The 288,358-nt window shown below is 38.3% G+C and overlaps 1 protein-coding gene across 2 annotated transcripts; it reads left to right on the forward strand.

Moving 5' to 3' along the window:
* The first annotated feature begins 55,952 nt into the window (after nucleotides 1-55,952).
* Nucleotides 55,953-183,619, forward strand: LOC149183931 (mitochondrial inner membrane protease ATP23-like). Of its 2 annotated transcripts, XM_089417327.1 has the most exons (5): nucleotides 55,969-56,309; nucleotides 56,546-56,667; nucleotides 67,139-67,276; nucleotides 128,824-128,907; nucleotides 183,211-183,619. In XM_089417327.1, the coding sequence occupies exons 1-5, from the start codon at nucleotides 56,195-56,197 to the stop codon at nucleotides 183,343-183,345; spliced, it is 594 nt and encodes a 197-aa protein (XP_089273453.1). In that variant the 5' UTR covers nucleotides 55,969-56,194; the 3' UTR covers nucleotides 183,346-183,619. The 2 variants fall into 2 exon arrangements, with proteins under 2 accessions (XP_089273454.1, XP_089273453.1); XM_089417328.1 differs by lacking the exon at nucleotides 128,824-128,907 and having other exon boundaries at nucleotides 55,953-56,309.
* The last annotated feature ends 104,739 nt before the right edge of the window (nucleotides 183,620-288,358 follow it).

The following is a 288,358-nucleotide window of genomic DNA, read 5'->3' on the forward strand; positions in this document are numbered from 1 at the left end:
TTTCATAACATTTGGTATCAGAGCTTTGGATTCTAGGGTTTCGCTACTCCAAACAGGTCATTGTGGCATTTTCGCTATAACTTTTTTTCTGCGACATTTTAGAAGTTGCAAAAAAAACCTATTTGAGAACAAATCACCTGAACCTCGGGTCCGAATTTCAGAGCTTTTCGCGCTATATTGGCGGAGATATGATCTGAGGAAGTTGGTCTTTTTGCAGACTCCTAAATTACATTCCAAACAGGTGACCTGGGAAAAATCGTCATAACTTTCTCTCTGGGGATCGGATTGAAATTTCGTAAGAAGGTACATAAAGAGGAAGGAATGTAGTTTCTTTTATACATTTTTCAGATCCAAAGGTAAAAATAGTGACTCGTGGCACGTCGTACAAGTTCGCTCTACTGAACTAGTTTATAATCAAGTCACTGTGGGAGATTTTGCATAACTCTTCCTTAGAGAATCCAATTTGGGTCAGACTTGTGGCATTGGAAAGAGGACACAGAAGGCTACTGCAAGTCACAAATTCAAAACTAGATGACGGAAAGTACAGAGATACATCAGAGGCAATATCGAGCTCCTACAAAGTGAAAAAAGGTGTGTAGATTTTCTTAAATTTTTGCTTAAGCTTGGTTTGAAAATTTATTTTGAAGGAATTCAAAGGGCATAGTAGAGCATTATTATCGGTAACTGATGCCCCGATGAAAGAAAATGCAAACACCTAGTAAGGAACCTGAAAGCTCTAGCATGACTCATGAAGAAGAGGAAGAAATGCTACATGATATATCAAAATTACAAGAACAAGTGCAACAAATGTCACTGTCACAAAAGCTAACAGAAGCTAAGATGAATGGCATGGAAGCTAAGATGGACAACTTGAAGATAGATTTGAACACAAATTTGAAGACAGGCATGGCAGATTTGAAGAGAGATTTGACAAATTTTCTACAAGAAATACTTAGCAATGGTGAAAAGGTAGTAAAGGAAACTCATGATGCGAACAAAAAAAATGTTAATCATGATTTCTTAGACTCTAATGTGGGATCGAATACCCACCATATTCCAAAAATCGATATGAGGAAATTTGTTGGCAAGGATCCCGCAACATGGATATTACAAATGGAGCAATTTTTCGATCTCAATAATGTGCAAAACACACAAAAGGTACGTATTGCAACTTTATATTTGGAACCAAATCAGTTTGTATGGTATCAATGGCTTTGCTCTCGTAAACAATTTATCACTTGGGCAATTCTTACGGAAGAATTGATAGGCAATTGATAAGTCTCAAACAAAAGGGTTCAATAACGGAGCACATTGAGGAGTTCCAAAAATTGAACATAAGGGTAAAAGATATTCCAGAGGAGCATAGGATTGATGTGTTCATAGGGACTTTAAAGGATAATATCCGACATGATGTTCGCCTGTGGGAACCTAATTCATTAGAGAAGGCATTCAGGTTAGCAAGAAAAATGGAAAGCAAAATTGTGGCAGCCAGGAAGCATACCACTAACAACTATAAATATGGAAGTGTGGTTGCTCCTAGTATTCCACAACCTATAAGGTTGACACCACAACAATTGGAAGAAAAAAGAGCAAAAGGGCTTTGTTACAGTTGTGATAGCAAATACACTAAAGGTCATAACTGTGCTGAGAAGAAATTATTTTACATAGATTGTGAAGAGGAAGAAAAAAAGGAGCAAGAAAGGTCAAAAGAAGAGGATATACTCCAGGAACAAAGCCTATATAAAGAAGAAATGAATCCGACCATATCTTGTAATGCATTGGTGGGAATTACCACTCCTCAAACCATCAAGATAGAAGGACAAATCAAGAAGAAAAAGGTACTAGTGTTGATTGATTCAGGAAGTACCCACAATTTTATTCATTGTAAGGTAGCAAAAGAATTGAATTGCTTCTTATACCCAGCACCAGAGTGTCAAGTGATGGTTGCAAATGGAGGAACAATAAATTGCTCTGGAAAGTGCCATAATATCAAGCTATCGATGGGAGAATATGTATTGACTAGCCCAATGCTTTCCATTCCAATGGGAGGTGCTGATGTTGTACTAGGAGTACAATGGCTACAATCCTTGGGTACAATAGCTTTCAATTTTCAAGAACTTTTCATGAAATTTTCTGTGGAAGGAATGAAGTTGAATTAAGGGGTATTGCAAGGAAATCGGGAAAGATAATTAGCTCTAATGGTATGACAAAGCTTCTAAAAAAGGAACAAAGGGGTGTAATTGCACAATTATGTTTGCTAGATGTTTCCACATTGCAATCATCTATTTCTCCAGATCTCCAAAAAGTCTTGGACAATCATTCCAAGGTATTTGAGACTCCCAAAGGTCTCCCACCTATTCGTGATCATGATCATGCTATTCATTTGATTCCAGGAAGTGTTCCTCCAAACATCAGGCCGTACAGATATCCCTATGCCCAAAAGAGTGAAATTGAACGTATGGTTGCATAAATGCTAGAGGCTGGTATAATTCAACCGAGTCAAAGTTCTTTCCCTGCTCCAGTAGTATTAGTGCACAAGAAGGATGGATCATGGCGCATGTGTTCGGATTATAGGGAGCTCAACAAGCTCACTATTAAAGATAAGTTTCCCATTCCCGTCATTGATGAATTACTGGATGAATTGCATGGATCAATTTACTTCACCAAGTTGGATCTTCGTTCAGGATATCATCAAATCAGAATGAAGACTGAAGACATTCCGAAAACAACATTTAGAACTCATGAGAGTCATTATGAATTTTTGGTCATGCCTTTTGACCTTACCAATGCACCTTCAACATTTCAAGGTTTGATGAATTCCATTTTCAAACCATTCCTTAGAAAATTTGTGTTAGTATTTTTTGATGATATACTAATCTACAGCAAGTCTTAGAAGGATCATGTTGAACATGTTGACGGAGTGCTACAACTATTGGAGGAGAAACAATTATATGCAAAAAGATCCAAATGTTTCTTTGGAGTACAAGAGGTGGAATATCTGGGTCATATTGTATCTCATGAAGGAGTTAAGGTAGACCCTAGCAAAATTAAAGCCATTAAGGAATGGAAAATCCCCACATCCATAAAGCATCTGCGAGGATTTCTAGGGTTGACAGGGTATTATCGCAAGTTTGTTAAGAATTATGGGAGAATAGCAGCACCTCTAACAACATTATTGAAGAAAGATGCATTTTCATGGACTCTAGAAGCAACAAAAGCCTTCGAACATCTTAAAGAGGCAATGTGCCAAGCACCGGTCTTAGCTACACCGGAATTCACAAAAACCTTTATTGTGGAATGTGATGCTCCAGAAAATGGAATTGGTGTTGTTTTAATGCAAGATGAAAGACCCATTGCTTTTGAAAGTCGTCCAATCAAGGGAAAGTTTTTACACAAAGCTATTTATGAGAAGGAAATGTTGGCAATACTCCATGCACTTAAGAAATGGCGACCCTACATAATGGGAAGACACTTCAAGGTAAAAATGGATCATGATAGCCTTAAATACTTTTTAGAACAAAGATTATCCTCTGAAGAGCAACAAAAGTGGGTCACAAAGATGTTGGGTTATGACTTTGAAATCATCTACAAAAAAGGGAAGCAAAATGTGGTGGCAGATGCACTGTCAAGAAAGGATGAGGATGTGGAAGCATTGTTGTGCGCCATTTCTATTATCCAACCAGATTGGATAAACGAAGCAAGGGAGGAATGGAAGAATGACGAAGAAGTATGGGCACTTATTCAAAAGTTACAACAAGATTCCAGTACGTCTGATACATTTAGCTGGCAAAATGATTCTTTATGGTACAAAGATCGCTTATATCTCTGTAAGAATTCCCAACTAAAACAAAAGATTCTTATGGAATTGCACACTTCTCCCTTAGGAGGGCACTCAGGATTTTTAAAAACTTAGCACAGGGTTAAGAAGGAATTTTTTTGGGATGGCCTTAAATCGAATATTCAAAAATTTGTGGCGGAATGTTTGGTTTGCCAACAAAATAAAGTTGAAACAATTAAGACACCGGGTCTATTACAACCTTTATCCATTCCAAGCCAACGTTGGGAGGAGGTTTCAATGGATTTTATCATAGGTTTACCCAAGTCTGAGGGAAAGAGTGTCATCATGGTGGTAGTTGACAGACTTACCAAGTATGCACACTTTTGTGCATTATCACATCCATTTAAAGCCAGTACGGTTTCTACTGCATTTATGGAAACAATTCAAAAGCTACATGGAAACCCAAAGATTATTGTAAGTGACAGAGATCCCATTTTCACTGGAAATTTTTGGACAGAATTATTTTCTTGTCTTGGCACTCAGTTAGCTCATAGCTCATCTTATCATCCTCAATCTGATGGGCAAACTGAGGTAGTAAACAAATGTTTGAAGGATATCTTCGTTGCTTTGTATCTGATAAACAGACACAATGGGTCAAATGGTTGCCTCTGGCTGAATGGTGGTATAACATTTCCTTCCATACAACAACAAAAATGACCCCATTTATGGCACTTTATGGATATCAGCCACCATCCATCACATCATATTTAAGAGAAAATTCTAAGGTTCAAGCAATGGAACATCACATCGAACATCAACAACAAGTCCTCCAACTCTTAAAGGATAACCTCATGTTGGCACAGAATAGAATGAAACAACAGGCAGATCAACATCGCAGCGAAAGAAGTTTTGATGTAGGTGATTGGGTATTCCTAAGACTACACCCAAATAAGCAAATGTTCCTCAAGAAAGCTAAGAAGGATAATAAATTATCACCAAAGTATTATGGTTCGTACAAGGTGTTGCAAAAGATTGGTACTATGGCATACAAATTGGAGCTTCCTGCAGCTTCTCGATTGCACCCAGTTTTCCATGTTTCATGTTTAAAGAAGGTTATAGGCAAAAGCTGCCAGTTCAAACAATATTGCCAAAACTTGACGAGGAAGGAAAAATTATATTGGAACCGGAAGCAGTCACAGAAACAAGAACTCGACAGCTACGAAATCGATCAATTTCAGAGTATCTTATCAAGTGGAAGAACTTAGCTGCTGAAGATTCCACATGGGAGGATGAGAATTTTATACAGAAGCATCCAGAACTACTCAAGTGTTGAGGACAACACTTTTTTGAAGGAGAGGGGCATGTTGGGTCCCTATAATACTAGTAATTACCCCATTACTATTGTAGTTGCACCCCTTATTAATATTGTTGTGCCCTATTATCCCCATATTGTTATTACTGTGCCCCATAGAATCCCTCTATTGTTATTTTTGTGGCTTTATATTATTATTGTTAGGTCGACTAGGTTATATTGTGACTCCTTAGACTCCTATATATAGAAAGGAGGTTTTGTCATTTGAATCATCCAAGAATTGCTCATTTATGTAATGTAAAGGAGGTTGCCCCCTCGAAGAGGCTAAATTCTAAGGCGTTGATCTATCTTTTCTTGAGCTGGTTTCATAACACGGTGTTGCACAGGAGAATGCGTGTGGCGGGGGTGACATCCTTCATATTGATGCACATCACTCACGCAGTATTATTATGGGATTCGACAGAGGCACTAATAACTATGTTGAATTATTCGCAGCAAAATTGGTCATTCAATTTGGATTAGAGAAAAACTATAGAGATCTACAAATATTTGGGGATTCAAAAGTTGTTTGTGATTGGCTAAATAATTCTTCTAGATGCAATGCTTATACTTTGAGTTACATTTTGGACGAGGCATTGAGATTGATTACATCATTTGACTCTTTTACATGCCACCATATTTACAGTGAGCGGAACACAGCTGCTAACAGGCTATCCAAAGAGGCTGCGAACAGGGATCCGGACAACTGGTTGATCTGGGAACAGCGTGATGGTGCACATTACCAATTTTACGATCGACCATTTAGGATATCACTGTATAATTTTAATTTTTGCTAATCTCACAGGAAGAACAGACTTCATATATATGTCATCTGTAAATATTCATAGTTTCTTTTTTGACATTTTATCTACACTCACAAAATGCCAAATTAATATATAGAACTCCTATTCAGTATATTTACAGCCATTGATACCTCCCTGCGTGGACAAAAGGTATCAATGTTTTGATCACATATGTCCCTGAATATAATTTTGTTGAAGATAGGCAGTGCCTCTCTATTTGAATATGCTTAAATGCATTTACAAAATGTAAGTTCCTTTTAATAGAAATTACGATTTTTCCTATGGGAAAAAAAATGCTTATAATGGAGATCATTAGTATTACAATACATTGTAATAATAACAATCAATATTTTTTTATTGTTAAACTAATAATAATATATAAAGAAATAACTTCTAAAATAAACAATAGTATGTTAACTTTACAGTGTAGACAAACCAATTTCCTCTTATGAAATGAGTAGCTCTATGCCTTACATTTTATATTTTATATCTATATATTTTAAATTTTGAATATTAATTAAAACATATGAAGCCGACATTTATTTATTTATTATTATTTTTTCTATATATATTTTCCCCTACATTTAAAAAGGGTTGTCATACTTTGTTACATTATTTGATTGCTTGCACTCGATGCATTAATTTCAATGTAGATGTTGATTTCTAGTCATGTTTGATTGTTTGCACTAGATGCATTGATTTCAGTGTAGATGTTGATTTCTAATCCTAGTTGATTACTTGCACTAGATGCATTGATTTTAGTCTAGATGTTAATTTCTATTCCTATTTTATTGCTTGCAATAGATTCATTAATTTCAATGTAGACGTTGATTTCATGTTTGATTGTTTGCACTAGACGCATAGATTTTAGTATAGATATTGGTTTCTAATCCCAATTGATTAGTGGCACTAGATACATGTAACAGTCCAAAGTAAATATAAAGTTAATTGCCTAATTAATATCAGATTCAAACAAATGAGCTCTTACCTATATTACCTGTGATCGCCTGCGATCGATGTCTGCTAGATGACAAGGTTTTGAGGACAACACTCCATGTGTCTACGTGCAACTTTCTTTTGATTTTTAGATTTCTTGTTTTATTTCTTTACTTTTCTTTTGATTTTTAGCTTTCTTGTTTTATTTTCTTCTTTTTGATAGTTTTCTTGTTTAATTTCTATTTATTCTTATTTAGAGCTTTAGTATGGTTATTACTATTTTTATTTTTATTTATTTTCTTGTATATATTTTTAAGATAATTTATTATTTAACATTTATGATTTATTATTTATGATTATTTATTATTAAGTGATTTATTTATTATTTATATTATTAATTATAATTTTTGTATTATTCATTATTTTTGTATTATTCATTATTTTTATTATTTATTATTTATTATTTATTATTAAGGGGAGGGATATTACATACTCTTCCACTTTAAGGAACTTCGTCCCAAAGTTATGTTTTATTATTATTATTTTATTATTTATTTTTATTTACTTCATGTTGCCAACATCCTCTGCTGAACTAGTATAACCAGCAGGCATCGAAAGTCCCCAACACCCCGGGAAATCTCAAGGAATCTTTGTCCTTTTTCCCACTTTCGGCACCAGGCATAAGCCTGACCCGATCTGTATCCTAGTCCAAAGTTGGCCCCAAGGCTCGCGCCTAACTCAGACCTCATTTGCCCCAAGGCAGGCATCCGGTACAGTACTCAATGACTCCGGGCATCTCGCAAGGCTAGCCCACTCCCTCCACAACTATTAAGGTGCACAACCCCAGGCATCGAAGTCCTTTACATCCCTTCCAGACTTCGGCATCCCAATCCAATAACAGGCACCTAGCCTGGAACATTAGACACTTGGCCTCCTTAAGATGGTCCCATAGCCCTCCAAGAGTTATCCATCGAGAGCTATACACAAGACAAAGAAACCACTGGCATATGTAGTGTGTTTGAGTTTTGTCCCCAGCCCATATGGTGTTACTTATTCTCCCTCGTGCGTATGGGCTCACATGAGATCATCAAATAAACCGGCCCTCTCGGCCCATTTGTGGAGTCCTATGAATCATCACACCTCAACATGCAACCAATGCATTAACCATACCATCATAGTATCATAGAAAATAATCCACATGCCAAGTCCTGCATGTCATAATGAGAACATTCTTCAATGTTAATCGCAACATTATGAATATTAACGAACTGCATGTTCATGTATGTCATAAATTTGTATGTAACTATCGCATGCTTCACCTCATGAAATACCATCATAAGTTAGATCATCAATGTATTTGCATCAAAGACATATCATGACTTCACATAATAAGTGAACCACATGTGAATAAACCTCATATTATAGCATCATAATTCCTATTCCATGTTATGCATATCATATCCATCATGAGTATTGAACATTGAAACCTATCATCACGTAGTAAATGAATATGTCGATATGCCTTGACAGAATGTCATAATACATATTCATATCGCTATCATCATATGGATACATTATCACTATAAGAATCATAATATCATGAAACATCGTCAATATGGTTTCATCAAGTTGTCAATTACTTTTCAATAATTACTTCTTTCAACTAGGAAGTTGATCATTTACACCATCGTATAATTATCTAAGTATCTCGATAAATTTCACATGAGCCTCGTCATCTTGAGTCTTAATCTCTCGAGGAAATTCTGATGAAATTCATTGTTTAAGATATTACTAGTTATACCATCATTATCTCAAAATTAAAATCCCTTGGTTTTGCATCCATTTACCCTTTGGCTTACCGATTCCAATATCGCTATATGCAGACACTAGGTCATCATGATTTCATTGTTTTATCATGCTTAATTTACTAGTATGAGGGTTTGTTGATCCATGTTGACTTATACATATATCACTTAACAATTATCATTTTCATCCACCAAAAATATTTCTTATGTCGTCAAGTTCCTATCTCAATACCATTTGATTGCTTTATTGTAAATTCACCCTTCTTCAAGTTGGAAAAGAGATTCTTGTATCTTTAGATTTTGAAACAGTTGGAAACACTACTATCATCATTGTCCATGAAATTTTTTAATGAGAATAAAGCTTTTTCTTATTTTTTGAACTATGTAGATCATCACTATGACCACTACCAATCATGTTTCTTGGTCCATTCATCAATACCCTTAAAGAACTTTCTTCTTGATAGAACATCCCTTCATTTCCTCCTACGAGATATTCTTATATTTTTCTCCTAGTCTTAATTTCCCAATATTCCATTTCTAGTAGCTTGAAAATGGAATTTCTTTACTTCATTCTATTTTATTAAATTGACTTTAATTTCTCACCTCCAGTCATTGTGGTTTCTGTTCCTCCTCTTAAAACTTAGCACTGATATACTTTGGAAATGTTGTTACTCTTTCCAAACTTGGGTAATACCTGAAAAATAAATTCATTAAGATGGCCACCAAATGTAATCCGCTTATCATAAACATAATAAAATTGCCTGATCCTTTATCTTTTTATCCATAATTCATTCATATAGTTAGTCACTTATGGAAAACTTTACAGTGTGGCTCTCCCATTGTTATAAATGTTGTTATGCACACAACTTATCTTCTCCAATCATTCTATTTATCATACCTTCCAGATTCCTTAAAATGACCTTCATTATTACCATGATTTTTCAGCTTCATTAGTTGGTTGCCAATATTTTCTTCTTTATGTGCATCATCCTTAGATAGATCTTATAGTGATACCTTTAGAGTGTTAAGCTCTTCCATTATGTTCGAAAATAGGTTGTCTCTTCTTACTGATTTCTTACCCTTGTTGTGATACTTCTTCTCTACCACCTTAAGCATCTGATCCACTTTGGCCATAATCACATGAGCTATCATTAGTTATCATCCTTAAAAAATTGCAAGTTTCTCCTTAGACAACTTTTATCCACTATATGCAATTAACCTTGAATCACGAAACCTCATGTAACTTATACTCAACATCATACAGTTAATTAAACTAAACTGAAATCATAGGGTACGATTTAGATGTATCATAACGTTCAAACCATAAAACATGACTTAGTCTGTCTTAGCTAGTAAGCACTCCAGATGGGTTCACAACATCTTAATCGTCAAGATCATATTGAGAGAGTGGTGTTCTTGTAATAATAGACCAGAGAAATGCCAAGCCACTACTATTGCTAAAGGACAGTGAGAACAATAATCCAACCCAGATAATTAGTGAATAATATGATCAACATTCAAGGAATGTTAGATTAGATTGAACCATAAAATAATGAACAGATGCAAGTGAACAACGATCATCTAAAGGTAATAAGATATCAGAGTTTATCCATTGTGAATTGCAACAGATTTCACTAATTAAGAGCACTTTAATTGGTGACAAATTTCAACATAAATTATCCAAATACTTCAAGTGCTATGTAAACTGTGGCGTAAAATGAACCGGTGGTGAGTAGTTACACCAGCATTAAAGATTTGTTCCCTCACAAAAACATGCCAGTATACTGTCTCAATAGTGCAAACTTTCAGAGAATTATACATCGTCAATTATGGGTAGATTATCACCATCCAAGATTACAAGATTATATACTATTCCAATGAATCAATGAGTCATAACAAAACTATATACCTTTAATTATGTGACTCATTTAGAATTTCGATTTATTATATGGTTGTAATGGAGAGAGCTATGTCACACCTTTACCGTTGTTGATTATAGCACTTTTCATTTTATGAAATAGCATTTAGAAAATGGTAAGAGGATGCAAGCACAAACAACTCAAAAAAATTAGATTTCTATTAGTGGTTTTACCATGTAATGAGATTCTAATGAAAGCAGAGAACCACAGAGGAAAGCGCCGGTATCCAAACCAAAGAATCTGTTGTCTATATGGTGCATGAGAAAACCAATGAGGAACTAATGAGTGCACCAAACTTTAACTTATTCCACTCAAACACTTACAGTTGATTCCATAATTTAATATCAGACTTTGTAATGATTCTAAAGAAATAAGTTGGTTGTAGCTAGTTTAAAAGTATATCAGTCTACTAAAGCCATATCAGTTATCAAAATGTAATGAAAAGAAAGTTGATGAACTGTAAAAAGAAAAGAAGTTTGATATAGAGACCTTGTACGAGAAATAAAACACTATTGTAACTCAATATCAAGATTCATCACTTAAAGAAGCATAAAATAAGAACCAATATACTCAATAATAATTATTATCAGAGTCTAATAATAATAAGGTTAATAATTTATCCTCATTATCAGAGTTTATGAGTTTTAATAAGATATATTTTATCATAAATTATCAACAATCACAAATTTTGTAGTATAAAACCATTGAAAACATGAGTTAGAAGGTAACTCATGTTTTGAATACATTTTAGAATCAAACTTTTCCCGCATAAGACATAAAATTACCTGCATGTGAACAAAAACCCAACCCCCAATCAGCATTTCACATTATGCATCGTGCCACCTCGTGAAAGTTAATCGATCGGCTTCGTATTCGGCAGTGGAGGTCCCAAGGTTCATCAATGCTTTTTCTCATTCGTTTCGTTCCTCAATGTTAGCTCCTCCTTTCTATGAGATTGCCAGAAAAATCTTTTAAACAGCAAACAAGACTCACCAAATTTACTATATGCAAGATTGACCAGACACATATGCAAGATTATACGCGTAAAACAGTAGAAAATGGTAGAATCACTTGAATAAACAGAGTTAGTGCGATTGGCAGCCGTAAGTATTAAGGATAAAAGCACACATTAAATTTTATGTAGCTGGGTTGTTATTTCTCACATTGGGTGATTCTAAATGCATAAACGACATTATCTTTTATATAGAAATATTATGATAAGTACAAATTGATATTAATATCTTTCAAAAATATGGAAAATAAAAAATACCCATTAAACTATTGCTATCAGAATCGGAAAAAAAGAGTAGGATGTGGCAGCTTTAGCCATTTGTTGTCATCTATCTTTTGTATTGATGTATTTTAATCAAAATAATTTTATATAAATATTTTCAGTTCCGTAAATCATTCTACTTCTATTCTAAACCGAAAAGGAGCGTAAAATTAAATCCTTGGCGACAGGGTTCAATGTCCCCTCTGCAAGTGTTCAGATGAGTACTTCTTCCATTGGCAGGGTCAAGCCAGAAATTAAGGGGAGTGGTGTTCGACATGGATGGCATCCTGACCGTCCCAGTTATAGACTTTGCTCTCATGAAGCGCATGGTTCTGGGAAACGATCATGCCGACGTTAAGTCTAGAAATACTTCATGCATCGACATACTTCACCAGATTGAGCAATGGAGACCTGTGGTTTCTTTTGGCAAGACCCCAGAAAAAGAAAATGTATATATATGTATATATATATATATATATATATATATATATATATATATATATATATATATAACGCACAACGAGGAGAGGACACAAGCAAAAGCTAGACCCTAAGAAAATGCACAATCCAGATTCTGTGTCTTGGAACAAAATTCCAATACACAACAAAAATAAAGGTTTTTTTTGAAATTTCTTCAAAATTCAATTAATAAAAGAACAAGACACATTGTGAGGGAAGATTCCAGAGTTTGTGCCAACTTCCAGCACGTAAAACATGTATTTCCTTTAAAGACAACTTTGTATCTGAAAATCGTGAGTTGTGTATGCTCTGATTTTAGATTAGATTTTGAAATTTCGATCGAAGCCAATTTGATATGCCAGAGGCCGTGGAAGACGTCTGTGGGCTAGAGACAACTCAAATATTGATACCAAATTTAAATAAACAACAAATAAAAAAATTCCCGGACAAAATGATCGCAGAACCAAATTATCCTTCAGAACCACAATATATAAATTTATGATAAACGAGCTTTATCTGATGCCTATCATAATACACACCACTCAGTTTGTGGCAGGGCCTGCAAACAATTGTTAGAAATGGCTAATGAATTAATGAAAACAAATCAGAATTGCAGAAATCTAGAAACCCCGATTCCAAAGTTTAGTTGCCGTGGAAATTACTCGTAGGAAAGTAAGCATCCTGTAACTTTCAAAAACAAGTCAAGTTAAATATCCCGACAAAAAAAATAAAAAATAAATAAATTAGATGCCCATAGGCCCTAAGGGTTGAAACTTGCTCTGATACCATATGTAACAGTCCAAAGTAAATATAAAGTTAATTGCCTAATTAATATCAGATTCAAACAAATGAGCACTTACCTATATTACCTGTGATCGATGTCTGCCAGATGACAAGGTTTTGGGGACGACTCTCCACCCAACCATAGGCTCAATTGCGCAAGGATTTGCTAAAATTGGCCACCCCGAGCCCTCAATCAACGTACTACTGCCAGTGACTCCTATGTCTTAGAACACCATTATCCCAAGAGAATGATAGATAGAATCTCAGAAAGATGGAATGCATGAATGCCTCTCATCTTCCTCACCATCTATTAAATAGAAAACATTGGAAGGGGAACCACATGCACACACTCTATGTGTCTACATGCAACTTTCTTTTGATTTTTAACTTTCTTGTTTTATTTCTTTACTTTTCTTTTGATTTTTAGCTTTCTTGCTTTATTTCTTTACTTTTCTTTTGATTTTTAGCTTTCTTGTTTTATTTTCTTCTTTTTGATAGTTTTCTTGATTTGTTTCTATTTATTCTTATTTAGAGCTTTAGTATAGTTATTACCATTTTTATTTTTATTTATTTTCTTGTATATATTTTTAATATCATTTATTATTTAACATTTATGATTTATTATTTTTATTATTTATTATTAAATGATTTATTTATGATTTATTATTTATTATTAAGAGGAGGGATATTACAATAATTTGGTTTTAGTGTAGATGTTGATTTTCATTCCTATTTTATTGCTTGCACTAGATGCATTAATTTCACTATAGATATTGATTTTTGATTTGATGTAACTAGATGTATGATGTACACTAATTTCAAGTAATTAGATAAATAGTGTGCATTGATTTTAGTGTAACAACAAAAAATTATTGATCACGTGCATTGATCTATGTGTTACAATAATTCTACCATAAATAAAATACTTGAGTTTTAATCTTAAATAAAAAGTTCACTTACGTGAAATGTTTGCTTTTTAAAACGACAAACTATTTGTAATTGACTACATTCTTGTTATTCCCATTTTCCATCATTCAACATTGTTAGTCACTTTGCATTGAAAAGAGGTGATTGAAAACAACTATCATTGAAACTTACTTGGGATTTAACACTCTATAAGTCACAATGATTGACTTTGGAGAAAACTACTATTAATATTGGAGAGCAAGAGATACAAGGTGTGACGTTCACTACAATAGCTTGAGTTAAAGATTTGAATGGTTTAACATTTCAACCAACTTTTTCGTATGATCGATATGAAAATATGGAAAAACTAACAAGTGTGGCAATAAGAATAGTAGAAGAAAATAGTTTGGGATTGATCACAATGAAGAGTAATTGTAATTGACTACATTCTTATTATTCACATTTTCTATTATTTAACATTTTTACGTTGTCACTTTGCATTCAAATTTTTTATTTCATCATTATTCATCATTCAAGTTATTAACCTTCTCTATCATCTCAACAAACTAAGGTAATTGAGCAAATTTAAAATTAAAATGACTAGATTAATCATAGACACATTTAACATATTTAAAATAATCAGAATACTTAGATGTTCAACAAATTTTGTGTGATCATGCATGACTGATACTAGCCTAGATCCATCTCAACCTTAGATCTATCAAGCATCGAGAGGGATCAAATCTATCAAGGTGTAAACTTTTCTTCAAGTTTTGTACTAAAAAAAATGTTTTCACCTCGAGAGATTTGATCCCTCTCGACACTTGATAAATTTAAGATTAAGATGAATCTTACACTGATTTAATATTAAAAAAATTTAATAACAAATTTGTAAAAACAAACATAATGACAAATTTGTCAATAAATACTTCTCATGTTCAACTTTAAACTTTAAATTTGAAACCAATGAAAAATCTCCACATAACCATTTTAAAAAGAATTACACACCTTTGACAAGGTAACTAACGAGGTTTCCCATCTTAGACTCCTCCCTGAGGGTGAATACCCTACACCTCATATCCATGGTTGTAGAGGGTTTAAGTCCTAAAGGTTTGAATTCACATAGACGAAGGATGTGCCATTTAAATTAACATACATGAAGTACGTGACATGACAAATTGAGCTCTTTGAGAAGTAGCTAAAATATGAAGTTATCACTTTAAAGAAAGAGAAAACATAATTATCCCTTATCAAAATTTGCATACATATTAGTGAGTTATGATGAGAGTCTTAATATTAAGATAACAATTTTTCTTTTTCTTTTAAATTCAGTATGATGACGTTGACGTGAAACCTCGAGTTGGGTAAATGATTAGATGGTCCCAGATTTTAATGATTCTGACTCAATACTTGACCTTCAAGTTCAATACTTGACCTTCATGTTTAGTTACTCTAGGGTTAATTTATTTATTGGATAGAATAACCGTATATTTACTAACGGGGTGCTATTTCCATAATTATGTGAAGTTTGGTTGAGTTTGGATATTTTTTGGGATAGTTAAATTCTTTCAAAAACAGTTTTCATCTTTAATTTTTTCCGTGAGATTTAAACTTATGACTTGATGAGAACTAAACCCCAATCAAACTAACATATCTACATATCAAGGACTTTGTTTTTAAAATGTTTTTTTTTTCTAGGTTAAGACTAAACTAAGTACCCACAGGGAATTGAACCAGTGACCTATCGCAAGGAGTGCCTTAACAGCGCACCCATTCACCGTCAATCCAAAGCCCCGTGGGCACTTTGTTTTTAAAATGTTATTATCTAATATTTAGTTATATAATTCTAATGTTAGTGTTTTTATTTGAGAATTTATTATTTGATATGCACTTTGAGCACTACTCAATTTTGATAGTATCATGAAGTGATATATGCTTTTGATTATGACGGTTGTAGTTATGAAACACTTAAAAAAAATGTATAAGTATGTAAATATTGTTTTTAATAGAGTTTAAAGGAATCATGGTATGCAAAAATATTATAATTATTAGTATTGTAATTGATTTTTATATTCAATTGTATCCTTGTATTTGATTATGAATGAATTTTTTCTTAAATGATTATAAAGGATTTTTTTTTTAAGATTATATATTCAAATTTGAAGAAGGGTTAATAATTTCAATATCTAGGGATAATAAACATGAAGAAATTTTTTCAATATCTCTCTTATCTCTCTTTTCAATACATACATAAGGAATGGAATATTTAAGCGAACACCTTATCGAAAAGGACTTTTTCCATGGAAGAAGGATATATATTTTTTGAAAAATGGTTAGCTACTTCTTTGTTGAAAAGAGGAAGTCTTCCTCTTAACTCACGAATTTAGCTTGCCATTGACATGTCTAAGTATTCAACAATACCTTTCCTTATGAAACTTGCTTAAATAGTCTTTGTTTTTTTCCTTGGAAAATGATTTCTTTGTTTGTTGTGAGAAATCTGGAACATGATAGTTTCTTTTTGTTATTTTTGTCGAGATTGTAAGTGTAACTACTTAAACTTTCTCCATCATAATCCTTACTGATTTTATTTAAGTTTAATCAGTGATATACGACTGATTTAGAAATCTCTTTGTATTGGCACTAGTATTTTGTTTTTGATATTTGGATAGATTATTTGGTTTTTTGCCTGTGCAGACCACTATCGAAGCTCTGCTTCCCTTGTAAAGATGTTGCATGTAACCTTTACTTTGAATATTCAAATCTAGAGTGGAGTAGAGTATGCATAACTTTGTAAACTTTAACAATTACATCACCATTCCAAAGGGAGTCCCTTCTCTTACAAAGAGGGGTATTTCATACACCAATTGGGTGTCTAGCTTTGTGATATACCATGGTTAACATTTTCCCCTTTTGTAAATAATTGTAATTACTTTAAAATATCCAAGAAAGGGACAAAGATTCCATTTCTTAAGGTAAGAGGGTTGCTTGAGCAAATGGCTGTCTTTTAAATATTAGTCTTGGTTGGCTATAAGGGATTTAATGTGTTGATTGTGCATTGAATGTAATTGAAAGAGGAAGAACTAGTCCAAGTATCCTTCAACTCAAACAACAAATATAGAAAAGGACAAAAATTAAGAGCAACATGGGTTGCAATGTTAGGAGGTGTCTGTTGTGCAAATTATGGGAAGAACAAAGGCAATTAATCTGTTAGGTGATGGGAAGATACTTTCATTCAGAAATACATGCTCCCTCTTGCTCTCATGCACACGCAAGCTCGGAAGTATTGGCAACAAAATGCGACATTTAGAGCTACTGTGTGTTGAAGAACACAAAGTTGAAAGAGAGATTAAGTGGTCTCTGACATTCAATCGACTTGAGGAAAAGGAGCGCCAATTGAGGAACCATTTGAGTGAAGCTTGTTATGTGAATTGTTTAAGGAACATGGTTTTCCTATAAGGCTGAAGAACCCAATGGAAGTTGGTGGATTGATGAACTTGTTATATTTGCGAAGAATCACTTAGGTGTTGTGAGGGTTGAAGATCCATTAGGAGTTGCCTTGGGGTTGAAGCTCCGATGCTTGACTCACCTAGGAACCACCTAAAGATAGATTTCCTTACCCTTTAACAACTTAGCCACTAATGAACCTTCATGATAGTGGACTCTCTTCTCCTGAAAGTGAGCTGGAAGTTCTTTGTATTGTTAAATGTTGGCATAACTCTATGTATTCCTGAATTGTGTGAGTCATAATGAGCTAGTTGGTGGATGAAGGCAACAATGGCCTTGTGACATCCTGTCTCAATTGTGTTGGTTATATAAAAACACTCAGAAGCACCCCACCTCAAGCTTTGGATTTGGCTCGGGGGTGAGAATTGCAAGTAAGGTTTGGCTGCAACTATTTATGGTTGGGTGGAAAGTAGTTGTCCCAATCTCAGTTGCCAACTCTAGTATTAATTCCATATAAGTGTTTGTGACTGCTTCTTCTTGTTATTGAGCTCATGTTAAGTTGTAAATCATTGTTGTATATATTGTATGAATGGCTCATGGTTCATTAAGATTGGAATAGTGAGAATTTGATGCATGTGTGCATTGTTATTGTGATATTGTATCGTTGTTCTTTATGCATGAAACACTTATATATATTGGGGTGTAATACAAATTGGTTAATGTTGTTGTGTGTGGTGATGTAACATGCATTTTTGTTGCTTGTAGTATTCATTTATCATTCAAGAACTTGAAAATATTTCAAAAAATAGATAAAAGCAAGAGGAAGAAGTGATCATGGTATATTGTAAATTGCTAAAGGAACAAGTAAGAACATATATATATATATATATATATATATATGTTAGCGATGTGATTAAATCGCAATCACAAATCACAGTGGGCAGTTATAACATAGCACCTCAGCTTTGGCCGATTGCGATTCGCGGTAGTCGGACCCGAAACACATATATATTATGTTTTAAAACCCCAGAACCACAAAATACTGAAGGAATGGCGCAAAGTCAAAGTGAGTGGATAGATGAAAAATGAACGCACAGGAACCATTGGAACTTGGAGATCAACGAATAAGGTCGAAGGAAATGAACGATCAGAAGAAAACGATGTTCACAACTCCCTGGGGAACCTTTATGTATGCTAGAATGCCTTTCGGATTGATGAACGCAGGTGCTACATTTCAAAGGGCTATGGACATTGCTTTTGTTGGAGATAAGTTTGTAGTAATATATTTGGATGATATTATTGTTTTCTCAAAGTCTGATGAAGAACATTTGGACCATTTGGAAAATACTTTTGATAAATGTAGAAGATTTGGACTTTCCTTAAATCCCAAGAAATCCATTTTTGCTCTGGAAGAAGGAAAACTATTGGGGCACGTTGTTTCCAGAGATGGAGGGAAGATAGATTCGGCTAGAGTACAAGCTGTGCAACAAATACCATTGCCTAGGAGTAAAAAGGATATTCAAAAGTTTATGGGAAAGATAAACTTCCTGAGAAGATTTGTATCCAACCATGCAGAAATTGTAGAAGAAATTACTAATATGCTAAAGAAGGAGAATGAAGTGAGTTTGACCAAAGAAGCTAGAGAATCATTTTCCAGGATTAAAGAGGCATTACAGGTAGCTCCAGTCTTAATCATCCCTGATTACCAAAAGCCTTTCCAAGTTTTTTCATTCACATCATCAAGTTCAATAACTGTTGTCTTGCCGCAGAAGAATGATGAAGAGAAAGAGTAGCCAATTGCATGCTTCAGTAAGATTCTTAGGGATTATAAGCTGAAATATAGTATTCTTGAGAAACAAGTGTATGCTTTGGTAAAAGCCCTGAAAGCTTTTAGAACTTGTGTGCTGCAATCACAAATCATTGCTTATGTGCCAAATGTTGCAATGAAAGATGTATTACCGCAAGGAGATGTAGAAGGCAAAAGAGGAAAATGGATAGCCAAGATCCAAGAATATGATTTGGACATAAAACCCACAAAGTTGGTGAAAGGAAAAGGATTGGCAAAAATGTTGACAGAATCAAACTTTCAGGCATTGGGAATCAACTTGCTAGCACATGTGGATGAAAAAGTAGCTGAAGAAAGTGAAGGAGATCAATATCCAGGAATGAAGATCAGGTATAAATTTTTGCGTTCAGAGTGGTATAAGCATATAATTCATTCCACAATCCTTGAGGGCGCATCTATCCTTGAGGTATGGACGAACTGGTGCACCTCTGCCTCCCCAACCAGGCTACATAATATCCCTCTTATGTCTGTTGGGCCCTTTGGATCACCCGGAATAGTCTCACCTTCCGAAATGACTCCCCTCACTGGCCCTCCATTGTTGCTCGCGTGCTGGTTGATTCTTCCTCATCCCCGAATATGCACCACCCCCTCGATCGCGCAACATTATACTTGAGACGATTGATTATCAGAGGCCGTGGGCTTACTTTGACGGTGTTGCACAAGAGAATGGGTGTGGTGGGGGCGACATCCTTCATATTAATGCACATCACTCACACAGTATTATTATGGGATTCGGCAGAGGCACTAATAACTATGCCGAATTATTCGCAACAAAATTCCTCATTCAATTGGATTGGAGAAAAACTATAGAGATCTACAAATATTTGGGGATTCAAAAGTTGTTTGTGATTGGCTAAATAAATCTTCTAGATGCAATGTTTATACCTTGAGTTACATTTTGGACGAGGCATTGAGATTGATTACGTCATTTGACTCTTTTACATGCCATCATATTTACAGGGAGCGGAACACAGCTGCTGACAGGCTATCCAAAGAGGCTGCGAACAGGGATCCGGACAACTGGTTGATCCGGGAACAGCGTGATGGTGCACATTACCAATTTTACGATCGACCATTTATGGATATCACTATATAATTTTAATTTCTGCTAATCTCACAGGAAGAACAAACTTCATATATATGTCATCTATAAATATTCATAGTTGCTTTTTTGACATTTTATCTACACTCACAAAATGCCAAATTAATATATAGAACTCCTATTCAGTATATTTACAGCCATTGATACCTCCCTGCGTGGACACAAGGTATCAATGTTTTGATCACATGTGTCCCTGAATATAATTTTGTTGAAGATAGGCAGTGCCTCTCTATTTGAATATGCTTAAATGCATTTACAAAATGTAATTTCCTTTTAATAGAAATTACGATTTTTCCTATGGGAAAAAAATACTTATAATGGAGATCATTAGTATTACAATACATTGGAATAATAACAATTAATATTTTTTTATTGTTAAACTGATAATAATATATAAAGAAATAACTTCTAAAATAAACAATAGTATGTTAACCTTACAGTGTAGACAAACCAATTTCTTCTTATGAAATGAGTAGGCTCTATGCCTTACATTTTATATTTTATATCTATATATGTTTAATTTTGAATATTAATTAAAGCATATGAAGCCGACATTTATTTATTTATTATTATTTTTTCTATATATATTTTCCCCTACATTTAAAAAGTGTTGTCATACTTTGTTACATTATTTGATTGCATGCACTAAATGCATTAATTTCAATGTAGATGTTGATTCCTAGTCATGTTTGATTGTTTGCACTAGATGCATTGATTTCGGTGTAGATGTTGATTCCTAATCCTAATTGATTACTTGCACTAGATGCATTGATTTTAGTCTAGATGTTAATTTCTATTCCTATTTTATTGCTTGCAATAGATGCATTAATTTCAATGTAGACGTTGATTCCATGTTTGATTGTTTGCACTAGACGCATTATTAGATTTCGGTATAGATGTTGGTTTCTAATGCCAATTGATTACTTGCACTAGATGCATGTAACAGTCCAAAGTAAATATAAAGTTAATTGCCTAATTAATATCAGATTCAAACAAATGAGCACTTACCTATATTACCTGTGATCGATGTCTGCCAAATGACAAGGTTTTGAGGACGACTCTCCACCCAACCGCAGGCTCAATGGCACAAGGATTTGCTACAACTGGCCACCCCGAGCCCTCAATCAACGTACCACTGCCAATGACTCCTATGTCTTAGAACACCATTCTCCCAAGAGAATGAAAGATAGAATCTCAGAAAGATGGAATGCAGGAATGCTTTTCATCTTCCTCACCATCTATTAAATAGAAAACATTGGAAGGGGAACCACATGCACACACTCCATGTGTCTACGTGCAACTTTCTTTTGATTTTTAGATTTTTTGTTTTATTTCTTTACTTTTCTTTTGATTTTTAGCTTTCTTGTTTTATTTCTATTTATTCTTATTTAGAGCTTTAGTATGGTTATTACTATTTTATTTTTATTATCTTTATTTATTTTCCTGTATATATTTTTAATATAATTTATTATTTAACATTTAACATTTATGATTTATTATTTATTATTATTTATATTATTAATTAGTATTTTTGTATTATTTATTATTTTTATTATTTATTATTTATTATTAAGGGGAGGGATATTACATACTCTTCCACTTTAAGGAACTTCGTCTCGAAGTTATGTTTTTATTATTTATTTTTATTTACTTCATGTTGCCAACATCCTCTGCTGAACTAGTATAACCAGAACGCATCGAAAGTCCCCAACACCCTGGGGAATCTCAAGGAATCTTTGTCCTTTTTCCCACTTTCGGCACCAGGCATAAGCCTGACCCAGTCTGTATCCTAGTCCAAAGCTGTCCCCAAGGCTCGCGCCTGACTTAGACCTCATTTGCCCCAAGGCAGGCATCCGGTACAATACTCAATGATTCCGGGCATCTCGCAAGGCTGGCCCACTCCCTCCAGAACTACTAAGGCGCACAGCCCCAGGCATCGAAGTCCTTTACATCCCTTCCAGACTTCGGCATCCCAATCCAATAACAGGCACCTAGCTTGGAACATCAAGCACCTGGCCTCCTTAAGATGGTCCCATAGCCCTTCAAGACTTATCCATTGAGAGCTATACACAAGACAAAGAAACCACTGGCATATGTAGTGTTGATTGAGTTTTGTCCCCAGCCCATATGGTGTTACTTATTCTCCCTCGTGCGTATGGGCTCACACGAGATCATCAAATAAACTGACCCTCTCAACCCATGTGTGGAGTCCTATGAATCATCACACCTCAACATGCAACCAATGCATTAACCATACCATCATAGTGTCATAGAAAATAATCCACATGACAAGTCTTGCATGTCATAATGAGAACATTCATCAATGTTAATCGCAACATTATGAATATTAACGAACTGCATGTTCATGTATGTCATAAATTTGTATGTAACTATTGCATGCTTCACCTCATGAAATACCATCATAAGTTAGATCATCAATGTATTTGCATCAAAGACATATCATGACTTCACATAATAAGTGAACCACATGTGAATAAACCTCATATTATAGCGTCATAATTCCTATGCCATGTTATGCATATCATATCCATCATGAGTATTGAACATTGAAACCTATCATCGCGTAGTAAATGAATATGTCAATATACCTTGACAGAATGTAATAATACATATTCATATCGCTATCATCATATGGATACATTATCACTATAAGAATCATAATATCATGAAACATCATCAATATGGTTTCATCAAGTTGTCAATTACTTTTCAATAATTACTTCTTTCAACTAGGAAGTTGATCATTTACACCATCATATAATTATCTAGGTACCTCGTTAAATTTCACATGAGCCTCATCATCTTGAGTCATAATCTCTCGAGGAAATTCCGGTGAAATTCATTGTTTAAGATATTACTAGTTTTTTTTTTTAACAAGATCGGTTGCTATGTATTAATTCTGAAAAAAGAGAAGGGCATATTGCCGTACATGAGGTGCTTCTTGAGCTTTACAAGACCAAGGAGATACAAAATAGTCCCCTTCCTTGATCCTGATCCTATTGCTTCTAGCTATCAAACATCTATTGCTACTATAAATTCGCACAAACTGGAGACACCAAAACTTACACTTGCAGCCCATAGCTAATCAATTTCGATATGGCTAATCTTTCTTGCTGTAGAGTCCTCCGGTTTTTTATCAGCATCGATTGGTTTTGCACTGGAGGAGGATGAAACATCCTTGTGTTTTTTCTCCATAATATCCCTTAAAATTGAAAGTGATTCCTCTGCATGAGCGCAGCGATTACTGAGACCACTAAACTGCTCGTGAAGAGAATGAACTCGATGAAGAAACAAGTTCATCTCTGCCCGGTATTTGTTGTGGAGGATTCTGCATTGCTCATCAAATTTTGCCTCCAGGTTCCGGATTTGTTCAGCGTGCCTGGCCTCCATGCTATGGACTTGGTCTTCCAGAATCCTTTGTTGCTCACGAACCTCTTCAAACTCTTCCTGCAGGTCGCGGCAATGGAAACATTGCTCAGGGCGCTCCATGAATTTCACTTTTCGAATGTAAATTCTCTGATGGGCTAACTCTCTGTTCCTTGCTGTTGACGCCTCTCTGTTACAGAAACTTTGGAGCTTGTCTCTAATGGTGCCCTCTGAGACCCCTGGAGGGAGAATGTCGACACCGATTGCAGAAAGGGGAACTAATCGAAGAGGAGAGACGCTGAGGGGAAGAGCGATGGCACAAAGAGCTGCGCTAGAATGTTGAAGACTGTGTCTCGGGCCAGGTATTAATAGCTCTTCAGCGCAGATAAGGCGGGAATCATCCTGAGCGTTTCCATGGTTGATCCACTCAACCCAATGCGTATCTGCAATGGTACATTTATTCTGTCTGGCAGGAAGATTATATCTTGCAACTCGACGGGTTCCCATGCTTTGAATGGATTTCACAATCCAATTTCTGAGTAGATTGCCATTGTCGATGCCTGCTCTGCTCTGTGCGAGTTGACTGTTTTCGTGTGAGATATGAGATCCGTTGAAAAAGGTGGGTTGAACTGATTGTCTTAGCTGTCTTCTGACGCAGATCCTGGCTTCCATACCCAAGATATCTTCTGCTCTGCTGATATTCCTGCAAATGTTGATTCTGTTGATTAGAGTGCCCCGTGCTTGAACTGAGTGCGTGGTCATGGTAATAAGTGGGTTGAAACAATGTCGTTGCAGCTGAGTTGGCCTTTGGGTCGATCGCATGCCTTGTTGGCATGACTGTCAGCCATTTTGTTAAGGCCACGCAGAATATGATAGTAACATGCCTCCTCCATCAAGTCATGAAGTATATGGTTTCTATTGTTAATTTGCTGTAATAAGGTGTTAGGCGAGGTCTGCCTGAGCACCATGAACCGGATTATGATTGCAGAATCGCCGAAGATGGTTGCCTTTGTGATTCCTAGCCTGATCAGTTGCGTGAGTCCTTGAAACAGGGCCAGACCTTCAGCCCTGTTGTTTGATAATTCACCCAGCCCCCATTCAAAATGGAGAATCAACTCACCATTGCCGTTACATATAAGTCCTCCTGCCCCTGCTTTACCAGGGTTAGACTTTGAGGCACCATCAAAAAACATATGAAACCTGTTGCAATTGCTCAGCCATTGAGCAAATTCTTCCTCTTTAAGTCTCAGTTTCCAGCTATTTCTTTTTTCATTCTGCTGTAAATTCTCTTTTCTTGTTGCCTGGCCACTGATAATGTTGTCATGCCCATAGCTAAGCAAATTTCTTTCTTCTATGCTGAGATAGTGAGCCTCAATCTTGCCCTGTGTGCGGGTGATGATTGTTTCCACTGCTAAGCTCTTAGCTTTGTGGCAGATTACCCTTAAATTTTGGTCTTTGTCTTGAAAAACTTTTTTATTTCTGGCCAGCCATATGCTCCAAACCAATGTTAAAGGAATTGTGTTCCATATCCTCTGAGTTAGATTGCTCTTCTTACCTTTCCAAGGGCAATTTTTCTTCCAACTAATAGCTGTTTCAGCTATAGTTACCTTTGGTTCCCATGCAACCTCCCCTATTAAGGCCATGTTTTCCCAGCACTTTTTAGCTATTTGACAGTCAAGGAACAAATGTTGCATTGTTTCTTCAGCTTGACAACAGATTGGACACCAGGAGGGTCCCAATATACCCCTCTTTTTTAAGTTCTCTGCGGTTAGGATCTTACCTTTCAGAAGGAGCCAGAAGAAGAATTTTACTTTGGGAGGGGCTTCCGCTTTCCAAGCCAGTTTCCAATTAGCCCAAGTGGCCTGTGGAGAAGCGCTTTCACATAGTCGTTGATACCCTGCTTTGACTGTATAGAGAGTTCCTGTAGGATCCCAGCGATAACCATCTTTAATTCCTCTTTTGACCGGAGCTTTGTTGTGCAATAAATTCTTCAGGGCTAGAAAGCTTGTTTCGAGTTCCCTTTGGTATTCCGGAAAGGACCAGCCTGTCCAAGCTTGAGTTAGATTTCCCCACTGCGTTATTTGAGCTAGATTCCATATTCCTCTGTTATTGAGCCAACTGATAGCTGGGATTGCCTCAATATTGGATCCTATAGAACTCTGTCCTAATATTCTGTCAGTAGAGATGCTGATGCTGCTGCCTTCCCCGGGGATTTTTGAGATATGTTGAGCCATGATGGGGATGATTTTCTTGCACAATTTCCAAATGTTAGTGCTGTCCCTGTTGGGAACATTAGTGTCTAACAATTGTTGCCTAGTACTATTTAGATATTTAGCTTCAAGGACTGTTTTCCACCAGGCTGAGTCCCCTGTAATTAACCTCCAAACCATTTTTGCCCCAAGGGCTAAGTTTAGCAGATGAGGGGATCTTATTCCAAGTCCACCTTTCTCAAGGGGCTGGATGACATTCTTCCAATTGACTAAGTTGAACTTCTTTTTCTCCGTCTTTCCTCCTTGCCAAAGGAAGTGTCTGAGAGCCTTTTCCATTTTGTGATGTAAAGCCATTGGAGCTTGAATCAGAGAGAAGCGGTAGATGGGCAGAGAAATCAGACCTGATTTTAGAAGAACTAAGCGGCCTGCTGGATTCAGCCACATGGATCCCCATTGTTGAATTTTCCTTTTAATTTTGTCAAGAATTCCACTCCAAATGTCGATCTTCAAAGGTCCAATACCGACTGGCATCCCAAGATAAGTGAAATGACTCCATTCCAGCTTGTGTGAGACTCCAAGAATGTTTGCAATGTTGTGTATGGTATGATGCGTTGCATTCCAACCATAGACACAGCTTTTAACTTGATTAACCTTTCCTCCCGAATATTCCATAAATTGGTCGAGAATCTTTTTGAATCGCCTTGCAATGGTGATTGATGCTCCACCCATCAAGAGGGTGTCATCTGCAAATTGTGAATGGTTGATATTTTTTGTACCCTGCTCAAATTGGATGCCCGTGATGAGACCAACTCTTCGGTTGTAATCCAAGGCTTTGCTAAAGGATTCAGCCATAAGAATAAATAAATACGGGGACAGAGGGCAGCCTTGTCTAAGGCCTCGGGAAGATTGAAAGGCATCACAAGGTCTCCCGTTGATCAAGGGGGAAATCCAAGGTTTAGAGATACATGCTTTAATCATGTTTATAAAAGAGGCGTTGAATCCCATTTTGTGTAAGACTGCAAAAAGAAAGGAATGTCTGACCCTATCAAATGCATTGGCAAGGTCAAGTTTTAGTACAAAGCCTTTTTCCCCTCGACTTTTGCTAGAGTGAATAGCTTCTTGTACAAGAAGAATGGAGTCTGATATTTGTCGATTGGGCAGAAATCCGCCTTGGTTTTCTGAGATTAATGTGGATAGATGCGGCTTGAGTCTAGTAGATAGGATTTTAGTAATAATTTTGTATGCAGAATTGCATAGAGATATGGGCCGAAATCTAGAGAAAGTGGAAGGCCTGTTTTCTTTTGGGATAAGAGCAAGGTAGGTTGAGTTGGTGAAGCCCCCCAATTTGCCTTTTCGGAGGGACCAGCGAATCATCTTTAGAAGGTCTTTTTTAATCAGATGCCAATATTCTCTATAAAAGCTTATTGGAAACCCATCGGGACCTGGAGCTTTGTCCGGATGGAGGCTCCAGATTGCAGTTTGTACCTCATCTTCTTCTATTTCTTGCGTGAGCTTACTATTCATATCTTGTGTAACATCGCTCGTCATGTGCTGGAGTAGGCTTGAATAGTCCTCCTCGGTCTTGTCCTCAGATAATAAATTTTTAAAATGGGTGGTTGCAGCTGCTTTTTATTACTAGTTATACCATCATTATTTCAAAATTAAAATCCCTTGGTTTTGCATCCATTTACCCTTTGGCTTACCGATTCCAATATCGTTATACGCAGACACTAGGTCATCATGATTTCATTGTTTTATCATGCTTAATTTACTAGTATGATGGTTTGTTGATCCATGTTGACTTATACATATATCACTTAACAATTATCATTTTCATCCACTAAAAATATTTCTTATGTCGTCAAGTTCCTATCTCAATACCATTTGATTGCTTTATTGTAAATTCACCCTTCTTCAAGTTGGACAAGAGATTCTTGTATCTTTAGATTTTGAAACAGTTGGAAACACTACTATCATCATTGTCCATGAAAAATTTTAATGGGAATAAAGCTTTTTCTTATTTTTTGAACTATGTAGATCATCACTATGACCACTACCAATCATGTTTCTCGGTCCATTCATCAATACCCTTAAAGAACTTTCTTCTTGATAGAACATCCCTTCATTTCCTCCTACGAGATATTCTTATATTTTTCTCCTAGTCTTAATTTCCCAATATTCCATTTCTAGTAGCTTAAAAATGGAACTTCTTTACTTCATTCTATTTTATTAAATTGACTTTAAATTCTCACCTCCAATCATTGTGGTTTTTGTTCCTCCTCTTAAGACTTAGTACTGATATACTTTGGAAATGTTGTTACTCTTTCCCAACTTGGGTAATACCTGAAAAATAAATTCATTAAGATGGCCACCAAATGTAATCCGCTTATCATCAACATAATAAAATTGCCTGATCCTTTATCTTTTTATCCATAATTCATTCATATAGTTAGTCACCTATGGAAAACTTTACAGTGTGGCTCTCCCATTGTTATAGATGTTGTTATGCACACAACTTATCTTCTCCAATCATTCTATTTATCATACCTTCCAGGTTCCTTAAAATGACCTTCATTATTACCATGATTTTTCAACTTCATTAGTTGGTTGCCAATATTTTCTTCTTTATGTGCATCATCCTTAGATAGATCTTATAGTGATACCTTTAGAGTATCAAGCTCTTCCATTATGTTCCAAAATAGGTTGTCTCTTCTTACTGATTTCTTACCCTTGTTGTAATGCTTCTTCTCTACCACCTTAAGCATCTGATCCACTTTGGCCATAATCACATGAGCTATCATTAGTTATCATCCTTAAAAAATTGCAAGTTTCTCCTTTCCATTTCTCCTTAGACAACATTTATCCACTATATGCAATGAACCTTGAATCATGAAACCTCATGTAACTTATACTCAACATCATACAGTTAATTAAACTAAACTAAAATCATAGGGTACGATTTAGATGTATCATAACGTTCAAACCATAAAACATGACTTAGTCTGTCTTAGCTAAGTAAGCACTCCATATGGGTTCACAACATCTTAATCGTCAAGATCATATTGAGAGAGTGGTGTTCTTGTAATAATAGGCCAGAGAAATGCCAAGCCACTGCTATTGCTAAAGGACAATGATAACAATAATCCAACCCAGATAATTAGTGAATAATATGATCAACATTCAAGGAATGTTAGATCAGATTGAACCATAAAATAATGAACAGATGCAAGTGAACAACGATCATCTAAAGGTAATAAGATATTAGAGTTTATCCATTGTGAATTGGAACAGATTTCACTAATTAAGAGCACTTTAATTGGTGACAAATTTCAACATAAATTATCCAAATACTTCAAGTGCTATGTAAACTGTGGCGTAAAAATGAACCGGTGGTGACTAGTAACACCAGCATTAAAGATTTGTTCCCTCACAAAAACATGCCAGTATATTGTCTCAATAGTGCAATCTTTCAGAGAATTATACATCATCAATTATGGGTAGATTATCACCATCCAAGATTACAAGATTATATACTTTTCCAATGAATCAATGAGTCATAACAAAACTATATACCTTTAATTATGTGACTCATTTAGAATTTCGCTTTGTTATATGGTTGTAATGGAGAGAGGTTTGTCACACCTTTACCGTTGTTGATTATAGCACTTTTCATTTTATGAAATAGCGTTTAGAAAATGGTAAGAGGATGCAAGCACAAACAACTCAAAAAAAATTAGATTTCTATTAGTGGTTTTACCATGTAATGAGATTCTAATGAGAGCAGAGAACCATAGAGGAAAGGGCCGATATCCAAACCAAAGAATCTGTTGTATATATGGTGCATGAGAAAACCAATGAGGAACTAATGAGTGCACCAAACTTTAACTTATACCAGCCAAACACTTACAATTGATTCCATAATTTAATATCAGACTTTGTAATGATTATAAAGAAATAAGTTGGCTATAGCTAGTTTAAAAGTATATCAGTCTACCAAAGCCAAATCAGTTATCAAAATATAATGAAAAGAAAGTTGATGAACTGTGAAAAGAAAAGAAGTTTGATATAGAGACCTTGTACGAGAAATAAAACACTATTGTGACTCAATATCAAGATTCATCACTTAAAGAAGCATAAAATAAGAACCAATACACTCAATAATAATTATTATCAGAGTCTAATAATATGGTTAATAATTTATCCTTATTATTAGAGTTTATGACTTTTAATAAGATATATTTTGTCATAAATTATCAACAATCACAAATTTTGCAGTTTAAAACCATTGAAAACATGAGTTAGAAGGTAATAATGATGTCAGAATAAAACTTAGAGAATTGTCTCAATGTAAAATCCAAATTCGAATGACTAAAGATTAAGAATTTTTGTGGCATTATTGTGTTAAAAAGGTATTTGAATTTTGAAAGAAAATTTATTGATCATTATATGTCACAACAATATTAATTCTACATATTCATGATTTTTAAGGATAAAGATAAATTGAAAATTTGTGGTGTAGGGTGAAATACTTAAGTGTCTGTTTAAGCAATCATAACTTATGTTAGAAGAATTAAGTGGACAACTTTTAACAAAATAAATAGTTTAATCAAATTTATTTAATTTATCTTGAGATTCTTATGGCTATTAAATGATTACTTTAAGGGAATTTAAGAAATCAAACCACCAAAGAAATATTCCACACCATAAACAAGAAGAGACATCGCCACCCGACCTAGAACTGGATCGGATGACTGGGAAGGTTATCCCTCCCCAAAACACAAAATAAAATCCTTTTATTAATAAGATGGCCCGCCTGCAAGCGCACCCGCGAAGGCAACACCATATCAAATCCCTTAAATTGCAATACATTTTAGAATCAAACTTTTCCCACATAAGACATAAAATTGCCTGCATGTGAACAAAAACCCAACCCGCAATCAACATTTCACATTATGCATCGTGCCGCCTCATGAAAGTTAATCGATCGGCTTCGTATTCGGCAGCGGAGGTCCCAAGGTTCATCAGTGCTTTTTCTCATTCGTTTCGTTCCGCAATGTTAGCTCCTCCTTTGTATGAGATTGCCAGAAAACTCTTTTAAACAACAAACAAGACTGACCAAATTTACTATATGTAAGATTGACCAGACACATGCAAGATTATACGCGTAAAACAGTAGAAAATGGTAGAATCACTTGAATAAACAGAGTTAGTGCGATTGGCAGCCATAAGTATTAAGGATAAAAGCACACATTAAATTTGATGTAGCACTCACTTTGGGTGATTCTAAATGCATAAACGAGATTATCTTTTATATAGAAATATTATGATAAGTACAAATTGATATTAATATCTTTCAAAAATATTGAAAATAAAAATTACCCATTAAACTATTGCTATTAGAATTGGAAAAAAAGAGTAGGACGTGGCAGCTTTAGCCATTTGTTGTCATCTATCTTCTGTATTGATGTATTTTAATCAAAATAATTTTATATAAATATTTTCAGTTCCGTAAAGCATTCTACTTCTATTCTGAACCGAAAAGGAGCGTAAAATTAGATCCTTGGCGACAGGATTCAATGTCCCCTCTGCAAGTGTTCGGATGAGTACTTCTTCCATTGGCAGGGTCAAGCCAGAAATTAAGGGGAGTGGTGTTCGACATGGATGGCGTCCTGACCGTCCCAGTTATAGATTTTGCTCTCATGAAGTGCATGGTTCTGGGAAATGATCATGCCGACGTTAATTCTGGAAATACTTCATGCATTGACATACTTCACCAGATTGAGCAATGGAGACCTATGGTTTCTTTTGGCAAGACCCCAGAAAAAGAAAATAATAACGCACAACGAGGAGAGGACACAAGCAGAAGCTAGACCCTAAGCAAATGCACAACCAAGATTCTGTGTCTCGGAACGAAAATTCCAATACACAACAAAAATAAAGGTTATTTTTTTAAATTTCTTTAAAATTCAATTAATAAAAGAATAAGACACATTGTGAGGGAAGATTCCAAAGTTTGTGCCAACTTCCAGCACGTAAAACATGTATTTCCTTTAAAGACAACTTTGTATCTGAAAATCGTGAGTTGTGTATGCTCTGATTTTAGATTAGATTTTGAAATTTCGATTGAAGCCAATTTGATTTTCCAGAGGGCGTGGAAGATGTCTGTGGGCTAGAGACAACTCAAATATTGATACTAAATTTAAATAAATAACAAATAAAAAAAAATCTCGGACAAAATGATTGCAGAACCAAATTATCCTTCAGAACCACAATATATAAATTTATGATAAATGAGCTTTATCTGATGCCTATCATAATACACACCACTCAGTTTGTGGCAGGGCCTACAAACAATTGTTAGAAATGGCTAATGAATTAATGAAAACAAATAAGAATTCTAGAATTCTAGAAACCCCGATTCCAAAGTTCAGTTGCCGTGGAAATTACTCGTAGGGAAGTAAGCATCCTGTAACTTTCCAAAACAAGTCAAGTTAAATATCCCAACAAAGAAAAAATAAAATTAGATGCCCTTAGACCTAAGGGTTGAAACTTGCTCTGATACCATATGTAACAGTCCAAAGTAAATATAAAGTTAATTGCCTAATTAATATCAGATTCAAACAAATGAGCATTTACCTATATTACCTATGATCGTCTGTGATCGATGTCTGCCAGATGACAAGGTTTTGGGGACGACTCTCCACTCAATTGTAGGCTCAATACAACTGGCCACCCCGATCCCTCAATCAACGTACTACTACCAGTGACTCCTATGTCTTAGAACACCATTCTCCCAAGAGAATGAAAGATAGAATCTCGAAAAGATGGAATGCAGGAATGCCTCTCATCTTCCTCACCATCTATTAAATAGAAAACATTGGAAGGGGAACCACATGCACACACTCCATGTGTCTACATGCAACTTTCTTTTGATTTTTACCTTTCTTGTTTTATTTCTATTTATTCTTATTTAGAGCTTTAGTATGGTTCTTACCATTTTTATTTTTATTTATTTTCTTGTATATATTTTTACTATCATTTATTATTTAACATTTATGATTTATTATTTTTATTATTTATTATTTATATTATTCATTATTATTTTTGTATTATTCATTATTTTTATTATTTATTATTTATTATTAAGGGGAGGGATATTACAATTATTTGATTTTAGTGTAGATGTTGATTTTTATTCCTATTTTATTGCTTGTACTAGATGCATTAATTTCACTGTAGATATTGATTTTTGATTTGATGTAACTAGATGTATGATGTACACTAATTTCAAAGTAATTAGATAAATAGTGTGCATTGATTTTAGTGTAATAACAAAAAAATTATTGATGATGTGCATTGATCTATGTGTTACAATAATTAAACCATAAATAAAATACTTGAGTTTTAATCTTAAATAAAAAGTTCACTTACGTGAAATGTTTACTTCTTAAAACGACAAACTATTTGTAATTGACTACATTCTTATTATTCCCATTTTCCATCATTCAACATTGTTAGTCACTCTGCATTGAAAAGAGGTGATAGAAAACAACTATCATTGAAACTTACTTGGGGTTTAACACTCTATAAGTCACAATGATTGACTTTGGAGAAAACTACTATTAATATTGGAGAGCAAGAGATACAAGGTGTGACGTTCACTACAATAGCTTGAGTTAAAGATTTGAATGGTCTAACATTTCAACCAACCTTTTTGTACAATCGATATGAAAATATGGAAAAACTAACAAGTGTGGCAATAAGAATAGTAGAAGAAAATAGTTTGGGATTGATCACAATGAAGAGTTATTATAATTGACTACATTCTTGTTATTCACATTTTCTATTAGTCAACATTTTTATGTTGTCACTTTGCATTCAAATTTTTTATTTCATCATTGTTCATCATTCAAGTTATTAAGAGTCTCTATCATCTCAACAAACCAAGGTAATTGAGCAAATTTAAAATTAAAATGACTAGATTAATCATAGACACATTTAACATGTTTAAAATAATCAAAATACTTAGATGTTCAACAAATTTTGTATGATCATGCATGACTGAAACTAGCCTGGATCCATCTTAACCCTAGATCTATCAAACATCGAGAGTGATCAAATCTATCAAGGTGCAAACTTTTCTTCAAGTTTTGCACTAAAAAAAAATGTTTTCACCTCAAGAGATTTGATCCCTCTCGACACTTGATAAATTTAAGATTAAGATGAATCTTACACTAGTTTAATATTAAAAAAATTTAATAACACATTTGTAAAAACAAACATAACGACAATTTTGTCAATAAATACTACTCATGTTCAACTTTAAACTTTAAACCAATGAAAAATCTCCACATAACCATTTTAAACTAACGAGGTTTCCCATTTTAGACTCCTCCATGAGGGTGAATACCCTTCGCCTCATATCCATGGTTGTAGTGGGTTTAAGTCCTAAAGGTTTGAATTCACATAGACGAAGGATGTGCCATTTAAATTAACATACATGAAGTACGTGACATGAATAGCTAAAATATGAAGTTATCACTTTAAAGAATGAGAAAACATAATTATCCCTTATCAAAATTTGCACACATATTAGTGAGTTATGATGAGAGCCTTAATATTAAGATAGCAATTTTTCTTTTTCTTTTAAATTCAGTATGATCACGTTGACGGGAAACCTCGTGTTGGGTAAATGATTGGATGGTCCCAAATTTTAATGATTCTGACTCATCACTTGACCTTCATGTTTAGTTAGTATAGGGTTAATTTATTTATTGGATAGAATATGTCTAGGGTTAATTTATTTATTGGATAGAATAATCGTGTATTTACTAACAGGATGTTATTTTTATAATCATGTGAAGTTTGGTTGAGCTTGGATATCTTTTGGGATAGTTAAATTCTTTCAAAAATAGTTTCTATTTTTAATTTTTCCCGTGAAATTTAAACTTATGACTTGATGAGAACTAAACCCCAATCAAACTAACATATCTACATATCAAGGACTTTGTTTTTAAAATGTTATTATTTAATATTTAGTTACATATCAAGGACTTTGTTTTTAAAGTGTTATTCTTTACTATTTAGTTATATAATTCTAATGTTAGTATTTTTATTTGAGAATTTATTATTTGATATGCACTTTGAGCACTACTCAATTTTGATAGTATCATGAAGTGATATATGCTTTTGATTATGATGGTTGTAGTTATGAAACACTTAAAAATATTATATATGTATGTAAATATTGTTTTTAATAGAGTTCAAAGGAATCATGGTATGCAAAAATATTATAATTATTAGTATTGTAATTGATTTTTATATTCAATTGTATTCTTGTATTTGATTATGAACAATTTTTTTCTTAAATGATTATAAAGGATTTTTTTTAAAGATTATATATTCAAAGTTGAAGAAGGGTTAATAATTTCAATATCTAGGGATAATAAACATGAAGAAAAATTTTCAATATCTCTCTTATCTCTCTTTTCAATACATACATAAGGAATGGAATATTTAAGCGAACACCTTATCGAAAATGACTTTTTCCATGGAAGAAGGATATATATTTTTTGAAAAATGGTTGGCTACTTCTTTGTTGAAAAGAGGAAGTCTTCCTCTTAACTCACGAATTTAGCTTGCCATTGACATGTCTAAGTATTCAACAATACCTTTCCTTATGAAACTTGCTTAAATAGTCTCTGTTTTTTTTCCTTGGAAAATGATTTCTTTGTTTGTTGTGACAAATCTGGAACATGATAGTTTCTTTTTGTTATTTTTATCGGGATTATAAGTGTACCTACTTAAACTTTCTTCATCATAATCCTTACTGATTTTATTTAAGTTTACTCAGTGATATACACCTGATTTAGAAATCTCTTTGTATAGGCATTAGTATTTTGTTTTTGATAGTTGGATAGATTATTTGGTTTTTTGCCTGTGCAGACCACTATCGAAGCTCTCCTTCCCTTGTAAAGATGTTGCATGTAACCTTTACTTTGAATATTCAAATCTAGAGTGGAGTAGAGTATGCATAACTTTGTAAACTTTAACAATTACATCACCATTCCAAAGGGAGTCCCTTCTCTTACAAAGAGGGGTATTTCATACACCAATTGGGTGTCTAGCTTTGTGATATACCATGGTTAACATTTTCCCCTTTTGTAAATAATTGTAATTACTTCAAAATATCCAAGAAATTGACAAAGATTCCATTGCTTAAGGTAGGAGGGTTGCTTGAGCAAATGGCTGTCTTTTAAATATTAGTCTCGGTTGGCTATAAGGGATTTAATGTGTTGATTGTGCATTGAATGTAATTGAAAGAGGAATGACTAGTCCAAGTATCCCTCAACTCAAACAACAAGTATATAAAAGGACAAAAATTAAGAGCAACATGGGTTGCAATGTCAGGAGGTGTCTGTTGTGCAAATTATGGGAAGAACAAAGGCAATTAATCTGTTAGGTGATGGGAAGATACTTTCATTCAGAAATACATGCTCCCTCTTGCTCTCATGCGCACAAAAGTTGGGAAGTATTGGCAACAAAACATGACATTTAGAGCTATTGTGTGTTGAAGAACACAAAGTTTGAAGAGAGATTAAGTGGTCTCTGACATTGAATCGACTTGAGGAAACGGAGCGCCAATTGAGGAACCATTTGAGTGAAGCTTGTTATGTGAATTGTTTAAGGAACATGGTTTTCCTATAAGGCTGAAGAACCCAATGGAAGTTGGTGGATTGATGAACTTGTTATATTTGGGAAGAATCACTTAGGTGTTGTGAGGGTTGAAGATCCATTAGGAGTTGCCTTGGGGTTGAAGCTTCGATGCTTGACTCACCTAGGAACCACCTAAAGATAGATTTCCTTACCCTTTAACAACTTAGCCATTAATGAACCTTCATGATAGTGGACTCTCTTCTCCTGAATGTGAACTGGAAATTCTTTGTATTGTTAAATGTTGGCATAACTCTATGTATTCCTGAATTGTGTGAGTCATAATGAGCTAGTTGGTAGATGAAGGCAACAATGGCCTTGTGACATCCTGTCTCAATTGTGTTGGTTAGATAAAAACACTCAGAAGCACCCCACCTCAAGCTTTGGATTTGGCTCGGGGGTGAGAATTGCAAGTAAGGTTTGGCTGCAACTGTTTATGGTTGGGTGGAAAGTAGTTGTCCCAATCTTAGTTGCCAACTCTAGTATTAATTCCATATAAGTGTTTGTAACTGCTTCTTCTTGTTATTGAGCTCATGTTAAGTTGTAAATCATTGTTGTATTTATTGTATGAATGGCTCATGGTTCACTAAGATTGGAATGGTGAAATTTTGATGCATGTGTGCATTGTTATTGTGATATTGTATCATTGTTCTTTATGCATGAAACACTTATATATATTGGGGTGTAATACAAACTGGTTAATTTTGTTGTGTGTGGTGTTGTAACATGCATTTTTGTTGCTTGTAGTATTCATTTTTCATTCAAGAACTTGAAAATATTTCAAAAAATAGATAAAAGCAAGAGGAAGAAGTGATAATGGTATATTGTAAATGCTAAAGGAACAAGTAAGAATATATATATATATATATGTGTGTGTGTGTGTGTGTGTTAGCGATGCGATTAAATCGCAATCACAAATCACAGTGGGCAGTTATAACATAGCACCTCAGCTTTGGCCGATTGCGATTCGCGATAGTCGGACCTGAAACACATATATATTATGTTTTAAAACCCCGGAACCACAAAATACTGAAGGAATGGTGCAAAGTCAAAGTGAGTGGATAAATGAAGAATGAACGCACAGGAACCATTGGATCTTGGAGATCAACGGATAAGGTTGAAGGGAATGAACAATCTAGATTAAATCATGTAGATTGGAATCAAGGAATGAACGACAGAGATTAACCAAAAGCGCTGGTGGAAGAGAAATCCGAAGGTGCATTGCCACCATCGATGGTAAAAAATCTACGGTTGTCGGGCGCAAACAAGTCTGGGCATTAGCCAAGACGAAGGGTGGATTTAAAGCTATAAGCGGGATTTCGGGCAAATGCAAAGTGGTAAACGGTATTTAGAGGAAAGCGCCTGATTCCATTCAATGGTTGACACGTAGCACTAGAGGAGAGAGAAAAACCGCTCATTTTAGGCGGGTAACTCTCGTGCAAGTAGCCCACCTGCAATTGATATCAGCTGTCGAATCCTGGGGTTGAAGTCTACAGTGGAGAATGGCTGGACCTGAAAATATATGCATTATGTTTTAAATTCTCGGCGCGTCCGTTATATCACATATCGTTAAGTTTTGTATTGATATAACATTTGAAAGGGCCGATTGCAATTTGCGATGCGAAGTCAATGGAGCGTTGAACGGGCGGATCTGACGGATTTATGAAGCAAGATTAATTCTTTTTGAGTTCCGTATTAATCAAAGGTTCGCGTTGATTTCGCTGTGTAAAGAGGAAAATCAGTGCTAGAGCCGAATCTAAAGAGGAAGGCAATTAGGTATGTTTTCTTTGTATTTTGGCCAATCAAAACGCTCGATACATATGTAAGCCTAGGTTTACACAAGTCAAACACATTTCATTACGGTTAAAATGAATTAAACATCATTAAGGCATATACAGAGGAACTCGGCAACAGATTAACAGAGCAAGCCAACAATTATCATCCTCTTCTAAATTTAGTTATTTTCCTGTTATTTCATGTTCTTTGAGGTGTCTTTTACCCTCTGTAAAATTCTGTAATAGTTTTTAATTCAAATAGTTAGGGAAACAGTTTCAGAGATCAACAACTATTTCACAAATGTATAAAAGGAGGAAGATTTACAGAGAATGGGTTCGAATTTGGAGAACCTGGAGACTAGGCCACTGTATTCCTGATATAACTGTTGATTAATGAAAGAATAAGAAGTTTCCATAAATTGTTGGGTATAATTTTGTAACTTCTCTGTCATGTGTCATCTTATGTTTTCTTCTTTCAAGTACAGTAATGAAGTTGCAGGTCTTTATTTGCTTATGTAGATAAAGTTAAAATTCCTTGAAAGAGCACTCCTATACTTGAAGTTTTTCACCTTCCTTTCTAAGTTATAGATAATAGTTTGTGTAAGGCAGCATATTATCTTTAACTTCTCAAAGGGTCGCAGATAGTAGTTTTTGTGTTAAGCAACATATTGTCTATGATTCAGTTCTCATTTTCATAATTCTTCTAAGTGACGGATAATAGTTTTTGTGTTAAGTAGCATATTATCTTTAACTTCTCCTTCAAACTTTCTTCATTCATCATTTATATCTAGCAACAAATGGCATTTTGAGATTTTCCGGTCACATATGTATTAAGGGTTAAAGACCAAGTTTTCTAGGTCCTTCATTTGAGAATATAACAAACAATAAAGTGACAAATAAGTGACAACAAAAAATAATTATTAATGTCTTAAGCACAATTTCTCCACAACCAGGAAATTGGTTTCTTAAGGTACAACATTAATTGGTGCCGCTGCGAGGGAGAGAAGACAAGAACACTTTTCCCTAGGTTTTTAATATTTTCCTCTGGTTGTTCAGTGAGGAGGAAATATTTGGCTATTTTGAATCAAAGCAATAACTCTGGCTTCAAGAAGACCCCATATAAGATCAGACACTTCACAACAGAAGGTTCAAGCTTTTTCAGATCCTGAAAGGCTAGTTTCTAGGAGGGTTGGAAAGTCAAAGATCTCAATTACACCAATTCCTTCATTGTCTGCATCAAGCAGCAACTTATCCGAACATTCATCTGATAAAGAGTCATCCTTTTAATCCTCTTCATTTCAAGAACCTAACTGTCAAGAGCAATCTTTAGAGTCCGTTACTTTTCATTTACCTACTATAATTATTCAACCTGAACCAATAACCACATTACCACCTTTGCACATTCCATTTACCTCTCAGTCAGGTTCCACATCTGTTGGTAATCAAAGTTCAATAAACATGGCAACACCTGCATTCTTGATGAATAGGTATGCACCTCTTCAACTACCACAACCGTTCAATCAAATGCCACAGGATTACCTCAAAACTCTTCCTCGTTTTCCAGGGGAAGATGAACAAACAACAGAGAATCATGTAGTAGTATTTTGTAATTTTGCAGAAAGCCTAAATGTTGAACATTTAGATGTTGTTCTAAGACATTTTGTTTAGTCCTTGGATGGAGAAGCAAGGAAATGGTTCAAAGGACTCCCCAATAATATTATTCCTTCTTGGGAAGAGATGGAACGTTTATTTATTCATAAATGGGGAGAAAAAAGAGACCATGGGTATTTATTAACAGAGTTTAATGGCATAAAGAAGAAGTCTGATGAAACTGTGGTCAAATTTGTCAGAAGGTTTAACAAATTGTACAATAGTCTTCTAGTGGAGATCAAGCCTCCTCCTGCTGGTGCAAAAATAACTTTTGTAGGGGCTTTTGAATCAAATTTTGGATTCACATTAAGGGAAAGAAGATCTCCAACCCTTGATCAAATCCAAACAGATGCATTAGAGATAGAAGCAACTTTGGTGGCTGCAGGACAAGCACCAGAGACACAGCCTATCCAAGACAAGGGAAAGGCAAAGATGGAATCCTCTCGAAGTCAAGCATTGGACGATATGTGTAATGTAATTAAAACTTTGTCAGATAAGTTAAATAAATTAGAGTTAGAAAAATAAGAATTCTCAGAGACAAACACAATATAATAAGAACTTTAATCCCCGATACAGAAGACAACCTTTGTAAATCTTGCAAAAGGAAAGAAAATTTCAAAATCAGATTCAAGCACCCTTATATAGAAGCAGATCCTGGTGAAGAACAACCTGAAGATTAAATTTCCACGTTATATACAGTAGATGAAGATGAACTTGGTATCGAAGGAGAAGAGTATGTATATGATGAAACAGATGCCATTCATGATGAAAATGAAATTGATGAATATTGGAAACAATTTTCTGATTTTATGCAGGCTGAACTACATAAGAAGTATGACTTGAGATCGAGGAAAAGATCAAGAAGTCAAGAAAATGAAAGTGAGCAGCAAGTTTCAACTTCCTCACCAAAGGTAACTCCACAAGAATCTTAGCCTGCAAAACAATTAAATAAAGGAAAGCAGCAACAGAATGCAAATGGAAATACACAAATACTTCAAGGTGAGTCTTCTCAAGATCAAACTAAAAAAAATCATTTGGAGAAACTTGTTTCAATTCCTCAAGTAATTCCAGTCATGAATAAAGGTGAAGATGAGAACGAAAGGACTGCTAAACAGGGTCACTTGTTTAGTCTTACTAAGGAGTTGGAAAAGGTAAGAATACAAGTTCCCCTTATAGAATTGGAAAAAATACCTATTTATCAAAAGGAGATTGTTGAGTTTGTAAATTTCAAAGAAAATGAGATTATAAATGACACTGTAAATCTGCAGGAAGACAAACGAGTAGTGGTTTTTGGTCCACATGTAGAGGAAGTAGACCCTTCAATACCTCCTTTTTATATTTCCTGATTGGTCCATGACTTCCTCTTAAGTAATTGTATGTTTGATTTGGGAGCTTCACACAATCTTATGCCTTTGTCAGTAATGAAGCAACTAAATATACAAGTTACTAAGCCCTATAGGGACTTGTATTCTTTTTATTCGAACAAAGTCAAGTGTCTGGGGGTTATTAAGGATCTGGCAGTATCACTAGCCCAAATTCCAGCTAGAAGCTTGGCCATGGATGTAGTAGTAGCAAATATTCCTGCTAGATTTGGAATGCTTCTATCTAGATCCTCGGGGGCTAAATTAGGTGTTGTTTTGAAGTTAGACTTTATATATGCCGTTATACCAACTTTTGGTGAGGAAGAAAGGATATTGTACAGAGAAATTAGATTTGTAAAAACAATTACAAAAAATGGAGCATGTAATTCACCTGTATATAGCCAAGAGAAGGATGAATTTGCTTGTTTCATGCTGCATGATAATGCAGAGCTAGCTGAAGATAATCAGAAGCAGCTTGCTTCAGCTAATGTAATTACAAAGCTACAAACTGAAGAAGTGTGGAAATGTTTCTTTGATGGAGCTTATTTCAAGGAAGGAACAGGTGTTGGTTTTCTTCTCATTGCACCTGGAGGTAATATGTTCTCTTTTTCCTTTAAATTAGAGTTCAAGGTAACAAACAATGTGGCAAAATATGAGTCCTTGATTATTGCTTTACAAACAGCTAAACAGATGGGAGTTAAGTCAATTTCTGCTTTTGGAGATTCGGAGTTGATTATTAAGCAAATAAAAGATCACTGCCAAACAAAGCACCCTAGGCTTAGGGCATACAAAAATGAGGTATGGGATTTGATTGAGAACTTTTTTGAAGCTTTTAACATTCAATTCATTCCAAGAGATGAGAATAGATTAGCAGATTCATTGGTTGTGGCTGCTAGTACTTTTAAGCCTCCTATTAATCCAAGACTAAGATACGAGATAGAGATGAGACACAGACCCTCTGTTCCTGATAATGTTAAGAATTGGCAAGTTTTTGAGGATGATCAACAGATTAAGGAGTTTTTGACTATGGTTGAAGAGTTTCAGGGCACAGAAATTGATCAGGATGAAGAAGAAACAACAGAAGTTGCAGAAGTCAGTGGTTTAAAAGATTCAATAGCTAATCAGAAAATCTTTCAATTGAAAGATAATATTATGCCAAAGGGACTTGTTCCCCTTGAAATACTTTTTAATCCCAATGATGTGGTTGTTGACTCAAGGAAAATTTCACAGGAGGAACACATTCAGGATCACAACCTTGGAACTTAGGAGAATCCTAGGTTAGTGAAATTATTCAGTGGAGTTCCACCTAATTTTCAAGAAAGATATATTAAACTTTTTAAGAATTATGTTGATGTCTTTGCATGGTCTTATGAAGATCTCAAAACCTATGATGTAAATATTATTCAGCACAAGATTCCCTTGAAGGAGGGAATTAAACCCTACAAACAGAAGCTTAGACAGATAAATCCTCTGCTTCTACCATCAATTGAAAAGGAGGTCAAGAAGTTGCTTGATGCCAAAATAATAGTTCCACTTAGGTATTCTGATTGGGTGGCTAATTTAGTGCCTGTGAGAAAGAAAAATGGAGAAATAAGGTTATGTGTGGACTTCAGAAATCTCAACAGGGCTTCTTTGAAAGATAACTATCCATTGCCTAAAATGGATCATGTGTTGCAAAAGGTAACGAGATCTTTTAGAATGTCAATGCTAGATGGATTTTCTGGTTATAACCAGGTGGCTATGGATAAGGAGGATCAGAAGAAAACGATGTTCACAACTCCCTGGGGAACCTTTATGTATGCTAGAATGCCTTTCGGATTGATGAACGCAAGTGCTACATTTCAAAGGGCTATGGACATTGCTTTTGTTGGAGATAAGTTTGTAGTAATATATTTGGATGATATTATTGTTTTCTCAAAGTCTGATGAAGAACATTTGGACCATTTGGAAAACAATTTTGATAAATGTAGAAGATTTGGACTTTCCTTAAATCCCAAGAAATCCATTTTTGCTCTGGAAGAAGGAAAACTATTGGGGCACATTGTTTCGAGAGATGGAGTGAAGATAAATTCGGCTAGAGTACAAGCTGTGCAACAAATACCTTTGCCTAGGAGTAAAAAGGATATTCAAAAGTTTATGGGAAAGATAAACTTCCTGAGAAGATTTGTATCCAACTATGCAGAAATTGTAGAAGAAATTACTAATATGCTAAAGAAGGAGAACGAAGTGAGTTGGACCAAAGAAGCTAGAGAATCATTTTCCAGGATTAAAGAGGCATTACAGGTAGCTCCAGTCTTAATCATCCCTGATTACCAAAAGCCTTTCCAAGTTTTTTCATTCAGATCATCAAGTTCAATAGCTGTTGTCTTACTGCAGAAGAATGATGAAGAGAAAGAGTAGCCAGTTGCATTCTTCAGTAAGATTCTTAGGGATTATAAGCTGAAATATAATATTCTTGAGAAACAAGTGTATGCTTTGGTAAAAGCCCTGAAAGCTTTTAGAACTTATGTGCTGCAATCACAAATCATTGCTTATGTGCCAAATTCTGCAGTGAAAGATGTATTACCGCAAGGAGATGTAGAAGGCAAAAGAGGAAAATGGATAGCCAAGATCCAAGAATATGATTCGGACATAAAACCCACAAAGTTGGTGAAAGGACAAGGATTGGCAAAAATGTTGACAGAATCAAACTTTCAGGCATTGGGAATCAACTTGCTAGCACATGTGGATGAAAAAGTAGCTGAAGAAAGTGAAGGAGAGCAATATCCAGGAATGATGATCAGGTATAAATTTTCATGTTCAGAATGGTATAAGCATATAATTCATTATTTGTGCTTTCTTTCCTGTCCCCGATCCTTAGATAGAACAACGTATAAGGCACTAAAGATCAAAGCACAACCATATGTGATTGTGGAAGGCAGATTGTACTGGAAGGATCCTGCTGGAATTTTATTGCCATGTTTAACAGAGGATAAATTTACAGAAACAATCAAAAATTATCATGAAGGGTTATGTGGAGGACATTACAGTTGGAAAGTAACTGCACATAAGATCCTTTAGGCAGGATTTTATTGGCCTAATTTATTTGGTGATACATATAAGTTTGTTAGAAGTTGTCAGAAGTGTCAGCTTTTTACCGAGAAAAAGAGATTAGCCCCTTTACCTTTGATTCCAATTTTCATAGAGGAGCCATTTAGACAATGGGGATTGGACTTTGTTGAAGAAATCAATCCACCTTCAAGTAGACAACACAAGTGGGTTCTCGCAGCAACTGATTACTTCACCAAATGGGTAGAGGTAATCCCTACTAAGAGAGAAAATGATCAGATAGTAATGAAGTTCCTAGAGGAAAATGTTTTCAGCAGATTTGGATGCCCCATTAAATCTATAACAGACAATGCTTAAGTCTTCAATTCAAGTAAGTTCATTGCTTTTTGTCACAAGTGTAATGTTATTTTGTCCCATTCAACTGCTTACCATCCACAAGGAAATGGATTAGCTAAATCTACTAACAAAACTTTGATGAAGATCCTTAAGTTAAAGTTTGCTCTATGGGCTGCTAGAGTAACTACAAGAAGATCTACAGGGAAATCACCTTTTGAAATAGTAAATGGAACTTAGGCTCTGTTTCCAAGTCAACTTGTGAAGCTGGTGATTGCAATGATTCAGGAGGTGAAAGAAGAACCAAATGCTTTGATAAGAAGAATGAATAAAGTGATGGAGCTAAGTGAGAACAGGGACAAGGTAAGAGACAACTTGATTATGTATCAATCCAAGATGAAAAATATTTTTGACAAAAAAGCCAAGGAAATTGATTTTAAAGTTGCAGATTTAGTATTGAGATGGGATACCAGAAGAGAAGATAAGGGTAAACATGGGAAGTTTGATCCTCTCTGGTATGGCCCTTTTAGAATTGCTGAAGTAAGATCCAATAATACCTTCATTCTTGAGAATCTTGATGGTGAAACTCTACAGCTGCCTGTCAATGGGCAATACTTAAAGCATTACTTCCAGTTCTGAAGAATAAGCATCATTTCATTGTAAATACCGGAGTGAAATCAGTGTACAAATGCCATAGAATTTAAATTTATGCGAAGCAATATATGACTCCATGCCCGAAGTGAAGGCACTAATCTGTGGTTCTTAGTGCTTCTGTGGCAAAAGCACTATCCCCAAGTGGAGCCAAATGTTGTAACATGCATTTTTGTTACTTGTGGTATTCATTTTTCATTCAAGAACTTGAAAATATTTCAAAAAATAGATAAAAGCAAGAGGAAGAAGTGATAATGGTATATCGAAAATCGCTAAAGGAACAAGTAAGAATGAAAGAATCAGCCTCGGTATAGCCAAGGATCAAACCAAATCTCTCTCTCTCTCTCTCTCTATATATATGTTAGCGATGCGATTAAATCGTAATCGCAAATCATAGTGGGCAGTTATAACATAGCACCTCAGCTTTGGCTGATTGCGATTCGTGATAGTCGGACCCGAAACTCATATATATTATGTTTTAAAACCCCAGAACCACAAAATGCTGAAGGAATGGCGCAAAGTCAAAGTGAGTGGACAGATGAAGAATGAATGCACAGGAACCGTTGGATCTTGGAGATCAACGAATAAGGTCGAAGGAAATGAACGATCCATATTAAATCATGTAGATTGGAATCAAGGAATTAACGATGGAGATTAACCAGAAGCGCTGGTGGAAGAGAAATCCGAAGGTGCATCGCCGCCGTCGATGGTCGAAGATTTGCGGTCATCGGGCGCGAACAAGTCCGGGCATTAACCAAGACAAAGGGCGGATTTAAAGCTATAAGAGGGATTTCGAGGGGATGCAAAGTGGTAAACGGTATTTAGAGGAAAGTGACCAATTCCATTCAATGGTTGACACGTAGCACTATAGGAGAGAGAAAAACCGCTCATTTCGAGTGGGTAACTCTCGTGCAAGTAACCCACCTGAAATTGATATCAGCCATCAGATCCTGGGGTTGAAATCTATAGTGGAGAATGGCCGGACCCGAAATATATGCATTGTGTTTTAAATTCTCCGTGTGTTCGTTATATTGCATATTGTGAAGTTTTGTATTGATATAACATTTGAAAGGGCCAATTGCGATTTACGATGCGAAGTCAATGGAGTGCTGAATGGGCAGATCTGACGGATTTATGAAGCAAGATTAATTCTTTTTGAGTTTCATATTAATCAAAGGTTCGTGTTGATTTCGTTGTGTAAAGAGGAAAATCAATGTTAGAGCCGAATTTGAAGAGGAAGGCAATTAGGTATGTTTTCTTTGTATTTTGGCCAATCAAAATGCCCAATACATATGTAAGCCCAAGTTTACACAAGTCAAACACATTTTATTACGGATAAAACGAATTAAACATCATTAAGGCATACACAGAGGAACTCGGCAACGGATTAACAGAGCAAGCCAACAGTTGTTGTCCTCTTCTAAATTTAGTTATTTTCCTGTTATTTCATGTTCTTTGAGGTGTCTTTTACCCTCTGTAAAATTCTGTAATAGTTTTTAATTCAGATAGTTAGGGAAACATTTTAGTAGTTTGACAGTTTAAGAGATCAGCAACTGTTTCACAAATGTATAAAAGGAGGAAGATTTACAGAGAAGGGGTTCGAATTTTGGAGAGCCCGAAGACTATACCACTGTATTCTTGATATAACTATTGATTAATGAAAGAATCAGAAGTTTCCATAAATTGTTGGATATAATTTTGTAACTTCTCTGTCATGTGTCATCTTATGTTTTCTTCTTTCAAGTATAGTAATGAAGCTGCAGGTCTTTATTTGCTTATGTAGATAAAGTTAAAATTCCTTAAAAGAGCGCTCCTATACTTGAAGTTTTTCACCTTCCTTTCTAAGTTATAGATAATAGTTTCTGTGTAAGGCAACATGTTATCTTTAACTTCTCCAAGGGTAGCAGATAGTAGTTTCTGTGTTAAGCAGCATATTGTTTATGATTCAGTTCTCATTTTCATAATTCTTCTAAGTGACGGATAATAGTTTCTGTGTTAAGTAGCATATTATCTTTAACTTCTCCTTCAAGCATTCTTCATTCATCATTTATATCTAGCAACAAATGGCATTTTGAGATTTTCCGGTCACATATGTATTAAGGGTTAAAGACCAAGTTTTCCAGGTCCTTCATTTGGGAATACAACAAACAATAAAGTGACAAATAAGTGACAACAAACAATAATTATTAATGTCTTAAGCACAATTTCTCCACAACCAAGAAATTGGTTTCTTAAGGTACAACTTATGGTATGAAAATTGGAGGCTTGATAGGTGGATTCAAGTATGTAGTATTGAATATTGGATGACCAACCGTGTGGTCCATGCTTGGAATTCCTACCCTTAAGAATGAAATGCTTGTAGGTTTATATTATCTTTTTTCCCGTGGAAAAAAGCGTAATTTTATTAATGAAAACAAAATTACATGTTGCATTGGCTAAGAGACAACATCATCTAGTCAAGACCGATGATAATCAGAAACAAGCAGAAAATACAATATAATATACATGGTGGGAAAAAGCTAAGCTTTTATCCCCTTCTTTTTTTCAACCCTTCGCCATTCCCCTTTAGCATTGTCCTTATATGAATATGAATTATCGGATGATTGAATATGCTTATTCCCACTGATGTCCCCATCATCAAGAATCAAGTCTGCGTGCACCTGGTGATTTCAAGTTTCGGTTGGGTCTTGTGGGGTTCCCGCCTGTGATTCAGGTTCCATTGAAGTTTGGTTATTCCCCTTTGGTTATGGTTCATCCTCAGCTTTGTCCTCCTCCTCTTCGGGTTCCAGGAGGGGGATATTTCCATCCTTTGGGTTATTTCCCAAGACTCTTCTTTCTTCGATTGTATTTTTTAGCTTCTGGACATGAATTGTGTAGGTGCCCTATTTGCCTACAATTCCTACACCTGAAAGTTGTGTTCTCATAATCTAAAATCTGTGTCCAAATCCACTTGTTGTGTATTAGTCAAATGTTGTCCGGTAGGCCTTTGTTGAGGTCTACTTCTACACATATACGTGCATAAGCGTAGACTATTTCCTCTGTTCGTTGGGAATCAATCTTGATGAATTGCCCAAAATTGTTGCCAATGCCAGCTAGGACCCTGTCATCCCAGAAATGTAGGGGAAGATTGTGCATCTGAACCCAAACCAACATTCTAGAGACTACCATGGCATTTGCATGAAAGTCAGGAAACCAGGGAGTAGTGAAAAGGCTAGTCGAACCCTAGAACCATGGTCCTTCCTGAAGGATTGTGTCTGTAGCTTTAGGTGTTGGGAACTTTACAATAAAGAATCCTTTTGAGCAGAGATGTATATTGCATTCTAATGACCAGTTAGTTAAAATCTAGTGGAAAAGTTCAACCAGTTCTGGCTAGAAGCAGTTAAAACAACAAATAATTGCATGGGATTTGAAAGAGGTGTAGTGCTCGTCTGTTTATGTCATGTCTATGTTTAGTTTTGGGGTGTAGTTTAGTCGCTCCACTATGTATGGGCTTGGAGTGTTTCCTGCCTGTTTGGTTGGTTCAGAGGTTGTCTTTTTTCCCTAAAGAATGTTATTGAAAGATAGTTCCCCATTTGTGTGCTTCTGTTTTGTTCCCGAGCCTATTATTGTACTGCCTCCCAAGCCTGATTTGCAGTTTGTTGCAGCCCCACCACGTAATCTCAGGTTGAGCGTAATGGTGGAAGCAACAAGGATATGATACTCCTTCAAGGATCGGTGGTCTTGTAATGCTTTGCCTTTGAAGATCAAATTTTGTGATTGGGTAGGGTATCTAATTTTTTTCAAGATGTTTTGCTTCAATTCTATCACTTTGTCTGTGTATTTTACGTAGATTAAAACTGAAGACCCCACGGGGATTTAAATTTTTTTTTTTGAAAACAAGGTGAACTTACCAGGTTCCAAGAGTCCAACACTCCAATGTGGTCGAACGACTGCTCGAGAGCAGATAGTTCAAAAGGTGCAAAGCGTTGAGGGAGGCGCATGCAGGTGGGGAACAGATGTCGGGCCACCACCTTTAGGCCCTGAACCAAACCCAGAACCGGCCAAAGCACGGGAGGGCTGATGTTCGAGCATTCCCGCAGGGATGGAGGCCATTCCAAGGAGTCAACAGTGGCTGAAGGATGTAAAGCCTGCCCTCTGGATGAGGTATTCCAAGCTCCCCACGTAGTCATAAAGCCTCGAAGTGGCAAAGGACTCGTTTCCACCACAGTGCCAAAATCCTTGTGACCCATCCACTTGAACTCACCGGCAATAAAGCCGCTCCCCAAAGCCAAACCATCTGCAAGAAGCAGGCCGCCATAAGAGATCGCGGCTCCTATCCTGCGGAAAACACATCCAAAGTTCGTTGTGGAAAGGGCAGTCCTCTCAAGCCGTTGAAGCTGCCAGCACAACCGTGACAAGCATATCATTCTGAGAGAGCCAACCTCTATGGAACCAAAAGGATAAGGAGAAAGAAAGTAGCATAGCAACGAAGGTCTAGTTTCCCGGCTACCATATACCTCCTTTGGACATTTAGCTCATGTTCCGTTAAGTTCCAGGTCGCCCGCAAACCAATATCTTATTTGTTCCCTCTGAACTGATCCATCTGGTGAAACCCATTCGAGAGAATGGAGCCTCCCTCGACCTGGTGCATCAGATTCCTTGTTGCCCAGTAAGACGACTAAGGGAAGGAGCATGGCAGCTGCTCTGAAACCCCCATTTTTGCTCAAATAAACCCTAGTTCTATTTTGTTCCATTTTTTTGGTTTCGTAGATTTATATTATTGTCTCTTACGTACATGTAGTTATGGTTTAGGCCTGTAATTGAATCATAAAGGAAGATTTCTTGTTTGATTGTAGAATGTTGATATCCTTGTTGCCTTCTTAGTACCACATGCTTTCTGGTTGCTTTTATAAGCTTGTTCTGCTTATTTATTCCTTAAAGGGGTTTGTAGATCTTGAAGCCGAGATTGATCCAATCCCTGTATGAAATTAAAGACCCAAGGGACCACAAAACTCTAAGAAGCTAAATTGGTAAGTCCATGGCCTGAATGGACAAGTCCTTAGCCTCAATGGATAAGTCCTTGAATTGTGCCTTGTATTTTTGTCACCGAGAACCCTGAGATAGTATTATGGTGGTAAGCTCAAGAGGGATAGCACCAAAGTCTTCTTCACAAATCCTTAATGGTTATGGTTGGACTTTGACGCAAGTCCAAACATTTGTAGAACCATCGTGGCCAAGCCATGGACGAATCCTTCACAAATGGTGCAAAGTGCAGAGCAGGAAAGAGACCTTAGCTCATATTCTTAACCTTATCCATGAGCTTGGATGGGTTTATCGGCCTATGCGGCGGTCGGTGGGAAAGCCAGGTTGTTAACCATACGATCACAATGCATAACCAAGCACGAGGCTAGCATTATGAAGGGCCAATATTTAGTGTGAGAGGTCAATGACTGAGAAGAAACTTGAGATGACACAAGGCCAAAGGTTACATCTCAGAAGCCCATAAGAAGTCGTGCAAAGGAAAGGTTGGGTTGACAAGGACTGGGCTAGCATGGCAGTGTCGAGAAAATGGAGTAGGCCAGGATGAATTGGAGGTCATGCACTGGCTGGTGAGAGAACTAACTCCCATGTAAAAATGGCTTGTCACACTGCAAGTAGTGGCAAGAGGGACCCACATAGATGGGAATTCAAGCAATAACCAACAAGAACTTTCATGTCCTAGAGTCTATCTCTAGGGAAGTACCCTCGCACCACTCTTAAGGAATACCCTAGATGACTCAATGTTGGGACACCGTGGCGTGAGAAGTGGCAGTCATGGACTAATTAGGGTTACTTGCAGTACAAAGGACTGGACCCACCAGGTCAGATGAGGCTAGATGTTGGTCCCCGGGAGTTCAAAGGTGAGGCGTAAGTTGAATGGAGTGGGGTGACATAACGCGGGGACACAATGGAGTACACGTAATCCCGGCTATCCATTCATTAGAGTGGTGCAACCCCATTATACACGTTAACCATAAAGGCCGACCGAGAGCAAATGTAATGTGCGCAAGTGAGGAAGGGCTAGGGTAATGGGAATGTCTTCATCAATAGACAACCCGTCAGCTAACACATGAATATAAATATATGTGTATTTGTGCGTGCGCACATGTTTTAGTGTTTGTGGTCAATGTAAAAGGCTTGGGGGATTACACACACATATAAATATAGACCGAAGTGAGACCAAAACCATGAATGGGTCGGTAGCTGATATACCATTTCCAGGTGGCACAGACAGGCTGGCTAGGATATCCACGTGGTCAATTTGATGATGTGGCATATTTTGATTCATGAGAAGTTTAATTAATCATATCTCTTAATTTAGAGGATGGATAAAAGTAAATTTTTATATCACCGGAATCTTCTTGACGAGATAGACATAACAATGATGTCTAATTGAGGTTTTAAGCTAGCTAAAAAGATCAACATTTTTAGACCCCATTTCCATAACCTTGGATCTCGGGTCAACATAGTAACCACCTCCTTTTAACTGGTTTTTTAGTGGGGATTCAAAGGGGGGAGGTGTGTTACAAGCTTGGCTATAACCTTAAAATTAGATTTTTAGAGGTCAAGAAAATCATCAAGAAACCTAACTTGGATGAATGGACAAAGACGTGTCTAACCCCCAATTGTGAAATTACACCAAAAAATTATGGTCTTAATAAAATCCATAAGAATGGGGTTCCCTTGAGACCTATTGTCAACACTATTAACTCCCCCACTTATGAAATTGCAAAATATGTCTCTAAAATCCTTAAGCCTCTTGTTGGTAATTCTGATTCATTCATCAAAGATTCTAGTGACTTTGTAAAAATGATTGCAAAAGAGAAGGTTGAAAATGAATATCCACTTATCAGCTTTGATGTAGTATCCCTCTACACCATGATTCCCCTTGATGAAGCCATTGAGGTTATCAAAGAAGTAACTGATCCCCAAACTGCTAAACTAGCTGAAGTTTTCCTTTTCTCCACCTTTTTTAGCTTCTAGGGTAAGTATTATGAACAAATCTATTATGATGGGATCCCCCCCCTCTCCCATTGTGGCTAACCTCTTCATGGAGAAATTTTAGAAACAAGCCCTAGAATCTTATCCATTAAAACCCGATTGGTGGAAAAGATTCATCAATGACACTAATGTAAAGTGGTCTCATGGTAATACTGAACTTGAAATATTTTTCAACCACCTTAACTCCAGATCGAAGGACATCAAATTTACCATGGAGATTGAAGAAAACAACAACATACCTTTCCTTGATGTGTTGGTCACCAAAAAAGATGATGGTACCTTAGGGCACCGGTTTTACAAAAAGAAGACTCACACCGATAGTTACCTTCACAAAAATTGCCACCATCACCCCTCTCAGATAATTGGTGTCCTTAACACCTTAACTATAACAGCCCTTAGAATATAAGATGAAGAGCACATTGACCAAGAGAAAAACCATCTATTCAAAGCTTTCAAGAAGATTGGTTGTTGCGAAGGTAAATCCCCTCTACGGACAGAGGGGATCCCTCTAGCCCAATGAATAGGTATAGAAACAAACTAAACAAACTAACATACACTTTCCTAGCTTATGTTTAACAAATGCAAAGAGAAGAAACAACTTACCTTGCTCTGATGCTAATCGCTCAGTCCTTTTGAAGATGACTTTGATTCTTTCGCTCCAGGCCTCGCTCCTTACTTGTTCTTCACATTCAAGTACCTACAAGGAAGATCAAAGAGCTATGCAAGATACAAGAGCATATATGGCATACATCAAACATAAACTACTTAATAGATCAAGGAGTATTAAGCTAAAAGCATAAACATTTACACAATTATGGAAAGTGAACATTAGATGTATATATTAATAAGCTAAAAAGGGAAGCATACAACCTATGCCTTGATGTTGGAGACCTCCTTTTGGTGGATGTCCAAGTCTAAGCAAAGACTCTTCAAGCACTCCTTCTCCAAGCTAGAATGGGTAGCATGTAAGCATAATCTCAGCATAGGGATGCAACAATCAATGACCAACCATTTGGGGATGGAAGGGAGTGAATTTATAGGAAGGGAGAGGGAGTTAAGGATCCACAAAAGAGGGAGGAAGGTCCACATATCAAGGGGAAAGTCCATGATGATAAGATCAAGAGGTCCAAATGGAAGAGCTCGACCATATCAACAATAACCAATATCCAACTCGTTGTTCTCGAAGGTTTTAGTGCACAAATCTTCTCTTCCAGTTTGGGAAAACCTGCGAGAATAGGTTCAACTCTAGGGTAAAGAAGAGCAACCTGCCATCAACACGGGCAGGCAGTGTAGCAAAACACGCTGACCCTAAAATTTAGTTTTTAGTTAACCTTCTTTAGAATTGATTTAGGGTAGTTTTCCTTTGATTCTTCAGGGAGGTTTTGGTATGTATATCATGATGGATATGCAACTGCACAATTGTCAATGTTTTGGCGCTTCGGCATATGGAACAAGAACTGAACAGGAGGTATGACAAAATACTGTGTAACATTGGCTACAAAGAAGAAGAGAACATAAATGCCTTTAAAAAGGCTGAGTAAAGAAGGCTCCATCCTCGTGAACCTAGACCACCTTGCAAAATGATTTATCTTCCATACATGAAAGGTGTAACTGATAAATTAACCAAGGTTCTAAGAAAGAATAATTTCTCCACCACTTTCAATCTCATGAGAACTATCAATTAGGAGATGAGGTCCATCAAAGATAACATTGACCCACATCAACACCAAGGTATCTATAAAATTACCTGCTCATGTGGTAAATGCTACATTGGGGAAATTGGAAGATCCTTTAAAACAAGAATGAAAGAACATGTTGCTGATATTAAACATGAGCATGTTCACTCTTCTACCCTTGCCGAACACTCCTTCAAAACCAAGTACCATATAAACCTTGAGAACTCTGAAATCATTGCTAGGGAAAACCATTATTTGAGAAGACGCTTCAGGGAGGCCTTGGAGATTATCAAAAACTAACAATTTAAATAGAGATAATGGCCTAGAACTCAACAATAGTTGGATTCCCATCATTAACCAATTTAAGAATTCTTAAATTATGCTTCTTCCCGCTCTCCTTCTCCTAAATATCCTTCCATCTCCCCTCTCTATTCCACTTTCCCTCCTTTTTACTACTACTACTACTATAATATTTGTTTACTACTACTACAACATTTGTTTTCTAAATAACATTTTCATTATATAATATAATAATTATATTGCAAAAAAAATTAGAGAATAAAAGACAATGAATTAATATAATAACAATAACATGATATTGATAATATTATTATTAAATATTATAACAATAAATATTATTATAATAATATTATTACATCAATAACAATTTAATAATATATCCTAAAACGCCATGGACGGAAAGGATCTGCCATATATGTGAGAATAGGAACATCGAGGATGAAAACCACTTCCTCTTAGAGTGCCCCGCGTATAACCACATTAGATCTCAGTTTCACAATCTTTGCTACAATACTGACCTTCCTAGCTTTTTACAATGTCAAAATTATAGTGAGCTCGGGAGGCTTCTCTCCAAGCTTTTTGAGCATAGGAATAAAATCTTAAATCAAAATAGATAATTTGTTTCTTTAGGTCCGATAGACCATTATTTGGTCTCAGTGGACGTTAACCATCATCATCATCATCATCATCATAATAGATATAATAATAATTTAAATAATAGATTACTTCAGTAATTCAATGTAATAAAATATTACATTAATAATTTAATAGATTACAATGATAATTAAAAAAAAAAAATTAATTTTTAAATTTTTTTATGGGCTGTATTTTTTATTAGAAATTAATCTTTAAAAATATCACAGTTGACATTCTTTTATCCCTTTTCCTTTTGTTTCTCATAGTTATTTTTTTTCTAGATATTATTTTCCTTAAGCTTTTATGTTCTGCTTATGGATCTATTTATGGCCCCAAAAGTAGACACTCTATTTGGTTAATCCAAACTTTCAAACAAATAAATTATTATTATTAATATATCAATGTCTGAAATGTATCAGTTCACTTTGATTCCAACTATATATTTTCACTTTATATAAATATAAATTATTAATATATCTAACTTAACAAGAGGTAAATATACTATAGCTATTATAATTACAACAAAAATATTTAATTTTAAATTTTATCTAAATTAATATAATATAACATATTACAAATGGGATTACAAATGGATGATTACTTTTAAAATCGATAATTCACTTTTCAATCGAGATAAAGACTCAATGCATCAACCAAATGAAAAAGCAATCTGTAACATAAACTCTTTAACTTAGTAAACATTATATTTCTTTCTGCACCCTTGCAATACTCGAATTGAATATTTCTCTCCCCGTTCACAAATTCTCAAATTGAATATTTCTCTCCCCGTTCACAAATTCTCAAATTGAATATTTCTCTCCCCGTTCACAAATGAAAGTCAGTTACGACCACAAATACTAACCGGACGATGCAAAACATTTGCAATCTTTGATTCGGCTCTCAGCCTTCAAATTTCTCCTAGACAAAGTGCTCCGCGGGTTTAGGGTTTAAGATCTCAGATGGGTATATGGGTTTAACTCTGATCTGCCAATTTCCTCAAGAAGCTTTGCGAGCATCGCACTCACAACAATGGAGGACTCTGCTGAGAAGAAATCCTCTTCCTCCTCTGCTGCATCATCGCTCTACAGCTCCACTGGCACCACTAAGGAGGAGTGCGAAAGGATGATTCAGAAGAGCCTCAGAAGTAAGGTTTCTTCCACATTATGCACACATTTTGGTTAAATGTTCGACCCAGAGCTTCAAACCTTCAATTTTTGTGTGTGTTCGGACGACGTGTTTTTCCAATTGGAAGCTTCAAAGTAGAAGCAAACCTGCAATTTTTACAAAACTAAACTGTGTCCATGAGTATAATTTGTATACATATTTGTATATATATATATGAAGAATGAATAATTAGGGTTTATTGGTAACATTCGACAGGTCCCACTGTAAAATTCCTTCGGGAGCATCTCGAAAAGGCAGGGTGTTCGGTGAATCGGAACTTCTTCAAGGCCATTGAATGTGAGAAACAGATCAGTGGTGGATACTTGAGAGAAGAAGGGGTCTGTGGTTACTAAGCTTGTGTATTTGCTGGTGTGATTGTTTCTTCCGATTACTTTTTCATCAAATAAAAAATGAAGTACATTTAATTATTGTCTTCAACATCAAAAGGTCTTGCACTGAACCACCATGCCCGAGAGTTAAGTCTGGTTTGTGATAAATTTCGTATGTTATGCTTGCAAATATCGAACAACTGCATTGTTCATAACAACTGCCAAAGGTTGTTTAACATGTCAAACAATGAAAAAACTGAGGAGCTTTTAAACAGTGTCTATTATAACAGATAGAGGGGGTGAAGCTTTTATTCGTAATAATTCATTCTGCAGAATCTAACTGGAGTTTTCCAATTCAATATGTGAAACTTACGAATGAATGCCAATTTTGTTATATCAGTTACTACATCAGTTGTGCTACATTGTAATTGCCATGTCAACTTTGGCAGATCAACTTCTAAAACGAATCTTTGTTGAAGATATATCTTAGAAACTCAGTTGAGTAGATCTAGTGCATGTGATCTTGATGAAATATGACATGCAAACAACCTGTAAGTACTATAATTAATTAAGATAAGGTTTTATACATGTAAACTAGTGAAAAACCCGTGCAATTATTGGTCAAGATTACATATGATTAGACTATAAAGTTGTGTGTCCAGGTTGCCAGAAATGGGACATTTAGCTATTTCTCCTGGGTGAAACCTGTCAGAAACCAGAAGGGAATTAGAAATGTTGTTTTTGGAGCACATTACTTATTTATGGATGGGTGACACGTTGCTGGAGAAACCTAGACAATTCTGGAAGAAATGGTATACAGGTTAGAAAAACGGTTGGCTGTAAGTCAGCAGATGAAAACGGCTTTGATCAAGACCCTAACACTAAAGCTCCATTCTTTTATATACTCTCTAACCTGTCATTTGTTATCATACAGTTTTTCTGAAGCAAAGTCTGCCAATGAAGTTTAACAGTGACAAAGTCTGTAGCTTCTGATCACTTGTCCTGACTTGAGTCAGGGGAACCTAGAGGTGCAGTAGATGATGGATTACTGGTTACTATATGTTCAAGATTGAGACCACACCCCTTGCAGGGATAACCTTATTTTTGTTAACAGTAGTTGTGTCTCAGTCTTCAGGAGTACACTGCAGCACAAAAAAGTCACCTAGTTCCCAGAACTGCTAACAATCAGCGTATCGTGTGGCAACCCTATATGTTGGGGAGTGACGAAGTACTCTGATGTTTTGTCTTGGAGAATGACAGACATGATATTTTGCAGGAATGCCACAATTGAGCTGCTTGGGGACATTATTGTGGAAATGCCATTGTAGGAAAGTGTTACAGGCAGGACTATGGTGGCCCACAATATTCAAACATGCTTATGCATTATGTTAAAGCTTGTGATGTTTGTTCCCAGCGGGATGAGTTACCTTTGCATTGATTGGCCCACAATGTTCAAAGATGCTAAGCAATATGCTGCAGCTTTCGATGTCTGTTAGAGGATTGGGAGGCCTTCCAGGAGGGATGAGTTACCTTTGCATCTAGTAATAGTAATCTACCTTTCAAGGAATGAGAAGTAGATTTAATTGGCCCAATTAATCCTCATTCTTGACATTTAGGTCAAAGGTACATCATTACTGCTACCATTATTTTTCCAGGTATGCAGAGGCGACACGCTTAGGACTACTCTGTTAAGGTTGCATCTAGTTTCATCTTTGAGATCATTATTAGTCAAAATTTGGTTACCCAAGGAGTTGAGTGATCAAGGTAAGTATTTTATGAATGTAATAATTGCAATGTTGACTCGAGAGTGTTTATAAATCAACGCCATAGGATTAATGCTTATCGTCCACAGCCAACTCAGAAGATAAAGGTTGCTGTTGTTGTGTTTTATCATAAACTCTCAAGTTAGGCTTGTAATCATTGTGTTCAGAAAATGCTTACCTTGATCACTTCTTAAAATCCTTGTGTAGTGAAAGTAGGTAATGATCTCCAAGATGAACCTCATTACAATCTCAAGAGAGTAATATTGGATAGGTGCTGTTGGTGCCTGTCTGGTCAAACTGTTGGTAGTAGTAATGATGTACCTTGTGCTTGAATGTCGAGTAGGGGGATTAATTGACCCAATAAAATCTACTGCCCATTTCTCAAAAGGATGGATTGTTACCACTGTATGCAAAGGTAACTAATTACTCCCAGAATACCTTCTAATTCTTTGACAAACATCACAAGCTATAACATAATCCTTAGTATTTCTGAATATTGTGGGCCACCAGTCATTGTTGTAACACAGCCTTGCAGTGACTTTGGCCTGTAATGACCCCCAACAATTCTATTTTGGCATTTCCACATAATTTCGTGTTTCTCATGGTCTAGAACCCAACAATTGAGTATTTAAGTCACCTGATATGATGACACAGGACACAGAAATACGAGTATTTGACATGTGACAAGGTGACCCCTGGAACAGGACATGGAGGACATAATATATATATATCATATAAATGTTTTAGTTTCTAAATTGAATCTTTGCCTCTATTTCATTTTCTGTGTTTAATTCACTAATTCACTAAAACAATTTTGATTCAATCAATTGTTAAAAATGTTAAAAATATAACAAATTAGTGAATTAAACAAAGAAAATGAAATAGAGACAAGGATTCAATTTAGAAACTAAATCATTTACATGATGATGATACAAATTCAATCATACATACAACTAGTACTACAAACAAACAAGAAATTGACAGCAAAAGAATGTTTTTTTCAATGTTTGAAGTTGCTGTTGTAGCCCCCACTTCCAACAAATGGAACAGTTGCAGATCCTGTCAAATTGAAGTAAGAAGGGCATTATCAATGGGGGCATTCTTCCCTTTCCTTTGCCTTTTCCCAGCTGCACTTGATTGAGCCATGATTGCTGTGATATGAAGAAAAACAAAATACTGTAAAAAACAATTTGCTGTAGCAAAATAAAAAAAAATATGGATGTCAAATCCACTTACCAACACTTCGAATCTCCTCTAAAACTGGTTATGCTCCCTTGCTCTCACTCCAAATCCTGCCACAACTCTAAAAATTCGACTGAATGGGTGAAAAATAAGGGCGAGGGTGAAAACAAGTAGACATGTGTTCAAAAATCATGGCACAAACCTGGCACGAGTCAAGCTTGTGTTTGACACGTGGCAGGCTTGTGTTGTGTTCGACATGAAGGATACGAGACACGGGGGTGGTGTGTTTGACACGTGTCAGGTTTATGTTGTGTTCGACACAAAGGATATGAGACAGGGGGGTAGGGGGACTCATGTTTGACACATGTTAGGTTCGTTTGTGTCCGACATGAAGAATATGAGACATGGGCGGGAGGGGGGCAGGGATGTGTCAGGTAACTTAGTTGAGTACTCCATCGTTCAACATATAAAGTTGCCAAATAATTGAGTACTCCATCACTTAGCATATAAAGTTTCCTTGCAATCAACTGAGGGCCAGTAGCTTTGGCAATTGGGAGTCTTTTTTGTACTACAATGTTCTCTTTAGGCACATTGCTTATTGTCCAAAATAGAGTCACCTTTGTGAGAAAATTTGGTATAGCCTCAACCTTGTACATACTACAAATATCCATTTTCGGTGATTGATCATCTAGATTCTATTGCACCTCCAAACTTCATTGATTCAATTCATGACAAGTGGCTGGGGCCTATGTTATGCTTCCTAGGATTACTGACGTGTTTAAGATCGAACTCCTAAAATAAGAGTATCCATCTCCAAATCCTACCTTTTGACGTCAATATGTTGTCTAGATACCTTGAAGTAGAATGGTGAAAAGTAACCACTTGGTAAATATTCTTGAAACTTTTAAAGTGCATAAACCATTGCTAGATTCTCGTGTTTGATATTTGTTTAGTGCATTCAGCTCTAGACATTTGCTAACAAGGTATACAAGATGGTCAAGGTTCCCTTCAGTTGGTTGCATTGATATTACATCCAGAGATATAGCTAAAGCATTTACAAGGACACAAAATTCAATTGACTAGTTTTGGAATGTTAGGATTGGTGCACTAACCAACTTCTATATCAAAATACAAAAATAAGCTTCACCTTTAGTTGCCTAATGGAAAATGTTAGACTTTTTTAGTGTCCTCTCTATAAACTTGGTAATAGCAACATAATTTTCTATAAATCTCTATAATATCTAGCATGACTCAATGACAAGGGCAATGTGTGAACATTAGATGGTGCAAGTAAGTTAATAATAACAACAATCTTTGCTAGGTCTCCTAAGATACCATTTTCTGAGCATCTAGTTTGACAATATTAAGCCATGACATTTGCTCCTTCCACTCTGCCTGATTGTCTGCTCCCTCTGAACTGGAAGCTCTTCCAATCATCTGGCATGGTCCTGGACATCCTAACAATATGTACAACCAGTCACTCATCCCGAGTCTATGCTCGAGCCCTTAGTTCATACAAGAACTTGACCATCTGGTGGTTGGAGCAAAAGTCTCCTCGTAGTCCACTCCCTCTTTCTGGGAGAACCCTCTTGCCACAAACCTTGCTTGGTACTTCTTGATGCTGCCATCTGCTGCATAAATCATCACCTTGGCAGCCTCCGCAATAGAACAATTCTTCCTTTTCGCAAACCCCATTTAGGAGGTCATGGAAAAAAGGGAAAAATTATAACCAAGCAATTATTTTCTGATATCCAAAGCATACAAAATAAAAGGACAAGAGGCTGACCAAAAAAATATCATTGGAAGTACTTATCTCTTGATTCAAGAATTTTTTAGTTTTGTGTAGCCCTCCGAGTTTCAAGGTTTTTGCATAAAATTTAATGCCCACAGCCCCCACAAGTTAGCTGATACATAAACTGTTTTTTTTTTTTAACCACATGGTGAATTGGTAAGCACCAGTCCTAATCTATGGGAGACCCAGGATCAATCCTCGTAGCTGCCACTATAACACCAAGAGTACATCCAACTACCTGCAAGTCGATATATTAAGATCCTATGATTTTAGCAAAGCGAGACTCTCGTGTCGCCAAGGCGGGGGTGAGGAATCTGCTCTTGAGCCACCACCACAGCAGGTCATGTACTCAATGAGATTTGAACCGCGGTCTCTTGAGCTTTGCCCAAGTGGACTTATCGTCAAACCACACATCACTGTACAGCTGATATGTAAACTGTTAATACAAATTATTTTGAAACATTCAGGATCAGTGTTGCAGGAAATGCCCCCCCCCCGGATCAAAAGCCCGATCCGTGGGTGATCCGCCCTCCGAAACGCGGATCGGGCTGAAAAATACGGTTCCTGCCATTTTGGAACCTTACGGCCCGATTTGCGTTTCGGTTTTTTCTGATCCGTGTTTCGGTTTTTCGGATCCGTGTATTGCGCAACTATATGCTTAGCACTGGTCCATTTGGGAGCATGAATGCAATTAGCGATTCCAGGATGATGATGATCGAGTTGAGATGCCACCCCCATCTGGTCTCTTGGTTCCTAGGTTCCATGGTTCGACGCCAACAACAAGGGGTTCGTCTTCATCAGTTTCAGTGCCACAACTTCCACAGGCACCATCTTCTTCATTGCTACCACATGGAGGCCCGCCACCACGTTCTCTCGTGGTGGAAGGAGGAGATATTAGTAGATATATTCACAATTTACTACTTTTGTCATAGATTAATCGTTAGACTTGTAGGCTTGTGAATTTGAACCTTTTTGTCTTGGCGGTGACCAAGTGACCTATTTTGTAAACATTATTATTTGAATTTTGGACATGACAAATGTTGACAGTTGCTCACTTGCTAGATAAATCATAATATGCTCTATGTTTTATGTTTTATAATATGCTTAAATGTTTTATGTTTTATAATATGCTTAAAAATTTGATGTATGTTTGTAATTGCTAGAATATAGATGGTTGATGCTAGAATAATTAATCATTGATGTACATACTAGTAACTATAATTGAATCATGGATGCCATGTCTATCTTGATTTATGCAAAAATATGCATGTTTTCATGTCTTCTTCAACTAATTTGGTATTTGGGATGTCAGTTTTGAATATAAATGCAAAATATATATATATATATAGCAGATGCTTCTGCAGACGCTTCGCTTCCTAGATTTTTGGAAAATGACGCTTCTGCGTCCCTGCTTCCAAAAAACGTCCCTGTTTCGTCCCCGCTTCGTGCAACATTGTTCAGGATTAGTCTACTTCATTTGATTTTCTCTCTGATAAGAAAATAATAACACAAGCATACTCAGATTTTTTCACAGTGATTTTTGGTCTAGACTCTAACTTGACCCTGGAAAACCCCACAATGGGGAAAACCAGTACTAAGGAGAATTTATTATTTGATTTCTGAGGAAAATAATTACAGCTTACAAACACACTTTGGGTACTTATCTCTTTCCTTGTGCTTGCTTTAGAACTTCTGGAAATGTGCCTCAAACTTCGAGCTGCCTGACAAACTTGAACTAGTGTGTCACAGGTAGCTTTATTCCAGCCTTGGAATTACACTTTCATACTGACATTTATCCTTCAGTTTCGACCTGAATATCCTGCTCAAAACTCGTGCTGGAATGTCTGAAAATTGAGGGCTGTACTCCAGAACTCTGACATGAGATTTGCAATGTCTGAGACCTTAAAACTTGGGCCAACAGACAGTGTATTTGGCAGAGGAAATGAGCTAGAAACAACTCTGAAATACTCCAGGAATTTCGCTGAGAATCCCTCTCAGCTCTCCATAAATAACCCACGCAGAACCAGCCTGGAATCTCGGCCTGCCACACTGCTCGATTCCTAGATCTGAGTGCCTGGAACTCAGCTGAAAACTCGGATTTATGGAGACCGTGCCTGGTGCCTCTGCTGTACGTTCTACTTGCTCAGCCTTGCTATCACAGCATACTGTTCAGCCTTGCTATCACAGCGTACTTCTCTTCCTTTGCTCTTCTTTTCACTTCTACAAATGCACAAGAATAATAATAGAGCTTCTCACCTTTGTCTCCCTCTAGCTCTCATTAGATAGGAAACCCTAACCCTTTTTGATTAAGGGTTGGGATTAGATCTCAGCCCTCTAGATCAATGGTGGAGATCATTCCCTCACTTGACCCCCCTCATAAATGACTCCTAGTCACTTTATCACTTCATATTTTGTACCATGTACTTTTTTTCTCCACATAAAGTCAACTTTAAAACATAAAGTAACTTTAATATTAAAGGTACATAGTACCTAAAGTACTTTATAAAGTGACATTATCATGACTTTAATATAACTCATAAAATCACATGCTAAAAAGGTGTATTAAAGTGTTTTCCTAGGCAAAAGGTAAATGCACTAGTAAACACCTCCTTGGTACCTTTTTCTTCAACAATGATCAAGGAGGAAATTGCTGAGGGTTGTAGGGAACTGTGAACTCCCTCTTGGTCCTTCCCTCCATGGCAGAAAATCATTGAAGTCTTTGGAAGTATACTCTCCTCCATTATCTGACCTCAAAACCTTGTTCTTTTTCCCTGTCAAGTTTCTACTTGAGCCTTGAACTCATCCTGCTGAAGACCTCATCCTTGGTCTTCATAAAAAAGAGATGTCGTCAAATTCGTTAGCAGCCTTAGCATTCAATATACAATCTTCAAAACCATCATTTCTGGCCTGGGCATCAATTCAAGTTTGATGTCATTTTGATGAGGCTGTACATCTGTTTTGTGGGCTGGAATTGGCACATTTGGTTTCTAATGTTGTCTCTCCAACAGGCTACTTATCTGCCTGCTCAACTGGGTCTATTCCTCTGAGAACACTCAGATCATGACAAAGATCATCATCAAACTGATCAATTTCCTGTAACTTTCCATCATTAGTGAGGGTTTCATCCCAATGACCAAGCACAAATCTTTCTCTGGTCAACACTGAATACTGGTATCGTAGGCTGACTTCAATGGATGTTCTTTCAACAATGCTCTGATTCCATGTTGAAATTCTACAAGATGTGCAGTAGATTTCGTGATCTGATATTGCTGTCTAATGAATTCCAAACAATTTTCTTATGCCATTGATATCATTGAGCAATTACACAAAATCTCAACAGTAAATGCGGTGGGAACAGTAAAAATCATAGAAGGAGAGTCTTGCACAATAGAGAATATTTTTACCCTGGAAATGCAAACTTGAGAAAACCCAGCAATATTTTTTAGGAGAAATTGTTCTTCGGCAAGGTTTACAAATCAACAATTTGTCTAGAAATGTGTGCCAAGATTCCAAGTCAAATACAAATCAAATCTAGTCAAAACATCTGCTGGTCAATGCTGGTCAAACTAGCTGAAAAATCAGAAATTCAATGCTGGTCAACTCAGCCTGGTCAAACAGGAATGTGGTCAAACTTAGGCCATGCGGTCAACCCTGCAGTCTGCGGTCAACAGTCCGCACGTTCGGCCCTCCTGTGGTCAGCCTGCGGTCAGATTTGGTCAATGCCCTATGGTAAAAATCCAGTCAAACTTCTGTGGTCAAGTTCGGTTGTCTTCTCACACGTTCGGCCAGGAGACAGAGATAAAAGAAAGAAAGGATGATCTCCAAAATAGATTTGTTCTTGCTCAGACTTCCTCTTCATTGGTGGTCAAATGAGGCATCACAATGTCTTATTTATACATGTTGAATGGGCTGTGACAACCCAAGGGACTGGCTGGCCAATTTGACTTTCCTGGGCCGACTTGATTTAATAAAAGATAAATTTTACATATTTTATCCAGGTCGACTTGAAGGCCTCTTAGCCATGTGGAAATACCTCCCGATGCTACACAAAAATCAACACATCCTGCATACAGGATAATATGGATTGCAAATAGAAAACTACTTCCAACCAGCTTTTCTGTTTTCTTAGAACTTATTTTATAACACAATAGAAAATTAAGATGTACTGGAATTTCCATGATCAAAGCTCATCTGGAGACTGGTGACCTATTGGGGATGTGCTGGTTTGAAGTCTGAAGTCCCTCTGCATGCTGACACCTGCTGGTCAGGTCTAGAGTTATTCACCCTTGGTTATAGCAGATTTAATATTGTATACAACTCCCTTTATCTGTCTAATATAGCTTCTTTTCAGGCCTTGGTCTGTTTTGAATCTTTGATCCTTTGGAGGCAGTTGGTGAGAAGCAGCGATTCATCTTTCACCCTTTAGAAGTTCTATGGCAGATGATTTCCCATACTCCTCGACAATGCTGCCCAAGTCTCCATTTAAGATCTACATTTTTTAGAGCCACCATAACCTGATGCAACCTATCTGTCATGGCATCCCAGTCCATCTTCTATGGCATCTTTGTTTTTGTTTACTAAACTCTGTTACACTCCACAAACTACAATCTTGGCCCTATGTCTCCATAGATTATCCAAATTCTTCCCTCAGCTTGTCAAACATGATGGATGTGAGGGACTGCCTTCTGTCATGCCTTCTCCATGCTTTTTATCTGCATGCTCTGAGATATTTAGCTGTTGACTGAGGAATAAACCTGGAGAATGAACCCACCTGCTGATATTCTCTCGCTCACTTGCCGGTCAACTGGGATTATTAAGTTTGCATGTTGATGGGATCTTGGGAAGTACATTATTCTCTACTTCGAGGAGCCACTCAAGATTGCTGACAATTGAGAGATAAGTGCATAATAAATATGATATGGACAAAGGTAATAAGGATGAGGGAGATAAGTGACGTGGTTAGGATGTCACCTGGGGATGTAACTTAGGATTTAGAACAGGGCCTTCAAAGCTTCCTCGCAACTCTTTTCCCTTTGAAATCCTTAATGACAATGGATATCTTAACCCTGCTCTGTTTATAACTTTATCCCTCACCACATTGGCTAACCGTTACATTGTTCCATTCCTTTTTTGTCTGTATTTAATTGTATAAATTAAATGGTCCTCCTGCTACTGCTTGTTTAAGACATTCAATTTTATTTTGTAAATATTATGAGTCCTTACCTTGTTGTAGATCAATGATAATTTTGGAATCCCTTCAACCTCTATATTCCTGAAGCCCAAATTAAGACTTAATTTTATTCCTTCCACTATGGCATCCACTTCTGCTCTATTGTTTGTAGATCTCCCTAGGAATTTGAAATACAATACCTTAACATTACTATGTCCTCCAGATTACTTCTCCAGCAGACCCCAAGTTTCCTCTAGTTGCCCTGTCAAGGTTAAGTTTTGCCCAGTTTTCTTGAGGGGGTTTCCATATGCAAGGGGGAAATATACACTCATGTTCCTTTATTTTTTGTTCAATGGAAATATACATCTTATGATTATGTAGTGCTCTTTGAGTATGTTTTGTAGGGATGTATATTAAACAAGATATATGAAATGCAAGCTAGTATAAATGTTAAAGGCATAGATATTTGTATACTTTTAATTTGAATTAAGGATTTGGTATGAGGTTATTGACTACATGTCGGCTAGAAAGATAACCTTTGATGCACTTATTTGTGTTTCCTTCTTGTGGCAGATTTTGGTGTGCAGTAACCATATGACTTTTCAAGATGAAGTAGATCAAGTTATAATTCATGAGCTGATTCATGCATATGATGATTGCCGAGCAGCAAACCTGGATTGGACAAATTGTGCACATCATGCTTGCAGTGAGGTTAGTATATCAAATTGATAAGCAATTGTGCATATTTATTTAACTTGCCTGTATTATTTCTGCATTCTTCTGCCAACAAGATTAAAAAAGGTATCAGTAATACACATTAGCTGGGAAGGGGTTGACATGCATTTTAGGCACTTGATAAAGAATTAACAAGAAAATCTTGAATCTTGGCTACACAAGGGCCTTGTTTGTGGTCATGAGTCATTTGATTAAAGTTTGTTTAATCACCAAACAAACTCCTTATAACTAGAGGTCTCGATGGGAATACTTTGGATAGAAACACTCACCAAAAATAAAGAACTTGTTGTTAGAAGTCTAAAGCGAAGAAAAACATAGGGGTGAGTGGGGAGTGTTAATTCCTTTCAACTACATAAAATGATTTGAAATGCGTGGTTTCTACAGGTGCATATGTTGATTGAGGTTGACATTTGGCTTGGCTCTTTGTCTTTCTTGTCTCCATGCATTGATATTAATTCAATGGTTGGATATGAACAACTGTAGCGATTTAATAAGGGCTTTCTAAGATGGGAGGCTTTGAGTTATTCACTCGATATTGAGATATAACCCTTTGTCTTTAAAGAAGATTGTTTCTGAGCCATTGCCAGTTAACATGTTGTTTCAGGATAGTAATGTTTTAGACCTGTCACTACAAACATAAAACTGGGGCTTGGTTTTCTATGGGCTGGAGATGCTGAGAAATATAATATGATTGGCACTATATAAATGAAAGCAATAAGATTGATTGCCATCCTTTACAAATTTATAATTGTTAGGCTAAGCATATTGGATTAACTTGTGTATTGTTAAATTTAGTTGACAATGGTATGTTCTATACTTAGCACAATTACTTCAATGTTCCTTTAGCTTCCCAATTTCCAATTTCCAATAGCAATCACATTAACCATTAATCACATTGACAGTAAAAGTAGTTAGAACATGAAACAATATGCAGAAGACAAGCCAAGACAAGAGGACACCTGATTTGGTGGATGCCAGGGAAAAACCCCAATGTGGGGAAAACCCTTCGATCAATTCTTCTTATTATTATATCAAAATGTTCAACATAGAGAGAGTACAAAAGTCAAACTGACTTGCCAAATTCAAAGTCAAAACAGCCCTGTCAAAATCTGCAGTCAACTGCAGTCAAATCAGCCCTAACCAGAAAGTCAAAGATGGTCAAAGCAGCTGTCAAACTTGCCTCCTTGAGCTTGGTCAACCACAGTCAAACTCGGCCTTCCTTGTCAGTCAAAATCAGCCCAAAACAGTCCAGTCAAATTCGGTCAAAGGAGAGAGAAAAGCTGCTGTAATTTCTGCGGTCAAAATTGCAGTCAACCCTGATGTCAGCACTGGTAAAACTGCCTAGATTCCCTTGATTTCTGTGTCCAGAAATGCGGCCTAAAATGATAGAAATAATCCTCCAAAACTTGTAGTCAAAGCTGGTCAAAGAACCCCTGGTCAACGCTAGTCAAACTTGGTCTGCTTCCAGAAATTTTTGGCCTTGCAACTCAGCCCAGAAATTTGTCTTTCTTGTGCCACACATGTGAGAGAGAGAATGCCCAATGTTGTACGAACCAATGAGAGAAGGAGAAAGAATATGTGAGTGATGATGATGCCAAATGAGGTGAAAGGTCACTTGTATTTGTACAAGTCATTGATGGTGAAGAGTCATGTCCATTGGACTTCATGAGCCTACATGATGATGTGGCCGATGTGAACAATTTGCACATGAGTGGGCATAAATTCAAAATCACAATTCTACTTGTCCAAATGAGATGATATTTATATCAATTTTGGTCCTCTCGAAAAGAGGAATTTAATGCAATCATCATCTCCATCAAATGATCTGTCCCAAGATGGAATTTGGCCCTAGTTGCCAATTTTAACACTCCCTCTCAACTAGGGAGAATTCTACCTGCCAATCATTGATCATCATGCCATCGTGTCATCATGTACCATCTCTGCTCTGCCGAACACTGATATGAATAGTGAAGAAGAATCGATTGAGACTATGTCACAATACCTTGCCACTCTCCACTGACAAAAGTCAGCCTTGATCCCAGATCAAGTTGTTGAACACCATTCATCCTAGACATAGGGAGTACAACAGTACACGATGTGTCCATCGGTAGTGCTATGGTCCCTATCCACGTTTCCCAACTCATTGGCTAGATGAGAGGTACTTCCCATGAGTCCTAGACTACATGGGTAGGATGTATGCTAGGGCATCAACATGAGAAGGTGAACCACTCATTCTGCTCATATGCCATAGGAAAAGGTGAACCACTCATCCTATGCATATGTCAATCGTAGGGGAAGGTGAACCACTCACCCTACACACAGTCAACCATCACGGGGTATCACAGGTGAAGGTGAACCACTCACCCTGTACACAACGCGCCAATAGGGAAAGGTGAACCACTCACCTTGTACACAATGCACCAATAGGGAAAGGTGAACCACTCACCCTATGGTCGCTCATAGCTCCAAGAAGTACCCCAAGCCCCCAGGAGCTCCCAGAGCTCAATGTCCAACTCAAGTGGGACCCTCATAAGAGGGTCTTTCCATGACTCAAGTCTTTCTCTAAAGACTAAGAATTTGACCTTGCCCAAGGGCTTCGTGAGGATGTCTGCGACCTCCTCATTAGTCCTGATGTGTTGGAGCCTTATTGCTCTCCACTGTACCATATCTCGGATAAAGTGGTACTTGATATCAATGTGCTTGCAGTGGTCATGGAACATAGGATTCATGTTTGCGACCTCCTCATTAGTCCTGATGTGTTAGAGCCTTATTGCTCTCCACTGTACCATATCTCGGATAAAGTGGTACCTGATATCAATGTGCTTGGAGCAGTCGTGGAACATAGGATTCTCTAAAAGGCGAATCCCACTTTGGTTGTCGCAGAAGATCATAGTAGTATCCAACATGTGCTCAAATAGCTCACTAAAGAGATTCCTCAACCAAATAGCCTCACAACAAGCCATACTAGCTGCAATGTATTCGGCCTCGGCAGTGCTTAGAGCAACCGATTTCTGCTTCCTACTCATCCAAGAAATTGAAGCAGACCCCAATGAGAAGCAACATCCAGATGTGCTCTTACGATCCACCACACTGCCAACCCAGTCAGCATCAATATATCCATGTAGCCTCAAATTCCCAGCAGTGTATCTCAGTCCATAGTTGATTGTGCCATGGAGATATCTCAAGAGATTCTTAGCAACAATCCAATGTATGTGATGAAACTCGACCATAAATTGACTCCACATATTCATAGCGAAGCATATGTTAGGACGAGAGTTTACCAAGAACCTAAGTCACCTGACACGGGGATTCGGGACACGTAGGATTCGAGATTCGTGGTGTCGGATTCGGACACGGTGACCCCCCAGAACAGGACACGTTATATATTATTTTATTAAAAATATATATATATATATTTTAAAAATATACATATATATTAAAAATATACATATATATTAAAAATTAGATATTATCATATTTCTTACAAAATTTTTAATTAATGATACAAATTTATTGATTTCAAACATAGATCTTCATCTATAGCTATTAGCATGCATAGTACATACAAAATTCAAATAAATGTCAATGGTACTGGTCACATAAATGATAAATCTATTAAAAATTTAAATCATGATTCATAATTCATAACTGAAAGACAACTTACAACTACAAAATAGTAAGATAAACACACTGACAACTGTAGTTTTCTCATTAAGTGATCAAATCAAAATGTGTTACATAGGTAGTGTTGGTGCAATGCCAATGGCAAAAAGGAATAGAAAATATAAAACAACTACAGGTATACAAGCCTCAAGACATCAATCAGCGTCAGAATCAGCATCATTGTCCCCATCATCATGGTCCCCACTGCTCTCCTCTACATCCTCCTACTTCGCTGTATTCATAGTCGCCTCTGCATCTGCTGGTATGGAGGTTGACCCCTCTAAGTCATCAAATCTAACAGGCTCTAGCACTGGATCATTGAGATCCATGTTGGCCAATGCCAACTCAATAGTGGTGTCCAGACCCATATCATCAGGAACAGTGTTACTTGGGAGCGGGAGCGAAAGTGGGAGCGGGAACAAAAACGGGAGCGAGAGCGACATATTTAGAAGCTCTTGGTTTGGTGCTCTTGATTAAATACGAGTTCCATACCCTAATACATGACAAAATTCAATGGAAACATTGCAATTCCCTAATCCTAAAATCCTGAAAAACTGATAAGTCTGTTGGATTTTGAATGAAATCTAAAATTCTACTTTCTCCATATGAAATCCAATGAGGCCGGAACCATTCTCAAACATCCTGAGTCATTTCATGGTAATGTTAAAAATTTAAGTAAAAGGATGAAAATGAAGATTAAGGAGAATGTCACTTTTACTTTAAGAATTTAACATTACCATGAATAGCATATCAATACTAGGGCCTAGACTTGATCATGAAGCTGCCAAAATGCTTTACTCCTTGCTCCAACAGCACAAATCACTTGCCAAATGACAATTTTAATGAGCAAACACGCCCTTTTCATTCCCGCGCTGAGCTTAGCGAGTCTTGGAAACCGGACACGTGTCCTAAAATCGCGACACGCTTTTGAAAATCGCGACACGCCCTCGGACACGACGTGTCCTGTGATTTGGACACGAATCCGGACCGAATCGTGTCGGATTCGCCGGATTCGGGATTCGCAGGGGGTTTAGGACGAATCCGGTGACTTAGCCAAGAACATTAGGCCCCCCACAAGTTGTTTATATTCGGAAGGGTTTGCCAATTCGGGCCCAACAACACTTCCATATAGCTTCTTGAAGTTGAGTTCCATCAGAGTAGACACAGACTTGCAATCCACCATCCCACATCTCTTGAGCAACTTCACAATGTATTTTCCTTGGGAAAGTAAAATCTCACCTGGCTTTTGCCAGACTTCCAAACCTAGGAAGTAGTGCATCATACTTAGGCCCTTCATCTCGAACTCGGAAGCCAACTCCCTCTTGCATTGATAAATGAGATGGTCTGCACCTGTCAGAAAGAGATCATCCACATAAAGGACCAAAATGAGAGGCATGTCCTTTTCAACCTTGAAGTATAGGTTAGGATCCGCTTCGCTCCTTGTAAATCTCAGCTTCATAAGATAGCTATCAATCCTCTCATACCAAGCCCTAGGGGCTTGCTTCAACCCATAAAGGGCTTTCTTCAACCTGCACACGTGTGTCCTTCGATCTTGCACTTTGAACCCCTTAGGTTGTTCTACGTAGACTTTGTCCTTAAGCGAGCCATGTAAGAAAGCAACCTTAACGTCCATTTGGTGTAGGCTCCATCCTTGAGAGGCAACGAGAGCAATAATAGATCAGATAGTGGTATATCGGGCAACCGGTGCAAATATCTCGTCATAGTCCACTCCTTCCTTATGAGAGAAGCCTCAAGCGACAAACTTGGCCTTATATTTTTCAACACTCCCATCAACTCCATGTTTAATTTTGTATAGCCCTTTTGAGGTGACTATGGACTTGTCCTTTGGTCTAGGTACCACATTCTAGACATCATTTTTCATGATGGATTCATATTCCTCATTCATTGCCCCCTTCCAGACTTTGTGTTTTACAGCTTCTTTGAACGTACACGGCTCAGATTGAACAATAGTACTCATAACAACTAAGTACCCTTGATATGGCTCTCTTGCACTAGGAAATAGGAGGCCTAGTGCACAAGGAAATAGGGCTAGGATTTGCGCAAGGAAGTAGGAGCAGGGATCAAGGGTTTGCAGGGTGAGTCCAACCTAGTTCAACAAGAGAACATGTAGGTTCTCAGTGAGACAAATTACCTTGTAAGAGATTCAATTGCTTAAGCTCAATCAATAAAATACTACATCAAAGGAATCAGGTTTTCCCATTTGGGTTTCCCTGGTAAACAATTGTGTCAATTTGTGTGATGTGTTTTTATCTCTGGTGTTTTATTACGTTGCTTATAAGCTGTTAAGAAACATTGTATTTTGGTGAAAGTAAACTAGTTTCAGTTTTTAGTTACTCATCTAAGTAGTTGCAGAGTTTCATGGAAATTTAATAGTGATAAGGTTTTGTTTCGATATGTATTGGTTCCTTTTTCCACACTTTGGGTTTTTATAGCTGACGACTTCTCTATTTCTGTAGGATTAGTCATTGTGTCTCTATCCATAAGTTATTCCTTGATGATAAGTTGCATTAGTCTTTCTTGTTGCAACTTCCCTTCATCCTGTAACTTCTTAGTATGTGCGATCAAGTTTTGACAATGATTCTTAAGGAACAACATTTCTTCATCTTTATTTGTGATAATTTTGTCATATTCTTTTTGCTTCTATTGTATTGTCTTCCTGGTATCCTAAAGGATCATCTTTGAAATATCTTTAAGGTTTTTTGATGTTATTGAATCTCTCTCCAATTTAACGTGTTGTAATGTTATCCTCTTCTTTTATGAGAATGTCAAAACTTCCTTTTCGTGTTAAAGATGAAAGTTCCCAATGTTTCCATTGAGGGTGAACCCAAAATTATGTCATCGTCATTGTTCCATAAGGGACTGGCTATAAATTTGCAATACAATGATATAATCTCTAATGTTTAGTTGTAAATTGCTTATGTCATATGGTGTCTTGTCCCAAAAATCTAGCCTTTTGATTATATTTGACAAAGGAATCATTAATTGGTTAGCGAATTTGACATTAGCATAATTATTACATTTAGCGGGAGCAATAGAAATAGTGATATCCTTCCTTGCAAGTGCCCCTTTCATTTGAAGTAGAACCTAAACATAAATTTTTGATGTTTTAGGAAATCTTCCCTTCTCATTACTGGTGGAAAAGCGGGAGGCTTTACTATTAGATTAGATTTTCTTTCTTTGATAACTGATTGTGAAATTTGTTGGCTTCTTATTTATTTAATTATGTTCTTCTTCATCAAACAATTATCAAAATGTATACATGAAGATCACAAGAAAACATAGAACACAAGATATAGGCTCCAAGCCAGGGCAAAACCCCTCCAAGGGGAAAACCTAGAAAATTCTCTTCTTATAAAATTAGATCAACGTGAGATATCCAAGACCTCATGACCACATAAAACTTCACCCTCTAGATGCCAAGTCAGACCCTTTTTTAGGATAGCAAATCCATCATTAAGAGGTCGGTAACAAGAGATGTATCAAGGTAGAACTTTCACAGAATTTAAGCTCAAGAAGAAACTCCTCCTCTCATACTTTGACCCTCCTCTTCATCTATGTCTTATCTGTGATATTCCAGACCAAAAACATCCAAGTGTGTATGTCCAAATGAGCTCCATCTTCCCTCTCTTTATACTGTCCAAAAGGGTGTGAATAAACAAGTCCATTGGGGCAGGGCAGACTTGACAGGTAGGCCGACTTGGCACCTAGAGGGGTTTTTGACCCAAAATAAAATAATAATTTCTTGAGCATGAAACCCATGCTAGAAAAATAATATTTCTTTTTCTTCTTTTGCATTTTACATAAAATATATAATGACATAAATACAATGACAATTATGAAGACCGAACCTAGTTACATTTTCCAACACTCCCTCTTAACTAGGGAGGTATTCATAATTCCATAACCAGTACAAGGATACTTCTCAAATTGAGATCATAAGAAGAGCCGAATCAACATCATAACTAGCATATACTATTCCAAGGATCTAGATACCATCTAGGCTACTGCCAAGGTATCAAACCAAGATCTTATAGGGATTTAGGTACCATCTAGGCTACTGCCAAGTTACCAACCCAACCTCTCATAGGGATCTAGGTACCATCTAGGTTACTGCCAAGGTACCAACCCTATGTACCATCATACAGACTACCTAGTCTAAGGTGCAACAACTAGTCACCATGATCTAGTTGACGCCTCAACCTCATGGTATACAGACTAGTACAGGTTTTCCATCACCAAGGTCAAACCTCTAGGAACATCAGTGTTCCAACTATGCATGGTTGGCCAAAACCTAGAGGACATTCAACCCCTCACACCACAAGGTCAAAACCCTAAAGGATCCTTACATTAAAGGGTTGCCATTATCTTGGTCAAACTCTAACATCATAGGCCTCATTCTAGGCTGAAAAGCTCGCTCAACGAGTAATCGAGCCTGGCAAAGGCACCCACTCTATCATAGAAAGGCATCTACTCTACTGCGTAACTGGCCGTTAAGGACCATTTTTCCTAAACTAGGAGAATGTCTACCCTCAACAATAGTCTGGACTCTGGGCCATTCTTCTTAAATCTGAAGAATGTTTGTCCCTATTGTTATCCTATTAATGCTCCCTCTTATTAAGATAATTTATCTTAACAAGTCCAATCTTGCCACTGAAGTATTTGTACTTCATCCAGGACAAAGGCTTTTCAAAAGCCTATCATAGCTTTAGCCTTTAAATATAATTTAAAGATAATACTCAAAGACTTGCCTTAAAACTTGGGAGTTGAAATGCTCCCTCTGAATCGAAACTTCCTTTTAAAATCATACTTTAACTCTTTCTGGATAAAAATCTTACTCTGAATCCACAACCCCTTCAAGGTTCAAAGCTCCCTTTGAACCTCCCTCTATATCCAGGATTTGTCACAAACTTTGTTTTGATATTGAAAACTTTTTCTAGCCCAAATAGTTTTCAGCATGTACCTGCAATCCTATTTGGGGAGATCGCAAAGGAATAGTTACAATCAAGTAATGAAAATAAAGCAAGGGACTAGATTTACTAAAGAAATCAATAACAGTACAAGAAGAGAGATAGAGCACTTATCTTTTATGAACAACAACACTTCCCTCTTTCCATTATGCTCGCCATTATCAAGAAGTCATCATCAAGCATGAATCTTACATTCCTTTATGCTGCCATCCTTCTCATCTTGCTTCCATCATTTTGATAGCCTTCATTATGTATTTGCAATTCTCACCAACAAGTACAACAAAGCAAAATTTGCAAGTACAGGAGGATGATGCCAATCCTGTCAATCAAGGGTTTCTATGATTATTCAAAAGCGTAGTTCTAGGGTTCTAGCTATAAACCCTACAAATTTCATGACCAAATCTTTATTAGGGTTTTACTTTCGGCGGACACAGTAGGTCCTGGGGTTTTGACTTGAAGCGCTAAGTTTGTCTTAATCCAACTTTTGCTAGGGTTTAATGTATACCCTAGAGGCCATTTCCCAAAAACTAGGGATTCCTTTAGAGGTAACAAATAGTTAGGGTTAGGGTTTTCTCTCCTAGGGTTAATTCAATGTAGGTATAGAAACTCTAAGGTTCTAAATCCTAGCAATTATGCCACAAATGAAATAGAAAAACCCTACAAACGTATTGCAAAACCCTAACAATTTTAATGACGATGCATCGATACCAATTGTTGGAAATAATACTGAGAGGGGGGGTGAATCAGTATTAGCAAGTCAATAATATTTCATTTCCATATTTTGATTCATATATGCTACTTCAGTGAATGAAACTTGCGTGTATACGCAACTGTATATAAGGAACGCTGTAAACTTATAATTTAGTTAATTTTTCATATGTTGATCTTTACTTTGTGCATCAGAACCTTTTAAACAGTAACCAGGAGTAGTAAAAACAAAACAGACAATCACACACGTGAACACAAGATATAAGGTGGAAACCCAATGTGGGTGAAAACCACCTGCTGCAATTGTCTGTATCTTTCTTTTAATAAGAAACTTCTTTTTACAATATTTTGTACGGGTGCAGTCTTATACCAGTGCGCAGGCTTCTACCTGCAGAAGGTTACAACCTTCTCTTGTTCTCTAGCTTCTCCTGGAAGGGAGCTACAACCCCTAGCTCTTGTACTAGCTGATATACTAGTACATAGGTGCTAACCTACAAAAGGCTACAACCTTTTCTTTTCTTCCAGGGACCACGTTTCATAATTTTTCAAACTAGATCCATCAATAACATCAATCAAACGTCAAATATATCTGCATCAACCAATCTCCTTTGCACCAACCAAAACTGAATCAAACAATCACTTCTCTGAATGCTATAACCAGAACACAGTAATAGTAACCAGAACCCAAGCTAGAACCTAGAACACTGTAACAGCAATTAGAAGTAGCTAAAGCATATTTTTATGAGGTGTACGCTACTTCAATGTGACGAACCTGCGTGCATATGCACTTGTATCAAGGAAAACTTGCGTATACGCACTTTTGAAATGCCAAACCAGCGTGTATACACGCCTTTGCTATAATGAACCTGCGTACAGATCTGTAAATGATGATTTTAACCTTTACAATTATTCAGACATCAGTTATACCCAGATCATCATATTTACAGATTACGACATGCGCCAATTATTCAGATAAAAGATCAAAACCACACAAAGATACTTCTCTTCAAGCCTTAAGATCTTGACCCATCAATAGAACTTATCCTTCATCACGCGCTCAGGTTCATCCTTGATTCAGATCCAGTTGTGCACCATAACCCAATCACCTGTATTCTAGATCTTGCTCTTCATTAGATATTCAATTCATGAGTGCCTTTGCCTAATGATCTTCTCCTCCTTTTATAGTCTTAGGCCTTACTCAATACCATGGTCCAAAACCACTTAGAATCAATACCTTGGACCAAATACCTGGGGTCAACACATCGGACAAGATACCTTGGACCAATACCATGGATCACAATACCATGGACCAAATACCACGGACCAAAACCAAGTTTTCCAACATGTACGCGCCTTTCCTTTCGTGAAAGTGCATGTGTATGCCATACGCGCCTTTTGGTCTGCGAACCTGCGTGTACACACAGCTTGGTCAATGGGAACCTGCGTATACCTCTCTTTCTTCATTTTGTGAGCCTGAACTGTGATCTGTCATCTGTGAGAGTTGCCATCAAGGACAACATGTGTGTCATAATGCCAACAATATCGTCGCTGCTTATCATAGTTTGTAAAGTATACATCATTGTTTTACAACCCGGCCGAGTCAACTCCGAAACAGCCGTTTCGAACCGAGCCATTACCAAAATCTTTGACCCGGCCAGCAACCCGGCTCGGTTGACCGAGTCAACTATGACTCGGCCGAGTCATCCAATGACTCGGCCGAGTCATAGTTGACTCGGTCAACCCGGCCGGATCATGTATTGACTCGGCCGAGTCAATGAAACTACAGCTGGGCAGCGTAAAACATGAAATTTATTCATTTTTTTGTGATTTTTGGTAAAGTTAAAGAACTACAAGTTCTTTTTGAGACAATATTTCAGGATTATGAGAGTTGAGACATAAGATCTTGATAAATTACACCTCAGATTTGAAAGAAGCTTAAAGTCTGTACATAAAATGTTTGTATTACCACCAATATTATATTGAGGGCAATAAGAACCACTACAATTACATATTGAAATTCAGATCCTCATTATTCCTTAAGGTGATTTGATTACTCGTTTTCTAATTGCCTCCCTTTAAGAAATGAGTGGATACTATCAATGCCTATGACTCTGTTCACTGCTTGGCTCAGCATGATGACAGTGAAGTGTATTTCTTGCCTATTTGACTCATATTTCAATAGTGAGCACTAGGAAAAGTCTGTTTGAAACTTTTATCTATATGTCACCTCAAGAGATTGGAATTCTTTTATCGTTCAATAAATTTTGGTAAATATCGAAGGAACCATTTCAATTACATGCTGCACTCAAATACTGCCTTGATGCATCTTTCCATGCACTCTGCAACAAATGATATTGATGCAATTTGGATTAGAATTCCAAGGTTCAGGGAGACACTGATAAAGAACTGAAGTTTATCTTTATAGTTCACACCCATTTATTGGAGACCAAGGCCTGATTACACTATCAAGATATTAATGAAGACTAAAAGTATCAGTCCTCTTCCTCTTAACTTCATCGACAATTCATATATACAATTATATTAATTTCCTAATGACTCATCCCCTTCCTGCTTGCTGCTTGCCCAGCACCAGAATAATTGTCCATCCCCATCAATATTTAAAATTATGTTTTTTTATAAAAAAAATAAATATTTAATGTATTTTTTACAACGACCGAGTCATTGAAATCGAGCCGGCCGAGTCATTACCGAGTCGGAGTCGGAGTCGGAGTCGATCCTCGGCCGAGTCCGAGTCCGAGTCCGAGTTGTAAAACATTGGTATACATACCTCTTACAAATTTTCCTGTCCAATTTACAAAGATCTGGACCTAAACAATATCTTTTAAAAGAGACATCATCATTTCTTTCAAACTCAAAGTCGGCTTCGTTCATAAAGTAAGTCGAAACGCAACCATATACATCTTCTACTATTGACCAATCCTATATGTGAGTTTGGGCCGCTATATACAAACAGAACTACAAGCAATGAGATAATGTTACATGTCACACAATCCTGAGCCATTGTGGGAGATCGAGCCACTGAGCAATTTGGCAACGATGAGTTGTTTGTCTACAAACCACTGCCCAATGGATATTTGCTATAGAGTATAGCGAGACCATTAGAGACGCAAATCAGAGCTACTGTAAGAATGGGTCACGTGCATTTTGAGTTTGAACTGCGAGCATCTAATATTCAATGATCCACAAAAATTTGATACAAGTCTCCATAAGAAAATAAACGAGCTTTTCAAAGAAACCCGATGTTGTTTCTTCTACGTCGACATCATAAATCCATTGTCATGAAGGCATTACTAGTCACTACTTCATTTGCAAGTCACAAATGCGAGTCAACATAGAGATGTGCAGTGACATTATTTTTAATTGAATGTGAGAACGAGTTGTTCAATCATTGGACCAAATCGAACCAACAAGAGAGTGTGATGCCATGCGATGTCATTGTAAATTTTGTGCGAGTCATAAAATATGCGAACTACTGTATGTTGAAACACTACATGTTCATGACGATGACACTATAGTAGAAACATGATACCATGGAAATATAGTGAGATTTTACCATAGTGCGAGGTCAATAAGTGAGTCAACCTTCGAGTCATATTAATTGTTGTAAAATGCGGACCTTCAATTGTGTAAGAGATACAAGCCACGGTGTGATTGTTACGATCATGAGTACGAGCTCAGAAATTGTAAACAAACCATTGATGCCACAAAACATATACATTGAATCTCTACGAGACACTGTTGATTAATGTGTGCCATAGGAAACATACACAAGCCTCTCTCAATTAATACGAGCTACAAGATAGTCATAGCGAGTTGTTTGTCCTTATACGAGCCATATGGTTATACAACAGGTGTGATCCTTCATACATGTGATGTTATTTCAAAATTTATGTATATAGCATGCTTTAGTAGTCATTGAAAACATCGAGCAAGTTTAAACACAAAGATTATTTGTATGTCCAAAATCTTGTCCAATTACAACAATTTGTCAACTTTATTAAACCACAGAGAGAGATTCAAAGACCTTCCAGGATGCAACAAAATTCAAACCTTTGAGCCAACAAAATGTGATCTTAAGGCCTCCTTATTCAACCTTAGCTCTGATTCCATGTTGGAAAATTAGGAGGCTTTACGATTAGATTAGATTTTCCTTTCTTTGATAATTACTTGTGAATTTGTTGGCTTTTCATTTATTTAATTATGTTTTTCTTCATTAAGCAATTATGAAAACGTATACATGAAGATCACAAGAAAACAAAGAACACGAGATATAGGTTCCAAGCCAGGGCAAAACACCTCCAAGGGGAAAACTCATAAAATTCACTTCTTATATAATTAGATCAAAGTGAGATATCCAAGACCTCACGACTACAAAAACTTCACCCTCTAGATGCTAAGTCAGACTGTTAAATTTAGGTATGTTCTATGCTTAGAGCAATTTACTTCAATTTTTCATATTAGCCCAATGTCAATATTCAGATTAGCAATCACATCAACATGATAATAAAGTGTAGATAGAACATATACATAAACAGTAGAAGACAAGCCAAGACAAGAGGTGGGACCACCAGGGACAAACCCCAATGTGGGGAAACCCTTGATCAATTCTTCTTACATTCTTTAATAGTTTAGCAGAGAGAGAGAGATAGAGTACAATGATTTGAAGTCATTACTTGACTTGCCAAATAGGACATCAAAGATCTTCTCCGTAACGATGACACAATGAGGTTGCAGATCTGATAACAAGGACTGAAGATATATGCAACAGATGATAGGCCTAGGACAACTCAACCAATTACCCAAAATACTGAGGCTTTCCTTCAATAAGATTCTCCTTCCTTCGCTGCTTCACTGATCATGACAAGGCTGCTGATCTGGCACCTTTCATATGCAGCAAGGACTGAAGCATATCTTGGCAAACCTGATCACTGGTTAGGGCACAAACTCAGAGTGCTACAACACCCTAAACACACCCCTCAGTCCACCTAATTACTGTAGATAGCCTTCATACAGTCCTCCAATGATACGCTGCCTTATAGGGCTGCCAACCTTCTGAACACAACACTTAAAGAGGCCTCCAACTGCTGGCTATGGCTTGCAGCCTAGCCCAGCAGTGGACTGTAGTTAAGGTCCCTTCAAACAGTGATCCAATCAGCCCTTACACAACAGCCCCTAGCTCCTCCTTTGTGCGGATTCTCCTGCCCAACATACCGAGTTCAAGAACAGCTTGATCATGCCCAAAATAGTCCACGCTGTCACCTACAACAATGTGACTTTAACGCTGATGAGATACTTCCTTTTGCTATGGCTAGGTCCACTCTTCTAGTTGCATCTAAAGGTCCCTTTCATGCTGTGATAAGGGCTCCTTTAACTGCGGCTTTAGGCCTTCATTTGCTGCTGATTAGGGCCTCTCCAACTGCGGCTAAGATCACCTCCTTTAGGACTGCGACTAGGGCAACATTAGTCATTTCTTGACAACGGTTTAGGGCACAACTGAACAACAACTTGAACTCCTTGTTTGGACTACGGCTAGGGCATCTTATTATAACGGTTAGACTTCCTCCTTGGGCTGAGAATATAACTCCCTCTTGACAGCGTATAGATCTCCTCTTACCTGCAAACGTCTCTTCTCATAAGATTGCGGCTAGGGCTCTTTAGTTCTACGTCCAGGGCTCTCTTAGAAGACCCTTTCTTCGTTGTGTCTAGGGCTTCTCCCTCTTGATCTCTTTAGCCACCAAACCCAAATGAGTGGAGAGAGATCTTAGGAGAAGTGTGTGTCAAAACGACTTGAAGACCTTTTCTATTTATAATAAAACGTTGAGGATAAGTTGGGGTAATTTGGTTGCTGGCCGACCTTGACAAATTGTCAAATAACATAAATAAATTCATATCTCCATGAATACATGTTGGAATCGGATGATCTTTAGATCAATCCTACACCTCTTGACGAGAGGAATCCAAGAAAAATATCAGTTGCCATAAATAAGAAGACCCACATGGAGTTTGGCCCTAGTTGCCAATTTTAACATAGACCCTCCTTTAGGACAGCGAATCCATCATTAAGAGATCAATAACAAGAGATGTATCAAGGCAAAACTTTCACAAACTTTAAGCTCAAGAAGAAATTCCTTCTCTCATATTTCAACCCTCCTCTTCATCTTTGTCCTATCTGCGATATTTCAGACCAAAAACATCGAGCGAGTTAAGACACAAAGATTATTTGTGTGTCCAGAATCTTGTCCAATTACAACAATTTGTCAACTTTATTAAACCACAAAGAGAGATTCGAAGACCTTCCAGGATGCAACAGACTTCAAACCTTTGAGCCAACAAACTGTGATCTTAAGTCCTCCTTATTCAGCCTTAGTTTTGATTTCATGTTGGAAAATCTGGAGGCTTTACGATTAGATTAGATTTTCCTTTCTTCGATAATTACTTGTGAAATTTGTTGGCTTTTTATTTATTTAATCTTTTGCTTCTTCATTAAGCAATTATCAAAACGTATACATGAAGATCACAAGAAAACAAAGAACACAAGATATAGGCTCCAAGCCAGGGCAAAACAACTCCAAAGGGAAAACCCAAAAAATTCACTTCTTATAGAATTAGATCAAAGTGAGATATCGAAGACCTCATGACTACAAAAAACTTCCTTTAGGGCAGCGAATCCATCATTAAGAGACCAATAACAAGAGATGTATCAAGGCAAAACTTTCACAAACTTTAAGCTCAAGAAGAAATTTCTTCTCTCATATTTCGACCCTCCTCTTCATCTCTGTCCTATCTTCGATATTTTAGACCAAAAACATAGAGCGAGTTTAGACACAGAGATTATTTGTATGTCCAGAATCTTGTCCAATTACAACAATTTGTCAACTTTATTAAACCACAAAGAGAGATTCGAAGACCTTCCTGGATGCAACAAACTTCAAACCTTTGAATCAACAAAATGTGATCTTAAGGCCTCCTTATTCAACCTTAGCTCTAGTTCCATGTTGGAAAATTGGGAGACTTTACGATTAGATTATATTTTCCTTTCTTTGATAATTACTTGTGAAATTTGTTGGTTTTTTATTTATTTGAATTTGTTCTTCTCATTAAGCAATTATGAAAATGTAGACATGAAGATCACAAGAAAACAAAGAACACAAGATATAGGCTCTAAGTCAGGTAAAACACCTCCAAGTGGAAAACCCAGAAAATTAATTTCTTATAGAATTAGATCAAAGTGAGATATCCAAGACCTCATGACTAAAAAAAAATTTGCCCTCTAGATGTTGATTCAGACCCTCATTTAGGACATCGAATCCATCATTAAGAGACCAATAACAAGAGATGTATCAAGGCATAACTTTCACAAACTTTAAGCTCAAGAAGAAATTCCTTCTCTCATATTTCGATCCTCCTCTTCATCTCTGTCCGATCTGTGATATTTCAGACAAAAAACATCCAAGTGTATATGTCCAAATGAGCTCCATCTTCCCTCTATTTACACTGTCTAGACGAGTGCGAATAAACATGTCCATTGGGGCAGGGCCTACTTGACAGGTAGGTCGACTTGGCACCTATAGGGCGATTTGAGTCAAAATTACATATTTAGAAATTCTTTTTCCTTTTTCTTTACAATAGGTCCAAATAGGACTTTGACTCTTTGACTCAAGAAAACCTTGAAGCATGAAGAACATGCTTAACTAATAAAATAATAATTTCTTGAGCATGAAACCATGCTAGAAAAATAATATTTCTTTTTCTTCTTTTGCATTTTACATAAAATATATAATGACATAAGTACAATGACAATTATGAAGACCAAACCTAGTTACATTTTCCAACAATTACTAGACTCCATTTTGCTTGCAATTTTTTTCTCTAATTTTTTGTTTTAAATTAATTTTTGTGCAATAATTATTATTTTTATTATTTTAAGTATATTCTTGACAATCTCTTATTTGATATATCTAAACACTTAAGACTCTACACTGAATTGAAGTGTACCTCATTTCCCATTTTATTGGCTTGAATTTATCTTATTCGATTAACCCTCTATAATCTTTCAATGGAACAAGGGGTTACTTTTATAATTCTTTTTTTCAAACCCTATTATATATTTTCAATTCCACTAATTATGATAGTGTTTCAATACTACATTTTAGTTAATTCCTTAATGTGCTAATTCAACTAATGGAACGATTTCAATATCTCCAACAAAGTCTTCTATAATACTTCCAACTATCACAACTCACATGGCTATTACATTCTGCACGATGCTTATAATGGTTAGTGATAAGATTTTCCTTTCACTGTAATGTTCTCGAGAAATTAATGGCCCAAGAGATGAAGTAGCCTATCGATCCCTGTAGGCTATAGTCCTTGATAAATGAGAAAACCCTAAAATACCCAATGTTTGGGTAGCAGAGGGCAAGTTTTGGGGCAACTGGGCAAAGAAACCCAAAGTTGGGGTTTGGTGTGACTTTTACTCAATTAATTAAGGAGATAATTCCCTCAGAGAAATCTATAAATACAATAGGGTTGAATTCATTTGGATCATCATTGGATTTGATCAACTGTCTGTATTTTTCTTGAGCCTGAGGCTATGGGGGTTTTAAGACCCCTTTTCTCCCTACTAATTTCAATGTTGAAGGTATCTCTTTTTTTAATCTATCCTTCTTTTTTTTCGGCAAATAGGCGATCATCTAACTTAAGGAGGAACAAGGTCAATTCTATTTGAAGTAGGTTAAAATCTCTTGAAACACCTACGAACCTATTCTGTATTTTCTTTCTACTTGTTCTGTCAAACAAGGAGGTATTTTACTAAAGCTGAGCAAGATTTTTGTAAAGATATGAGGAAATACGTGGCCAACTTAATAACATAGACCAAGGGGACTCTAAATGAAAAGCATTGAAATTATCCAAGGTAATGCGCATTGGTCCTGAAGCGAATCTCCTAGAATAAGCCGAGATCTCCTGAGACAAGACAACCGAACAACATTTTGAAGTGTTAAGAGAGTTTGAAGCATATAATATGGTTTGCTAAGAGAGGTCGAAACTTTTCTGAGAAGGGCATTGGGTAATTCCGGCGGTTGCGTTCCTGGTCGATTATTCTCTAGCCACGTGGACAATTTTCGAGCAGTTCGTAGAAATCTTGGAGCCACACTAACTAATCCTCAAGGCTATCCAACAACCTCGTGTAATCTTTCTGGACCAATTAAATTGCAGATTGACTATTCTCCTTAGTCACAATCCAAAATAACTCTGGAATCACGCTGGCTAATCATTGAAGTAGTCCGAATCATGGGTAGATTAACTGCGGACAGAGTGCAATTAGAATCACTTCGTGAGATCACAGATCAAAGGTCTAGCTCTTGCGAAATCATCTTGTAACAGGAAAAGACATCTACAATAGGTTGAAGTATGTTGGGTTTGACGTCACCTTCTTAAGAAATTGTGGTGGAAAACTATCTTGTCCCATCCAATTCTGTCCAAAGTAGCCTGTAGATTATATTAGAATGAGTTGGGTTTGGTCTTGGAATTATTCATCCATTGAATACAAAATTCATCTGAACTGTCGGAATTAAGTTATGGAACTACCCTGAATTGATTTGTTGGGTTTGCCAGATGAATTGTGACACTATACTGTGTAAGTTATTATTGAGGACACATTGTTTACTGAAGTTTAATTATTACATTAAACTATTGCACTGTCTATTAGAAGTTAAATTATGGTTTATTGGAGTGTTGTTGAAAGCCCTAGTTCCTAAGAAACTCGAAGGCCAGAAAATTGCCCTAGAACACTACCGTGGTATTAGAGCGGAAATCCTGACAGCCTGGATGGTGTTTGAAGATGGAGCAGCTGCACAAAATTTTTGGCTAGGAATTTGCAGAGTCTTGGAGAAAGTTAGAAGAGCAGCAAACAAAAACTATTAAAAGAATGCAAGAAGGGAACAAAGTTTCCCTTACAAAATTAGAAGAATTTAACAAAAAGGCTGCAACATTTAAGGAGAATGAACGGGATCCATTCTTTGACTTTGATGATAAGAACACAAAATAGAAAACATTTACATGGAAATGGGACGATCTTTGGGTTAACTGTAAGAAAAACAAATCAAGCGACACTGATGATAAACTCAGGCCCGCAAAACAAAGTACAAGAGAAACTAAGATAGTGGCAAAAACATGGACGTGGCTGTATCCCCCTAAAAGGAAGGAAAGGAATGAAGATAATGGTCGTGATGGATTGTCCAACCATCAACTGGAAGATGGAATGCCAACCTTAGTTGCCACAACTATTGCACCCCATGAATGTGAAAATGAGATAGTTTTGGGGAAACATCTTGATTTTGAACGTGGTATAATAGGCAATGATTCTTCTGTAGGATCAGAGGATGAGCCATTGAATGGAGGAAAACCTCGAGTTGAATTGCAACTTGAACCTCAAGGAAATCTGGATGTTGAGTTTTTAAAATTCTGGTCTATTGGAGGGGAAAAAAGGAATGGAAGGCCTCTCTAATGACGTGGGTGGTATTCGTGAGACATAGGATATAACACCAAATGTTTTTTGACAACCTTGTTTTCCAGTAGGTGAAATTAACAGAGGCGATGCATGAAATGAAAGGAACTTAAGCAAGGGATTTTTTGTTGGATTTGCAGGATGAGTTAGTGAATAGAAAACAAGCTCTTCTTCCATTGCAGAATGAGGCTGGAAGAAATCTAGATGTTGAATTTTTGAATTCAAATTCAATTGTTGAAGGAAGAAAAGGATTGGAAGTCCTTTCTAATGATGTGGGTGGTAACCATGAGATAGATGATATAATGCCTAATATATTTTCGCAAACTTGTTTTCCAATTGGTGAAAATAGCATAGAAGATGCTTTTACACAAGGTGGTGCAGGAAATGGAAACGAAGTAGGCAGTGGATTGTTTATTTGACCACATGATGAGTTATTCAATGCAGGTGTTGAGACGGTGGACATGAAAGTCAATGACGGATTACAAAATGAGCCAAATGAGATTCACAATGATTCTGGATTGCTGAATGGCATGAATAAAATTAGAAGACAAGAAGGATCTAAAAATATTTCATGGCAATCACTTGAAGAATCTGTGTAACATGTTTTAGGGAACAATAAGGGAGAGAAAATTGTGTTTGTTCAAGAACATAGGGAGAGTGTTCTAGTCTCCCAGGAGGAGACGAGTATAAGTGGAAAGCAATAAGAATTAGATGCAGTGGACTTTGCAGAGAATGAACACCTTGTATAGCAAGATGGTGCTTTAAGAGAGTTGGTAGTTGAACTTGTCGAGCCTAAGGAGCCAAATCAGGATGGAGACTTTAGGGCCACTATTATTGACCAAGGATGTTGTTAGAACAATTGTGGGACTATTGTGGAACAACATTAGGAGAACAATACTTGTGTGATTGAAGTTCGTCCAGCAGCAGGCCACGTTGTTGAATCCCACCTCTTCTTGCCTTTGGTTGATGAAGTGTTGGAAGGAGAACTTAGAGACCAACCTTCTAATGTGCAACATGACCCTATGGTGGGAAACTTAAATCCATGTGTAGAACTAGAGGTCAAATCATGCCTTGATGCATTTGTTTCGTCAGAGGATATGGAACTAAACAAATAACTTCAAGGTGAAACACAAGTCGGTAACACTGAAAAACCCTTTGTAGAAAAAGTTTCTATAAATGTTGGTTCTGCAGCAGTACATTCAAGAAATGTTGATGAGAAAGGCACCTCCAAGGTGTTGGAAAATCAGAAAGGCAGAAATATTTTCTTATCTTGATAGTTACTTGTGATTTCTTTGAATTCTTATTATTTTCTTTTATATCTTCTTTTGTCTTCTTATTATCAAGCAACTACCAAAAACATAAGTACATGAAGATCAACATCAGCTAAGGAAAAACCCCTCTTATAGGGGAAAACCCAAAATTCTCTTTCTTCCTTCAGAACCAAATCAAATGAGACAACCAAGCCCTGACCTTTTGATCATGACAAAGACCTCCTATAATCCACCAAGTCAGCCTCCAAGATAAGTCCTTTCAATCAACTTCTTCAATACTGCATCAACTTCAGATTTCGACCCTACTGCATCAAGAATTTCGGCCTTACTGCAGACCTGCAACTTCGGCCCTCCTGCAATTCTAGAAATTTGTACGTGTGACAAAAAAGGAGAGAATTTTGGCTTCCTTTTGCTAGATAAGTCTCTCCTTCTTCGCTATAATTATCCTTCTTCTAGGTACTTTGGACTTCTTTTCTACCTTTTGCAACTGCAGATCGAACTTGATGAATGATTGAGCAAATGAGGTCGAGTTCCTTCTTATATATAGTGTTTGGATCATCCCTTTTTAGGCCGACTTGACCGCACTTGAGGCTGACTTAGTGGAGGATTGTTTACATGACCAGTTACATAAAGATAATAATTCTTTCTTAACATAAGAAGCCCAAGAAGGGTCTATTACATGATGACTTCGACAATGACACATGACACAAACCCTATACGCACTCAATTGGTGCTTTGACCTAGAAACAAAATAAATAGAGCATGAAGCCATGCTCATAAATAATTTTTCTTTTACAATAAAATTTCTTTTCTTTTTCTTTTGACGAATACATTACATCATGACTCAAATACAATTATGAAGACCAATACTAGTTACATTTATCAACACTCCCTCTTAACTAGGGTGGTTTCATAATTGTTCAACTGGTGTAATGTTGACCTCAATTTGAAATGTTCCAAGAAGAGTACAACAAGGTTAGGGATACCCTAACTGCTAAGATATCCTCTCAACAGGGACTAAGGTGTCATCAAGGCAACATGCGACTATTGGTATCATTAGGACACAACCCTGGTATCAATATAGATACCATCAAGGCCTCCATGCATTGAAACCAACCCTCACAGGGATCCAAGTATCAACACTAAACTGGAGCTCCGTAAGACCGATATACTGTTGAAGAAAGTGTAACTAGGTTCGGTCTTCATAATGACACATTCCAATGTAAATGATGTAAATTGTATCTAGCAAAATATTTTATGAATTTGAGTTCTTGGGTTTCATGCTCAAAAATGTATTTGTTTTAGTAGCTCTCATTATGAGTTCTAGGCTAGGTGATAGGTTTGTGTCATTGATGTAAATGGTTACACTTGAAGATGTACAATGTATGACTCCAAGATCAAGGGCAGAATCATGGTGCAAGACTCCTTCAAGGTCAAGAACAAAAGGCTAGTAATTGACCCCTCCAAATGAATATATAAGAAGCAATGTATTTTCAGCATAAATATATATTTATATTTGAGTGTTCATGTCGGCTTCATATTATATTCAAGTCGGCTTAGAGGCATGTTATTTCGGCCTAATGGACAACCCTCAAACACTATAAATAAAGGCCTCTCCTCATCTATTCGGAAATACAATCACAAGATCTATTCAGTCTCCAATCAATGCGAAGAAGACTCTCTTTGAGTGCGAGGAGAAGGAGGAGATCAAGGAGCTGCAGAAGTCTGTTTTGTCATCCATAACAACAATAAGTTCTGCCACACTTGCGAGGTTAGGGCATCATTCCATATGCCATCATTGTCAAGGAAAATGCTCGGCCTTGTGTCCATTTGAAAGGCAGATCCATGCGAAGAAGGGTGACTATTGAAGCAAGGGTTTAGGAGGGCTAGAAGAGCCCTAAACCCCTCACACGTGCGAAGGAGCAGATCTGTATTAGGGCTGCTTTACAGTCCTAGAGTATCTTGATGATAAGGGCTAGTTCTAGGCCTAAAGAGCTCGGTCATTGGGCTAGAAGAAAGCTCCAAGCATAGCGAGGAAGAAGAAGACCTTAAAGAGCAAAAAGCTCATTCACACGTGGGAAGGAAAGTGTCATCTTTAGGTCTGCAACTAGGGTTTTTGAGCAGTCCATTCAAGGAAGCAGATCACATTGTCTCAAGGCAAGTGTTGAGGAGATCCACTAGGCTAGTGGACCATCTTGAGCAATGGAAGATTGGAGGAAGAAGAGGAAGGAAGGAGGAAGCCAGTTCATCCATTGATGGTAGTAGATCTGGTCCATGGTACAGTAGGTTAAAGAATTGCAGCAGTAGAATGATCTAGCCTTGATCTTGGAGTCACATTGGTTAGAAGGGTCTTATATTGGTCTTGGAAATTTTATCAAGTGAAGATACTATAAGAAGAATTACCGTGGGTTTTTCCTCTCAGGTTTGGAGAGGTTTTTTCCCTGGATGTTGCCTATATCTTGTGTTATTCTTCTTTTGTTTATCATGCATGGTAGCTGGTTGATGAAGTTAATAATCACTAACATATAAAATATATTGTTTGAATAAATCTAAAGGATAAATTTACTTCACAGGCAGTTATCAAGATAGAGAAATCATTAACTTCTCAAGCCGTAAGATTTCTCAACATGGTATTAGCGGTTGGTAGCACATCAGGGAAGGGATGATAAAGAACATTAAGGAAGAGGCAAGGCAGTTGAAGTTGAAGGCAAAGCAAGATTCAAAATTCAGATCCACATTTTGAAACTCCAAGATCTATCAAAGTGAAGGATCTATGAGAGGAAGTTATCAAGAATCCTCTTACTTCAGTTGAAAAGCAGATCCTCAAGGATAAGGCAAGCAGATCTCAGGTTCCCTAGCATTCAAGGGTAGTCAAGCTTCCTCAAGCTCCTTCAAGGCAACCATCTAAAGTCAAGCTTCAAGGATCATTACATCAAGTAAGTATCTTATTGATTTGAGCAAACCTAATCTTGAAAAGGATGTCTTCTTGCAAGGAAAGCAATAAGTTAGTTGGAGTTGCCAACTTCCTTGCTTGGAAGAAGAGGACTGACCTCACTTTGAAAGAACAAGAAGTTATTGATTATGTACAAAAGAAAATTGCTGCTCCTTCTGATAGTCAAGAACTAGCTAAGCATAACAAGAACGAAGTGAGAGCTCAAAAGATTCTCATAGAATCTATCAAGGACTCTCTGATTCCTTATGTAGCCAAGCTTGAAATAGCCAAAGAGATCTATGACAAACTGATAGATTTATTCTCTATCAGCACCGCAGGAGAAGGGATCTCTCTGAGGAATGAGTTATACAAAATGAAGATCAACAAAGAAGAAGGTATAGCTTCATATTTCATGAGGGTCTCTGAAATAAGAGATCAGTTGCAGGAACGAGGAGAAATCATGTCTGATCAAGAGATGACTACGATAGTGCTGAATGCACTACCTGAGGAGTGGGGAAACTTTACAGCAAGCATATGGGCTAAGAAGGAGGCATCCTCACTCAATGATCTATGGGCAATATGCAAAGTGGAAGAAGCCCGATTAAAGGCCAAGGAAGATATTGCAGTTGGATCAAAGGAGCAAGCATTTGCTGATAGGTTCAAAAGAAAAGGGAAGTTTGGAAAGTTTGAGAGATCTGGTCACACGCAACATCCCAAGAAAGACATGTCAAAGACTCAATGCTTTGAATGTCACAAATATGGACACTATCGAAGAGATTGTCCCAAGCGAAAGAAGAATGGCAAGAGGAAACATGAAGCAACTCATGTTGCTCAGGAAACTAAAGACAATGAAAAGAAGCCGAAGAAGGAGGAGCCTGAGGATCTTTACTATGATTAAAAGATCACCTTCTGTTTTCTTTTATAGGTCTTAGGTAGCATAGCATTTAGTGACATGTTGTGGTTCATGAACATTCGTATGTTTTGTCAAAAATAATTCTTTTGAAGAATGAAGTGACTATGTATTCCATGCCAACAATTGATGAACTATTGATGAATGAGGATGTTTTGAATCCTATGGAAATACTGTTAATGGTTATGATTAATGTATATTGTATTTATTTATGTAAGGATTCTAGGAAGAAATGGAATTGCTATGTGTAGGAAATTCTAAGATGAGAACACTTTGGTTCTTCGAATCTTTGAAGAATGTTCACAAGCAAATATCCTCTGTAAAGAATCTAGGTCAATGGTACTTATCAACTACATTGCAGGTCAAAGATCCCTAAAGAAGTCCGCTGCAAGAATCATGGTATGATTCAAGACTAATGAGGTATATATATTTTTGTTTAATATTATAATATCACGTCACATGGTTGCAGGGAACATGGGTCAAGCATGATCAAGAGAAAAAGGATCTCCTCCTCTGAAAGGTTTAAAGATGAAATCAACATAATATGTCCTCATATGGAGTATGAGGTAGTTGACTACAATTAAGGAACTCTGATTGGAATTTCCTGGAAATAAAAGGTGTAAGGATGATAGAGATTGTGAGATATGCAACCATGATGGAAGCAATCAACATCCAAAGAAGATTTGACGAGGGAATCTCCCAGAAAGATATGGAGACTTGGATAGAAGTCTGAAAAGTTCAAGACCCTTGACTACAGATATCTACGGAGATGTGTCAACATGTATGCATGGTGTTGATTCCTACAAGAAGATGTCACTAGAAAAGGCCATCACCAAAAAGGTAATATGTGATTTGTTTTTGGTTTCTAACTTTTTGGATAAATCTGGGTATGTGTGCAGGGCCATGGTAAGAAGAGTTGTGCCACAACTATGTACCTCGAGCAATCACTGCTGAAAGAAAGGTGGAGCTAGTTGGCCCTATGAAGAAAGCCCTAGATGTAGATCCAAGGAGGATACTTTCCGGGAAATGACATGATGAAGGAAAGTGATGGATGGCTGAACCCTACATATGAAGAAATTGATGACATCAAGGTGTTGAATCATCAGTCAACTAGAAGACCCTATAAAGTACTGATGATAGGGTTCCTATTTAAGAGGGAGCTCTGGAAGGTTCCTATGAGTAAAGGAACATGAGTAAGTTTCTGAGTAAAGAGAAACTTGGAACTCATCCTTGGTTAAGAGGGAAAGTTAGGCACGACATCCTTGTCTTCAGTTTGGAAGAAAGAATGGAGGATTGTGTAATCATCTGGCATCCGACACTCTTCGAGGATGTGGTAGGGCATCCAAGATAAGAGCGGGGAAGAGGACGATATTCTTGAGGGCTGGGAACCCAAGCTTAGAATAGTCCTAGTAGGGCATATTTGGAGAGCACCCAGGTGGGTATGGCCCTAAGAGAGACAATGATGATGTGTGTCTATTAGTCATTGGTCTCGCCAACATTGTACTTTGATCTAATTGACAGATAGAGCTATTAGTCAAGGCCTTGCTATATGGAAACAATGTTGGTTGGAATGATGCTATAACAGATGGATTGCAAATCCGATCTTCTTATGAGAATTCCTTTGTGAACTTGAATACTTGATGGACCATGTATGTATGAATACCTCCCTAGTTAAGAGGGAGTGTTGAAGGTTCGGTCTTCATAATGACACATTCCAATGTAAATGATATAAATTGTAGCTAGCAAAGTATTTTGTGAATTTGAGTCATGGGTTTCATGCTTAAAAATGTATTTGTTTTAGTAGCTCTCATTATGAGCTCTAGGCTAGGTGATAGTTTTGTGTCATTGATATAAATGGTTACACTTGAAGATGTACAATGTATGACTCCAAGATCAAGGGCAGAATCATGGTGTAAGACTCCTTCAAGGTCAAGAACAAAAAGCTAGTAATTGACCCCTCCAAATAAATATAGAAGAAGCAATGTATTTTCGGCATAAATATATATTTATATTTGAGTGTTAATGTCGGCTTAGAGGCATGTTATGCCGGCCTAATGGACAATCGTCAAACACCATAAATAAAGGCCTCTCCTCATCTATTTAGACATATAATCACAAGATCTATTCAGTCTCCAATGAATGCGAAGAAGATTGTCTTTGAGTGCGAGGAGGAGGAGGAGATCAAGGAGCCGCAGAAGTCTGTTCTGTCATCCATAACAACAGTAAGTTTTGCCACACGTGCGAGGTTAGGGCATCATTTCATATGCCATCATTGTCAAGGAAAATGCTCGGTCTTGTGTCCATTTGAAAGGCAGATCCATGCGAAGAAGGGTGACTATTGAAGCAAGGGTTTAGGAGGGCTAGAAGAGCCCTAAACCCCTCACGCATGCGAAGGAGAAAATCTGTATTAGGGCTACTTTACAGTCCTAGAGTATCTTGATGATAAGGGCTGGTTCTAGGCCTAAAGAGCTCGGTCATTGGGCTAGAAGAAAGCTCCAAGCATAGTGAGGAAGAAGAAGACCTTAAAGAGCAAAAAGCTCATTCACACGTGGGAAGGAAAGTGTCATCTTTAGGTCTGCAATTAGGGTTTCTGAGCAGTCCATTTAAGGAAGTAGATCACATTGTCTCAAGGCAAGCGTTGAGGAGATCCACTAGGCTAGTGGACCATCTTGAGCAAGGCAAGCTTGGAGGAAGAAGAGGAAGGAAGGAGGAAGCCAATTCATCCGTTCATGGTAGCATATTTGATCCATGGTACAACAGGTTAAAGAATTCGCAGGGTGACTATTGAAGCAAGGGTTTAGGAGGGCTAGAAGAGCCCTAAATCCCTCACACATGCGAAGGAGAAAATCTGTATTAGGGCCGCTTTACAGTCCTAGAGTATCTTGATGATAAGGGCTGGTTCTAGGCCTAAAGAGCTCGGTCATTGGGCTAGAAGAAAGCTCCAAGCATAGCGAGGAAGAAGAAGACCTTAAAGAGCAAAAAGCTCATTCACACGTGGGGAGGAAAGTGTCATCTTTAGGTCTGCAACTAGGGTTTCTGAGCAGTCCATTCAAGGAAGCATATCACATTGTCTCAAGGCAAGCGTTGAGGAGATCCACTAGGCTAGTGTACCATCTTGAGCAAGGCAAGCTTGGAGGCAGAAGAGGAAGGAAGGAGGAAGCGAGTTCATCCGTTCATGGTAGTAGATCTGATCCATGGTACAACAGGTTAAAGAATTGCAGTAGCATAATGATCTAGCTAGCCTTGATCTTGGAGTCACATTGGTCAGAAGGGTCTTATATTGGTCTTGGAAATTTTATCAAGTGAAGATACTATAAGAAGAATTACCATGGGTTTATCCTCTCAGGTTTGGAGAGGTTTTTGCCTTGGTTGCTGCCTATATCTTGTGTTATTGTTCTTTTGTTTATCATTCATGGTAGCTGGTTGATGAAGTTAATAATCACTAACATATAAAATATATTGTTTGAATAAATCTAAAGGATAAATTTACTTCACAAGCAGTTATCAAGATAGAGAAATCATTAACTTCTCAAGCCCTAAGATTTCTCAACAGATACCCTCCCACATTGGGATTCAGGCATCACAACATGAGATCTCAATCTAACAAGGCCAAGATGTCCTTCCGCGTACCATCATTCGCGCAGTTTTATGGTACTCATTTCTCCCTTTCAACCAAAATAGAGATATCCATCAATCCAAGTATGCTATTTAATTATTCAAAATTTCTCAGGGAGAGATCCACACATCAACTACTTCATCATACTGTAGCCACGCAACCCTAATCACTTCCAATATACTGATTCTTATTATTGATATGCTAGCACAATTTCTAGGGTCCTCAATCATTCTGATGCTGCCTATGTCATCATAGTTTTCAAACAAATATCGACGGAAGCTTGCTTCTCCAACTTCTTTAGCAACACCTAACTCTACTTCAACACTTCTCAAAACAACCAAGTCTCGACTTCATTAAACAAGGGTAACCATCAACAATGCTTCAATTATTCTCTGATCTCAATCATACTTATGGCCTTCACATCATGTTATCAACTATGGAGAAGATTCACTTTCCTTTATCCAAGCTTCTTCTCAACTAGGGGACAAGTCCATCAACAAATTTATTCTTTCAGCCATACAAGCTCTTTCTTTCGCATCATCATATCATCAGAGAACTTCGACCTTCTAAAACTTCATCATCATTCTTTATCTTCATATAGTAACAAGGTCATCTTATTAATCATTAATGTAAACTTCAATGTCTTTGGGGTTCTTACAACTCCCTCTTTTCATCATGCTCATCATCATCATCAAGTACTACAAGTACAACCAAGCAGAAATATACAAGAGCATGAAGTTAACTTTATCAATATAGGGTTAGCATGTCATCACAATGGGAGCATCTAGGGTTATCAAAGCTTTGAATACGAAGTCAAACTTTTAGATATCCAAAACCTAAACCTAGTTAGGTTTACAATCAACAAGGGTTACACTTTTTATGCCCTAGAATTTCACAACAAACTTTTGCTAGGGGTTTGTCACAAATTCTAGATTCCATTATCAAAACCAAACTTTAGATATCAACAAGTTAACAACATATTTCGATCATAGCGAAAGCATTTTGCATCTAGGGTTTTTAGAATCTTTTATCAATTTTTACTAGGGTTTTTGTCGTAAACCCTTGATATAATCATCAAAACTTTAATATTAGATATAAAGCTAGACCAGGTTAGGGTTTTAGCCATATGGAACACCTAGGGTTTCATTCCTAGGATCTTACATTAACTACTATAAGATCCTAGTCATAAACCCTAATTCATCAAACCCTAAAAAGCTAGGGTTTCATCATATGTTCTAGATACCATCAACAAACCCTAAACATCATAAGGCTAGGGTTTTTATAGTGAACCCTAAAGGTTAGGATTTTACCAAATTGAACAAAAGGTGGAGAGTACGACAAAGGATGATTTAATCTAAAGATCAATCACCCTAAGAATCTTCATGATTCTATAACAAAATCTTAGACATATAAAGCAAACTTTAAAGACAAAATGATCGTACCTTCTTATATAAAGAAGACTTGCTACAAATCTTGTAGACTTAAACATACCTTGAGTTGCTTCTTTCACAAACCTTGTAGGGCTTCTGCACAACAAAGTTTCTCAAGTCTTCCTTTTGGAGGTTCCCTCTCTAACCACACTCCTTTCTTCTTTAGAGTATACTTGCAATCTTACTTCCAAAGAAAACACAAGGAAAGGATTATAATCAAGCATTAAAAAATAAAGTTAAATATGTATAGAGGGAATCAACAAAATAATGAAAGAAATAAGGAATACTTATCTTTTTGTGAAAAGGTGGAAGCTCCCTCTTGATCTTGCATCAATCTAGCTTTGTGAGGGATTTCTTCAACTTATCAAAACAATTCAAGAACTTTTTAACAAAGCATATTAGATCTATAAACCCTAGAAATAAAAAGAAAGATTGATCCTTGAGTCAAACATAAAAAAATTTTACAATACCTAAATACAATAACCTATACCATAAGCAAGGTATATACAAGGGATAATATTTAGAGTCCTCAGTTTTGGTCTTCTTTGGTGGAGCTTCATCAACTATAGATTGGTCTTTTTCTCTCTTCTTGCTTTTCAGATTTTCAAGACATTCGTTCTTATCCTGTCCCATCTTGTGACAATGATAACATCTTCATGATCCATTTCCATATGAGTCCAAGGATCTAACTTGATTACCAGGTCTTTATTCATCATATTCTTCATAAGATCGTCATATCTTTCTTATTAAGTACCTGCAACATTTATAGACGAGTACACCAAGTGAAATATACAAGTACGAAGGCATGAAGACAATTTCATTAATCTATGGAATCTTGTAGAGAGGGAAAATTCCAAGGGTTTCTAGATCCAAACCCTAAGTATCATGATGTTACCTTTCAAAACATCATCTCTAGGGTTTGAATTTCAAATCCAATTCTACCAAAGGCTAGGGTTTTTATGAGGGAACAAAATAGAATAGGGTTCAGGTTTTTGAATATGGATCTCTAATTTAATATTCATCTAGGGTTTATAATCCTAGATATTAAAAAATCTTCAAATATAAGACTACAAACCCTAGACTTAAAAACATGTAGTAAAACCCTAATGCATATTTATATATAGACCTTTAAACAAAAACTTCACAAATGAACATGTTATGTTATACGTACCTTGTAGTAGCCTTACTTACCCTTTCTTGAAAGTGATTGCTTCCCAAGTTATACTTCCTTCAGTGTTGCCTTCAAGATATTCTTCACAGGATCTTTGATTTTATCTTTGCTATTTGGATTCCTTGAAATGATGACAAATGATGCTTAAAGAGTGCTTCTTGGCACGTACTTTTTCTTCGTTTTTCTAGCCCAGGTTTGTGGTCTTTCAAGACTTCATTCCTTTCACATTTCAAGAGTCCAAAACTTCTTCTTCTTTCTCCTTAAATCCTTTCTTGAACCCTTACTAAGTGATCTTTAAGCTGCCTTTTTCTTCTTCTATTTCATCTTAGCTCTGATACCATGTTGAAAAATCAGAAAGGCAGAAATGTTTTTTTATGTTGATAATTACTTGTGATTTCTTTGAATTCTTATTATTTTCTTTTATATCTACTTTTATTTTCTTATCATCAAGCAACTACCAAAAACATAAGTAAATGAAGATCAACACAACAAAGACATAGGATATAGGGTCTCAGCCAAGGCAAAATCCCTCTTCTAGGGGAAAACCCAAAATTCTCTTCTCTTCCTATAGAACCAAATCAAATGAGACAACCAAGACATTTTGACCAAGACAAAGACCTCTTCCAATCCACCAAGTTAGCCTCCAAGATAGTCCTTTCATTTAGCTTCTTCAATACTGCATGAACTTCAGATTTTGACCCTATTGCATCAAGAATTTCAGCCTTACTGCAGACCTGCAACTTTGGCTCTCCTGATAATTTTGGCTTCCTTTAGCTAGATAAGTGTGTCCTTCTTTGCTATAATTATCCTTCTTCTTCTAGGTACTTCACACGTATTTTCTTCCTTTTGCAACTACAGATCAAACTTGATGAATGAGTGAGCAAATGAGGTCGAGATCCTTCTTATATATAGTGGTTGGATCATCTCGTTTTAGGCCAACTTGACTGCACTTGAGGCCGACTTGGTGGAGGATTGTTTACATGACCAATTACATAAAAATAATAATTCCTTCTTAACATAAGAAGCCTAAGAAGGGTCTATTACGTGATGACTTGGACAATGACACATGGCACAAACCCTAGAAGCACTTAGTGGGTGCTTTGACCTAGAAACAAAATAAATAGAGTATGAAACCCATGCTTATAAATATTTTTTCTTTCTTTTTCTTTTGAAAAATGCATTACACCATGACTCAAATACAATTATGAAGACCAGTACTAGTTACATTTCTCAACACAAGGGAGTATCTTTTAATCAGGAAAAATAAGTTTCTTTTGTGAGGGATGTTGTTGCCCGGATTGTATAGGCACTGCGACAAAGCTCAGGACGGGGGTTGTCACTCTGATCCTCTCCCACTCCGTTCTAGCTATCTCCCAACAACAGGCTATGGGGCTAGTCCCTATGTTTTCAGAATTGATAAGTTTATGGCAACCTAAGTCACCTGACACGGGGATTCAGGATTCGTAGGATTCGGGATTCGTGGTGTCGGATTCGGACACGTTGACCCCCCAGAACAGGACACGTAGGATTCGTTATATATTATTTTATTAAAATATATATATATATATATATATTAAAAATTAGATATTTCTTACACATTTTAATTAATGATACAAATTTATTGATTTCATATATAGATCTTCATCTATAGCTATTAGCATGCATAGTACATACAAAATTCAAATACATGTCAATCTATTATCTATTTCTTATGCTTGGCCCTCTTGCCACCACGAGAAATGGCTAATTTTTTAGTCTTATTGGAAAATCAGGATCTTTGTCATTAATATCACCCTCTAAGCATTAATATCCAGAGGTATCTTTGTCATTACCTTTGTATCTGTATAGGGATCTTTGTCATTAATATCACCCTTTAAGCATTAACATAAGATAGAACAAGCATAACATGTCAAGTCAAGATTTTGTTTGAGTGATGCGTACATTTTTAGGAGGGTCATGATATAGGAGTTCGACAACCAATGTCACTAACATCAAGGTACATAGAGGGATTGGTGTTCTTGATTAAATACGAGTTCCATACCCTAATACATGACAAAATTCAATGGAAACATTGCAATCCCCCAATCCTAAAATCCTGAAAAACTGATAAGTCTGCTGGATTTTGAATGAAATCTAAAATTCTACTTTCTCCATATGAAATCCAATGAGGTCGGAACCACTCTCAAACATCCTGAGTCATTTCATGGTAATGTTAAAAATTAAAGTAAAATAACATTACCATGAATAGCATATCAATACTAGGGCCTAGACTTGATCATTAAGCTGCCAAAACGCTTGCCAAATGAAAATATGCGTGGCTGTAATGACCAAATGCGACCTTCTCATACCCGCGCAATTCACTTTTGCCGCCTAACAAGTCCTGGAAAATAGGACACGCTGCCAAAATCTTGACACGCAATCGGATTCGACGTGTCAAAATAGGACACGATGTGTCATGGTTTTTGGACATGAAGCTCGAGAGAATCGTGTCGGACACGATGGATTCGAGATTCGTGGGGCCTATAGGACGAATCCGGTTATCTAGATGGCAACGGTATATTAATGACAGATCAACAAATTGAAAATACTATAGATAATCCCCATAATGTCTAAAAATAGTAAGTTCGCCAAAAAAATTGAAAATTTAGATTTTTTTAGACTTTAATTAGGATGTGTGTGATTCAGAAATGTTCATACTTGATTTTTACAGTTATGCAAAAATTTCCAGCAAGCTAAAATGTCAGATCTAGGTCAAATTAGAAATGCCCAAGTGTCAAAAAATTGTGAAAACGAAGATTTTGCAATTTTAAACATTTTTTACCATATAGAATTTTGATTTTAGGGCCTAATTATTTGTGTTTTGATTGTTGTAATAAAATTGCAAAAGAATAAGGGTTTAGAGATCAAACCCTAGGCCCAAGGCCTTGAAGATCCCACCGTTGAAAATCGTTGAAACTTTGGGATAATGTTGCTGCTTGACAATAATGAATTTTGAGACCTTAATCCTGCAAGATCGCCAAGTTTTTAGCCTTCAAAGTCCAGATTAGGGTTTTAGGCCAATTTTGGGGGAAAAGAGGCCAAGAAATGGAGATCAAGGTCATGGGAGCAGAATTTGCGGGGATAAAAGGGTCAAGATGATAGATCGAGGGTCATTAAGGCTGGAAAAGGCCACATAGAGGCAACGCTTTGCCCAAAGAGGCTAACGTTTGTGAAAAGGAGGTTTAGGGGCCAAACCCCAAGCCCTAAGGCCTAGGGCCTAAAGGCTCCACAAGGGAGCTGCAAGCCCTTAGAGGGCTATGACCAAGGAAGAGGGAGAGAGAGGGCCAAGAGAGGAGGGCTGAATGGAAGAGGGGAGGTTGAAAAGGCTAGGAGAGGCCTGTACAGGCTTAGGAACGCCGAAAAGATTACGCAGAGGGAAAGGAGGGCTGATGCAGGCCAAGAGAGAGAGACGTTGGGCTTGGAGGAGGTAGATTTGCCACGGGAAAGCCAAAAACTGAAAATCATTGCTTTGAATTTTTTATGCTTCAACTCCTTGATTTTTTGAAAATTTTGCTGTGGGAAACTGCAAAAAATTTCAAGAGACTAGATCTTACCCTCAGGGTATATATCTAGCTCTTCTTCCACTTAACTCTTTGATCTAACCTGCAAAAATGAAAATAGAAACACCCAAACCCCAAATATATACAAAATAGATCTAAAACCCCAACCCAAGTTAGAAAAATAAATTACAATTACAATTACAATTTACAATTTAATTTACAAAATATACATGGGTTTTTAAATGGATTTTGAGAATATATATATATATATATATATATATATATATTTCTTTTTTTTACTTGAAAGAATGACTAAAATGCTTCAGAAAAATTAATGATTCATTATAGCCCAAGCGAAGATTAAATCCGCCATATAAAAACTAGAGATCCAAGCAACAGTAATTCATGCCCAAGTTTGTGAACTTGGAGGCCAAAGACTGAAGTACCTGCAAACACTATGTATTTATCTCAAAAAATAATTTGTTAGATCACATGGGGAATCAAACCACCTAAGATTAACCCAAAACTATCAATAGCATGATTTTATCTCCATCTAATGAAAAAAAGATCTTACCAATATTCAACACAACATAGAGATGTCTGTGGTCAACACATACCTCAAATCAATAAGCAAAAACACCTTGAATTGCACCCCAAAGTCTTTTATTATGATAGAACAAATAGTTCCTAGTGGGATGATAGTTTACACAATGCTTCCACAACAATTCTAGCCAGAGATGAAGATGACTAGAGACTTAATGACTCTAATTTATAGATAAATCCTCTAAATGGAAAAATAACCGCTGGTCTCTTTGATCTTCAAAATAATCTTGGCCGTTGATAAATTCTTCAAGATTTGTTAATTTTGGCCCTTGATTTCTTATTTTTGAGGAATTTTCGAATTAATCATTTAATTTCCTTTTAATTAGCTAAAAATTAATTATTTAGAGCTAATTTCCTAAAAAATGTGACTTTGACTTAACCACCAAGGTCCAAGGGTCCAAGTTTTCTTGAAAAAGAAAATATTCCCTTGGTGGAGGACTGTTAAAAATGGATTCTTTCAAGACCCACGAATTTTTCCATTTGGAAAATTTATTTTCCTAGACAATTTAATTTTCACTCTAATTAATTAATTTTCTGGCTTAGGATTTTAATTTTATTTTGCTAGAAAAATTAATTAATTTACACATGAGGGGATCAATTATTTTTTCCAACCCTCTAATACATATGATTTTTTTTTTTTACAAGACTCAAAGAGGAAATACACATTTGTCTTAGACCCTCAAGACACATAACCCATCTGCGATTCAATATGATCTAGCAAATCAAGTGATTTGTAATAAAATAATTTATTCAATTAGCTTAAATTATTCCCAAACCACTTTTACATCAGACTCGACTAAAACACTGGGACTCACCTAATAATTTGACAATAAATTTCACTCTAGCTTTGGGGGTTTAAGCTGGAGCAAAAAAACTCTTCTAATTAGTTGTGTCGAAAAACACAGGTAATCAGTGAGGTTAAAAAACCTCCTAGGATGGAATTCGTCATCAAATTATAGGCTTACCTAGGTTTTTTTCCTCGAGGAAAAATCGTAACTTTTCATTAATTTGAAAAATTACATGTAGTAGATGCCTGTGGCATATGCAGTCTGCTGGCCGTAGCCTTCAAGTAGAAATCAAAAAACATATGACCGAAGCCATTGCAAAATGTATAGTTCTATACATATATTACCACACAGGGTATACTGATAAGTCTAAAAACATGAGTATAAATATATACATAACATTGGCAAGTAGCTGTAATAAACACTACAATAATAAACAAAATAACTTAGGGCTTGGTAGCCCTTGGATATGCCCTATCAATGTAGGGCCGGTGATAGTACTGATATTGTTCCTCTCCAATCTGTTCCTATATCAACCACAGGCCTCTGGGATGTGTCATAGCCTCCTTGGATAATTCGTCAGCAGCCGAGTTACGCTCCTTGTAAATATGTTGACATGTAACAGAATTAAATTGTGCTTTTAAAATCATAATTTCATCCAACATGTTCCTGAGTGAATGCACATGGCATGCATTAATGCTATTGAACCAATTGATAATGATTTTAGAGTCACCAAATATCTGTAAATGATTGCATGAATGAGCCAGTGCAAAATGTAAGAAATGTCTGAGGGAAACCAGTTCTGCAAAGTTATTAGTTTCCACTCCTAACCCCATTTGTATTTTGAAATGGTGGTGTTCAGATAGATGAAATAAAATTCCCCCACCACATCCCTGTGCTTGAGCTGCGCCATCGAAATAAGCCCATGGAATAGAAAGATCAATAGTTTCTGGAGTAACTACTCGGTTTGTAGGAGTGTGATCCACATCTAGTAATTCATGATATGCAACAATGATCTTAGCAGTGATGAATGGCCATCTAGCCAATTTTCCCCTGAAAATAATCCCATTCCTTGTCAGCCAAATGGACCAGCAAACAAGGAGAGGTAGGCAGTGAATTTTTGTATCGCAACTTGCAGCACACCAGAGGTCCCAAGCTTTAGTTACAGATTGGCCATGCCATCTGATAGATAGAGAAAGCGCATCTAGGACTTGATTCCAAAGTTGAACAACCATCGGGCAAGATAGGAAAAGATGTTCATTGGTTTCTTCTGCTTGTTGACAGAGCACACACCAGGACGGGCCGTAGAAAGATCGATGCATTAGGTTGTTATCAGTTGGAGTCTTGTTGCAAATGACATTCCACATGAAGAGCCTCATTCTCAGCGGCGCTTTGAGCTTCCAAAGCTTTCCCCACCAGTCAAAGAGGACAAGTGGTCTGTGCGCGGAGTGGATGATGGGATATACGACCTTCGGGGAGTATATTCCATGTTCAACAAGGGTCCAGATGAGCTCATCAACTCTCTCTTTTATACGAACATGGGATTCAGTCAGAGCAGCGACATATCCTTCCCAGTCTTGCTGCCATTCATCGGGGATACCTAATTGCACTACTGATTACCAAGCTTGTTCAAATATGGTACTATTCTCCAGATCAACCACCTGTGCAATCACATTGATATTCCTATGATTGAGAAAATGAATAAGGTCAGGAGGTAACCAAAACATATTCCCACCTCTTGACCAGGGATCCAAGCCTATGCGCATAGATGTACCATCATTGATTTGCCATGCTAGTCCATTTCTGATAGTAGGAAAAGTGTGTAATATTGCTCGCCAGACCATGGATATCCCAGTTCGCTGCCAAGAGGGCAAACAAATCCAATCCATAAGTTGATGGGGCCAGATATATTTATGATAAGTAACTTTAGTCCAGAGACTTTTTGAAGTGAGTATGATCCAACCCATCTTGGCAGCAAGCGCATGTGTGAAAGTAGATAAGTCCTTCAGGCCCCATCCACCCCATTTCTTAGGTAGAGCAATATGATTCCAACCCACCCAGGCAAATGGCTTGCCCTCCTTATAACCATTCCAAAGGAATCTGCAACATATCTTTTGTATTCGGGATAAGATTCCTTTAGGAATCCAAGCCAGAGACATCCAGTAAACAGGTGTAGCCTCTAAGACTGATTTAATGAGGACTAACCGGCCAACTCTGGAGAGGAATCTGTGGTTCCAATTGAGTAATCATTTCTCGATCTTGACCACAAGCCAAATCCAGTCAACAATCTTGTAGCAATGAGGTTTGATCCAAAACCCCAGATATTTGAGTCCATCCTCCAGGTGATGGCTTTGAAAAGGAAATTTTTGTTGTGCAACCCTTGCTTCATGAGGAGAACAATCAGAGAGAGTAATAGTAGATTTTAAGTGGTTTGCTTCCATACCTGTGGCCTTGGCGAAGAGTGTGAGAATATCAAAGAAAATAGAGGTGTCCCTTATACTTCCGTTAAGGAAAATGAGCACATCATCTACGAAGAGCAGGTGAGTAAGGAAGCACTGATCAAATATTTTGAGTCCTTGAAGTCGCCCATCCTGCTTGGCATATGCAATGAGTCTGTTGAGGTCTTCCATAACAATCAGAAAGAGGAGAGGTGAGAGCGGGCAGCCTTGTCGAAGACCACGTTCAACATGAAAGAAATGTGATGCTGAGCCATTAATAAGGACACTGAAGGAGGCTGAGGTGATGCAACACATTATCCAATCGATGAAGGGAAGGGGAAAGCCCAGGTGGGTTAGAATCATTTTAATATAGAGCCAACTGACCCGGTCGAAAGCTTTAGCAAGGTCAATTTTGAGGATGGCCCCTTTGAGCTTTTTAGTTTTCATGGAATGAAGGGCTTCCTGCGCAGAGCCAATAGCCTCATGGATTTGTTTGTTATGGAGGAAAGCAAATTGTTCAGGGGATATGTGACAGGATAGAATGGGCTTGAGGCGATTGGCTATGATCTTGGTGATAATCTTGTAGAGGCAGTTACAGAGTGAAATGGGTCGGAAATCGTTGAACGAAGAGGGGGAGTCAGATTTGGGGATAAGGGCAATGAAAGTGGAATTGATGGCCTCATACATACGCCCATATGTCCTGCATTCCTCCACCATTTTGAGAAGGTCTTGTCCAATGCCATTGAAAGGCGAGGTAGAACTCAATAGTCCATCCATCAGGCCCTGGACTCTTATCTTTTTTAAACCATTTTAATGTGCTTTCCAATTCCCCCATAGAGACAGGGGAGATGAGTTCCTCAGCCTCATCCAGGTCGACAAACCTGGGGAAGTGTCCTGCAATCCGGACAATTTCAGCAAGAGTGGCACTAGGGGGAGCCTTGAATAGTTTCGAAAGTGAGAGTTACCTAGGTGAGTCAGCTGATTAAAAGAGGTTGCCAATCTCCCATCCTCCATGGGCATGTTCCAAATAGTGTTGCTGACTTTCCTTCCCTTTGCAAAGTTGTGGAAAAACTTTGTATTCTCATCCCCTTCTTGTAACCAAACAACCTGACTCTGGAGGCGCCAGGTTTCTTCCCTCTCTTTTAAAATCTTGGATCATTGTTCTTCCAACACAATGAGATGGGACTTAGTCTCCACAGATGTGAAACCCTGTCCTTGATCGTCCAAAAGATTGGCCAGACATTGTTCGATAGAGCTGAGGGTTTGATCATCTCGGTCTCTTTTTTCCTTGGCCCATATAATGGATAATCGCTTAATCTCAAGGAGGTTGGCTCAAAAGCCTCTCGCCATGGATCTCCCCAAGGATGGTGGGTGAGAACTCCAGTATTTGTTAACCAATTGAATATATGAGGGGTTCGATAGCCAAGAAGAGTTGAATTTGTAGGGTGCCCTTGGCTTTTGAAAAGGGCTAGAGATCTCCAAGAAGATGGGGGAGTGGTTCGATATACATTCAAAACCGACCCATTGTCGGTAAAGTGATAATCTGCTCAACAGGGTATCCTTAATGAGGAAGCGATCTAGGTGCCTGGCCAGGGCAACCTCCCCAATTTTGTGATTGCGCCAAGTGGGCTGGGGTTTTACCATCGGAATATCCATCAAGTGATGTTGTTCAAGGAGCTGCTCCATAATATCTGATAAAGGATCCACCTAAGCATTGCTTCCCCAAAGCCAATGGAGAAGTTTAGATCACCTCCCAGAATGATATTATCAGAGTTGATAATGGAGAGATTTAGAAGATGGTTCCAAAAAGCCTCTCTGTTGTGACAAGGGCCATAAATATTGACAATCTTGAGATCCATGCCCAAGTCGAGGAAAAAATATCCATGCCGATAAATCCGGCGCCACCCCAGGAGGCCTTGAGATGTATAGTGTGGGGATTAAAACCCAGGGCCAACCCACCCAATCGCCCCATGACATCAAGGGACTGGAAAGTCCATCCTGGTTTCAGTGATTGAAGCATAGGAGTAATATGATCAGCCAACCCTAGGGTTTCTTGCAAAAAGATAATGTCAAGAGGCTCAGATTCAAATAATCGTCTGAGGGCTAGTTTTTTGGGAGAGCTAGCCAGACCCCGACAGTTAAAAGAAAGCCACTTCATGGGGGAGACAAGAGGGTGGGTAGTCTGTGCTCTAAGTACCCGATCAAGAGATGATTGTTTGCAGGATGCCACTTCGACCCCAGCTAGTAGGATGGCCTTCGACAAATGTGATTTACGCCCTCTGGTGGATTTGGGGGTGCAGAAGGGGGAAATCAAGCCCAACCCGAAGTTTACAGAGTTCTCTGGAGGGTGCGGGGAATGGGGACGGAGGTTGTAGGGGTGCAGGAGTCCAAAGATGGTCGAAGAATCAGCAAGAGTGGCATGATCCGAGAAGGGGAAGGAGGGAGGAGTAGTAGAGTTAACCGGAAGGTGGGAGACAAGGGGGCAAGGAATCAAATCCAGAAAAGATGCAGATGGAGAATGCAAATGCAGTGCAGACCATGAAATAGTAGATGCAAAAACAGAGCATGGGAGAGGAGGAGTACCTGAGGATCGAGCAGCCTCAGTAGTAGCCCTTGATCTTGTCATTGGCGGGGAGGGAGGGCGGGGAGTGCTCGAGGATGGCATTTGAGTCGATACTCCTTTCTTTGGCAGAGGTGCATTAGCTAGAGGAGTCTGCCCAGGAACGGTTGCTGATGCCCTAGCTGCAACGTTCTCTGCTTCTTTTGATGGGGCCGAATCAAAATAGATTCCTTGTAGAGGTGCCCAACCTTGTGGCACCTATGACATCTGAATGGTACTCCTTCGTAGTCCAAGATTTGTATCCTGGTGAAAATTTTCCACTGCAATGTGATTTTTTCCTCCAACCCTTCTCTGGTATCCAAATAGACCAGTATGTGAGCTAGAGACCGGTTTCTAGATTTGATGTATGACTTGTCGTAGTCCAGGTAGGTGCTGAGTGCATTGCCAATACGAATGAAAATGTCTTTGGACCAATAATGCAGGGGAAGACCAGGAAGCCTAACCCATAATGGTCCGGCACCAATTTGTTCCCTCTCTGGATCAAAGAGTGGGCTCCAATGCTTTAGCATGACCGACGCCATCTCGATGTGCCAATATCTAGTAAGAGCCTAGTTGGTGTATTCCTCCTGTTGAAAATGGAGCGCAAACCACCCTCGAGCTAATGTTTGCACTTTTGGGAGGTCCTTGAATATATTTCCCCAAATCTCCTTGACCCAGAGTCTGAGCCTCTCGGCAGAATAGGCACGACCCTGAACCCTACCAACAAGTACCTTACCAGTCGTGTCTACAACTTCCCCCATGTTAATCCCTTCCCCAAATTTGAGGGTCAGGTCCTTACTTGTGGCCTTCACACACTTGATTTTCCGCTTTCCAGAACGAGGCGTAGTCGGATGATCCTGCAAGAGGTCCGAAGAGCCTAGGTGCTCCTATTGTGATTGCTGAGCTGAGTGTCGGGCCTTAATGACTAGGGTTTCGAAACAGTTGGAGGGGATGGAAGAGGGGTTTGGTGTCGCATCAAGGGTGGAAGGAGTGGAGGACGCGGGCGGGTTGAGTCCGGGTGCTGATTCGAAGCCTGTCGAGGAGGGAAGCACGAAGGGAGTCGATTGAGACAAATTCCTGTTGAAATTTGGTACCGGAGGACAGGTGGTTCCTTAAGGCTTTGATCTTTGGCCTAGGGAAAAGTGTCCAAAAGAATTTAATTTTTCTCCTAAAGTAACTTTATAATTTTTATAAAGTTAAATCTAATTTAAAAGTGACTTTAAGTGATAAAGTTATTAAGTCTAATTTTAAAGTGACTTTTATAAAGTCAATGAAAAATTAGAAAGGAAAAGTGACTTTGGAAATAAATGACTAAGTGGGTCTTTATTAAAGTGGGGTGAATTAAAAAATAAAAAGTGAAATTTAAATGAACATTTAATCTCAGCCTTAGATCTCAATCTATTTCAGCCATTGGATTTAGGGATCACCCAAAAGTCACTTGGATCACCCAAAAGTCACTTGGGGTTAGATTAAAGGAGGAAAAGGAGGAAAAGGTCATTCATTCTTTCATGAGCAGATTGGGAGAAGGAGAGCAAGAGAGCAAGAGAGATATCTGAGCAGGGAGGTGAAGGAGACAGCAGCTTGGCACACATTTCAAGGCAGCAGTTGAGCAGATTTGTACAGCTGGTTCAGCACACAGTGAAAGGCAGATTTTGGCACGATTTTTGAGGAGTGGTTTGTACAAAAATCGAGGAGCAGTTTGCTGATTTTTCAGCACGCAAAACGAGGGCCATACAACGCATTTATTGCAGTCCGTATAGCGCATTTAATGCTGGCCGTACAACAGCATTTAATGCTGAAAGTGGGCATGAAAATCGAGGAGGCCGTACAACATTTATTGCTGTCCTGTTTGCTGTAATTTCTAGTTTGCTGTGAGGCATGGGAAAAGAGATAAGTTGTAAATTTGCTTGCTGATTTTTTGCTGAATATTTCTCACTGTAAAAAGACAATTTTCAGAAATAAAGCAGAGCTCTCAAACTGGTTTTCCCCAAGAGTTGTAGGGAGTTTTTCCAGGGTCACATTGACAAAAAATCTCAGTGTTTAAATGTGTTTTAATGGCTGTTTATTACCGCTGATTTTTATTTCTGCAATTTCCAGCATTCTGTAAAATTTCCAGAATTTGTGTTTTCAGCAAATTTATTTTTTCCAGCTTGTTAAATGTATGGTTATGGGAAAGGGCATTTAACTATATGGGAGAAATAAGGAGACTCTGAAAACCGGGGTGGGAAAACAGGAATTTCTACATGGTATCAGAGTTTGAGTGCTGAAGGGCAGTTTGGGACAGCAAAAGGAAAAATTACAGCAGCTGATTTTTCACTCAGAAAATTCCAACAAGCTGATTTTTTCATAAACAACAGTTTTATCTTTACTACAGCAGTGCTATTTTTCAGTTTTAGGACAACAGGATGTCATTGGGATTGAGGGTGGAGGATAGGCTGGATGGGCATACAAATTACAACGTTTGGAAGGAGAGAATGCAGAGTATCTTTGAGGAGGCAGAAGTCTGGGATATCATGGTGCATACCACACAGAACCCTGTTGTTGTGCCTACTGATGCTACTTAGTTGGCTGAGTATAATAAGAAGAACAATAAGGGTAAGAGGCTGATTCTAGACGGAATCAAAGACCATTGCATTCCTCATGTGAGAGGAAAGAGCAATGTCCATGAGTACCAATGAGAACCGGAAGATGGTCCTGAAGGAGAAGCTGAAGAACATTAAGATGGGTAGTGATAGTGCAGCTGGATATCTCACAAAGATTACTAATGTGAGAGATGAGTTGGCAGTGATTGGAGAGGCCATTCCACCCTCTGAGTTGGTGCGGATTGCAGTGAATGGCCTCCCCCGTTCATGGTTGAACTTTGCTGATGGGGTTTGTGCACGTGAGACCCTTCCCACATGGGAGAGGTTTTGGGATGATTGCATTCAGACAGAGATTAGGAAAGGTCAGCTTGGGGCAGCCAAGCCAGTTGAGTAGGATGAGGATGTAGCACTGGTGGTAGGAGGCAAGAAAGGCAAAGGGAAGAAGCAGGCTTCCACAAGCAGTGGTGGGGGCAAAGGCAAAGGTAAAGGTAAACAGGGGAACACACAGAAGGACTATTCCAAGGTGAAGTGTTGGAATTGTCAAAAGATGGGACACTATGCAGTTGTGTATCCGGAGAAGAAGAAGAAGAAGGGGGAGAACCAGGACGTGACAGTTTCAGCAGAGATTGAGGACTTTGCAGGTCGTTTTGACCGGGATTTTGCGTTCACTACGTGTGAGTCCTCTAGTGCAGGATCACCTGCCACACAGGTTCAGAGGGAGCATGCTTTTCCCTCGATTAGCGGAGCATCTTCAGGTATCTGGTATGTGGACAGTGGGGCTTCACGTCATATGACAGGAGTCCGTGAGTACTTCTCAGAGCTTTCAGAGAGTGGCACTGATATTGAGGTAGTACTCGGTGATGACAGAGTTGTTAGAGCAGTCGGGGTGGGGACACTGACATTTCAGAGGGAGCCCAAACCTCCCTTGAAAGTGTCAGAGGTTCTTTATGTGCCAGGGATGAGGAAGAACCTCATATCCGTCTCAGCTTTGGAGGACAGAGGATATGAGATACTGTTCAGGGGAGGACAGGTGTTGATGTATCCCAGGGGCACTCCAGCTGATTCAACTAGAGTGATAGGTGTACGCCATGAAAAGGTGTACAAGTTTGCATTCTAGCCCCTTTTGGCATTGAGCAGTAGTACCGACAGTAGAGCTAGCAGTTCTGAGCTGTGTGAGATTTGGTACCGCAGGATGGGACATATGTATCATGGAGCCTTGAGGACATTGCGGGAGATCACTACACGTGTGCCAGATTTCAGTACTGATCACTTTGATACTTGCAGAGGTTGTGCGATGGGCAAGTTTGCCAAATCCCCTTTCCCAGCGGTGACAGCAGAGCGACTGGGATACTTGATTTGATTCATTCTGATGTGAGCGGTCGGATGTCTCGTGTTTCCTTGAGTGGATATGAGTACTATGTTTTATTCATTGATGATCACTCCAGGAGGACCTGGATTTATTTCTTGAAGACCAAGAGTGAGGTCTTTAAGCGGTTTCAGGAGTTCAGAACTCTTGTGGAGACACAGACAGGTCGGAAGATCAAGTCCCTGAGGCCGGACAATGGAGGAGAGTACACCCTTGGAGAGTTTGTTGATTATTGTGCGGAGGCAGGCATTAGGAGGGAGTTCACTGTTCCTTACAACCCCCAGCAGAACAGGGTTGCGGAGAGAAAGAACAGATCCATCATAGGGGCTGCCAAAGCCATGTTACATGATCAGGGGTTGCCATTGTTCTTGTGGGCAGAAGCCTGCAACACAACTGTTTACTTGCAGAACAGAAGTCCGCATCGTGCCTTGGGGCACATGACTCCGGAGGAGGCTTTCTCTGGGAAGAAGCCTGATATTGGTCATCTTCATATCTTTGGATGCATTACATACTCCTATATACCCAAGGAGAAGAGGACCAAACTAGAGCCCACCGCAGAGAAGGGTATCTTTGTGGGCTACAGTGAGACCTCAAAGGCCTTTCGGATTTACATTCCTGCACAGAGGAGAGTTGTTGTAAGACGGGATGTGAAGTTCGAGGAGGACAGGGCCTTCAAGAGATCACGGGAGTTAGAGTATCTGGATCAGCGAGACCCTCAGCAGCAGTTGAGTCAGTCGCAGGGATCCAGTGGGCAGGGATCAGGAGGATCAGGAGGTACATCTATGAGGATGTCAGGTCCGTCAGTGAGCAGTGGCTCATCGAGCCAAAGGGGTGGTGCTCCGGGCAACATGCAGAGCAGTTCACTAGGGAGTCCACTGATGGACAGTTCACACGGTACCTCAGCTTCTACAGGTTCAGGTGCAGGCAGGAGGACAGCAGACAGACAGTCAGGAGTTCAGGCTCCTGATGATGATGATGAGGAGTTTCATTCTCCAGTGGGAGAAGTGTGCTTAGGGAAGAGGAAGCCCAAGTGGCTTCAGGACACCTTGAGAGATGCCTCATCTGTTGCTGAGCCGAAGAGGCCGGTCAGAGAGAGTAGACCACTTGAGAGGTTTTGTAGCTATATGGTGATGGTTACCAACGTCCTTGACTCTGAGCCTTCTAGCTATGAGGAGGCAGCTAGCCAGCAGGTTTGGAGAGAGGCCATGCAGGAGGAGTATTCTTCTATCATTAAGAATGATGTTTGGGAGGTGGTGCCGAGGCCTGAAGGCAAATCCGTGGTTACTTCCAGATGGCTTTACAAGGTAAAGCATGCTGCAGATGGCAGCATTGAGAAATTCAAAGCAAGGTTTGTGGCTAGAGGGTTCTCCTAGGTAGAGGGAGTTGATTATGAGGAGACTTTCGCTCCCGTGGCTCGATATACTTCGATCCGCTCCATTATATCGATAGCAGCAGAGATGGGTTGGAAGATCCACCAGATGGATGTGAAGACCGCATTTCTCAATGGCTTCATACAGGAGGAGGTGTACATTGAGCAGCCACAGGGCTTTGAGGTGCATGGGAAGGAGTCCCATGTGTGTAGACTGAAGAAGGCCCTTTATGGCTTGAAGCAAGCTCCCAGAGCTTGGTACTCCAGGATAGATACATATTTTCAGGGGATGGGTTTCACAAAGAGTGAGGTAGATCCGAACCTTTACATTATTGTGATTGGTGAGGAGCCTCTCATTCTGGTGTTGTATGTGGATGACTTGGTCATTACAGGTGCAGAGAGACTCATAGAGCACTGCAAGAGAGATCTTGCGACGGAGTTTGAGATGAAGGGCATCGGCTTGATGCATTACTTTTTGGGCTTGGAGGTGTGGCAGGAGGAGGGGCATTTCTTCCTGGGGCAGGGGAAGTATATTGTGGACATCCTTAGCACATTCCACATGGAGGATTGTAGACCCATGTCGACACCGATGATCACCAACTGGAAGAAGCTTCATGCTTCGGATTCCGAGTTGGTGGATCCCACATTGTACAGGCAGCTGATTGGTTCCTTGATGTATTTGGTCAACACTAGACCAGATATCTGTTTTGCAGTCAACACGATGAGTCAGTTTATGTGTGAGCCTAGGAAGGTTCACTGGGTGGCTGCAAAACACATTTTGCGATACTTGCAGGGGACAATGGATTATGGTCTGGACTACAGGCAGGGAGATGGAGTGAGATTGGCAGGATACACTGATTCTGATTGGGCAGGTTGTGCTTCTGATAGGAAGAGCACTTCAGGGTGTTGTTTTGGGTTGGGTTCAGCAGTGGTGTCATGGTTCAGCCGGAAGCAGCGGTCAGTAGCACTGAGTTCAGCGGAAGCAGAGTATATGGCAGCCAGTCTAGCTAGTTGTGAGGCTATCTGGCTTCGCAAGATGTTGTTTGGCTTATTTGGTCAACCGTTGAGACCTTCAGTGATTTACTGTGATAACCAGAGTTGCATTAAACTCACGGAGAATCCAGTTTTTCATGAAAAGTCAAAGCATATCGGGATCAGATATCATTTCATCAGAGACTATGTTCAGAAGGGAGCTGTGAAGCTTGAGTATATTTCCACTGATGAGCAGGTTGCAGATCTTCTTACCAAAGCCTTACCACGAGGCAAGCATGTCTACTTCAGAGACAAGATGGGTGTGGTGAGGAACACCTTCCTCGGTAAGAGGGAGTGTTGAAATTTGGTACCGGAGGACAGGTGGTTCCTTAAGGGTTTGATCTTTGGCCTAGAGAAAAGTGTCCAAAAGAATTTAATTTTTCTCCTAAAGTAACTTTATAATTTTTATAAAGTTAAATCTAATTTAAAAGTGACTTTAAGTGATAAAGTTATTAAGTCTAATTTTAAAGTGACTTTTATAAAGTCAATGAAAAATTAAAAAGGAAAAGTGACTTTGGAAATAAATGACTCAGTGGGTCTTTATTAAAGTGGGGTGAATTAAAAAATAAAAAGTGAGATTTAAATGAGCATTTAATCTCAGCCTTAGATTTCAATCTATTTCAGCCATTGGATTTAGGGATCACCCAAAAGTCACTTGGATCACCCAAAAGTCACTTGGGGTTAGATTAAAGGAGGAAAAGGAGGAAAATGTCATTCATTCTTTCATGAGCAGATTGGTAGAAGGAGAGCAAGAGAGCAAGAGAGATTTCTGAGCAGGGAGGAGAAGGAGACAGCAGCTTGGCACACATTCCAAGGCAGCAGTTGAGCAGATTTGTACAGCTGGTTCAACACACAGTGAAAGGAAGATTTTGGCACGATTTTCGAGGAGTGGTTTGCACAAAAATTGAGGAGTAGTTTGCTGATTTTTCTGCACGCAAAATGAGGGCCGTACAATGCATTTATTGCAGTCCCTACAACGCATTTAATGCTGGCCATACAACAACATTTAATGCTGAAAGTGGGCACGAAAATCGAGGAGGCCGTACAACATTTATTGCTGTCCTGTTTGCTGTGAGGCATGGGAAAAGAGATAAGTTGTAAATTTGCTTGCTGATTTTTTGCTGAATATTTCTCACTGTAAAAAGGCAATTTTCAGAAATAAAGAAGAGCTCTCAAACTGGTTTTCCCCAAGAGTTGTAGAGGGTTTTTCCAGGGTCACATTGACCAAAAATCTCAGTGTTTAAATGTGTTTTAATGACTGTTTATTACTGCTGATTTTTATTTCTGCAATTTCCAGCATTCTGTAAAATTTCCAGAATTTGTGTTTTCAGCAAATTTATTTTTTCCAGCGTGTTAAATGTATGGTTATGGGAAAGGGCATTTAACTATATGGGAGAAATAAGGAGAAACTGAAAACCGGGGTGGGAAAACAGAAATTTCTACAATTCCTTGATGGCGATGGCTCAAATGGAGGGGAAGATGATGAGCAGGCAGTTAGTAGATGGAGAGTTGCTGGCGAGAGTGGAGGACAGTCGAGTTCCGGGGAGTCTATGGAAAGGGCGGCAAAGGGGAGACCAGAAGTAGATGGATCGGGGAGTGTAACGACGGGGGGCGAAACGGAGATGAGCGGAATAGACGGTTCCTAATAACCGACAAGTGAGGAAACTGACCTAGGGTTAGGGCTTCGCTAGATAGAAACATAGGGGTTAGGGTTGGCGGAGTAGTCCACATCCTCTAGCTCCATGTCCGACATTCTGCGACAGCCCTAGCGGTAGTGAAAGGCAACAGGAGACAACGGTGACCACGAAAGTCATCCAGCCATTGACGGAGTATGACAGCACAAGACAACAGGTCTCATGTGGTTTACTGCATATGATGAAACCCTAGCTGTATTCCTTGTTTGGAGAGGCCGCAGGTGTTAGGGTATCCATTAGTCCTCTTACCTAGGTTGTTACATAGGCTCATGGTTTTACTAAGATCATTTACAATATATAACTTGCAGAATGGGATGACTATGACACACAGATTGCTGATAAGTGATCCGATCCTTGTTGAAAAAATTGGTACCTCCGCTTCCCTGGAACTTTGACAGTTTGAGTGCAACAAGGGACATATTGCAACCAGAAGGACACGTGGAAGCATCTGATATGTAGGAAGGAAATGATAAAAATATCCAGGATTGCTCATGAACATCACCTTTACCACAAACTGCAAATAAACACCATCATATAAGGTCCTTTAATAGAGGTTCTACGTTTGAAAAATTGACTCTTGTTAATTATGTATCAGAGCGTCAATTTTTTGTTGGGGACTTGGTATGGGGTAAAGTGAGGAGCCATCCCAGGTGGCCTAGACAGATTTTCGATCCCACAGATGCTTCAAAAATTGCAAATAAATACTTTTGAAATGATAGTTTGTTAGTGGCATTTTTTGGTGATGCCACCTTTGGTTGGTGTGAGGAATCTCAATTGGTACCTTTTCAATCTCATTTCTCACAGAATGCAAAGTAGACTAGTGCAAGGGCTTTTCGCAATGCATTGATGCATGCATTGGATGAATTGGCCAAACGAGTGGAGTTAGGATTATATTGTTCTTGTCAGTTTGAAGAAGTACGACATATACTTGAAAATAAAGCTATCGCTAATAGTGGAATACACGAGGGTGCAATTGTGAATAATCCTACAGACATTTCCCATGCCATTTATTCATTTGATCCCTCAAAGTTCCTTTCAACTATCTAGAGTTTTGTTGAATCTCCCCATATGGAATGCAACCTTGAAATTATCGTAGCTTGTGCCCAAGCATCTACTATCCTTGCTTATAAGGGACTTGTATATTCTGGTAAGATTTTCGTGGAGGCTTTAGGCATTCAAACTGCATCTTTAGGTAAGCAGGGCTTCCCAAAGTCTGTATCCACATTAGAAGGTACACTAGAGGGCCATATTCGTCAAGTGAGTAATTCAGGTGCCAAGAGAGTGCGTTATAGCAACAACTTTTATGCAAATCGTAAATGTTACTCAGAGGGAAATCAACCAAGAAGGATGAAGACGAGGAGCATAGGTGACCTGATTGCAGGAAGTGAATCTGCAAGAGAGGACATGGATGGCGATGAAACACTATTTGAGCTTGTGGGTTCCAAGGCCAAGCTTTTGAGGAGACTGCTTGAAATCTCGTAGAAATGTCTAAAGTTGGACTCTTGCTCAACTAGTTCAAGTTTGGAAGACATGAATGTAGGCGATTGGATGGTCGAAAAGATAAAATGTTACCTAGCCAAGTCACAACAAGGAGAAGAAGAAGAATCTTTGCCCAGAAGAACAAGTCCATTGAAGGAAGCCACAATGAACTTGTCATTGCTTGAGGACAAGCAATGTTGGGAAGGGGGGATTGTAATGTTCTTGAGAAATTAATTGTCTAAGAGATGAAGTAGCCTATCAATCCCCGTAGGATATAGTCCTTGATAAAGGGGAAAACCCCAAAATACCCAATGTTTGGGCAGCAAAGGGCAAGTTTTGGGGAAACTGGGCAAAGAAACCCAAAGTTGGGGTTTGGTGTGAATTTTACTCAATTAATTAAGAAGAGAATCCCCTCAAGGAAATCTATAAATACAAGAGGGTTGAATTCATTTGGATCATCATTGGATTGGATCATTTGTCTTTGTTTTTTTGGTGCCTGAGGCTCTGAAGGCTTTAAGACCCGTTTTCTCAGTTGCAGTGGTGAAAGATTCCACCCTAGTTAGTAACTCTTTTTTTTTTTATCTTTCCTTCTTTGTTCTGTTAAACAAGGGATCATCTAATTGAAGGATAAACAAGGTCAGTTGTATTTAAGCAGGTTAAAATCTCATAAAACACCTAGGAACTTGTTTTGTGTTTTCTTTCTACTTGTTATAGCAAACATGGAGGTATCTGTCTGAAGTTGCGTGGGATTTTGGTAAAGAATTGAGAAAATATTTGGCCAACTTCATAACGCAGACTAAGGGGACTCTAAACGAAGATCACTGAAATTTTCCTAGTTAATGCGCATTTGTCCTAAAGCGAATCTCTTGGAATAAGTCAAAATCTCCTGAGACAAGACAACCGTTCAACATTCTGAGGCATACAATACGGTTCGCTAAGACAAGTCGAAACCTTTATGAGACGGGGGTTGGGTAATTCTACCCCAATGTTTCTAGTCAATTATTCTTTGTGGCTGCGTGAACTGTAAGGTCCAATTTTTCCTAATATAAATCTATCTTAACAATTATATCAACATCCTTGATTTGGCTTGAGCTTATCATGAAGCAGACATGGAATTTGAAAATTGAGTATAGAGGAGGCTCCCGCTCTCATTCCGATACCAAAATACCGAAACCACTCAGCCAAACTGGGTACAACCTAGGTACTCAGTGCCCGAGTGTGGCTCAATTGACGCAATCTGGTCCCCTGTGCCGAAAAACTTAAGAACAATTGAAACTCTTCCTCTCAGTAAGTAAGACTCAGAAATTTCCTCTTCTTAGCCTCCTTTTCCTTCCTCAAGATTTTCTTCCTCCTTTTATTTCTCTACCCACTGCCTTCCTCCCATCTCTGTGTCATTGTTTTTGTTATGTGTAACTTTTATAAAATCAAATCTCATTTGATTTTATGGATTTTATTTGAATAAGTAGGATTTGATTTAATTAAAATTTATATTATTTTAATAAATTAATTTAGTTTATAATTTTAGTTAATTTATATTATTATTTTATTAATTTTAATTTTAAATATAATTTGTAAATTAAAATTAACATTTTCTTTAAGGGTTTATCATACATATATATATAAGGTGGTACACGTATTACCAACCTAATTTGATATGCCGTAGTCTAACAAGCCGGAGGAATTGCCCAGAAAGTTATGGAAATTCGGGCAAGGATTTTTGTAAATCCAAGTTATAGTTGTTAAACTTCAAAATTTTAGGTGTCCTAGACGTTTTTGATGGTGTTGAATCCATTTCCACCATCAAAAACACAATTCAAACACTGTGTCTACAAGATTTTTTGGAATTTTTTTGCCCGGATTCCAACCACTTTTGGCAGTCTGGGCAATACCTCCGCCTCGGTAGACGACTCCATTTGATATATTCATGATATTCTGGTGAGGTAGGTATTCATTTCGATAATTAATTCATTACCTTAATTTATACCTTTCCATGTAGTAACCATCATATATATATTGCAATACATGTGGGTCCATGCATACGTAGCAATTGTATGGAGGTCTCGTATGTATGCTAATATTCGTATTTTATTTATAGTTGTAGGTGGGTCATTACATGAACAATTTAAGAAGTAGTTCACAAAAATCTTGGAGCCACACTAACTAATCCTTGATGGAGTCCGACAACCCCATGTAATCTTTCTGGACCGATTAAATTGTAGATTGACTATTCTGCTTAGCCACAATCCAAAATAACTCTGGAGTTGTGCTGCCTAATCATTGAATCAATGTGAATCCTGGGTAGATTAATTGCGATAGAGCACACGTTAGAGTCACGTCTTGAGATCACGGATCAAAGGTCCAACTCTTGTGAAGTCATCTTGTAACAGGAAAATACATCTACAATAGGTTGAAGTATGTTGGGTTTGATGTCACCTTCTTAAGAAATTGTGGTGGAAAGCTATCCTGTGCCATTCGATTCCATCTTAAGTACCTTGTAGATTATATTAGTACACTTCGGGTTTGGCCTTGGAATTATTCATCTGTTGAATACGAAATTTATCTCAATTGTTGGAATTAAATTATGGAACTAGCCTAAATTGATTTGTTGGGTTTGCTGGATAAATTGTGACACTGTACTGTATAATTTATTATTGAGGACACACTATGTTGAAGGAAATGTAACTAGGTTCGGTCTTCATAAATTTACTTTTGATATTTGTATTTATCCAAGAAAAGAAATATATTTTTTTATAATATATGTCAATGAGTTTCTTGCTCATTGAAGTAGGTCTAGCACATGTTAAAGTGCTATAGGTAAGTCAAAAGGTCAAAAGAATTATGTTAAAGACCTTAAGGGTATGTTACATTATGTATAAGAGTCAAAGAAGTCACCTCCAAGCAAAGTCAAGTCTCCTCCTAGCAAAGACACCATCAAAAGAAGCAATGGCACCATTAAAAGCACCCATCGAAGCAAAGGAAGTCAAGTCGGCCTCAAGGCAGCAAGTCGGCCTAAAGGAGGGACAATCCTCTATATATAGAGGTTGTCCACTCCTCCAAAGACAACGCCAATCATCTCTGAAATCAGTGAGCAAGTGAAGTCAAAGAAAAGGTTGAAAAGTCAAGTTTAAAGGAGCCTTTAGTGCAACGAAGAAGGAGGAGGTATAATCGAAGTCTAAAGGACTGTTTTAGGGTTAATTGCAGTGACACGTGGGAGGAAAAGGAGGGCTGTCTGCGGTCACTACATTAACACCATCAAATTTTTCTCATCTCTCATCGTTTGGGCTACAAACTAGGCCTCCTAGGCCTCCTATCCAAGAGAAGAAGGAAGGACCTCAAGCGAAGGAAAAAGGAGCCATATAACATCAACAAGACCTCTCACACGTGCGAGAATTAGGGCTGCAGTGCTATCACACAGTCTACAAATATACATCAAAGAAGAAACTCTGTTGGTCAAGACAAGGAAAAAGTATCCTTAGGTGAAGGATCTCACTAAGTACGAAAGATAAGTGTCTCTTCCAGAAGGACGACTAACAGTGGAAGGAAGAACGAAGTGCAGGAGGAAAAAATGCCGGAAGAAAGTGGACAAAGTGTCGGGAAGACATAGTGTAGAGAAAAGGAAGGTCTTGACTTGTGTTTGGAGGATCTTCTATTCAAGGGTCTAGGGTTTGGCATTGATCAAGAAAGAGGCTTCAATAAGAGAAAACTAACCGAAGGGTTTTCCTCTCAAGAGAAAAGAGGTTTTGGCCCTGGCAGAGAGCCAATATTTTGTGTTCTTGTTTTGTGATTTTGATAGCAGTTTGATGAAGTACACACACATGCATTAATAAGAGAAAAAGAAGATTAAGCTAACAAAGTCAAATTGGAAAAGACTTCACAAATTGTTATCTAGTCCCGAAGAATCACTCTACATCTCATTGCCCTAGATTCTTCAACACTGTTTATTGAAGTTTAATTACTGCATTTAGCTATTGCACTGTCTATTAGAATTTAAATTATGATTTATTGGAGTGCTGTTGAAAGCCCTAGTTTTTAAGAAACTAAGGCCAGAAAATTGCCCTCAAATACTACATTCACCCATCGTAGTGTTAATGAGATGCCTCCTTTGATTTATGTGTGTTGACTCTCTATGAAAATTCTAACCAACTCTTCGGCAACCCCAATGGAACCTTTCCATGGCAACTATGCCATGGTATATACATGAGGTAATGATGCAACTTCCGTAAGTGGCCCAAAATTTAATTTAATTAACTCATAATTTCTAGCCTTGGCGACTAACACAATAGCAACAAAATTTACTACCGAGGATTGCTAGATGTGTTTGTTGATGATGTTTTGGGATATAAGATAAGATAAGATAATTATATTAATGTCCGATGAATGGCCACAAGTAGGCCAATGGGATTGAAGAGTACAACCAGAATGAATGCAAGGTGGGGAGTGCAAGTGCAACTCCCAGAAAATGCCGAAAATAATAAAAGAAAGAAACTTACATAAGCATAACAACAGAACATATGTATAAAACCATGAAAAAGGTACAGTGATACAAACCACTAACTGAGTTTGTCCATGACTAGAAAGAAGAACAAGTAAAGAACTTGTCAAGAGATAGAGATTGGACCATGAGGTCGTTGATGTCAAGGTCTCCTAAGTCTTTTCAAATGAACTTGGCGTTTATGATGGTTTCACAATGTTACAGTCATTACATTTTCTTATTGTTCTATCTAATTTTGTTTATTTATTTGCAACAATTTTATGATGGGTTGCTTACACCATATGGTCTAACCTTGTCTGTTCTTTAAATTGCGGCAAACTATTTTTTTTTTTGTAAGCTTGGCAGGACTACATCTTCATCATGTCCAATATATCACCCCAATCGGGGCAGGGAATTGAATTGGTGACTTCACATCAAGGAGTGCCTTAACAGAACACCAGATCACCATCTATCCAAGCCCCTGTGGACACATCAAACTATTTTTGAAAAATTGAAGTTATGTTTAGTTTTTTTAAGCAATTTTATGTTTTTCTTTTTCAATAGAGTTTAATTTAAAGCGGCCAAATGGCCAAAGGCTGTGGGCGATTTCTGCATGCCTAGACACTTTGGCCTGTGCAAAAGTACTTTCCTGAGCTACAAGAATCAACACTCCCTCTTAGCAGGTACTTCTACCCCCTCTAGAATTGGCTTCATTTCTGGAATTGCATCCTTTGCCATGGTTGCACCCTTTGATTTGGAAGCCTTCCTTGCCACCTAGTTTGGACGTATCCTTGAATACCTACTCCCCTTGCACTTGTTCTTAGAAGCCTCCTGTTCCTTAACATCCCTTTTCACCATGGATTTTCTCCAAACCCTTTGGTCTGCTACAATAACCCTTGAGCTAAGTCAATCTAGCATTGCTGTTGGGTTATAGATCTGCTAGGATCTCCCTTGTGGATCTATCTTGATCCTTTGTAACACCCTCGAAATTTGCTGCCAAATCCCTTAACTGGTATGGTCCCCCCCCTTTCCCTTCAAGTGTTGACTTGCCCTCCTGGTTGTTACCAGCTCTGTTGGCCACTAGCAACTCGTGCATGTCATGGTAGATCCCCTATCTAGTGACTTTTCATCCTTATGCAATTGTTGTCTTCTATAACACTAACCTATGCCCCCTCCATGTCCCGACCACACATTACTCTAATGTACCTATCACTGGTTGCTCAAAATCCTTTCTCATCGACTTTATGCATGGCCACATCGCTCCTTGTGCATTTCCCTCATGTGGTGTTTGTTGCACTGCTTACATTGCCAACCGTAGTGCCTATGCATCGTGTTCTGCTAGCTACATTGCTAACCATACTGCTTATGCATCGCGTTCTGCTAGCCCTCTTGATGGTGTCAGCAGTTACTTATGTTGAATCTCGATCACCTCTAACGGTTCTTGCACTTTGGCAGCGATAGGAATCTCCTTTGTGGCGCCTAATGGCCCTGTTTGATTGGCGTGTCGGCCATACTGTGGCACAACTTTCTTGCGTTGCCTTTGTTCTCTCCAGTTGCCAGTTATCCTCCTCCTTTTAACGAATCCACTCGTGGATTTCCCTTTCTTCTTTGTTGAGTCCAACAGATTTACGAAAAACCTTTGTTGTCGGCTCACCATAATTTCGAAGAGTTCACGGACAATGTCCAAGTCTATCTCCGTGAGGCCTTTGGCCACGCTAACTGGTCCACCCTCATTGTCGTTTCCCTACTGCGATCTCAATGGTGGTTGTGGCCTGGCTGGCACTACGTATTGGAAACAATGATTGACTTCATCGTAGTCTGCTGCATTTGGTTCATTACGCATGTGTCCTTGCTATGTGACCACCCCTGAGCCGCCTCTATCTCGACACTTTCTTTCATTGTTGGTTGCGGCTGGTGGGCTTCCTTCACTACCCCTATCTCCTTGTCCCGTCACCCTTGCGTTTGATTGTTGGCTCTTAATCACCAATGTTAGCCAGGCAGGTTTGAAAACCCCCTGATTGTCAGCCAAACTGGTTGGCAGTCGACTCAGTCATCAACCTCCCCTTTTTAATTGTTTTTTTATCCTTTTACCTTCACAGACTACCTGGATTTGGGGCCCTGTATGAATGGATTTGGTCTTCAACTGCTCCTACGCCGTATCGTTTTATAACTTGCTTTCTCAACCTGCATACAGTCGACTTGAGACCTTGTAAAGGTAAATCTATGCCTCGTATGCTTGTACGAACCTAGCACCGTGATTCGGAGATCAATTTTTAGAGTTTTTGCTCTGATACCATGTTAAATCTTTGTTGAACCTAGCACTTGGTAATTTATTAACCTAGCAGATTGTAGATCTATTAAATAAATGCATGACTAAGTTCTGAACACAATTAACGAAAGCAAAATTATCTTAACACAATTAACGAAAGAAAAATTACACCAATCCCAATCACAAGTGACACAAATAGATTTTGCCCAATCTACAATTCTTCTTTGAAAACTCAGAATCTACTTGGGATTCCTTCCTGGGATAATGGCCCAACTGAAGAAAATTATAGATACAGCATTCTCTGGGTTTGATCTGTTATATTAGGCCTTAGATCTGTCTTCGATGTCCTTGGCTGATATGGATATCCAATGCTGCACTTCTGCAGCTCCTTAGACCTGACAAACTAGATTATCACACTCCTCACTTGAAAAAATCCCTCTCTCAAAATGCTTGCGTTGCTGGATGGTGTCTCTTTCTTCTTTTCTTAGCCTTGCTTTTATAACTTTACATTGAGCTAAACATCTAACCCTAATCTTCAAAGTGATTGATGGTTGAGATTAGATCTTGCCTCATCACAATTAGCCAACAAAATTTATTATGTTCTTTCCATAAGTTAGATTTGGGCTAAGATACAATAGCAACTTTCTCACACTTGATAAAGTGTCATAAGAAGACTGTGGGTGACTTCTGCATGCCTATACACTTAGGCCTGTGCAGAAGTACCTGCCCGAGCTACAAACATCAATATTCTAGAGACAAGAAATGTGCCAACCGGACCTTGCTGGATGCCTTTTAAGTTTTAATTGATAGTCATACACAAATAAATACTATTTGTTAAATTTTGGTTGAACTTATGTTGTTGACATTGTAGCTCTACATTTGCAAATAAGAAGATTTCTTTGCAGCTTGTGGTACTGGTATCTGTAGTAGCAGTCTTGGCATCCTCTCAAATTAGATGTTAATGTGCCTTTTTTATTCTCTTAATCTACACTTGTTGTACTGTATTCCTAATGTTATAGTCCCATTCACAACTTCTTGTTCATCAATTGGCATTATATTGTCTTCTGACTTCGCTAGAGTATAGCAATTTGCATGCTCACTCTTCCTATTCCTGGCAACTATATCCACTTTCCACCTTTGCAGAAACATTGCTTAGAAACTGTCATTAGTCATGCCGTCATTTGCTTTTCCCATCAGATTTTGTTCACATGCAACATCTGTTATAGTATACACCATGTGCTTATAGTTACAAGGGACCAGTAATATTCTTTCTTGTGTTTGTATTTCACACAGAAATATGAGTTTCTCTTGGAAATAAGCATTGAGTTCTTCCTTTCCCTTTGAGCAAGCTGCTTGGTCTCTTTCCACTTTTTAAGATTTACATTTTTGCTTTTATCTATAAGTTGCTTCCCATCTTTTAGGCTCTTGTTTTTCAATGGTTTCTTTATGGGCAAATCCATATATTATCTGACTTGATATATGGGCTGCTACCTTTAGATGTAAAACCCACCACTGGAACAAGACTGTAAAAACCTGAAGGCTTTGGTTGACCATCATATTAAACAAGACTCTTATGTCATCTGTCATTTTCTCCTTGCTCCACCTTAGAAATTCCTGCAGTCCATTCACGTCTTCACTCATATTTTATGATACCTTTATTCCATCTTTAATTTATTTATAATAAAGGAAAGTTCTTCCACTTTGATTTTTAGTGCCTTTGTTCTCTCTTGCAGGATATAATTGTCCTGCAGAATTTAATCAATATCTATGGAGATTAGATCATCCATACTTTTTTGGATGCTATGATTCTTCCAAAATTGTTTTTCTAGGTGTGGTGATTCTGTATAGTATGTTCAGTTTGCTGCCTTCTCCGTGATCAATCCATCTCCTAGCTTCTTTTTCCTCTTTTTACAAAAATGTTAGCAGGAACAGATCTTGCTCTTTCTTGCATGAGTTCCTTTTGCACATTTACACACGATGCTATTACATGTTACGTTTGATATTTATTATCAGGACTTGTTGGGTATGATTCAGACTCATGAGTCGTACCTAGATCAGTGCCAAAACTGGGCCGAGTGGACCTGGTCCAGAAAAATCTTGCTGTCTGTGAATCAGATATGGGCTGGCAAGTTGTTCAGACTGGAGAGATTGTCTGGGAAAAAGCTCAGAAATTGTTTGGTGAAATTTTGCTCTATGTTTTCAATTTTTTTTGTTTTCCAAGGTATACTCTTGCTCTCCAGCTCAGGGTTGCAGGGGAGCGTCCCCCTCCCCACGAACCTGCTCCCAATTCGCGCTCCACTCGGGAGCTAGTCGGGAGCGCGCTCCCTTTAAAAAAAAGCTCCCTGGTTTTTAGGGAGCGATTATGGGAGTTCCCTAGTCTTTTTTTCAATTTTTTTTTTTGCAGTAATATTTCAAATGCATTTTTTTTTCAAATAAACAAATAATTTTTTAGTGGGGCAGCCTAATGATCAAGCCTGTGGCCCTAGTATTGATATGTGGTAATGTTAAATTCTTAAAGTAAAAAGATGACTTTTTACTTAAATTTTTAACATTACCATGAAATGACTCAGGATGTTTGAGAGTGGTTCCAACCTTACTGGATTTCATATGGAGAAAGTAGAATTTTAGATCTCATTCAAAATCCAGCAGACTTATCAGTTTTTCAGGATTTCAGGATTGGGGGAATTGCAATGTTTCCACTGGATTTTGTCATGTCTTAGGGTATGGAACTTGTATTTAATCAAGAACACTAATCCCTCTATGTACCTTGATGTGAGTGACATTGGTTGTCAAACTCCTCTATCATGCCCCTACTAAAAATGTACCTATCACTCAAACAAAATCTTGACTTGACATGCTATGTTTTTTCTATCTTATGTTAATGCTTAGAGGGTGATATTAATGACAAAGATCCTTATATAGATCCAGAGGTAATAACAAAGATACCTCTCTAGATATTAATGCTTAGAGAGTGATATTAATGACAAAGATCCTGATTTTCCAACAAGAATAAAAAATTCAACATTTCTCGTGGCGGCAAGAGGCCCAAGCATTAGCAATAGATAATAGATAATAGATTTACTTTTCTTTTTTAGTTTCTAGTAGTTTTTATAACTGTCGACTCTTTCATATTATTATGATATTTTTTGTAAACAATATATAACAATTTAAGTTTGAAGTTTGAAGTTGGCAAGTATAACTCATTGGTAATGAATTATGAATATGATGCTACGTGAAAGTTGAAAGTTGTTTCATTTCATGTTAGATATTATTTGTTGTAATGGTTACACTTAGCTTACAAGTACAACTTTGGTGATCAATGATGATAAATGTTATATATTGAATTTTGAAAGCTTGAAACTTTAAGATTGATGAATCATGAGACTCAATATGTTATGTTGCTATGTTACTAACTTGTGGATGTGGTTGATGAAGATTATAACTTCTACATGATTGTTGTTATATGGTTCAATCTATGTTTTTTATGCTTTTTATATCTAATTCATCATTCTACATGCTTTTGTTGACATATATGCATCAAAATATAAAAAATATATATTATATAAAAAATCGCTCCCCAACCGGGAGCTTCTGAAAGTGTCGCTCCCACTCCCAAGTAACCTTGCTCCAGCCTTGCTGAGCCTAGTTTGGCTTCTTTGGTTTGATGTCGTTGCTCTTCCCAAATCCTGTTTTAATACACCTAGCGTTCAGTTCATTCTTGAAATTCTCTGTGCTGTTGTCTTCCATACTGATGGAACTTGGTCCCTTGTATGTCTCTTAGAATTCTCCGGTTCCCCATTAGACACACATTCTAAACTATTCAATACTATTTTTTGGCAAACAGTTGAAGGGCATTCTTATCATTCTTTTGTTTGACTTAGATTGAGATGTCTATATATCTTGTTTGATAAACGTTTCCATTTCTTGGGTCATTTGATGTCATTGAATTTGTAATGGTCTGAATATTTTATCAATTAGACATACAGCTGGACTGAATACAATCTTCAGGTTATTTTTCATATGATTTGGAGTTTTCAGCTCACACTTGAGGTGTACTGATTTTGTTTATTGATGGGTTAGATTCGTGCAGGTCATCTAAGTGGTGATTGCCATTACAAACGTGAGTTGTTGCGAGGATTTGTTTCTCTTCGTGGACATGAGCAAGTAAGTTTTGTTAAAATTCCATGCACCCCAGGTCTGGTCTAGGTTTTAGCTAGAAAACACAACACACTAAAATGCCTAACCTTCTAAATCTTTGGCACAGCAGAAATCATATAAGCAATTAGATCAAGCACAATATTTAATTTGCCAAGCTCATTTTCTTTTAAGTCCAATAATAAGAAAATCCACAGGGCTCTTGTACAAGGGATATTGACTCTTTTACAATCCTTTGTAGAGACCAACATATAATACAATACTTACAGCAGTGTTCCACGGGGATGAGTTGCCCAGGGTGAGGTGCATGCACCCCATGCACCTGGGATGGGGGGAAATTTTGGGAAACGTTTATCCACGTCCCCCTTTTGGGGAGATGCGGGGAGATAGAAGGGGGGACATTTCCCCAGTGTGGGGGACACGACTCCTCAAAAAGGGTGCTTCTGGGTGTCCACCCTTAGAAAGGGCTGGGCGTGCCCCCTTAATTTTTCTTCAAAACAATAATTTATGAGTTGGAAAACCTAAAGTGACATTTTCCTTTATCTTCCATTTTCATCCTTTTACTTAATTTTTTAACATTACCATGAAATGACTCAAGATGTTTGAGAGTGGTTCCAACATCATCAGACTTCATATGGAGAAAATATAATTTCATATCCCATTCAAAACTCAGCAGAGTTAACAGTGTTCAGGAATTAAGGATTGGGGGGATTGCAATGTTTCCATTGGATTCTATCAAGTATGAGGGTCTGGAACTAGCATTTAATCAAGAGCACCAAGCCCAGAATTACCCCTTTTGAGGGAGGACACGTTCCCCTCAATTTTGTCTATTAACCCTTGAAATTTAAAATAAATAAATAATAAAAATAAAAAATAAAAAATAAAAATACATAACAAATATTAAAACCTAAACTAATTTGCAATCCCTAACTCACTCATTTGACTTACCAAGATTACCTCTACTTGGTTTACCATGCAATGCTATCTAACTTACCGGTTAGCTTTTGCCTCTCCTCCATGCAACGCTCCTTCAATGCTCATTGTCCATTTTTAATTTTCAGTTTTAACTTTCAAGTCTTGACTCTAGATATCGATGACCTTAGACTGATTCTTTGACTCATCACTCTTTACTATTTTTGAGTTTGAGTTATATCAATTTACTATTCTAGTCTTCAGACTTCAGTGTTTGCTATAGTCTATTTTGCTTCGTACTAATTAGATTCTAGAATGATGAATTTAAATTTTAAATTAATTTAGAATGATGAATGATGAATTTAATTTTTAAATAAATGTAGATTCTAGAGTGATGAATATGGATCAATGTATTTCATTATTGCCCCCCCTAAATTTCCCTGCCATTTGAGGGTAGTCCCACACGTTCCCCTTGTGCATCTCCCTGCACTGGTGCCCTCCCATCTCAGAGTCTTGGTGGAACATTGACTTACAACTGTTTAGCTCTGTATAAACTGATGTTCCTTTAGCAGCTCCAACAAACAATCTCTTGGAAATCTTGGACTGCTCCTAGTCACTTTGCAGCCCTCCTGGAATGCCCCTTGTACATTCAACAGTCCAGCTGTAGCCTTTTCTCCACCTTGCCAGCCCTAAATAGGCTGCGGCCTGCTGCTGTACCCTACAGCAACCCCAAACAAGACTGCATCACTGCGGCCTCCTTGCCGAACGCTCCCAGAAACCTCAAACAGGCTGGGGCCTCCTTTTCTCACCTTCAGCCAGCCTCTCCTAGCTGCGGCCAGCCTGGACAGGCCTGCAGCCTTCTCCTTAGACTGCAGCTCTCACTCGACTGCCCATATTTTTCCTTATGGCCTGCTCCTTAGGCCTCAGCTTGCACTACGCTGCTCTTATTCACCCTCGGCCTGCTTGCTGAGACAGCGACTTGATCAACCAACCCTTAAACTAGGGTAGGCCTCCTCTTTTAGCCTGCCGGTCCTTCGTTAGGGCACAACCTTCTCCCTTTTGGCCAGTGGCTAGGTTTCTTCTAGCTTTTCCTTTGCCCTCTCACCCACAAGCAGCAAAACCAAAGCCTTTATACACCATAGAAAAGATGCCCCAAAACACCCTGCTGCCTAGCTGCAGGTCTGCAGTTTCCTAATAAATTTCAGAGCTCAATTCAGAAGAATCCATAACTTCTTGTCCACGTGAGTTGTTCCTCAAGCCTCTACATTGGACTCGAATATATACTAGACCAAAGACCCCTTTGGAATGTCTCTTGTCCTTCAGGAAACCTCCAACGTCAAGCTCAACAATAAACTAGAATATTAAAAATTTAAATGTTTTCCTTGGGCACAAAACCCCATCACTTTGGGTACAAGGCCCATAACTTGGGTGCAAAGGCCACACACTCATAAAATCACACTTTATGAGTGTTCCTCTCTCACAAGCCTAGCATCAGTGGCGCGTGAGAATACCTCCCAATGCTACCCAATTTAAACAAGTTTGTTTCTTAAGCTCAAATTGTATTCTTGAATGACTATGTTCTTTCTATGTGCAAATGTTTATAAGATTGCTCTAAACTGTTGTCATGGGTTTCTCGAGATATTCATGCAGAAGCAACTCCTTTTGAAAAATTGTTCAGGTACACATTTTGGGTTTAGGGAAAATAAGAATAACTAGATTTTGCTGAAGAGTGGAAAATATAGGTGATTATATTGTATTGAAAATGTTGAAACATGGTTGGTCTATCCAACAGTGTGCACAATGTGTTGTAGATAGTAAAATAGGGATCAACTTATGTTGAAGATATCATGGATCCTTCCAGACCATCGTATGTATATGTATATCATTTCCTTGGGATCAGCATTCTGAAATCTTGGAAACGTGTTGATGCTTCAGCATGGTAATTTGGCCTTCTGCACTGGGAGTTCATGCTCTGAATCCGAGAAGTAAAAGGTTGCTTATTTTAGAGTCACAGCTTGTAAAATAAGTCAGACATTTTAAGATTTGATTTTTGTTAGTTTCAATTGCTTCAGCAACGTGGAGCATTATTTGGGAAGATGGATGCTTTTTTCTGCTGTACTTTATATATTTCAATGGTAAGGACAAGGGAAATGAGATCATAACAATGGAATCTTAAACTGCCTGATTGGTGGTTTCAGATTGCTTCATTCAGAAGTTGAATAGGAATAAAGTGACAGATTGAGGTAAAAATCCTTTTGACTTTTAGGAATTGTGCCAGCTATTTTCTTAATGATATGGAGCTGAGAATTCTTGAATGCTTTTCTGTTGCCGTAATCCAACTCCATCTCTCTCAAAAAAATAAAACTGCACACCAGAATCGCCATGGTGGTGTAAATTGGCTAATTCATCAAGCCAACCAAGTGAAGTGGTAAATATGAGGGAAAAATAGTTTTTTGGGTAATGGAAGCACTTTGACTCTAGCTTTGCAATTTATTCAATTGTCAGCTCATCATGTTCTAGATTTGCCCAAAGCTTTTTTCTTTCATTGCTTTATTAGGAAATTAAGTCCTGCAAATGCGTTATGGAGGAACATTGTGGATTTTACAATGTTAGCCCCAAGTGTCACTTAAATGCATTTTGTCACAAGTCTACTTTATTGTTTAGTGACTTGATAAAATGGGAATCTGAAAACATTGGATTCCCATGGCATTCAATGTGAGTTTAGATTCTTATATAATTATTTTCCAAAGGATAATTATGCACCCCCTACTATCCACATGTCGGTGTGACTTTTACAATATTAGTGTTAGCCCCAGATGTGTCACTTAAATGAACTTTGTCACGATGTCTACTTTGTCTTTTAGTGACTTGATAAAACGGGAAACTTGACAACAATGAATTCTCATGGCATTCAACATGAGTCTAGTTGGTTATATAATTATTTTCGGAAGGAAAGTTTTGCACCCCTTACTATCCATAATGTAGGTGTGGCTTTTACAATTTTAGTGTTAACCCTAGATATGTCACTGAAATGAACTTTGTCACGAAGTCTACTTTGTCTTTTAGTGACTTGATAAAACACGAATCATGGCATTCAACATTAATTTAGTTACTTATATAATTATTTTCCAAAGAAAATTTCTCCACCCCTATAATCCCACATGTAGTTATTTTGATGAGCTTATCTATAAAAATATGTAGACACATTGTAACATGAAATTGTCTGGCATGAGAGAGAGTATATAGCATAAGCGTTGGGCATAAAGGAAGAGATAATTTTGCAGAATAAGGATAAAATATTAAAAATATTATTACATCAAAATTTAAGGAAAAAATGTGGTGTGATAAAATGTTAGAGGGAAAAGGAAAATTAAGATATTGCAAGGAGGTGATGGACCCTAATCGTGAAGGTTGAAAACATCTCTGTATTGACAATTGAAAAGGAAATAAACACTGCTAAAATAAGAACTAATTATCATGAGCTCCATAGCAAAACTAAGCGTTGATCAAGTCCAAAAACGCCTTGGGAAGTTGGGATGAAAGCATCTGTCACCTTTGTGACACTAAGTGGGTTGAAGATGAAAAACATTTTATCTTAGAATGCCCTACATATACTGAGATTAGATCTCAATTTCAAAAGATTTGTGACATAACCAACCTTACTAACCTTTTAACTCAACAAAACTATGGTAATCTTGGAATGCTTTTCCTAATGCTTTTAAAGCATATAAAATAAAAATTTAAAGAATTTCAAGTAATCCTTTACCTTTTTAAGGTCCAGTAGACCAATTTGGTCACAGTGGATGTTAATCATTATCATCATCATCATTATTCAATATGAAAGTAGGATACAAAACTAATTTCTTATTATAGAGACAAACCATGACAACAACCAACATTATGCAATGAAATAACCCATGTGACATAACTCAAAAGTCACCATATTTGCTACTAATTCGAAAGTATCATGCCATATACATTAAAGTACATTGGATAGAATAAATATATTACTTACATAGGCATTAGTGTCAGAGAACGAAGTGAATGACATACACAACATTAAGTCATAAATTTAATTAGGCATGCTATATTTCAACTTAATAATAAGTGATTGTCTACATTTTCATTCTCACGTTGAGTATTTTTATTTCTCTCCTTCCGTCCTTGTGAGTATTTTACATATATGTCATGTATAATTTTAATATGGTGTCATCTCTCTCCTCCCCTCTTTGTAAGTATTCTAGATATATGTTGTGTATAACTATAATTTAATATGATATTAGAACCAACGGTTGCATATGAGAGAATTGAGTCAACATCCTCATGCCAAAGGTTGTTGGCAACTGGATAGTCAAAATTTAGTTATTAGCATAGGGTATTTGAGGAAGCATGGTGAAGAAGATGATATTTTTAGGATATAATGTTAAATTTTGCAGGTAAAATCTTGTGGGGAGCTTTTGGGCCTTTCCTGTATTTCAAAGATAGTATTTAGTGTATCTTGTCATAATTAATTATGGCACTTGACTCGATAGGGACATCGAGTAAGTCATGCATTAGATGTAGCCAACTAGGAGGATCAACCATGATGTTATAAACCAAACTACACAAATAGTATAAGAATAGCAAGAATAAGATATTGCACACCTTGAGAATGATAAAAAGTCAATGAATAACAATCCACTTTAAGGGGGAAACCTCCTTTTATGGTGAATCCAATGCACAGGACAAGATTCTTATACAAATGAATCTCGTTTAGTAAAATGTTAGTGTCTGTAGCTCAAACAAGTATTTCCATGAGGGTGTCTACTTATGGAAATATTCATTAAAAGTATCCAATGCTTTTTCAGAAGTTCACTTTATTTATTAATTAATTAATAAATAAAGTGTATTTCTAACACACTCACAGATGCCACGGGCCTGCATATGACAATGCTTTACAGTAGCTATCGTCTGATTTTGCTAGTCCGAGATGAAAGCTGATACAATTCACACCTTCAATACAACCTTCTCACTTATCAATACATTGGATGTCATTAATGATAATTTGAAGCTTCACTGATTTGTACATTGGTATTTGACATTTGCTAACAAACTTGCACCATGTAGGGAGACGAATTTATAAGTGTGCGAGATTAGTGCCTGAGAGCATTGCTATTACAAGATCAAAGCCCATGCCATTATATGCGAGAGTTTTGTAGCCATTATCATCAAGAACGATTTCACAAAGCTGCTATTGGAGAGATGCCAAAGAACAATTATTAGAGATGCCCTGTATAGATATCATGAGACCAACAATTGCGAGAGTCCTGAAGCTGATGTTAGAAAGACAATACAACAACGAAACCTTATGTCATAGGCCAATCTGAAGAGTGAGATTAAAACATTCAGCTATAGATGCTTCATTCTTGAACTGGCACAGGTCGGCTTAATTTTCTTTGACAGATATATATGAATACTTAATGGATCATGGCAAAGGAGAGAGCTGCAATCGTAATTTGACTACTGCAATTAGACTCGGAATCATCGCTGCAATTAGGCTTTAGGAACTGTATTTGGCTCATTAAAATTCATGGATAGAATGGCAATAGCAATCATTCATTGTCATTGTCAAAGCTTCTAAAGAAACCCAAGGTTGAGAATAGGTCTTAAAATTATGATGTGCAATACTTACTAACTCTTCCGCAGGGATAAGACAACTCTTAGTCTTTTATAAGAGAGGATCCAATATCAGGTACCAACATAAGTATTTTCTTCCTCCGCAAGTCTTCAAAACATAGAGATGAGGATGTATTATGGTGCCCTAATGAGGGCCGAGACTGATTTTCTTTTAAACAAGAACAAAGCCAACCTTTCTCACTGTCGCACATTTGATATTCAACGAGTCCTTAGTGCTGAAGAGATACCTTATCAACCTTCTTCATATGCTGTTGATCAGGACTATGATTTCTCAATGAATAGGCCCATACAATGGCAAAGGAGGAACCACAGAGATCATGGAGACTTGTCGACAGACTGCTCTTGGTGATTGCTTCTCTTTGACTCCTACTTGGGCTTGTCCTTACCTAGCTCTGATACCATGTTAATTTTGAAACATGTTCTTTGCTTAGGTAAATTACTTCAATAATTCATAAGTGCCCAAGATTAATTCCATTTCACATAAACTATTATCTCAGTAATTGAAGAAAGAACATAAATAACATATGCAAAAGACAAGCCAAGACAAGAGAACACTGAGATTGGCTCAAGCCAGGGAAAAACCCCAAGATGGGGAAACCCTTGATCAAATCTTCTTATTATTATCTTCAAATGTTCAGCAGAGAAAGAGAGGGAGAAAATACAATTTATGACAAGGAGGCAGCCCAGGCAAGTCTTCCATTCAGCCTTCAAACAATAGCAACCAGATTCTGCCCTAACCAGAGATCAATAGAAGACAGAGCAACTACAAGGAAGACTCCAAATAGAGTTCGGTCCTAGTTCAATTTGAGCGGCCTTCATAACTGATTATGATAAACAGTGATGATGTAACAGCGGAAGATCTCGAACCTGGTTAGCCCATTCTTATTCTGTCAACAAAGTTTCCAATCACTGCGGCTGGCATACTTCTACATCATGGTTGCCTGTAACTTGACTTGCTGAGGGAGTAAGGCCTAACGACTCCTCCAACTAGCCCAGAATAGACCTGCGGACCTCCTGTAATTACTACAAGACTTGCGGCCTTACAAACCCTCCTTCGATATGCCTTGGTTTACCTCAGCTGCATTTCAGACCCATCAAAAACCCACAATGAGATCTCCAAACCACCCATAGCAACCTCGGCCCTGTCCTCCTTGTGCTGCGGCTTCCACAGAAGATGAAACCTTTTAATTTATGCCCAAACGATGTTTGTCCGATGAGAATGGGGGACACCTATATATATAACAATTTGTCCTTATGGAGGTGAAGCTGACCTTGACATTTGGAGGTAAATTTTAATTTCAAATTTTCAAATTTCCCACCTTAATAAAGTCATGACTTGTAGAATTTCTTTTAAATAAATAAATTTTTCCCCTTATCCAAATTTGGTGGTCTTTAGGTCGATTTTGGTCCTCTCGAAAAGAGGAATTCAATGCCACAATTGTCTTTCTCAAAGGAGCTGTCTAAAGTGGTATTTGGCCCTAGTTGCCAATTTTAACAATTACTCTTGGGAAAAATCCTTAAACCCTCTTATTTCCTCCTTATGACTACCTCTTGCATACACGAGAGCAAGAAAAAGAAAGAAGTTAAACAATGAAACATTAAAATAATGACGTGTTTTCCATTATAACCAAAATGTCACATTGTTGTCCCATATAAATCAAATAATTACTAAAACTTAACTCCATTCAACACCCACAAACGATATCTGCCAAAACTCATTTATGCATAAATAAATATCCTAAATTCTAATATAAACATACAAATGTGTTCCACATGCCAACAAAGAATTGAGTCAACTTCTATCATCCAAAAATAGAAAACAATCCTCCAGATACAAAGTAATATGCCTCATAATGTACAAAAGGTAGTGATATTGTAGTGCAAACTGAAAAAAATATATAAATAATATAAATATAATGTAAAAGATAATAATCATAAATAATAGTTAATTAAGCTAGTAATTAGGTTGAAGAGGCATGTCTAATAGGACATGACTCTTCATGAAGAGACACTTGCTTGGTATGCTTGGTATATAAGCAAGCCTCTTGTTCTCATTTGTAAATCATCATCATTCTTATTCTTATTCACATATTTAATATAATATTTATATCCTTAATGGATAATTTGATATTCCAAGTCTTTTGGAGTAATTAATCTTAAGAAGGAACTTTGTTCTATCAACCTATCATCAACTTCGTTGCTGTCATAATTGAAGTGTTTCACTACATATTGGGAGATTCTCCATTTTTTAGGTCTTTGGCCATTATTTAAAAAAAAATTAATAAAAAATAAAGAAGAAGGGTATATAAAAAAATAGAGGAAAGGAAATAATATATTCCGAAGAAAAAAAGAAGTGAAAATATATATATATATATATAAAAGGGTTTTACATTATTGATAAAAGTGCATAATAAAGATAAGCGGAAATCTTTTCAAGTATATTTAAAACTTTTTACGTTCAGAAGCCTGCTTTAAAAACAACCCATGGTATTTTAGAAAGTTAAAAGAAAAAGAAAGAAAAACAAAAAACAAAAGGAATACGTTTTACTTTTTACTTTTTACGTGGAGAACATTTTAACGGAGGTTTTACTTTTTATGTGGAGAACATTTTAACGGAGGTTTTAAAAACAACCCACGGTAATAGCCCATGGTATTTTAAAAGTTAAAGAAAAAACAAGGATACAAAAGCTTTTACGTGAAGGTAAATATTTTTATAGGAGGTTTTAAAAACAACCCATGGTAATAGACCATGGTATTTTAAAAGTAAAAGATATTTTGATAACATTGGAGAAAAAAGGTGTGATCTAAATAAGCCCATGGTATTTTAAAAGTTAAAGAAAAAACAAGGATACAAAAGCTTTTACGTGAACGTAAATATTACTACTTTTTACAGGAGGTTTTAAAAACAACCCATGGTAATAGCCCATGGTATTTTAAAAGTAAAAGATATTTTGATAACATTGGAGAAAAAAGGTGTGATCTAAATAATTTTAATCGTTCAAATCTAAAGATTGTGACGGTACCAAGAGTCACGTCTCATCCAAATTGTCTCATCCAAATTAGTCACGACTCATCCAAATTCTAAAAAAAAATATTATTTTAATTATAAAAAAAGGATACTATTCAAGCCTTATATAGTTACATATAAAAAGAAAAGTGGGTCTCAAAAAAGTATATATAAATTTTATATAATTATAATTTTATAATATATATAAATTAAAATTATATAATATATATAATTTATAATTATATATAAAAAAATTATTATTATATAAGAATTTTATTAAAAGAGTGAACAAAAGAAGAAGCAAAAGAAGAAGAGAATATTTGAAATATATATATATATATATATTAGATTTTTATAAGAGAGAAGTGGAAATATATTTTATAGATTAAAATAAAAAGAGAGTTAAAAAAAATATTATATATAAAAGAAAAAAAAAAAATCCCAAGTTCATCTTAACAAAGTAAAAATGGAGTCAACCGATAAAGAAATTGAGTGTAGTCCAAAAATGAGAGATGAAAGGTTTCCTGAAACCTTTGGTAAATATGTTGATACATTATTTCAAATCAACGGATCGCTCGCAGGAAGGGACATCATAATCTCTATCTGTCCTGCTGAAAGAAGTAATTATGTTAGTCCTAAATGTGCTAACCAATTGGTGATTCCTGAATCAAATATAGTTGAAACAAATATTTTTGGCAAACAATACAATATAAGCAATTTACACCTAAATATTGGAGATTATACTTTTACCTCAAAATTCACCGTGAAAACCTTACGTTTTGACGATATTGACATTGATAGTGACATTGTTTTGGGGTTACCTTGGATGGAAACTCTAGGTTCCTTTATTCTAAATACAAAGAAGAAGTTTTTAACATTTTCTTACAAGAAGAAGAAAATAACGCTCCAAGATTTTACACTAAAACCAAATTCAGTAACACCAGAAGATATCTCAGATATTTCAAAGGTAATGTCTCAAGAAGGTAAAAAGGTATTACAAAATATGCAAAAAGAAATTGACAAAATCAATGTTGACAAAAATGAAGAAGTTTCTCGATTTAAAAACCATAGCGAAAAATTGCTGACACAAATTAAGAAACTTAAGAAGGATAAGAAGTCATTAGAAAGCCAGGTCCAACAACTTATCAAGAAGGAAGCATCAAATGTAGGAATTCAAGTTGATGACAAAACAACAAATATCGATTCAAGGAATGTCACAACTCAGGAAGAAGACAAGCAAGTTGAAGAAAACACGCGCTTGGATGTTGCAGTTCAAACAATGAACATCCCCAGTGAATGTTTCATAACCAACTCAACAACATCTTCGCCAGAAGAAAATATAAAAATTGGCACATGCCCAGTAAGGAAAAATCAAACAAAAAAAGTTCCATATCGGCATCCAAATCATGAGAACAGACGAATCAACCATGCTACATATTTGAACCAGTCGGAACCGAAACAACAAACTAATGTTCCAAAAAAGAGTAATGTAACCTCAACCCAGTGCTACGAGGACAAGTCGTTACAAAATTTTAGTGATCAGAATGCTATACAGAAGATTAATCTAGAATGGTCTGTGTTGTCGCGCAGATTGACACGACAACGCTCAGACCGGGGGCTGTCACTCTGATCCCCGATCCCTCCGTTTAACCCTGTCTCCCGCGGCTAAGGGGGGTAGACCCTGCGAGATAATGAAGACCAACTGTCGACCAGTTGGTTGGGAGACACGAGACACGATATGATAAGCACTAGATGGATTTGATTAATTTAGCAGACCAGTGCCTTAAGAGATTGTGGTTAAAACGATTACTTGTTAAATGATATAAAAATATGGACCATGAACAACAATCATCTATCATCAGCTAAATCACAATGCTCTTAGAATGACCAAAACGATATCCAGCAATTGAGAAATTTCAAAAATGAATGCTTTAAACCACCACGAATCATAAACCATTAACCAGATATCAGTTTCGCATCTCGACTTGAAAATTTAGATCTCAGCATGAAAGATATGACAATTCCCGAAAATAACTGGATCTGTCATAAGAGAGAATTTTCCAAAAATTTTTATGCTTTTTTCAAATATATATTTTTTTTTTTGGACCCCAAAAAGAAAAATTTTATACTAAAACAAAATTTAAAATCTAAAATTATTTTATTTTATATTTTATATTTTTATATTTTATATTTTTTATGATTTTAAAATAAAACTAAATTAAAATCTACATAAAATAAATCCTAGACTAAACCCAAAAAAAAATAAATAAAACCTAAGTCTAAAACATAAATAACTAAATAAAATCTTTTTATTTTTATTATTTTTTAATTTTCATATGATAAAAAAAAAAAAAGGAAAACAATTTACTACAAAAATTAAAATCTACAAATTAAAATTTAACAAAAGTTGAATCTAAACGCTAATAAAAAAAACTATACAAATTTTTTAATTTAAAGCTAACTAAACTACGCTAACCTATGCTATCTACGCTAACCTACGCTATGCATCCAATAATCCAAAACGTTGACATATAACCTGATAAAACCTACGAATTTGGAATACAACCTGGCAATACCTTTGATGCGTGATGGAATATACGGGTAGACTTACCTGAAACATAAAATTTTTTTACCTGCTACCGCCCGAGGATTGGAGCATGACCTGCGACGGAGTCAATGGACTGAGGCAGCGGTGTGCATATGGTCGATTGTCTGCGTTTTATGTTTGCAGGTGCCGTATGGAAACAAAAAACCTCGTATACCTTCGTGACTTACTGTTTTTTCTTACCCGTACGCTCAGATTTCTTGATTTTTTTTCTTGTCTTTTGCTGACAGGCCAGCGCTGGAGACAATCGACGCAGTGATCTGAGAAAAACTCGAATCGATCTTACCTGAGCTCACGCCAGAACTCGTGAATGTAGCCAAAAAAAATCTTACAGCGATCCCGTACATATCCAGGACCACAAGATTGACGCAAATCGATCTATTACTCCCACGCAAAATGCCCGCATATGCTTTACTGAAGACTCCTTCACGCTGGACGCAAAAGAAAACTCGTTTTCCTTGCTCACGAATGCACTTCGACGGACAGGCATACAGGCTTGATTTATAGCTTCCAAAAATGCTCAGTACAACACACAAAATGTCTGCTAGCGTTTGCTGAATAAATGAACTGATTCACGTGAAACTTTGCTTGCTATCGTTTTGCATGGAGGAGTGCTATGATCCGGGCAAGTCTGATCTCTTTCTGAAAATCCTAAAAAAAATTTACTCCTGATGAAAAACAAACCTGTACAAGAAAAAACAGAACCCTAATGAGAACTGTGTAAAGCAAAATATGAAACCCTAGATCAGCTAATTTAATGTACAGATTTGGCCCCTTAACAGCCAGATTCAGCAGTAGGCACAGAAATATTTTAAAGAAATAAATTTTTTTTAGATTTTCACTGTGAAGAACTTCAGAAAATCTCTCATGCAACTTAGAAAAATAAACAGAATGATGGACCCAGGATCAAATCCAACTGGGCTCAACAAAAAATGCTTGCGGGAGTTGGCTGGTTCAGCCGAGAACTTCCCCTAACGCCCACAATATTCCTTCAGAGAAATGGTTTTCTGTACATCTCAAAACAACCATCAGTAAAGAGGGCAAAAATGCTGCTAGATCTCAGGAAGTAATGGAAATACCTGCCATTACTCCAGAAACCCTAACAACACCCAAACCCTAGCAAGTGAACAAGATACCTGTGCTCACAATACTCTACAAAAAAGCTATTATTAACGGCTGAAAATAACATATGCAGAAAATTAAACAATCTCACAGCATATCAAGAGAGTAACACCAGCAAGATATGGACCCCAAAGTCTTCTTTTATTAACCAGAAATAGATTTACAAGAGAGCTTCTTCAGTATCAGACTCACAGATCCAATTCATCTGAAATGACCCCCTAAGACCCTATATAAAGGAAATGACTCCAACGGCTAGTTCGATTGATCCATGTAGAAATGATCTCGACCGTTGATGAGGATCAAGACATCTCTTGATCTCATCTGTCGATTTATTCACTTAAAATATTATTATTTTATTAGTTAGGGTTTTTGCTTTATTTTTTAATTTTTTTTTATTATTTTTTTATTATTTATTTTATTATTTTTATTCGTTTTTTTTATTTTTTAATTCATTTTAAAATGGATCATCGAACTAAGCCTTCGGAAACATCACCTAGGACCTAGGACTTGGGACTTATGAGGGGATTTAAAACATTTTTCGACCCTCAGGACACATTACATCATGACTTTTACAAATTACATCTTAAGGGGACAAACCCACTTTAACATAGACCCTCATAAACCACCCAGCTCTGCGACACAACGATAATCTAGCAGATCAACACACTAGGATTCTCCTAAAGTTCTAATGACAAAATCCATCCCGGCTTTGGGGTCAGGTTTGAAGGAAAACTCTGCTGATCCATGGATCGGTGAGACGAAAAACCTTCCGGGACGTAGATTACCACTAGAAAGTTAGGTCCACCTAGGCAATTTTACATACATGACTCATATCTGCTAAGATTATTTACAATTTATACATGCAGACTGGGTTTACAATCAAAATGATTAAGCTGCTGATGACTGCAGGATGGCACGGACACGCTGATCAGGTGCTGCCCCTTTTTGCAAAGAAAAGGGGGGGGGGTACATGCATGGGTAGTTGACCAGTAGAGGTCAACATCTGGCTCTATTTGGGGACACGTTGCTGCTTGCAGGAATGTGAGAATCCAGAATCTGCAACCATACAACACAAAACTAAGTAGCGTCCATCCAAAAATCAGCATATACATTAAGCACAGGAAAGAAAAAAAAGCTCTTCATTTATTAACTATCTAAAGCATAAATGAAAATGCGGAAAAACAAGGAGTAGGGTTAGAAATACGATACAAAAGATGCCCCACGGCATCACATGTGTTCAATAAAGTGCATACTGAGCATTTGCCTGCTTTCAGGCAAATCTGTCGGCTGCTTGTCGGATGTGCCATGTCCAATTCTGCATATGGTAGGACTCTTTCCTATCCGAAAATCAAGCTGCTCACGGCCGTCTGATGCATGAAATCTTCTTCTCATTCTCTTTCTCTTGCGCTTTTTCTTTGTGGCAGGCTGTATCACTGATGACATGGAGCTTTCTGTTTCAAAGCTATCAGATGAAGTATGTAAGATATGCGTGCTATGTCTTTCTTCATCTTGCAGCTGATCTTTATCATTCTTAAGTCTGTCCGGATCACCTTCAATTAACCATCTTTCAATCGAATCAATAACCTTCTCATAATAAGACGGAGCTTGTTGCAGCACATGAGAAGGCTCCTGATCTACTGATGTCACCTGGTTTCTTTCATCTTCCAATTGCTGAAACCTTTGAACCTGTATTTTAATGGCATCCATCTGACTAGAGTGTTCAACCTTTATAGCGCTGATTTGTCTGGCATGATGTTCTTCCATGTCTTCTATTACTTTATCATTCTTTTCCTTTATGTCCTTTAAGCAATGCTGTATGAAATTTATTTCTTCTTTATGATTCGCTTGCATGTCAGCCAACTGATTATTATGATTGAACGTCATGATAGTCATTTCCTCATCCATAGTTAGTAACTTGTTTTGCATAGAGTCAATTTCCCTATCATGATCAGCTTTCATGGTCACCATATTTTCCTCTAAGACTGACATCTTGCTATGCATGTTTCCAATTTCTGTTTCATATTTAGTTTTCATGGCCTCAATTTCTTTAGCATGCTGATTTTGCGTGACCTCAATCTCCCTATTACGTTTTTCCAGGTGGGTGCATAAAGTTTTCACATCATTGACATAATTAGTTTGATTGATTTCCATATTTCTTACCAGCATCATTAGATCTCGTAAAATTTGTTTTTGCTCTTCCCTTTCATTGTCATTTGTCCCTGATTTTTCACTATCATGAACTTGATCTGCAATATTTCCGGTGGATGACACATTCTGACATGATGAATCGTCTTGGGATCTTTCAGCGGGACCTCTTATCAAATTACTTTCATTCTGTTGCACAATTTTAGAGGCAGAAGGCAAGCTGTTTGGATAACCATATCTATTTTTAAAAGCATCGAGAATGTCTTGTAAAGAAGTGAAAAAATCATGAGGAAAATTATTAAACCAATTCAAGGCATCACCCTCTAAAGAATGGACAAATAGACGCATCTTGAAATCTTCATGATTATATTGAGGAAATCTACAATATAAGGTCATTACACAAGTAAACATGTTTAAATGCTGTCTAACAGTGACCGAATCATCACCCGAGAACTTAAATAATTTACCAACGGCCTCTTTCGGAAGATCATGAAGATTATCAGTAAAATGACATGGTTTAAATGAATAATCCATGATGAACAATGAGGGATCAAATGGATGATAGAAAGAGATTTCTGCTCAAGAAAATTAAGAGATGAGAGAAGTGGAGTCGTCACTTGAACAATGAATCTGATTCTAGGATCCAAAAAGTAACCACAAGCAGATATGAGGAAGGCTTCTTGTCTGGGAAAAATGAGAAAATGGAGTCGCCACCCAAACAAGAAACAAACTCAAGAGATGCTGCTGATATGGGATGAAAAGATGCCAAAAATATTGAATCTGCCAGCTCAACTGAGAGATGAGAGATGAGAAGATGAATGTCGATGAAACTCCAGGAACAGAAAAACTCTTTCCCCGGAAACGGGGCCAAAAAATGTTGGCGTTGCCGGGCCAGATGAAGAGATAAGAAATGAGAAAAATGATTTGTCGTTTGAAACACCGAGAAAAAGTATCCCCGGCAACGGCGCCAAAAAATGTTGTCGTGAAGATTGACACGACAACGCTCAGACCGGGGGCTGTCACTCTGATCCCCGATCCCTCCGTTTAAGCCTGTCTCCCGCGGCTAAGGGGGGTAGACCCTGCGAGATAATGAAGACCAACTGTCGACCAGTTGGTTGGGAGACACGAGACACGATATGATAAGCACTAGATGGATTTGATTAATTTAGCAGACCAGTGCCTTAAGAGATTGTGGTTAAAACGATTACTTGTTAAATGATATAAAAATATGGACCATGAACAGCAATCATCTATCATCAGCTAAATCACAATGCTCTTAGAATGACCAAAACGATATCCAGCAATTGAGAATTTTCAAAAATGAATGCTTTAAACCACCACGAATCATAAACCATTAACCAGATATCAATTTCGCATCTCGACTTGAAAATTTAGATCTCAGCATGAAAGATATGACAATTCCCGAAAATAACTGGATCTGTCATAAGAGAGAATTTTCCAAAAATTTTTATGACTTTTTCAAATTATTATTATTATTATTATTATTATTTATTTATTTATTTTTTTTCTGGACCCCAAAAAGAAAAATTTTATACTAAAACAAAATTTAAAATCTAAAATTATTTTATTTTATATATTTTTATTTTTTATTTTTTATGATTTTAAAATAAAACTAAATTAAAATCTACATAAAATAAATCCTAGACTAAACCCAAAAAAAAATAAATAAAACCTAAGTCTAAAACATAAATAACTAAATAAAATCTTTTTATTTTTATTATTTTTTAATTTTCATATGATAAAAATAAAAAAAAAAAGGAAAACGATTTATTACAAAAATTAAAATCTACAAATTAAAATTTAACAAAAATTGAATCTAAACGCTAATAAAAAAAACTATAATTTTTTTTTATTTAAAGCTAACTAAACTACGTTAACCTATGTTATCTACGCTAACCTACGCTATGCATCCAATAATCCAAAACGTTGACATATAACCTGATAAAACCTACGAATTTGGAATACAACCTGGCAATACGTTTGATGCGTGATGGAATATACGGGTAAACTTACCTGAAACATAAAAAAATTTTACCTGCTACCGCCCGAGGATTGGAGCATGACCTGCGACGGAGTCAATGGACTGAGGCAGCGGTGTGCCTATGGTCGATTGTCTGCGTTTTATGTTTGCAGGTGCCGTATGGAAACAAAAAACCTCGTATACCTTCGTGACTTACTGTTTTTTCTTACCCGTACGCTCAGATTTCTTGATTTTTTTTCTTGTCTTTTGCTGACAGGCCAGCGCTGGAGACAATCGACGCAGTGATCTGAGAAAAACTCGAATCGATCTTACCTGAGCTCACGCCAGAACTCGTGAATGCAGCCAAAAAAAATCTTACAGCGATCCCGTACATATCCAGGACCACAAGACTGACGCAAATCGATCTATTACTCCCACGCAAAATGCCCGCATATGCTTTACTGAAGACTCCTTCACGCTGGACGCAAAAGAAAACTCGTTTTCCTTGCTCACGAATGCACTTCGACGGACAGGCATACAGGCTTGATTTATAGCTTCCAAAAATGCTCAGTACAGCACACAAAATGTCTGCTAGCGTTTGCTGAATAAATGAACTGATTCACGTGAAACTTTGCTTGCTATCGTTTTGCATGGAGGAGTGCTATGATCCGGGCAAGTCTGATCTCTTTCTGAAAATCCTAAAAAAAATTTATTCCTGATAAAAAAAAAACCTGTACAAGAAAAAACAGAACCCTAATGAGAACTGTGTAAAGCAAAATATGAAACCCTAGATCAGCTAATTTAATGTACAGATTTGGCCCCTTAACAGCCAGATTCAGCAGTAGGCACAGAAATATTTTAAAGAAATAAAGATTTTCAGATTTTCACTGTGAAGAACTTCAGAAAATCTCTCATGCAACTTAGAAAAATAAACCGAATGATGGACCCAGGATCAAATCCAACTGGGCTCAACAAAAAATGCTTGCGGGAGTTGGCTGGTTCAGCCGAGAACTTCCCCTAACGCCCACAATATTCCTTCAGAGAAATGGTTTTCTGCACATCTCAAAACAACCATCAGTAAAGAGGGCAAAAATGCTGCTAGATCTCAGAAAGTAATGGAGATACCTGCCATTACTCCAGAAACCCTAACAGCACCCAAACCCTAGCAAGTGAACAAGATACCTGTGCTCACAATACTCTACAAAAAAGCTATTATTAACGGCTGAAAATAACATATGCAGAAAAGTAAACAATCTCACAGCATTTCAAGAGAGTAACACCAGCAAGATATGGACCCCAAAGTCTTCTTTTATTAACCAGAAATAGATTTACAAGAGAGCTTCTTCAGTATCAGACTCACAGATCCAATTCATCTGAAATGACCCCTAGCACCCTATTTAAAGGAAATGATCCCAACGGCTAGTTCGAGTGATCCATGTAGAAATGATCTCGGCCGTTGATGAGGATCAAGACATCTCTTGATCTCATCCGTCGATTTATTCACTTAAAATATTATTATTTTATTAGTTAGGGTTTTTGCTTTATTTTTTAATTTATTATTATTATTATTTTTTATTTATTTTATTATTTTTATTCGTTTTTTTTATTTTTTAATTCATTTTAAAATGGATCATCGAACTAAGCCTTCGGAAACATCACCTAGGACCTAGGACTTAGGACTTATGAGGGGATTTAAAACATTTTTCGACCCTCAGGACACATTACATCATGACTTTTACAAATTACATCTTAAGGGGACAAACCCACTTTAACATAGACCCTCATAAACCACCCAGCTCTGCGACACAACGATAATCTAGCATATCAACACACTAGGATTCTCCTAAAGTTCTAATGACAAAATCCATCCCGGCTTTGGGGTCAGGTTTGAAGGAAAACTCTGCCGATCCATGGATCGGTGAGACGAAAAACCTTCCGGGACGTAGATTACCACTAGAAAGTTAGGTCCACCTAGGCAATTTTACATACATGACTCATATCTGCTAAGATTATTTACAATTTATACATGCAGACTGGGTTTACAATCAAAATGATTAAGCTGCTGATGACTGCAGGATGGCACGGACACGCTGATCAGGTGCTGCCCCTTTTTGCAAAGAAAAGGGGGGGGGTACATGCATGGGTAGTTGACCAGTAGAGGTCAACAGTCTGATCCCTTCTCAATGCGACAATTTTGTTTGTCACTAAGAAGATCATATTAGCTTGTATCGACGAAGATCACTGTTCCAAGAGAGAAAGACTTTCAAAGCTGAAAAAGAGATCAAGCTTTTTTTCATCGACAAGCTTTGAGGACAAAGCTTTTTGAGGAAGAAGGCAATGTAACGAATAAAAATATAAAAATATAAATATAATGTAAAAGATAATAATCATAAATAATAGTTAATTAAGCTAGTAATTAGGTTGAAGAGGCATGTCTAATAGGACATGACTCTTCATGAAGAGACACTTGCTTGGTATATAAGCAAGCCTCTTGTTCTCATTTGTAAATCATCATCATTCTTATTCTTATTCACATATTTAATATAATATTTATATCCTTAATGGATAATTTGATATTCCAAGTCTTTTGGAGTAATTGATCTTAAGAAGGAACTTTGGTCGCTTCACAAACCAATTCAACAACAAAAATCCAAGCAAAGCAAATATAGGACCTTGGTGATGTAGGTCCTAGGTAAGATTAGGAGGAAGGTTGATGTTGAACTTTAAACACCATATCTGATTTATTTTTCTCACAATTATTTATACCCTGAAAATATTTTTTACCAAAATTGAAATTTGAAATTATGAAAATAAATACGCCGCTGTTCTCAACTTTTAACAGTAAATTTGCAGCGGAAAAATAAATAGGAAATCAACAGAAGACAACTGAAATTCAGCCCAATAAATCTCCCTTCACTTTATATTGAAAAACGGAAAATTTAGTGCCAAGAACCACAAAGAAATTACACAGAAAATACAATATTAGAACTTGAAATAGGATGTAAGATTTTTGGTTGAATATAGAAATTACACAGAAAATATAACAATACTAGAACTTGGAATAGGCCCTAGGATTTTCAGCCCAAGGAAGATCTTGTCCTCCATCCTCTTAAGAATGGTTGCTCTGGAAGATCATTCAACCTTGGAAATTTCTCGTCCTGCACCTGCGAAAATTCGCCCTCCACTTGTACAGCGGCGCTCTAGGAAAATCTCAGCTCCCTTCCTCACACGACATTAGCTAGAGATCTCGGCCTCTCCTCGCGGTCTCGACCTACTCCAAAAACTTAGCCTCTCTTCACAATCTAGACCTGTTAGAAATACACACACGTAGGTTTAATCTATGCCTTAGCTAGGAAACATAAACACACCAGCAGTGCCTAACTTTAAACAATTTTGCACAACGAAAATTACACCAGCAATCAGATCAATGTATAGTACATAGTATATATGCCCAAAACTTATTTCTTACAATTCCATTAATAAGAAAACTCATAGGGCTCCTTTGCCAGGGATAATGGCCCTTTATATACCAGTACAATGCCAAATACAATTTGTCCTTTGACTAAATACCTACGGTTGAGGCCAATTCCCTTTGGTCCCTTTCTGCACAAAATACAACACCTACAACCTAAATAACTTGCTGTAACAACCTAGGGCATTACCAGCCCACTTCAGATTACTCAAACACAAATGAACTTATCGGAAAATCAAGGCATTTGTAGATTTTCCTTACTTGATAATTACTTGTGATATTTGTTGGCATTTTATTATTATGTTTCATTTCTTCATCAAGCAATTATCAAAACATGAAGATCACAAAACATAAAGAACACAAGATATAGGCTCCACGCCAGGGAAAAACCCCACAACTGGGGAAAACCCGAACAATCCTCTTCTTATAGAATCAGATCAAGATGAGACCTCCAAGACCCAAAGACCAAGTCAACTTCCTCAATAAGATCCCTAAGTCAGGCTCCCTCCCAAGTCATAGTAAAAAACAAGCTTCTTCAAACTTCAATCAAACTACAAAATCAGATCACTGTCCTATTACCAACTTCAAAGAAATTTCGGCCTTGCTACAAATTGCAAACTTCTTCAAATTTTCGGCCCTGTCACAAAGTTGCAGACTGCTTCAGATTTTCGGCCATGTCATCAAAACTTTAGAGAACTTGTTTATCTTTCCACAGAGACTCACATATCCTTTCCACTGTAACTCACATGTCATTACAGAACTTGAAGGATCTACCACTGTTTTGGAGGAGGATTCACGCCTATAAATAGTTGTTCTCACATACGAACAGACATGTCCCTTTGAGTGAGCCGACTTGACCATCTGGAGGGCCGACTTGGTCTTATGGAGGTCAATTTGACTCTTTTTGACTAAACAAAAATTCTTTTCCCTTTTTCTTACAAAGAGTCCAAATGGACTTTGACTCAAATTTAATTCTTTGACTTAATCAAAACCTAGAAGCATGAAGAACATGCTTGACCTAGACTTGAGCATGAAACCCATGCTTGAACAAATAAAATTCTTTTTCTTCTTTTACATAAAAATACAAATTGATACAAGAATGAAGACCAAACCTAGTTACTTTTCCAACACGCATGATCCTTTAGCCCATGGTCCTCTTACTGTAGCGTTATTGGGCGCTGTTACTTGCTAAGTTGTACTTAGCAAAATAAGGAGTCCAATGCCCAATGAACAAGGCACCTATCAAATTTTTTAAAGACCAGAAGTCCAACATGGCAATTTTGCCCCTTCTCTCTTTATTCTTCTATCTTCTCTCTCTTTTTTTTCATGCAAATTTCGTACCCCCATGGGGGAGTTGTATAAAATGTTGCTAGCATGATGAACTTATGTAAAGCTTAGACACTTGGGACTTGGTTACTAAGGAAGTTGCTTCAGCGTATTTTTTTCACTTAATTAATTATTTATGCTTTTTTAGCTGTAAATAACTAATTGGGGTTTTTCACTCATACCCTCCAAACCTGGAGTGTGTCTTAATAACTGGGCCTTTTTGTGTTTTCTAAGTCTAGGGTCACTGTATATTACCGTGCTAGGCATTATCTTGAGTCTCACGAAATTGCATTAGGTTCTAGTAGGATTTTTTAATCTTTAAATATTTTAGCAAAACGCGAATAATTGATTAATTTTTATGTAACAAATAAAGAAGTGGCACTAGGAAGATTTGTTTGGCATGTGAGTACTCGTATTTCATCCTTAGAGTATCAACATTATCTTAGTACCCACTTTGGGGTGGAAATTATTAATTTTTCCTCATGAAAAATCACTTACTCATAAAAGTGAGAAAAAGACGTGAAAAATCAGAAATTAAATAATTAGGAACATATTAAAAAACATGTTTCCAATGAACTGAGTCTCTCAAGCAGTGAATTGGGGTGACTAAACATAGGAGAAAGTTAAGCTCAAGATAAGAGGCTAAGTAAGGCCCATGAATTGAGGAATCAAGTGGCTATCATAAAGTACGAATTTTCTGCCACCTAGAAGGGCTGAGTTTACTCTTGTTAAAGAGCATGAGTGGTAGGTCAAATTAGCACTTGTAGTGTGGCCGTTTGAGTGGGAGACAATATGAGTGAAGTGGGGAGTTAACTCCCCCTTTCACTCCCTCTCATCCATACATGTTACACACTTGGAGCCTACGTGCTCCTTTCCTATGCTACACAACCCTCTTTAGCAGCTACGCATTGTACACTTGTGAACTCGTGCTCCCACTCTTGAACTTGTGTGGCTGCCTTGGTGTTGTGGGGAAAAGTATCCGACTCGGAATGACCCTATCCCGACTCTAAGGGTGACAGTTCCTTAGCAACAACTGAAAGTAAAGCTTTGATATTTTCCTTTATGAAAGTACAGAGAAGGAAGAAAAGATTAACCAACCGGTGTCTTTCGCTTTTGTCGATCCTGTCCTCTCTCTTTGTCTCTTGTTCCCAGCTCCTTGCTCTCTTTGCCGGCCCAGCTACACACAGATCCTGCACAAACAAGAGAGGGAAACTACAAGAAACATGTACTCATAACTGATGCATGGATTAGAGTGAATCAGATATACAAGTAAATACAATACATCAATGCAATACAAGTATATAGGAGAACATTCAAAGCTTTATTGATAGAAGTAAAAGGGTTCTGAGAAGGTTACAACCATCAATGGCTCCAATCCAGCAGCACCTCCCCAGCAGCAAGAAATCTCCTCTTCACCTCTATAAAAGCAATCGCCCAATAGCTCTAACTGTAAACCAACAGCACTTCCTTGCTTTGCACAAAATTCCAGCCTCCTTAGACCTCATAGAAGAGCTCTATATATAGGAGATTTGGAGAAAGGATGAGTCAGCTTGAGGCTGGCATAAAGCTGACTAGTGTCCTCTCCCACTTTAGTTAAACTTCAGTTCTTGAGTCCACTTGGAGATCCTTGCTTACACATGGAGATCAAGTACCTCTTACTCATCACAGGGCGAATTCCTTGAACCAAGTGTCAGTTTGGAAGCTTCCTGGGCAGTTGACACCTTGCAGAATGACTGTGCCACTTGGCCAATCTCGCCCAGCGCAGGTAGCCTTCATTGGTTTTGACTTTCAGCGCAGGTACAAGGAGGAGCAGTTGACATTCAGCGCAGTTGCTCAGTGGAGCAGCTGACATGATCCAAAAATAGCCTGTTTTGAGTGTTTTTCAGGTGGAGAACTGATGGGAAGTGCTGTGGTTTGCTGACCTTGTTCTTCTAGGGGTAAGAACAACATGTTTAGGGACTGAGGATCCCTGTAATTATTGACATTTCATGCTCCATGCTGCGAGGCACAAAAATGTCTATAACAGTTGCCCCCTAAAGTATGAGGCCGTTTATCGGGTGAAATGCTTTATCTAGAGGGTCCGAAGTTCATTCCAGTGCTGAGGAGGCGCCCTGTAATACAATACAATACAATACATTTATCTTTCATTCTGTTTTCATGATCTAGCTGAGGCGGGCATTCCCATGCTCAGCTTTATAAATACATTTTGGTACATAGAACAGACGATCGTCTGATGGTAGACTGATAATTTTCTGCTGAAATTATCATCCTTTGAGTAGGATGATCATCTGCTGCAATGATGTACATGACAAATGCTTTTATATTTCCTGAATATGTATCGCAGCCCGGATGGATGAAACTAGATCCGGGGTCTTCAAACTCGTTCGATCTTCACTCTAAGTACAAGTCGATCCATGTGAGAATTTCGCTGAAGTCGAACATGGAAAGACATCGCTTGATTACCGGTCAATGATGAAAACCGTTAACAAGCGCGAGAGGAATCACCGATAATGATAATGACCCTCAAGGTACTGCAGTACAATTCACGTGGCGTGAATAAAGGACTTGGCGTCGAACGCCACGCAAAATCTTCTGGTCGAAGGTCATTGATGTATACCTGTCGCCGGAAGTGAGAAACTTGCCATTGAGGCATGCAAGCTTCAAAGTACTGATGGGGTTGTTCCTAGATCAACTTCTTGGATAATGAGCTGAAGTCGACAAGAAGCGATCCGTCAAAGGAGGGCCTTAATGAATCCCACATCAATGACACGGAACGGAGCTAATGATTTTAGTGGAGGTGAAAACAAACTGTGACATATGATTCAGGGTGGCGATCATGAATGGATGAAGGATAATGTATGGCAGTGGATGGGACACGGTTGACACTTTCAGAATGACCTCTCTTGAACATATAACGACACTGATGCGATGGATCGGTAGCATTACCCCAAAATGTGGATGGTTTGGCGAAGACCATGGTGATGAGACCGGTGAATGAAACAACCCAACCCGATGTGGTACGGAAGAAAAGTGTCATGTTCAAGAGCGACTTGCTACCATTAAGCTTTGATGTTCTCCCAATTTTTCCCCAGTCATTTCTGACCAGTACCTCTTTATTTTTGTCAAGCTTGAGGAGGATAACATATGCTTGTTCTATAACCTGCCCTTCGGGCAAGCCCATCGCTATGATTTAACGAGCTTAGCGATAGGGAAACTCGTTCTCGTCTAAAGACAAGTTTGTCGCTATTTAACGAATTTAACGAGTCTAACGACAAGGATAACTCGGTCCTTTTCATTTTTAGAGAGTCTGAAAAGGTACATAAAGTTAACTCCAAAATTCCTTTTTCGTCATCTAATCCCTTAAGTCCGAAAAAGTATAAAACAATACAGAAGGGATGAATTTTCGATTGCTTTAACGAGCCGAACAAAACAAGCGCTCGATCTTTTTGTGCAATAATCCCTCAGGTCCAAAAAGATTAAAATCTAGAGGAGGGATAGCTCTTCCGGTCGCTTTAACGAGCTGGAAGGCCAAAACTCGGCAAACTTTTCATATTTTACGAGTCAGTGAAAAGAGCTCAAAGAAGACTCGTCTTTTGAGGAACGAGTGATAAACAGGGATAGCAACTGATTCCAGGTACAAGTTGGAATATTCCAATCACGGCAGTGTCACAAGGATGGCTAAGTGAAATCACTCTTCGCAGATGTTCCTCAAAAAGGGTAAACACACAAATGGAAGTGAATGATCGGCCAAATGACGGTGGAGGTGACGGTGCACAAACACGACCAAGGCTTTTATGGCTGATGAATTTACGGTCTCAGAAGGGTATTTACCGGTTCATTTTTTCTGAATGAGCTTGAACTCTAAAGGAAAGCCTGCTCATAAACTTATGTTTATTTTTTAACGAGCATGAACTATGCGCTAAAACTGCTCGGATCTTGCGTTTATTTTTTAACGAGCATGAACTATGTGCTAAAACTGCTCGATATACCAGTCATAGAATAAGAACGCCTCCTGTGAGATAGCTATTTTTTAAGGAGCTTTATCTCACGAAGCTATGCTCCAATTTGGCAAGTTTTACCTTTGCCCCACAGACTTTCTTCATGCAAGGTTGGAAACGGCTAATCCTACGAGTTTAAAGGGTTAGACCTACAGGTTTAAAGGGAGGACCTAAAAATTTAAAAAAATAAATAGTCGTCCCTCGCTCACATTCCAAAAGTTTGCATGCCCCCAGGTATAGGATAGAATTTCGAGGCTGCCCCTCCTCTCCCCTACCTCTGCTTTTCTTTGGGTGTTCACAGCTACCTGTCATCTTGCCAATCTAATGTTAACGATACTAGTCTTCTCGTTATTTTAAGGGGTCTTACGCGGTACTCAGGCTTCCCGTCGGCCCAACTTTTAACGAACAGCTATTTGTGACAAGAGAAGAACACTACTCAAAGACAAAACAATGGTATTATTGAGGGAGGCTTGCCTCTTTCTTATTATCCGAAGAGGGTTCTATTTGCTGCCGCAAATCAATCTCTTTCTTCGGCGATGTCTATCATCAGGTTACTAAAGATGGCGACCACCTGTTGCAGCAATAGAATCTCTTTCTTTGGAGGCTGCCCCTACTTATCCTTCAAAACATATGTTTTAATGGGTGAGGCTTGTCTTCAAAGATGGTTACTACTTGCTACCGCAAATGGTCCCCTTCCTTGGTATCCCGATTATCTAGACAAGGGGAGCGAGAAGCTGATTATCTCACTCGCATAACTTTGACAAAAGAATATTATTCTAGAACAACCCCTCTTCCACCGCCGGACGGGGTACGGACTAGTCCATTCTTCTGCGGAAATTCTACCTTATACCCAGGGTTTCTTCTGCCCGAAGCAGACCAGGGTGCATGCCCCCTGGGTTCCAGTCTTTCTTTCCGAATCACTCGCACTCATCGGGAAGGAGGACTGGGGGTGGAGGCGAATCTTGAGTGAACAGACCATTTAGGATTGGTATTTGACTATTTGCGATGCGAGATCCCGGAAATGAAAGTTGGTCTACGAGCTTGACCATCCTTCCTTCATGTGGAAAACACATTACTCTAAAGAGTGAGGAGACTATCGCTCCCATGCAATAAATATAGTCACGTCCAAGGAGTAGGTTATAATCCAAGGGTCCCTGGACGACCATCACGTTTAAATTGACGGTCTTCCCTTTCAATGTAACAGGTACATTGGGGAGGATTCCTAATGGTCGACTGGTTCCTTTATCAAAACCTGAGAGATTTCTTTACTCAGGTAAAAGCGCTGGGGAACCCAGTGCTTTCCAAGCAATAGAGGAAAGGATACTCACAGACGCCCCTTCATCAATGATAGTACTAGCCATAATCATTCTATAGATCTGGACAATGATTCTGAATGGTATACTGGCTGGTAACCGGGGTCTGCCTAGTTGATTCCAATCAAAGGATACAACCAGGTTGCTTGGTGGTGGGACCGAATATACGGCCGGGTATGACCCTGATGATGTTCCTTCCTGCGATAAAGGAATGGGCGCATTGCCCTGACGCTCATCAGAGTCGGTGCTGATGAAAAGAACCTGGATGGTGTCATCCTTATTCTCTTCAGTGAGGGTGTCGCATGAAGCTGACTCTTCGGCGACGGTGTCATTTGAAGACGGGTCTTCAATGACGGAGTCATTGGATGATGAAACCTCTGAAGGAAGAACCGGGTCAACTGCCGTTTCGACCTTTAGACTTTCGTCTGGTCTGGATTCAGTAGGTTCATTCTCAATGACCGACACTTCAGCTGACCACTTGAGCGGGTCAACTGGATTTTCAACTATCGAGGGATTAGGCGCGAGTTTTTGGTATCCAGGAGGAAGTCGCAACGGTGAAACCGGGCGATCTTCCAAAACTCTCTTTACCTCATCTAAGAATGGACATTTGTGGATGGCATGATTGCCTTCACACAATAGACAGGGTGATCTTGGTCCCCTTCTTCGTCCTTCACTCTCGTTAGTTGACGGACTGCAATCAACATGACAACCAGAGGTTGATGCTACCGGATTGTGCAACCTTGGGGACCAGTCCCTTAGTATCCGGGGAATACAAGGACAATCACGATGGAAGTGGATCCCTTTGCAAATGACACATGGCGATTTAGGCCCGGTCGGTGCAGTGTGTGGGTTTTTGCCAGCTTTCTTCTGCTTGCCCCCAGTCGCCTTCGCCAGAGGCTCCTTCTGCTTCTTTTCTCTCTTCTTCTTTTCCTTCTTCTCCTTGGGAGGCTGACTCTTGCCAGCTCTACCTTGCGAAGATGAAGGATCAGAGGAAGTATCGTAAGAAGTGGAAGGCTGGTGGGTAGTTCTAGATTGTTCTGACTGTTGATTCGACTGCTCAGGATTAGTGGCGATCTGGACTACATTAGTTGAAAAGAGCCATACAGGTAGGCCGATTGTCAATCCTGGAAGTGACAATGTTGCCATATGAGGCGCACCAACATCTCCCCAAGAGGAGAAGGGATTTGGACTTCCGCCAAGGTTACTTCCTTGGTTGGTGGGCTCCATACTTTTCAACTGAAAGATCAACGTGGGAATAACAGGTGATTATGTTCCGCTTAAAATAAATTTTATTAACGACGCTTTTAGACACAAACTTGCTTTTTCATGTTTTAAGAGTCAAGAAAAAGCTAAAGATGACTCTAGTCGACTTCGATGTATTAACGAGCCCGAAGTGACAAATGCTCGGTTGGACTTTTTCAGTTATAGAGTTTGAAAAAGGCCAAAAGAAACTGCTCTGGAGATCTAGGCAGAGGGTGTGCCAAACCTTTCGCGAAACCACAGAATACATTTTACGGTACGGGTGGTCGATCTTCGTGAATGCTGTGTTCACTGCATCGCAATCAGTAGGGCGGTCGACACGGCTTCCTAAGGATAAAGGATAAATGCCTATAGGGGTCTCCCAATATACGCGACGGTACGCGGGAGCACAAGTCCGTATTAGTGCCACCGACTCTCAGGAGGAATCACCCACCTTCGTAGAGATCGACAGTCACTACGTTTAACGACGCCGGAACACGTCTCTACCTAGACCTCTAGATGTTTGCGTTATGTTACAAAGCGTTGTTATGTAAATTGGATTTATTTTAATGTTGATCTTGCTTAGCAGTTTGCCTTTAAGGATCACCACAAGATGTATATATACAACTTCCTAAATGCAATCTAAGATGAGAAGCAAAACTTTTCAATCTTTCAACTTTGAAAACCTTAATCTACTGAGGGAAAAGAAAGACACAACTTTTCGCACAGATCATAGAACACACACTAAAATGCAAATTTTCCTAAATCGTCAAGCACACAGTCAAATGCAAATATGCACAATGCATGTATTTCTTTTCGTTATCCTTAATGTTGATGTAAGACAGAAAGGAAAACTGTTGTATGACTTTTGAATCTAATTTCAAGCGAAAAATAAACAAGCTTGTCCAAAATCAAAAGACACCTTAAGATCGACTTGTTTAGACACTGGAAATGTATAGATTCAAACCATAAAATGAAAAACAAACAAACTCAAACAGCCATGAACAGTAATAAAACTAGCTCTTAAGATCACAAAGACACTTTTACAGTTCAGGATCTAAGAGGTCACAGCTATACTGGTTCGCTTTTCACAATGGGAAACTGTAACTGAAGCAAGAAATACTGAAAGAACACTCACAGTTTCATCACACAACTGAGGCAGAATAATGTCAAGGAAAGTTGGTTTACAGCAAGTACAATGACCAGCAATCAGCAGCAAAAATTAGTGAAAACAGAGCTAAGACACAGTGGGAAACCTCAGGAAGACATAGCCTAACTGGGTCAGCGCAGGCTCTGGTCTGTCAAATTGACTCTCAGCGCAGTTCCCGAAGGGAGTACCTGCGCTGAAATGCAGACTGCCTGTGGACAGCCTGCACTGAGACACGAGAGTTGCGTTTACAAGGATTTCCGGGTCATAAAAAGCTCAAAAATGCACTGTTTTTGCTGAAATAAAAAGCTATAGGTCAAGTACAGGCTAAGGGATGATCAAGAGGATGAAAAGCTATCACAAAGAGTACAAGAGTCTTTTGTAGATCAGCTCTTCAAATCATGAATCTGCTCAGAAAATGAGCAAGAGTAGCAGCCCCTCTACTTCGCTTTTGATATAGTCAAAAGCTTTTCGATTTGGTACTCTTTTCTTCAGGAAATGAATAGCAAAGATACTACAAACACCAACAAGATACTAGGTTCCCCAGTGGAGTCGCCAGTTTGTTGTGGGGAAAAGTATCCGACTCGGAATGACCCTATCCCGACTCTAAGGGTGACAGTTCCTTAGCAACAACTGAAAGTAAAGCTTTGATATTTTCCTTTATGAAAGTACAGAGAAGGAAGAAAAGATTAACCAACCGGTGTCTTTCGCTTTTGTCGATCCTGTCCTCTCTCTTTGTCTCTTGTTCCCAGCTCCTTGCTCTCTTTGCCGGCCCAGCTACACACAGATCCTGCACAAACAAGAGAGGGAAACTACAAGAAACATGTACTCATAACTGATGCATGGATTAGAGTGAATCAGATATACAAGTAAATACAATACATCAATGCAATACAAGTATATAGGAGAACATTCAAAGCTTTATTGATAGAAGTAAAAGGGTTCTGAGAAGGTTACAACCATCAATGGCTCCAATCCAGCAGCACCTCCCCAGCAGCAAGAAATCTCCTCTTCACCTCTATAAAAGCAATCGCCCAATAGCTCTAACTGTAAACCAACAGCACTTCCTTGCTTTGCACAAAATTCCAGCCTCCTTAGACCTCATAGAAGAGCTCTATATATAGGAGATTTGGAGAAAGGATGAGTTAGCTTGAGGCTGGCATAAAGCTGACTAGTGTCCTCTCCCACTTTAGTTAAACTTCAGTTCTTGAGTCCACTTGGAGATCCTTGCTTACACATGGAGATCAAGTACCTCTTACTCATCACAGGGCGAATTCCTTGAACCAAGTGTCAGTTTGGAAGCTTCCTGGGCAGTTGACACCTTGCAGAATGACTGTGCCACTTGGCCAATCTCGCCCAGCGCAGGTAGCCTTCATTGGTTTTGACTTTCAGCGCAGGTACAAGGAGGAGCAGTTGACATTCAGCGCAGTTGCTCAGTGGAGCAGCTGACATGATCCAAAAATAGCCTGTTTTGAGTGTTTTTCAGGTGGAGAACTGATGGGAAGTGCTGTGGTTTGCTGACCTTGTTCTCCTAGGGGTAAGAACAACATGTTTAGGGACTGAGGATCCCTGTAATTATTGACATTTCATGCTCCATGCTGCGAGGCACAAAAATGTCTATAACACTTGGGATGCTCCTTTTGCCACTTGGGGGATTTGTACCTCTCTAGGGATCATCAATTTCTTGAGATCTGCACCCCTTTCTCTTCTATAAATTGGAGTTTCTCCTCCATTGTAAGTTAGTATGGAAGATTGAGAGCTTCGGGAAGTGTTGCTATTTTGTAATTGCTCCATCATTGATTAATAAAAGAAGGCTTTAGAGGCTTATGGTGTTGTGACTTGTGTGGTTTGCTTGGAGCTTTTCTTGAGGTAACCTTGTATTATTGTAATTTCATTGCTTTGAGTTTGTATCCTAGGCTTTAAAAGGGACATAATTGTCCAAAGGAGAAGACAAACAATTGTTTGTTTGTCTTCTTGGTAGTTTGTATTATTGAATTGAATATTGCATGTGTTTCTCGGTTGAATAATGTTGAAATTATGATGTTCTATGTTATAACAAGTACTTATTCCAAAAACTTCTTTCTACAACAATATTAGTTAATTAATTGTATATAGAACATAAAACAAATGCACAATTGAAGACAACCAAGAACAAAATGGGTTAGAGAATTTAGGTCCAATGACCAAGGCAAAACCCACAAGGGGAAAACCCAACCAGATTCTTCTTCTATTAGATATTAATTGTTCAACAAAGATACATAGTACAATGAGAGATCAAGAGAATGAGTAAGTTCACCCAAATCTGAACAAGCTATAGCATGAAGATCACTGATAGCAGTAGCAGATGCAAACAATGAATCAACCTTCCCTTCAATTGAATCAACACTGAAACACTGAATCAACCTTGGCTCACCAAGTTCTGCTCTTACTCTCTAAGTCTCCCTCTCTCACAATTTTCTTCAAGTCTTTCCAACTCTCTCTCTCTCTCTCTCTCTCTCTCAAGGTCGAATTCTTCTTTCACAATGCACAAGTATTAGTCATTAGGTGAGAAGACATGAGACACATATATATGAGGAGCAACAAATTCTTGTCATAAAGGAGGGGCAATACACATGCCTTGAGGAAGAGTAACATATGCCATTTAGGGAGTGTAACTCATGCCATTAAGCAGAGAAACACATGCTTTAGTACATATGTCATTAAGGAGAGGAACACATGCCTTAGTAACTTATGCCATTAAGAGAGGAACGCATGCCTTAGTAATTTGTCATTAAGAGAGAAACACATGCCTTAGTAACTTATGCCATTAAGAGAGGCATGCATGCTTTAGTTAAGGAGATTGTAACATATGCATTAAAGAGAGCTTAAGAGGAATCTTTTATGACATGCCTTAAATGAGTGTAAGAGTAATATGCCATGTCTTTAATGAGTGCGTAAGAGAGAGTTGCGAAGTGCCATGTGAGTCATCAAGGAGAGGTGTGAAGTGATTGAGGCAATGAAGGTTAGGTGACTTGTAATTCCTTCTAATAATAATATCCTAATATCACAAAGGATAATAATAATAATATTAATAATATTGATGATTAAGTCGAGATTGAAATATTGGGATTGGTTAATGATAAGTTAAGTGATTTTCCTTCAACTATACTTGATTACCAATTGATGCAAGGTGATTTACTATTTTTGGAAAGTCATACTTGAGATGCTAGACATGACTCTCTATTTTTAGAAAGTCACTCCAAAATTGTCAAAAATGAGATTTTGGTTAAGGAAATTCATCCCTGCGCTGCAAATTTTCAACACTCACTCTCAGCTAGGGAGAGATTTCTTTCTGCAACATAGATGTATGCTTTCTCTATTCATATCTACTTTGGAACAATGATATCTCAATCTAATGAAGAAGAATTGTCATAGGGGAGATTCATCTATCACCCTATATCCACTGATCTTCCCACCTTGACACAGACTTGGGGGGATTACCACTTGTCAACACATGACAAGGATCATGCACAACCAAGCTTTACCATAAGAGTCAAGTGGTAGAACACCTGCATCCACAGACTTTGGGGGATTACCACTTGTCAACACATGACAAGGATCGTGCACAACCAAGTCTCATCTCTGCTTGGGGGGGTTACCACTTGTCAACACTTGACAAAGATCGTGCACAACCAAGCTTTACCACACCCATTGGCTAGATGGGTGGCAATCCCAACAAGACTAACTTCTAGGTAGGATGCATACTGGGGTATACTCTTGGCAATTCCCAGACATGATGGTAGTGGGGATTACGTCTTGTCAACACATGACAAGGATCGCGTACAACCTACAGTCAAGAGTTCCCTTAACCCCAAGAGCTCTCTTGGCTCCATTCCCAACTTGTGAGCTCAAACAATAAGGAAGAACATAGCTCAATGTTCTCAATCATCCATGACCGCACCCCACCAGGAAGGGTCACATTCATCAGTCCAAGCTGCTCTCTAAATACCAAGAACTTCCCTTCCAGCAAAGGCTTGGTAAGTATGTCATGTCATCTATCTGATCATCAATTGCAAGTATGTCAGCTATCTGATCATCAATTGCAATATGATGGAGCCTCGTTGCTCCTCTCTGCACCATATCCTGGATATAGTGATATTTAATCTCAATGTGCTTGGACTTGTCATGGAATAGGGCATTTTCTGCAAGTCGAATCCCACTTTTATTATCATAGTATATTACTGTCGTATCTAGTACATGCTCAAACAGGTCTCCAAAGAGCTTCCTCAACCATATTGTCTCACAACTAGCAACAATGTACTCGGCTTCAATCGTGCTAAGGTCTACATACTTTTGTTTTCTGCTCATCCAAGACATCATGGCAAATCCCAAACTAAAGCAACATCCATATGTGCTCTTTCTGTTAGCAAAGTTACCAGCCCAATCAACATCAGAGTACCCATGTAGTCTCACATCTCTATATCTCAATCCAAGATTGATGGTCCCATGCAAGTATCTCAACACATGCTTTGTAGCAATCCAATGTATGTGTGATGGCTTAATCATATATTGGCTTAGATTATTGACCGCAAAAGACATGTTCGGTGTAGTGTTCACTAAGAACATCAGTGCCCCAATAAGTTGTCGATACTCAGAAGGATTTGTCAAATCAAGACCTACAACTTCACCACATAACTTCTTGAAATTCATTTCCATTGGTGTATTCATGGACTTACATTCTGTCATATCAAATCTTTCCAGTAACTTGGCAACATATTTTCTTTGAGAAAGGAAAATCTCACAAGTCTTTGCCATACCTTTAGGTCCAGAAAGTAGTCCATCAAATGAAGATCTTTCATTTCAAATTCAGAAGCTAACTCCATCTTACACTGTAGGATAAGAGGTTCTCCCCCTGTCAAGAATAAGTCATCAACATATATTACCAAAATCAAAGGCATACCTTGGACCGTTTTGAAGTAGAGATTTGGATTAGCATCGCTTTTGGTAAAACCAAGCTTGATCAAGAAGCTATCAATGAGGGCATACCAAGCTCTTGGGGCTTGCTTCAATCCATAGAGAGATTTCTTTAGTCTACACACGAGTTTTCCAGTCATGTAATTCAAAGCCTTGTGGTTTCTTCACAAATACTTATTCCTTGAGGAAGCCACGCAGAAAAGCAATTTTCACATCCATTTATTGAAGAGTCCATCCCTGGCTAGTAGCTAGAGCCATAATAGATCGAATGGTAGTATATCGGGCAACATGTGCAAAAATATCATCATAGTTTATTCCCTCTTTTTGAGAGAAACCTCTAGCCACAAATCTAGCTTTATATTTTTCAACACTGCCATCCACACCATGATTAATTTATACAACCATTTAGAAGTCACAACAAACTTACCTTTGGGTCCATCTTCAATCACAAACAAAACATTATTTCCACTTAGCATCGAGTGCCTTTGAAGGTCCCAAAACTTCTAGCCCCAAATAGTAGTGCATCAACCGAAGATCCTTCAAATCGAATTAAGAGGCCAACTCCCTCTTACACTGAACAATGAGATGCTCTACACTTGTCAAAAATAAGTCATCGACATACAATAATAAGATCACAGGTTTATTCCTCTCAACCTTGATATACAGGTTTGGATCAATATCACTTTTGGAGAAACCAAGTCTTGTCCAGTAACCATCAATTCGAGAATACTAGTCTCTAGGTGCTTGCTTAAGTCCATACAAGGCTCTCTTCAGTCTGCATACGTGAAACTCTTTCCCGTGAACCTCAAAACCTTGAGGTTATTCTATGTACACTTCTTCCTCAATCACACCATTGAGGAAAGTAGTCTTTACATGCATCTGACTTAAATTCCAACCCATAAAGAAGCAATAGAAATAATAGATCTAATAGTAGTGTACCCGACAACTAGAGCAAAGGTCTCATCGTAATCCTCTCCCTCTTTCTGGGAGAATCCTTTAGCCACGAATATTGCCTTGTATTTGTCAATACTGCCATCCACTGCATGCTTAATTTTGTATATCCATTTGGAGGTCACCACTGAATTCCCTTCAGGTCTAGGCACAATTTCCCATACATCATTCTTCATAATAGATTGGTATTCTTCCATCATCGCATCCTTCCAAACTTGTTGGCTAGTTGCCTCTTCATAGGTGGAAGGTTCAGAATCAATGAGATTAGTCATCAATGTTGCATATCCAGAATACCTCTTCAGTCTCTTGCTTTCCCTGAAGGTGCCACATGGTGCTACATGTCCTTCTGCTTCCTACAAGGTAGATCTAAGCCAAGTTGGCCTCTTCCTAATTTCAAGAACAACAATTGGATCCATTGGTTCACTAGGCCCTTCTAGCTCTTCCTAATGATCTATGAGATGTTCTTAAGGATTGGATGGACCTAAACCCTCTTCGTTGGGGGCCTCATGTTCTTCATCATCATCAAAGTCCATGGGAACTTCTTTATACTTCCAATAGGCAACATTCTCATCAAAGGTAATGTATCTACTAGCTTCAAATTGTTGTTGTCTTGGAACATAGATTCTATATGCCTTCGATGACTCGCTGCATCCAACTAATATTCCTTTCTTTTTTGAAGGCTTTAGTTTCTTCCTCTTATCTTTGGGTACATGAATATAAACTGGACAATCAAAGATTCTTAGATGGCCAGCCTCTGGTTTCTATCCCGTGAATGCTTTCGGAGTCTTATCTTCCAAGATTCGATGAGAACTTCTATTTTGAATATAGATCGCTATCATGGATGCTTCACTCTATAAGAACATGGACAAGTCGTGATCATGCATCATTGTGTTTAACAAATTCTTCAATGGACCTATTCTTTCTTTCAACAACTCCATTTTGTTGTGGATTGTAAGGACTATCAACTCCCTCTTAATCCCAGCTTCCTTACAAAAGGCAATGAGTTCCTTAAAAGTGTATTCTCCTCCATTATCTGATCTCATAATCTTGATATTCTTTCCTATCAAATTCTCTACTTCAGCCTTGAACTCTTGAAATTTGTTGAAGGCCTCATCCTTGGTCTTCATGAGGTAAATCCACGTCTTGCGAGAGAAGTCATCGATAAAGGTTACATAATACAGAGAGCCTCCAAGAGATTTCACTAGCATTGGACCGCATACATCAGAATGAACTAGATCCAAGATTTCCTTGGACCTACTTTCACTGCATGGAAAAGGATTTTTGACATTCTTTCTAAACGCACAACCTTTAATACTCCTTCATGCCCCATCCACAATTCTGGAACACCTAAAACCATTTGGTTTAAAGCTGGCAAAGTTCTATAGTGAAGGTGAGCATATCTTCTATGCCATAGTTCACATGGATTGATATCATTATGCACTAATGCTTGAGTTGGTTGTTTCAAGAGTCTATACAACCTTCCTTCACAAACCCCAATTACTCTAACATAGTCTATACTTGAGCCCTTGGGCCATAGAAGGAATTTACCATCAACAAATGCTACTCTATCTCCTTTATCTTCCACACATAAAATATAAACCAAATTCTTTTTCAAACCTGGTAGATATAGTATGTTGCTAAGATGAAAGTTTTTTCCTGATTCCAGCGCAATGGATGTTTTCCCAATGCCTTTGACTGCATAACTATTGTTATCTCCAAGCTTTACCTTTTGAGATAGTCTCTTTTCCATTAGACTTGTGAGGTTGGCACGATCTCCAGTCATGTGTCTTGAGACATCGCTATCTACTAGCCATAAATCATCGCTATCTGCAACGAAACCGGTAAGAGCAGAAAAATAGAATCTTTGTCACCTAAGCCTTCAATTTTGGGTTTCTTTGGATGTTCATCAATGTTTGTTGTTGTAGCACGATGCTTTCTCTTTCTCTTCCTATCATTTGATCCTTCTAGACAATAACTTTTGAAATGACCATATTTGTGACAACAATAACATTGAATCTTTGACATATGTTTCTTTCCCTCAGAAGTAGGTCTTCTTCCTTCAGTTCTTCTACCTTCATTTCTTCTTTGGAAGCCAAATTTATTTCTTCCTCCACGCTTCTTGGAACGTGCTGCAAATGCTTGAGAGTCACCTTCTTCAGATCTACGAATCCTTCTGTTTGATATAAGTCTAGATTCCTCTTGAGTACATGAGATCCTTAGCTCTTCAAAACTTGGAATCTCCTTCTTACCAAAAATACTACATGCAAACAAATCCCATGAGTTAGGCAAACCATTAATTGTTGTAGTCACAATTCTTTTATCATAAATGATTTCATCAGTTGCTTGAAGTTGATCTCTTAGTTGAGAGATCCTCATGAAATATGAAGTGATAGTATCCTTTCTTGACATTTTTTTGAAAATTTCCTTAAATTGCAACAACTGGAATTTATTCTTCTAATTGCTTAGCAGTTTATTTGTTGTACGACAAATAACTAATAAATGACACTGTAATTCTTCACAATAAAAATACACTACAGAAGTAAAATCAGGCACTAAGAAATAGATGCACACACATAAAAATAGACACCAATATTTTGGACTAGGAGTCCCCGGAAAAACCCGAAAGGGAAAATCGGTGCAACAAATGAGGATTTATTTTATTATTGTGTAGCAAATTTGAAAGTACAACAATTTGGACGCTTAACTGGCAATCCTCCGACAAATACACTGGCCAAAATGATTTGGAGATCATGGATCTCCTCTGCTAAACAACTTGGCCTCCTCTGGCTTGCTTGAACTTTACACTGACTACTCGCACTATAGCTTGGAATTTGCATTGCTGGCCCTGGGTACCTCACACTCCTGGAAATTGGCTCCAAGTGAGCCGCCTTGCCTTCCTCCGTCACTGGAAACCATTGCACCTCCTCCGACAACTCGCACTAGGGTTTTTGGCTGCACTGGATTTTGCGGCCCTCTCTGCAGATAATTCGGTCTCTCGTCTCTTGTCAATCTAGCACTGGAGAAACACTGGAAAACTGCTCGAAATCTCTAATTTTCTGCTGCTCCATCTTTTCGTTGCTCTCCCTTTGGCTCGAATTATGCCCTCACTGAAGCTGTGAACTGGGTAGCTCAATTTGCCAAAATAACTGATGCTGGATGTGTCCTCTCTCCATCCCTTTGAGCTTCTCTTATAATCTCTCGTTGAGACTTCAATGACTAGGATTAAATCTCCATCAACAACTGAGATCAATTAGAATTCATCAATGGAAGTCTCTAGAGAAATCTCAAATATCTTTAATTACTTAACTTTAATCAACCAACTTTCCTAAGTTAAAATTAAGAAACAATTTAATTATTGGCTAATTAATTTAATTAAGGTGTTTTAGAGCCATATATCACGAAACCATTTTTGGGTATTGGAGATCCTATGTTCCTTAGCCTTTTAGCACCATCTGTGACTAGAACACCTGTTCGATGCTACCACCATAACCAAAAACTAACACTCCCTCTTAGCGAGGAAAGTGTTCTCTCCCCGTCATCTCTCATCTACATCCTGTAGTCGAACTGATTCATGTTGCTAATGTCTGACAACTTTTTCACCTCCTTTCGTCACATCTCATACTGATATGACTCCCTGTCACTGGAAATCACTATGAAGGCTGGCAAATGCTGTCCATTAGCTAATGCGCATGCTCTGATCTACCTCACATTGCTGCTGCTAATACTACACTGTTGTTGCAATTATTGTAATAGTGAGTCTGATCTCAGTTGATCTCCCTCTGAAACAAGATTGGGAAATCTCTCTTGGATGAAATGTTATCAGAACCGAATTGGTGATCGAACTGAAAAACCTTGTGGACCAGGAACCGGTGGGAACCTGACCAGAATCGGTAAAAAACAGGAAAAAAACCGGTTTACCAAAAGCACATAAAATATTCATATTTTAAAGAAAAACATATATATTCACGTGCATCCATATGAATCCAAACCATTTATACACAAATATGCAAAAGTTCTCATTTACATAGCATGTGAGGGTGCACATAACCAAAATAGCATCGAGTGCAATCCATCTTTGAACAAAAAGACATCAACAAATAGGCTCTAGATGGCCTCTAGCATCCAAAAAAAATCATGCTACAACAAACGCCTACATATCATCAAAATCATTGCCTATATTGGGGTCTTTGTCATAAATATAACCATTTAGGCATTAAAAGAAGATAGAAAAAACATAGCATGTCATGTCAAGATTTTGTTTTAGTGATGGTGTTAATTTTAGATAACAATGGTATGTTCTATGTATGCTTTAGAGCAATTTACTTTAATTTTTCTTATTAGCCCAATATCAATTTCTAGATTAGCAATCACATTAACATTGATAGTAAATGCAGATTGAACATAAACAATAAGCAGAAGACAAGCCAAGACAAGAGGACACAATATTTGGCGATGCTAGGGAAAAACCCCAATGTGAGGAAAACCCTTTGATCAAATTTTATTATTCTTCAAAAGTTCAAAAGAGAGAGAGTACATCATACAAAATTTACTTGCCCAATCATTGTCAAAACAGTCCATTCAAAAAACAATCAACATGATGTCTTAACCAGAAAGTCAACGCTGGTCAAACCAACAGAAAAACTCCTCCAAATGAGCTCGGTCAAACCCAGTCAACTCGGCTTCCAAAGATAGTCAGAATCAACGCAAAACAATCCAGAAATTCTTTGTCAAATTCAGTGAACGCTGCAGTCAAAGATCCTGCTGTCAATGCAGGTCAAACTACTGCAATTTCCTCAATTTCTATGCCAGGAGATGCAGTCTCAAGAGATCGGATTTTCTGCCTGAAAAACACAGTGAAAGGAGGAGATTTGACCCTCGGTCAACGTCCTTGCAATTTGCCCAAAACATATCTGCGATTTTCTGCCTGTAATTTCCAGTCAACCCAAGTCAACACATGAAGAAAATAGATGCTCCTTTTTGCTGTACAAACCAATGAGAAGAAGAGAGAGAAAGATGTGTTGATGGTGTGTCCAAATGAGGAAAAGGTCTCTCCTATTTATACACAATGTTGAGGGTGAAGAGACACATCTGTTGGGCTTCATGAGCCTACATTTGACTGGAGCCGACCTTGACAATTTGTCCATAGAAGAAATAAATTCATAATTCCATTTCTGCTTGTCAAAATGAGATGATATTTAGATCAATCCTGCACCTCTTGGAAAGAGGAATCCAATAAAAATATCATCTCCATCATATGAGTTGTCCAAGGTGGAGTTTGGCCCTAGTTGCCAAATTTAACAAATGGGTACATTTTTAGTAGTCATGATAGAGGAGTTCAACAACCAATGCCTCTAACATCAAAGTACATAGCGGGCTTGGTGCTCTTTATCGAATATTAGTTCCATACCCTCATACATGAAAAAATCCAATGGAAATGTTGCAATCCCCCAATCCCGAAATCTTGAAAAACTGTTAACCCTGCTGGATTTTGAGTGAAACCTAAAATTCTATTTTCTCCATATTAAATCCAACGAGGTCAAAACCACTCTCAAACATCGCAAGCCATTTCATGGTATTGTTAAAAATTTAAGTAAAAGGATGAAAATGAAAGATAAAGGAGAATCTCACTTTTACTTTAAAAATTTAACTTTATTGTGAATTGCATAGCAATACTAGGGCCATAGGCTTGATTATTAGGCTAAGAGCCATAGGATTGAATATTAGGCTAGCCTTGGGGAGAATTAGAATGGACCAACCAACTGAAAAAATAAAAAAATAAAAAAAAGACAATTTTTTTACATTGGCCTGCATGTTGAATTTCCACGATCTTGGGTCTAGGTTAGAATCTTAGAATATCTAACACTACCAAACCAAGAATCTCAACAAAAACTACTTTGCACAGTGGAAAATGTGAAGCATTAAATCACATATGCACAAGTATACACAATTTTTAACAAAATATGGTACAATAATGTAAAATCCAATCTTCGTTATATTAAACCAACACAACGGTCTATGTAATACAAAATACAATGACAATCTTCGCTGCAACTTCTATGTCGTATCTTGTCCTGTCGGTCCTTCGCTTCTGTATTGCTCTCTCGCTGCCGCTTAGTCCTTCAAAGGACAACACATAGAAACTCCAGGAGGGCTGCCACCTAACACTGCTGCATGTACACGGGCTGATCTCTTGGTTTGCCAATACCTGAGCTCCAATCTGGCTTCTAGTAGCCTCTTTCATCCATCAAAGAGCTCCTCATAAGGCTCCAAACTTCACCCAATCTTCAACTATTTTCGTCACTTCAAGACTGCTATTCTAGGGCTACTTTGGGTAGCCAACACGCTGCCTTCCACCAGACCAATGGCACCCAATCCAATCACTGCAAGATCTTCTCCTAGTTGGGGTTTCTTCACACCCAAGACAACCCCAACAATTGGCTCCCATAGGTTGCAAGTCAAACCGATCCAAAACCGGTCAAAGCAATGACCCAAGATAAGGCAAAAATGCTGCTCCAAGTTTGTTATCACTGCTGTCCCTGGTTAGGGCACTTGCACGCTGCAACAACTCTCAATCCATCACTCGAACAACCCTTGATTCAATGCGGCCTCATCAAGGAAGGGTCCTCCCAACTTGTGCTACTGTTTTGGGCACTTTTCAACCCCAAAACATCCCACACTTCCCTTGTTTTGAAGTGGTTAGGCTAGCGGCCTACAACAGTCCCTGCTGGCACCTACAACCCACCTCAAAACAGACTTCCCTTACCTCTTTGTTACCCCAAACAGACCTGCGTTCACCCTTCTTCAGCTTGGCCTTCAAGCCCATCTCCTCGGTCCTCTAACATCAACTCGGTTTCCTCAATTTAGCCCTGAAACAAACCTTAACTCCCTTGCTGCCCTAGCCTTCTTGCTGTGGCTTCCACAGAGTTACCTCTCTCCCTTAGCCGAGTTCCTTGGGCTCCTTTGATGAGCTCTTGTGATGCACCAATGGATGAGTAAAATGACTCATCTCACCTCCTATATATACACATAGAAAGGGCTCCTTAAAACGTTATCATGGGGCTTGTACAATTGTCACATGCCTTCTTAACACCAAGCCGACCTAGACTCCTCATGTTGAAACGCACTCTTAGACCTCAAAAATTCATATCTCCATTTCTAAAACTCGGAATCAGATGATTTTCATTGCGTTGGATTCGTCTCGACGAGAGTTATCATCCTCATCCATCACATGTTGAAATGTGCTCATGGTTTTGGCCCAAATCCTGATGGGTGCAAAACACCATGCTTGGGTTCCAATCCCACAAGTGACTCTTGTGGTGCTTTCTCCTCCAATCCTCGAACCCTAGGGCTTGGAGTACCTCCCAAGCTACTAAAAAATCAAAACCCCCTCTAAGTGAGGGAGGTACTTCCAAGACTAGGAAGTAACTCATCATCATCATCACTACTCGCAACACATGCCCAACTCTTGGCGCTCACAATTGCAGCAATCCCTGTTTTGTGAACTACGCCTCTCTCAGAAGTGTCACTGTCACTGAAAGCATCCTCCTTCTTCTTCTCCTATATCACTTTCCAATCCCTCCATGATTCCTTCTTGCCAGATGTGGAAGCATCCTTGCTTCCCACTGACCACGTGCTCTTCTTGGGCTACAAAGTCTCCCTCTGAATCTTATCCCTCTGAATCTGCAAGCTCCCGCTAGAACTTGACTCCCTCTAAGGCTCTGGAACCTGGACCTTCTTCTCGGGAACCTGTACCTACTCCTCTGAAGCCTGCACATGCAACTGCTTCTCTAGAGCTTGTACTTATTCCACCTGCTTCTTCACATGGTCCATAGGCTTGCTCATCAGCCTATATAGACCATGCACTCTAACTCCAAGCATAATCCCATTAGAGCTAGAGCCTCTAGGCTTGAGTCTTGCCTTCCCATCCTGGAACAAGACCTCAAACCCCTTCTTCTCGATCATCGAGACAAAAATCACGCTATATTTGAGTCCTGGTACAAACAATACATCCTGGACCCACATCACTCGTCTTGTCTCCATTCTGAATGGCACAACTCCTGATCCTCGGATCTCCTTCTGACTCTTGTTGCCCAACACCATGTGCAACTTCGAGTCCCATTCAGCTAGAGTCTCAAAAACCTCCTGTGAACCCGTCATATGTTTCATCGCACCACTGCCCATGTACCGTCCATCCTTATCGATAGTACCCTGCGAGAAATGAGAGATCATGGCAAAGTCCTCCTCCTCCAATCTCCTGGTGAGAGCATCTGTCTCAGCAGAAGTGGCAACACCGACAACTTGCTTTCCTTTCTTTTTCTCGTCATCTCCCTTCTTCTTCATCGGACATCTCAACGAAAAATGACCCATCTCGCCAAAGTTGAAACACTTGACTTTACTCAAGTCCTTCTGCTTAACCTTCATTCGCGCTGCAAGTGCCATGTCATCCTTTGAAGCCCTCTTCTTCGGATGAAGATCCTTGTCTCGTAACTCTTCCTGAATGAAGTCGTCCCACAGCCTATTCCAGTCTGGAAACTTCTCTCTGGCAACAATCCCTTTGATGAAGGGCTTCCATTCTTCGGTGAACCCTTTCAAAGCAATCCTTACCATATCCAAATTTGAAATAGTCACACCGATGGCAGTAAGCTCATCTCTCACTTGAGACCACATCGTCAGATACAAAGTCACTCCTTCACCCTGTATCATTTTGGTGGACTTCAACTTATCCTCCAATATGAATACTCGGTTCTTGTTCTTATTCTGGCACAAATTTTGAAGAGCCATCCACATATCATGTGCAATGTTCTTCCCAGACAAATGAGGTATTGGGGAATCCTTCACACCTTCAAGGATGGTCAATCTCGCCCTCATATCCAAATCCTCGTACACTTCCAGATCCTTTGGGTCAGTTGGCATCTTTATGGCTTTCTCGATGAACTCCCAGATCCTGTTGACCCGTAACACCAACTTGATCCTTTCCTTCCATGGACTCTAATTGGACAACCCCTCCAACCTGTCCTCATACCAGATACATGCTTGCAACTTAGACATTGTCACCTACAATGTGACCAACTCCCTCTTAAGCTGTACTTCACTGTGCACAACTCTGATTCATTGACTTCCAAAGTAGCTTAGACACGCTCTGATACCATGTTGAATTTCCATGATCTTGGGTCTAGGTCAGAATATTAGAATCTCTGACACTACCAAACCAAGAATCTCAACAAAAACTACTTTGCACAACAAAAAATATAAAGCAGTAAACCACATATGCTCAAGAATACACAATTTTTAACAAAATATTGTACAATAATGTACAATCCAATCTTCGTTATATTTAACCAGTACAACAGTCTATGGAATACAAGATACAATGACAATCTTCACTGCAACTTCTATGTCGTATCTTGTCCTGTCGGTCCTTCGCTTCTGTACTGCTCTCTAGATGCCCCTTAGTCCTTCAAAGGACAACACATAGAGACTCTAGGAGGGCTGCCACCTAACACTGCTGCAAGTCACTTTTGCTGCATGTACACAAGTTGATCCAATCTGCTCTCTAGACTGGCCAATACCTGAGCTCCAATCTACCTTCTAGTAGCCTCTTTCGTCCAACAAAGAGCTACTCTTAAGGCTCCAAACTTCACCCAATCTTCAATTACCTTCGTCACTTCAAGACTGCTAGTCTAGGGCTACTTTGGGTAGCCAACACGTTGCCTTCCACCAGACCAATGACACCCAATCCAATCACTGCAATATCTTCTCCTAGTTGGGGTTTCTTCACACCCAAGACAACCCCAACAATTGGCTCCCACAGGCTGCAAGTCAAATTGATCCAAAACTGGTCAAAGCAATGACCCAACACAAGACAAAAATGCTGCTCCAAGTCTGTTATCACTGCCGTCCCTGGTTAGGGCACTTGCACGCTGCAACAACTCTCAATCCACCACTCGAACAACCCTTGATTCATTGTGGCCTCATCAAGGAAGGGTGCTCCCAAATTGTGTTGCTATTCTTGGCACTTTTCAGCCCCAAAACATCCCACGCTGCCATTGTTTTGAAGTGGTTAGGCTTGCGGCCTACCACAGTCCATGCTGGCACCTACAACCCACCTCAAAACAAACTTCCCTTACCTCTTTGTTGCCCCAAATAGACCTGCGTTCACCCTTCTTCAACTCGGCCTTCAAGCCCAACTCCTCGGCCCTCTAACAACAGCTTGGTTTCCTCAATTTAGCCCTGAAACAAACCTTAACTCCCTCGCTGCCCTAGCCTTCTTGTTGTGGCTTCCACAAAGTTACCTCTCTCCCTTAGCCGAGTTCCTTGGGCTCCTTTGATGAGCTCTTGTGATGCACCAATGGATGAGTAAAATGACTCATCTCACCTCCTATATATACACATAGCAAGGGCTCCTTGAAACATCATCATGGGGCTTGTACAATTGTCACATGCCTTCTTAACAGCAAGCTGACCTAGACTCCTCATTTGCAAACCCACTCTTAGACTTCAAAAATTCATATCTCCATTTCTACAACTCGTAATCGGATGATTTTCATTGCATCAGATTCGTCTCGACGAGAGCTATCATCCTCATCCATCACATGTCGAAATGTACTCATGGTTTTGGACCAAATCTTGATGGGTGCAAAACCCCATGCTTGGGTTCCAAGCCCACAAGTGACTCTTGTGGCGCTTTGCCCTCCAATCCTCGAACCCTAGGGCTTGGAGTACCTCCCAAGCTACTAAAAAATCAACACTGCATAGGTACAAAATGCACAGTGCCAGTCTTGAACTAGCCGATTCGGTATTGAATCGACCTATTACGGTTCATAGGCTCAGTTCAGACCAGTTTTGCGCCAAAAACGACCGGATTGGCTGGTTCCACTGATTCTGGTCTAGTGCTTATAACACTACCTGGATGGAGACTCCCTCATGGAATCTTGCTTGTTGGATGGAACTGCATCTGCAACCTGCAACTAAGCAATTCTCACTGTGTCCTCTAATCACATGAATTTCCTGCAGCTGCAACTAGAAAGTCAATCTATACAGATCTACATTGCCACTACAACTGGCTTTGCTACCGTCCTTTGATTCACTTATTGCAACTAGCTCTGTACTGTCTATTGAACATCTGACTACGCCCAACTGTCTCCACGCATCTCTAGTATCTGACTACAACTAGCTCTGCACTGCCCCTCAAGATTTGATTGTGTCTGCTGAACATTGATCCTGCTACTCTGTACTATGGGCTCCCGTAGCAAAGGAATTGATCCATGTGAAGAATAATGTTCTTCCCTCAAATCTTGCCTGATCTTGCAACTCTGAAGCATCACACTCCTCCTCGATTCAGAGGTACCACTGCTATCAATGCAAACTCCTCCAACCTGGAGGTCAAGTCATCTATCTCTGCTGAAGTGGCTGAATGCTCTTGCCCCTTCTTGTCATTTTTTCTCTTTGGACGCTGAGTGATGTCGTGACCAAACTCACCACATCTGAAGCATTTGACCTTGGACAAGTCCTTTTTCTTCTTCTCGCCTTCCTTTGAGTTTTGTCCTTGACTAGGACCCTTCTTTGCCTTACCTTTACTTGGAAGGGCTACGTTCTCCTCTTCCTCCTCTTTCGGTCCTTTGCTGCTATCGCTGATAGTACCTTCTGCGTGGTTGAGCCTTAGATCCTCCTAGGTGAAGTCACTCCATAGGCAATCCCATCCTGGTAGTGTGTCTCGCCCAGAAATAACTTGGACGAATGTATGCCACTCCTTGGAAAATCCATTTAGAGTTGTATGCACTAGCTCATCATCAGATGGTTTCTCTCCAATGACTGCAAGTTCATCTTGGATATTCTGAATTCTGGTGAGATATAGGAAGTAACGTCTTCACCCTTTTGCATCCTAGTTGACTTAAGCTTCTCCTTGAGAAGCATTTTGCCATCCTCTGACAGATCCTGGTACAACTTTATGATGGCATCCCACATGTCCTTTGCCGTATTCTTTTCTAAAATATGCAGGACGACATTGTCCCGAACACCATCCAAGACCATTCTCTTAGCTTTGGCCATTTCTTTCTCGAAGGTAGCCAATTCTTGTGTGGATTTGTTGCCTCTGCCATGACATTTGTCACGAACTCCTTCAAACCATGCTCATCCAACAAGAATTGCATTTTAGCCTTCCATACACCTAAGTTAGAGGCTCTATCAAGTTTGTCTTGATCCTTGAGTCCTGCTGTGACCATCTCTTGGAAACTCAAATAAACTGGAGACTAGATCTGTAAATCTCCTTCTCTTCCTTGCTTGGCCTTTCTTCTGCTACTCACACTCCCTTAGGGATGCATAGATCTGCGCCTGCTTGCCTCTGAAAGTTATTCTCTGGCTCTCGCCCTTCCTGCTACTCTACTACTAGGCAACTCACTCTACCTTTCGGAGGTCCTCTGGAATCTGGCACAAGCATTGCTGCTCTTGAAGCTCGCATTGGATGACTAGCAAAACTGCTATGACCTACTACTACTGGAAATCACAGGTCTCCTCCCTGAAACTAGAAAATGGAAACCCTCTGAGAAATTATGGAAATCCCCTTAGTGTGCTTTTCTCTTCTTGCCCTACGCAGATATGCAACTGCAACCCTTGTTGCAAATCTTTTACTTTGCGAATCAACTGATCTGCTCACCAAAATTGCTTCCCAACAACCACATTTCTTGCAAACTCTGCTCTGAGGCTATTCGAACTTTTCCTCCGAACTGGATCTGGAAATTGAACCCCATGCCTCTGCGATTTGCACCCTTGGCTTGGCCTGTGAAGATATGAACTGTGTGCTTAGATCTCCCTTTTAAATTGCATGATCTCTTGATCTTTCACCTTTGAGCCTCTAATTTGATCAATAATGCTCTGATACCATATGAAAATTTCCTTCAATTGCATTAGCTGGAATATATTTATCTAATTGATTAGTAGTTTTTTTGTTTTATGGCAAATACCGAATAAATTACACTACAATTCTTCATAATGAAAAGACGCTGCAAAAGTAAAATCAGGAATTGAGAAACAGATGCACACATAAAAATAGACACCAAGATTTTGGAGTAAAAGTCCCTAGAAAAACCCCAAAGGGAAAATTGGTGCAACAGTTGAGGGTTTATTTTATTATTATGTAGAAAATTTGAGGTATAATAATTTGGATGCCTAACTGGCAATCCTTTGGCAAATACACTGGCGAAAATGATCTGAAGATCCCTAATCTCCTCTGCCAAACAACTTGGTCTCCTCTGGCCTGCTCAAACCCCACACTAGCTACTCGCACCACAACTTGGAATTCACACTGCTGGCCCTAGGTAACTCGCATTGCCTGGAAATTGGCTTCAAGTGAGTCGTCTTGCCTCCCTCTGTCACTGGAAACCATGCGCACCTCCTTTCGGAAATAGATCCAGCCTCTAGCCGCTGATTTGTGGCTCTTCCGACAACTTGCAATGGGGTTTTGGCTATTTGCACTGGCTTCTGTGGCCCTCTATGCAGATAATTCAATCTCATGTCTCCTACCAATTTGACACTGGAGAAACACTGGAAAACTCTTTGAAATCCCATTCTCTGAGTTTTTGCTGCTCCCTCCCTCCGACGTTCTCCCTTTGGTTCAAATTGCACCCTCACTAAAGTTGTGAACTGGGTAGCTTGGTCTACCAAGATAACTGATGCTTGATGTGTCCTCTCTCCATCCCTTTGAGCTGCTCTTATAATCTCTTGTTGAGACTTCAACGACCAAGATTAAATCTCCATCAACGACTAAGATCAATTAGACTTCATCAATAGAAGTCTCGAGAGAAATCTCGAACATCCTTAATTAATTAACTTTAATCAATCAACTTTCTTAAGTTAAACATAAGAAATAATTTAATTATTGGCTAATTAATTTAATTAAGGTGTTTCAGAGCCATATCTTGCGAAACCATTTTTGGGTATTGGAGATCCTGTGTTCCTTAGCCTCTTAGCACCATTTGAGACTAGAACACCTGTCTGATGCTACCACCATAACCAAAAGCTAATAATTTTAATATCACGAAGCTAATTCTTCAAACTCATGGATTAACCAATGTTGTTGATGGTGTATGATCCAAATAGGGATACATCTTTGAAGTGTCAAGATTTGCGACATATGGAATCAACTGATCTCTAGCATAATCTACAATGGTACTTCTGGCTGTGATGTCTTCCTTCTTATATTTAGCTTTCCACTCATCATTTGAAGGTTTAGTAACCTTGACTTTTACAATATCCAAGACATAATTTTTTGGAAGCATGAGGTCAATCCTTGTTTTCCAAGCCCTTAAATTTGTAGCTCCTTCCAACTTGTTCCCTGACTTTAGAGAGAAACCCATAGTTATAGATAAACAATCAAATTGTAGATGTAAGTCTCTTCAATGCTCTTTCCTTTACCAAAGATCTTCAAGAGTGATCTCAATCTCCTTTCCTTTACCAAAGCTCTAATACCATATTGATTTTTCAAGTGAAATAGATACAAGCACTAATTTATGAAAACTCATAATTACATCTAATGATGTAGATATTCCTTTAGCACTTCCAATTTATCATTAAATAATTACACTTCAGAAAATCACCCATAAATGCATAAGGACAGTACAGATCATAATGCACAAAGACAACACAAGATTTATCTCGGAAAAACCCACTTGGGGGAAAAGCCCAACAACGTTTTCCTTACAGAAATTCTTTAGTTCAACAAGAGATACACCTAATTCTGCTAGTCAATATGATGGTCAAACTAACCATCTATTCAATAGTCAAACCTGGTCAAACAACCCATTTTTCAAGACCGACAACTTCAGCCTTGTGTGATCTGTCTAGGCCGAATTTTGGTCTCCAAGAAACTGCCCAGAAACTCTGCTCTTTTGCCCAAAATTTCAGACCTGCTGCCCAAAAACTAATGTCCAGAAGTTTGATCTGCTGCCCAGAATATGCCTAGAAAGTCACATATAACTAGAATATGCCTAGAATGTCACACGTGCTTTATTTCTGGTCAGCCCTTTGTCTTTATATTTTTTTTTATTTGCTTGGTTATAATTGTTTCTTCCATGGCCTCCTAATGAGGTTTACAGATACATCATGAAGGCTGCCAAGGCTTTGGCAGTAGATGGAAGCATTGGGAAGAACGAAGCAAGTTTGTGACAAGATGATTATCCCAGGATCAAGCATAAATTCAACTAGAGTGATTTGTGTTCATGAGGGAGAAATTTTATTGACATCTAGAACTGTGCCAGATGACTGGAAGAACTCCTAGTTAAGTGGGAGCAGACAACCAGGTAGTTTGGAAAGATGCCATTATGAAGAATGACATGTGGGAAATTGTGCCGAAGGGAAGTCAATGGTGACTTCCAAGTGGATCTATAAAATCAAGGATATGGTGGATGACAACATAGAGAAGTACAAAGCGAGATTCATGGCAAGAGGGTTCTCCCAAAAGAGGGAAAGAACTACGAGGAGACATTTGCTCTAGTTGCGAGGTACACTTATATTAGAATTATTATTTCTATTGCTTCTGTTATGGATTTGAGGTTACATTAGATGGCTGTAAAGTCCGCTTTCCTCAATAGAGTAATTGAGGAAGAAGTGTACATAGAGCTACCTCAGGGATTTGAGGTACATGAGAAGGAATCTCATGTCTATAGACTGAGGAAAGCTTTATATAGACCTCGGGCATGGTATGCTCGGATTAATGGATATCTGATGAGTTTTGGTTGATCTTATTATATGACTTGTTTCTGACGGGAGTAGGACTCATGACAGAGGGAGCAATAGTGGCAGGAGGATTTGCCTCTATGATAGAGAGCAATCAAGTCTTGCTTCAACTTTAGAGGGAGTTGACCTTTGAGTTCGAGATGAAGGATCTAGATTTGATGCATTACTTCCTTGGTCAAGGGAAGTATACTATTGAGATCCTTCAGAGATTTGGGATGATGGACTGCAAGTCCATGGACACTCCCATGGTGACCAATTTGAAGAAGCTGAGAGGCTTTGATTCAGATTTGGTGGAAGGACCAAAAGTCCAAGTGGATGTCATGGGATTGAGATTGTTAGACTAGATGCTCAAAGACAGAAGTCTTTAAGAGAAGTATGCCTTCTATGAGTGGACGATGCCAAGACAACCGATATGCTTTAGTGACTAGGAAGCAACAGTGGCAAAGGGAGCAACCAAGATTTCTAAAAAAGATTTGTTTCAGAGGGAGCACTCAGTCAGGGTGACTGGAAAGTAGCTGTGGTGATGGATCCAGTGAAGGAAGTTAGTTCGTTTATGGTTGTGCCGAGGCATGCAACACAACATGTGTTGAGGTACCAACATGTTTGGATATGGATTGAGATATGTCTCAAATGTTGAAGTATAGATTCAGATTGAGCAGAGAGTGTAGAAGACAGGAAGAGCACATTAGTATGATGCTTCAGTCTAGGTTCTGCGATGATATCTTGGATGAGCAAGAAACAGACATTTATCTCACTCAACATTGCAGAAGCTGAGTATATTGCAGCTAGTTTGGCGAGTTGTGAAGCAGTGTGGCTTTAGAAGCTGTTCGCAAGATTATTTGACTAGGTGCTGGAGACAATTGTGATGATAGGTCGAAGCACATTGAGATCAAGTATCAAGATATGCTACAGAAGGGAGCAGTGAGGCTCCAATACATTTCTATGGACGAGCAGGGTGCTGACACTCACAAAGCCTCAGTCCCAGGGTGAAGTTTGTTTACTTTAGCGAAAAGCTTGGAGTGGTTGAGAATGCTTCCTTGGGTAAGAGGGACTGTTGATGTTGTAGCATCAAAGGGCAGATTGGCCATAGAGCATCAGGGCTCGGAGTGCTCACTCGGTCAAAAGGTTCTGACCATATTGCCAAGGGTTACTTGGCTAGTGGGTAGAGTGCCACATAACATCGGGCAAGTGTTTTACCATTCAAGTATCATGTGACGACATGAAGGAATGGTAAATTGGCCCTGGGTTTCACCATTGGTCAAGGATATTGGCCTAGTTTAGGTGATGACTTAGATGGCTGGTGACCTATGACTAGTCTTGTATTCACTCCGGTCAGGGGGTACCTAACCATATTGCCAAAAGTTATTTGGTTTGTGGGTGGCTAGATTCATTTGCAAAGGATATTTAACTAATGGGTAACTAGATCCTTTGCGTGATGCTAATGCAGGATGATTTCCGCGTGGTTCTAGGATAGAACATGAAATGGATGTATACATTAACATAGCGAGTTCATTCAATCTTTTCTTTGGATGGAGAAAATTTTCAGCAAAGAGGACATTTGAGGAAGTCAAGGTGAATACCTCCCTAGCTATAAGAGGGATTGTTGATTTTTTGGGTAGCTGCGGTTGGTATTTCCCGGCTACTCAAGTCGGCCCATGAACAACATATAATAGGAGGGGAATTAAAATTAAAATTTGAATTAAACAGTTCAAGTCAGCCCCAAAGTATAGGTTGACCTACAAATACTATATAAAGACACTCGATCTCCTCATTTTGGATTCACTCACAGCAAAACGTTTTCTCTCTATCACACCTGCGAAGAGGACTGAGGAAGAGACCGAGTTTCCCGAGGAAGACAATTTTACGAGGCTTTGACCGAGCTGTTATGCGGTCAGTTTGTCCGAGTCTGTAATGGGCAGTTTGATGGCATTTCTGAGGCAATTAACTGAGCTCTGTTATGGGCAGTTTGACCAAGTTGTGGTGCTGACCACGTTTGACCTGTGGGAATTCTGTGGTCTGTTTGACCTGATTTGACTTGTGAATATCAGATTGTAACTTTGCTGGACTGAAGAATTTCTCCTAGAAAAGTTTGCTGGGTTTTCCCAAGTTTGGGTTTCCCAGGTGAAAATTTCTGTGAGTGTGCTTGGCTGTCTCTTTATGATCCTACCGTCATTATTGCATTAGTGTTGAAATTTTCCATGTATAACTGCTTAATGATTTATGTGACATAAGACAAGATTAAGAAATCATTGGAAAGTAATTATCAGAATAGAAGATTAGAATTCTCTTTGAAAAGTCAACAGTAGTAACATAGTATATACAATCAGGCTAGCAATAGCATAGTATGTTTTATTATGTGACTACTTCCTTACTGCCTTTATTGACAAATTGTTGCGTCACCTTGAAATGGGCATTCATATACTATAGGTCATCTTTAGGTTGTGTAATGCATCAAGATCATGTTTGTGATGAGCAGTCTTTGATTTTATACTGGACTAAGTGGTATCTTTTTCTTCTAGATTATCAAGTTTGATGTATTAGCTTTGTCATGTATTGAATTTTTTGTGATGCCATATATTTCTCTGCAATATGCACATCAGTGTGAATCTTTTAATGTCCTAAAGTTGCCCTGGGTCTAATCATTGGTTTTGCATGGATTGCATTTAAATTTTTTAATGTCCTAAGCTGCCCTGGGTCTAATCATTGTTTTTTCATGAATTGCATTTTAAATTATAGGAATGCGTGAAAAGGAGAGTTCTAAAGTCTGTCTATGCAAATCCACATTGTTCCGAAGAAGCGGCAAAACAGGCAATGGATGCTGTTTGGGATATATGTTACAATGATACAAAGCCATTTGCACGAGCTATGTAGGCTTTCAATTCATTTAACGAGTTTTGGTGAAAGTGACGGGCTTCACCAATCACGGATATCACCATTCAATTTTTGTGTCACGGAAATTGAATTTTAAGCCATTTAACCAACGTTGGCCAAGCCTGGAGTTAGATAGTCTAATAAGTTTGAAGGGATAATTGCGGATTTCATGGTATTGTGGTCATGTTTTAGTTAAGCAATTTCAACACTTTTGAAGTGAAAGCTCTCTTCTAAGATACGTTGTTAATTGAATAAAATGGTATTTTCTTGGCTAGGTAAGAGTCATGGAATATCTTACTCCGAGTTTTGCAATCTATGGAGGTATAGTATCTTTTTTTTTCAAATGATGTCTGCAAAATTAGTTGTGTAAATGTGAGTTTGAGTTTAAGATGCCCTGACTGGTGCTTTCTGAAAATTATTTCCTTACATCGCACATTGAACACCTGCCTGGTGCAACTACAACATGAACATATTGAGTTATTTACCAAGGGCACGGCTTGGTTCAGAAACGATAGAGCACATAGTTGATAGTAGAAAGCTCAGGCATCGAATTCAAATGCTAACTAGCTTGGATTTGACTATGATCTTCAAGCATGAGCTTCCAACAGTAATGGGCCTGGTTATAGGCTTCCAACGAATACACAATGGATATAATGGGCCTGGTTATAGTACTCTAAACATGTTATGATGCATTAGCTATACCTATTACATGGCACTTTAACATTCCACAAGATGTCTCTTCTAAGATCTCCACAAAAGAGTGTTTGGTTAAAGTTTTGTTGTATGAATACATTAATGGGACCTAATCAAACATTTGAACAATGACCATTGAACATTCAATGATATGCTAGTGCAACTCATGAAAACATGAACAACTATATTGTTGGGAAGGATATAATTGAGTAAATGTGTTTATTATGGTTGTTGGTAAGGCTATAATCTTTGTATCCATTCGTATATTCAGTCCTGCATCCTTTGTATGTGGATTTTACATGTTTAATGCCATCAATAAGATGACCATTAATTCAATCCTGCATCATTTATATGTGGATCCTACATGTTTAGTGCCATCAATAAAATGGGCATTAAGAAAACCTGTTTTTATTATGCACGGGCTCACTGCATGTTAAGCAACGGAATACTTCACATAATTGGGCTGTAATGTAGTAGTAGTTCACCATACTATATTCTGGTTAGTATGGATTGTGGAACTAGAATTTAAATTTGCATCGATAAATTTTCTGCTAAATATATATATTGAAACTGTGATTTTTGAATTATATATATGGTTGTGTTTCAAGAAATTTGAAACTAATTGTTTTTGATTGAAACTTCATTTTGAGATTTATAGTCTACTCTTTGGAACTCTGTCCAAATCTTGTTTTATTATCTTATATACATTCTAAGACATTCTAAAATAATAATTCAGCTATTTCGACAAGATAGATTTTTTTTTTTGTTAAAGTTTTATTTAAGCTTATAAAATTCAGCTCTTGACAAGATAGAAAACAAAATTGTCAAAGTTTCCTTTGAGCTTTTATGTATAACATATAAATCATGATGAATAATAACTTGTGAACATTTTGACCTTGTCAACATATCTTTACAAATGAGACTCTTGTACATGTTTTTTTGTACTTTCACTATTCACCCCACCCTGGTGTCTATAAGCAAGAGAAATATTTCTGACGACTGATAGCGCTAATAACAACTGGATCACAGAGCATGAAACATGTTAGAAGCGTGATCTGAACCCCGACTAGTCTCAAAAATGACATATGACATTTGAACCTAGGTATGGAGGATGACGTTTCTCCTCCCTGACCATTCAAATTAGATTGAACTAATTGAGTTTCGGAAACATTTTGTCCCACCCTCAAGCAGCTGAGCAAGAGTGAGATTCTAGTACCACAAAGGGAAAACATGTCAAAAATAAGATTTGAATTTGGATGGATATAATAACTACTCAAGCAGTTGAGCAAGAGTGAGATTCTAGTACCACACAGGGAAAACATGTCAAAAATAAGATTTGAATTTGGATGGATATAATAACTACTTTTGACAAGATCATTTTAATACTTGTTTTCATTTGGGGTTTTTGTTTGTTTGTTTGAAATATCGTAAAAAACAAAGATTTCTCTTCAAAGTCCAGGGTTATTTGCATGGGTGTTGTTTATATGATGTCCAATATATGTAGAATAATGAAAAGATTAAAAAATAATTATTTTATTTTATTATCATTAAACAACTTTATACGAATATGACACTTACCGGATAAAGGACATGACCCAATTTGGGTGGTGTCAAACTAGATTTGACATGACCAGGGAAAACTTTTTAAAAATATCATATAGATTCTGGTGATTATAATGCACATACACAATTTAATGTGAAAATAACATGTGAAAATATAACAGGAGTATCATAAAATGTATAAACTATAATCATTATCAACCATCATATCGATATTATCATTCATGTATCACAACTTTATACGTATATGACACACCAGATTTTGCCAAGGACATGACCCAATTTGGGTGGTGTCAAACTAGATTTGACATGACCAGGGTTTTTTTTTTAAATATCATATAGATTTTGGGGATTATAATGCACATACACTATGCAATGTGAAAACAAGAATGGCTGGCTGTGGAGCAGCAAGTCCCTGCCAATAGAACAAGAGGTAGTGGACTTTTTTTTGCGACTAATTATTCTAGAACTGTGAATGCTCCTTCAGCGAGTTATGGATAAATGTAACACAGTTCTTAGCGGGTTATGGATAAATGTAATATAGTTGTTGAATTGAGCTTTTGTGATCCATATCAAGTTTATGAGAGATTTTTTTGGCGTAAATCACATGATATTTCATTTGTCGACGCATTTCGAACCAACCAGTGTGGTTCATCGTCAGGACAAGTTGAAGAATCAGATCTAGCTTTGCATATTAAATAGTCAGAGCAGAACATCCAATGGCTATAATTCTTGACCAGGTAACGGCTATATTGACTAACGGCTAAATTTGACCGGGAAACAGTTAGTTGGACTGGACTAGGGGCATAACCTTTATTTAATTAAATAAGTTAATTTAATTGATTATTAAATTGATAGTTAGTTATATTCTTATTAAATTAAAAGTTAAAGGGACATATGAATATAGAAGTTTTAACTATTTTATAAACTTTTAATTATAAATATATATTAAAATAAATTAATTTTAAATTAATAGTTAGTTATAAAAGTTATTAACTAAATATAAATATATAAATACTATAATAATTTAAGGGTTAGAAAGAATATTTTAAATATTTAGATTTAATTAATTGTTTGTTTAATTGTTAAATTAGCATATTATCATAGATCAATTTCAAGATTATTTTTCTTTTATTAAGTTAAAATTATTAGTATATAACTAATAGCATAAACTAAATGCTATTAAAATATCTCAAACTATATCAACCACTCATCAAAGAACAAAGGCCACAGGATACGAGATAACAAGGGGAAATTTACTAAAAAGAAAACAAGAACAAGCTATAACCTAGGGGGGGGAGGAAGGAAGAAAACGACTAGGAAGAGAGGGCTGAGACCCAACAACTACTGATCTTCTAACCAGAGTTTCTATTGAAATTGCTCGACCTTTTTTCAATCTCAAGGGCTTCCCTAAATTTCCGGTGATGGAATTGCGAAACTCTAGCAATAACACTAGCTTCTTCAATATAGACATGATGATTGGTTTTCTCCGCATGCTCTGTTAAAGTGGAAGACTTGGTTCTCCTATGTTTAAGGTCAGTTGGGTGCTCACTAATCCTTTGATTAATAGAGCGACCAGTCTCACCAATATAGGGGGTCCCACAGGAACAAGGAATAATATATACCCCTTTCATGTCCTTAGGGTCAATAGGATCCTTCATTGATCTGAGGGACTTACGAATGGTGTTAAGGGGTCTAAAGGTCGAGGGGATATTATGCTTCTTAAGAATCCTCGCAATTTTATCAGTGGTCCCCTGAACAAACGAAAGATGGATACCTGGAATCCGCTCTTTTGGTTCTCTTTTAGTTAACAAATTCTTGGTCGCTTTGAGGAAAGCTTTCTGTCCCATGTATCTACTATAATCGTTCTCAACAAAGACATTAAGGAGATGGGATTTCTCCTTCTCGAAGCTCTTTTCATCAGAGATCCTTATGGCACGAGTAGCAAGGGTGTTGAGAACCCCCAACTTCTGAGTCGAGAAATGGTGGGAACTGGCATGAAGACACTGCTCCGTATGTGTTTTCTTACGAAACACTTGGTGGGAGAGGTAACCATCACTATTCTTAGAAATAAGAATATCAAGGAAAGGGAGGCAACCCTTGACTTCTTGTTCCTTGGTGAACATAATGGCCGAGGATTCACTGTTGAGATGATTGAAGAAGAGATCTAACTCCTCTTGGCCGTGAGACCAGATGAGATTAGTAACATAGTTTTTAAAAGTAGTAATTTAGAGTTTTTCAGTGGATTATGGATAAATGTAACATAGTTCTTAGAAGTAGTAATTTAGAGTTTTTCAACGGGTTATGGATAAATGTAACATAGTTCTTAGAAGTAGTAATTTAGAGTTTTTCCCTGTAGGGTTAAAAGTTTCACAATTTAACAAAGAACCAATAATTAAGAGTTATTCTTGTAGGGTTAGAAGTTTAACATGGTGTTAGGGCTTAACATCCAAAATCTCTCAGATTTTGTGCTTGGAGAGACAGACTGTCTGGAATAGAGAATTGTCAAAAGATTTAAGTGTAACGCATCCAAGCTCCAACAATCGGAACAAAATAGTGTTAGTAATCGGAACAAAATGGTGTTAGTAATTGGTGCCCGAGCCTGTTGAGATATGATGTGAGAAGACCTTGTGCTTTCAGTGATTGTAGTAGCAGGTTCTAAATAAAATAATATAGGCACATACTATAAATGAAATATAAATGTATAAACGAAATATAAATGTATCAATGCAACTGAGCATGGAAGCCTATTAGTAAAATGCAGCGTGGACTTTCATTAATTTATATGTTACTATGGGTCAAACTACAAAAGGACTTTTTGATGAAAGAGAGAAATTTGACTTCATACATATGTAATATATCATTTTCTTATTAATTTTTTGCGTTATAATGGGTCAAGCTACAAATGGAAATTCTGAGGAATAAGAAACCTTTTGGGTTTTTCAGAATATATTTGAAGGTGTAATGAAAATTTTATATCAACATATTTCATGGAAATCCTCAAGACTAAGAAACCTTTTGCATTTTTTAATAGATATTTTAAGGGGGAAGGAAAATTCTATATCATCAAATTTCATCACGCATGATGCAGTTGTCAAAGAAAAATTACAAACAAGTTGCATATTATTAAAATGTTCAAATGCTCGATAAACGGTGTGAACACCACCCATATGTTATTCAAATGTGTATTGTTCTGTTTATAAATAATAAACATAACAGATGGAGCACCTTATAAATATAGTAAAAGTTTAGATTATGATTATGACCAATGTTATGATTATGGCATTCTTATATCTTTTAAAGGCCCTGGTGGAAATTGAAAGAGGATAAATTTCTGTATACATCATGCGGAGAAACTGGTGGAAGTTTCCAGTTAACAGAGGGATCTGTTTCTTCCTGTTCTATGATAGCAGAATTCCCAGAAGTAGATTCAGATCTACATAACCCTTCTAATGCAGAATTAGATTTTTCTTCATCTTTCATAGTTCTAAAGTGCTTAGTTCCAAAAATAGAATCAGAAGATTTAGCTGAAGAATGTCTAGGAGCATCCATTTCAGAATAGATAAATACCCGATTAAAAGTCTTGCAGAAAATGTTGAGAAGAATTGCGGTCTTCTTCTGAAGGAGAAATTGTGGCAAATTCTCGTCCAACGTCTTCAACGCTCTCCAACGCCAACACCGGCAACAACGAGCTCGAACGCTATTCAGGACTCAAGCGAACTTTTTCACTCAAACAATATCTCACAGCAAAATATCAACTCAAACAATACTTGATGAAGCAATTCAGGAACCAGGCTAAGCAGAAAAAAATCAAGGATCTAGAAAAATTTGTAGAAGATAAGTTGAAAGAGAATCCAGTAGTAATTCCTCCTCCTTTGAAAGCACATGTTTTTCAGCCAAAAATTCAGAGCATGCTAAATAAGCCAAACATTCCCAGATCTCTGATTGCTGTTCAAATTGAAGGAGAAAAACTACTAAGAAAAATTTGTTCTCAATTCCAAGTAAACATGATGCGGAATGGAACCCCAAATAAGCACAAGTGGGAACTCCTTGATGGAAATCTTTTAGAAACAGACACAGAGTTTCCCCCTTGGAAAAATTTTGTGATTAGAAGCCAAGATGGGAAGTTGTATAAATTACTTCCATCCCATGTTGATGATCCTAGTTTAGTAGCAAGAGATGCTGTTGCTGCTACAAATTGGACAAATTTAGCTCTATCCAGTCTGGAGAAATTTGTCAGTTCTAAGTTTGAAAATATTGAAACTGCCAATTCTGAAATGAAGATCATGCTTGAAAGTATCTTGAGAAAACAAGATTATAATACAGTCTGCTTGAATAACAGTGTTAATACTTTGGCAGAAAATGATAAGGCTCTTGCTAAGAGTCTTGACAGATTATCTTTACAAACAGGACAGATAGATAAAAAAACCCATGATGCTACCAATGCTCATGGAAAGGAAATTGTAAAGATCAGTAATTCCTTAGATATTGTAAAGAAACAAGTCTGGGAAGTCACTCAAGGGATAGAATCCTTGAAGAAGAAGCCTAAGGTTGAAACCTATAAATCTGCAACTATATTTTCAGAACCTAAGACTTCTGTCCCATATTCTATTACTCCTTCTGTGGAAAGCCTTATTAGAACACCCAACTCTATAACTTTTCCACCACCTACTTCTTCTCATCCATATTCTCTGTTTGCAAATCCCAGTTTCTTTAGTCCACATCCTGTCATAAAACATTCCAAAGAAACTAGTGAATCCAGCAAACCAGAATCTTCTAATCTGATGACTGAAGATTCCTATACTAGAGAAGAAGAAGAAAGTTTTGATACAAGTTTTCACAAAACTGAGACATCCTTTGGTGATATGACTCTTCACAAGATAGAAGCAGAACCACAGATTGAAGAGCTTGAAACTTGTATCAATAACTTATCCTTGACAGATCAAGAACAGGATCAACCTGATAATGAAAATCAAGTCAATGCTACATCATCCAGGTCAAGATGGGAAACTACTTGGAATCCTGCTCCTGATAGAAGAGATCTTATGAAATCTGAATACCATAAGGATTGGTCTGCAAATGCTACTTACTCATGGAATATTGATAATTGCACAGAAGCTGAAATCATGTCTGTTTTACATTCCATGCTTGTATGCTATAGGACTTATCTTGCAGATGACATAGGACCTATCAATGCTACAAGGAGAATAATCGGAGGATTTGAAGGAACATTGGATTCTTGGCTAAAAGCTGAGACAGTAAAAGATCCCCATCTCCTTGCAGGATGGGAACAAGCAGTTGTTGAAAATGGAGATGGATCTACTCACATAGATCCTGTCACTAGTTTGCCTGTAAACAATATGATCGGAAAACTTCTTTATGCTATTACTGTTAATTTCATTGGTTTCCCCCAGATAACCAATGATATTACAACCATTACTTTGTTGGCCATGAAATTGCATAATATGCAACACTTTGATGAATACTTTAATGAATTCCTTCACAGATTGCATACTTTGACTCCAGATCTCATTCTTGAGCCAAAATGGAAGGAAATTTTTGTTGCATCTCTTCCCCAATGGGTCTCTTCAGCCATTGTCAATAAATTACCAGGAAAGATTGAGGACTATAAATTTGGCATAATCAGACAAGCAGTAAAAGCAATCATTGTTGAATTATGTTCACAAATGAAGATTGCAAGAGCTGCTACAAATCCTAAAAAGCCACATGGATATCAACAGCTTTGCAAGCAATGGCATCTTGGTAAAGCTGGCAATTCTGAGGGGCATAAGAGGAGAAAAAGACATTTCAAGAAGAATTCCCAGATCTCCCAAGATAAGCCAAAAAGAAAACATTACAAAGCAAAACCTTACAAGCATACAAAAATGTTTTCTAAGGATAGAGAAATAATTTGTTACAACTGTAACAAAAAAGGTCACACAACTCCAAATTGTCCAAATAAAAAGAAAGACTCTTCTAAAAAGAAAGTCCAGTATAGAAATAAGAAAGGAAAGATAAATTCATTTGATCTTCCTAGTAGCTATGATGCACTGGTATCTTCTGATTCAGGATCTGAAAATGAATTTAATTTTGTTGATTCAGAAGAATCATCTGATGAAGAATTCTGTAATGATCCCCATTGTACAGAATGTAAATACTGTGATTGTGATGATCCTGATATTTGTACATGCAATGCAGTCAGGATGATGAAGACTGATTATGATGAAATCAGTAAGAATATTTTTGCACAAATGATGGCTGCTACAGACCCGCAAATGAAAGAAATGTACAGATCTTTGCTGACAGAACATTTGAAGAATGTTAGGATATTCCGACACATAGGATATAGTTAAGTTCAACTTGGTCTAGTATAGAGTTAGGTTAGAGTTAGGTAAAGTGTGTTTCTTTACCGTTGTACATTTTGTAACTTACAATCCGACGGTCACGATATGTAGTGATCCGACGGTTCACTCTCACCTCGGTATTACCGACACTTGATCCGTGGCTTGACACCCGATTGGTCCATGAGTTCTATTTAAAGCGCATGGAGGGTCATTGTTCGGGTAATCCGTGCATGAGAGAAGCTTATGTAAATTTTCATTCTTTGATTAATAAATTGCCTTAGTACCCACGTTGGGACAGGCCGTGGACTGTTTCCCTCCTTGCACTCTGAGGGTTTTAACCACGTCAAAAATACTGGTGTATTGATTTGAGATCTGGTTGTGAGCGGTGTCCTTTTGGTATTCTTTCTGTGGAACTTACCCTGTAAATTCCTACATGGTATCAGAGCTATTTGAGGGCCGCGTCCGTTGGTGATCCAAATCTGAAGCCGGTAGAACTGCATGCGGCTGTCGTTTCCTAGATCTGCTGTTTCTGACTGCTTTCGGGCCGAGAGGACTGCTCTGTTGCGTTCGGAGCATCTGTTCCAGTGAGGAACCCCTTTCGTTTCACGCGAAAAGGTTTCCGGTAGCCCTAGCTGCGTCATTTTTCAGATCGGGAGGTATACAGTGTTTTTTTGCAGTTCACTGTTATTTTCTCTCTGCTTATTTCGGTCTCAGTTTATTTAGCCTGTTTTTTAACCGGATCTATACCTTTCATTTCTGCGTATGCTCTTTGCCCTGCGACTCTGTGCGATCTGGGCAAATCAGAAACAGAAAGGAAGGATTTTTCTCATGCGTATGCTCTTTTCCCTGCACCTTAGTGTGATCTCGGAAAATCAGAAACATTGAGAAAAATATTTAGTTTTTCGGCTAAAGCTAACTTTGAGATTTTTTTTTAAAATTTCTAGTTTTTTTGGCTAAAGCTAACTTCGAGCCGTAAGGTTCGTTTTTCTTTGCATATTCGTGTTGGGTTTTGTGTTTTGTGTTTTGTAGGGAAAAAGAGCTTTCTCAAGGCAAGCACGCAAACCAAGGGCCCCCCCCCCCCCCTCTCTCTCTCTCTCTCTCTCTCTCTCTCTCAAATTTTTTGTATAGATCAATTGGTTCAAAGCTATTTTAAGAGAGTAGAGGTCTTGGGTTCAAGTCTCCATTTTGTGGGGGCGGATTTTTTCATTCCCGCACATTCGCGCACTTTGCCGGCAACGTCAACATTTTTTTTTTCAAAAAGCCATAACTTCTTCATCCGGAAGCCTTTTTCAGAGCCGTTTTTTTTAAAACCGCCTATTTTTTCGAGATCTATCCATTGGAACACTTACTTTCAGCATCTTCAGCTTCAGTTTTTTTTAAAATGGAAAGTCCATGCCAAGTCATTCTTGACAGCACTAACTACTTCCAATGGGTAGCCTACATGGGAGATTTACTTAGAAGTAAAGGTCTCTACAGAATAGCCACAGACCAAGAGAAGAAACCAAAAGATGAAGACAAGGCGGCAAAATGGGAAAATAGACAAGATCAAGCACGTGGTTTGATAGGGATGTCTGTTTCTCCTGATCTTAGATTCCACATTGCAGAACTTGAGACTCCTCATGAAGCATTAGAAAAACTTGCTAAAGTTTTTGGAATTAAAAATGAAATTAGAGCCCATCAACTTGAAAATGAGCTGCTTACTTTGGATCCTAATAATTTTTCTTGCATTGAAGATTTCTTGTCCAAATTCAAGACCCTTAGATATCTCTTGGAAGGTGTTAAAGTTAAGAAAGAAGATGGTAACCTTATTTATTCCATCCTTACTAAGTTGGGACCAGCCTACTCTGTATTTGTTTCCACTTTCCATTCTACAAGGGAAGCTTTCATTTGTCAAGGACAAGAATACAAGGCCCCTTCCTTTGACTCCTTTTGTGATTCCTTAATAAGAGAACAAGAAAAACTCTTACACCTTGGTCTTCTTAATCTTGGAAACTCTTCCACGAAAGCGTTAGCCGCCCAGCAGCAACCAAATTCAAAGAATCCTAAGAAGTCATATCCTCAAAAGAATGGTCCTAAACCATCTCAGCCTCAAAATGAAAGATCATTTCAGCAAAATGATAAGACCAATAAAAACAAATGGAAGAAGACTGATAGACATTGTAACTTTTGTAATCGAGATGGCCACTTAGAATCTAAATGCTTTAAGAAGATGGAAGCCTTGGAAGCCGCAATGAAGAAACATAACATCCATGTGGAGCCTACTTCAACTTCAACTTCCGGAATGGCACTTTCTGCATGTCATTATCAATCATCTCAGTCTGGTTATGCATTAAATGTATCTTCTTCTTCTTCTCATTCTCATGAGTGGCTCATTGATTCTGGAGCCTCTTGTCACATGGCCAAAAACCAAGCCATGTTTTCTTCTTTAAATGATTGTAACACCAAAAATATATATATTGGTGATGATAGATCTCTTAATGTTGTAGGGACTGGAACTGTTCATCTAGACAATGGTCAGTTTAATGATGTATTATGTGTTCCAACCTTATCCTGCAACCTTCTATCTGTCTATCAGATAACTCATTCAGGTGAAGGTAAAATTGTTGAATTTTCACCTCATGATGTTGTAATCAAGGATCTAAAAGATCCTAAACAGATTCTAGCTACTGGTCTTGCTGATGATTCCAAAAGGTTGTATAAGTTTCACAACTTTGGGTCATCCAATCTTCCCTCAGTATTTGTTGCTCATAATGATGAAGTGAGCAAACTTTGGCATGAGCGATTTGGTCACTTAAACTATCGCTCCCTTCAGCATCTATGTAAAGAAAATATGGTGACAGGTCTTCCTATGGTATCTTGCAGAGATGGTGTTTGTTCCGGATGTGTACTCGGAAAACATCATCGGGACAGTTTTGACAAACGTGCCTCTTGGCACGCCTCAGCCCCTTTACAGCTTGTGCACAGTGATTTATGTGGTCCTCTTCCTGTTGCTTCATTCTCTGGCTGCAAGTACTTCTTAACTTTCATTGATGATTTCTCCAGACGCACTTGGGTATACTTCTTAAAACTCAAGAGCGAAGTATTTAACACTTTTTTGGCCTTCAAAGCCTTTGTTGAAAAACAATCTGGACATCAAATTCTTAAGCTAAGAACTGATAATGGTGGAGAATATGTTAAAAACACATTCATCAACTTTTGCACCGAAAATGGAATTCAAATGCAACATACTGTTCCATACACTCCACAACAAAATGGTGTAGCTGAAAGGAAAAATCGCACCTTAAAGGAAATGGCTAATTGTATGCTGCAATCTAAAGGACTCAGTCTTAGTTTTTGGGCCGAAGCAATTAATTGTGCAAATTATATAATCAATCGCACTCCTACTAAGGTTCTAGAGAATATCACTCCAGAAGAAGCTTGGAGTTCCATTAAACCAGATGTAAGTCACTTTCGTGTGTTTGGAAGTGAAGCATGGGCCCATATTCCAGATGAAAAGCATAAAGCTTTAGAACCTAAGAGTGAGAAATGTACTTTTGTTGGATATTCTGAAGATGTAAAAGGTTATAGACTTATTCCATTTAAGTCCAAAAATGTTATCATTAGAAGAGATGTAAAATTTGATGAAAATAAATCGGCCTGCGAGCCTAGTCCGGCGGATGTGCCACCTCTTCCTATCTCTTCTACTTTTGAAAACATTTCTTCTTCAGATGATGAAAGCGAGGATGATAATCCTCCCCCACCTTCTCAGGATCCTCAACTTCCAAGATGGGTCCGTGCTACTCGGGATGCAGCAGGTGATCTTGCCGGTGATCCTACAGATCAGCGACGTACACGTTCTCAGTTTGAAAGAGCCTCTTCTTTACTGGCTCAAGCTCCAGTAAATCATGATCCTGACACTTTTGCAGAAGCTTCAGGCCATCCACATTGGGAAGCAGCTATGAATGAAGAATATCATTCATTGATGACAAATGATACATGGGATCTTGTTCCTCTACCAAAGGGACGCAAACTTGTTAGATGTAAATGGGTTTACAGAACCAAGTATGGACCAGATGGGAAAGTTGATAAACATAAAGCTCGTCTCGTTGCTAAGGGCTTTTCACAGGTTGAAGGCATTGACTACACTGAAACCTTCTCCCCTGTTGCCAAAATGAACTCTATCCGCCTTGTTCTTTCCCTTGCTGCCTCTTTAAAATGGGAAGTCCATCAGATGGATGTTAAATCTGCCTTCTTGCATGGGGACTTGCAGGAAGAAATCTATATGGAACAACCCATTGGCTTCATACAAACAGACTCCAGCCTTGTTTGTCGACTTAAGAAATCCCTTTATGGCCTCAAGCAAGCTCCTCGGGCTTGGTATGCCAAAATGGATAGCTTTCTTTTAGAATCTGGCTTTTCTAGGTGTCATTCTGACAATACTGTCTACACCAAGAAAGTGGGCAACTCTCTTATCATCCTTGTTCTTTATGTTGATGATCTTATTCTTACTGGTAGTGATCCCAACCTTATAAACCATGTGAAGTCAAGCCTTAAAAAGAAATTTGAAATGACAGACTTAGGACACTTACACTATTTTCTCGGTCTTCAAGTCTTGCAATCCCAAGAGGGTATTTTCCTTTCCCAGTCCAAGTATGCTTGTGATATTCTTCGTCATTTTCACATGGAAGACTGTAAGCCAGCCCCTTCTCCCTTTCAGTCTGGAGTCAAACTTTCAGTCTCTTGTACTTCTCCTGAAGTTGATGCTACCTTATACCGTCAACTTGTCGGAAAACTCTTGTATTTAACCCATACTCGTCCTGATCTTTCCTTTGCTGTTGGCCTTGTTGCTCGTTTTATGCAAAACCCCCGTGAAAGTCATTGGAAAGCAGCTAAAAGAATACTTCGTTATGTTCGAGGTACAGTACAGTTTGGGATTCATTACAGTGCCAAAGCAGCTCCTCTGTTAGTTGGTTTCACTGATTCTGATTGGGCTGGTGACCCTGATGATCGGAAGTCTACTGCCGGTTATGTCTTCACTCTTGGTTCAGGACCTATTACATGGGCTTGTAAGAAACAGGCTGCCATTTCTCTTTCGTCAGCAGAAGCAGAGTATCGTGGTGCCGTGGAAGCTAGTAAGGAAGCCTTGTGGCTTCGTCAGATCCTATCAGAGTTTGGCTTTGAGCAGCAGCATCCAACCACACTTTGGTGTGATAATCAAAGTGCCATTCAGCTATGCAAAGATCCAGTCCAGCATCAGCGCAGCAAACACATTGAACTACACATGCACTTCATCAGAAAGCTCATTCATGACCATGTTCTTGAAGTGCAATATTGTCCAACAGATGATCAGGTTGCAGACATCTTCACAAAGGCTCTCACAGAGGCGAAGTTCACTAAACTTCGATATATGCTTGGAGTTCAGGAAGTTGTCACTAAGGGGGGATAGGCTCTAGTGCCTCCTTCCTTCTCCTATTGTGTCATATTTGTAAATCCTTCAATCCTATCCCAAGTTGTTCTTAAGGGGGGATGTTAGGATATTCCGACACATAGGATATAGTTAAGTTCAACTTGGTCTAGTATAGAGTTAGGTTAGAGTTAGGTAAAGTGTGTTTCTTTACCGTTGTACATTTTGTAACTTACAATCCGACGGTCACGATATGTAGTGATCCGACGGTTCACTCTCACCTCGGTATTACCGACACTTGATCCGTGGCTTGACACCCGATTGGTCCATGAGTTCTATTTAAAGCGCATGGAGGGTCATTGTTCGGGTAATCCGTGCATGAGAGAAGCTTATGTAAATTTTCATTCTTTGATTAATAAATTGCCTGTAGTACCCACGTTGGGACAGGCCGTGGACTGTTTCCCTCCTTGCACTCTGAGGGTTTTAACCACGTCAAAAATACTGGTGTATTGATTTGAGATCTGGTTGTGAGCGGTGTCCTTTTGGTATTCTTTCTGTGGAACTTACCTTGTAAATTCCTACAAAGAAAGCACCCTCTACTTCAAAAAATTCTCCAAATAAAGGGTATGTGCCTCCTGCTACTCTTTTCTCTTTTGAAGCTTTAACCAGACAATTTAAGAATGAAGATTTTGGAGAAGACTTGCCACAGACTTTACCTGCAGTGCATCAGGCAATAAAAGAATTAAGAAAAACAATCAAAGAGAATAGAAAATTGTGTGTTGAAAGGCACAATGAGTTAAGCCTAAAGATGTTAAATGCACAAGCTCCTTTTGCTTCTTCATCACAAGATCCTATTTCAGGAAAGACAGAAAATTGGACCTATCATACAGGGCCAGTTCAACAGCAGTATAACAAAGAAGAAGAAGAAGAAGAAGAAGAGGTAGCAAGAACAGATTTTGGATGCAATAGCATGAATAGAGATGTCATGTATTGTGTCAAAATGAAGGTAAAGGTTGGACACCAGTATGAGTTTTGGAAACTTCTTATGGATACTGGTTCCAGGCTAAATATTGTAAGTGATACAGTGGTTGGCATGCATCATAGAAGACCAACAACATGTCCAAGGGTAATCACTGCAAGTGGTGACATCCCTACAAAGCATGAAGCAGAAATTGATGTTCTGCTTACAGAAAAAATTGGAGTTCATCTAGTTTGTCCTGTTGTTCCAGGATTGGATTGTGCAATGTACCTCGGGACACCATTTTTTCAGAATTTTAGCATGCATGGAGCAAAATTTGATGCAAAAACCCAGAGATATGGATATTTTATTAATTTTGATGATAAGGAAGTCTTTTTCCCATTTATCAATTCAAATTCTCCAATGAGGACTAAGAGAGTTGAAAGAATGGAAAATCTTTTGGCAAAGATGGAAGTGAAAAGGGAAGTATTGAAAACAGAAGAACATTTGGATAATGGAAAGTATGCTTCTGAGATAGCAAAACTCACTTCCCAGTTCAAAGAATGTTGTTCAGATGATCCAAATGCCTTTTGGCATATTAAGAAACAAGAGGTAGAACTTCCTCTCAAAAAAGACTTCAGTGGAAAATTAAGAAGGTCTAAAGCAGTGGCAATGAATGAAGAACAGATGAAACTCTGCAGAGAAGAAATTAAAGATCTTTTGAAGAAAGGGCTTATCAGGAAGAGTAAGAGCCCCATAGCATGTTTTGCATTTTATGTTAATAAACATGCTGAAATAGCCAGAGGAAAACCAAGGTTGGTTGTAAATTATAAACCTCTGAATAATATTCTGGATTATGATGCATATCCTTTGCCAAAACCATCCTCCATACTCGCCCAAATATCAAGATCCAAGATATTCTCTAAATTTGATCTCAAATCTGGTTTTTGGCAAGTAGGGATCAAGGAAGAAGACAAATGGAAGACTGCATTCTCTGTACCTGAGGGGCATTATGAGTGGAATATCATGCCATTCGGTTTGATCAATGCTCCTTCAGCTTTTCAGAGAATAATGGATGAAACTTTTGAAGGAATGGAAGAATTCCTGAAAAAATATATTGATGATTTATTGATTCATTCTGATAATATTGCTGACCATGTCAAGCATTTGAAAATCTTTCTTAGCAGGGTCAAAGAAATGGGTATAGTATTATCAGAATCCAAGATGAAATTATTCCGGCCAATGATAGACTTTTTGGGTTACAATATACAGTACGGATCCTATACTGTAATCCAAAGAAGTTTAAATTTTGTTGATCACTTCCCTGATGAAATCAATGACAAAACTCAACTGCAAAGGTTTTTAGGAAGTTTGAATTACATTTCTAAATTTCTAAAGCATTGTGCACAAGAAAGAAAATTATTGAACAAAAGGCTTCAAAAGGATCCAATTCCATGGAATAATGATTGCACACAAGCAGTCAAGGCAATAAAAGAAAAAGTCAGAAATATTCAGCCACTCTCCCCTATCAGAGAAGAATGGGAGAAAATCATTATGACAGATGCCAGTTATGAAGGATGGGGAGCAGTTTTATGTCAGAAGAATCCTAGCAGCAAAAGTGAAATTGAAATCTGCCAATATGCATCTGGATTATGGGCCAAAAATCAATTGAATTGGTCAAGCTTGAAGAAAGAACTCAGAGCAGTTTGTTTAGGAATAGAAAAATTCAGGGATTTTGTTATCTACACCAAATTTACTGTTAAAACAGACTGCCAGGCATTGAAATTTGCAATTCATAAATGTGATTTTGAGGATGCTGCTATGGTCAGGTGGATCATGCAGTTAAGCCAGTACAATTTTGATGTTGAATTTGTTAAAGGTGATAAGAACAATTTTGCAGATATGCTGAGTAGAGAATTTCTGTCAGAACATTCAATTTTAAGTCTACATTGCAATTATATTAGGAGAAGGGAAAGTACTGTTGAAATAGAAACACCAAATCGATGGGTAAGCTATATGCTTGAAACTCCAGTACTTATCCATGATGTGGATTGGTACCCAATCAAAGAAATTCGACATCGAGAAGATATTCCTTATCTATGGACAGAAACAATGCAAGATGAAATGAATCAAGAAGTAGTGGATGCTCTGGAATATCTGGAATACATTGACAGCATACACTATACTCTTGAGAGAGATGATGAGGATGATGATCGGATGACGAGCTGCCACATCACACTGAGAAGGTTTGATAACCCTCTTCACAGAGAAAATTATGACCCTGACAGGCAAAAGGAATGTTTCTATACAGCTATGAATCTCCAAAATTGCTCAGCTAATTTATTTTATTCTATACAGTCCTCATTTTTATTTGAAGGTATGTCTGCCGAAGCCTTAGAACAAGAAGATCCTACACCAGAATGGTTCATTGAGTGGTGGCAGATATATGGTCTTTCAGCTCTAATCATCAAGCCTTATACACTCCATATGCTTAAAATCCCTGGTTTCAGTGAACCATTTTCCCATATGAATGGAATTGTATACAAAGATGTTGAAAATGTTGCCGACATCAGTGATCTATCTTTTCTACAAGCAATCCGACGCTGTGGTCATATCAGATGGTTTATCACAAACCAGTACAAGGCAAGGATGATATCCCATAGTACTAATTATGAAGATTTTCACCATCAGGTTGATATCACATCAAATCCTTTCCAACCCATCAACAATTTGGAACCACCCAACCAAAATATTTCACAAATGTGGGAATCAGAGAAAGAAATAAGAGTGCAATACTTTAATAATTCTCTGATCGAAAGATTCAGATATCAACATTATACACACCCGTAGATAGAGTACTATACTATGGATTGAGTGACGTCTTTCTGGCCGACTATGGTGCCAGACGAGCTTTCGTGGATTCCCTCGCTCTGGAATCTCCACTTTGTACAAACCTTTGAGATTTGCAAATCTCATATTTATGTCATTTTAGTCTTTCGAGGGTTCACTTATGAATTTCCTTTGTGTAAATAGTTTGTTGGTACTAAGATTCGGTCCCCACATGCCTCGGGCTCTCTGATAAAGAGTAGGGATGAGATAACATAGGACGATATTGTCCTATGCCCGAATCTTGCTTTCGGCAATCTATTCAGATCTGTCTGAGTACTTGTGCTTTTGAGTCATCAGTCTGTACATAGCACACTCATGAATGTTTGTTCCCTTCCAGCTTATAAATAAGAGCTAGCTGCGAAGTAAGACTCATTCGGGTCGAGAGAGTTTAGAGTCATAAACTTTTCCTGCTCTGCATCTGCGGACATTTGTGTCTGATCTGCTTGCATCACGAAGAGTTTGGTAAGTCTTAGAGTCTGGTTTGGAAGCCTGCGCATCAGTGTGCTCGGCACTGGTGAGAACCTAAAGTGGCTGAACCATTAGGAAAGTCTGAGAGTTTGTCTGTAATCTCTGAGGCAGAGTCTGTCTATTGCCAGGTAGCCTCCGGTGACACTTGTTCCTTGGGAACGGTATAAAGTCCGGTAAACGCGTAGACAGTCAATCTCTGTAAAGAGATTTTTCATATGTAATATCTGCATCCATATAATAAAAATTTCCAGTTCAAGGCCCTGTACAGTATGATGTATTTCCAGATTTCTCTATTGCACTTGATGACCCAAATGTCCTGCAATGTCCAACCTTTACCTTCATTTTGACACAATACATGACATCTCTATTCATGCTATTGCATCGAAAATCTGTTCTTGCTACCTCTTCTTCTTCTTCTTTGTTATACTGCTGTTGAACTGGCCCTGTATGATAGGTCCAGTTTTCTGTCTTTCCTGAAATAGGATCTTGTGATGAAGAAGCAAAAGGAGCTTGTGCATTTAACATCTTTAGGCTTAACTCATTGTGCCTTTCAACACACAATTTTCTATTCTCTTTGATTGTTTTTCTTAATTCTTTTATTGCCTGATGCACTGCAGGTAAAGTCTGTGGCAAGTCTTCTCCAAAATCTTCATTCTTAAATTGTCTGGTTAAAGCTTCAACAGAGAAAAGAGTAGCAGGAGGCACATACCCTTTATTTGGAGAATTTTTTGAAGTAGAGGGTGCTTTCTTCAAATGTTCTGTCAGCAAAGATCTGTACATTTCTTTCATTTGCGGGTTTGTAGCAGCCATCATTTGTGCAAAAATATTCTTACTGATTTCATCATAATCAGTCTTCATCATCCTGACTGCATTGCATGTACAAATATCAGGATCATCACAATCACAGTATTTACATTCTGTACAATGGGGATCATTACAAAATTCTTCATCAGATGATTCTTCTGAATCAACAAAATTAAATTCATTTTCAGATCTTGAATCAGAAGATACCAGTGCATCACAGCTACTAGGAAGATCAAATGAATTTATCTTTCCTTTCTTATTTCTATACTGGACTTTCTTTTTAGAAGAGTCTTTCTTTTTATTTGGACAATTTGGAGCTGTGTGACCTTTTTTGTTACAGTTGTAACAAATTATTTCTCTATCCTTAGAAAACATTTTTGTATGCTTGTAAGGTTTTTCTTTGTAATGTTTTCTTTTTGGCTTATCTTGGGAGATCTGGGAATTCTTCTTGAAATGTCTTTTTCTCCTCTTATGCCCCTCAGAATTGCCAGCTTTACCAAGATGCCATTGCTTGCAAAGCTGTTGATATCCATGTGGCTTTTTAGGATTTGTAGCAGCTCTTGCAATCTTCATTTGTGAACATAATTCAACAATGATTGCTTTTGCTGCTTGTCTGATTATGCCAAATTTATAGTCCCCAATCTTTCCTGGTAATTTATTGACAATGGCTGAAGAGACCCATTGGGGAAGAGATGCAACAAAAATTTCCTTCCATTTTGGCTCAAGAATGAGATCTGGAGTCAAAGTATGCAATCTGTGAAGGAATTCATTAAAGTATTCATCAAAGTGTTGCATATTATGCAATTTCATGGCCAACAAAGTAATGGTTGTAATATCATTGGTTATCTGGGGGAAACCAATGAAATTAACAGTAATAGCATAAAGAAGTTTTCCGATCATATTGTTTACAGGCAAACTAGTGACAGGATCTATGTGAGTAGATCCATCTCCATTTTCAACAACTGCTTGTTCCCATCCTGCAAGGAGATGGGGATCTTTTACTGTCTCAGCTTTTAGCCAAGAATCCAATGTTCCTTCAAATCCTCCGATTATTCTCCTTGTAGCATTGATAGGTCCTATGTCATCTGCAAGATAAGTCCTATAGCATACAAGCATGGAATGTAAAACAGACATGATTTCAGCTTCTGTGCAATTATCAATATTCCATGAGTAAGTAGCATTTGCAGACCAATCCTTATGGTATTCAGATTTCATAAGATCTCTTCTATCAGGAGCAGGATTCCAAGTAGTTTCCCATCTTGACCTGGATGATGTAGCATTGACTTGATTTTCATTATCAGGTTGATCCTGTTCTTGATCTGTCAAGGATAAGTTATTGATACAGGTTTCAAGCTCTTCAATCTGTGGTTCTGCTTCTATCTTGTGAAGAGTCATATCACCAAAGGATGTCTCAGTTTTGTGAAAACTTGTATCAAAACTTTCTTCTTCTTCTCTAGTATAGGAATCTTCAGTCATCAGATTAGAAGATTCTGGTTTGCTGGATTCACTAGTTTCTTTGGAATGTTTTATGACAGGATGTGGACTAAAGAAACTGGGATTTGCAAACAGAGAATATGGATGAGAAGAAGTAGGTGGTGGAAAAGTTATAGAGTTGGGTGTTCTAATAAGGCTTTCCACAGAAGGAGTAATAGAATATGGGACAGAAGTCTTAGGTTCTGAAAATATAGTTGCAGATTTATAGGTTTCAACCTTAGGCTTCTTCTTCAAGGATTCTATCCCTTGAGTGACTTCCCAGACTTGTTTCTTTACAATATCTAAGGAATTACTGATCTTTACAATTTCCTTTCCATGAGCATTGGTAGCATCATGGGTTTTTTTATCTATCTGCCCTGTTTGTAAAGATAATCTGTCAAGACTCTTAGCAAGAGCCTTATCATTTTCTGCCAAAGTATTAACACTGTTATTCAAGCAGACTGTATTATAATCTTGTTTTCTCAAGATACTTTCAAGCATGATCTTCATTTCAGAATTGGCAGTTTCAATATTTTCAAACTTAGAACTGACAAATTTCTCCAGACTGGATAGAGCTAAATTTGTCCAATTTGTAGCAGCAACAGCATCTCTTGCTACTAAACTAGGATCATCAACATGGGATGGAAGTAATTTATACAACTTCCCATCTTGGCTTCTAATCACAAAATTTTTCCAAGGGGGAAACTCTGTGTCTGTTTCTAAAAGATTTCCATCAAGGAGTTCCCACTTGTGCTTATTTGGGGTTCCATTCCGCATCATGTTTACTTGGAATTGAGAACAAATTTTTCTTAGTAGTTTTTCTCCTTCAATTTGAACAGCAATCAGAGATCTGGGAATGTTTGGCTTATTTAGCATGCTCTGAATTTTTGGCTGAAAAACATGTGCTTTCAAAGGAGGAGGAATTACTACTGGATTCTCTTTCAACTTATCTTCTACAAATTTTTCTAGATCTTTGATTTTTTTCTGCTTAGCCTGGTTCCTGAATTGCTTCATCAAGGATTGTTCTATTATATTTGCAGAAGGATAATACCATTCATAGAATGATATCCATTGATTTTCTGCCTTCATCCATTCTTTCCATTTTTCAACATTCTGTCTGTTGAAGGCAGGACGATCATTCTTTGGAATAAGCATTATTTCTTCAAAATACAGATGTTCTTTTTCATGTGTAAACATATCCCAATTGAACATTTTCTTTTTCCATTGATCATCAGGATCATATGGACTGATTCCTTTAAAAATCTTTAAAAAGGCAATTATCTCTGAATCAGAAGGAATTTCTACATGTCTTGGAATCTTATCAATGGGATTTCTTCTGTATTCAGGAATAGGTGAAGAATCAACATAACCTAAACCATAGGTAGAAGAACTGGATACAGTATGTACAAGTAGTTCTTCTTGTGGATTAAAAATACAACCTTTTTGTAATTTTCTTCAGATGAGTCAGATGAAGGAGTGAATCTGATCATATTTATTCTATGACGGTCTGATGACTCACCATGTGGAGTTGGTGGTTCTGAAGAAAATTGACAGAAGGTCTTGGAGCAGTGCGGATGGTCACAGACTGAGCTAAAAGACTGAGATGAGCTTGGCTGTGAAAACATTCTTCTGATAGAATCATACACTGCTTGGTCTATTACAAACTGTGGAGGTGCAGGAGACTGACCAGGATGTAACTGACTGATTGTAGTAGGAATTGCAGAGATAGAAGTAGAGGGTCCTTCATTCTGAAATGTGTTAACAATGGGAAATCTTGTGGTAACTTTCCCATCTATCTCTGTTATTATTGATTGTGCAGCAGCAACAGGTTTCTTCGTGGGTTTTCCCCAATTTGTTACCCAATCATCAGGCGGACATAAATCATTTCTGGAGACATAGACTGGTGCTACTGGATTACAAGATGAATCATACTGGATAAGAGTGACTCGACCTTCATCTTTATCAGGGGTGTGCAAGACAGCAGGGATTGTTGTGTTATAGAACCTAACACAAGTAATATAAAATATGGCCAATTTTTTTGATTTTGCTTTGAAATTTTGGTACCCAGCAGTCTGAATACCTAAGGTTAGACATTGCAGGACATTTGGGTCATCAAGTGCAACAGAGAAATCTGGAAATACATCATACTGTACAGGGCCTTCAGCGAGGCTTGTTTCAATACCACCTATCATGGCCTGTGTGAATGTTGTCCATCGATTATCAAATAGGGCTGAGAACACATAAGCCTTTTGTCCTTTTCTGTGTAATGCATTCAGTCCTATCCTTACCATCCCCAGATGGACATACTGGTAACCAGCTTTGAGAGCTGATTTAATATGTTTGGCTTCGAGGAGAGATATAGTTAACATGGCATTCAAAGTTAAATCTGCTTTGATGGATTTTTCTTTGATTTTGATTTGACTAAGGGCACGGAAATTGAAAGAGGATAAATTTCTGTATACATCATGCGGAGAAACTGGTGGAAGTTTCCAGTTAACAGAGGGATCTGTTTCTTCCTGTTCTATGATAGCAGAATTATCAGAAGTAGATTCAGATCTACATAACCCTTCTAATGCAGATTTAGATTTTTCTTCATCTTTCATAGTTCTAAAGTGCTTAGTTCCAAAAATAGAATCAGAAGATTCAGCTGAAGAATGTCTAGGAGCATCCATTTCAGAATAGATAAATACCCGATTAAAAGTCTTGCAGAAAATGTTGAGAAGAATTGCGGTCTTCTTCTGAAGGAGAAATTGCGGCAAATTCTCGTCCAACGTCTTCAACGCTCTCCAACGCCAACACCGGCAACAACGAGCTCGAACGCTATTTAGGACTCAAGCGAATTTTTTCACTCAAACAATATCTCACAGCAAAATATCAACTCAAACAATACTTGGCTCTGATACCATCTCAGACAGGACCTTTAACAAGTAACTGAACACAGCAAGATTGCGGAATTTTGAACTGGAAATTTTTATTATATGGATGCAGATATTACATATGAAAAATCTCTTTACAGAGATTCACTGTCTACGCGTTTACCGGACTTTATACCGTTCCCAAGGAACAAGTGTCACCGGAGGCTACCTGGCAATAGACAGACTCTGCCTCAGAGATTACAGACAAACTCTCAGACTTCCCTAATGGTTCAGCCACTTTAGGTTCTCACCAGTGCCGAGCCCACTGATGCGCAGGCTTCCAAACCAAACTCTAAGGCTTACCAAACTCTTCGTGATGCAAGTAGATCAGACACAAATGTCCGCAGATGCAGAGCAGGAAAAGTTTATGACTCTGAACTCTCTCAACCAGAATGAGCCTTACTTCGCAGCTAGCTCTTATTTATAAGCTGGAAGGGAACAAACATTCATGAGTGTGCTATGTACAGACTGATGACTCAAAAGCACAAGTACTCAGACAGATCTGAATAGATTGCCGAAAGCAAGATTCGGGCATAGGACAATATCGTCCTATGTTATCTCATCCCTACTTTTTATCAGAGAGCCCGAGGCATGTGGGGACCGAATCTTAGTACCAACAAACTATTTACACAGAGGAAATTCATAAGTGAACCCTCGAAAGACTAAAATGACAAAAAAGATGAGATTTGCAAATCTCAAGGTTTGTACAAAGTGGAGATTCCAGAGCGAGGGAATCCACGAAAGCTCGTCCGGCACCATAGTCGGCCAGAAAGACGTCACTCAATCCATAGTATAGTACTCTATCTGCGGATGTGTATAATGCTGATATCTGAATCTTTCGATCAGAGAATTATTAAAGTATTGCACTCTTATTTCTTTCTCTGATTCCCACATTTGTGAAATATTTTGGTTGGGTGGTTCCAAAAAGTTGATGGGTTGGAAAGGATTTGATGTGATATCAACCTGATGGTGAAAATATTCATAATTAGTACTATGGGATATCATCCTTGCCTTGTACTGGTTTGTGACAAACCATCTGATATGACCACAGCGTCGGATTGCTTGTAGAAAAGATAGATCACTGATGTCGGCAACATTTTCAACATCTTTGTATACAATTCCATTCATATGGGAAAATGGTTAACTGAAACCAGGGATTTTAAGCATATGGAGTGTATAAGGCTTGATGATTAGAGCTGAAAGAGCATATATCTGCCACCACTCAATGAACCATTCTGGTGTAGGATCTTCTTGTTCTAAAGCTTCGGCAGACATACCTTCAAATAAAAATGAGGACTGTATAGAATAAAATAAATTAGCTGAGCAATTTTGGAGATTCATAGTTGTATAGAAACATTCCTTTTGCCTGTCAGGGTCATAATTTTCTCTGTGAAGAGGGTTATCAAACCTTCTCAGTGTGATGTGGTAGCTCGTCATCCGATCGTCATCCTCATCATCTCTCTCAAGAGTATAGTGTATGCTGTCAATGTATTCCAGGTATTCCAGAGCATCCACTACTTCTTGATTCATTTCATCTTGCATTGTTTCTGTCCATAGATAAGGAATATCTTCTCGATGTCGAATTTCTTTGATTGGGTACCAATCCACATCATGGATAAGTACTAGAGTTTCAAGCATATAGCTTACCCATCGATTTGGTGTTTCTATTTCAACAGTACTTTCCCTTCTCCTGATATAATTGCAATGTAGACTTAAAATTGAATGTTCTGACAGAAATTCTCTACTCAGCATATCTGCAAAATTGTTCTTATCACCTTTAACAAATTCAACATCAAAATTGTACTGGCTTAACTGCATGATCCACCTGACCATAGCAGCATCCTCAAAATCACATTTATGAATTGCAAATTTCAATGCCTGGCAGTCTGTTTTAACAGTAAATTTGGTGTAGATAACAAAATCCCTGAATTTTTCTATTCCTAAAAAAACTGCTCTGAGTTCTTTCTTCAAGCTTGACCAATTCAATTGATTTTTGGCCCATAATCCAGATGCATATTGGCAGATTTCAATTTCACTTTTGCTGCTAGGATTCTTCTGACATAAAACTGCTCCCCATCCTTCATAACTGGCATCTGTCATAATGATTTTCTCCCATTCTTCTCTGATAGGGGAGAGTGGCTGAATATTTCTGACTTTTTCTTTTATTTCCTTGACTGCTTGTGTGCAATCATTATTCCATGGAATTGGATCCTTTTGAAGCCTTTTGTTCAATAATTTTCTTTCTTGTGCACAATGCTTTAGAAATTTAGAAATGTAATTCAAACTTCCTAAAAACCTTTGCAGTTGAGTTTTGTCCTTGATTTCATCAGGGAAGTGATCAACAAAATTTAAACTTCTTTGGATTACAGTATAGGATCCGTACTGTATATTGTAACCCAAAAAGTCTATCATTGGCCGGAATAATTTCATCTTGGATTCTGATAATACTATACCCATTTCTTTGACCCTGCTAAGAAAGATTTTCAAATGCTTGACATGGTCAGCAATATTATCAGAATGAATCAATAAATCATCAATATATTTTTTCAGGAATTCTTCCATTCCTTCAAAAGTTTCATCCATTATTCTCTGAAAAGCTGAAGGAGCATTGATCAAACCGAATGGCATGATATTCCACTCATAATGCCCCTCAGGTACAGAGAATGCAGTCTTCCATTTGTCTTCTTCCTTGATCCCTACTTGCCAAAAACCAGATTTGAGATCAAATTTAGAGAATATCTTTGATCCTGATATTTGTACATGCAATGCAGTCAGGATGATGAAGACTGATTATGATGAAATCAGTAAGAATATTTTTGCACAAATGATGGCTGCTACAGACCCGCAAATGAAAGAAATGTACAGATCTTTGCTGACAGAACATTTGAAGAAAGCACCCTCTACTTCAAAAAATTCTCCAAATAAAGGGTATGTGCCTCCTGCTACTCTTTTCTCTGTTGAAGCTTTAACCAGACAATTTAAGAATGAAGATTTTGGAGAAGACTTGCCACAGACTTTACCTGCAGTGCATCAGGCAATAAAAGAATTAAGAAAAACAATCAAAGAGAATAGAAAATTGTGTGTTGAAAGGCACAATGAGTTAAGCCTAAAGATGTTAAATGCACAAGCTCCTTTTGCTTCTTCATCACAAGATCCTATTTCAGGAAAGACAGAAAACTGGACCTATCATATAGGGCCAGTTCAACAGCAGTATAACAAAGAAGAAGAAGAAGAAGAAGAAGAGGTAGCAAGAACAGATTTTGGATGCAATAGCATGAATAGATATGTCATGTATTGTGTCAAAATGAAGGTAAAGGTTGGACACCAGTATGAGTTTTGGAAAGTTCTTATGGATACTGGTTCCAGGCTAAATATTGTAAGTGATACAGTGGTTGGCATGCATCATAGAAGACCAACAACATGTCCAAGGGTAATCACTGCAAGTGGTGACATCCTTACAAAGCATGAAGCAGAAATTGATGTTCTGCTTACAGAAAAAATTGGAGTTCATCTAGTTTGTCCTGTTGTTCTAGGATTGGATTGTGCAATGTACCTCGGGACACCATTTTTTCATAATTTTAGCATGCATGGAGCAAAATTTGATGCAAAAACCCAGAGATATGGATATTTTATTAATTTTGATGATAAGGAAGTCTTTTTCCCATTTATCAATTCAAATTCTCCAATGAGGATTAAGAGAGTTGAAAGAATGGAAAATCTTTTGGCAAAGATGGAAGTGAAAAGGGAAGTATTGAAAACAGAAGAACATTTGGATAATGGAAAGTATGCTTCTGAGATAGCAAAACTCACTTCCCAGTTCAAAGAATGTTGTTCAGATGATCCAAATGCCTTTTGGCATATTAAGAAACAAGAGGTAGAATTTCCTCTCAAAAAAGACTTCAGTGGAAAATTAAGAAGGTCTAAAGCAGTGGCAATGAATGAAGAACAGATGAAACTCTGCAGAGAAGAAATTAAAGATCTTTTGAAGAAAGGGCTTATCAGGAAGAGTAAGAGCCCCATAGCATGTTTTGCATTTTATGTTAATAAACATGCTGAAATAGCCAGAGGAAAACCAAGGTTGGTTGTAAATTATAAACCTCTGAATAATATTCTGGATTATGATGCATATCCTTTGCCAAAACCATCCTCCATACTCGCCCAAATATCAAGATCCAAGATATTCTCTAAATTTGATCTCAAATCTGGTTTTTGGCAAGTAGGGATCAAGGAAGAAGACAAATGGAAGACTGCATTCTCTGTACCTGAGGGGCATTATGAGTGGAATATCATGCCATTCGGTTTGATCAATGCTCCTTCAGCTTTTCAGAGAATAATGGATGAAACTTTTGAAGGAATGGAAGAATTCCTGAAAAAATATATTGATGATTTATTGATTCATTCTGATAATATTGCTGACCATGTCAAGCATTTGAAAATCTTTCTTAGCAAGGTCAAAGAAATGGGTATAGTATTATCAGAATCCAAGATGAAATTATTCCGGCCAATGATAGACTTTTTGGGTTACAATATACAGTACGGATCCTATACTGTAATCCAAAGAAGTTTAAATTTTGTTGATCACTTCCCTGATGAAATCAAGGACAAAACTCAACTGCAAAGGTTTTTAGGAAGTTTGAATTACATTTCTAAATTTCTAAAGCATTGTGCACAAGAAAGAAAATTATTGAACAAAAGGCTTCAAAAGGATCCAATTCCATGGAATAATGATTGCACACAAGCAGTCAAGGCAATAAAAGAAAAAGTCAGAAATATTCAGCCACTCTCCCCTATCAGAGAAGAATGGGAGAAAATCATTATGACAGATGCCAGTTATGAAGGATGGGGAGCAGTTTTATGTCAGAAGCACACACAAAAACCCGAATCAACACAATTGTCTTCTGCATTGCAGGTGTCAAGCACGACACTTATATAGTATGGAGGTGCTCGAATTGGGTTTTCAGAGAAATGTTTTCTTTCGTTTTCATTTGAGTCGCTAATTTTTTCAGGGTGTGGTTTTCAAATTCAACTTCCACCACTCTAGCATTATTTCTTACAACCTCCAGTTCCAGAGCGTAGCCTCGGAAGCTAAGATAGAGGCATAGTAGGGTAGTAGCGCATGCAGCATTCAAGTCGACAGAGATACCAAGGGCAGTTTACAGCATCAACTGATTCATTGTCTAAGTTTTCTGCGACATAACTTAATCAGGGTTTCGGCCTTTGTATCAAATGATGTTTTGCGGAGCTTTTCTGGCTCGAAATGATGAGGCCCAGACGGCTAAATCACAGTTTTCCTTAAGCTGAATGACTAAAGCCCATTTTCAGGGCATCTATAACTATAAATTTCGATACTAGGGTCGATCCTTGTGAGACCCTCATCCGAGAAAAGAAAGCACAACAACATTGGTAGGCCTCAGGTTCGATACCCAGCAGAGGAAGAATTTCAAAATAAAATGCAAGCCTCAGTTTGGGCTCACAGAGGTTTCATGAATTGGGCCTGTAGGTTCCAGTCACAAAATTGAAAGCTATCAATGTTGAACTAAAGTTTGGGAAAAAACTAAGCTCTCAGGGAATGGGTTCCCGCACAATGATGTCCTCTAATGGCGGATGGACACTCAACACTTGTTCGTTAGAATTCTTTATACATTTTAACACTTGAGGAGGTCTAGAACCAACTCGGGGACACCAGCAAGTTGTTTAGCAACATGAACATGGACAATACTCGGGGACACCAACAAGCTGTTTAGCAGCATGAACATGGACAAGCTCTTGAACAAAATTTGGACAACAGAGGAAAGCCATCCTTTTCTCAGCTCCCTAGCCATTCTGGCTGGACCTATTTCAAGCTTTGCACGGGCATCACTGAAACTCAACGTATCCAATTTGCAGAATTCCACCTCGAAGGTACAACTTGAATGGTTTTGGGGATTCGAATGCACATTTTTTTGACTTGAAACAACTTCGAATGTTGTTAAACATCCTAAAAATGAAATGAAATGAAATTAATGGTTTAATTCAAGTATTTTTTCACGATACTAAACTTATAGAAATATATTTTCCTTTTCAGGTACTGAATCTATTGTAGATTCAATATTTGTTTTCTCAAGGTTTAGAAATATATGATTCAATATTTATTTATTTTATTTTTTCAAGTTGTTGAATTAATAAAGATTTAATAATTTTTTTTTTTAAGAATTTAAGCATCTCAAAGTTTTTAAAAGCAATGATTTCATAGAAATTCAAGCTTAAATGCCTCATCATCTCTCAGGGTTTTTGTATTCAAGATATTTTATATAAAGTCTTTCCTAGATATATCCATGGAGTTATAAGCCTGAATATGTCGAATTTCCTAGATATATCCATGGAGTTATAAGCCTGAATATATCTAATAGTGACACCATAGAATATCAATATCGTAAATATCAATATGATTACAGTATTGAACAAAGCTTTACAAAAATTTACAAAGGTGATAGTTAGCTTATCAGTCTGACTACCATTACTCTTTCATCTTATCCTATTAGCTTGTAAACAATGACATTTCTTATCAGTCTGACTACCATTACTCTTTCATCTTATACTATTAGCTTGTAAACAGTGACATTTCAACCATAATCAAGCTAAATGCTCTTCAAAACATGGAATGTTATGGAATTAATAGGAAGCAATATCACTGGTTACTACACAATGAGAGATTCAAACCAGTGTAATTAATAGTTCATAATCAGATACATTAGACTCATCAATTTATTTGAGCTCAACAATAGCAAATCCATTACTAGATGTTGGCCATAATCTTTCCAGGTCTACAACAATCGAGTATATACGGGAAAGACTAAAAACAACTACACATATACGGGAAGAAATAGATCACATGCACAAGAAGAGGTCTCTCACATGCTAACAACATATAACAGGTAAAGGTAGGAGAGGTATTAATGAAAGAGGTAGTTCGTTATCGAGTTTGAGTTTGAGTTTCAGTTTTCATGTATGCAGGAAACATGTTATCTTGTAGGTCTGACTTTCAAGCACACTTGTGATGCAGGGCTTGTCATGTAGGTTTGATATGATAAACAATAGCGAAACTCAGTAGCTTGCTCAATAGCCTTCTATGTTAGAGAAGAGAACATGCATAAAAGAGGTTCATAGAAGAGAATAGAAGAGGTGCCAATGTTGCTTAAGAGCTCTCCAGAAATATGCGCAGAGGCAGATGTCATTAGTCCCAGAGCCAAATGTCACTGGTGAGCAACTATCACTAGTCACCAACAGCCAGATGTCACGTCAATAGCCAGATGTCACGAAAGCCAACATCCAGATGTCATGAAAGGCAAGGAGTTACTTGGTAATCTTGCTAGTCTCAATGAACGATTGAAGCGGTGAACGACTAATAGCTCTGATTCATATCGCTGCTGAACTATAGATAATACAGGCTTATTTTGCTTTATAATTTAAATAACTAAATAAAATTTAATACCATGAACTAATGCTAGCATTAGTTTTCTATTGCGAAATATGAATAATACATACGAGATAATATCCATGCTTATGGCCTCCTCGCCTCGGGAAGAGGCCAAATAAGATGGCCAAAATTTTTATTGGAATTTTATTGGTCTTCAAAAAAAAGACTGCGCAAAAACTTAGATAAGACGATGAAATACTTGGATACTTTTAGTAGGGACTAATGTTAACTCGACCATTTCGATCACTATAGTCCGTGCCTAACGGCAGGGACTAATAACATGTGAAAATATAAGAAGAGTATCCTAAAATGTATATAATATAATCATTATCAACCATCATATCAATATTATCATTCATGTATCACGATTCAAAATTGCCATGGATTGTGGCTGCTTGTGATTCACGATTGTGATTGTCAATTGTCTAGATTCAAGAGTCAACATTGAAATCGTGTATCTTTGAAATTATATAGTAAGTCTTAAGATACTATTGATCTGGAATTTATCCAGGACAAAGAATTAAAGGTATTACAGACTTACGTGCATGGATGTGCCTATGTTACTTATGCAACGGGTCGATAAGATTGCTAGAATACATAGACACTGAGAGAATCAGAGAAAACATAACAGTCAAACATGTAAACAAAACAAGTTTAATAAGGAGTTCGCCCAATGCTCCTGGGCTACGTCTCCTAGTCCAGCCTTTCAGTGGTGGCCTCTCTATTATGTTTTCAAGCAGAGTTTTTACAACAGTGAGCTCGATTTGAGACTCACTAAACAGAATGAAGTTAATAGGAATGGAGTGCACAGACTCTCCTTACTGAAACTCGACCTCTGAGGGTCACAGTAGTATGATAGGCCTATGCCGAGGAGTTTGCTTGAACCTCTCAAGCCTTTAATGGAGTACACAGACTCTCTGACTCTCTCTGGCTCTGTCTGGCTTGATGCTGCCTTCAGGTCAGCTCGGCTTCTACTCTCTGTTCTCTGCTATTAGCTTCCTGCATCTAGCTAACTCTTGTCTGCCTCTCTATGTTGTTCTCTCTGCTTCTGTCAGGTCACGACTTTAAAGCCAGTCTGTTCTTTTGACTGTTCGTTTCCGCTTCTCGACCTTCTGGTTTCCTTACCTCTGTCCATTCAAATTCCTCTGCTCTGCGTCATCATCACTGGGTAATGCCTCGCAGGGAGGTGGCCACCTGTTTCCCAACGAACTAGGTGTCAGATTCCTTGAATCATTTTTCACTGGCCATCAATTCCGTTTGCTTCAAGATCGCCCGTGAATCATGAATTGTTTGCCAACTCATCATCCACGTCGGACTTCAAATCCCTTGTCATCTTGCTTTTTGACCTGTCAAATCCGGTCAATCATCGGGACGTATCTCCGCCGTTGATCTGGGCCCCCCAGATCCTACGGTCGTCCTTCATATCGGGCAGACAAGTCGCACGATGTTTACCTGTCCGATGCGGGCGGTTTTCTCTCTCATCCGTTGGATGCGTGTTGCTTGATGTGTGGCATCGAGCGAGACTCAGTCAAAACTGCTTACTGCCTCGAGGCCTTCCGATATCCTGCTGGTTTGTGGAATCCCGCGCTACGGAACCGAATGCGTTACTTTTCCGAATTTTATAGTGATTTCGGGTCCGAGCGCTTCAGGGCTTTCCTTCACTGAGGGGGATGCCCTGTGATACGTGATTAGCGCTAATCGCGTATCAGAAACCACCCCCGTTTCTTGATTTGGCCTTTGGTTTTGCCAGTTTGCGCCAGTGCGCGTTACCATGGGCCAACGGTCTGCGCGCTCGACCGAGGGTCCTCGTTGCTCCGCTCTGGCCACAACTGCAACTGTTACGAGGATTCCTTCTGATAGCTTTGATTTTTCTAGGACTTGAATCTTTTAGCATAATTTGAAACAGTCATGAAAACTTAGAGAGTGTTCTAGGATCCAATTCGGATCAACTATGTATGTAAATATTTCTACTTGATTAAAATTACAGGTCAAGTATTAAGATACCGTGTAAATAATTATGTAGAGTTTATTTTGAAATATGGTTTCTAAAATTTTAATTTAATTACCAATAATTATTAGATAGATGATAGGGATTTAACTTCTACATAATATTTTAGAATATTTTTAGTAGTCACATGTTTAAGATTGATATTGATTTCAAAAGTATTTATGCACTTTTTGTCTTTTTTTAATTAAATTGATTAATTAAAAAATGTGATATGAATATGAGCTATGTTTTTTTTGGACATGTGGTATTAGTAAGCCATGATATTGTAACAAAATCTATTTATGGATTAAGAATATCCATGCTAAAATGGGGCTGAATTTCTATGGTTAAGAATTTTTACATATTTTTTTTAAATGTATATATATGTTTAGTTCATACTATATATATATATATATATATATATATATATATATATATATATATATATACGATTATTGTTTTGCATTAAAATATTCTGGTTTGAAATTATATAGTAAGTGTTAAGATACTATTTAAATATTGTATGTGATTAAAATTATAGGTCAAGTATTAAGATACCATGTAAATAATTATGTAGAGCCTATTTTGAATTATGGTTTCCAAAATTTTAATTTAACTATCAATAATTAGTAGATAGATGGTAGGGATTTAACTTCTACATAATATTTTAAAATATTTTTAGTAGTAGTCACATGTTTAAGATTGACATTGATTTCAAAAGTATTTATGCAATTTTTGTCCTCTTTAATTAAATTAATTAAAAAAAAATGTGATATGAATATGAGTTATGTTTTTTTTGGACATGTAGTATTAGTAAGCCATGATATTGTAACAAAATCTATTTATAGATTAAGAATCTCCATGCTAAAATGGGGCTGAATTTCTATGGTTAAGAATCTTTTACATTTTTTAAAAAAATGTAAATATATGTTTAGCTCGTGGTAATATATATATATATATATCTATATATATATATATAGATATATATAAACAATTATAGTTTTGCATTAAAATATTTTGGTTTGAAAGCCAGAGCATTGTACATCTTGGACCAAAATTTCTTTTATTGATGCCCAAAAACTCTTAAAATAGATATATATTTGCATAACATGACAAAACTAAGAGATAACTATCATACTACATTCTCCTCAGAAACAACAATAACCTAATTTTCATTTGCTTTGGGCTCAGGGTAAGATGGAGAGGAGGCTTGGCCTACAGGAGTTTCAAAACCAATCTCCTCTTACAGGGCTGTGGTTGCTTGTCGTTGCATTAGAATTTCCTCAAGCTTCTCACTACGTGCCTCAAATGCTTGATCCTCCATTGCAGGGAACAAATTGTCTATATAAAATGTTAGCATTTTTGTTGCCAATTGCAATGTATCCAATTTGACTTCCATTATGCCCAATTTTTGGTTTAAGAGCTTGAATTGAGACCGCGTTTTAGTGAATATCATCTCTACACGCTTCGATATCAGGGAAATGACAAACTCCATAGCGACCACCATTTGCACTAAATAGAGACTAATATCCTCCTCTCCTACACTGAGGCTTCAATCAAGGCCTTATTTCTACCTTGACAAATTATGTAGCTCACTAACAACTCTGAATTAACATGTTCGCTCCAACTCTCTTTATAATCCTTAGGGCCGATTCTCTATGATTCAACACTCCTTTCTACACCATTAATGTGGCATTGAACCATAGGCACTAACTGGACTGAGAAATCCATTACCATTATGGATCGTTATCTGGATCAAATTCCATTGAAGGCAAAGATCTCATGCATGTATTCTACACCTTGGATAAGGAAATACCACCTCCGCACATTCTATCAAATTTATTAACCTCTAATGCCGCCCTCAATCTGTTTGTTGGCCGATGATGCATGACGAGTGCAATCCAAGTGGCCACATGATCCCATCTCTCAAAGTAAGGAAGCAACTTCCAAGGCACAAAGAGAATTATAACAATTAATAGTTTTTGAAGATAAGATCTGATAGGGAAGAGAGATAATCCCGTCCCATTTCTCTAAAATTAAATTCAATTAATAACTTCATCAATTGAAATTGATTTATACCCTTCATGGAATTGGTTTAATAATAGGTTCTCCATCACCCATTTTCAAAACTCCTTGTTCCAATGTGGCTCCCTAATTGGCTAGAGAGTCTGCCATTCTGTTGAGATGTCTCTTGACATGGAATAATTCAATTGTTTCAAATTTTTCCAAATGAAGACTTATTCGATGCAAAATAGGGGCTAAAATCTGCTCAAAGTTTCCTTTGGCTTTATTCACCTGTTGAATAACAATCATTGAATCGCCAAAAATCATTAGATGATGAGTTCCCTTAGAGAGTGCCAAATCCAAACCTTGCCACAAAGCTAAATGTTTAGGTTGGTTGTTAGATGAAACCCCTAGTTCCTAGGCAAATTTAATCTCCCTTTTTTCATCAGGGTGAAAGATAAACCCTTTCGCTCTTGCCTCCCTTAGGTTGCCTTTCGATGCTTCATCAAAGAATAATGAGAAATGTCCCCTTTTTTTCTTCTAGTTATGGAATTCATCAGGTTCCATTCAAATGGAGAGCGAATTGGGAACAAAGATTTTGGAAATGAACTTGCCAACATGATGAGAGGTTTGATCTAATTTAAGCCAATGCCTTTCAATCGGGGATAGATCATTGAGCTCCTTCAAATTGTACCCTTGAGCAGAGATTGTCTCAAAAAGCATAGTTAAAGATTTATAAGTAGTTGAAATTGCGTTAGGATAAATATCCTTGAAGATTGCATGATTACGTGCTATCCATATTTCCCAACAAAGATACTTTGGAAGGGCCATCCAACTTCTCATAACAACTGAATTTGACTTCCTCTGCCATGGTGTTTTTTGCTTCCATGTGTCAAACATTTCTTCCCAATTCCACGAAATGTTTGAGAGAGTTAATACCTTTGCCAGGGCCAAATGCCAAACCTCCAAAGCAAAAGGACATCAACGAAAAAAATGTGGAACATCTTCAGTTTTCTCACAGAGAATACAATGGGAGGGCCCATGAATATCCTTTTTTAAAATATTTTCTATGGTCAACACTTTCCCATGAACGAGCTCCCAACAAAAAATGTTTATTTTTGGCATTCCATATTCTTCCCCACAACTGGTGTACAGGAGGGCGTGGAGGCCTTTGAATCAACAAGTTATATCCCTCTCTTACTGTGTAGGAGCTAGTTTTACTACCCATCCAAATCTGACGATCCAACTTTGAAGTTACGACTAGTGTGAATCCCTTTAAGGATTTCACTAATAGTTCTCAAAGATGCTGAAGGTCGAGAGGAGTGTCAGAACAATGCAAACCAATCCAATGACCTTTTTGATCCCATTGAGAGATGTCAACAAGCTTTTTGTAGCCTTGTGCAAGATCCTTAAATCCTTCAATTTCATTTGCTAATTCTGCAAATGGAGTTCGATCCTTCCACAAGTGATTACATGCCCCATTTCTGGTTTGCCATACCAAATTATCAATAATAATAGGAGCAACCTCTTTGGACAACTTCCATATCATTCTAGCCATGTCTCATGTTTTGGTCTAAGAATTATATCCTTGTGAAAATATTTTCAAATAAAAGCCAACTTCCACCATTCCTTTGATTCCGATAGGAAACACATACAATTTTTGCACCCAATGCTAGGTTCATCAAGCTAGGATCCTTAATCGCTAAGCCTCCATGTGCTTTGGGTATCCGGGCAATATTCCAATTCACAAAATGAAATCAATTTTCATTGTTCTTTCTTCTTTCCCAGAATAAATTCCAAAGAAGACCACTAATTTGTTGTATTATCTTTGGTGCTAGCAAACTCGATCCCATATAGACTGGAAGAAAAGACAACATTGATTTTATTAGAACTACCCTACCTGCCGCATTTAGCCATTGAGCACCCCAAGAATGAATTCACTTCCTTAATTTTTGCATAACTTCCTCCTAGTTATCCATGCAAGATGCACCGAGAGAAATTGGTATTCGTAGATATTTAAAGGACCTCTAATCTGGATCAATAGGGAATTTGTTGATTCAAAAGAGTTACATCCATATACTTAGGTTTTTTTTATTAACCATCCCTCCTAATAGAGTGAAGTATGAATCCAAAATATTCTTAAAACGAGCCACAATGATATTCGAGGCACCCCCAAGTAGAAGCATGTCATTTGCAAATAGGGAATGATTAACCCCATTTATATTCCGTGCTATAATTAGTCCCACCAATTTACCATCATGCCTATATTTCTCCAAGTTCCTACTTAAACTTTCAATGATAATGATATAGAGAAGAGGAGACATAGGGAATCCCTACCTTAATCCTCTGGAAGCTATGAAAAAAGGAGTTGGATGGCTGTTTACCAATGATGCTATCCATGGGGAACCTATGCATGCTTTGATCCTTCGAATTTACTAAATCCCAAATTCTCAAGCATTAGAAAAATGAAAGAGTGTCTTGGTCGATCCAAGGCATTTTCCATGTCTAATTTGATCACCATTTTAGGTTCACTAGCTTCCTTGCTTGAATGAATCACTTCCTGAACAAGAATGGTATTATCCAAAATTTGCCTCTGTTGTATAAAGCCCCCTGGTTCTCTGATATAACCTATGGAAGCAACTTCGTTAATCTGGATGCTATGATTTTTGTTAAGATTTTATAAGTAGAGTTACAAAGAGATACATGAGGAAATATAGAGAAGCTCACTGGATTCGACTCTTTTGGGATAAGTGAAAGGAAAGATGAGTTTGTGGAACCACCAAGCTTCTCTTTTATCCTCGTGTTATTCAACATCCGCAACAAATCCTTTTTGATCATGATCCAGAAAGTCTTGAAAAAACTTATAATGAAGCCATGAGGGCTAGGTGCCTTGTCTGGATTCAAATTCCAAATTGTGTCCAAAGCCTCTGCTTCATCTATTTCTTTGACAAGAGACAAATTTGCAGAATCTGACACTATAGTAGGGATGCATTGAAGAAACTCCTGGGCTTGAACCATGTCAATCATTTGATCTTCGAGGTATAAAGCTTGAAAATGGTGATAAGCTTCTTGCTTAATCTCTTCAAAGGAGGTTAACTTCGTCCGTCCTTTAAGGACTATCTATTTAACCTTGTTCCTTAATTCATGAGCTTTGTTGCTGATCAGGTGCTCATGTCCTAAGTGTCGTAAAATGCTCAAAATTTAAAGTGCTTAGAACTGGTTCAAGGTTGAATGACTGGAAAGTTCTCGTCTTCCCGATTCCGGCGCCGCAAACGGTTCGAAAAACGGTCGCCGTATGAGGAAGTTATGGCAAAAAGAAGAATTTGTCCATAACATTAGAAATTTTAATTTTTCAAAAAAAAATTAAAAAATGAATATTCCGCCTGGCACAAAATCCGAGGCAACCACCAAACATTAAATGTAACTGCAGTGAAGTTGGCAAAATTTTGGCAGGAGCGCCAAATTTGGCGGACCCGCCATAATTGGCGGAGCTATATGGAGTTAACTAAAGTTAGCTGGAGTTTTTCTAGGGAAAAACTGGAGAAACTTTAAATGGCCATAACTTTGGCTAGGAAAGTCGGTTTTGGACGATTTTTTTTTTATTTTGGGTATTTTCGACCTTATGAAGCCATTGGCACAGGTTTCACAGCCATCTGAGGTCACTTGCAGGTGTTTTAGCTTCGTGGAAGTTCCAGGAGCCACTAGGGCCAAATCAGTTTGGGAGCTGCATTGGGAATTGTGCAGCCATTGGAAGTGGAATGAAGGTCATTCCTGAAGTTTTCCAGCCTTATAAATCCATTTCTATAGCTTGTTTTTCCTTCTGAGGCATTCTTCTCACTGTTTAGCTTCAAGGAAGCTTTCAGGGCCACTAGGGCCATTTCAGGGATTGAGCTGTTTGGGGGCTCTGTTCATCTGTTTTTGGTGATTCAAAAGCATATGTCTACTATTTTCGACCTCCTGAGTCTAATGGCAGATGTTTTAGAACCAATTGAGGTCATCTTCACCTCGAAATTCTCCATGCAAGTTTAAAGGGCCACTAGGGCCAATTGGGGAAAGTACTGTATAAGGTACAAAATTCACTGTTTAGTGAAAGGGAAAGAGCATGTTTAGCTAATTCCTATCTTCTGATTCTGTATTTACAGTCAGATCTGTCCTTTGAGACACCCATATTCTTGTATTAGCCTTTGTAGCAATTTTAATACAAGAGGACAAGCCTAGTTGGAGAGGCTTGGTCCAGCAGATGTAGCCCAGGAGGGGGTGAACTGCTTTATCATTTTGATGTCTTTATTTGCTGAAGATGAGATGCTAAACCAAACTGATATAAAGTTTTAAACAACAAATAAATATAACTTGCATACACACATAATCACCTGTTCAGCTGCAGAAAGTTACTTGTCTTATTCCGCAAGACCTTAAACTTCAAGTATGTGTATGTCAGAGACTTCTAAGTGTTTACTTTGTTATTTCTTTAGGCAGAGCCTGTAGAGGGCCAGGTAGCCTCTGGAACTCATCCTCTTTTTAGAGGTGACATGTCCGGTGAATGCCCCTACAGTCTATCTCTGTATAAGAAATAAGAAGTTTATACATTTTTAGAGGTCATTTGGAGTGTCTAGCTCACAATTGAAATTATTGAGAATGGATACCTTGCACCCTTAAACACGTACATTCCATTTTCAGATCAGATGGTATCAGAGCCCTAGGTTGCTTGACTGACATCACTAGCTTGATTGTGTAGCTTGAAAGGTGTCTTAAGCAGTGTTGGAGATTGACTGCTTTATTATTCCGCAAAGTACTTGTTGTTTGAGTTGCTGAAGCTCTTTTGTTCATTTTTACAATGACAACTTCCATAAGTGAGTTCTCAAAATCGTCCTCCTTCACAAGATTCTTTGATGAAGGCTTGAAGCAAGAATTTTTCATCATGATGAATATGGTGAGAGAAATGTATGAGGATGAAAGAAAGAGCTCTAGACTTCAAGAGCAGTTGAATTCCATGAGGGAAGAGAATCAGTTGCTTTCTAACCAATTGCAGGAAATGGAAGGCCAACTTCATATTGCAAACATGAAGCTGGAAAGGATGCATGAGTTGGAGACACAACTCCTTGTTGCCAAAGAAGCCTTAGCCAAGTATCAGCTGGAAGAAGAGGTAAACAATTCTAGTTTGTCTTCAAACTCTGATAAGAATGTTTATGTTGGTTCTTTTGAGAAACATACCAGAGGCATAGGGTCCAAGTTGATGTCCAAAATGGGATATGAAGGAAAAGGATTGGGCAAACATGCACAGGGTATAGTTGAGCCAATAATGGTTGAGGTAAGGCCTAAGAATTTGGGTCTTGGCTATGGACAATCTTGTGGAGAAAGTTCCAAAGCAGCCATGAAGGCAATTGAAACAGTTCCTAGAAGGAGTTTCATTTCAGGTTCTTTATCTCAAGGTTGTAAAGGTTGTATCCTTAAGGAATGCAATAGTTTGAAACAGACCTTGCAGGAAGAAGGTGTGCATAAGCATGCACTTGAACAAGGAAGTGGTGAAAGCTCTAAAGCCATTGCAAGGATTCATGGTGTTCCAAAAGGAGCTTCTTCTTCGTTTGATTCACCTCCTCATGAAGGTAATGAAGGTGAAAGGGAAAGGTATAAATCTGATTTCAATCATATTTCCTTTGATCATGTAAAGCATGGAAAATTTCCACATAAGCATTGGAAAAGAATTGCATGTTCTTTTTGTGGTTTGTTTAACCATAGTGTTTCTAGATGTTGGAAAAGAATGGCAACATACAAGAAACTTTTGAAGGAAAGGAGGCAAGAAGCCAAAGTTCCATTGAACAATGCAAATCATGCTATCAAGAAGATGAACCTGTGTTGCACTTATTGCCATAAGCAAGGACATTCTGTTGAAAGGTGTTGGACTCTGAAGCCAACAATGCTTCCACGAAAATTGAAGAAATGGGAGAAAGAGTATGGCAAGAATGGGAAGGAAGTTTCCATCATTGATATGTGTCAGGATGATACGCATGTTAATATTGATGTGCAGTTAAAGGAAGCGCCTTTGAAATGGATTGGTAAGAAATGGTTAGAATTCTTATCCAATTAAAGTGGCATGTCTTTTGATTGAATGCATTTCTTTGTTAAGGGAATGCAAGTTGCAGGAAGGAAAAGCTGAGTATGAGACTCACTCTATTGCAGCGGAAGTTATATTCATTTCAGCTTTGAAAGTACATGTACATGTGATTGAGGATCTTGTACTTATGATTGTACTTAAGAGAAAGTTGAAGGATAAACTGCATGCATGAGAATGATATGCATGAGCACATGGATCATGATGATTTCCTTGTATTTTAAACATGTATGTGTGATTAACTTGAAGGGTTGATTACTTTGTTTTTAACCAGGCATGTAATGTAATATTGACTTGGAAAAAGTTAATTTGATCTCCAAGATTGTAAAGAGGAGAAAGGATGAAGTGTTTCATCTTTATAAGAGCCTTCTCATTTGGGAGGCAACTCTTCTTCTGGAGCGGAGGTGCCATGGATGGGCATCGTGATAGCTGGCAAGCCCACATGTTCAGGAGAATATTTCAGCTCATATATCAGAAAGTTTCATTGCTGGTTTCTGCAAACTTTCAGTTTGTCTGGCGAACAAGCTTGGTCGGGATTCGACGAATACTTGGTTTATGCAGCAACATTCGCCATGACGACAGTTGATAAGGCATGACATTTTGGCATCAGTATGCTCTTTTGGCTGAACGGAAGAGGATATTTCTGTTCCTCAAGTGCTGTACAGTTCAGTTCAGAGATTCAGTGAGCTTTTGGGGACCAAAAGCCTTCTCATTTGGGAGGTGTGATCAGGTGCTCATGTCCTAAGTGTCGTAAAATGCTCAAAATTTAAAGTTCTTAGAACTGGTTCAAAGTTAAATGACTGGAAAGTTCTCGTCTTCCCGATTCCGGCGCCGCAAACGGTTCGAAAAATGGTCGCCGTATGAGGAAGTTATGGCAAAAAGAAGAATTTGTCCATAACATTAGAAATTTTAATTTTTCAAAAAAAAATTAAAAAAGGAATATTCCGCCTGGCACGAAATCCGAGGCAACCACCAAACATTAAATGTAACTGTAGTTAAGTTGGCGGAATTTTGGCAGGAGCGCCAAATTTGGCGGACCCGCCATAATTGGCGGAGCTATCTAGAGTTAACTAAAGTTAGCTGGAGTTTTTCTAGGGAAAAACTGGAGAAACTTTAAATGGCCATAACTTTGGCTAGGAAAGTCGGTTTTGGATGAATTTTTTTTTTGATTTTGGGTATTTTCGACCTTCTGAAGCCATTGGCATAGGTTTCACAGCCATCTGAGGTCATTTGCAGGTGTTTTAGCTTCGTGGAAGTTCCAGGAGCCACTAGGGCCAAATCAGTTTGGGAGCTGCATTGGGAATTGTGTAGCCATTGGAAGTGGAACGAAGGTCATTCCTGAAGTTTTCCAGCCTTATGAATCCATTTCTACAGCTCGTTTTGCCTTCTGAGGCATTCTTCTCACTGTTTAGCTTCAGGGAAGCTTTCAGGGCCACTAGGGCCATTTCAGGGATTGAGCTGTTTGGGGGCTCTGTTCATCCGTTTTTGGTGATTCAAAAGCCTATGTCTGCTATTTTCGACCTCCTGAGTCTAATGGAAGAGGTTTCAGAACCAATTGAGGTCATCTTCACCTCGAAATTCTCCATGCAAGTTTAAAGGGCCACCAGGGCCAATTGGGGAAAGTACTGTATAAGGTACACAATTCACTGTTTAGTGAAAGGGAAAGAACATGTTTAGCTAATTCCTATATTTTGATTCTGTATTTACAGTCAGATCTGTCCTTTGAGACACCCATATTATTGTATTAGCCTTTGTAGCAATTTTAATACAAGAGGACAAGCCTAGTTGGAGAGGCTTGGTCCAGCAGATGTAGCCCAGGAGGGGGTGAACTGCTTTATCATTTTGATGTCTTTATTTGTTGAAGATGAGATGCTAAACCAAACTGATATAAAGTTTTAAACAACAAATAAATATAACTTGCATACACACATAATCACCTGTTCAGCTGCAGAAAGTTACTTGTCTTATTCCGCAAGACCTTAAACTTCAAGTAGGTGTATGTCAGAGACTTCTAAGTGTTTACTTTGTTATTTCTTTAGGCAGAGCCTGTAGAGGGCCAGGTAGCCTCTGGAACTCATCCTCTTTTTAGAGGTGACATGTCCGGTGAATGCCCCTACAGTCTATCTCTGTATAAGAAATAAGAAGTTTCTACATTTTTAGAGGTCATTTGGAGTGTCTAGCTCACAATTGAAATTATTGAGAATGGATACCTTGCACCCTTAAACAAGTACATTCCATTTTCAGATCAGTTGCTGCTCGTGGAAGGAGGAGGTATTTTGGTCTCCTGCTTGAAGCCATAAACTTCAGGATTTTAAGCATCATAACTCTTCCCCTTGTCTACTTTCTTCAAAATTGTTTTGTTAGTTCCCTCTCTCTGTCAAAATGCCACGGTTCTACCTTACTTTCTTCAACCAGACTTTGATGATGCTCTAACTACTTTACCAATTCCTTACGTTTCTGTCCAGGAGGCTAATATTTTTCTTCAAGCCATTTTCTTAACGCTTGCTTTACAAGTTTTAATTTGGAATCCCATACATAAGCCAACGACCCAGTCACAGGGGTTCTCCAAGCTTGCTTGATCAGTGCTATAACTCCTTCACCTAACTGTGCCGGGTTATATCTAAACAGAATTGGACCCAAATTATGCATGTTCTCTAAAGTCAAAGAGATTAGATGATGATCTGATTCGCCTTGGGTCGTTATTGAAGAAACACAATCTAATCCCCTCAATAACGAATTGTAATGAGTGAGAATCTTGTCAATACTAGCAACAATATGATTATCACCACTTCTTCGATTTGTTCAAGTGCATTTTCCAACATTAGGAGGAATTTCCACTAGATCCCAATCACTAATTAGGTCTTCCATTTTCTCTCTAAACGAGTCTTGAACAGGACATCCACCTCATTTTTCCATATATTTGAGGATTATATTAAAATCACCCTCGATTATATAGTTGATATGCCAGGATTTTTCTTTGATACGATTTAAACAGTCCCAAAACTATGATTTGTCACCATATTGCACAGGACCATATATATTGATGACATGGATTCGCTCCTTCGTATCTTTTCTTTCTAGGACAAATGCTAACCAATATTGCGATTTCATACTGTCAATTCAAATTGAGTTTGAAATGTAAATTCGTCTCATGACTACTTTCGTCATCAACCCAAACTAGGCTATGCACCATATTTCTGGTAATTACTCATGTTTATAGGAGGAGGAGCCGGATGAGATATTGCATAAGTCGGCTTTGATTGGGGAGGATTTGCATGCTCATGTATATTTGGATCTTCATCTTCCTCATTTAATTCCACTTCTTCGTGCTGTTTAGGAATCGATTCCCCATTTGGGGCCCCTTAATCCGATCAAGATTAGGATTCACTCGATCACTTTTTAGAAAACCTTGTAGAGCATTAAACAAGTTAGTTGAGGTGGAAGCCCCATTTTTATTTTACTCTAGATTTTTCCAGTTCCCTTTGGATTTGCCTTTGCTTTCTCCTCTTTTTTGAGTTTTCCATTGTTCTCCTTGTTCTGCTGGCGGATTTGGTCCCTTGCTAGGTGGGGCTTTCTTGCAGTCCCTTGCAAAGTGGCTGTTATTGTGACAAAAACGACATTTAAAGTGGATTTGCTTGTAATCGAAAATTTGACAATGGGTCCAACCCCCCAAAGTGAGGTTGATTTTTGATGGCAAACCCTTTTCAAGATCTACTTCCACATAGATCTTGGCACATGAAAACTGAGAGCCCTTGGGCTCAACTCTGTCCAGATATCAACCTACTCCATTTCTTGTGGCTCTCAAGAAATTGTCGTTCTAGAAAGAGAATGGAAATTGAGGAAGCTTAACCTATACTGGAATTACCATTGGGATATATTCATCTAGGTTAAAATCCAGTGACCATTGTTTCAAGTATCTACCTCTAGAACCAAAGAAGTAAGGACCATTTTTGAATATTACATCCCTGTCTTCCTTGAGCTAAAAAAGAAAAGAAAAGAAGGAATTACCACATGCATAAAGCCTGGTTTTTCCTTTCATCATTGATCTCCAAGTTTGTTCAATCCAAGCTTCCATTGAACGTGGAGATGACCACATCTTGTTGGGTAGCGGATCCCCCGCGTAACAGTTTTGGGGCTTAAAGCCCACAATTTAGGGTAATGATATTGTAAAAGTTTCGTGAAGTGCACGGAGCGCAAACTGTAATAGGTCAAGTCAAAGGGTTGTCCGCCCAAAAATAATGTAAAATAATAGAAAGCGAGTCGGCCTACCCATGGTTCGCGGACCATGGGAATGTATAAATAGAGCGAGGCTCTGAGGGTAGAAGGCATCTTTCTTTGGGTTCTGATTTGAGGATTATGGTTTTGTGAAGGTAATATTCGCTCCGAGTCTATAAGTTCGAGTCGTGGTTGGTAGTAGTTAGAGTAGGCTCTGTAGCTGTGTGCGCAGAGGCTTGGTAGAGTCTGCATCTGTGTGCATGGACCCCTGCAGTTGAGTGCCCAGGGTGGAACTGATTGTACTGAAAAGAAGATTAATAAAGATAAGTGTTTTTGAATTATTGTGCATTTGATCGTAGATCTGTGTGTTTATGCTTATTTTCTGAGTTTATGCATATCTGTAAGATTTATGGTTGCGCGTGCTAGTTATAATTGTTGAATGCTTGATTAAAGACCTTAAGAATTAGATCTGATCTATAATAAACACATTAATAATAAGAATCTAAGAAGTGCCTCGTCACCGAGCTACGCGAAGGCCAGACAACTGTGCAGAGTAGCGCAAGTGCGCAGATTGGTTCGCAACCCTTCCAGTCCTCATCAAGACATCCCTAGGGTGCAGAAACCTGGTTCCAACACCCTCCCATACTACCTTGGGTGAGACTTCAGTCCGCGCTTCGCGGATTGTTGCCGAAAGGGCTGGTAGTGTGGGATTTGTTTGGCTAAAACACTTCCGAACCTGGGTCAGGCCCCATCAAGCCAACAAATGGTTTTGTTGCCGGGACCAGGATCTGCCTAAGGGATGTCTGATGTCAGAACACTGGAACCCTATGAAGAAAGAGATTGAAGATTGGTTGGATCAGAAGCTTCACGAGTTTGTGGTACAGGAAAATAGAACTCTGCAGATATCTGAGAAGAGGTGGCTGGATCGCTACATATACACGGAAATCCACGAGATCTTCTTCGCGTCCTTCTCGACAGAACTGTATGAGTGGATCACGAGGCTAGCTGACAGTCAGGGAAGGTGCAGACTTGAACAACCCATCGTGTGGACTCCAGAGTTGGTGTGCAGGCTAGAGGCATCTGAAGATAAAATCGCACGAGTAGTAGATCATTGGCTGGATTGGATAATAGGAGGGTTTATCACTGAGTTCGCAATAGACACAACCGTGAGCTACAATGAAGTGGAGCGGCGTTTTCTCAAGGGACCGCGAGGTAGGTACATCAAATCCCTGAATACCTGGATTAAGATGCTGTTATGTGAAAAACGGGTGATGCGAATCCATTAATGAGTGGAACGACATGGAGTGGGAGGGCCTACAAGGGTATCGAAGGGTTAGGAAACAATTCGTTAATTTCGCCTCCGCGAGAGGACGAGGAAGAGCGCGCTTGGGCTTCTCCAGGGAGTGCGGTCAGTTTGATAAGGCAATACATTCCACAACTATCATCTCCATTAACACCACCACTCACGTCACCTCCTTCACCCCCATCTTCGCCCACACCACCTCCACCACCCAGAAGTTTAACATGGCAAGCGCGATTAAGTTTCCTGTATTCAGAGGAGTAGGAAGCGAAGATCCAGATCAATTTTGGTTTGTAGTAAGAGCAGTATGGGAAGCGCACGGAGTTACGGATGATAACATTAAGAAAGCCACCCTGGTAAGTGCGCTGCAGGATCGCGTGCTGACTTGGTATATCAAGCACTCGAATGATCATCCGAATGCTGGGATAACAGAAATCCAGATTGCACTAAATATAGAATTTAGCCGGCCGAAATCAGAGGCACAGTCGATCATCAGATTCAAGGAGATTGCAATGCTTCCAGGCGAAACCCCTGGGATTTGGACCAGAGATTGAAGAGCACGATCCACGAAGCTAACATGACGCTGACAGATGCGCAACACCGTGCATGGTTTGTGGCGTCTTTGACACCACATCTGAGGACAACGCTGTCACAGCAGAAGATCTCAACCCAGGCTGAAGCATTAGATAGCGATGTGGTTGCATGAAACTCCAATACAAGATCCTGGGCTGGGAGTTCAGCAAATCCATGCGCAACTACAAAACCTATGCTTGGAGATGCAGAATTTGAAACAGGATAGGGCACCCCGGCCAGAAGCACGAGAAGAAGTGTGGTGCATAAAATGTAGAAGCCAGGGCCACGATAAGGATCATTGTTCAGTATTCGCGAACTATTTGGCGGGGGGGGGGGCAATGCTGTTGAGACCAGAGGCGCAGGCAGGATCAAGCGCGATGCCTGCGCTCTGGTGCGCAATCTGTCAGGTGGAAGGAAAGCACATGACATACAACTATCATCTATTACAGAAGTTTAAACAAACCCCTCAGCAGTTGTTTTGCAATTTTTGTAGATCGGTGGGCCACGATGAATGAGACTGTCAGAGTTATGAATTGTTGATGGATCGAACACCTGCCTATAGGATGCAGACCAAGGCGCGAGGTCAGGATCCAGCCGCAACAATAGCGCGCGGTGGGTTCCAGGGGTGAGGACGAGGACGAGGAGGAATGGGACCTAGACGAGGCCGTGGACAGTTAATTTGCTACAATTGTGGAGGACCTGGGCACTACGCGCGTGACTGTACCAACCCAACTAGGATATCGTGTTCATACTGTGAGCAGTTCAATCACGAAATGATAGATTGTCCCATGCTGATAGCATAGATACGTGAGAAAAGGGTAGCACAGCCTACGCCGACGCAGAATGTCCAAATAATGAGGTCCGAACTGCGCGAAGAAGACCCCAACGTGAACATGATGCTCAAAAGTGGCGCAACCATAGGGGAAGATAAAGGGAAACAACTTGAAGAAACTACATGGGTTCGCAAGGCTCCTACAAAGCAACCTGAGTTCGACTTGGAATGTGCAAAGGAGACGTTTATGGAAGCTAAGAAGAGATTCATGGAGGTCTCTACTTGAGGTAGCAAGGATCAAACCGAGTCGGAAATGGATCCCTCTATGCTAACTACCTTTTTAGAGACATGCATAAAGCTTCTACGCAACAATAAGGCAGTTAAGGGATTACAAGAGCTGATAACCAGGTGTGCAGGGTCAAGTGAACCACGCGTGGTCCGCAAACTCGGAAGGCATGCTTTGCGCACTGGGCGGGAAATGCGATTGACGGCGTAGATTGGCGACTTTGAAATGGATTAGGTCATCTTGGACTTGGGTTCGGATGCGAATGTGCTACCTAAACAGACATGGGAATGCATGGGCATGCTCGCATTACAATGGTCTCCTATTCAATTATGGATGGCAAACCAACAAAAGATCTTGCCCATGGGGAGATTGCAAGGAGTAACAGTGGATATAGAAGGCGCGAGCACACAAATGGATTTTGAGGTAATAGAAATTGTGGATGACAACAACCCTTACCTCACGTTGCTAGGAATAGATTGGGCCACAGATATGAATGGAGTCATCAACTTAAAGAAGCAGAAGATGATATTTGAGAAAAAGTCCCTACGCGTAGTGATTCTGCTAGATCCAATCGAAGGAGCGCGCTACACTAAACCCGTACGTGACGATGGAAGTGATGATGACTTGGATTATATCTACAAAATAACTACGCGAGATCAGGATTGGGTAAATCCGACTGCGAAGGGGCGAATGTCGTGGGAGCGCAGATTCCTGCACCTTGGATTCAGATGAAGAAGACGAACGTTGGCATAATCGGCTGAACGAAGTAACAACGTTAAACTGCAACATGATGACTAGGTCATTGTGTTGCGTAACAGCCCATGATCGAGAACTATCGACATATGATGGGTTGACAGCGGTGGATGAATTCTTGAACAAGTTTGAGAGCGCAGTACCAAAGCACCAGAGGTTCGATGCATTAAAATGGGCGCTGCGCGCGATGCCTGCGTGTTGGTGGGGAACACATGAAGGAACCTTTGAAGACTGGTACGGCTGTAGGAGGATGATGCAGATAAGGTTTGGGAAGCCGGAACTACGAATAACCGAGAAATACGATGGATGTGATGACCCGTGCGTGCACCTCACAAAATGGACCAAAGCCTATGGAGAAGAACCCCAGCCGAAGTGGGTACACTTATTTTATCATACCCTGGATGTCATCCCAAGGAACTGGTATACTGAGACAAAACTCTGACATGGTATAGGTGAATGGGATATCTTGCGTGAAGGATTTTTATTAACATTCTTATTTGAGGACCAATGGATGGATACTGTTGACGATGCGCTACAAGTTGTGAAAGCTACCATTTTCAAAATACCACAGGAACCAGAAGAAATAGTGCAACTAGTATGGTCACATCAGTTAAGCCAAGCCCTAGAATGTTACAATGTGCAAGTAGAGGATGATGATGATGACCCCAGAAACATCAATATTCTGGAAATAGAGGGGAGTCGCGAGGTTCGTGGACCATCGATCGAGAACCCTGACATCACCACGCCACTGAAAACGAAACAAGTGAACATTGGTACGGATGCGGAGCCGAAGTACGCAACGCTTGGGGACTATTGGGACGATGCCACAGTGAACAAGGTCGTCGAGTTACTTTGCGAATATCAAGACTTATTCGTGACCAAAATAACAGAGTTAAAAGGGATCCTCTGCGACCTAGGAATAATGAAGATAACTCTGAAACCAGACGCGAAGCCAGTTAAGCAGCGGCCTTACTGGTTGAATCCAAAGTATAAAGAGAAGGTCTGCGAAGAATTGGATAAAATGCTTGCAGCAGGAATTATTGAACCTGTGGAAGAGTCTGACTGGGTGAGTCCCATGATAGTGCAGGAGAAAAAACAGAAGGGCGAAATTCGAATTTGTGTGGACCTCCGAAAACTGAATGACGCCTGCGTTCATGACCCATTCTCGACCCCATTCACAAATGAAGTTCTAGAGAATGTGGGTGGACAAGAAGCATACTCATTCACGGATGGGTTATCAGGGTACCATCAGATCAAGATCACACCGGAGGATAGAAGCAAGAACACCTTCGCGACCGAATGGGGATGTTTTCAGTACACTGTTATGCCCTTTGGGTTAAATAACGCCCCAACGATATTTTCACGCGTAGTAGTGGCTGCGTTCAAGGAATTCATCCATAAGTTTTGGAAGTTTATTTTGACAATTGGACTGTATTTGGGCTAGTTAAGAAACACATTGCGAGCTTACAGTTGATGTTGGATACGTGCTGACAACACCAGATTACGTTGAACCTTAAGAAATGCACTTTCCTCGTCCCCTTCGGAAACTTGCTCGGCCATGTGGTCTGCAGACAAGGCCTGATGGTGGACCCTACGAAGATTGCTGTCATCCTCAATCTGCAAGTGCTGCAAAGTGTCAAACAACTCTGCACCATGTTGGGACACACTGGCTACTATCGCAAGTTTATTAAGGGCTATGTGCAAATCATGACACCAATGGAACAATTGTTGAAAAAAGATGCTACATATTGTTGGAATGATGATTGTAAGAAAAGTTTGGAGATTCTCAAGGAAAAAATGGCGTCTGCTCCCATTTTGGTTTTTCCAAAGTGGGACATCGAATTTCATGTACATGTCGATGTGTCGTGTATCGCGCTGGGCGCTGTACTCACACAGGAAGGCACGGAAGGCATTGATCACCCCATTGCATTCGCAAGTCGATGGTTGTCCAAAGCCGAAAAGAACTATTCTACTACCAAGCGTGAAGGATTGGCGATGGTATATGCACTCCAGAAATACCGCCACTATCTGCTGGGCGGGAACTTTAAGATGTATACCGATCATTCCGCGTTGAAATACTTAGTGAATAAGCTTGTTTTGGGGGGGCGCATTTGTATATGGTTGTTACTGTTTCAAGAATATGACTTCGAGGTCATTGTGACGTTGGGACGCCCAAATGCAGGTCTAGATCACCTATCGCAAATTGAGAACGGTGAGGAGCCAACAAATTTGGAGGAAGGACTACTTGATGCACAACTCTATGCAGTGCGTGTCGCGGATGGCCACTTCGAGGATATAATCCACTTCTTAACCACAGGGACTGTGCCGTAGGGATATTCAGTTCAACAGAGGAAAGAACTGGTGATACGCACGGCGGATTTTACTGTTATCGCAGGGTACCTCTACAAAATTGGAAACGATAAAATATTACGAAGATATGTACTTGAATTTGAGCGAGGATAGATCCTTGCGGAAGCACATGGGGGGGCTGTCGGAGGACATTATGCGGGACACGCAAAAACACATAAGATTCTTCGTGCTAGACTATGGTGGCCAACTTTACATCAAGACTTGAAAGCGTACTGTTGGGCCTGTGACGTATGTCAACGGACTGGGAAACCGTCGTGGCGGGATGAAATGCCACTTAATCCACAGATGACGCTACAACCGTTCGAAAAATGGGCAATCAACTTTGTAGGGCCTATCACACCTCAAGGAAAGGCGGGTGCGCGCTATATCATCACTGCGACAGAATACTTGGCTCGATGGGCGGAACCACAACCAGTTAAGGACTACACAGCCGTTACAACTGCGAGATTTTTGTTCAATCACGTGTTGACACGGTTTGGATGCCCAAAAATTCTAATGAGTGACCGAGGAACGCACTTCCTAAATGAAACTATCATCGCACTCACTGAGTAATTCCAGATATATCATCAGCAAAGTATGCTGTACCATCCGCAAGCGAATGGGATCGTCGAAGCTTTCAACAAGATTTTGGAGACAACATTAACCAAAGTATGTAATGCGCAGTGAAACGATTGGGATTTGTGCATCCCTGCTGTGCTATGGGCATACTGAACGACATGCAAGAAGTTGATGGGTCAGACACCTTTTCGGTTAGTCTACGGCATGAAAGCTGTCATGTCAATGGAATACATTGTACCTAGTTTGTGAATAGCAGCAATGACAGGCATGGCAGACTGCGGGGCTTTGGAATAGATGCTCGTGCAACTGGAAGAACTTGAGGAGGAACGGTTTTTGGTAGGATTCCATCAGCAGGTACAGAAGCAACGCGAAAATTTTTGACATGATCGCCATATCAAGTTGCGCACGTTCAAAGAAAACGATCTAGTATTGCTGTACGACAGCAAGTTCGAGAAATTCCCTGGAAAGCTCCGAATGCATTGGTTGGGACCATATGTAGTCAAATAAGTCACAGATGGAGGCGCGGTCCAGCTCGGCAAGCTTAATGGAGAGCCCTTCCCAGGAAGAGTAAATGGCAGTCGCTTGAAGCTCTACATGGGCGGGCTGGCTACTTGACTAACTGATCGAAGCACAGTCTCACTGCTCCTGACAGTTGAAAGAGAGTGAGGGACGGTAAAACAGTCTGTTAAGGAGCTGTGTGACATCAGGGGTGCACACAGGATTGGTCTGTCACCAAGGTCGCGAATGCGCAGAAGGGGCTACACTGCTGTGTGGATAAACACAAAAGTGACCGTTGCTGTCACTGTTCATGACAAGATGTCCGAGTTACGATGAAATGGAGCGGGCGGCGGGCAATTCAGATACGACGTACGAGTCAGATTCAGAACGATCTACCATAGCCCTAACATTAATGAGCCAGAAAAGGAGGGAACGACTGAATTTGAATTTCAACAAGCCTATAACTCATAGGGGGGCATCCACCGAACAATCTGTGGTGTCTGGAGAAGTAAGCTATTGTGCCTTCCTATCAGTATGGAACCGTTGAACTTCGACGCTCAAGGGGTAAGCCCGGGGGTTTTAATATGGCCAACAGAGATGCAGAACCTTCTGGATAGTGTGATGTCAATAGCTGCGGATGTTGTGTCGAGCTCAGCATCGACGGTAGGGGATGTACCGAAAATTCTCAGCCACGAAGCAGAACTGGTCCAGATGCCACTGCCTAAACCACGGGCTGGCAGGCGACCCATGAAAGATAAGGAAAAGATGGTGAATCTTGGGACAAAGGATGGAATTTCAGTTAACAGTTTGTCTCTGACGCACCTTGAAGATTGGGATCTTGCAGACAACAACATCTCTCTTGCAAAAATTCAACACAAGCTTCACCAGACAGTGCGTATACTGGACCAAAGATTGGAAACTTGCTGCTTTGGCACAAAGAATTCCTGCCTTTGGCACCTCAGCTAGAGCTAAAATCCTATGAGGGGCCGCTTTGTGTTAACTGAGCAGAGCAGAATGAGCATCATCAGTTGAGAAAATTAGTAGAAGCAATGGAGCAGGAGCTTGAAGGAATTTTGTGGGAGGCAAGGATGAAGCAACAGAACGTAGTGCGTCACTCGCAAGGATGGTAAATCGCGATGCCTTGGCAGCATGTCTCGCTGCACCAACGAGTGACTCGGGACAAGTCACGATGATTGTGTTAGGGGCCTGTTGGGTAGCGGATCCCCCGCGTAACAGTTTTGGGGCTTAAAGCCCACAATTTAGGGTAACGATATTGTAAAAGTTCCGCAAAGTGCGTGGAGCGCGAACTGTAATAGGTCAAGTCAAAGGGTTGTCTGCCCAAAAATAATGTAAAATAATAGAAAGCGAGTCAGCCTGCCCATGGTCCGCGGACCATGGAATGTATAAATAGAGCGAGGCTCTAAGGGTAGAAGGCATCTTTCTTTGGGTTTTGATCTGAGGATTATGGTTTTGTGAAGGCAATATTCGCTCTGAGTCTGTAAGTCCGAGTCGTGGTTGGTAGTAGTTAGAGTAGGCTCTGCAGCTGTGTGCGCAGAGGCCCGATAGAGTCCGCAACTATGTGCACGGACCCCTGCAGCTGAGTGCGCAGGGTGGAACTGGTTGTATTGAACAGAATATTAATAAAGATAAGTGTTTCTGAATTATCGTGCATTTGATCGCAAATCTATAGGTTTATGCTTATGTTCTGAGTTTATGCATATCTATAAGATTTATGGTTGTGCGCGCTGGTTATAACTGTTGAATGCTTGATTAAAGACCTTAAGAATTAGATATGATCTATAATAAACACATTAATAATAAGAATCTAAGAAGTGCCTCATCGCCGAGCTATGCGAAGGCCAGACAGCTGTGCAGAGTAGCGCGAGTGCGCAGATCGGCTTGTGACCCTTCTAGTCCTCATCAAGACATCCCTAGGGTGTGGAAACCTGGTTCCAGCACCCTCCCATACTACCTCGGGTGAGACTTCAGTGCGCGCTCCGTGGATAGTTTCCGAAAGGGCCGACAGTATGGGATTTGTTTGGCTAAAACACTTCCGAACTTGGGTCAGGCCCCATCAAGCCAACACATCCCCATGAATTTTCCAACAAGGGAACGCTCGGCGAAGGCCAACACTGTTCTTTTCTCCATTGTGGGAAGGGTCACTGAGGGTGTTGAATCAAACTTCTTAACGAACTTAGAATGCACTTCTTTGCTTCTGGGTGTGTTTGAAAGGGTAGCCACCAATGCCCGTAAGGCTGCAACTTCATTAGGTGGAGGAGCCCCCTTTGGGGATGCCATCGCTGGATGGGAAAGAAAATCGGGAGAAGAGAGTCATGATTTTTGCAGAGCATAGTGCTATTAATAATAATAAATAATAATAGCAGAGGTTTAGAATTTTTTTTTTTTTTGGAAATGCGAGATGTGTCATGACTAAGTGTTTTGATGCTTATCGATGTTTACCAACCATTTTATTCATATCCCTGTGCTAGTAAATATAATTTTACTTAGCCTATAAGAACACTTGCAATGAAAGAACCCCCTTATAAAAGATTGAGGGAAAACCATAATAATGGTGAAAATGACAAAAGAAAGTGATTCTATAGACTCTTTGATTCACTTTCTTGTTCATCTTTTTGACTTGAAGGCTTTCTCATTTTTTGTGTAGACTTTGTGAGTTTATTTCCTTTTTGTCTAATCTAGGGGGTTAAACCTAGGTTTGAGTTATACAACCCATGTTGTAGGTGGACCAACTTGTTTGAATTGTGGGTCAAGTAGACTTGGTGAATCATAGGTTGAGTTGTAGAGCCATATGTTTTTTCTCCATGGGGAAAGATGTCCTGTAATTTTTTTTGATAATAAACAAATTACATATGATAGAGGCTATAAGCATTCAAGTCTAGTCTTTAAGGCCCAAAATTTGCTGACTTTATCAATTTTCATTATAAAAGTCCAATTTTAGCTCAAAATGATCATAAAAGGTTTTTCCTAGAGCCCAAAACAATAATCATTATAAACAAGTCTTTGAAAAATAGAGTTGCATATAATCCCACAGATAAAAGAAACAAAACATGTGGTACCAAAATATTAACATTAGTAACGACGAAAATCGAATCAAAACCAAGAATCATGCATGTAATTTGGACAATGGTCATTTTGTTCACTATCACTAACCAAACTCCTCTGTCCAAATCAATTTCTTAATTAGATAACCCATCTACTACAACATTTATATCCCTATAAACATGAACAAATTTTATATGAGAAAGGATTTCCTATAGATTCCAAACATCATTGAACAATGGTGTTGGGTAGCGCAAGCCCCGCGGAACGAGTATGGGGTGTGAAGCCCGGAATTGTGGGTAATATTAGGGTAAAAGACTCCGCGGAAAGTGCGGAGCGCGAACTATAGTAGGTTGATTCAAAGGGTAGTCTGCCCAAAAATAATGTAAAGAAATAGTAATAGAGTCGACCTGCGGAGGGATTGCGGGCCAAGGGAAAGTATAGATAGAGTGGGGCTCTATGAGGGAAAGGAGTTCTTTGAAAACATGGAATGTAATGGGTCCTTTAAGGCAATAGCTTGAAAGCGTCTGTAAGTCCGAGTCAAGGGAGTAGGGTAGAAGGTAGAGGCTCTGCAGCTGTGTGCACAGAGGCCTGGAAAGTCTGCAGCTGTGTGCGCGAACCCCTGCAGCTGAGTGTGCAGGGTGGATCTGGATGTATTGTGGAAGATTGATAATAAAGATAAGTTTCTTCTAAATTCTGTGTTGATTGCGACTTTACTCTTTTATGATAAATGAACTATTATGATTTCTGCATTTGCTACAGTTGAATACATGTGAACTGGGTTAATATTGATGCATGAAGTAACCAAAAGTAATAAATGTTTGCTTAAAGACCGTTTTAACTAGATCAAACCAGTAATAAGTGATTCAATCTATAATAAGCGCGATAAGGGTATTCCGATCTGCGCGGATCTGGCGTAGCGCGAGGCTGCAGAACAGCGCGTGAGCCCCAAACCACATCCAAGACATCCCCAGGGTGCGGAAACCTGGTTCTAGCACCCTCCCCTGCTACCTCAGGTGAGACCTCAGTCCGCGCTTCGCGGGCTATTGCCGAAAGGGCCGGTAGCTACGGGATTTGTTTGGCTAAATAATTCTTCCGAACCTAGGTCAAGCCCATATAAGCCAACAAATGGTTGGAATGTAAAGTCCATCAATGCAAATTACTACCTCATCAAATTTATTACAAATAACAAGTTACCAAAAATTTCGATATGTGGCACGTTGTTCCTAAGAAAGAGCCAAAACCAATTTTAGCACCATAAGTTTGAAGAAGTTTGTGCCATATCTTACACCAACTTTGAAATATACACTGTGAGAAACTGAGAAGTGAGGATCCTCCCTTCCCTTGTAACTTGTGGTAATCCCTTGCAAGGCTCCATCAAAGGAAGCTTATGGGATGTCACTATCAATATCTTCTTCAAAAAGCTACCTAATATTTTTATTTTGGCTTTGAGGAAAATTATATGTAATTTTAAGACCTTGAATAACAAATTTGAAGTGAAGTTCCTCAAACAACTTTGCATTTGTGGCCAACCACAATCCCCATGCTATATTTAGGGGAAGAGATATAATTTTTCTTATGATAGTTTTCAAACTCCAATTCCTTAGAGCCTCCTCAATGGAGTTTCCAATCCAAACATTTTTTAAACATGTTAGACCCTCTACCTCCCTTCAAACCTAATTAGCAAAAAGATATGACATAATGGGATGAACGTTTGATTCCTCACTTTGTGTACATAACCAACATCGAACTGAACCTAAAATATTCCCTCTCTATAATATGTCACATATAGGAGCTTTATTATTTAACAATAGCCAGATGAAAATCTTGGACTTTGGTGAAACTAAAATGTCCATAACAATTTCTAGTATCAAATTGATTTTTCCTCTCTACTGTGTACTACGTGAGCTTTGTATCCATTTCTATGAATGTAGTATTCAAAAGGGTTCAATGGCCAAACAAGTTGGTCCTCTTCATCACTTAACCTTAAAATCAAGCCTACAAATTTCCAATTTATCTTCGACATTTGTCTACATCCTCCTCATTTAGAGTAACATCCCTCTAGTTAGGCTATCCATGTCACCAAAAAAGTAGTCCTTGTTAGCACTGCTATACAAAAGGATAAAAATGGATCCAAAAACACTCCCAAAGTCTGCAAATCTGCTTAAAATCATGGCAAGGGATCCATGCATGCTGTTGAAATCTCCAATTTTGGTCAAAGGTCATCCACCGATCGAAATAGTTGCAAGAGGAGAGGCCTTGGAGGGTCAAAAATGCACTATCGGGAGGCGGAAACACTACAAAACCATGAAAAAACCCATAGGCACAGGCTTAAATGATGGTGGCACAACAGCCGTTAGATCTGGCCGGTCAACGGTCCAGATCTAATCGGCGGATCACAATCGCACATTTACCCCGCTGCCTCCTATCGCCCCTTGTCTTCTGCCGCTGCGATATTGCGATGCGATCTGATCGCTATCGCAAATCGCACCCATGTGTGTTAAGGCTCCGCCCTTTGTCTTCCGCCGATGCGATATCGCGATCGCTCCGCCGCCGTCCGATCAGTCCCGACGATCCAACGACCCACATTTGTTTGCACCCGCTTCTGAAGTACCGATGTGATGTTCATCGGCGATCGCAAGTCGCAGGGTCAGGGCTTGATGTTAATGTAGACCACTCCATTTCCACCGATGCGATATCAGGTGCCGGACCCGATATGACTCACCATTCCTTTGTATAAAGTCTCATGTTTGCTTTTCCACCTCCGATAGTGTATTTTCCTATACTCAGTCTTCCTGCCTTCGTGCTCCCGCTGAGTCATATCCTTCATCCATCTGCGCGATCCAACGGCTAATGTCTTTTCCCCGTCTTGCTCATGCCCTCACCATACTTTCCGCGTCCATAGCCGGTCCTGTGCATCCCAAGGAAGAAGGTGGCCAGTATTCACCACTCTGCGCAATTAATCCTCAACCACCGCATTCAACAAGCAGGATGGCCGAGAAGGAAAAGGACATGCCTCGAGCCGGTCACAACATTTATTAGTTATGGAGCTTGTTTCATATTACACTCTACTGGCTCAAGAAGGACAACAGAACATCCGAGAAGGTCAAATTCATTTGCAGACACAGTCAGATTGCAGCAGAGACCCATGTTAGATAGTTAAAGCAGTTGGTGATCCATTATGACCCCTCCATGCATAGCCTAGCAGAGATTTTTGTAAACTGATTCTATATATACTCAGAAAAACGATGTAATCAGTTTGATGAGTGTGAGGTGAGTGTTAGTGTGTTGTAAAGCTTCAACTTCTGGAGACTGTAACTACTTTGAGACCTGCAGCTTCTGGTCTTCATTTCCAACTAATACAAGCTTCTTTTGCTGTCATTTGCTCACTTTTCAATTCTTCTTGTTCCAGGTTGTGCCTGTCTTGCATTAATTCATGAGCTGTGAATGTTTAGCATCAGAGGGGCTGTCATCCCACCTCTGTGTTAGAATTTAGCTGTTCATTGAAATTGCTTGCAGGTTTCTGTTGTTTAAATGCATAGAGAGCTGTCATCCTGTCTGTGTATTAGATAATAGTTTTACAAACCTCCTTTCTGGTTGCAGCCGGCCATCACAGGGTCCTGTGTATCTGCTGGTGCAGTCAGTCTTCTCCATCATCACATTTTGTTTAAACTGTGAGTAATTGGTGGTTAAAAGCCTTGTAGTTTGGGGGTGTTCACCCATGTCTGGGGCCAATCATAGTAGGAGTGGTTATCTGGCTTGAATATACAACATTTCTTTCATTCATCCATCATTTTATCCAACATTTTGTTGAGTTTATAATGTTCCCGAGCATCACTGATATACAACCTAGGTGAGTTTCTTGGGGTGATAACATTAATTGGCGCTATTGCCAGGGAAAGGAGAATCGAAGTTCAGCTTCCCTGGGAGAACAACACAGCTTCAAGCTTTGATGACAGACAAGGTTTGAACACATATTTTGGTTGTAATCATCTGTCTGGCGACTCCATTGGTGGAAGACCATCCTTTGGCGACTCCACATTGAAGTTCTGGCTCAATTTATGAGACACACTCGACGAAATCCTCAGAAATCTCCTACTAAACCAGTGCCTGAACCTGAGAAGACTGTTAAATTGAAGAAAGCTTCACAGAAAGGGGCATCAGGATCAGGTAAGCCTAAGAAATCTAATTCATCTCTGAAAGATAAAGTTGTAGCTGAAGATTTACAGTTTGAAGATTTGGAAGTCAGTACCATTAATAAAGAGAAACCTTCAGAGATTAGTTCAGCCCCTTGTTCAGTTAGTTCCCCTTTGAATCTCAGTCCAAAGAAAGTTTCCCATACAGTCCATAACATCCCATTGCCTCTGTCATCCATTTCATTGTTTCATACTAGTCAATCTGCCAGTGTTTTCCCACATATCCCAGTCATGGCAGGACAGCAAGCACCCACGAGGATAGAAAGAATTGTTGCTGCTAGATATGGACCTTTGGTCTCGCCTGCCCCTCTAAATCCTATGCCTGTGGGAGAATATCATAAATATATGCCTAAATTTACTGGTACAGAGGGAATAACAACAGAAGAACACCTAGAAGCCTTTTATAGTTATGCTGATAATTTGGATATAAGTGAAAATGATGTGTGGATGAGAGTTTTTGTCCAGAGCCTTGATGGAGAGGCTAGGAAGTGGTTTAGAGAATTGCCCCAGAGATCTATCACAGATATTGAAGCATTAGACGATGCATTTTTGAAGCAATGGGGAGATAAAAAGGACCTGTTGTATTATCACACAGAGTTTGGTAATTTGAAGAGGGAAAATGGGGAATCGATACTTGATTTTAATAAAAGATTCAATCGATTGTATAGTAAGATTCTAGCTGAGGTGAAGCCTACTCCTACCTCTGCCAAACTCACTTATGCCCATGCTTTCGACTCCGATTTCTACCTGTTATTGAGAGAAATGAGATGTGCCACTCTGGCAGACATGTAGGATGCAGCCCTGGAAGTAGAATCTAATATCATGGCTGCAGAGAAGCTAAAGAGTCAAGTTGACAGAAGAAGATAGAGAAATCGGGCATCTACTTCTTCTGCATCATCTTCAGAACCTAAATTAGACAAAATGACTAAGATGATTGAATCATTGGCAGCTGGAATTTCTAAGCTAAAGGTTGAGCAGAATTCTGGAAAAAAAAGGGAAAAAAATGCATTTGCTCCAAGAAATCAGAATTCTTTCAGAAGAGTAAATGAGCAGTTGCAAATAATGCAAAGGGGTGAAGAATCAAAAGAAGATCATAAAGTAAAAATTCCCTTCCAAAATGTAGTTATGGAGGAGGAACAATGTGAAGAAGATGAGGATGAAATTCACTGCATGGAGGATAAAGGCAATGCTGCATTTTTGACATTGGCTGAGTATGAAGAATCCTTGTTGCATGAGAAAAACAGTCAATATTGGGACAGAGGAGCTATTCTACAATTTGGTGAATAGCAGCAGAGATATAATCTAAGATCCAATGCAAAAAATGCCAAGGAGAATCCTGCCCAAAGGGCTGTAGTCCAAGCAGAACCAGTGAAGGTCAAACAAAAAAGACCAGCAGCTGATCCAGTCGTCCTCAAAGCTCCAGTTCAAGATGTTAAAAGTTCAAATAAGTCACCTTCTTCTTTCAACTTTGAGTTAGAGGTCCAAAAATTGAAAATATATGTGCCTCTGGTTGAGTTGGTGAAGAGTGAACTATTTAGGAAGCATATTCTTGAAGCCCTTGAGTTAGAAACCAAACAAACCTCCACTGACTCTGTCAATTTACAAGATGACAAGCCTGCCATTGTGCTTAGTCCCATGGTTGAACTTGCTAATAATAATTCTCCATCTTTTTATGTCTCTTTGACCATTCATGATAAAATCCTCCATAACTGCCTGCTAGACACAGGGGCTAGCCACAATTTGATGCCTAAAGCTGTCATGGAAGAGTTGGGCCTTGATATCACTAGACCCTATCATTATTTGTTTTCTTTTGATTCTAGGAAGGTGAAATGTCTTGGACTGATTAAATATCTGGCCATTACCTTAACTCAGCTGCCTATGAAGAGCATGATGATGGATATTGTGGTAGCAGATGTGCCTCCCAAGTTTGGCATGCTGCTGTCTAGAGGGTGTATTAAGAGACTTGGTGGGACATTACAGAATGATCTCTCTTATGAAACTGTACCAGTATTTGGAGAAGAAAGCAAGAGGTTATATAGAGAAGCACAGCTGGCATATATTATCAGTGATGAGAGGAATCCTACAAATCATCCTATATATGCAGTGGACACTGATTTTGGAGCATGCATTCTCCAAATTGAAGAATCTCAGAAGGCCGTAATGCAGCTCAGGAAACCAATTGTTCAGGCCAAGAAACAGTGAGAAGGTTAGGTTTGGGAGATGTTCTTTGATGGAGTGTGTTCCAGGGAGACTGCAGGAGCAGGGGTGGTGCTAGTATCTCCACAACAAGAAAGCACAGAGCTATCTTTTAAGCTAGCCTTCCAAGTGACTAAAAATATAGCAGAGTATGAGGCTTTGCTGTTGGGCCTTAATGTGGCAAAAGATAGAGGAATCAAGAGCATAAAGGTGTTTGGAGATGCTGATTTGATAATTCAGCAAGTTAATAAAACCTTTCAGGCAAAGCACCCAAGGTTGAAAGCGTACAGAGATGAGGTATGGAGAATCAGAGACTCTTTTGATTCTTTCTATATTTCATATATTCCTAGAGCCCAAAATCAGCTTGCTGATTCCCTTGCTATTTCTGCTAGTCTATTTATACCTCCCACGCCTCCCCGACTAGCATATGAAGTCCAAATGAAATATAGACCTTCCTTGCTTGATAATGTCCTGCATTGGAAAGTTTTTAATGATGATGATGAGATTAATAGATTTCTTCAAGTCATTGATGGCTTTTTAGAGATGCAAATTGACCAAGAGAATGATGCCTTGGAAGAAAACCCCAAGTCCCAGCTTAGAAATAAAATTGGCAAAAACAACATTGTCCAGCTTCCTAGTAACTATATTCCTAAAGGCCTAATTCCTCTTAAAAGATTGTTTGACCAAAATGATGTGCCTTACAAAGCTGCCCAAAAAGAAGATCAATCAACAGTCTGTAAGCATAATATAGGAAGTCCAGGTCAGCCCAAATTTATAAGTCTGTCTACTCATTTGTCAGCTGATCAAAGTGCTGAATACTGCAATTTAATGAGGCAATTTGCAGATGTGTTTGCCTGGGAATACAGTGACCTGAAAACGTATGATAAGAATATTATTCATCATAGAATTCCTCTGGAAAAAGACGCTGTTCTTTTCAACCAGAAGTTGAGACAAATAAATCTGATGCTTCTTCCATTGATTGAAAAAGAAATTAAAAAATTGTTGGCTGCTAAGATCATAGTGCCTCTCAGATATTCAAAATGGGTAGCCAATTTGGTAGTGGTGAGGACGAAGAGTGGTGAAATCAGACTGTGTGTCGATTTCAGAAATTTGAACAAGTGTTCAAAGAAAGATAACTATCCACTGCCAAAGATGGAGCACTTGTTGCAAAAAGTATCAAGAGCTAAAGTAATGTCATTTTTGGATGGATTTTCAGGCTTCAATCAGATTGCTGTGCACCCAAATGACCAAGAAAAGACTGCATTACCACTTCGTGGGGCACTTTTATGTATGCCAAAATGCCATTCGGATTGATGAATGCTGGAGCCACTTTTCAGAGAGCTATGGATATAGCATTTGTGGGAGAGAAGGACAAATTTGTCCTTATCTACCTTGATGATATAACTGTTTATTCCAGCAGCCATCAAAATCATTTGCAGCATTTGAAAAAAGTGTTCTTGAAGTGCAGGAGGTTTGGAATATCAGTCAATCCAAAAAAATCACAATTTGCTTTACATGAGGGCAAGTTGTTAGGACATATTGTGTCTGCTGCAGGTGTTCAGATTGACCCAGAAAGAGTCAAAGCAATTCAGGCTTTGACTGTCCCCAGATCAAAGAAAGATATACAATCTTTTCTGGGCAAAATTAATTTTGTCAGGAGGTTTATTCCAAATTTTGCAGAGCTGGTAAAGCACGTAACCTCCATGTTGAAAAAAGGAGCGGAGGTAAGATGGACCAAAACAACAAGAAAATCATTTGATTCCATCAAGAAGGCTATAATGGAAGCTCCCACATTAATAAGTCCTGATTACAGTAAGGAGTTTCATCTGTTTTCATTTGCCTCTGAGGATACCATTGCAGTTGTTTTGTTGCAGCAAGACGAAGAAGGTTCAGAACATCCGGTGGCATTTTTCAGCAAGAATTTAAGGGATGCTGAACTGAGGTATGATATTATAGAAAAACATGCATATGCTCTTATTAAATCCCTAAAGGCTTTCAGAGTATATATCTTGCACTCAAAAATAATTGCATATGTTCCCTCTGCTGCAATAAAAGATGTCTTAACTCAACCTGATGCTGATGGAAGAAGGGCGAAGTGGATTGCTAAAATGATTGAATTTAACATAGAGCTGAAGCCCACAAAGCTGGTCAGAGGTCAAGGTCTTGCCAAGCTATTAGCTGAAGAAAATTGCAGGTCTTTGGACATTGCTCTCCTATGCATGATGGCAGAAAATGGTCAGGCAGAAGAAGAGGAAAAAATAGCTGAAACAGAGAGAAAACAGTCAGTGGCCGAGAATCTAGCTTCATGTAATTGGTATGCTGCAATAATTAATTTCTTGCAGAAGCTAGAGATCCCTTCAGAATTTACTCAAAGTCAAGCAAGAACTTTAAAACTCAGGGTAGCAAAATATTGCATCAATGATAATCTGCTCTACTGGAGGGATCCATCTGGAATATTCCTGAGGTGCCTGGACAGAGAATAGTCAAGAGAAGTGATGCAGCAGTTTCATAACAACATGTGTGGAGGGCACCATTATTGGAAAACCACAACCCACAAGATTCTCAGAGCTGGGTACTATTGGCCCACTTTATTTTCTGATGTTTTTGTTTTTGTTAAATCTTGTGACAGGTGCCAGAGATTTGAAGGAAAACAACAGTTAAAATCCTTGCCCCTAAAACCAATAGTTGCAAAAGGACCTTTTCAGCAGTGGGGTCTGGATTTCATTGGTGAAATTAATCCACATTCCAGTGGCCAGCATAGGTGGATATTAGTTGCCACTGATTATTTCACAAAATGGATTGAAGCAGTGCCTACAAGGAAGGCTGACCATAATGTGGTCATAAAGTTTTTAACAGAAAATATTTTTAGCAGATTTGGTTGTCCACATAAGCTAATAACAGATAATGCAGCAGCCTTCAGGGCAAAAGAGTTGGTGGAAATGTGTAATTCAATGGGCATTAAACTGGTTCATTCCACCTCATATTACCCTCAAGGCAATGGTCTAGCAGAATCTTCCAACAAGAGTCTAATAAGGATAATTAAGAAGCTGTTGGAGGATAACAAGAAGAATTGGGATTCCAAGCTCAAATATGCACTTTGGGCTGACAGAGTGACCATCAAAAGATCCACAGGGAATTCTCCATTCAAGCTGGTGTATGGCACAGAGGCAGTATTTCCGATTCAACTTACCCTCCCTATGGCAAAATTCCTTCAAGAAGAGCAGGATGAGGAAGAAGACGTGGCAAGAAGGATCACTGATTTGACAGAGTTACATCAGATTAGAGAACAGCTGGTTGAAAAGGCTGCAACACATCAGAGAAGCATCAAGGAAGCCTTTGACAAGAAGGCAAAAAGAAGTAATTTTCAGGTTGGAGACTTGGTCCTGAAATGGGATGCACTGAAGGAAAAGAAAGGCAATCATGGGAAATTTGATGCTTTCTGGACAGGGCCTTTCATCATCTCACAGGTTCAAGGGAACAACACCTTCATACTGAAAAGTATGGGAGGGGAGACAGTTTTTGATGGCCCAGTTAATGGGCAGTTTTTAAAAGTGTATGTTGTTTGAGGTCCTTTGGCCTTAAAAAATTGTAAATATTTTGTTTTATCAGTTGTAGTGTAGGATCAGTCAAACTCCATGCCCAATGGAACACTAGGAATTTTGCTAATTTGTTTTTCGTCAGGAAGGCATTGATCTGCAGGTTCTTGAGACCTCACAGGGAGGGTCTCATCCCCAGAAGGAGCCAGTGTTAGCGCTGCTATACAAAAGGATAAAAATGGATCCAAAAACACTCCCAAAGTCTGCAAATCTGCTTAAAATCATGTCAAGGGATCCATGCATGTTGTTGAAATCTCCAATTTTGGTCAAAGGTCATCCACTGATCGAAATAGTTGCAAGAGGAGAGGCCTTGGAGGGTCGACAATGCACTATCGGGAGGCGGAAACACTACAAAACCATGAAAAAACCCACAGGCGCAGGCTTAAATGATGGTGGCACAACAGCCGTTAGATCTGGCCGGTCAACGGTCTAGATCTAATCGGCGGATCGCAATCGCACATTTACCCCGCTGCCTCCTATCGCCCTTTGTCTTCTGCCGCTACGATGTGATCTGATCGCTATCGCAAATCGCACCCATGTGTGTTAAGGCTCCGCCCTTTGTCTTCTGCCGATGCGATATCGCGATCGCTCCGCCGCCGTCCGATCAGTCCCAACGATCCAACGGCCCACGTTTGTTTGCGCCCGCTTCTGAAGTACCGATGCGATGTTCATCGGCGATCACAAGTCGCAGGGTCAGGGCTTGATGTTAATGTAGACCACTCCATTTCCACCGATGCGATATCAGGTGCCGGACCCGATATGACTCACCATTCCTTTGTATAAAGTCTCATGTCCGCTTTTCCGCCTCCGATAGTGTATTTGCCTATACTCAGTCTTCCTGCCTTCGTGCTCCCGCCGAGTCATATCCTCCGTCCATCTGCGCGATCCAACGACTAATGTATTTTCCCCGTCTTGCTCATGCCCCCGCCATACTGTCCGCGTCCATAGCCGGTCCCGTGCATCCCAAGGAAGAAGGTGGCCAGTATTCACCACTCTGCGCAATTAATCCTCAACCACCGCATTCAACAAGCAGGATGGCCGAGAAGGAAAAGGACATGCCTCGAGCCGGTCACAGCATTTATCAGTTATGGAGCTTGTTTCATATTACACTCTACCGGCTCAAGAAGGACAGCAGAACATCCGAGAAGGTCAAATTCATTTGCAGACACAGTCAGATTGCAGCAGAGACCCATGTTAGATAGTTAAAGCGGTTGGTGATCCATTATGACCCCTCCACGCATAGCCTAGCAGAGATTTTTGTAAACTGATTCTATATATACTCAGAAAAATGATGTAATCAGTTTGATGAGTGTGAGGTGAGTGTTAGTGTGTTGTAAAGCTTCAACTTCTGGAGACTGTAACTACTTTGAGACCTGCAGCTTCTGGTCTTCATTTCCAACTAATACAAGCTTCTTTTGCTGTCATTTGCTCACTTTTCAATTCTTCTTGTTCCAGGCTGTGCCTGTCTTGCATTAATTCATGAGCTGTGAATGTTTAGCATCAGAGGGGCTATCATCCCACCCTTGTGTTAGAATTTAGCTGTTCATTGAAATTGCTTGCAGGCTTCTGTTGTTTAAATGCATAGAGAGCTGTCACCCTGTTTGTGTATTAGATAATAGTTTTACAGACCTCCTTTCTGGTTGCAACCGGCCATCACAGGGTCTTGTGTATCTGTTGGTGCAGTCAGTTTTCTCCATCATCACATTTTGTTTAAACTGTGAGGTGGTTAAAAGCCTTGTAGTTTGGGGGTGTTCACCCATGCTTGGGGCCAACCATAGTGGGAGTGGTTATCTGGCTTGAATATACAACATTTCTTTCATTCATCCATCATCCTATCCAACATTTTGTTGAGTTTATAATGTTCCCGAGCATCACTGATATACAACCTAGGTGAGTTTCTTGGGGTGTTAACAGTGCTATTCCTCTTAGTTACTGAACTAATGTACAATGTGCTCTTGGTATTAGTTAAGAAATCATTTGAAGTGGTAACTTGAACTATTCACGACTTTCAATCTATGTATCTAAACCTATTTGAACCTTGTTTCCCCTTCCTACATGCCAAACTAGCCAATTCCCAACCAACGAAAACACAATAAGTACCACTTTCTAGATGATAGAGATGTTGTGTGAACTCTTTGCAGGAATTTTGATCCATTCTTCAACTGAATGAGGGGAAATATGTTTATCTTTGATCACTTAGTTCCATAGAACTTTTCTTTGTAGTAATATCTAAACATTATTTGTTGTTAGGGCCTTTCAAAAAAGGAAAATACTTTAGAGCCCAACCTGCTTGAGCCTTTGGGACTGCAAATTTCTTTCTAGAAACCAAAGGAAAGCCTTTTTTATATTGATCAATTGACCATATAAAGCTATAACATCATATTTTGATAAATTCCATAACACCTTTTAGGATCCATGCCAAAGATATCCAATATATTGGTATTGCCTCTAAGACAACTTTTATCAATACCAAATTGCCCCTCTAGATAACCAACACATACACCATAAGTTGATATTTTCTTCCACCTTAGTAATCAACCATTGCTATTGTCATATTTGGTACATGTTGGCCTTGAGCTAGAAGCCCAAATATTTCGTGCCACTATCCAACTCAGTGATATTAATTGGAAACAAAAATGTGATAAAATTTATATCCAGCTCAAAGATAACACATAAAGAAATTGTTTGTTTTGCAACATTTGTTATCATTTTAGTGGCTAAACAAAATAATTATTTGATTTATTTGAGTTTCTCAACCACCCTCATTCCTTAAAAAAAAATCAATATTTCATATACAAACATGTTTGAGACACAACAGTAATTAGATACCTTAATCCCCTTAAAGCTACCATTCCTAATTGATTCCTTCAATGATCTACTCAACCCTTATGCTATTAAGATAAATCAAAGTGGGGCGAGGGGGCTTCCATGTCTAGGTCTCCTCTCTAGCCTATAAAAACACATTTGGTAATATGTTATTATAAAAAATAGTGAAACATGATTTAACCACTCAAATGACATAATAGAATCATATTGAACTTCCTTTTCCTTTCAGGCCTTGGAACTTAATAATCTATAAACTATTGTGGATATTCCATTAGACAATTCATTACAATAGATATGATACAATAAATTTAAATCTATACTATAAAGGTTAAATTTCTTTATATTCCAAATTCGTTAATTATTAATTTTATGCTTATGCATGAAATAGATAAAATGCGAATAATAGAGAATATAAAATACAATCGCATCTACAATGAATACATATTTTCTTTGGGAAACCCTTATGGGAGAAAACTAGCTATAAGGTGAGGTTGGTCTATTATCTTTTCTCTGGTACAGAAATAATGAAAGTACAAAGGAGAAGACACTCTCTATGAAGTTACCTAAGACATGTGGCCCTTTATTATGTTCTCCAAGTCCCATTCCTAGTTACTCTATTCTACTATGTAACAAAATAGAATAGCATAGAATGGAACCTCTACTCTTAGTGGCTCAATTTTAACATAGCACGATGGGAAAATAGGGGTCACGTTTGACTCATCCAACTCTCAACTAGAGTTAAATCTTTGACCCTTCTAGAATCTTTTTCATAGTCCACATGTGGCTGATCCATTTTACATGAGTAACATGGGCTAACATGGCATATTCTTAAACCATGGTGGTTAAATCGAAAGGTCAACTTCCAGGAGGCATAAATTTTGCATACAAACTGAGATTGATGTTTTTCTTCCATTATTGGAAATGCATGTGTGTAGAAAAACATCACGAGGTCTGGCCTTAAAGCGAAAAAGTTTTGACTACAAAAAACATCATTTAGCCTCAAAATGGCCCCGAAAGGTTTCAAACCTCATTACTTTATATTGGGACCCATTAGTAAAAATGACCTTGGAAGTTGACTTGTCCAAAATTTCCATTTAAAAAGAATTGAGATAAACAGCAAATGATATAATGATCCAATCTGGATCACTCTACATCTATTCTAATATAATACATTGTAAATTAGAACAAAAGTGATAATTAAAACAATTATCACTCACTTTTTAAAAAATGTTTCATTACACTCATTGATCAATTCATTACATGCCAATAATGTCATGTTCATTGTGTGGTATTTTCATGACATAATTATTGTTAGTTCCTTATATTACTAGTGTACCCCCCTTATTGTTATTGTTGTGCCCTTACATTATTATTGTTATGTAGGCTCTGATTATATTGTAACCATTTAGAGCCCTATATATACAAAAGATGTCTTGTCATTTGTATCATCAAAGAATTGTTCATTTATGCAATGTAAAGGAGGTTTCACCCTTGAAGATGATAATTTTTAAGTCGTTGATCTATCTATTTGTGAGCTGGTTGCATAACATTTGGTATTAGAACTTTGGATTCTAGGGTTTCAATTCTCAAACATGTCATCTTGGAATTTTAACTATAATTAATTAATTAATTTTTTTTTTCTACGAGGCTTCAGAAGGTGAAATTTTTACCACGTGGAGCCGAAATCTCATATAACTTTGTGTAAAAATTTCAGATCTTGGTTGGCTATATTTTCAGATATATGTTCCAAGGAAGTTAGAGTGTTTTCGGGATCCAGAATTTTATCTCAAACATGTGACCTAGGGAAAATCATCCTAAATTTCGTTTCAGGCATCATATTTGAATTTTGTAAAACATAGCTAAAAGTGCACAGACTTTAGTTTTTCATGTAGCAATTTTAGGGCCGAAAGTTGAAACAGCGACACATCGCATCCCATACAACTTCACTCTACTGAATCAGTGCATAATCAGGACATCATGGGAGATTTGACATAACTCTTTCTTGAAGAATCCAATCTTAATCAGATTTGTGTGTTTTGAAAGAGGACTTAGAGAGCTACCACATAAAGAAATTTTAGAACTTGGAGATCCAAAATTGCAGAGTTACAATCATTTCAAGATCGAGCTCCTAAAAACAAGAAAAATGTGTGTATTTTAAATTTTTTTTTGGCATAACTTTTGTTTGAAAAATCAGTTTAAAGTGATTCAAGGGGCATATTGAAGCATAAATATCATTGTGTGATTCCAAAATGCCTCGAAACAAAAAAATGGACACACCTAGTAAGAAGTTAGAAAGCTCTTCTATGGCACATGAAGAAGAGGAAGAAATGCAACATGATATATCAAATTTACGAGACCAAGTACAAAAACTTTTGCTCTCGCAAAAAGTAACAAAAAATGAATTGGAAGTCATGATGAATGTTAAGATAGATGGCATAAAAAGGGACGTGAGAGTTTTGAGTGATGGTTTAAAAGCAAACATGGAAGAAATGTTGAATGTTAAGATAGAGGGGTTGAAGGAAGGTTTGGCAAAGTTGCCAGAAGAAACGCATCCTAGTGGTGACAAGGAAATCCATCAAAATCATGATGAAGACAAAATAAATATGAATTACGATTTTAGAGACTCCAATGTAGGGTTTAATAACCACCACATTAAAAATATAGATACGAGGAAGTTCGATGACAAGGATTCGATAACTTGGATACTACAGATGGAACAATATTTTGATTTACATGATGTGCAATACTCACAAAAGGTACATATTGCATCTTTATATTTAGAACCCAATCAGTTTGTATGGTATAGATGGATTTGTTCTCGTAAACCACTTGTCACCTGGTCAATTTTTACGGAGGAAATGATAACACATTATGAAGATGCAAAGATAAACACATTCTTCAACCAATTGATAAATCTCTTCAAAAGGGTTCAATGGAGGAGCACATTGAAGACTTCCAAAAATTGAATATTATGGTAACTGATATTCCAAAGGAGCATAGGATTGATGTCTTCATAGGGACTTTAAAAGATAACATCCAACATGAGGTTCGCCTTTGGGAACTTGATTCCTTGGAGAAGAAGGCATTCAGGGTGGAAAGAAAAGTTAAAAATTATGACAACAAAGAAGTCTACCACTCACAACTATAAAGATGGAAGTGTTGCTGCTCCTAGTCTTCCACAAACGATTCGGATTTAAACAGGAACACAACAAATTACAGATATAACCATAAATACAAAGACGTAGTAGAAATAACACTTCATTTCATTAATATCAAATACTAAAATATGCTTACAAACATAATGGAAATAAGATGAGCTCGATGATGGTAGCTTATCTTTGAGAAGAGATGTGGCGGCTACATGCTTTTACTCTGTGTTACAATGAGGCTCAAAGGCCAATTTATTATTGAGAAATAATGGAAAACCCTAAACATCCAAAAACCTAACCCTAGGAGATGAAGCGCCAAACTATGGGCCCCATTTGGGTAAATTGGTACATTAACTTTCTCGGGTCATAACTTTGTCATACGATCTCCATTTGACATGCAAAATACTTCATTAGAAAGATCTATTTGAAGAATACAACTTTTGAATGACCAACATTGGTCTACGATAAGAGATTACACAATAATTTCTTGCTTAACACACGACTCAGAGATCGGATAGATTGACTGACAAATGTCTTCCTATTTAAAGATAAATCCTCCAACAGCTAGTTTGAGTGATCCCCGTCAAAGTAATTTCAACTGTAGATAAATATCAAAATATCTTTTAATCTCATTCGTCGAAATATTTAATTTTTGAAGAAATTCAGAATTTTCATTTAAATGCACTTTAATTAACTCAAAAATAGAACTTTTGAGTTAATTTCCCCATAAATTTGACTTTGACTTAACCCCTAGGGATCGAAGGTTTAAATTTCATCAAAATAATTAATTTACCTTAGTCTCGAGACTTCTTAAAATCTAATTTTTTAGGACCAACGGATTTTTCTTTTGGAGAATTTAAATTTACCTAAGACTTAGAATTAATTAAATTTATGGCTTAGAATTTTAATTATTTTTGGGCAAGAAAATTTAATTAATTAATCTATGAGGAGATAAATTATTTTTCCAACCCTCAAATGTTTAGCCATGTTGTTCTAATTATGAGGGACCATGCGCTAGACATTTTACATCAATATTTACACATTTTTATACCATAAAGGGGGAAAATCCATTTGTTACAAACCCTCACAGACTACCCATTTTTGCGACACAAGTATAATCCAACAAACCAAACAATTTGTAATAAAACAATCTAACCAAATAGTTAAGATTATTCCCAAATTACTTTTACATAGACTCGATCTAGAACACTAAGACTCGCCTAAGATCTTAGCGGAAAAATCCATTCGAGCTTTGGAGTAAGACTAGAGGGAGAAACTCTGGTGGCCATCCGAAAATGGTTAGTTTGAGATAAAAACCTCCCAGAATGGAGATCGTCACTAGAAAAGTAGGTTTACCTAGGTTGTTACATACACGACACGATTTGTTGAGATTAGTTACATCATATACATGCAAAATGGGTTTTACATTATGGCATGATGATTATGATGATGATGATAGCTGGACGACATAGACACATCAATCAAGCGATATCTATTTTGCCAAAAAGGGGGTGCACTGCTATGGGGTCGTTGACACGGAGTGGTCAACAAGATAGATACATGACTAGAATTCAATTATGAAGACTAACGCTAGTTACATTCTTCAACAAAATTGGTCCTAGGTTTCACCATTGGTCAGGGATACTGACCTAGGGTGATGACTTGGATAACTGGTGACCTAGGACTAGTCTTGTGTTCACTCTGGTCAGAGGGTACCTGACCATATCGCCAAAAGGTATTTGGTTTGTGGGTGACTAGATCCATTTGCAAATGATATTTAATTAATGGGTAACTAGATCCTTTGCATGATGCTGATGCAGGATGCTTTCCGCGTGGTTATAGGATAGAAGATGAAGTGGATGGATACATTAACATAGCGAGTTCATTCAATCTTTTCTTTGGCTGGAGAATTTTTTCAGCAAAGAAGACATCTGAGGAAGTCAATGTGAATACCTCTCTAGCTAAGAGAAAGTGTTGATCTTTTGGGTTGCTGTGGTTGGTATTCCCCAGCTACTCAAGTCGGCTCATGAAAGAAATATGAAAGGAGGGAAATTAAAATTAAAATTTGAATTAAATTGTTCAAGTCGGCCCCAAAGCATAGGTTGACCTACAAATACTATATAAAGACACTTGACCTCCTCATTTTGGATTCACTCACAACAAAACATTTTCTCTCTCTCATATGTGCGAAGAGGACTAAGGAAGAGTCTGCGTTTCCCGAGGAAGTTTGTTTTATGAGGCTTTGATTGAGCTGTTCTGTGGTCAGTTTGACCGAGTTTTCTGAGGTTTAGACTGAGTCTGTAATGGGTAGTTTGATGGCATTTATGAGGCAATTAATCGAGCTCTATTATGGGCAGTTTGACCAAGTTATGGTGCTGACCAGGTTTGACCTGTGGGATTTTCGTGCTCTGTTTGAACTGATTTGACTTGTGAATATCAAATTGTAACTTTGTTGAACTGAAGAATTTCTCCTAGAAAATTTTGCTGGGTTTTCCTCTAAGTTTGGGTTTCGTAGGTGAAAATTTGTGTCCCTTTGTACGCTTGGTTGTTTTTTTATGATCCTACTGTCATTATTACATTACTGTTGATATTTTTTTTTTATGTATAAATGCTTAATAATTTATGTGACATAAGACATCTTGATTAAAAAATCATGGGAAAGAATTAATAATTCTCTTTGAAAAATCAACAATAGCAACATAATATATACATAGTATGTTTTACTATGAGATTACTTTCTTACTGCCTTTATTGACAATTTGTTTCATCGCCTTGAAATGGGCATTCATATTCTATAGGTCATCTTTAAGGTTATGTAATGCATTAATATCATGTTTGTGATTAGCAGTCGTTGATTTTATACTGGATTAAGTGGTATCATTTACTTCAGATTATCAAGTTTGATGTTAGTATAGTTGATATAATAAGTGGATTAGCTTTGTCATGTATTGAATTTTTTGTGATGCCATAATCTTTCTCTGCAATATGCACATCAGTGTGAATCTTTTAATATGCTAAAGTTGCCCTGGGTCTAATCATTGGTTTTGCATGAATTGCATTTAAACTATAGGAATGCGTGAAAAGGAGAGTTCTAAAGTCTGTCTATGCAAATCCACATTGTTCCGAAGAAGCAGCAAAACAGGCGATGGATGCGGTTTGGGATATATGTTACAATGATACAAAGCCATTTGCACGAGCTATGTAGGCCTTCAATTCTTCATTTAACGAGTGTTTGTGAAGGTGATGGGCTTCACCAATCAGGGATATCACTATTGTATCTTTTTGTCACAGAAATTGAATTTTAAGCCATTTAACCAAACCTTGGCCAAGTCGTGAATTAGATAGTCTAATAAGTTTGAAGGGATAATTTGCGGATTTCATGGTATTGTGGTCATGTTTTAGTGAAGCAATTTCAGCACTTTGGAAGTGAAAGCTCTCTCTGTTGTTAATTGTTGAATAAAATGGTATTTTCTTGGCTAGGTAAGTACTAAGAGCCATGGAATATCTTTCTCCGAGTTTTGCAATCTATGGAGTTACAGTATCTTTTTTTTTTTCGAATGATATCTGCAAAATTAGTTGCGTAAATGAGTTTGAGTTTAAGATGCCCTGACTGGTTCTTTCTAAAAATTATTTCCTTACATCGCACATTGAACCCCTGCTTGGTGAAACTACAATATGAACATATTGAGTTATTTACCAAGGGCACGTCTTGGTTCAGAAACGACAGAGCACATAGTTGATAGTCGAAAGCTCAGGCATCAAATTCAAATGCTAACTAGCTTGGATTTGACGACGATCTTCAAGCATGAGCTTTCAACAGTAATGGGCCTGGTTATAGGCTTCCAACGAATACACAATGGATATAATGGGCCTGGTTATAGTACTCTAAACATCTTATGATGCATTAGCTATACCTATTACATGGCACTTTAACATTCCACAAGCTGTGTCTCGTAAGATCTCCACAAAAGAGTGTTTGGTTAAAGTTTTGTTGTATGAATACATTAATGGGACCTAATCAAACATTTGAACAATGACCATTGAACATCCATGTTATGCTAGTGCAACTCATGAAAACATGAACAACTATATTGTTGGGAAGGATATAATTGAGTAAATGTGTTTATTATGGTTGTTGGTAAGGCTATAATCATGGTATCCATTCGTATATTCAGTCCTGCATGATTTGTGTGTGGATTTTACATGTTTAATGCCATCAATAAGATGACCATTAATTCAATCCTTCATCATTTATATGTGGATTATAAATGTTTAGTGCCATCAATAAAATGGGCATTAAGAAAATCTGTTTCCATCAATAAAATGGCTATTAAGAAAATCTGTTTCTATTATGTACGGGCTCAGTGGCTTGCTGCATGTTAAGCAAAGGAATACTTCACATAATTGGGCTGTAATGTAGTAGTTCAGGATACTATATTCTGGTTGTTAAGCAAAGGAATACTTCACATAATTGGGCTGTAATGTAGTAGTTCACGATACTATATTCTGGTTAGTATGGATTGTGGAACTAGAATTTAAATTATATATATATATATAAAAGAATTAGGTATATGGTTGTGTTTCAAGAAATTTGGAAGTAATTGTTTTTGATTGAAACTTCATTTTGAGATTTATAGTGTAAACTTTGGAACTCTATCTAAATCTTGTTTTAATATATTATATACATTTTAAGACATTCTAAAATAAAAATTCAGCTATCTCGACAAGATAGAATTTTTTTTATTCAACTCTTCACAAGATAGAAAACAAAATTGTCAACGTTTCCTTGGATCTTTTATGTCTAACATATAAATCATGACGAATAATGAACTTATGAACATTTTGACATTGTCAACCTATCTTTTCAAAAGAACTCTTGTACATGTTTTTTTTTACTTGTCACTATTTGTCAAACAAAATTGTCAATATTTCCTTTGATCTTTTATGTATAACATATAAATCATGACTAATAATGAACTTACGAACATTTTGACATTGTCAACCTATCTTTTCAAAAGAACTCTTGTACATGTTTTTTATTACTTGTCACTATTCACCCCAACCTTGTGCCTATAAGCAAGAGATTTTTTTATTTTTATTTTTATTTTTTAATTCAACTCTTGACAAGATAGAAAACAAAATTGTCAACGTTTCCTTTGATCTTTTATGTCTAACATATAAATCATGACGAATAATGAACTTATGAACATTTTGACTTTGTCAACATATCTTTTCAAAAGAAACTCTCGTACATGTTTTTTTTTTACTTGTCACTATTCACCCCAACCTTGTGTCTATAAGAAAGAGAAATATTTCTGACGACTGATAGTGTTAATAACAATTGGGTCACAAAGCATGAAACATGTTAGAATTGTGATCTGAACCCTGACTAGTCACAAAAGTGACATTTGAACTTAGGTATGGAGGATGCCATTTCTGCTTCCTAACCACTCAAACTAGATTGAACTAATTGAGTTTGGAAACATCTTGTCCCCACCCTCCAAGCTCTTGAGCAAGAGTGAGATTTTAGTACCACAAGGGAAAGCATGTCACAAGTAAAAGCATGTCACAAGTAAGATTTGAATTTGGATGGATATGATGACTATTCTTAACAATATTATGAAAATTTTGTTTAAGCTTATGGCAAGATGATTTTAATACTCCTTTTCATTTGCTATTTTTTTGTTTCTGAAATATTGTAGAGAACAGAGATTTCTCATCAAAATGGAGGGTTTTTTTGCATAGGGTGTTGTCTATATGATGTCCAATATATGTAAAATAATGAAAAGATTAAAAATTAATTATTTTATTTTACTATCATCTAGCAACTTCATACGTATATGACACTCACCAGATTTTGCCAAGGACATGAGTCAATTTGGGTGGTGTTAAACTAGATTTTGGGCGGTGTTAAACTAGATTTTTTTTTATGATAAGGAAAAACATTTTAAAAATATTATATAGATTCTGGTGACTATAATGCACATACACATTGCAATGTGAAAATAACATAACCAAATATAACAAGTATATCGTACAATGTATATAATATTATCATTATCAACAGTCATATATCGTACAATGTATATAATATTATCATTATCAACAGTCATATCGATATTATCATTCATGTATCACGATTGAAAATTGCCATGGATTGTGACTGCTTATGATTCACGATTGTGATTGTCAATTGTCTAGATTTAAGAGTCAACACTAAAATCGTATATCTTTGAAATTATATGGGAAGTATTAAGATAGGGTTTAAATATTGTATATGATTAAAATAATAGAGCAAGTATTAAAATAATAATTACGAGTTTATTTCGAAATATAATTTTCAAAATTTCAATTTAATTATTAATAATTACTAGATAGATAGTAGGGATTTAACTTCTATAAAATATTTTAGAATATTTTTAGTAGTCATATGTCTCAGGTTGAGATTGATTTCAAAAGTATTTATGTTCTTTTTGTCTTTTTAATTAAATTGATTAATTAAAAAAATGTGATATGAACATCTGTCATATGAACATGAGTTATGATTTTTTTGGACATGTGATGTTAGTAAGTCATGATATTGGACCATGGTATTGTAACCAAATCTATTTATAGATTAAAAATCTCCATGCTAAAATGGGGCTAAATTTCCATGATTAAAAATATTTTAGATATATTTTTAAATGTATATATATGTTTAGCACATGCTAATTCTTTTTATCTCAGACACATATATAAACAATTATAGTTTTGCATTAAAATATTCTGGTTTGAAAGCCAAAACATTGTACATCTTGGACCAAAATTTCTTTGGCTGAGGTCTAAAAACTCCATAAAAAGATTGAGACATTTAACAGCTTGTCTGCATACTACTAGCTTGAATTGACTTCTTCATACAACTTCCAAAAAAAATCCTAAAATAACTATATATATTTACATAACATGACACTAAGAGATAACTATCCTACTACATTCTCCTCATAAACAACAATAAACAACAAGAAGCTAGTTTTCATTTGCTTCTGGCTTAGGCCTGGACGAAGGGGAGGCCTGGCCTGCGAGAGATTCAAAACCAATCTCTTGTAGGTCTGTGGTCGCTTGTCGTTGCATCAGAAGTTCCTCAAGCTTGTCACTACGTGCCTCAAATGCTTGATCCTCCATTGCGGGGAACAAATTGTCCATACAAAATTTTAGCATTTTTGCTACCCGCTGCAATCTATCCAATTTGACTTCCATTATGCCCAATTTTTGGTTCAAGAACTTGAAATGAGCCCGCGATTCGGCAAATATCATCTCTGCATCCTTCAATATCAGTGAAATCACAAACTCCATAACGCCCGCCATTTACACTAAATAGAGACTAATATCCTCCTCTCCTACACTGAGGTTTCGAACCATTGAAAGTGCCCAACCTGAAGCCTTCTTTCTACCCTAGCAAATTATGTAGCTCACAAACAATTATGAACTAACATGTTTACTCCAACTCTCTTTATAATCCTTCGGGCAGATTCTCTGTGATTCGACACTCCTTTTTGCACCATTAATGCCACATTTAACCGCGGGCACTAATCAGGCTGGGAAATCCATTACCATTATGGACTGCTATCTGGATCAAATTCCATTTAAGGCAAACATCTCACGAATGTATTCTGCACCTCGGATAAGGAAGCACTGCCTCCGCACATTCTATCAAATTTATTAACCTCTAACGCCACCCTCAATCTGTCTGTTGGCCGATGATGCATGACAAGTGCAATCCAAGTGGCCATACGATCCCGTCCTTCAATGTAAGGAAGAATCTGACCATGCATGGAGGGAACCATAACAATTAATATAATTTCAAGATAAGATCTGACAGGGAAAAGAGATACGTCCCATCCCATTTCTCTGAAATTAAATTCAATTAATAACTTCATCAATTGAAATTGATTTATACCCTTCATGGAATTGGTTTAATAATAGGTCTCCATCACCCATTTTCAAAACTCCTTGTTCCAATGTGGGTCCCTGTTTGGCTAGAGAGTTTGCCACCCTGTTGAGATGTCTCTTGACATGGAATAATTCAATTGTTTCAAATTTTTCCAAATGAAGACTTATTCGATGCAAAATAGGGGTTAAGATCTGCTCAAAGTTTCCTTTGGATTTATTTACTCGCTGAATAACAATCATTGAATTGCCAAAAACCATCAAATGACGAATTCCCTCAGAGACTAGCAACTTCAAACCTTGCCACAAAGCTAAATATTTAGCTTGCTTGTTAGATGAAACCCCTAGTTCCCAGGCAAATTGAATCTCCTTTTTTTTATCGGGGCAAAAGATAACCCCTCTCGCTCCTGCGTCCCTAGGGTTGCCTTTCGATGCTACATCAAAGAATAATGAGAAATGCCCCTTATTTTTCCTCTAGGTATGGAATTCATCAAGTTCCATTCGAACGGAGAGCGAATTGGGAACAAAGTTTTTGGAAATGAAGCTTCCAATGTAATGAGAGGTTTGATCTAATTTAAGCCAATCCTTTTCAATTGGGGACAGATCGTTGAGCTCCTTCAAATTATACCCCCGAGCAGAGATTTTTACAACAAGCATCATTAAAGCTTTAGAGGCAGTTGAAATTGCGTTAGGACAAACATCCTTAAAGATTGCATGAATACGTGTTATCCACATTGCCCAACAAAGATACTTCGAAAGGGCCATCCAACTTCTCATGACAACCGAATTTGAATTCCTCTTGCATGGTATCTTTTTCTTTCACGTGTCGAGCATTTCTTCCCAATTCCTTGGAATGTTTGAGAGAGTTAATACCTTTTCCAGGGCCAATTTCCAAACCTCCAAAGCAAAAGGACACCAATGAAAAAGATGTGGAATATCTTCTGTTTTTTCACAGAGAATACAACGAGAGGGTCTGTGAATATGTTTTTTTTATAGATTTTCTACTGCTTGCACTTTCCCATGAATGACCTCCCAACAAAAGAGGTTTATTTTTGGCATTCCCTCTTTATTCCATATTCTTCCCCACAACTGGTCTACAAGAGGGTGTGGAGGATTTTGAATCAAAAAGTTATATCCCTCTCTTACTGTGTAGGAGGTAGTTTTGCTACCCATCCAAATTTGGTGATCCAACCTTGAAGTTACGACTGGTGCGAATCCCTTTAAGGCTTTGACCAATAGTTCCCAAATATTTTTGAAGGTTGGGAGGAGCATTAAAACAATGCCAACCAATCCAATGACTTTTTTGATCCCATTGAGAGATGTGAATAAGATTTTTGTAGCCCTTAACACCCATTTAACTTTCCAAATCTTTAAATCCTTCATTTTCATTTGCTAATTCTGCAAATGGAGTTCGATCCTTACACAGGTGATTACATGCTCCATTTCCGGTTTTCCATCCCAAATTATCAATAATAATAAGAGAAACCTCTTTGCACAACTTCCATATCTTTGATCCCTGTTGTGGCCATGTCTCATGTTCTGGTCCAAGAATTCTATTGTTGTGAAAATATTTTCGAATAAAAGCCACCTTCCACCATTCCTTGGATTCTGATAAGAGACACCATATGATTTTTGCACCCAATTTTAGGTTCATCAACTTAGGATCCTTAATTGATAAACCTCTAAGTGCTTTGGGTAACCAAACAATATTCCAATTCACAAGATGAGATCAATTTTCATTATTCTTCCCTCCTTCCCAAAGGAACTTCCTACGAAGACTGTTAATTTGGTGTATTATACTCTTTAGCACTAGCGAACTCGTTCCCATATATACTGGAACAGAAGACGACACTGCTTTTATTAGAACTACCTTACCTGCGACATTTAGCCATTGAGCACCTCAAGAACGAATTCGCTTCCTTAATTTTTGCATTACTTTCTCTCAGTCATCCACACTAGATGCACCCAGAGAATTTGGTATTCCTAGATATTTAAAGGACCTCCAATCTGGATCAATTCGAGAATCCTTATCTCAAGTATTGTTGATTCAAAATAATTACATCCATATACTTGGACATTTATTTTTATTAACCATCCCTCCTAACAAAGTGAAGTATGAATCCAAAATCTTCTTAAAACAAGCTACAATGATATTCGAGGCACCTCCAAGTAAAAGCGCGTCATTTGCAAACTGGGAATGATTCATCCCCTTTATATTCTGCGTTATACTTAGTTCCACCAATATACCATCCTGCCTAGCTTTCTCCACGTTCCTACTCAAAATTTCATCCATACTGATATAGAGAAGAGGAGATAGAGGGCATCCATGCCTTAATCCTATGGAAGCTATGAAAAAAGGAGTGGGTTGGCTGTTTACCAACGATGTTATCCATGGGGAACCTATGGATTCTTAGATCCATCGAATGAAATCCTTGCTAATCCCAATTTCTCAAGCATTAGAAAAAGGAAAGAGTGTCTTACCCAATCAAAGGCATTTTCCATGTCTAATTTTATCTCCATTTTAGATTCAACAACTTCCTTTCTTGAATGAATCACTTCCTCAATGAGAATGATATTATCCAAAATTTGCCTCTATTGCATAAAGCTCCCCTGGTTCTTTGATATAAACTCTGGAAACAACTTCTTTAATCTGTATGCTATGATTTTTGTTAATATTTTATAAGTAGAGTTACAAACAGATATAGGACGAAATCTAGAGAAGTTCATTGGATTCGACTCTTTTGCGATAAGTGCAAGGAAATATGAGTTTGTGGAACCACCAAGCTTCTCTTTTATCCTCGTGCTATTCATCATTTGCAGCAAATCCTTTTTGATCATGATCCAGAAAGTCTTGAAAAAACTTACAATGAAGCCATTAGGGCCAGAGGCCTTATCTAGATCAAAATTTTAAATTGCGTCCAAAGCCTCTACTTCATCTATTTCTTTGACAAGAGACAAACTTTCAAAATCTGACACTAGAGTCGGGATGCATTGAATAAACTCCTGAGCTTGGACCATGTCAACCATTCGATCTTCAAGATATAGAGATTGAAAATGCTAATAAGCTTCCTGCTTAATCTCTTCAAAGGAGGTTATCTTCGTCCTTCCTTCAGGGACTATATCTTTAACCTTTTTCCATAATTCACAAGCTTTTCTCTTGCTTGTGGAAGGAGGAGGTATTTTGGTCTCATGTATGAAGCCATAAACTTCGGGATTTTAAGCACCATAAATCTTCCTCTTGTCTTCTTGCTTCAAAATTGTTTTGTTAGTTCCCTCTCTTTGTCAAAATGCCATGGTTCTACCTTACTTTCTTCAATCAGGCTTTGATGATGCTCAAACTACTTTACCAATTCCTTACGTTTCTATCCAAGATGCTGATAATTTTCTGTAAGCCATTTTCTTAACTCTTGCTTTACAAGGTTTAATTTGGACTCCCATACATAAGCCAATGACCTAGTCACAAGGTTTCTCTAAGCTTTCTTTATCAGTTGTATAACTCCTTCACTTAACCATGCCAGATTATATCTAAACAGAATTGGACCCAAATTCTCCATGTTCTCTAAAGTCAAAGAGATCATATGATGATCCGATTTGCCTTGGGTCCTTATTGAAGAAACACAATCTAATCATCTCAATAACCAATTTTTATGAGTGAGAAACTTGTCAATATGAGCAACATTATGATTATCGCAACTTCTTCGATTTGTCCAAGTGTATTTTCCAAATGTAGGAGGAATGTCCACTAGATTCCAATCACTAATTAGGTCTTCCATTTTCTCTCTGAAAGGGTCTTGAACAAGACATCCACCTCATTTTTCCTTATATCTGAGGATTGTATTAAAATTTCCCCTGATTATATAGTTGATATGCCATGGTTTTGCTATGATACAATTTTAAGAGTCCTAAAACTTCGATTTGTCACCATATTGCATAGGAACATATATATTGATGACAAGGATTTTATCCTTCGTATCTTTTCTTTCTAGGATGACTGCTAATCAATACTATGATTTCATACTGTCAATTAATTTGAAATGTAAATCAAACCAGTACATACCTAGTCCTCCAGATGCTCCTCACAAATCCTGAGCTATTCAACCATTGTCTCTCCTAAAACATTGAGTTTCCATATTAACATCCTTTTCCTCCAGCTTGGTCTCCTGAAGGAGTATCCAAGGTTCCTCTTGTTTCACCAGATCTCGAATCACTTGGGATTTTATGGGGCTTCCCAAACCCCTTATATTCCATACAAAATTATCATTTTTTAGGAGGGTTTTGAGAGGAACCTCTTGCTTGTTTTGGAATTTGGATCCTTTGGGACCTTTTATTTTGAGAAAATATGATATTATCGACTAATTGCCCATTTTATTGTTTTTCTCCTCTTCTCTTTCCCGAATTGTGTTCTTGAGCTGTCTTCCTTGCTTCTTTTTATTGCTTTCCATCTCATGACTACTTCCGTCATCAACCCAAACTAGGGTATGCACCATATTTATAACAATTACTCATGTTTATAGGAGAAGCCGTATGAGATACTAATCTGAAAATGGGGCTCTTAGGATTCTTGTCTAACTTATAAGAACCTCTCCCACTTCCAAAGCTTTAAATTTTCCCAAGTCTATTTGATCAACCAATGCGGAAATAAGAAATGCTTGACAATATGGGTGTATGCTTGTATTTGTTTTCAGCTGATTATTTACTTTAAAATTTGTTGTTTGTGCTGATATGGGAAGGTACTTAAATTGATATATAAATGCATATAACAGTAGTCAAAGTAGCTATAAAAACAAACACATTAGACGACAAGATAATATGGAGTTCACCCTGATATCTTGGGCTACATCTCCTTGAGCTCTAATCAACTCGATTAGGCTCTCTGGGATTATGGCAATAGTTCTTTTACAAGTGCCTACACTTAACTCCAATGTTTTATACAGGAACATTGGGCTCAGAACACCATCCTATCCCTTGGCTCTTGGAGCTCTTCGGCTTTCTAGCTCTGGCTCTTGGCTCTGGCTCTGGCTCTTGCTCTGGCTGTGGCTTTGACTCTAGCTCTGGCTCTGTGGCTCCGGCTCTGGTTCTGGCTCTTAGCTCTCGCTTCTAGCACTCGCTCTGGCTTCTCTAAGCTCTTTCTCTCGGCCTTTTACATGCCTCTATGAGTCGCTCGACTTCCAAGCAACTCCAACAGCAATATGCTGCTGTCAATTGAGCTCTCTGGCTTTTCCACTCGACCTCCGAGTGACTCCCCAGACTCTCTGCGCATTCAACGTCTTCTCGCTATTCGCTTTTTTTTTTTCTCCTTTTCTCTCTGTCTATTCGTGGCTCTTAGAACCATTCCATTCCCCGACTGTTCGTTTCCTCTCCCGGCTCTTCGGATCGCCTACCTCTGTGCTGGAATTCCCTGCTCTGCGTCATCATCACTGTAACGCTTCACAGAGAGGTGGCCACTTGTCTCCTCACGAGCTGAGCCAGCTCTTCCTCAAACGGTTCGTTACTTCGGTTACTCTGTGAAATGATTCATCCGCCAACTTAGTGGTCCAATTGGACTTCAACCTTTATGTGTTGAAGCTTATTTTCTCTGTCGAATCCGGTTTCCCATCGGGCGCAATCTCCGCCGTTAGATCTAGGGCCTCCAGATCCTACGGTTATCGCTCTTATCACGCGGTTGACTTGCTCGGACGTTAGCTCGTGATGAGAGTGGTTTTCTCTCTCATCCACCAGACACGCGTCAATCACTGTATGGAATCGTTGGGTCCTCTGACAATTCCACTTACCGCCCAAAACGCTTCCGATATTCCGCCAGTTTTGCAGCGTGGGACCCACTTGTCGCTTTAGCACTTTCCCCACGGTTCTCTGGCTTCCCTTGTGACTGAGCGCTCGGGGCTTTTCCTTCTCGAGGGGTTTTGCCCAGCGACGCGCTAATCGTGCATCAGAAACAACCTCTGTTTTCTGGTCTGAGCCTCCTAACTGCCATTTTTGCGCCATGCACAGTCCCCATGGGCCACCGGTCAATGCGCTTTGACCGAAGGTCCTCGTTGCTCTGTGTTGGCTGCAAATTGTCGTTGTTCAGAGGTTATTTTTGATAGGCTTCGACATCCATAAGACTTTAAACTTCGGTATGAGCTTTTACAGAGTTCAGGTAGCTTTAAGAGAGTTTAAGGATCCAATTTCGGATCAGATACTTCCTAAGTCGGCTTTGATTGATGAGCATCTCCATGCTCATCTATATTTGATCTTCCTTTTCCTCATTTAATTCCACTTCTTCATGCTCTTCATGTTGTTGGAGTAAATACATTGGACAACATCAAATCACTTTTGAAGCTGGGATCTAGCGCTGCCAACTTTCAGAGAGGGATCTCTCTTTATGATTTAACTTGGTTTTTAAAGTTGATTTTAGGCTAGTTATGATTATGCTTGATTGTTTGTTTGAATTTGGTTGATTGGTTTGGTTGGTTGACCTAATAAAATTATTTACTTTCCATTGGGCTACGGAGTCAGATAAAGCTGGATATTGCCTCAAATGTTTAAAAGAGTAATCAAAGAGCAAGCTAGTTACATTTACTGGATCCTTAAAGTGAATTATGAAATGGAGAAGAGGTGATTTCAGTAATGATTGAAAAGAATTTAAGAAATTTTCAATCAGACTTCAGAAGAAAAACATACAGATTGTAAAAACAGTCCAAATAAGGCGTTCAATTAACAAATTTTATTTTTCACATTTCCTATTTTACAATTAGATTTTCAGATGATTATAACGCAAAGAAAAACAATAGGAACAACTGTTACAATAGGAAAAACATCACCAGTAAATTGTAACACGAGAATCCTGTGAAATTATTTGTATTATTAACGCTCCAACAACGTGGAAAAAGTACAATACTCAAAAGAAGTCTTACAATGATCAGGAACCGACCCTCAATACTTCGAATGAATGAAGTATTTAAACAAAAATTTCCAAAGAGATTACAATGAATGCTGTATTGACATGGAAATTTATTATTAATTTGAAACTAACAGAATTGAGTAATGTGATCAAAAGAGGCGAATTTGGTAAAGTGATTTGGAGGTTTGGCACTATTTTCACGGAGAACAGTTGCTGAGTTGCCACTATTTGGGTGTTGTGCTAGATGTAGCTGATATTTTCTTTAATCCTGGAATTCACACAGTTTATCCCACTGCTCTTCATCTGGGATGGTGATTTTTGTTGCTTTGCAGTAGATCTCATCTACCTCGGTATATTTAGCAAATGTGGGCTTTACCACGAAAATATGCTTTATCTCATGTTGAACGAACATAATGTTTCTAATGGCTTCGAAAAAGATCTCCCTGTCATAACACCTTTAAAGTGGGAATATTTAGCTGTATCCTTTGCCATATCTTGAAGCTTCTTCTTATAATCTTCCTTGGTCATTAGTTTGTCATTAATTACAAATAAAGAAGGCAGACCCCTCTTAGTTAATGCCTCTATTCTGGTGAAAAATTTGTTGACTGCTATTTCCAGACTATGAATTTTTTTTTTGTAATATGCACATTCAAATTCTTCTTTGTGAGAATTTTATTCACTTCCAAGATTATCTCTGTCCTGTCATCTACTCCCAAATAATCTAACTCATATCTGTTTTTGTTAAAAACCTGATGATGTTGTTGGCTGTGGCAGACTTATTTCCCAACTCATTGTTAATGGTGGAAATGGCATGATTGGCTTTCTCAATCAACTCTTTCTGTTCAAATATAATTTGAATACATGGCCATATTTTATCCATGGACTCAATTATATTATTCCATACGATTTCCTTAACTTGAGCTAGTGTGTGGACAATGGAGGATTCAGTTGCAGATTTCTGCCATGCTTCTATCTAGTTTTGAGCTCTTTGTAGCTCTGCTAAAGTTTCAGTCTTTGCCTTCTCGTCTTGTAGAATACTAACATGAGCCTACAATCTTTTAATTTCTTCTGTTTGGAGAGACATATTCTCCACTGCACTTTCCAACTGATCTGCAGCATCCCCTGTGTTTGTTGTAGAAGATGTGGCTGTAGGAACTGTTGTAAGAGGTACAACTTCCAAAGGGACAACAGACATTATGGCAGCTTTCCCCTTTTATTTGATTATTTTCTCCATCTCTATTTTTATTTGTTTCAACTGTACAATCTGTTCCATGATGAGCTTCATCATGTCTACCTTCTGTGACTCTGTCTCTTCAATGTCTTTGGCCAAAGGGTCTTCTATGGCCGATAACTTCAACTATTTTCTCAATACTATTATGTCAGTGTTCTTTTTTATTACAAGCTCTTCTGTAGCATTGATATTTGAAGGATCATATCCTATCTTGATCACCAAGTCCTCCAAAGTCTTGATCCTTGTATCTTTGGCAAGTGAAGAGACTTTCTCCATCTTCAATTGTGACTGAACATTAGCTAAAGTAACCTGCAATTTAGACAAACTCATAGCAGTGTTAGTGAGTGTGGATGAAATCATTTGACCAGTTTGTTTGTGCATATCCATTTGATCAATGGGATGTATGTCCTTTATGTCCAATTCAAATGAAGTATTTTTCCAATCTGACGCTGTATTGGGCTGTGGGATCTGTGCTTGGAGGAAGGCCATCTGCATTTTTCCTTTCTCAGAGTCAAAGGCTGATAACAGTCTACTTTGAGAACTAGAAGTCTGCTTCTAGAATTGATTATATGTATTGATCTTCAGAGCTTCATTTCTTACTTTAATCTCCTTGAAAATATCAAATATGCTCTTTTCTTTCTCCCCTGTGGTAGATGTACTGGTTTGCATAACTTGCTACTGATCCTGTGAAGCTGTCAAGGTGGTAGGAGAAAGTGTAGTCTGATCACCTACTAGTGAGGAAAGAGGTGTCTCTTTGGTGGTGATAATAACCTCTTGATCTAAATCCTTGCTTAGGCTTAGTTTGGAATTGAGCTTGGTCCTCTTCTTGTACATGATTTTGAAGTCTTCACTAGGAGTATCAGTCATTGGAGGTGACTCTTCTTCTCTGTTCCTTTTTCCTGTTTTCTCCTTTGTAACAGGAGTCTGTAATGTTGAAGTTGACACCAATTTCTCCTCTACCTCTTGTAGAGTGTTTTCAATCCATTCTAGCTAGTTCTTGTATTTCTCAATCTCTGGTCTGGATGTATGAAAATAAGCAGTAGATTTGTTCTCTACCCTTAACTTCGAGATGACCTCTAATGGATCATATGACCATGTGAAACTAACGCTGAATTGCATTTCTTTCAGCAATTTGTCTGCTTCTTCCCCTGCTGCCCTGCTGTTGCAAATGAAAGGTCCTATTTGAGTTTTGATTTTGAATTGAGATTTCTTCTTGGCAAATACAAAATGAATCTCATCAACATTGAGCATTTTCTTGATGTATTCTAAGGCAAAAATCCTCATTGGGAGGAATTTTGGCAACTTGTAAGGAGCAAGTTCACAGCCATATATCCTTAGCTCTGTGTAATTTTGGTAAAGATACCAATCTCCTATTTTGACTTGGTCTGATAACTACAAAATTTTCCTGATTTCTTCACTGATTCTTGGCTCTAGAGTGCTTCTTAGGAGACTAAGTGCTGGATGTACAAACATTTCTATGAATTGTTTGTATGAATACTCTTTTTGCTCCTTCATTACCAACGTAGTCCATAAGATCAATGATTGTTGATTTCCCTCTTCATCCAACTTTTGTAATGCAAGCTTGAGGTTGTCTTCCTGAAAATACAAAAATATGTAAACTAGCACATAAGCATATTGGAATACTTCCTTAGTTTTGAATTTGACAAACTGTTCATGGATGGAATTGGCTGAAATTGAAAAAGATGGAAGGCTTGGAATCTATGGAGAAAATAGAAAGGAAACCTACAATAGCCTCATCTACCCATTGATATGAGTAATAACCAAGGAGGTAGGAAGTGACAATGATGATCTGCTTGGCTCTCTCAGGGAAAATGGAGGATGGATAGGGAGGATTTTTCTTGGGTAAAGGGGCATCTTCAGTTAAGAAAAGCTCAAGGGTTTTGGCTCTTTTTGCAAAGTCCAATTTCTGGTACAATTCAATGAGGGATTCATGAGAGAAAGGAGTGGCATTCTCTGCAATAGGAGCTTGCATCATTTGATCTATTGATTGGGAAGTTATGGTAAATAGAATTTCTCCTGTAGGGGCAATAACTGCTCTTTGATTGGGTAGATAACAAGCATGACATTTTCTGATGAATTTAGGGGCACTATGGGTGCAAGGAAAGATATAATGGGGTAAATTGGATTCCCACAGTCCAATATCATTAGACTTGTCAATGAACTTGTCTTCAAGCCAACAATACATTTCAAATATATCAAATTCAGACAAGGTTTCATGGATTTTGTAGTCCCTGTTCGCTAGAGGTATATGGTGATGGGAGGGTGGATCAGAGGACTTACAAGTTCTTCATGTGCCTTGTCTTTTGGAGGCATGATTGGATAAGGGAAATAGCACTGACGGAATCTTAATTATGCAGGTTTGTAGGGTACATAGAGGGGCTTGGGTTCAAGACAACATGAAACAGAGGCGCTGGCTTGAACGGAAGTTAGCAGGTGTGATGCTCGGCCAAGTGAAACAGTTGCAGTTTGAATTGGAAAACTGGTCACATAAAAATGGTATTGGCAGAGTGCGAAATGGTAACCTGTGAATGGGTGAAGGGAGTGGAATTTATAATTTTCTGGCTTCCCATTGATGGTGGCACGGGTCTGTTATATTAACGGTTAAGTAATTAAATTACTTAACAGATTGATTTCAGAGGGAGTGGATGTGATTGGCGGGATCAATGGATAGATGAGGTGGTGAAGGGGGATTGGCGGGAGCGTAATGGATAGGGCAGTGGTATCGCATGGTGGAGAAACCATTTTTCAGAGGGGGGGGAAGGTGGTTAATGGTTTCAGCCAGGGGGGTGTGAAAACATGAGATGGTGACACATTGCAGTGGGCGCAGGTTTGAATACCGCCCATTTCAGACCCCCCTCGATGGTAAAGTTCAGATGGTGAGGGGGGGGATGAAACATCATATAGGCCGTCAGATGTAAAAAGGTGGGCTCAGATGATGTGAGAGGTGGCAGTACTTTATCATGATGTGATGGGTGTATGGTGGGGTAGGGAAATGATTTTAATGGAATATGATTGGATGTGTGGTGAGGGAGGCGAATAAATGAAAATATGAGCGGAGGAGGGATTTTCAGGTAGTGAAACTTTAGGAATAGTAAAATAATGTACCAAACCTCATTTGATATACCGAACCTTAGGATAAATTTTTTATCCCTTTGCCTTTCTTCTGCGCATGAAAATATATTTAAAATTCAACTTAGGATAAAACTTTCATGCTTATCCTAAAATCATCATTGTGCTTCTACCTACCCTTTCTCATTTCAATTCTTTTTCTAAGCTAACATTTTTTCTTCATGCTTTGCAGGGTGCATTTAGACTAGCAAACCCAAATCACTTTTTTATGAAAATCTACCTTATCCTATCACTTATCTCACCATTGATTCAGATTAAACTGTTGAATCAATTTTATTTCTACCTAGCTACTGATTTACCAAGATTAAGCTGTTTAGTAAATCTTTATTCACTGACCTATTCAATAGAAATTTAAATGTGCACAATCATGATTAAACTGCATGATTTGAACAAAACTTTAGTCATCGTGGCATTCAAAAACAATTTTCACACAACCTTATTTTAAAATAAACTAAAAGAACTAACTTATCAGTAGTGACATTTAGACTTGCAGCACTTTCCATATTATTTTGTATTTTTTCTTTTGTGGGCTTCTTATTTCCATTTTTCTTATTTATTTTTTTAACATACCCTCTTTTCATTCTTTTTTTCATATATTTTTGGAAATCATTTGAATATTGAAACTATGTACAATATGAAATTGCAAATACAAAATACTCAATCACCTTGAGATCCTATAATTTATAGGACCCTAACACAGGAATCGATTCCCAATTTGGGGTCCCTTATTTTGATCAAGATTAGGATTCTCTTGATCACTTTCTGGAAGACCTTGTAGAGCATTAAACGAGTCTTTTGAGGTAGAATCACCATTTTTATTTTGCACAGGTTGTTGCCTATTCCCATTGGATCTGCCTTTGTTTCCTCCTCTTTTTTAATTTTACCATTGTTCTCCTTGATTTGTTTGCAGATTTGGCCCCTTTCCAGGTGGGGCTTTCTTGTAGTCCCTTGCAAAGTGGACGTAATTTTGACAAAAGTGACATTTAAAGGGGATTTTCTCGTCATCTAAAGTTTGACAGTGGGTCCAACCCCCCAAAGTGAGGTTGATTTTTGATGGCAAATGATTTTCAAGATCTACTTCCACATAGATCTTGGCACATGAAAACTGAGATCCCTTGGGCTCAGCTCTATCTAAATATCGGGCTACTCCATTTCCTATGGCTCTCAATCAATCAATCGTCACTCCAACAAGAGAATGGAAGTCAAGGAAGTTTAACCCATACTAGAATCGCCATTGGGATATCTTCATCTACATTAAAATCCAAAGACCATTGATTCAATTACATACATCTAGAACCAAATAAGTAAGGACCATTTATGAATATTACATCCTTTTCTTCCTTGAGCTCAAAAACAAAATCAAAGAATCCATTACCACATGCATAAAGCCTGATTTTTCCTTTCATCCTTGATCTCCAAGTTTGTCCAATCCAAGCTTCCATTGAATGGGGAGATGGCCACATCCCCATGATGTTTTCAACAAGGGAACGCTCCACGAAGGCCAACGTTGTTCTTTTCACCGTTGCAGGAAGGGCCACTGAGGGCATTGAGTCAGACTTCATAATGAACCTGGATTGCACTTCTTTGCTTCTTGGCCTATTTGAAATGGTAACCACCAACACTTGAAAGGATGTAGCTTCATCAAGTGGAGGAGGGGGAGGAGCCCCCTCTGGGGATGCCATCAATGGATGGGAAAGAAAATAGGGAGGAATTAGGGTTTCTGCAGAGCATAGTGCTATTAATAATAATATTAATGATAAAGTTATAATTTAATTATTTTTGATGAGTTTTTTAATTTTCGCAATGTGAGATGTATCATGAAATAATTGTTTTGATCCTTATCGATGTTTACTAACCATTTAATTCATATAACTATGCTACTAAATATATTCATTCTTATCTTATAAGAACACTTGCAATGAAAGAACCCCCTTATAAAACATTGAGGGAAAACCATAATAATGGTGAAAATGACAAAATAAATTGATTCTATAGACTCTTTGATTCACTTTATTGTTCATCTTTTTGACTTGAAGGCTTTCTCAATTTTTTGGGTATACTTTGTGAGTTTATTTATTTTTTATCTAATCTAGGGGGTTAAACCTAGGTTGGAGTTATACAACCCATGTCGTGGGAAAAATATCTTGTTTGAATTGTAGGTCAAGTAGACTTGGTGAATCATAGGTTGAGTTGTAGAGCCATATGTTTTTTCTCTCTAGGGAAAGATGTCTTGTAAATTTATTTCATAATAAACAAATTACATATGACAGAGGCTATAAGCATTCAAGTCTAGTCTTTAAGGCTCAAAAGTTGATGACTTTATCAAGTTTCATTACAAAAGTCCAATTTTTGCTCAAAATGATCATAAAATGTTTTTCCTAGAGCCCAAAACATTAATCATTATAAACAAATCTTTGAAAAAGAGAGTTGTGTATAATCCCATAGAAAAAAAGAAACAAAACATGTGGTACAAAAATCTTAACATTAGTAACAACGAAAATCATCAAAACCAAGAATCATGGATGTAATTTGGACGATGGTCATTTTGTTCGCTATCACTAACCAAACTCCTATGTCCAAATACATTTCTTAATTAGATAACCCATCTATTACAACATCTCTATCCCTATAAACATGAACAAATTTTATATGAGAAAGGATTGAATATAGATCTCAAACAGCATTGAACAATGGTTGGAATGTAAAGTCCATCAAAGCAAATTACTACCTCATCCAATTTATTACAAATAATGAGTTACCAAGAATTTCGATATGTGACGCTTTCTTTTCCTAAGCAATAACCAAAACCAATTTTAGCACCATAAGTTTGAAGAAGTTTGTGTCGTATCTCACACCAATTTTGAAATATATACTCATATAAACTGAGAAGTGAGGATCCTCCCTTCCCTTGTCACTTGGCATAATCCCTTGCAAGACTCCATCAAAGGAAGCTTAGGGGATGTCACTATCAATATATTCTTCAACAAGCTACCTGATATTTTTATTTTTTATGTCTTTAACGACAATCATATGTAATGTTAAGACCTTGAACAACAAAATTTAAGTGAAGTGTATATTTATCCTCAAACAACTTTTCATTTGTGGCCAACCACAGTCCCCATGCTATATTTAGGGGAAGAGCTATAAATTTTATTATGGTAGTTTTCAAACACCAATTCCTTAGAGCCTCCTCAATGGAGTTTCCAACCCAAACATTTTTTAAAATATTAGACTCTCTACCTCCCTTCAAACATAATTAACAAAATAATATGACATAATGTGATGAAAGTTTGATTCCTCACTTTGTCTACATAACCTACATTGAATTGAACCTAAAATATCCCCTCTATAATATGTCACGTATAGGATCTTTATTCTTTAACAATAGCCACATGAAAATTTTGGACTTTGACGGAACTAAAATGTCCATAAAAATTTCTAGTATCAAATTTATTTTTCCTCTCTATTGTTTACTACGTGAGCTTTGTATCCATTTCTATGAATGTAGTATTCAAATTAGGGTTCAATGGCCAAACAACTTGATCCTCTTCATCACTTAACCTTAAAATCAAGCTAGATATTTCCAATTTATCTTTGACATGTGTCTACATTCTCCTCATTTAGACCAACCTCCCTCTAGCTAAGCTATTCATGTCACCAAAAATGTAGTCATATTCCACTTAGTTACTGAGCTAATGTACAATGTGCTCTTGGTATTAGTTAAGAAATTATTTGAAGTGGTAACTTGAACTATTCAAAACTTTCAATCTATGTATCTAAATGTTGGAAAAAGTAAACTATGTTTGGTTTTCAATAATGTACTTGTCAAAAGAATAAAGAAAATAATAATAATTATTATTATTATTGTGACTTATTAAAGCATGGGTTTCATGCTTGGGTCACCATGTTTTAGGTCAAAGTCCCCATTAAGGACTTCTAGGATTTATTTTGAGTCTATATAATTATTGTACATTTAAAGAGACCCTTCTTGGGATTTTGAATCATGTAAAAAGGAGAATCCTATAAAAGGAAGGGCATCAAATTCATTTGGAGCGTCACTTCTCATCAAGTTCGAATTCTCTCTACTAGGCATAAGTGCGAAAATCCTGTTGCTTGGCAGAAGTGGGTAGCTGGGAAAGTCTGTTGCTGGGAAGCCGAAGTGAATGCGAGTTTGGATGAGTCTAAGGAGTCAAGGAAAATCAAATTTTGGTGGTGGTCTCTCTCTGTTTCATGCTTTGGATTGGGAGATCGCAGTCTTCCAAGTTGATTGCTATCGAAAGCTGTTCGCTGTTGCAAGTTGTTGCATAGTCGAGGTTGTTGGGAAGAGGCCAATCTTCTTGAGGTTTGCTTGGTGTGAAGGGAAGGTCTGGTCTCGATCTAGGGTGAAGAGTCTCAAAGAATACTATTGAAAGGAATAATTACTTTGACTGGGTTTTCCTCTTGAAAGGGGTTTTTCCCTAGCATGTGCCTACATCTTGTGTCCATTGTTTTCTGTATTGCTACTTTTGGTAATTGCTTGATGAACTAAAGAAGGAAGATATAAAGAATCATAATAATAAAAACATCACAAGTAATTATAAAGATCAAGAAAATATTTACTGCCTTTCTAATTTTCCAACATGGTATCAGAGCTTTGGTGAAGAAAGAATAAAAACGCAGATCCATTCATATGCACTATCTCAGGGAAATAATCTATTATATTCAAGGAAGATGTCTAACTCAGTCAAGGGTGAGAAAAAAATTGAAGGAGCATCTAACTTTAGATCCTGGAAGAAGAGGATTGACCTAAGAATAGAGAAGAACAAGGTGCTAGACTTGGTTAAAGGAAATGTAAAGAAGCCTACAGAAGAAGCCAATGATGCCAACAAAGCAAAATTCAGGGATCTAGAATTAGTGGGTATGACTCTGATGGTAGAAGGGATAAAAGAAAATATTGTCCCATTCATATCTAACCTTGATCATTCTCAAGAGATCGAAGGGATTGAGGAAGAAAGTTGACATGTCTAATATAGAGTGCTATCAATGCCGCAAGAAGGGTCACTACAAAAGTCGCTGTCCCGAGAAGCCAAAGAATAAGAACAGAAGAAGAGATCAAGCCAACTTTGTTGAAGAAGGAGACTCAAAGAAATTCAAGCTTGGCGAACTCAACATTAGGGACTTACACTACTAAGTCTTTTGCTAATGGCTTTACATATCTTGTTTGATATGTTTTAAAATTTGTAGGGTTTTAACATATCTTTGGAAAAAGGCATTTTTTGTATTGCTTTAAGTTTGTAGGTTTCCGTCAAGCTTTGGAGGGATTTCCCAACAAAGATAAGTATCTCATGTATTTTTAGTTTTGGGTTCATGTACTCATTTAGTTTTGATTATATTAAATACTAGTCACCTTTCTTCCTCTGTTGTCTTGAATAGGAAAAACATCTGCTTAAGGAGGATCTCTCAAGACAAGGTTAGTCAAGAAACAAAGGTATGCTTTGAACACATTGATTAAAATGATTATTCATTTGATGATATATTACTAAATTTTTTATTACTAGCTATATTGAATCTTAGTGATTCTTGTTTGGGTGATTCATCTCTTGATAAATCTACCCACCCCACTCATATTCTTGATTGACTATGTAGAACCCTAGATATGTTCTAGAAAACCGTAACCGAAGGGTATGCTAATGTGAATGTCTGAAATCCTAAGTTGATTAGGGATATTGTAAAATTTTAGTTAAAGTTTTATTGATGATGTCATGTTTGGGATTTTGGTGTGATCAGGAAATTCTAACTTGTTAGGATTGAGTGATAAGGTCTGAAATCCCGAAACCTTTGAAATTCTGGTAATATATGGTTTTCTATATTTCTACATTGGAACCCTAGCACATTAGGGTTTGGTGAAATATATTTCCGCATTGGAACCCTAGCTCATTTGGGTTTGGTGGAATATGTATTCTACATTGGAACCCTAGCCCATTAGAATTTGGTGGAATGTGTGAGCAAGACCCTTATATTGTCTTAGAAATGTTTCCTTTGGTATGTGTATGTTTGTCTGATAAAATCTTAAGTGTAATCAAGATGATTGTGTGCCTAACTCTTATTGATATTTGTGAAGTAGGGTTTGACTAACACTTGATATGAAATATATTTACATGATGATGAAATTTAGGCATGTATAGATATGTCCTTTTGGTTGGAAATCCTAGCTTGATCTAGGTCAGATGTATTAATGTTGTTGGACATATGGTATGCTTATATATGAATGATTATGAATTCCTAGATATGTGTGTTTACCTAGTTTTTAATGGTCATAAGCTTTAGGATTTAATGGAAATCCTTGTTTTAGGATTTAATGGAAGTCCTTGTCTGAGATTCTAGGATGATGATATCTGGAAATCTAGGGTGTTGTAGCTAAATCCTAGTGAATTAAAATTGTCTAGTACATGTGACATAACAATATGAAATTTATTAAGTGATTGTTGGAAATGAAAATCTAGGGTTTTGCAGTTAAATCCTAGTAGTGACATTGTCTAGTGTGAAATTTAACGATTTGAGATCTATGTATGATTGTTGAGATTATGGAATTCTAGGGTTTTTGAGTTAAACCTTAGTCAAAGTAAAATCTCTGAAATGTGATAATTTGATATTTGTGAAGAGATCATTGAAATTTGAAATTTTGGTTAAGTTTGATGATTGCTCAGAAATCTAGGTTCTGCAAACAAACCCCAGTGGTAGTTGGTCATGATAGTGACTGATTTATGGTTGATTGAAAATATAGGGGTTTGGAACTAACCTTAGTGGAAGCTGTTTAGGTTAATGACTAAGTTGTGATTGACTTTGATTGATTATTTTGTATGAAATCTAGGATTTGTATGAATCCCTAGTGAGAAGTATAACATATGTATTTTGAAAGGTTGTGTGAATTGTTTCTAGGGTTTTCTATATGTTGTAGTAAGGTATGTCATACCTTTGGAAGACACATTGAAACACTAGATGGAATGAATATTTTTATGAAGTTTAGGGTGTATAAAGTCCCTAGAAATATGTTGAAGAGTATGTCTCTTGTTTTTAAGTCTGGGAATATGATATGAATAAAGTTGAAATGCTTTCGTGATTTTAATATGGCTAACATCATGCTTCTGTAGATTTGGTTCTACTTGCTATTGAAGTTTTGCAGGTACACAATCTTCAACATGGTGAACATGCTCATTAATGTGATAAGCATGATGGGGATGACGATAACTTTAATAAAATGGTTGGAAGATGAAAGATTCTCCGATGTCGAAAATAAGAAGCTGATCTCTCGGAAGAAGTATGAATGGAAGAGATCTCCCTAAGAGTAAGAGGGAGTCTGGATAAAGAGGTGCTTCTTGTTTGAGAGGGAGTGACAGATATTGTTCTCTTCTTCATGTGTCATGCACTAGACCAGGACTAACAACCATAAGTCTAAGTGAAGGCCATAAATGAGAAAAAGGAAATTGGAGAATGCATTTTGAAGTGCTGATGAAAGAAGAAAAGTAGGATCTGATTGAAGAATATGTTACTACATATGAAGTAGGAAGAAAATGTATGATTGAGGAATCATGTGTCAAAGATTCATTTGATAGTCCTACTATGGAAATTCGAGAAGCAACATTTGTTGTCTGTAAGACCCCGACGGTTTGTATTTGATTATGTACATGTGAAAGTATATTATTGATTGGGATTGTGTTTGTACAGATGAATCTCTCGAAGGATTTGATAACATGCTAGTTACCAATAAGTTTGATTGGGAGAGATTGGAAATTATTGATCTGCTGGATCAAGGGGTATTGAGGCTCTACGAGTGAGGCATTGTCTGGGTAGACATATGTCTAATACTTTGTGTTGATGTCTGGGTCTCGAAGTTGGAAAGCTGGCGTTGTTCATTGAGCTCTGACACACACCTGGATTTTGGGTTGGTGGTTAGAAAGTAAGCCTGATGGTACCTAGAGGGGTTGAAAGCTTGAGTCCACCTTAGTCCCACATGGATAGATTACCTTGGTCAAGAATCTATTCCATGGCATTGCGGTGCTGGACCCGCTAACATTCAAGGGATCTCCATGGTAAGAAGTCCCAACTATACTTCACATCGTTTGGTGTAGGAGTCCCATCCAGTACGATGGCCTGGTTGCCATTTATCTTAGAGGTTTGCCTTAGCTCTTGATGTTCAACACATGAGAATGTTATGCTTGTAACTTCAATAAAGCAAGGTGAATATGCCTGGTGAGTGCGTAATGTAAATTTGTGTCCGAGTTCTCTTACTGTAAGGGGGAGGGTAAAAGTGAGCCTCTATATGAGAGGTAGTAGTACCACCTAGGAAGAGACACATGCCAAAACAACAAGGGTCTATCCAACATCCAACAAAATAGTTCATAGTGGATGTGGCAGTCGTTAAAACCAAAGTACAAGGGAAAACATGTACACCGTCTAATGGATTAGTCCACACGGGGGTGATGGTCATTATAATCAAGAAAACACAAGGATGGTCTGTCTAATGTCTAGTGGAGTAGTCCACATGGGTGAGACAATAGCGATAAACAATACAAAACATCTTCAACAATTTAAGTACTAAAATAACCGAAGTAGTTCAACTATCTTAGCACAGGTTAAGCAAACATGCATTATAAATGTTTAAAGAATAGTTGTACAAATGGATACGAAGCATGCGTGAAAATGTGTTTGCCTGAGACAAGCTTTTGAATTAAGCAAAAGTTCCAAGACACATCTGTACACCATACATCACTATCCCTAGCAATGGGACATTGGAGCCACTCCTCGCTCAAAGAATAGACTGTAGATTATGTGGGAGGAGCTAAGGTGAAAATTCTTTTGCTCATACAACGAGGGGGTATATATAGCCAAGGGGGATAATTGACCCTTGTGACTCTTCGACATCCCTCATCACTATTTGACTTCCTGTGAATTTTCAACTTACATGACTCTTTGACTTCATATGTGAGTCTCTTGGAATTTCACATTACATTATATTTTATTACAAAAAATATGGCCCATAGTAGTGATGTGGCCAAGACAACTCATGACACAACTCGCCGTGACACTTCTGACATGTACTGGCTGACTGTGGTGTTCGTGTTGAGCTGCTATGCTACTTAGTGATGGGTGTGCTCTCGGTGTAACATGTATTCACCTCTGCATGGCAAAGTGTGTAGGGTCTTTGATGTTCTTGGTTTTTTCTTGATTGTGCACGTGTATGTGTCCCTTTCACTTGCTGCTCGATGTGCTTCGTACATTCGTTCAACTACAAGAAAGTCTTCTAGCATGCACTTCTTCTTCATCCTGTTCGTCATCACGTCATGTTTCATCAATGTACCTGAACCTGAAATCACTCATGATGTGATGACATCAAATCCAAAAATATCCTAGTCTAACATGATGCATTGTTTTCCATTTCGGGTGCAGGTGACCAGGAGAGGATAAGGCACTGAAATTGCATAGAGCACAACTCAGGCCTTGATGAGAGGCTTCAGAGCACTGTTGGGAAAAATTGCGCAGATGTCACTGGGAGGCAGATTTGCGAAATCTGGGACAACAATGATAACTACAAGGTAGAACCCAGCAGGGCAGAACTGCACAGGGTATCGAGAGGAACTCCTGGGAAATTCTACACAGTTTTCAAGATGAGCACTAGGCAGGTCATTTGGGGGTCTAGCTGGGAATCTGCACAGTTTCTCCGAGGAGGACAAAGTGGGTAGCAAGAGGCATTGGCATACATTTTTGCGCAGTTTTACAAAGCAAGGTTGGATCAGGCTACGTGGAGCTACTGGTCATAACTGCGCATTTCTGAGAGATAGTGTCAGATAGGCAGTTGCTGCACAGTTTCCGGGATGAGTGCAAAGTGGGGTAACAGGGAGAGTGCTAGTCAAAACTGCGCCAATTTTAGAGGGAAAGCAAGGAAAGCTAGTAGGGTGGGCCTTCCAGTTAGATCTATGCAATTCCTTGGAACAATGCAGTGACAGGCAACAAAGGCCCGACTCACATGACTGCACAAATTCTGCAAACAGTGCAGGGTATGAATATGGGAAACTTCTGCATAGTTTTGGGGAGTAGTACAACCTCGGTCGATAGTGTATTTCAAGTTTTCTGGTAGACTAGAGGGAGGCTTGATGAGTGATCTTGCGAGAAGTGTAGATTGCATAGGACTTTGGCACAACTTCTGCATAGTTCCGGGAGACAGTCGACCTGCTCACTTCCAAGATTGTGTAGTGTAGGCTACCCCGAAGGAAAACCTCAATTTCTGCGTAGTTTTGGGCAGCAGAGTAGGGCCATTGAGAGCTTAGACTACACACCGCAGCTAAGTCGAGATCTGGTTGAAGGAGGGTTGTCTGGTCGATAGATTTTCAAGAAAAATGGATAAGTGTGAGACCAAGTGAACTTGTGCATACATGATATTGTGATCACACACTTAGCGTGACTTGACGACAAGACAACTCAAATCAAAAAGGAAAAAATATGCTTAGTGAGATCTACTTAAAGGTTAAGAGCGATAAGTGCGACAAGTGCGACACTTGAGAGAGTTCTTCGAATGACCCGACACTTGCTCTACAGTGCATTCGACTTTGTGTGTGAGTACAACTGATGTTCAAAGAGAGAAAATACCCATGCACACAAAGACAAACCTTCAAACATGATGCATTGTTTTCCATTTCGGGTGCAAGTGACCAGGAGAGGACAAGGCACTGAAATTGCGTAGAGCACAACTTAGGCTTGGATGAGAGGCTTCAGAGCACTGTTGGGAAAAATTGTGCAGATGTCACTGAGAGGCAGATTTGTGCAATCTGGGACAACAATGATAGCTACAAGGTATAACCCTATTGGGTAGAACTGCACAGGGTGTCGAGAGGAACTGCTGGGAAATTCTACACAGTTTTCAGGATGAGAAATGGGCAGGTCATCTGGGGGTCTAGCTGGAAATCTGCACAGTTTCTCCGAGGAAGAAAAAGTGGGCAGCAAGAGGCACTGGCATACATTTCTGCACAGTTTTATAGAGTAAGGTTGGATCGGGCTACAAGGAGCTACTGGTCATAACTGCACATTTATGAGAGACAGTGTGAGATAGGCAGTTGCTGCGAAATTTCTGGGATGAGTGGAAAGTGGGGCAACAGGGAGAGTGCTAGTTAAAACTATGCCAATTTTAGAGAGAGAGTAGGGCAAGCTAGTATGGGGGCCTTCCAGTTAGATCTATGCAATTCCTTGGAACAATGCAGTGACAGGCAACAAAGGCCTGACTCACATGACTGCACAACTTCTGCAGACAGTGCAGGGTATGAAGATGGGAAACTTCTGCATAGTTTTGGGGAGTAGTGCAACCTTGGGTCATAGTGTAGTTCAGGTCTTCTGGTAGACTAGAGGGAGGCTTGATGAGTGATCTTGCGGGAAGTGCAAAATGGATAGGACTTTGGGACAACTTTTGCACAATTCTGGGAGACAGTCGACCTGCTCACTTCTAGGATTGCGCAGTGTAGGCTACCCTAAAGGACAACCTCAATCTCTACATAGTTCTGGGCAGTAGAGCAGGGTCACTGAGAGCTGAGACTGCGTAATGCAGCTAAGTCGGGGTCTGGTTGAAGGAGGGTTATTCGGTCGATAGATTTTCAAGAAAAATGGATAAGTGTGAGAGCAAGTGAATTTGTGCATACATGACATTGTGATCACACACTTAGCATGACTCGATGATAAGACAACTCAAACCAACAAGACAAACATGTGCTCAGTGAGATTGACTTAAATGTTAAGAGCGATAAGTGCGACACTTCAGAGAGTTCTTCTAACGACCCGACACTTGCTCTATAGTGCATTCAACTTTGTGTGTGCCTGTTGGGCATGTAATCCCCCCACAACATGTTTTGGTGCTCAAAGCCCAAGTTTTGGTCAAAGGATTTTGTAAGACTCCGCGAATTGTAGGCGCGGAGTGCGAAGTAGAGGTTAAGTCATAGGGCTATCTGCCCTAAAGTAATGTAATGTAATGTAAAGTCATGTTGGCCTACCCATGGTTCGTGGACCATGGGATTGTATAAATAGAGCGAGGCTCTAAGTTGTAAAGACAGTAGAGGATAAGAGTGAATAGCGAAGGAATGGTCTGAGCTTAGAGTAGGGTTCTAAGTGTCTTGGGTCATAGTGGTAGGAAGAGGCTCTGCAGCTGAGTGCGCAGAGGCATAGTAGAGTCCGCAGCTAAGTGCGCGGACCCCTGCAGTTGAGTGCACAGGGTGGTGTCGAGTCTGTAATCGAGATTGAAGATTAATAAAGAAAAGTTGATTCTTGTTCTGTGTATTTTCTGTGCATTATCTTCTTTATGTTTATATTAGTTTATGTATCATGCGCACTGATATGATTGTTAAATATGTTGTAATAACCATAAATCTTACACACACAAGTTAAGTAATCGGTTAATTATCAAGGAACTTGGGTATTATATAGGTCGCACCCCGAGTAGGGCTGCGTGAAAACAACAACATAGGTTGCGAAGGAATAGCAAGTGCACGTAGCGACGGGTTGGACCGCGAACCTCCAGAAGCCCATCAGACATCTCCAGGGTGCAGAAACCTGGTTCTAGCACCCTCCCATACTACTTCAGGTGAGATCTCAGTCCGCCCTCCGTGGACCGTTGCTAAAAGGGCCAGTAGTATCGGGATTTGCTTGGCTAAATCACCTCTGAACCTGGGTCAGGCCCATACAAGCCAACAAATGGTTCTATTGCGGAGAACGAGATCTGCATAAAGGATGTCTGATGTCGTGCCACTAGAATCCTATGAAGAAAGAAATTGAAGAGTGGTTGGACAAGAAGATTCATGAGTTCGCGGCGCAAGAAAACAAAAATTCGTGAGTATCTAAGGAACAGTGGTCAGAGTGCTACTTGTACACATAAATCGACGAAATTTTCTTTGCATCCTTTCCTTCTGAGCTGTATGAGTGGATTGTGAAGTTAGCAGACATCCAGGGAAGGTGTAGGCTCGACAAACCAATAGTGTGGACTCCGGAATTAGTGCGCAGACTAGAAGCATCAAAAGATAAGATAGCATGAGCTGTGGACCATTGGCTTGACCGAATAATAGGAGGATTTATCACTAAGTTCGCGGTAGACATGACCGTTAGCTACAGTGAGGTAGAGTGACATTTTCTCAAGGGACCGCGAGGTAAGTATATTAAATATTTGAACACTTGGATTAAGATGCTATTGTGTGAAAAGTGGGTTATGCGAGTAAATTAATGTTTGGGACTATGCGAAGTGGGAATATCTACAGAAGCGGAAGTAGTGAAAATAGTACCTTAATTTCTCTCTCACGGGAAAGTGAGGAGGAACTCGCAAAAGTTTATCCGAGAAGCGCGGTGAGTTTGATAAGACAGAGAATTCCATGATTACCACCCCCACACCGCCACCCATTTCACCCCCCTCACCTCCATCTCCACCCACTCCACCTCCGCTAGCACCGCAGTTCAGTATGGCAAGTGCGATCAAACTGCCGATGTTCAGAGGAGTAGGAAATGAAGATCCAGACCAATTCTAGTTCGTGGTAAGAGCAGTATAGAAAGCGCAGGGTGTCATGGATGATAATATTAAAAAGGCTACACTGGTGAGCACGCTGCAGGATCACACATTAACATGGTATATCAAGCATTCTAATGACCACCCGAACGCAAGAATTGCAGAGATCCAGACCGCGCTGAACAGGGAATTTAGCAGGCCAAAATTAGAGACACAATCAATCATCGGGTTTAAGGAGATCGTGATGCTCTCGGGCGAGACCCCCTGGGATCTGGACCAAAGGATGAAGAGTATGATCCACGAAGCCAATATGACATTAACAGATGCACAACATCGCGCATGGTTTGTGGCCTCACTTACACCACACTTAAGGACGACGCTGTCACAACAAAAACTTTCCACCCAAGCTGAAGCATTGGAGATGGCAATAAGATTGCATGAGACCCCTATAAAAGACCTGGGTTGGGAGTCCAACAAATCCATGCACAACTGTAGAATCTGTGTCTGGAGATGCAAAGTTTGAAATAGGACAGGACAACTCGGCCGGAGGTGCATGAAGAAGTATGGTGCATAAAATGCAAAGGCCAAGGGCATGACAAGGATCACTGTCCAGTGTTCGCAAACTACTTAGCAGGGGGAGGGCCAATGCTGGTAAGACCAGAGGCGCAGACAAGGCCAAGCATGACATTTGCATTATGGTGCACGATTTGCCAGATAGGAGGAAAGCACACCACAGATAATTGTCATCTGTTGCAGAAGTATACGCAGACGTCCCAGAAATTGTTTTGTAATTTCTGTAGGTCGGTAGGCCATGACGAACACACCTGCTGAAGATATGAACTAATGATGGATCAGACTCCTGCCTACAAGGTGCAGGCCGAAACACGAGCCCTTGACCCAAATACAGGAACGATGCGCACTAGGTTTC

Source organism: Pinus tabuliformis, chromosome 3_2 (genome assembly GCF_031772625.1).
Source record: "Pinus tabuliformis cultivar Carrire ecotype Pingquan chromosome 3_2, CPIR1, whole genome shotgun sequence".
NCBI lineage: Eukaryota > Viridiplantae > Streptophyta > Pinopsida > Pinales > Pinaceae > Pinus > Pinus tabuliformis.

Excerpts from the sequence above, each read along its gene's own strand:
- LOC149183931 (XM_089417327.1), top strand. The coding sequence starts at position 56,195 with ATGGAGGACTCTGCTGAGAAGAAATCCTCTTCCTCCTCTGCTGCATCA. Across the intron at positions 56,310-56,545 it reads GATTCAGAAGAGCCTCAGAA|GTCCCACTGTAAAATTCCTT; the intron begins GTAAGGTTTCTT and ends AACATTCGACAG. Across the intron at positions 56,668-67,138 it reads GATACTTGAGAGAAGAAGGG|ATTTTGGTGTGCAGTAACCA; the intron begins GTCTGTGGTTAC and ends TTCTTGTGGCAG.